Source organism: Pelodiscus sinensis, chromosome 2, assembly GCF_052426305.1.
Source record: "Pelodiscus sinensis isolate ZL-2025 chromosome 2, ASM5242630v1, whole genome shotgun sequence".
Taxonomy (NCBI): Eukaryota; Metazoa; Chordata; order Testudines; family Trionychidae; genus Pelodiscus; species Pelodiscus sinensis.
This window is the reverse complement of record NC_143053.1, coordinates 2,019,120-2,290,530: the sequence shown is the minus strand read 5'-3', so window position 1 is coordinate 2,290,530 and position 271,411 is coordinate 2,019,120. Positions and strand designations below refer to the sequence as shown.

The window sequence follows — 271,411 nt, the reverse complement described above, 5'->3', positions numbered from 1 at the left end:
ACCCACAGGTTCCCTCACATTCATCTCTCTTAGGTATTTATACGGCCCCCCTCGTTAGCACTGCATCTGGTACCTTGCAAACTGTAACGTATCTTTTCTCATACGCGCCCTGTGAGGCAGGGCAGGGCTAAGCTAATACATTTTAACAAACAGGAAACGGAGGCAGAGAAAAGCAAAGTGCCTTGCCCAAGGTCACAGAGGAAGCCTGGAAACTGAATCCGGGTCTCCAGAGCCACAGGCTAGCTGCCCTCACATTTAACACGGCGCTCAGGTCCACGGGGACCAGCAAGTACTGCCCCTCCTGTAATGGTGCCACTGCTGCTCCCTAGTTACCCAGGATTCCTGGTTCTAGCACACTGGCTTGCCTCTTGTAGCCAAGAAGCTGGTGAGGGGACAGCCTGTCTCTTGGTCTTTGGCCAGGAAACCCAGCCCACCGCATCAGGAGAAGCTCCAGCAAGTGCAAGACGAGCCTGACGAGATTTAGATGCGGAGCACAACTAGAATAGCTCTCACTGAGAGATGCAGCCGTACACTGTGGGGGCCTCTGCCATTCCCATTCACTAAGGGGTAGGGATGTTAAATAGCGGTGAATTGAACAGTCGAGCAGCCTCATGAATTCTTATCAGTTACTCGACTATTCTATAGCCCCCGGGGGCGGGGCGGGGCCGGCAGCCAGTGCGCTCCGGCCTCTCTCCCGAGGAGCCCCCCGCCACTCCACGCTGCTGCCGCTGTCCCAGAGGCAGCAGCGCAGGGTGCCAGGTGGGAACTGGTCCATGAGGGGAGCCATTTTGAAAACCAACTCCCCATGCAGACCAGCTGCCTGTTGCCCCACGCTGCTGCTTCTATTAAGTGTATTAGGAGGTAGGTGTCTGAGCTCCCGGACCCGGCGTGAGCCGAAACTGAGCTGGGCTGCCAGCCCACCTACCTCCTAATACACTTTAAATGCAGAGCCGCAGCAGGGGTAGGTCCTGGATCCATCGCAAGCCAGGACAGAGACAGGCTGCTGGCCAGTCTGCTAAAAAATGTCCTGGTAGGGGATGAGGAGGGATGCATGTAGTCTACAGCATTACCCTATAAGCTTTTGCTTATCGGTTAATTGATATAGGGCATCCCCGCTATACGTCCAGAAAAAGTGGCTGTATAGCAAAAGGACGTAAAGCAGGGAATTTTTTTCCTGCGGCTGACTTCCATTTGTGCAAATTGGTCTTATTTTTTTGTGCAACCAAGAGTGGGGAATGGGAGGACTTAAAATGGAACAGTTCCCACAAGTGTCACCGAGGCTAGTGCGGAGCCAACGTATACCGGGGCGACGTACAGCGGGAACGCCCTGTACACTGTTACATCCCTAATAAGGGGAAGGAGAAATGTAGGGGGCCTTCACTGAGGTGGGGGGACTGAAGGCCCAAAGCTGGCCTTGCGGGGGCTTAGCAAATGGAGACTCGGGGGTACAAGAGAGCCCAGGAAGCCGGAGCTGCATGTTTCACTGAGGGTACATGCTGTGGCAGAGCCAGAGTGATCCATGTCTCCCCAGGCACTCGTGCAGGGTCTAGTGGAATTAATCAGTCTTTCCCATCACCCACATTTCCAATCCCAAGAGCTCTGCCGTCTCATCCGCACTGCTGATCAGAGAGAACAGGTTTCAAAGCGCACGGAGCCAAAAGGCTGAAGTGCCTGGGGCCACACTGGTTCCATAGGAACCAACCTTTCCAGGGTCCTTTTCCCTGAAATGGAGAGCCCCATCTCTCAGGACGGCTGCTACAAAGGAGCCCGCCAGAGTCTCCGCTGTTTATTTTCTCTCCTTCTAGCAGCAGCTCAAGCTGAGCAACGCACGGAAAGCCCTGGGAAAAGGAGACTGCAGCATACAGAGACGGATACCTGCATCTGATGAGCGTAGGTGCAGTGGTAAACTCCAACCTCTCTGCCTCTTGGTGACCGAGCCTCAGCCAGGAGGCCTCGCTTACACTGGCACATTTTGGCAACAAAAGAGTGACTTTTGTCAGTAAAAACACCCAGGGTATGTCTACACTACCCTCCTAGTTCGAACTAGGAGGGTAATGTATGCATACCGCACTTGCTAATGAAGCCCGGGATTTGAATTTCCCGGGCTTCATTAGCATAAGTGGGGAGCCGCCATTTTTAAATCCCCGCTGCTTCGAACCCCGTGTAGCGCGGCTACACGGGGCTCGAACTAGGTAGTTCGGACTAGGGTGCCTATTCCGAACTACCGGTACACCTCGTTTCACGAGGAGTAACGGTAGTTCGGAATAGGACCCTAGTCCGAACTACCTGGTTCGAGCCCCGTGTAGCCGCGCTACACGGGGTTCGAAGCAGCGGGGATTTAAAAATGGCGGCTCCCCGCTTATGCTAATGAAGCCCGGGAAATTCAAATCCCGGGCTTCATTAGCAAGTGCGGTATGCATACATTACCCCGCTAGTTCGAACTAGCGGGGTAGTGTAGACATACCCCCAGTTCTGGCAACAAAAACTTCCAGCCCTGCCAGAGACTTTTCTCTTTGCCCCTCCCTTTACTGTCAATGAAGAGCCAGTGTGGACTCTGCTGTTTGTTCTGTCCAGAGAACTGGCTTCTGCCACGATCCCACCATGCCTGCCCGGATGGCTCTGCTCAGCGTTCTGTGATTTCTGCTGCCCTGCAGGCAGGCGCACCCTCCCCTTTCAAAGCTCTGGGAAGTGTCTGCCAGCTGAGGAAGCTGCTCCAGGAAGAACAAGTCACTGGAATGCTCCTGTTCTGCCCTGCTGCTGCAGGCTGCTGCTGCAGGGGGAGGGCTGGAGGAACTGCTGTGCTGCTCTGCCATTCCTCAGCACGGAAAGCTCACAGAGCTACATGGGAGTCCCAAGGAGCACAGGGATCGGCTCTGCCTTCCCATAACACTGCACTGTGGGATACTTCCTCATAATGCTTTGCTCTATCTGATGACAGGGAGCTTGCAATGTGGCCAGGAAATGTCGACAACGGGAGGCAGAAAAAACGGTTTAACCAGTTTTCACTTTTGGCAACTTTTGCGTATCGACAGCACTTTTGTCGCCAGCCCTTCCCAGGGCAGACAGAGCCTGAGACAGCAGTTCTCTGACTGTTCCCGAATTCCTTCTGGGCCCCAATACCAGAGCTACACAAGGCCCAAGCGCTGTTTGGAGTTTCTGGGATTGTTGGGCAGCATTAATCACTAGAAGCTGTGAACCATGTGGAATTATTTCCATTGCCAGCTTCCCCTCAACTGGTCAATCCTCCACAATTCACAGCAGAGAGATGCCAAATCTAAGGATTAAATCAGAGCATTACTGGAATTACTCAGGGTTATATCACCTTAGCTCCAGAAGCTCACCCCACTCAAACTATACCAAGCTACTTCTCAGAGAGTTGCCTGTATCCAAAAACACCTCCCAGAACACCAAAAACCAAACAACAGACACAGGCCTGAGGACAATACCTTCCTTCTCTGAACTCAGCCCTTTGCACAACTGACAACCCTGAAACCAAAAGACAAACAAACCCTGAGCTGCAACTGCAATCTATGCCCTCGGCTAGCAAAAGAGAGTCAAGACTATCTGGCATTCTTAACAAAGGACAATAAACCATCCAAACTCCTACACGCCTCTGGATCTCTCGTTCCTGATACTTTCAACTCACCTAGCAATTTGTTACCCTATCAAGCCACACTCTGAGCCCAGCAGAGGAAACTGTCCTATCTCGAGGACTCTCCTTCTGCCCCATCGCTGCTACAAATATAATTCAGTTCTGTGGAGATCTGGAAGCCTATTTTCGCTGCCTCCACCTAAAGAAATATTTCCAACACACTGACGTACAACACACTGACCTTGCTGCTTCTCCCCGTCAATCCCACAAGAGGAAGGCTTCTATATGGACCTCTACTAATGGTCATAACAAGGGCCTAGACTTCTACATTGACTGCTTCTGAAAACGTGCTTGGGCTGACATTGTCAGCAAACAACATCATATACCCTATGACGTCGATCATGCAGAACGCGATGCTATGCACAGCCTCAACAACAATTCTAAGATCATAATCACAGAGGCTGACAAAGGGGGCGCTGTAGTCATCATGAACAGAACAGAGTATGAACAGGAGGTGACCAGACAACTCACCAGCACCAGATTCTACAAGCCTCTCTCCTGTGATCCTACTAAAGAATACCAAAAAACCCTGAAACAACTGCTCATGAAGCTCCCTGATGCTGCTCAGGACCAAATTTACACAAACACTCCCCCTAATCCCTGACCAGGAGTTCTTTATCTGCTATCCAAGATACACAAACCTGGAAATCCCAGACGACCCGTCATCTCAAGCATTGGCACACTCACAACAGGAGTATTCCGATTCGGAGACAATTTGTATCTTCAAGTCAGCAGCACAGCCATGGGCACCCGTATGGCCCCACAATATGCCAATGTCTTTATGGCTGACTTTGAACATTTCCTCAGCTCTCGCCCCCTAACTCTGCTTACATTACATCGATGACATCATCATATAGACCCACAGGAAAGAGACCCTTGAAGAATTTCACAGGGATTTCAATAACTTCCACTCCGCCAACAACCTCAGCCTGGATCAATCCATACAAGAGATCCGCTTCCTGGATACTCCAGAACAATTACATGACGGACAAATTTCCACCACCCTCTACCAGAAACCCACCGACCGCTACACTTACCTTCATGTCTCTAGCTTCCATCCCAGACACATTTCTCAATCTACTGTATACAGCCAAGCCCTCAGATACAACTGGATTTGCTCCAATCCCACAGACAAACACCTACAGGATCTATATAGAGCATTCTTAAAACTGAAATACCCACCCGGAGAAGTGAAAAACCAGACTGACAGAGCCGGAAGAGTACCCAGATATGAACAACTTCAAGACAGGCCCAAAAGAGAAAACAACAGACTTCTACTTGTCATCACCTCCAGCCCACAACTTAAACCCCTCCAATGCATTATCAACAATCTACAACCTAGCCTGGAAAATGGCCCCTCACTCCCACAGGCCTTAGGGGAAAGGCCAATCCTCGCCTTCAGTCAACCCCCAACCTCAAACAAATTCTGTCCAGCAACCACGCAGCACACCTCCATCATAATCATCTAGGAACCCACCCTTGCAATCCACCCCAGTGCCAGCTCTGTCCACACATCCACACCAGCGATTTCATCATTGGACCCAACAACATCAGTCACTACATAGGGGCTCAATTAACTGCACATTCACTAATGTGATCTATGCCATCAAATGCCAGCAATGCCCCACTGCCATGGATATTGGCCAAACTGGACTGTCTCTACGGGAAAAAATTAATGGACACAAATCAGATCTCCGAAAAGGCAACACACAGAAACCTGTCGGAGAACACTTTAACCTGCCCGGGCACTCATTAATGGATCTCCAAGTCACCGTGTTGTTTCAGGCCAATTCTACAAGCCAAATACACACAGAAGGGTTGGATCTTAACTTCATTTACAAGTTTAATTCTTATGCTAATGGAATGAACAGAGACATGGGCTGGCTCGCACGCTACCTTCCACATCCTAATGACTTAACCAACCAATGGAGGTGCTAATTGTTCTTATCAGCCTCTTGTAACTAGTTGAACAATCTACTCACTGTCTCTTCCCTCCCCCCCACTCCCACACCTTTTCCCTTATTTATTCTTGGATCTGGACGTCTAATACTCCAGTCATCTGAAGCAGTGGGCTGTGCCCACGAAAGCTCATGATCCCATCAACATAGTCTGTTAGTTTTTAAGGTGCTATCAGACTTTTCGTTGTTTTTTAAGTGACATTTTCCTCCACTTCTGAAAAGCAGCCCTGGATAGTTTTAAGTCACCAAGAAAAAAGTTCTCTGATGCCATTATTATTCTTATTTCATCCCCACCAACAGGGAGCCAAAGCTCAGATTTCAAATAATGACTGTTACACATTTTACTATTCCTCCCATTGAAAATTGCCTCTTGCATGAGCTAATGTTAAAATCTTGCTATGGTTCACAAATTGTGGTATAATGTAATTTCACTGAGCGCACACAGGAAGACAAAAATATCAGACATTCAGACATATACAAATATTTCAAAAGGGAGATATTTGTAAGTATTTGGATCTCAAAAAGGCCTTAATTGGTTCAAGATGTTCCGAACACAGACATGGTGGGCAATGAGGCTTCACAATAAGTCTTTGAAAGCTTGAGGAATTCTGTGGTTTTTGTGGGGGAGAATACAAGAGGGATCAAAATCAGCCTTATAAGGGGTCAGTGGTGGTAACCAACATCCTTGTAAGCTGTGCGCTCCTGTAGCCAGTCCAGAGAGATTTAAATGTCGCCCACAGCAAGGTTTTGTTTCTACTGAACATAAGAACGGCCAGCCTGGGTCAGACTAAAGGTTCATCCAGCCCAATATCCTGTCTGCCGACAGTGGCCCATGCCAGATGCCCCAGAGGGAATGAACATAACAGATCAAGTGATCCCTCCCCATTCCCTGTCACCCATTCCCAGCTTCTGACATACAGAGGCTAGAGACACCATTCCTACCCAGCCTGGCTGACAGCCATTGACGGACCTAACCTCCAGGAATTTATCTAGTTCTTTTTTAACCCTGTTAAAGTCCTGATCTTCACAACATCCTCTTGCAAGGAGTTCCACAGGTTGACTGTGCACTGTGTGAAGAAAAATTGGTGGTGCACATTTGCACATTCCTCAGTGAAATTAAAAATGTATTCTGCACATAGATGGAAAATCTTCATGTGGAAGGAAAAAACAGATAGAAATTGGTGGCAACCCAGGGCTCTGATTCTGAACAGTGATGCCCATGGACAGAGCTCTAGTGGACACAAACTCCTACCTGTAAAATGGCAGCCCCTAACAACACAGCACCTCCTACACCATGCTAGGTGGGCACTGAGGGCCAACAGTCATAGGGGAAAATACTGCAACACCTGCACCATGTCCTATAGCCTAGCACCTCCATACTACCACCATGCTGGGCATTGTAGTCAGACTTCCTCCAGATGCTAATCGTCTTGTCAGTTATTACCCCCTGATAGAAGTGATCAGGAAAAGATTAACTAGTGATTTCCAGCGTCAGGAGGGAGTTCTGAGTGGTAGCTGGAGCAAGCGACAGTCGAGATTCTCAAGGGTATTCCTAGCTCTGTCCCCACCTCCAACTGTGACCTCAGGCACTTCAATGCCTCAATTTCATCACCTGGAAAATGGGGATAATAATACAGAGCTGTTGTAACGATTCACAAGTGAATGCTTGCAAAGGGGCTTGGGATCCTTGCATAAAAAATATTACAGAGTATTATTTAAATCGTATTGCTGCAGAACTTAAAACCTCAGGGATCATGCCCGAGTCTTTCTAGCTGTTCTTCTCTTTCTTTTTTGACCTTCCTATTTATATTTTTATACTTCAGTTGCCAGAATTTATGCTCCTTTCTATTTTCCTCAATGGGATTTAACATCCACTTCGGAAAGAATGCCTTTTGTCTCTCATTGTTTCTTTCACGTTGTTGCACAGCCACGGTGGAGCTTTTAAAATAATGCATAAAATATTAAAAATATGACTAAAATGCTGTGTCCTCATGACAAAGTTCAGGTATAATAACCAAACTGATATTTCACAGCTGGAATCTCCCATCCATTTCAAGTCCCGTTACACAGATTCAAGGGACTCCAAGGTCAGGGGGACCAGTGTGACCATCCAGACTGACCTCTTGTTTAACACAAGCCAAAGACCCGCCCCCTCCCCACCAAAATTCCTAGAGCAGCACTGCTAGAAAACATCCAATCTTGATTAAAAAATGGCCAGTGATGAAGACTCCACCACGCTCTTGGCACACTGGTCCAGGGGTTAATTACCCCACTCAACCATACACCTTCTTTCCAGTCTCAACCTGCCCAGATTCACCTGCCAGGCCTGGGATGCTAGTCCTTTCTCTGCCACACTGGAGAGCCCAGTATTCAATATCTGTTTCCCATGGAGGTACTTAGACTGTAATCAGGCCACCCTTTAACCTTCTCTTTGTTCAGCTAGGTAGACCGAGTGCCTGGAGCTTGTCCCTGCAAGGCAAAGTTTCTAATAGTTTTTGTGGTTCTGCTCTGACCCCTCCCCAATTTATCATCCTCCTTCTGGAACGGTGGAGCCAATATTCCTGCAGTGGTCACACCACTGCCAAACACAGAGGTAAAATAACCTCCCTGCTGCAACCCCAAATTCCTGTTTATGCATCATCTAGCATGACTGGCCCCAGGTGTCCTCCTTCAGCGAAAGCTCTGTAACTACTGCCCTGAGTAAGTAGCAGCCACTGCCATTCAGCAGCAAGACGCCCAACTGGCTCCCCAGCGTACTGAGATGAGGCACAATTAATTACAGAAGGGAAACCAAACTGGTGGCACAAGCCTCTGATGCAGACCAGCGAAGACGAGAGACCTTCAGGAGGATCTGCTCACGCATACGTAGCCCTCTTTCTATTTCCCCAGGAAAACTATACCTTCCTCTTAGGCTTCTTATCCGCCACCCGTTCCCCACTGGATCTGGGCTGCAGCTGCATTGAGCTCTGCCTTGTTTCCTGTGAAGAGTCTGGGGACTCCTGTCCATGTTCATCTTGGGAACCGGAGGTTGGTGCATTTTAAATGAGTATCCGGCGTTAGACAGGACTGCATTCTGACCCTGCTCTCTTGCTCGATCAGTCCGACCAGTCCACAGGCACCGAGATTGGTGATCTCTCACTCACAGACCTTGACGTGCTGACAACGTCCTTGGAACAGAGCCCTGCAGGTTTGGTGTGGCACTCCAGCTAAAATAGATCTCCATGTTTCACAAAGACAAAACAGCAAAATCGGTCCCAGGTCCACCTGTGACACCAATCTCTGAACAACAAAACTGGTGAATCCGTTTCCTGCTTTTGCTCTCTGGGTTCTACCTTACCAGCTCACAATTCTCACATGCAGGTTCTCTATCGGACTGGCATCTCGGCGTCTGCCATGGGCCATTTACAGCCGACAAGGAATCAACATAATCTTAGTAGGACAACCACATGCAGGATTTATTCAAGCTGTATCCTGCCCATATTGTTGTACTGCTGCGAAACACAGACACTGCACTGCGCAGGCTGAACAAAGCTGGAGGCTTTCCCCACAAAATGTCAACAGCACATATTGGGCGTAATGTGGAATGAGTGCGTCCGTCATGCAGATGTTTATGGTCGTTGGGGTTACAGACTACTAGGACCAGTGTCCGCAGGTGGCACCTTGGCTTTTCGCACATTTGGCAAGGATGTCACAAGATGTTCCAGCAAACGCCATTCTCCGATGGCTTGTAACAGCCAGGATAAAATTCCACCAACTAAGGGGTGAAGATGGCCCATGAGCTCATCAAGTCTGCTCCAAGGCTGGGCTCTCAGGCTGTCAAGTTTTCACAGCTGAAACGGACCAAATGGCGAACGATTGCTATGGCCGCCTGTCCGGGTAAGCGCTGAAGAAAGCTGAGGAGTGACCAAGCTTAACCAGCTACAGTGACTGAGGCACAGGGAGACCAAAGCAGAGGTCCAAGGCCACAGTAAGCCTGACTGAAGGGCACAGCCCAACGGGGACAGGAAGCAGCATGGTGACAGGAGCATGTTGGTCAGGGTGCACTCGCACTTCACGTGCAAGCAGAAGGGCAAAGCAAAGCTCCCCTCTTGGCACCTCGCCTCACACACTGAGAGAAGCAGCAATGTCAGGGAGAAGGCGGTGGGAGGAGCAAATCTCCATGGGGCCCCAGGACAGGCAGGGCAGGGGGGCTGCAGGGAAGGAGGTACACAAGCACAGGTGGGGGAGCATCCCAGGACTGGCAAAACACATCCATACATATTACAACCTGGAACTGTATCTACTCTCCACCCCAGGTCGGAGAGGTCACGGCCTCAGACTTAATTTCCCTTTGAAAGGACAATATTGGCAGCACATGGCCTAGGGCATTAGCATTGATTTCACATTCTGCAGGAACAGAAAGTTATTACCTTGAACCTTGGTTAATGTATAGCCCAAATGCTGCCCTGAGCTGTCCTGGGAAGGGCAGAGAAAGGCATGTGCTGCATTACAGACGAGTGGCAGGACCAGCTGGGCCGGGCAGAGCTCACTGCAGTAATCAGCTCAAGAGGAAAGGAAAAGTGGTTCCAGGTTGCAGCTATCAGTGGTTTCCATCCGTCAGCACTGAGAGGCCTCCCAGGAGCCAGGAGCTTACAGCATTGCCCTCTCCCTAAAAACAAGAACAACAGACACTTCTATAGCACAGCTCCATCAGCAATCCAAAGGGCGTGGCTGGACCAAAGCTATAGATGCAGCACTGAGCGCAGCTCCCTCTCCGGGGGACACGGCAGCAGTTTAACACCACTGCCTTGCAACCTATGACGGATATTAAAGGAGAACTCCCTCACCAGAGCCCTGCGTGGATACAAAATTTGTACTCGCGTCTGTAGCCACAGAAATGAGCTGCGGGTATCCATATCCCCATCTGCGGACGTGGGTACCCGTAGATATAAAGCAGATATCCACAGATTTGCAGGGCTCTATCCATAACCAGCTGAAATCAGAAGGGGAAGTTTTAAGGAGACAAAATTAACTTACTTACATTGGGTTTTGCAGATGACACTGAGGTGACTAAGCCAGTTTTTGAGAACAGTACCATAAAACCTTTAATCCACATATAGTCACTGTGGCGTAGCGGGGGTGCTGTCTGCTCTGTGACCCGGGGTCCCCCTACACTCAACGCACCGTCACAGTCACGCCCTCGATTTTACATCTTACCCACAAGATAGCCCCCTAAATCTGCACTAGGTGTTGGGGTCAATCCAGATTTGGATTAGAGCAGTGATCCTCAGACCTCGGTGGCTCAGGAGCCAAATTAGCAATCAACAGTATCCAAAAGAAAAACAGTAGTGTGAATTCATCATTTCATTTCCTATACTATGATAAGTTGAAACAATATATGTACTGTTCCACCGCAAAATGACTGACCAAGTATTATCATTTTATCAGCTACAATTGATCAACAGTAAAAGCATCCTGATGGGTTAATAACTTAGATCAATAAATAATTAAATCACAGTGATGTACTGCAAAGAGCCGCAGGACACACATAGAAGAGCTACCTGTGGCTCTCCAGCCTCAGTCTAAGTATCACCAAAATACAGTATCCTCTGCCGAATCATACCCCCCTCCCTGCAGCACCATCATGGGAGATGAACGTTATTCCTGATGGAAGGAAGAGTCTCCTCTCCATTACCAACACCACTTTTAGCATCACCTGGATCAGGGGTGGGCAAACTTTTTGGGCTGAGGGTAAGGAGATTATATGGAGGGCTAGCCAGGAAAGACTGGGGGAGGCTATGCCTCTCCAAAGAGCCAGGCATGGCCTGGTCCTCACCTGCTATCCAACCCCTCTGCTTCCCAGGAGTCCCCCGGCCTATCTACCCCTCCTCCCCTCTCCCTGACCCAGCCCCTAGGATCCCCCATCTCTTATCCAAGCCCTTTCCCCATGGCCACCCCCCAGGACTCCCACCACCTACCAAGGCTGTATGATGGTAGGTGTCATGGGCAGGGCTGGGAAATGTGTCCTCCATGAGAAACCAGGCCAGTCCTTTGAGCTCCTGAAATCCCTTCCAGCAAGGCCGTAAAGGAGATCACCGCCATCACCCAGTATCCTAGGAGCACCCTCTCTCTGGGTGGAGAGGGCGTTCCCTAACTCTGACCGACTGCTGCAAAGGCAGGGAAATGAGATCTCCTCAGCCCTGGGGGCGTGTGGAGCGGGGAATCTGCCCCGCGACTCTCTCAACTCTCCACTCTCATCAGCGGCCTTGCCCGCAAACATCAGAGCGAAATGCCCACCCCACCCCTTCCCAGAGCAGCCCCAGGGGCACAGGGGGAGGGGTGCCCCTCACACCGCCCAGCCCTGAGGGCTTCCCTCCCACGGCCCCTGCCCCACAGCTCCACACCAGCCCATCACCCCCAGAGCATCGGGGCAGGCACATCCCCACACACGGGGAGACACAGGAAGCACCCCACTGCCTCCTCCTGCCATGGCCTGGGCAGAAAATGGGAGACCCGCCCCCCCGGCGGCCCGCACCCAGGGAACACGGGGCATCGCCCCCCAGCCACCATGGGGCCTGGCAACAACCTCCCTGCATGCTGCCCCCCCGCACAGCACCGGGGCCAGACCCGGGAGAACCGCCCCTCCCCCACGGCACGGGCCCCTTGCCCCTCCCCCACGGCACCAGGGCTAGACCCGGGAGAACCGCCCCTCCCCCACGGCACGGGCCCCTTGCCCCTCCCCCACGGCACCAGGGCTAGACCCGGGAGAACCGCCCCTCCCCCACGGCACGGGCCCCTCGCCCCTCCCCCAGGGCACCAGGGCTAGACCCGGGAGAACCGCCCCTCCCCCACGGCACCGGCCCCTCGCCCCTCCCCCACGGCACCAGGGCTAGACCCGGGAGAACCGCCCCTCCCCCACGGCACCGGGGCCAGACCCGGGAGAACCGCCCCTCCCCCACGGCACCGGCCCCTCGCCCCTCCCCCACGGCACCAGGGCTAGACCCGGGAGAACCGCCCCTCCCCCACGGCACGGGCCCCTCGCCCCTCCCCCAGGGCACCAGGGCTAGACCCGGGAGAACCGCCCCTCCCCCACGGCACCGGCCCCTCGCCCCTCCCCCACGGCACCAGGGCTAGACCCGGGAGAACCGCCCCTCCCCCACGGCACCGGGGCCAGACCCGGGAGAACCGCCCCTCCCCCACGGCACCGGCCCCTCGCCCCTCCCCCACGGCACCAGGGCTAGACCCGGGAGAACCGCCCCTCCCCCACGGCACGGGCCCCTCGCCCCTCCCCCACGGCACCAGGGCCAGACCCGGGAGAACCGCCCCTCCCCCGCAGGACTGGGCCCGGCCCCGCGCTCACCTGCCCGGCGGGGCGGCCCGGCCCGGGGTGACAATATGGCGGCCGGGCCCAGGCAGCGGCGCCGCTGGAGCTGAGGGGAGCGGCCGCTGCAGGGCCGGGCCGGGCCGCCAGGGGGCGCCAGAGCCTCGCCCGCGGCCACTTCCGCATCCCGCCGGCCCGCGCCATAGAGTGCGGGAGAGAGAGCGGCTCCGCCGGGGGGCCGCCTGGTACCTCTTGGGACCATAGAGCCCGGCGCCCGCCTTGTGCCCCGCGTGGGGCGCTGCCGGGCCCCCCGCTGTGTGTGCACCCCCCGCTGTGTGCACCCCTGCTGTGTGTGCACCCCCAGCCCTAGCACCCCCGCTGTGTGCACCCCCTGCTGTGTGCACCCCAGCCCTAGCACCCCCGCTCTGTGCACCCCCAGCCCTAGCACCCCTGCTGTGTGTGCACCCCCAGCCCTAGCACCCCCGCTGTGTGCACCCCCTGCTGTGTGCACCCCCAGCCCTAGCACCCCCGCTGTGTGCACCCCCTGCTGTGTGCACCCCAGCCCTAGCACCCCCGCTCTGTGCACCCCCAGCCCTAGCACCCCCGCAGCACCCCCCTAGCACCCCCCGCTGTGTGTGCACCCCCAGCCCCAGCACCTCCCACTGTGTGCACCCCCAGCCCTAGCACCCCCCGCTGTGTGTGCACCCCCAGCCCTAGCACCCCCCAGCCCTAGCACTCCCAGCCCTAGCACCTCCGCTGTGTGTGCACCCCCAGCCCTAGCATCCCCCGCTGCGTGTGCACCCCCTGCCCTAGCACCCCCCAGCTGTGTGCACCTCCAGCCCTAGCACCCCCGCTGTGTGCACCCCCCGCTGTGTGCACCCACAGCCCTAACATCCCCCGCTGCGTGTGCACCCCCAGCCCTAGCACCCCCCAGCCCTAGCACCCCCGCTGTGTGCACCCCCGCTGTGTGCACCCCCAGCCCTAGCATCCCCAGCTGTGTGTGCACCCCCAGCCCTAGCACCCCCGCTGTGTGCACCCCCAGCCCTAGCATCCCCGCTGTATGCACCCCTAGCCCGAGCACCCCGCTGTGTGCACCCCCAGCCCTAGCACCCCCCAGCCCTAGCACTCCCAGCCCTAGCACCTCCGCTGTGTGTGCACCCCCAGCCCTAGCATCCCCCGCTGCGTGTGCACCCCCTGCCCTAGCACCCCCCAGCTGTGTGCACCTCCAGCCCTAGCACCCCCGCTGTGTGCACCCCCCGCTGTGTGCACCCACAGCCCTAACATCCCCCGCTGCGTGTGCACCCCCAGCCCTAGCACCCCCCAGCCCTAGCACCCCCCAGCCCTAGCACCCCCGCTGTGTGCACCCCCAGCCCTAGCATCCCCAGCTGTGTGTGCACCCCCAGCCCTAGCACCCCCGCTGTGTGCACCCCCAGCCCTAGCATCCCCGCTGTATGCACCCCCAGCCCTAGCACCCCCAGGCCTAGCACCCCCGCTGTGTGCACCCCCAGCCCTAGCACCCCCGCTGTGTGCACCCACAGCCCTAGCACCCCCAGCCCTAGCACCCCCGCTGTGTGCACCCCCAGCCCTAGCACCCCCTCTGTGTGCACCCCCAGCCCTAGCACCCCCAGCCCTAGCACCCCCGCTGTGTGCACCCACAGCCCTAACACCCCCAGCCCTAGCATCCCCGCTGTGTGAACCCCCAGCCCTAGCACCCCCAGCCCTAGCATCCCCGCTGTGTGCACCCCCAGCCCTAGCACCCCCCAGCCCTAGCACTCCCAGCCCTAGCACCTCCGCTGTGTGTGCACCCCCAGCCCTAGCATCCCCCGCTGCGTGTGCACCCCCTGCCCTAGCACCCCCCAGCTGTGTGCACCTCCAGCCCTAGCACCCCCGCTGTGTGCACCCCCCGCTGTGTGCACCCACAGCCCTAACATCCCCCGCTGCGTGTGCACCCCCAGCCCTAGCACCCCCCAGCCCTAGCACCCCCCAGCCCTAGCACCCCCGCTGTGTGCACCCCCAGCCCTAGCATCCCCAGCTGTGTGTGCACCCCCAGCCCTAGCACCCCCGCTGTGTGCACCCCCAGCCCTAGCATCCCCGCTGTATGCACCCCTAGCCCGAGCACCCCGCTGTGTGCACCCCCAGCCCTAGCACCCCCAGGCCTAGCACCCCCGCTGTGTGCACCCCCAGCCCTAGCACCCCCGCTGTGTGCACCCACAGCCCTAGCACCCCCAGCCCTAGCACCCCCGCTGTGTGCACCCCCAGCCCTAGCACCCCCGCTGTGTGCACCCCCAGCCCTAGCATCCCAGCCCTAGCACCCCCGCTGTGTGCACCCACAGCCCTAGCACCCCCAGCCCTAGCATCCCCGCTGTGTGAACCCCCAGCCCTAGCACCCCCAGCCCTAGCATCCCCGCTGTGTGCACCCCCAGCCCTAGCACCCCCGCTGTGTGCACCCCCAGCCCTAGCACCCCCAGCCCTAGCACCCCCGCTGTGTGCACCCACAGCCCTAGCACCCCCAGCCCTAGCATCCCCGCTGTGTGCACCCCCAGCCCTAGCACCCCCAGCCCTAGCATCCCCGCTGTGTGCACCCCCTGCTGTGTGTGCACCCCCCGCTGTGTGTGCACCCCCAGCCCTAGCACCCCCGCTGTGTGCACCCCCCGCTGTGTGTGCACCCCCAGCCCTAGCACCCCCCGCTGTGTGCACCCCCAGCCCTAGCACCCCCCGCTGTGTGTGCGCACCCCCAGCCCTAGCACCCCCCTCTGTGTGTGCACCCTCAGCCCTAGCACCCCCCGCTGTGTGCACCCCCTGCTGTGTGTGCACCCCTAGCCCTAGCACCCCCGCTGTGTTTGCACCCCCCAGCCCTAGCACCCCCCACTGTGTGTGCACCCTCAGCCCTAGCACCCCCGCTGTGTGCACCCCCAGCCCTAGCACCCCCCTCTGTGTGTGCACCCTCAGCCCTAGCACCCCCCAGCCCTACCACCCCCGCTGTGTGCACCCCCATCCCTAGCACCCCCCAGCCCTACCACCCCCCGCTGTGTGCACCCCCAGCCCTAGCACCCCCCGCTGTGTGTGCACCCCCCGCTGTGTGCACCCCCAGCCCTAGCACCCCCAGCCCTAGCACCCCCCGTTGTGTGTGTGCACCCCGAACCCTAGCACCCCCCGCTGTGTGTGTGCACCCCCAGCCCTAGCACCCCCGCTGTGTGTGTGCACCCCCAGCCCTAGCACCCCCGCTGTGTGTGTGCACCCCCAGCCCTAGCACCCCCCGCTGTGTGCACCCCCAGCCCTAGCACCCCCGCTGTGTGTGTGCACCCCCAGCCCTAGCACCCCCCGCTGTGTGCACCCCCAGCCCTGCACCCCCCCGCACCCCAGCCCTAGCACCCCCGCTGTGTGTGTGCACCCCCAGCCCTAGCACCCCCGCTGTGTGTGTGCACCCCCAGCCCTAGCACCCCCCGCTGTGTGCACCCCCAGCCCTAGCACCCCCTGCTGTGTGTGCACCCCAGCCCTAGCACCCCCCCCCCCCCCTAGCACCCCCTGCTGTGTGTGCACCCCAGCCCTAGCACCCCCTGCTGTGTGTGCACCCCAGCCCTAGCACCCCCGCTGTGTGTGCACCCCCAGCCCTAGCACCCCTCTGCTGTGTGCACCCCAGCTGTGTGTGCACCCCCAGCCCTAGCATCCCCCGCTGTGTGTGCACCCCCAGCCCTAGTGCCCCCAGCTGTGTGCACCCCAGCTGTGTGTGCACCCCCAGCCCTAGCACCCCCGCTGTGTGTGTGCACCCCCAGCCCTAGCACCCCTCTGCTGTGTGCACCCCAGCTGTGTGTGCACCCCCAGCCCTACCACCCCCCGCTGTGTGTGCACCCCCAGCCCTAGTGCCCCCAGCTGTGTGCACCCCAGCTGTGTGTGCACCCCCAGCCCTAGCACCCCTCAGCTGTGCCTGTGCACCCCCAGCCCTAGTGCCCCCAGCTGTGTGCACCCCCAGCGCTAGCACCCCCCAGCTGTGCGTGTGCACCCCCAGCTCTAGCCGCCACCCCAATTATGTGTGTGCAGCCCCCAGCCCTAGAAGTTGTCATGGCATGTTGGGGGGGTCCCCAACCCTGCACCCCCATCCGTGGCCAGATGTGACTCTCAGCCCGAAAGTAGAACAGAAGGTTTATTGGTCCATAGATGCAGTGTAGCTTAGGAGCGATGTTAACACAGGAGCCAGGGGGACAGCCTTATTCCTCTCCTGGGAAAAGGGCTCCTGGGCCCCTCACCCCCTTTTCCTGCTGTCAGCCTCCTCACTCATCCTAGCCCACAGGACACTGACTCTTCTCAGCAGCCCTACCCCCCAGCCTGGTGCAGTCCCACCTATCCTTTGTCCCTTCCTGGCCCAGAGTTCTCTCCTGTGTCTGGCCCTCAGGTGTCTGGCCCAATACACATCTGGGGTGACTCATGCTCAGCCTCTCCTCCCTCATGGATAGAGTGCTGGGGGGGGGGGGGGACTGAGGTACCCATACACACACAGCCCAGTACAGCAAAGACTGAATGTAACACCCCCACTATGTCACATCTCTTCCCCCTTTGAGACCGAACTGAGCAGGGTCCCTCAGCCTCTGGCCTGGGGAAGTTCAGGTCCCCTGCTACAGAGTAACGCATCGGTCCCTTAATGTGGACCACCTCCATGTCGTAGTCCTGAGGCTTCACCTCAGCAGCCTGGCGTCGGTCCCCTTCATCTGGTGCAGCCAGGTCGGGGGCAGGGGTCGGTTATGCTGTGAAACGCCGGCCAGACAGGTACGAGAGCAGCTTTTGAAGGGCCCACACCATGGCCAGACACTCCTTCTCTATGGCTCCGTAGCTCCGCTCCCGGGGCAGCAGTCCTATTCAGGTACATGATGGGGTGTCACTCCCACTTCTCGTCCACCTGCATCAGCACCGCCAACAGCCCGGTCTCCAAGGCATTGGTAAACATGATAATGGGCGTGTCAAAGTCTGGATTTACCAGCACTGGGGCCTTGACCTGGGCCTCCTTCAGTGCACAGAGAGCCCCGGCACTGCTCCGTCCAGACCACCCTGTCTGGCCTCCCCTTCCTGCACAGCTCCGTGATCACGGTGGTGATGGATCTAACGTTGGGCACAAACCTCCGGTACTACCCCGCCATCCCAATGAAAGCCTGGACCTGCTGCTTGGTCTGGGGCACAGGCCAGTCTCTCGTGGCCTCCACCTTGGCCGGCTCGGGCTTCAAGCAGCCGCTCCCCACCTCATGGGCCAGGTCGGACACCTTGGTCATCTCGACCTTGCACTTCCCAGCCATTATAGTCAGCCCAGCTTCCCACAGCCGGCCCAGCACCTGGCTGACCTGGGATACCTGATCCTCCCAGGTCTGGCTGAAGACACAAATATCGTTAATGTACGACAGAGCAAAGCTCCCCATCCCCCGCAGCAGCTGGTCCCCTGGCACTGGAAGGTGGCCAGCACCCACTTGAGGACTAAGGGCAGGACCAGGAACTCGTAGAGCCCCAGCGGGGTGACAAATGCCAATTTCAGCCTGGCCTCAGGGTCTAGCAGCACCTGCCAGTAGCCCTTGGTGAGGTCCAGGGTGGTGAGGTAGCGAGCTCCCCCCAGCTTGTCCAGGAGCTCATCGGGCCTTGGCATCGGGCAGGCGTCGGACACTGTGATGGCGTTGAGCTTCCGGTAGTCCACGCAGAACCGGATCCACCCGTCCTTCTTGGGAACCAGCACCACGGGAGAGGCCCAGGGGCTGGAGGACGGCTGGATCACCCCTAGCGCCAGCATGTCCTGGCCCTCTCTCCCCAGGTCCTGGGCCGTCTTCCCTGTGACTCTGAACAGGGAGCAGCGCACGGGGTGGAGTGGGGCGGGGTGCTCGTCTGCACCCGGTGGACAGCCAGGTTGGTGAGACTGGGCTTGTTGGAGAACAGCCACTGGTGGGAGAGCTCGGCCTGCTGGGCCGGGGTGAGCTGGTCCGAGAGGGAAATTGACTCCAGCGAAGAGTCTGCTCCAGTCCCAGGGAACAGGCCCAGCAGGGAATCCTCCCCCTGCCCCTCCCAGAACTTGCACACGGCCAGCACCAAGTTCTCCCGGCCCCAGGACGGAATTCATCATATTAACGTGACCCACCCGCTGGCCGCGCGTCCGGCCCGTCAGCTCCACCACGTAGGCACCTCGCTCAGCTGCTTGAAGACCCTGAAGGGGCCGTCCCAGGCGGTTTGCAGCTTGTTCTTCCACGCGGATGAGACCCATCACCTGGTCCCCAGTGGCGCCGGCGCGGGCCCGTACGTTGGGGTCGGACCAGACCTTCTGCTTCCCTTGGGCCCTGCCCAGGGTCGCTCTGGCCGGGCCCGTGAGCTCAGCGAGCCTTTCCCGGGAAGCCAGGACGTCCTCCGCCCCCGACTCGCCTCCCCCTCCCACTCCTCTCTCAGCAAGCCCAGGGGACCCCTCCCCCTTCTCCCGAACATCAGGTCAGGGAGCTCTGAGTCCCTTGCTGACCCCAGACTCCATGGCTTTGAAATGCACAAGAGCCCCTACTGGGGACTCATGTGCATTTCAAAGGCGGCACCTGCATGCAGCCTGGAGTCAGTGGGGCTTCCCGCCGGCCCGGGCTGCACACACGGAGTTCCACGTCCTCTGAAATGTACAAGAGCCCCGTGGCGGCCCAGCAGGGACCCTGGTACATGTCAAAGGAGAAATGAGGAAGTGCCTGTCGCGTAGACAATGGAAATTCCATCGACTGCTTGACTAGTCAATTAACCACGTTCTACCATCCCTCGTCATACCCCAATGGGAATCCCACAGCCGCGCCAACTCCTTCTGCGCTGATAGAGAAAGTGACGACAAGGGAAGTAAATCTGGCCAGGCGGGAGAGGAAACGTGCACATTGCGATGCCTCCTTTGTAACATGGCTGTGACGGGCAGCCAGGCCCCGCACTGAAGCTAAAAGGGCTCACCTGGCCCCGGGGGTGGGGACAGACTGGCAGGGGAGGTTGCTGAGGGGGCAGGAGTGCAGGGAAGAGATCCTGAGCTCGCACAGCCGTCCCCGGAGCCCGATGGCCATCACCGCCAGCGCGCTCGCAAGCCGCCAACTGACTCACAGGCCCGACACCGCCACGGACGGGGAAGAGGGAGGAAGTACCCCAGAGCGTAGGGAGGACCTCTGGGCGTCGGTGTGTTCCGGCAGACTTCCCCGCCGACCGGCCATGTTGGCTGACATTGCCAATAGGGCCCTGGGCTGGGACCCGGTGGAGCGGGGGGGTCCGGGTCCCCCAACCTCCCCAAAAACCCCCGTAAGCCAGCCTGCAAACTGTGAACAAGGCTTGGCCAGAGGGCCGTACTTACCCAGATAAAGGGGCACTGAACTATGTGGCCGTGGCCAGAGGGCCGTACTTACCCGGATAAAGGGGCACTGAACTGTGTGGCCGTGGCCAGAGGGCCGTACTTACCCGGATAAAGGGGCACTGAACTGTGTGGCCGTGGCCAGAGGGCCGTACTTACCCGGATAAAGGGGCACTGAACTGTGTGGCCGTGGCCAGAGGGCCGTACTTACCCGGATAAAGGGGCACTGAACTATGTGGCCGTGGCCAGAGGGCCATATTCCCCCTGGTGGAGGGGTCCTAGACTGGGAGGGCAAGGCTAAAGTACTTATGTATCCCTGGAGCCAAGTTAGATTCGTGCCGGGATGGGGGTCTGCCCCTTCACAATGGCCAGCTGGCATGGACGGCACAAATAGAGGGGGCGCAAACTATGAGCTGGATGTGGCCCACCTGGTAGTGCTCCAGGGGCCTGGGGGAGGAAGGAGCAGAGGGAGTGAGCTGGGATATGCAGGCCAGCTGAAATGTGAGCATGCAGGAGACTGGGGCCAGGCAGAGCTGGGTTGTGAGGAAGGCCTGAGACAAGGGAGCACACAACAGTGCTGCACTGAGATCTCCGTAGCCAAAGGGCTTAGCTGACAGCACTGCACTTGTCCCCCCCCTCCCCGGCGGCAGCACTGCGGGGAGCTTGTCACGTGTCCGTGCCATCTCTTCCAGCGCTGCTGCCTCGGTTTCCCCTCGCAGCACGAGAGCAAGGACAGGGGAGCTGGGTGTCCCTGCACAAAGGGCTCCTCACTGCACTACTGCTTCAGTGTGACAGAGCCAAAGTCTCCGTGCGGCTGTACTGGCCACCCCCACGGATCCAAGCAACAGTGGCAGGTCTAGAACTCAGGACCGTGAGGAAAGCCTGAAAGAAAAGAGATGCCTGAGAGGGGCCATGAGAACAGTTTCCAAAGTTCCTGAAAGGCTGTTATGGGGGGGGGGGATTGTTCCCCTTGGCTTCTGAGGGCAGGACAAGCAGCAATGGGCTTGAATGGCAGCCAGGGAGGTTCAGGTCGGACATTAGAAAAAACGTCCCGCCCGTCGGAGGGTGAAACTGGAATAAGTTGCTGAGGGGGTGTGACGGCGCGTTGGGGGTCCCCCGTCTCCTGCACCCCGAAATGGCACAAACAGACTGCACCAGCCAGGTACCCCCACTACGTCACAGGGGGTTGTGGTGTCTCTCTCATTGGAGATTTTAAGAGCAGGTTGGACAGACCCGTCAGGGATGGTCTAGGGCAGGGTTTCCCAGCCTGTGGGTCGGGACCCGAATATGAGTTGCCAGGTGGCTCCCCAGGTGGCTCTCAAGGAGCCATTCACACATCTTTTGTTAATTGCCCTGGGTCCCCAAGTCTTCGGCTGTGTCTAGACTGGCCAGTTTTTCTGGAAAATCAGCCGCTTTTCTGGAAAAATGTTGCCACCTGTCTACACTGGCCGCTGGAATTTCCGCAAAAGCGCTGACTTCCTGCTGTCTGAAATCAGGGCTTCTTGCGGGAATACGATGCTGCTCCCGTTCGGGCAAAAGTCCTTTTGCGCAAAGGGCCAGTGCAGACAGCTCAGATTTGTTTTCCACAAAAAAGCCCCAATGGCGAAAATGGCGATCTGGGCTTTTTTGCAGAAAAGCGCGTCTAGATTGGCCACGGACGCTTTTCCACAAAAAGTGCTTTTGCGGAGAAGCGTCCTGCCAATCTGGACACTCTGTTCCGAAAATGCTTTTAACGGAAAACTTTTCCGGAAAATCATGCCAATCTAGACGCAGCCTTCCTGATTGTCAAAACGAGTCCCCATCTGGGAAAGGTTGGGACCCGCTGTGATGGTGCTCGGCCGCCGTCAGGGCAGGGGCCTGGTCTTGACGAGCTCGCGCGGTCCCTCCCGGTCCTACAATTCTGTGATTCAAATCTCCCTGCGTGTTTTCATGGCTGTTCTCCCTTCTGGATCCCACCGACCCCTCCCACGCTCTTCCCACAGTGCTAGTCTCTGGGGGGCAGGGCGATGACTGGAGATGGGGGGGAATTGGGGGCAGAGGTTTGGGAATGCAGGTCATAGGGGGTAGATCCGGCCTCCCCGTCTGGCAGGGCCTCGGCCAGCGCGGCTCTTTCAGTGCAGGCTTTCCCCAGCGCCTTGTGCGCCCTGGGGTCAGGGCGTCCCAGCACGGTCCCCCGCGTGCTTGGGGGGCTGCCGGGAGTGTCAGCACCCGCTGCACCAGGCGGGGGCCCGTCAGAAAAGGAAGCAGCGTTGGTGTGGGGTGCCTGGCTCTGGACAAGCCTTGCACCCTGGTGCTTAGACACAGTGGCAGGGTGACCCCGCTCCTGGGTCCCAGGCCCCTGCTCAGGCCTTAAGCCGGCAGCCTCAGACCTGTGCCTTGGGCTTCTGTCCCTCAGCAGGTGGCCCCCGCTCAGCGTCCTCTCCAGCTCCCGGCTGGGGGAAAGGGAGCCTGAGACCCCGCCCCGGAGCTCCTCACCTCCCCCCTTCTGCCCTTAGATCCGGGCTCGCCTCCCCTCCCTGCGGGGAAGCCTCTTTCAAATGCTCCACAGCAGCCTCAAGTGAGCTCGCTGGGCGTGTTGATTTCCTGCAGCCCTGTCTCCCCTGCCCCGATTAGCCTGACCCTGCCACAAGACGCGGGGGTCCCAGGGTGATCCGGGGAAAGCCGGGTCCAATCTGTCATGGAGACATGGGACTTGCCTGCCCCGGGAATGACACCGACGCACACGCCACAGGGAGTTCCAGCCTAGCAGCCCCCCGGTGCCGCAGAGAGACCGGCCGAGCGATGCCGTTAAACTAGCGCACCGCCGAGCCGGTTCCATGGCACCGCCCCCCCCTCCGCTCTGCAGGGGTCCGGCCAGGAGCCTGCCCACACCTGGGCGTGATCACGGCCTAAGAGACCCTTGGCTCCGCGCCCACAGGGCCTGCAGGGCAAATCCTGGGGGGCTCCGCGGGGCCGGGCCCCTGCTACGCGACGCTCACAGTCGTGTCACCTGAGCCAAAGTAGCAAACCGAGCCGCCGCTGCAAAGCTGGGGGCCACGTGGAAAGGGTGGAGGTTTGGGGGTTCAGAGGGGGGGTTGCAGACAGGGGGTCCAGTGCCCGGCAGTTACTGGTGCAATGTGCAAGGGGGGGAGTTTGTTGTTGCAGGGAACAGCCCAGAGTTGGAGCCGTGGTGTGTGGGACCCTGGCGACCCCGACCCTGCTCGGAGGACACGGCCAGCTCTGGCCAGACGACAAGGGGGTGCAGAGAGGGACCCCGACCCTGCTCAGAGGACACGGCCGGCTCTGGCCAGACGACAAGGGGGTGCAGAGAGGGACCCCGGCCCTGCTCGGAGGACACAGCCGGCTCTGGCCAGACGACAAGGGGGTGCAGAGAGGGACCCCGGCCCTGCTCGGGGGACACGGCCGGCTCTGGCCAGACGACAAGGGGGTGCAGAGAGGGACCCCGACCCTGCTCGGAGGACACGGCCGGCTCTGGCCAGACGACAAGGGGGTGCAGAGAGGGACCCGACCCTGCTCGGAGGACACGGCCGGCTCTGGCCAGACGACAAGGGGGTGCAGAGAGGGACCCCGACCCTGCTCGGGGGACATGGCCGGCTCTGGCCAGACGACAAGGGGGTGCAGAGAGGGACCCCGACCCTGCTCGGAGGACACGGCCGGCTCTGGCCAGACAACAAGGGGGTGCAGAGAGGGACCCCGACCCTGCTCGGAGGACACGGCCGGCTCTGGCCAGACGACAAGGGGGTGCAGAGAGGAACCCCGGCCACCGGCCCAGCTGACCCCAGCAAGGGGAGAACATGGACAGAGGAGAAGAGGGGCCCGGGCGACCCTCTTACCTGGGGAGAGACACTGGACGGGGGAGGGGCTGTGGCTGGGGATATTGGAGGCTCTGCTGGGAGCCGGGGGCTGTTTTTGGGGGGCTGAGGGCAGAGCAGGCAGGGCTCAGCCGGCTGCAGGACAGACTGATGTGTGGGCTGAGGGCCCAGCCGACTGGCCTGAGACCCGTTGCTGTGCAAAGCTCAGTAAACCCGCCTGTCTGGTGCCGCCGGCTGGTTGTTGCTCTGGTCTGGAGAACAGGGGGGCGCTGTTCCTTCTGGGAGGGGAGGCCCCGGGGTCCAGAGGGAGTGAGCCGTGACAAAGACACCCCGCTGCCGCTGTAGAAATCCGTGGGACGCCGCCAGCTCGAATGCGGGGTGCGGCGCCAGTCGCCTCGTCTCAGCAAAGGTCTCTTGACATTGGGAAAGGCTCCGAGAGGGACAACAAACCGGACAAGGGTTCGGATCAGCTGCCACATGGGGAGAGATGAATAAACAGGGACTTTTCTGCTTGGGCCACAGACAACGAAGCGGGGATCTGATAGAGGTCTGTAAGATCATGACTGGGGTGGAGAAAGTAGCTGAGGAGGCATTATTATTCCTTCTCCCAACCCAAAAACTAGGGGTCCCCAAATGAAATAAACAGGCAGCAGGTTTAAAACAAAGCAAAGGAAGTTTTTCTTCACTCAGCGCACAGTTAACCTGTGGAACTCCTCGCCAGAGGATGTTGGAAAGACCAGAACTTTAATGGGGTTCAAAAAAGAGCTAGATAGATTCATGGAGGATTGGTCCATCAATTGCTCTTAGCCAGGATGGGTAGGAACGGGTCCCTACCCTCTGTCTGGAGGTGAGTGACAGGGGAAGGATCCCGGGAGGATTCCCTGTTCTGTTCCCTCCCTCTGGGGCACCGGGCACTGGCCGCTGTGGGCAGGCTGGACCCTGGGCTGGACGGACCTTTGGTCTGACCCCGCCCGGCCCTGCTTACGGACAGCTGACCAGGCCAGCCGATGAGCTGAGCCATGCCGTGTACAGCCCCAGAGGGCAGCCCAGCTCCAGGCCTGAGAAAGGAGCCAGATAGGTTTTGGCTGGGGGTAGCTAACCAGCGTTCCCCCACTGCCCCACGGCACCTGCTGGTACAGACCCAGCGTTCCCCCACTGCCCCACGGCGCCTGCTGGTACGGCCCCAGTGTTCCCCCACTGCCCCACAGCGCCCGCTGGTACGGCCCCAGCGTTCCCCCACTGCCCCGGCCCCAGCGTTCCCCCACTGCCCCACAGCGCCCGCTGGTACGGCCCCAGCGTTCCCCTACTGCCCCACGGCACCTGCTGCTACAGTCCCAGCGTTCAACTACTGCCCTACGGCGCCTGCTGGTACAGCCCCAGCGTTCCCCCACTGCCCCACGGTGCCTGCTGGTACGGCCCCAGCGTTCCCCCACTGCCCCACGGCGCCCGCTGCTACAGCCCCAGCATTCCCCCACGGCCCCACGGCGCCTGCTGGTACGGCCCCAGCGTTCCCCCACTGCCCCACGGCGCCCGCTGGTACGGCCCCAGCATTCCCCTACTGCCCCACAGCGCCTGCTGGTACAGCCCCAGCGTTCCCCCACTGCCCCACGGCACCTACTACTACGGCCCCAGCATTCCCCTACTGCCCCACGGCGCCTGCTGGTACAGCCCTAGCGTTCCCTCACTGCCCCACGGTGCCTGCTGGTACGGCCCCAGCGTTCCCCAACTGCCCCACGGCGCCTGCTAATACAGCCCTAGCGTTCCCCCCACTGCCCCACGGCGCCTGCTGGTACAGCCCTAGCGTTCCCTCACTGTCCCACGGCGCCTGCTGGTACAGCCCCAGCATTCCCCCACTGCCCCACGGCACATGCTGGTACAGCCCCAGCGTTCCCCCCACTGCCCCACGGCGCCTGCTGGTACAGCCCCAGTGGTCCCCCACTGCCCCACGGCGCCTGCTGGTACAGCCCCAGCATTCTCCCACTGCCCCACGGCGCCCGCTGCTACGGCCCCAGCATTCCCCCACTGCCCCACGGCACATGCTGGTACAGCCCCAGCATTCCCCCACTGTCCCACGGCGCCTGCTGGTACAGCCCCAGCATTCCCCCACTGCCCCACGGTGCCTGCTGGTACAGCCCCAGCGTTCCCCCACTGCCCCACGGCGCCTGCTGGTACGGCCCCAGCATTCCCCCACTGCCCCACGGCGCCTGCTGGTACAGCCCCAGCGTTCCCTCACTGCCCCAGGCGCCTGCTGGTACGGCCCCAGCATTCCCCCACTGCCCCACGGCACCTGCTGGTACGGCCCCAGCATTCCCCCACTGCCCCACGGCGCCTGCTGGTACGGCCCCAGCATTCCCCCACTGCCCCACGGTGCCTGCTGGCACAGCCCCAGTGTTCCCCCACTGCCCCACGGCGCCTGCTGGTACGGCCCTAGCATTCCCCTACTACCCCACGGTGCCTGCTGGCACAGCCCCAGCGTTCCCCCACTGCCCCACGGCGCCTGCTGGTGCGGCCCCAGCATTCCCCCACTGCCCCACGGCGCCTGCTGGTACGGCCCCAGCATTCCCCCACTGCCCCACAGCGGCTGCTGGTACGGCCCCAGCATTCCCTCACTGCCCCACGGTGCCTGCTGGTACAGCCCCAGCATTCCCCCACTGCCCCACGGCGCCTGCTGGTACAGGACCAGGTTTTTCCTTTTGCCCCTTGTGTGTCCTGGCGCTCACAGGCACTCCATGGGGTGTCTACCTGGCTCAGTTGCCCTGGCGCTCAGAGTCACACTGAAGGGGGACCACTTGGCTCGGGTGCCCTGGCCTCGGAGGCATGCTGAATGGGGGCTGCCTGGCTCAGGCGCCCTGGCCTCGGAGGTACGCCACAGGGGCTTGCCTGGGTTTTACACTCTGGCGCTCAGAGGCTCGCTGAAGAGGGGCTGCCTGGCTCAGTTTCCCTGGCCTCGGAGGCACACCAAGGAGAGGTCACCTGGCTCGGGCGCCCTGGCCTCGGAGGCACACCAAGGAGAGGTCACCTGGCTCGGGCGCCCTGGCCTCGGAGGCACACCAAGGAGAGGTCACCTGGCTCGGGCGCCCTGGGCTCGGAGGCACACCAAGGAGAGGTCACCTGGCTCGGGTGCCCTGGCCTGGGAGGCACACCAAGGAAAGGTCACCTGGCTCAGTTTCCCTGGGCTCGGAGGCACACCAAGGAGAGGTCACCTGGCTCGGGCGCCCTGGGCTCGGAGGCACACCAAGGAGAGGTCACCTGGCTCGGGCGCCCTGGCCTCGGAGGCACACCAAAGAGAGGTCACCTGGCTCGGGCGCCCTGGGCTCGGAGGCACACCAAGGAGAGGTCACCTGGCTCGGGCGCCCTGGGCTCGGAGGCACACCAAGGAGAGGTCACCTGGCTTGGGCGCCCTGGGCTCGGAGGCACACCAAAGAGAGGTCACCTGGCTCGGGCGCCCTGGCCTCGGAGGCACACCAAGGAGAGGTCACCTGGCACGGGCGCCCTGGGCTCGGAGGCACACCAAGGAGAGGTCACCTGGCTCGGGCGCTCTGGCCTGGGAGGCACACCAAGGAGAGGTCACCTGGCTCGGGCACCCTGGCCTGGGAGGCACACCAAGGAGAGGTCACCTGGCTCAGTTTCCCTGGGCTCAGAGGCACACCAAGGAGAGGTCACCTGGCTCAGTTTCCCTGGGCTCGGAGGCACACCAAGGAGAGGTCACCTGGCTCGGGCGCCCTGGCCTCGGAGGCACACCAAGGAGAGGTCACCTGGCTCGGGCGCCCTGGGCTCGGAGGCACACCAAGGAGAGGTCACCTGGCTCGGGCGCCCTGGGCTCGGAGGCACACCAAGGAGAGGTCACCTGGCTCGGGCGCCCTGGCCTCAGAGGCACACCAAGGAGAGGTCGCCTGGCTCGGGCGCCCTGGCCTCGGAGGCACACCAAGGAGAGGTCGCCTGGCTCGGGCGCCCTGGCCTCGGAGGCACACCAAGGAGAGGTCACCTGGCTCGGGCGCCCTGGCCTCGGAGGCACACCAAGGAAAGGTCACCTGGCTCGGGCGCCCTGGGCTCGGAGGCACACCAAGGAGAGGTCACCTGGCTCGGGCGCCCTGGCCTCGGAGGCACACCAAAGAGAGGTCACCTGGCTCGGGCGCCCTGGCCTCAGAGGCACACCAAGGAGAGGTCGCCTGGCTCGGGCGCCCTGGCCTCGGAGGCACACCAAGGAGAGGTCGCCTGGCTCGGGCGCCCTGGCCTCGGAGGCACACCAAGGAGAGGTCACCTGGCTCGGGCACCCTGGCCTGGGAGGCACACCAAGGAGAGGTCACCTGGCTCGGGCGCCCTGGGCTCGGAGGCACGCAAAGGAGAGGTCACCTGGCTCGGGTGCCCTGGCCTCGGAGGCACACCAAGGAGAGGTCACCTGGCTCGGGCGCCCTGGCCTCAGAGGCACACCAAGGAGAGGTCACCTGGCTCGGGCGCCCTGGCCTCAGAGGCACACCAAGGAGAGGTCACCTGGCTCGGGCGCCCTGGCCTCGGAGGCACACCAAGGAGAGGTCACCTGGCTCGGGCGCCCTGGCCTCGGAGGCACACCAAGGAGAGGTCACCTGGCTCGGGCGCCCTGGCCTCGGAGGCACGCGAAGGGGGGTGTGGGACACAGCTGCATTGCTACTCTGCCCCAGGCCGGGAGGCCCCTGTAACCCAACCTGGCTCCACAATCTCCTGAGTCATGCGCGGGCGCCCTTTGATCCAGGTGCCTGCGAAGCGCCCGCAACAATGGCCCATTGAGCGGCTGCAGCAAAGGGCCCCTTGTGCTGCCCGGCGCCAGCGGAGGAATGTTGCCGAGTGCTCGGCCGTCCGGCTCCCGTGGGGAGGTTGCCCAGGTGCCGGCGCGCTGCACCTGCCGGCTCTGCCGCCCCTGGAGCCAGGGGAGGAGTCCGGCCAGCCCTCTGCCTGGCCTGGCACCGGGGCGCGGGGCACTGACAGGGAGCCTGGCTCACAAGGGCAGCTCATGCTGCGTGGCAGCCACGCCTGGGCGGCCCCTCCAGCCCACCCGGGCCCCGGGGGAGGGAGAAACTGGCGTGATGCTCGGGCACCCCCCAGAGCAATACGTGGATCTGCGCTGCCGTGCCCGCCCGTGGGGAGCCAGGAGCTCCCCGGAGCCACGGCGCCAAGCCGGGCTCAGCCAGCGCCCACGTGCGGCGGGCAGCAGCACTGGGGGGGTCTCCCCGGTCTCAGCCTGTGCCCCACCGCGGGTGGTGCAGCGTGGAAGCCCCGTGGCAGGGAGGCATCCCGCAGCCCAGGCCGGCAGACGCTGCTCTCGCCCTCGTGTTCAGCCGGCTCCGGCAGGGCCAGCCAAGGGTCTGGGCGGCCAGGCCTCCCGGGAGGAGGGAAGCACGTGCTGGCCTCTCGTCCTGGCCCCAGGGCCCTGCGCTGGGTCCGTCTTGCCGGCTGGGGGGGCTGCAGTGAAGCGGCAGAGGGAGCCCGATGGCCTCTGGGCCACGGCAGCAGGTGCAGAGCCCCCAGCAGACTCCCCGAGGGTCTCTCTGCCGCTGCCAGCCACGCGCCCTGCCCAGCGTCTCCGGCTGCCGATGGAGGCCTGAGGCTGCCGGCGGACGAGCCGAGGGAACCGGGCAGAGTGGGACCAGCCGTGACAGCAGGCTTGGACGGGGCTTTCTCTGCCCCCCTGCTCATCAGCTGCTTGCACCAAAGCCCAGTCCCTGCATCTCAGCGTCACCCTCCCACGGAACGCCCCGCGCCGCCCATCGCCTGCTGCCTGCGCCCTGCTCCCTCTGCCGCTGCATCCTGGGGACTCTGGCTTTGCACCAGGCCTGGCAGGACGGGGCCTTCCTTGGGTGGCCCATAGGCACAGCTGGCAGGCCCACAAGACGTGTCCTTTTTTCAGAAAGCTGCTGGGGAGGCTGTTCTAGGTGTGAGCTGGGAGGCGCTGGGCAGGAAGGTGAAAGTGGAAGGCAGCTCGGGCGAGAGTGACCCTGGAATCGCAGAGGTCCCGATTCCCAGGAGCGGTCGGAGAAGAGCACAACAAAGAGACTTCGGCAAACTCTCCGTGCTGCTCGTGAGGTCCCCGGAGAAGCCAGCCCAGGCCACAGAGCTGGCAGCGATTCAAAGAGAGATCGTTACGGGCCCGCAAGCGAATGATCTCCCGCCATAGGGCGGAGAGGCAGGCTGGAGGAGCCCGCCTGGGCTGACCCGGGAGATCTTCACTGTTGTAAAAACCAAGAGTCCTACAAAGAGGAAACGCGGTCAAATGGCAAAGGACGAACCTCACCAAATAACACGCGTGTGCAGGGGCGAGATTGGAAAGGCCACGCACAGAACCGCTCAGACGAGCTAGAGGGATAAAGGGCACAAGGAACCCTGCTACGAATTAGAAGGCAGAGAAAGACCGAGGCCAGGGCAGGGCCCTTGCTCAGTGGGGGAGGGACAATTCCAGACAAGGTGGGAATGGCAGAGGTGTTTCATGACTTGTCTCTTTTCAGCAAAGGGGTTGGTGGAGCCTGGGCACCTCCCATGGTGAATGCCGGTGGAAATGGGGAAGGTTTAGAAGCTAAAATAGGAAAAGAACCAGTTAAAAGTTACTTCCACAAGTGAGATGTCTGCAAGTCCCCAGGGGCTGTGTAAATGCACCTAGAATCCTCCAGGAGCTGACAGAGGAGCTATCTGAGCCTCTAGCGATCATCTTTGGAAAGTCAGGGAAGTCGGGAGAGACTCCAGAAGACGGGAAAAGGGCAAATCTAGTGCCCAGCTATTCGAAGGGAAACAAGAACAACCCAGGAAACCACAGCCCAGTCACTTTAACTTCGGTGCCAGGGAAGATAATGGAGCAGGTAATTGCGGAATTCATCTGCAAACATCTGGAAGATAATGAGGTGACAGGGAACAGCCAGCCTGGGTTTGTAAAGAACAGATCATGTCAAACCAAGCTGATCACCTTCTTCGATAGGATAACAAGTCTTGTGGATAGGGGAGAAGTGGTAGATGTGGTATATCCTGACTTCAGTGAAGCTGCTGGTATTATTTCATATGACTTTTTCATAAACCAAGCAGGGAAATACAACCTCGCTGGGGCGACTGTAAGGTGGGTGCAGAACTGGCTGGAGAACCGCTCTCAGGGTATGTCTAGACTACATGCCTCCGTCGACGGAGGCATGTAGATTAGCCAGATCGGCAGAGGGAAATGAAGCCGCAATTAAAATAATCGCGGCTTCATTTAAATTTAAATGGCTGCCCCGCTCTGCCGATCAGCTGTTTGCCGGCAGATCGGGGCAGTCTGGACGCGACGTGCCGACAAAGAAGCCTTTCTTGATCGGCACAGGTAAACCTGGTTTCACGAGGCATACCTGTGCCGATCAAGAAAGGCTTCTTTGTCGGCGTGGCGCATCCAGACTGCCCCGATCTGCCGACAAACAGCTGATCGGCAGAGCGGGGCAGCCATTTAAATTTAAATGAAGCCACGATTATTTTAATTGCGGCTTCATTTCCCTCTGCCGATCTGGCTAATCTACATGGCTCCGTCGACGGAGGCATGTAGTTTAGACGTACCCTCAGAGAGGAGTTAACGGTTCACAGCCATGCTGGAAGGGCAGAACAAGTGAGGTTCTGCAAGGGTCTGTTTTGGGAGCAGTTCTATTCAAGATCTTCACCAACGATTTAGACATTGGTGTAGAGAGGACACTTCCTAAGTTTGCAGATGATCCCGAACTAGGAGGGTCGCAAGTGCTCTGGAGGATGGGTCAGAATTCAAACTGATCTGGACAAAGCGGAGCAATGGTCTGAGTTAAACAGGACGAAGTTCAATAAGGACAAATGCAAAGTGCTCCACGGAGGAAGGACCAATCCGTGTCACACACACAGAACGGGAAGCGACTGTCCAGGAAGGAGTCCTGCAGAAAGGGATCTAGGGTCAGAGTGGACCCCACGCTGACTATGAGTCCCCAGAGTTAGAAAGGCCTCGTGCCGGTCGCTGTCCCACGGCAGGGCGCTGAGACCACTGACAGCGAGAGAGAGGAGCGAGGCAGCGCTACAGCCGAAGCTCAAGCTGCCCGGCTCCTACGCTAAGCGCCTGGCTGCGGTTCCGAGCGTGTTACAATCGCGAGGCTGCCCAGTGTCGCCTGTGACTTGCCTGTTAGCGGTGGAGCTGAGGGGTCTGATATTTCTTTGTCTTCTTCGATGGAGGAATTAGCTCCCGGCTCCCGTCAGCCGACTGCTCCATGACCCGCCTGGTTTTCAAGTGCCCAACGAGCCCGGGGAACATGGGTACAGCCCCCCAGTCACTGGTGCCCAGGCCTGGCAAGGAGGCGGCAGGTGTCTCTGCCGGACACGGGCCTCACGGCGGCAACTCGCCCCTCGGCAGCGGGCCCAGCCCCGGGCTGCAGACGGCGCGGCCGGTGTGACGGGGCGTTTCCGCACGGGGTCGGCCCGGCTGCCAGGCCCTTTCCAAGGGAGGTTTCTGGGGCAGAGCTGGACTGGGCGTCGCTTTGGGCCCAGCCTCGCTGGTGTGGGGCAGGCAGAGGGGCAGGGGGCTGTGGGTGGCGGCTCTGACCCTCGGCTGCCCGGCGTGGGGCTCTGGGGTTGGAGAGGGCAGCCCTGGGGCCAGTCACGGCTCTGGGGGCTGAGCGGAGGCCACGCATGGGTCGCCCCCGGAGAGCTGGGGTGTTCTCAGCGGCTGGGGGCCTGGCCCAGCGCAGGGAGGGGGCAGGGGGTGGAACAGGGCCAGCCCCAGAGAACAAAGGGCTCCCAGAGGGGCAGCAAGCTCCAGGGCCCCCCCGGAGAGCGGCCGACCACAGCGTCCTGGCCCCCGGTCACGCCCCGCTGGGACCCTCCCCCGGAGCTGTGGGAACAACGGGGCCTTTGAGTGGCGCCCGCCATGAAGGGGCCTTTGTCCCTGCCTCCCGCAGCACCTTCCGCTCACAAGGCTGGGGGGGGGGGGGCAGAGCCCAGGGCGCTGCCATCCGGGGCCTCGAGGGCCGTGCCTGGTGCCTGGTGCCTGGAGCCTGGAGCCTGGAGCCGGTGTCCGTCCCAGGCGCTGCCAGGCCGGCTCTGCCCAGGCGGCTGCCTGGTCCCTGGTGCCACGGGACGCCAAGGAAGGCGCCTGGGGCGTGGTGCCCACGCAGGGTCCCTAGAGCTGACATGGGGGCGGAGGCTGCTTGGCAAGAGGATGGGCACCCGGCCCTGGGACCCTGCCCCGCCCCCACCTGCCCCGTTGCCCCAGTGGCCTCACTCTACACTGCTGTGGGGGGAGAGCCAGTGGCACCCCCCCGTCCGGCTCCTGCCAGCTCAGGGCGTGCGGGAGACCCCAGCGGGAAGGGCCCTGAGGCAGGAGCGGGGAGTCCACGCAAGGGCTGGAGGCTGCCCCCCCGGAGTCGGGGGCAGGGCAGAGAGCCAGAACCGAGCCCCGAGGCCGGCTGGTCCAAGGGCCCCCCCCCCCGGCAGCTGCAATGTAACACCGCTCTCTGGGGATTGGCCGGCTGCAGCCACCGGCTCCTCCCCGCGCCAGGCCCTTATAATGCCCCGTCTGTCGCTGGCCAGGCAGGTCGGTGGGTGTCTGCCTGGGCCCTGCCACGCCGCGGTCCCCTCGCCAGCCACAGCCACGGCCACAGCCACGGCCGCGCCGCAGGGAGACATGCAGCCGCTCTGCAGGTGAGCGGCCCCTGGGCTGCGCGAGGCCGTGAAGAGCCGGGGGCAGTGCACGGGGAGGGGCTGCGGGTGCCGGGGGTTGCCTGGGGACAGGCTGCTGGGGACACCCCCACTGTTAACCCCCCCCGGGCCCCGGGGAAGCAGGGTCAGACCCAGCCCCACCCCGCGTGGCCAGGACGCGCTTGGCGTTGCAGGCGTTTCCCATCTCAAGTGCCCCAAAGAATCGCTGCAGGGAGGGGAGAGACGCCCCCTCATTCTGGGGGCAGCTGAGGCCTGGGAGGGTCTCAAGGCGGAACTGCCCCCCCCCCCGGTGAGCAGGGGGCTGGAGGGGGACCCTGGGCCCCTCCCTTGGCACAGCTGGGGCCTGCAGAGGCATCTGGGCACTGGAGGCAGGGCGTGTGGGGTGGGGGTGCCGCCTCCCCTGTCCTGCACCGTGGCCCATCAGCGCTGGCTCCTGGCTCTGGTCCCAGCCTCCCTGGAGCCCTGGCTGGGGCAGCCCCCGGCCCTCAGGTGGTGACCATGGGCCCCGAAGCTCTCGGCGCCAGAGCTCTCCCGTCTCAGCCTGCGGCTGGGGTCCCGCAGCCTGCTCTGCCCCACGGGTGCCTGTGCCCCTGTCCTGCCCCATGCGCAGCCTCCCGGCGAGGGCAGGGCTCTGTCTGGCCTGGGGCGCCCTGGATCCTGAACCCCTAGGCCAGGCGCGATGGATTCTCCCGCACTCACTGCCAGCCCCTGGGGCCCAGCCAGCCTCGGGGTGCTGTGGCATCCGTGCAGCCCCATAGCACCAGCCTCCTGCCCAGGGCAGCACGGGGTGCTCCAGGCTCTCCTCTCACCCACATCGGGGCAGGAGGGCAGTGCGGGGAGCAGGACATGGGCTCCAGCAGCTCCCGATGTGTTTGCATTGGATGGGGGGCAGCAGGGGATGGGGGAGGGTCACTGAGGGCAGCACCCCCCTGCACCTGCCGGAGTCAACAGCCCTGGGCCCTGGGGGGCTTTGCTGGGGTGGTGGCGCTGGGGGGAGGGGCTGAGTGGGCGGGGAGGGGGCCCTGCGATCAGTAAAATGCCGATTCCTTACTGAACTCCAGGCTTTGCGCGGGGGGGGAGGGCGACCCACAGGGGCTGGGGCGGCCGGCGAGGCGGTAGGGTTGGTCGCCCACGCGCGGGGGGGGCGAGGCGGTTGGGTCGGTCGCCCACGCGCGGGGGGGGCGAGGCGGTTGGGTCGGTCGCCCACGCGCGGGGGGGGCGAGGCGGTTGGGTCGGTCGCCCACGCGCGGGGGGGGGCGAGGCGGTTGGGTCGGTCGCCCACGCGCGGGGGGGGGCGAGGCGGTTAGGTCGGTCGCCCACGCGCGGGGGGGGGCGAGGCGGTTGGGTCGGTCGCCCACGCGCGGGGGGGGCGAGGCGGTTAGGTCGGTCGCCCACGCGCGGGGGGGGCGAGGCGGTTGGGTCGGTCGCCCACGCGCGGGGGGGGCGAGGCGGTTAGGTCGGTCGCCCACGCGCGGGGGGGGGGCGAGGCGGTTAGGTCGGTCGCCCACGCGCGGGGGGGGCGAGGCGGTTGGGTCGGTCGCCCACGCGCGGGGGGGGGCGAGGCGGTTAGGTCGGTCGCCCACGCGCGGGGGGGGGGCGAGGCGGTTGGGTCGGTCGCCCACGCGCGGGGGGGGCGAGGCGGTTAGGTCGGTCGCCCACGCGCGGGGGGGGGGCGAGGCGGTTAGGTCGGTCGCCCACGCGCGGGGGGGGGCGGGCGGTTAGGTCGGTCGCCCACGCGCGGGGGGGGGCGAGGCGGTTGGGTCGGTCGCCCACGCGCGGGGGGGGGCGAGGCGGTTAGGTCGGTCGCCCACGCGCGGGGGGGGCGAGGCGGTTAGGTCGGTCGCCCACGCGCGGGGGGGGGCGGCCCACGGGGGCTGGGGTGGCCGGTGAGGCGGTAGGGTCGGTCGCACACGCGCGGGGGGGGCGAGGCGGTGGGGTCGGTCGCACACGCGCGGGGGGGGGCGCGGCCGGCAGGCGGTTGGGTCGGTCGCCCACGCGCGGGGGGGGGCGAGGCAGTTGGGTCGGTCGCCCACGCGCGGGGCTGTCGGTCCCACCGCTCCGTCCGCGGGGGGTTTGTTGCCTACGAAAGCGACGCGCGTGGAGCCAGGGCCCGTGGCGGGAGGGGCGGCTGCACCAGCACTGAGGGGAGAGCCGGGTGCCACCCCCCATCCGATCCCAGTGCTGCTCCAGGTCAACCTGCACCCGCCCCCCGTTCTCGGCCCCCAGCGACTCTGCCCTGGCCCGGGGCCCCCGCCTGGGCATGACAACCCGGCGGCCCTGGAGAGAGACGTGGTGCAGTCTCCTGGCCCAGGCTGGACGCTCCCTGCCCCCGGGTCTCTCCCCTCGGGAGCGGGGGGAGAGGCCAGTAACCCCGTTCTCCCCACTGCAGGGCGCTGGCTGTTGTGGGGGCCGTCGTGTTGCTCCTGGTCATTGTGGCTGCTGACGGTGAGCAGGGCAGAGCTGGGGGCAGGGGCGGGGGTTCTGCAGGGGGGGTGTGTGGCCAGGGGGTGCCTGGGGACAGGGGCCAATGTGCCCCTCCCCCACTTCTCTAGCGCCACAGCCCCATGGAGCAGGAGGGGGCTGGCTAGTGCCGCAGCACCAAGGACCCACCCGCAGGGGGCAGGACGGCGCCCACCCCCTCGGGGACAGGCCTGGCATGACGCACCCGTGAGCGCCCCATAGCACGGCCCTCAGAGCCCTGCACAGCGTCCCCCAGAGCTGGCTGCAGGGAGAGCGCCCCCTACTGAGCCCCCCCCCCACGCAGCAACACAGAGCCCCCAGCGCCCCCTGCTGGCTCCTCTCTTCCCTGCAGCACAGAGCCCCCAGCACCCCCAGCGCCCCCTGCTGGCTCCTCTCTTCCCTGCAGCACAGAGCCCCCAGCGCCTCCTGCTGGCTCCTCTCTTCCCTGCAGCACAGAGCCCCCAGCGCCCCCTGCTGGCTCCTCTCTTCCCTGCAGCACAGAGCCCCCACCGCCAGCTGGGCCAATGCTGAAGGAAGAGCGCCCCCTTCTGCCCTGCAGCACAGCACCCCCTACTGGCAGCACAGCGCCCTCTAGTGGCACCTGGGCCAGCACTGGCTGACAGGAGAGCGCCCCCTACTGAGCCACCCTCTGCCCAGCAGCTGCTGGCGTTTACTCCTAGCCTATCCTATCGAGCTGGGAGGCACCTCCAGAGCCATCGAGTCCAGTCCCCCGGCCTCAGGGCAGGGCCAAGCACCATCCCTGATTTGCCCCAGATCCCTAAGTGGCCCCCCAAGGGCTGAACTCACGACCCAGGGCTCAGCAGGCCAACGCTCAACCCAGTGAGCTACCCCTCCCCCCTCAGCTGGGGGGGGCTGATGGGCTGTGAGGGCCGGGCGGGGGTCAGCTTCCCGCCATACCCCACGGCGGTTCAGTGACGCTCTCTCTGTCTCCCCTGCCCCCGAAGACCCCACTGGCGCCCCGGACACGACACCCCCTGCTGACAGCCTGGCGCCAGGTAGGGAGGGGCAGGGCCGGGGGCAGGCTGCTGGCTCTGGGGCGAGGAGGGGGCCGTGCAGGCTGAGGGCTGCGGAGGGCAGGACAGATGGCAGGGCGCTAGCTGGGCGAGGCTGCACTGGGAGCCCTCCAGGGCCGGGCCCCAGGGGCCAATGGCCCAGAGGGGGTGCGGCACGCCCTGAGAGAGGCACTTGAGCCGGCCAGGGCTGGCACACGACCCTGGGGCCCACCGCTGGCACTGCTCAGCTTGCTCTGCCCTTGTGACTCAGTTTCCCCTTCTACCGCCCTGGAGCTGGTGGGCAGAGCTGGGCAGAGGGGGAATGGCAGCTGGGGGCAGGGAGGGGTGGCTGTGTGGGGTGGGTGCCCAGGCCCCCTCCAGTGAGCTGGGGGGAGGAAGCCAGTGGCTGGGGCGGGGGGGCGGGCGCTGACATGGCTCCTGCTTGACTCTTCTAGAGCCCGTCAGCCACGGGACGGTGGAGGCGTCGGGAGACAGTAAGCAAAGCCCCGGGCAGCTCCCGCCAGGCCCCGCCGCCCTGGGGCTCAGGAGCGGCCCCGCCCTGGCCCCCCGCGGCTCAGCCCAGGTCTGCTGGGAGCCGGGCACTGTTGGCACCAGGCATCGTCCCTGGCTCCCTGCCCCCAGGCCGGACGGGCTCGGGCAGGGCTGGCGCTGGGCTGGGGGGCGAACAGCCGGGGCTGGGGCCATGGGGCCCTGCCAAGGCACCGCTCCCGCCCCAGAGCCCCCCTGACCCTCCCCTCTCCCCACTGCAGGCGAACTCATCACCCCCCCGGAGCAGCTCTCCAGAGGTAGGGCCTGGGGGCCCCGGGGCCGCAGGAGTGGGGGGGCAGAGAGCCGCGCTCTGTTTCCAGCCCTGGGTGGGGCTCGGGAGTCCTGGGCCTGCTCCGAGCCAGGGGGTGGTGGGGGCGGGGGGGTTAGAGTGGGGGAAGGGAGGGGGCCTTTCCTAGCTCTGCCACTGATTCAGGACCCGGCCTTGGGTGCATCATTCGAACCAACGTGCTCCAATGTGGGGACTGAAGCCAAGACCCCATCCTGGGGCATGTGGGTCTCGGGGCAGTGATGGGGGGCGGCTGGACTCAGCCCCTCTTGAAACCAGGGCCCTGTCGGTCTGTCTGTCTGCTCACGGCCGCCCTCAGGAACCGAGGGGAGAGTCCTGCCAGCCTCAGTGTCCCTACAGGGGGACGCCCATCTCCCCGCAGGCCTTGCCCTTGTGACCCACAGCGCCCGGGGCTCCCCCAGCCCTGCCAGTGCCCCGCACTCCCGACCCGCAGCCCCTGCCCCCCAGCCCAGCCCCCCGGTGCCCCTCACTCCCGACCCGCAGCCCCTGCCCCCCAGCCCAGCCTCCCGGTGCCCTCACTCCCGACCCGCAGCCCCTGCCCCCCAGCCCAGCCCCCCGGTGCCTCTCACTCCCGACCCGCAGCCCCTGCCCCCCAGCCCAGCCCCCCGGTGCCCTCACTCCCGACCTGCAGCCCCTGCCCCCAGCCCAGCCCCCCGGTGCCCTCACTCCCGACCCGCAGCCCCTGCCCCCCAGCCCAGCCCCCCGGTGCCCCACACTCCCGACCTGCAGCCCCTGCCCCCCAGCCCAGCCCCCCGGTGCCCCGCACTCCCGACCTGCAGCCCCTGCCCCCAGCCCAGCCCCCCGGTGCCCCTCACTCGCCACTGGCAGCCCCTGCCCCCCAGCCCAGCCCCCCGGTGCCCTGCACTCCCGACCTGCAGCCCCTGCCCCCAGCCCAGCCCCCCGGTGCCCCTCACTCGCCACTGGCAGCCCCTGCCCCCCAGCCCAGCCCCCCGGTGCCCTCACTCCCGACCTGCAGCCTCTGCCCCCCAGCCCAGCCCCCCGGTGCCCTCACTCGCCACTGGCAGCCCCTGCCAACCTAGCCCTGGGCTCCCAGCCCCCAGCCCTGCCGGTGCCCCTCTCTCGACCCGCAGCCCCAAGCTCTGTGCCCCTGGGCGATCTGGGGGGTCTGAGCTGTGTCTGGGGCTCTGCAGAGGCCGGGTCTCCCCTTCTACCCCCCACGGTGCAGTCCCCGGGGGGTGCGAGCCCGGGGGGGGTGGCGTGTGGGCCGCGTGCTGCCCTCCCCTCTCCGTCGCCACAGGGGTGACCCGCGGGGGAGCCGAGCGGTCCCTCACCGACGACACGCACCTGGGCGCCCTGGAGGGCGACTCCGCCAGCCTGGACGCCCTCAACAGCGGCACCTTTAACCTGGACCCCCTGCCCGGGGACGCCCAAAGCGGTAAATGCCCCCCCCCCGTGGCTGCGGAGCCCCCGGGCCTGGGGCATTCTGGGGAAGCGCCAGCGCTGGCCACCACGGGGGGGCGGGGCTGGGCTACTGGGGGAGCCGGCCTAGCGGCCAGCGCTGGGAGGGGAGGGGGGAGCCCACAGGGGCCAGTGGGGCTGGGCTGGGGGGCTGGGCTTTGGGAGGGGCGGGGGCTCCTGCCAGGCCAGCTCCGAGTGCTGCGTTTCTCTCCCCGTTCCAGGTCCGGCGGGGGACGTGGCGGCGCAGTCCAACGAGTCCCAAGAGAGTAAGAGCCCCGCCGGCCCCACGAGCCTCCCACGGCCTGGCCGAGCCGCCACCCGCTGAGCGTGGCCTGTGCCGGACGCTACGGGCGCCCTCGCCCCCGCGCGCCCCGTGGCAAGCGGCTGAGCGTGGCCTGTGCCGGACGCTACGGGCGCCCTCATCCCCGCGCGCCCCGTGGCAAGCGGCTGAGCGTGGCCTGTGCCGGACGCTACGGGCGCCCTCGTCCCCGCGCGCCCCGTGGCAAGCGGCTGAGCGTGGCCTGTGCCGGACGCTACGGGCGCCCTCGCCCCCGCGCGCCCCGTGGCAAGCGGCTGAGCGTGGCCTGTGCCGGACGCTACGGGCGCCCTCGCCCCCGCGCGCCCCGTGGCAAGCGGCTGAGCGTGGCCTGTGCCGGACGCTACGGGCGCCCTCGTCCCCACGCGCCCCGTGGCAAGCGGCTGAGCGTGGCCTGTGCCGGACGCTACGGGCGCCCTCGCCCCCGCGCGCCCCGTGGCAAGCGGCTGAGCGTGGCCTGTGCCGGACGCTACGGGCGCCCTCGTCCCCGCGCGCCCCGTGGCAAGCGGCTGAGCGTGGCCTGTGCCAGACGCTACGGGCGCCCTCGCCCCCGCGCGCCCCGTGGCAAGCGGCTGAGCGTGGCCTGTGCCGGACGCTACGGGCGCCCCCATCCCCGCGTGCCCCGTGGCAAGCGGCTGAGCGTGGCCTGTGCCGGACGCTACGGGCGCCCTCGTCCCCGCGCGCCCCGTGGCAAGCGGCGGAGCGTGGCCTGTGCCGGACGCTACGGGCGCCCTCGCCCCCGCGCGCCCCGTGGCAAGCGGCTGAGCGTGGCCTGTGCCGGACGCTACGGGCGCCCGCGCCCCCGCGCGCCCCGTGGCAAGCGGCTGAGCGTGGCCTGTGCCGGACGCTACGGGCGCCCTCGTCCCCACGCGCCCTGTGGCAAGCGGCTGAGCGTGGCCTGTGCCGGACGCTACGGGCGCCCTCGTCCCCGCGCGCCCCGTGGCAAGCGGCTGAGCGTGGCCTGTGCCGGACGCTACGGGCGCCCTCGCCCCCGCGCGCCCCGTGGCAAGCGGCGGCTGAGCGTGGCCTGTGCCGGACGCTACGGGCGCCCTCGCCCCCGCGCGCCCCGTGGCAAGCGTGGCAAGCGGCTCAGCGTGGCCTGTGCCGGACGCTACGGGCGCCCTCGCCCCCGCGCGCCCCGTGGCAAGCGGCTGAGCGTGGCCTGTGCCGGACGCTACGGGCGCCCTCGCCCCCGCGCGCCCCGTGGCAAGCGGCTCAGCGGCCCGGCTGCCACGGCACCGCCACTGGGGCGCGTCCCCCGGGGCCCGGCTGCTCAAGCCGCAGCCTTGCTCCCGCAGGCAGGAGGGGAGGCAGCCTGGCCCGGGGCTGCGTGGCCGGGGCTGGTGCCATGTGTTGTGGGGGGCGCCGGGCTGGCCCAGGACCTGCGCTGACCCGGGCCTTTCCTGTCGGTTCCAGGTGTGGACCACGACACTGACTCCGAGGAGGCCCTGGCATCTCCAGGTACCAGAAGGGGGGCCCTGGGCGAAGCCCCTGGCTAGGCATGGGGGGGCCAGCCCCTGGGCTTGCTCGTTAGCCCAGCTGGGGCAGCACCTGCAGCTTGTCCTACGGCGGGGCCAGTGCCCCACGTCCTGGGCATCGCCGGCTTCTCTCCCCGTGGGACGGCGCGTCCCCCGGCCCTGCACCCCGGCGCAGCCAGAGGGGACTCCGCCGGGCCGTGGGGCTCACCGCGGGGCGCAGGCGCCATGTGGCCATCGGGGCGGGCAGAGCCCTAGTTCCCTTGGGGATGGGGGAGGGGTCGCAGGCGCCTGAACCCCCTCTACCGTTCTAGGTCTGCTCCCTTCATCTTCCCCCCAGTGAAACCCCCCCCCTCACTCGCCCCCCCGGCAGCCCCCCTCCCTTTCTTCAAACTCCTGCCCCTGGCCGGGGAGAAGTGGGGGGCCATGGCCTCCGGGCCTGCCCCCAGGGACCCCCCGCTGGGCAGTGCTAGACACACCGGCCAGTAGGGGTCACCCCCAGCCCACACAGCAACCAGGGAAGGCCCCACCAGCTGGACCCAGGGCCACGGGAGTGGACAGCCCCCCCCCCCGTCACCCCCCCAGGAGCGCACCTGGCCCAGCCCGGGCACTCGCTGTTCAGCGCTGGGCAGGGGCTCCGGGGCACCCGCGGCCCCCAGCGCCAGGGGCACATGCTGGGGGGCCGCAGCGGAGCTGGGGGGGCCTGGCGCTTCCTGCACCACACGCCAGGGCCGAGCCGGGAGCAGCCGGGCGCGTGGCCTGCAGGCCCCAGCAAGCAGCGGGCACGGCTCCATCGCAGAGCCCCGAGGGTCAGGCTGGGCGGGGCCTGGCTCTGACAGGTGCCCTGGGCTTGTGTCTCCCCAGGGATGTGAGGTGCCGGACCCCACGCTGGAGCTGCCCTGGAGCCTCGATGGACAGCAGCCTCCTGCCAAGCCTCCTCCCCCCCCAAGCCTGGCACTGCCCGGGGGCTGCCCGCCCCGCTGCCCTGGCTGCTGGTCCGGTGCCAGCCTGCAGCCCCGGGGCCCTCAGGCCTGCTCCTTGGCCCCCTCCCGGGCCGGCCTCCCGCCGCCCAGCCAGCAGCGATGAGCAACCCCAGCCGGGGTCCCGACCCAGCCTCCAGCCCGGGAGAAGGGCCCGAGATCCCGCCTGGCTCAGCCCGCGGTGCCGCTCCTGGAGAGAGCCCTGGCCAGCGCTACCTGCCCTGCCAGCACCCAGCCAGCGCCCCCCCAGCAGAGCCAGGGGCCGCATGCCCCGGTTCCAGCACCACGTGTGGGCTCCAGGCAGCGCCAGCCCTGCAATGGACCCTCCAGCTCCACAGCCCCCCCAGCTCTCCGCAGGGGCACCCTGCCCCACGCCCGCCTCTCCAGCTGGCATCCCAGGTGCTCCAGGGTTGCCCCTCTGCAGGTGCCAGGGGGGTGCTCGTGAGCCCCCTGGGTGCAGCTGGGTGCCAGGCGTGATCCGAGGGCTGGGCCCCGGGGAGGTACCATGCAGGGCCCCACAGGGGCTGGGGTGCTAACGGGAGGGAAGGCGCCTCCGTCCAGGGCCCTGTCTGCTCCCTGGGGCTGGGGTTGCCCAGGAGTTTCTGGGCACAGCGGCCTGGGGCAGGAAGTGACCCCCCCCCCCCAGTGCTAGGCCAAGGCAGCCTGGCTGGGGCTTGGTCGAGGGGACACTGTGATGGGGGGGCTGCCCCAGGGGGACAGGAACCTGCCACTAATGTGCCTCAGCCGGGCACTGGCCTGGCCTGCCGGGGGGCACCGGCTGAGGGGCGCGGGACGCAGGCTGGTGCTCCGGCTGCTCTGCCGCTGGCCTGGGAGGGGCCCCAGCCCCGTCCCCTGTATCCCTGCCTATAAAGAGCCTTCAGCAAGCGTGTGTCCGTCCATCCGTGTGTCCGGGGCTGGGCCCCTCCGCTGGCCGGGCAGCGCTGCGCCGTGGGGCTGGGTGGGGGGCAGGAGGAGCACTGGGGGGCCCTGGCCACGGCCGGGCTGGCTCACTGGAGCAGCCTGCTCCGTCCACGCCCCGTGGGGCCCCGGGCCCCGCCGCCGACAGGACACTGGGCCGCCTGGCCCCTGGGGCTCGCCCCATGCGGACGGGGGGGCGAGTCGGCGGGGAGGGGCGAGCTCAGACCTGCGCAGCGCCTTGGCAAACCCAGGCGTGAAAGGCAGCCGGCAGGGGAGGGAGAACCCGCCTCGGCTGGGGCCCGGCTGTGCTCCGGGGCCACGGGGGCCGGCCAGGCGTGCAGGGGGCCACGGGGGCCGGCCAGGCGTGCAGGGGGCCACGGGGGCCGGCCAGGCGGCCGAGTCCCTGTCCAGCCTGGTCTAGGTTCACGGGGGATTGGCCCTTCCCAGCCCAGCTCCGCGGAGAAATTGGAAAGGGTCCAGAGAAGAGCGACAAGAATGATTAAAGGTCTAGAGAACATGACCTATGAAGCCAGGCTTCATGAACTGGGCTTGTTTAGTTTGGAAAAAAGAAGATTAAGGGGGGACATGATAGCGGTTTTCAAATATCTAAAAGGGTGTCACAAGGAGGAAGGCGAAAATTTGTTCCTCTTGGTTACTGAGGACAGGACAAGGAGTAATGGGCTTAAAGTGCAGCAGGGGAGGTTTAGATTGGACATTAGGAAAAAATTCCTAACTGTCAGGGTGGTCAAATATTGGAATAAATTGCCCAGGGAGGTGGTGGAATCTCCCTCTCTGGAGATATTTAAGAACAGGTTAGATAGACATCTGTCAGGGATGGTGTAGACGGAGCTTGGTCCTGCCTTGAGGGTGGGGGGCTGGACTCGATGACCTCTCGAGGTCCCTTCCAGTCCTATTATTCTATGATTCTATGATGCTACGAGCTGCCCCCGGCCGGAGCGGGGCGGGAAGGGAAGGGAGGGGCCGGGTGCGTCGCTATGCCCCACGCTGCGCTGGGGGTGCGTGAAGGGGGAAGGCCGAGGCCTGGGCGCGTGGGTCAGGCAGGCTGGCCCTGGCCTTCAGCCACCCCGGTTCGCTCGCCCAGGTCTTGCACCGCCGGCAGGGGCAGGGCCCCGGGGCTCACCCCACGGCAGAGCGGGCGGCCATGGGCCGGAGCAGCTGTGCGCACCCAGCTTCCCGCCTTAGCCGGGGTGCCGCGGGAGGGCCGTGCCGCCGGCGGAGGGCGCATGGCTGGGCAGCACCGGGCCTGCTCCGCTGGGCACCAGGCGGCGTTCGCCACTCGGTGCAGGGAGCGACCCCAGACACGGTACCAACCCAGCCCTGCCACGGGCTGGGCCGCCGCTTTCTTGGGACGGCCTCGAGCGCCCAGCGTTCAGGGCCCAGAGCTGCTGTTCTCCAGCGCCAGGCTTGGGGAGCAGGCAGCTTCCTGCGCGCTCCCCTCATCTGACCACTGCTGGATAGGACCCTTCCCTCCCCCCAGCCAGGCCCTGCCTCCTTGGCGTGCCGGGGGACAGGCCCCCAGAGCTCCCGTTCCCGCCGGCTCCCTGGCTAGGCGCAGACACGGGGGTTGTGCTGGAGCCGGGCCAGGCGCTGAGCTCAGGAGCCGGGATGAGATCATGGCAGGCTGGGCCCAGCCGGTTGATTATTCTCGGGCACCCGGCGGAACAAGCCGTCCGTCCGTAACTCCACCGGGCTGGGCAGGGACCCAAGGGCACCCGGGTCTGGGGAAGAGAATCCAGGCCCCAGCGCCTCGGTGGGAGCTTTACCCCCAGGCTCCTGGCTGCCGAGCACAAGGGGCCGGGGCCGACGGCTTCCTAGGACGCTGACCGTTCAGAGGCAGCTGCATGGCCAGGACCCGGAGTCCTGCTGCGCAGTCGCCTCCTGCCTGGTGCCCGCGTCTGGCCCGTCTGCTCCCCGGCCTGCTCAGGGGCCGGCGGGGAGGGGCAGGGGCTGCAGGCAGGGTACCCAGAGGGGGCCACGGGCCTCTCCCCCCTTCCGCAGAAGGCACCGGACATTCTCCAGCTCCTTGTACATGGCCCCGGGGAGCAGGAGCTGTGTCTGCTGGAGGGACACGGGCCCCCAAGGGTGCTGGGCAGCTCCCCGGCCGGGCGCTGGGCCCTGGACTCCGCCCCGTCCTTAAGCGTTTGTTTGCAAGCAGCCAAGGGAGCCGCTTCGCAGGGCTCAGAGCGGCTGAAGCGCCAGCACGGGGCAGAGGGAACGGCTGCAAAGCCCCCAGGCCTGCGTGAGCCCCACTGCGGGGGCGCGTCACCCAAAGCCCGGCCAATGCACCGGGCAAGACGCCAGAGAGCGAACGGGAACCCCGTCGGCTTGTCCCCACCGGGCCGAGGGGAGAGGGAACGGGGACCCCGCCGGGCCGAGGGGAGAGGGAAGGGGGACCCCGCCGGGCCGAGGGGAGGCAGTCAGGCAAGGGGAGAGGGAAGGGGGACCCCACTGGGCCGAGGGGAGAGGGAACGGGGACCCCGCCGGGCCGAGGGGAGAGGGAACGGGGACCCCACTAGGCCGAGGGGAGAGGGAAGGGGGACCCCGCCGGGCCGAGGGGAAGCAGTCAGGCGAGGGGAGGGGCAAGGGGGACCCCGCCGGGCCGAGGGGAGGGGCAAGAGGGACCCCACCAGGCCGAGAGGAGGCAGTCAGGCGAGGGGAGGGGGAACGGGGACCCCGCCGGGCCGAGGGGAGGGGCAAGGGGGACCCTGCTGGGCCGAGGGGAGGGGCAAGGGGGACCCCGCCGGGCCGAGGGGAGGGGCAAGGGGGACCCCGCCGGGCCGAGGGGAGGCAGTCCGCACCGATTGGCCAGAAGAAACGTGCTCCATGTGTTCAGTGCTGGCCAATAGGAGCTGAGATGCTGCTGAAGACAGGGGCAGCGACTGTGGGAGCAGGGCCACGTGAAGGAGCCAGCCCAGCCACCGCCAGGGAGCCTGTCTCAAGTTCCTGCAGGGCTGCTGGCTGGGAGCCACTTAGGCAAGTATCGCCCAGCCACAGCCTGCCTCGGGCACCCCCACACGCTCCCCCCCAACTACCTGCCCCAGGACACCACCCACATCCTCTGTATCCCCTCTCCTACCTCCTCCAGGGCACGGCTCCCCCCCCCCCGGATCCTGCACCCCCTCCTGAACCCCTCCCCCGACCAGAATCCTCTCCCGCACCCATAACCCTCCCTGACCCTGCACCCCTTTCCCTCCCTTCTCCCAGGTCACAACTCCCTCCCACACCCTGCCCCCTCCTACACCCATCCCCCAAGCTAGAACCCGCTCCTGCACCCCAGGCCCTGAGTGGATGCCCTCAGCCGTGCCCCGACCCGGCCTGGCCCGGCACCACGCCGCCGGGAAGGAGCCCGCTGGATACTGACACGCCGGGAGCAAGCCACCCTCCATCCTTGCGAGGCGAGACAGGTGGAGCCCTCGGTGCCCGCCCGTCCCCTCTCCGCTCTTCCAACCGTCTTTGTAAGACGGAGACGCTCCGGAGGCAGCGTTCTGGAACGGACACAGGCAAACCCGCCCCCCGCGGCTCTCACATTCCCTCTTCAGGCACCCAGGGCTCACCTCAGCCCACCTGGACACAGCTGCCTGGGGAGCTCACGTGTTTGTGCAGAGTCTGTGTCCCACGACGCAGCCCGCGGCGTGGAGGTCAGGCTGCTGCCTGGGATTCGAGGTGTAAAACGGTGCCATCGACAATATCGGCTTGAACGGGCCCCCGCTCGCGCGGTCTGCCTGCCCCGTCCTCATCCCTATCCGCCGCTCCCAGTCCCTGTCGGTCGCAGATCTACGGGCAGCGAGTCTGGATTTTCTTCCCCATCACAGCTGACACCGGCGCCTGGAACGGACCCCTGTGGAAACGGCTCCATTCCATCGCTCCCCGTTGAGACTTCACGAGGTCGGTCAGCTGGCCAGCTCTTAGCCCACTGGCTGCCTCCTTTTCGGCCTAGATGTTGGGTGTTCTAACGCCGAAGGCCATGCAAAGCTCTTCATCTACAGCCGGGGTTCCCAGCCTGGGGTGTGCGTACCCCCAGGGGGAACGAGACGCTTGTCAAGGGGGTACGGGGAATATTTGGTAAATAACTAGATTATCCGAATTGAAATATTCCCAGAGTAGTACAGCCGCTCCCCGAATTGCGAACGGCCGAAGCGGTCGTAAATGGCGGACCCCGAGTTACGAACGCGACCCGCGCTTACGAACAGCACGGTGGCGTGTAACTCTAAGGGGTCCGACTTACGAACAAACCGAGTCACGACCGATTGCTTGGTCTGTAACCGGTTTGTAAGTCGGGGAGAGGCTGTGGTGTTAGTGAAAAGTTGTGGATTCTACTCTACAATGTATTTCCTTTCCCACTGAATAGGGGTACGGGAAGGGTTGCTAAAAGCCAAGGGGGCACGGGGACCAGAAAAGCTTGGGAACCCCTGATCTCCAGGTACCTTTCTCAACCAACCTGGTGAACTCCCAGCAGTGGCAGGCTGCTTTGGCAACACCCATTTGTCATGTTACTGGATTTTGAGGGGAGCAGCCAGGTCACTGCTGCACCCATAGGTGGGGGTGTTGGCCCCAGAAACGGTATAAAAGGGGCCATGTGGGGTGTTGAATAGGAGCTCACTGTCTGCTGATCCTGTGTACGCTGGTCATGTGTTTGTAGAATGCCTGTGTGTGAAATTATAAACATGTACTTTGTATGGATACTGGATATTTCCCTGCATGTGGTTGAGCGTTGGGCAGAGCCTGGCCTATGGACATGCTAATTAGCGAGGCCCTGTGGGACAATGGCACTCGATGGGCCAAGGACACACCTAAAGCATGAGGGCGGAGGCCTAAGAGCTGCCAGCAGGGACACAGGGATAAGCCGCTGGCCAGGTGACCTGCTGCCGCCAAGAAGAGGCCAGGAAGGAGGGATAAATAGGCCATGTGGTCGACTCCATCTTGGTTCTCAGCTCAGCACGTCATCCCAGAGGCAGCAGTGCAGGGATTGAAGAGCCCGGAAGACCTGTGAACCCATCCTGATCCTAGGATGCGCAACAAGGACTTTTAAGCCAGCAGCTGTAACATCTCTGCTAGAGCCTGCATCGAGAACTGGGAGATTCGGTGCATGTAACGTACTGTACTTTAATAACCTTACTCTCAGGCTTTTCTTTCTTGTGATAATAAACCTTTAGATATAGATTCTAAAGGATTGGCCCAGCGGGATCTGTGGGTAAGGTCCAGAGGGTAAATTGACCAGGGATCTGTGGCTGGTTTCTTGGAACCGGACAGAACTTGTTCGGGGTAGGTGGGATTGGGTGCTAGGACCCCCCCCCCCACCTATGCCTGAGGCCCGGGGCCATCTGGGGCACGGATATTGCTGGGGTGTCGGAGGGGTTTTGCTCGTGAGGCTTCAGGCAGGCAGCTGAAGCGCCCTGTGGGACTGGTTTGTGGCCTGTGTGGAGAGGTCACCAGTCTGGGGGCTGTAAGGAGCCCAGATTCGAGCAATTCGCCCTGAGCGGACGCCCTCAGCGGTGCCCAGACCCGGCCCGGCCCGTCTCACCATTTTCCATACAACCCTGTTGACTGGCATTAACCATCTGCCTCCCCTTTGATTCTTCAGAGAGTAAATCCGCTCCCAGCTTTCCACTGCTTTGCCCAAGATTGCTGTCGGGCTAACTGGCCTCTAATTACACAAGGCTTCCTGCTTGTCCTTGTTGAACAGGAGCGCTCCTCCCGTTGTCTGGAATTCTCCTGCCACCCCGCAATGAACCTCAGCCAGCCAGAGAGCCCCTCGGCCAGCTCCTTTAGGACTCTTAGGTGCAAGTGATCCTGCTGTTTGAACAAAGTTCACTGTTGCTTATCAGCCTCCCACATGACTAATGGCCTGGAAACCCTTCTTGGTCCTCACCTGACCTGTGACCGCGCCCCCGGCCCTGCACCCCGGCCGCAGCCGTGACTCTCCGCCGGCCAGTAGAGTAGAAGGGTTCATCACTTCCCAGAGACCCAGCGCGGGGCGGAGCGATGCTGACACAGGAGCAGGGCAGAGCCTTAGTCCTCGGGGGCACGGAGGAGAGCGGGCGCGCAGACACACCGAGTAGCAGAGTCCAAGCCCGGGCGACGCTCATCCCCTGGGAGCCCCTCAGCACAGACACAGCTCAGCAGCGGGTGCCGTGCGCCAGGAGAACCGCGCAAGGCTTGGCGCAGGGGGCTGCTGCCGGACTCCTCTTGGCAACTCCCTTTGGCGACGCAGCTCTTCCTGACCCGGCACCCGCTTCGGTGGTAAATGCGAAGTCGTGAGTCGGGGAGCGGCAGTTCTACTCCGGGAATATTTCAATTCAGATAATCTAGTTATTTACCAAATATTCCCCGTACCCCCCTGACAAGCTTCTCCTACCCCCTGGAGGTACGCACACCCCAGGCTGGGAACCCCGGCCAGGCACACGCACGGTGGTGCCCCCCTCGGAGACGGACACCAGCAGCCTGACTTCATGCTGAGCGGAGGGGCACCCCCTGGTGGGAACAAGCGACATGGAGCCTGTGGGGGGGAGAAGGAAGAGGCGATGCTGACGGACAGGCAAGGCCCGGTTCACACAAGTCTGTGAGCGGGACGATCCCCCCACCGAAGGGAAAGGGCCCGCAGCCACGCCCTGCTGGACATGGTGCGGGTGGGGCGTGTGTGCCGTGCGCGGGCAGTACAGCTCTGAGCTGGGGGCAGGTCCCCCCCTCACTAGGCCAACCGGACGGGAGCTTTCACATGGACAACTGTCATCTTATTGGATGTCAAGGGGAGCAGGCAGATCAGGGCTGGGCCCCCGGGGGTGTTTGCCCCAAAGTCCGTACAAAGGGGCCGTGCGGGGTCAAATGGAGCTTCCGTCCTGCGGATTGTGTCTGCCCGTGTGCCGGTGTGGGGCCTGGGGGGTACGGACACGGGCTCTGGGCTGCTGCGGTGGGTGTCCCTGCTGTAGGGAGGGGCTGTCCAGTCAGTGACTGTGCGAACTAGCACGGCCCCAGGGACACTGGCTCTCGGAGAGGCCCCTGCGCGCCTGAGGGAGGCGTCTGGGAACCTGCAGACCTGTCAGTATCTCAGGGCTGCTGACGTGGGACACGGGCTGTGTCTAGACTACACCCCTCTGTTGACAGGTGTAATCCACACTTGGCCACGTGACCTTCTCCAGCTTGGGAGACACCAGGGATGGATATAAAGCGCCAGGAGGCGTCTCCATCTCGGCTGTAATCTCGCTCCTGATCCCAGGTGCAGCCTTGCGGGGCAGCGAGCGGGAAGGAGGCCGACCCGCCCTGGCACAGGATGGGCACCAGAGACTGCTAAGCCGGCAGCTTGTAGCATCTCTGCTGAGAGCCTGCGTCCAGAGCTGGGTGCCTGGTGCGTGCGACGGATTCGCCTTCACAGCCTCAGTCCCGCCTTCCCTCTCTCTCGTTAATAACCCCTCAGGGGGTGGATGCTAAAGGACGGGCCCAGCGTGAAGATCCAGAGTGGGAACTGGCCGGGGATCGGGGGCTGGTTCCTTGGGACCCGGAGAACCCGTCCGGGTAGGTGGGACTCGGTTCTAGACCCCTCCCATGTTAGGCCTGGGGCTGACTGTGGCACAAGGAGAGCTGGGGTGCCAGAGGGGTTTGTTCATGAGGCTTCCTGCTGGGACTGGCAGCTGGAGCGCTCGGTGTGGCCACTGTGTGGCCTGTTGGGAAGGTCTCGTCTGGGGCTGTGAGCAGCCCTGGGTCTGAGCAATTCGCCCTGAGTGGACGCCCTCGGCGGTGCCCAGAGCCGGCCCGGCCCGTCACAACGACAAGCCAGCTCGCCACAAGCGGGGCAGAGGGAATAGGCAGGGGCAGTGTCGACTGCAGGGAATAAGGCTGTGGGCCCCTGGCTGGTCCATGCCAGCTGCCTCGGGCTCATGGGCCCAGGCCGAGGGCTTTGTAACTGTGGTGTGGCCTGGCTCTGGAACCGTCCCACCAGCCTGAGCCCAAACAGGCATGCGGCAGCTCCGTGGCCCCGTAGGCCAGGCCAGTGGGGGCTAATGGCCGTGCAGACGGCCCCCAAGAGAAGCGGACGCCCTCCTCGGACACAGGACCGGCCGACACCGCTCTGCTTTCACTGGGAGCTCTCGCGGGAAGCGGATCCGGCCCAAGGCCCTCCGCCCCGTTCCCCGGCACGGCTCCGCAGAGCACGTGGCCACAAGCGTCCCTCTTGGGCCTGTCACTGCTGCCCGAGCAGAGCGCTGCAGGGCCGTGCCTGCCTCCCCGGGCTGCCTGGCGCACGCACGCCTAACCCCAGTGCCTTCCGCGATTCCACAGCCGTGTCCCAGAGCACTCAGCTGCGCGAAGCAGTGCATTGTGGGCCGGGCCCAAGGCCGGGCTAGTGCAGAACAGGCCCTGGGGAGGCAAGGGTCCTGCTCGGTACCAGCTCTGGACCTGACAAACCGCAGCTCCAGGAGCACCCCGGCCCGAGAACCCCAGCGGCACGTGGGCGCCGGGCCTGGGCCTGCTGCAGACTCAAGGGGTTTCACGCAACACTCGCTCCTGTGGCACATGCAGCCTCTGGCCTGACGTCAGCCAGGAGACCCGTGTCCGAGCCGCCCGGATCCAAGCAGTCACCGAGTTCTCTCAAGATCCCAGCCCCAGGCGCGCCGGACCACGGCACTGGCTGCGCACGCCGGGGGGGGGGGGAGGTTCTGTCCACACTCAGCTTAGCAGGAACACTTAGAATCACAGAACACTAGGACTGGCAGGGACCTCGCGAGGGCATCGAGTCCAGTCCCCTGCCCGCACGGCAGGACCCAGCACTGTCTGGACCATCCCTGGAGGACATTTATCTAACCCGCTCTTAGATATCTCCAGAGACGGGGATTCCACAACCTCCCTGGGCAACTTTTTCCTAATGTCCAACCTGAACCTCCCTGGCTGCAGTTTAAGCCCATTTCTGCTTGTTCTATCCTCAGAGGCCAAGAGGAACAAGTTTTCTCCCTCCTCCTTGTAACACCCTTTTAGATACCTGAAAGCCGCTCTCATGTCCCCTCAGTCTTCTCCTTTCCAAACTGAACAAGCCCAGTTCTTTCAGCCTCCCCTCCTCGCTCCTGTTCTCTAGAGCTTGCATCATTCTTGTAGCTCTTCTCTGGACTTCTTGGCTGTTCCTGGAAAGCACTCCCCCGAGGCTGCAGTGTCCCGCCCTGCTCCAGCACAGAGGCGGCTGAGCCACGCTCATCTCCCCGGGCTCAGAAACAGAAACTGCCTGGGAAACGCAGCCCCTGGCCCTGGGGGGCGGGAGGGGGAAGGCTCTGGCTGGGAAGCCACAACACAGAATTGAGAGACAAGGACCCCGGATCGCTGGTCACCAAGCCCCAGAGCCACCCCAGCCCTGCGGAGACGTGCGAGAGGAACCCGACGCTGGCATGCGCCGCGCGGTCGCTGAAGCAGGCGCGTCGGCTCGTGCGCAGCGCCGGAGCCAGGCGGCAGGAGTCGGTGTCCAGGCTGGGCGCTGCCCGCCCCAGGGAGGCCGAGGACACTTTGAAGCACAGAAGAGCCGGCAGTTTGGGGTAGATATATTTGTATGTATATATAGAGAGCTATGTATAGACCTAGAGCTAGATAGAAGTGGGTGCTTCTCTCATGTAAAAATCCAAAATACAGTTTTTACTATTAACAATCTGAAGTGTAAATGTACAAAGTTTCACTGCTAAGCAAAACCAACCAAACCAACCCAAAAACAAGACAGAGAAGGAAACGCGCGGAGCCAGAGACGAGGAGAGGGGAGGCTGGCGGGGGAGCCGGGGGCGCTACCACCACAGGGCAGAGCCCCGGCCCCCAGCGCCAGGTGGGGAGACTTGTCTCGCTCTTTAAAACCGCCAAGTCCGTCTCCCGGGGGGCGCCCTGCCACAGACGCACCCCCGCCTTCTCCGTGCCACGGGGGCCACGTGTTCCCGGGCGTCCTGGCCGCCACGCCCGCCTCCCAGCAGGGACAGAGCACCCGCTGGGGCCTGGCCCCCCAGCCTCAGGTGCTGAAAGAAACAACCTGGCGAGTGACTCGCTCGTCTGGGAGCACCAGCTGTCCCGTCCGCACGGCCCGGCCCAGGCCCGGCCAGCCTCTGCACAGCGGGGCCCCGGGCTAGAATCTACAGCAGATTTCAAACACCTCGTTAAGCACACACACACGAAATCCTCCCGGTGCCGGGGAAGCAGGCGCGAACCGAAGGGTGGCTGGAGCTCTCAATGTCTGTGCAAAGCAAGGAGGCTGCTGGCTGAGTTCCCCTTTGCAGGTGGCCGCGCGCTCAGCCTTAGGACACGCTCGGGTCCTTGGGTTTGGCCGGCTCAGCCCCCGAGAGCAGCGAGATGGTGGGGTCGTCCGCGTACTCGTCGCCGTCGGGGAAGTAGGGCCCTTCCCCCAGCTCGAAGAAGATGGGCAGGTCCCCGCCCCCCATGTCCACAGTGCTCGAGTCCACCAGGAAGAGGGGCTGGGCCGTGTAGTGCACCAGCTGCTTGCCTGCAAGGAGAGGACGGGGGTCAGCGGGGTGGGAACAGCCCCGGCATGGCTCCCGGAGCACGGGCCGGCTGGCCAGCACTGCCCCTGGGTTCGCCCTCAGCTGCGCCAGGCGGGGGCCAGGAGAGCAGAGGCCTGGCCGCTGGGAAGGGCCGGCTCAGACAAGCCACAGGGAGGGGAGATGGGAACCGGCGGTGAAACCCCACCACACCGGGCACAGGCCGGGCGACGCGCGTGTCCCCGCTGCAGGCTGCGTGCCGGGGGCCAGGTGTCCGGTATTCACCCGGATACTCCGGGATTTGCGGGCTCCGTCTGGTAAAAAACCAGGAAATACCGGACAGGTGCAAGCTGCAATGTCCGCTATTTCCTGGGACGGAAGCCCGGCGGGGACTATTCCCCTGCCGCGTCTGGGGGAGCGAGGAGTGCGGCAGACGAAGGGGGGCAGGTGGGGGCACTTGCTGGGCGCCGCGCTAGGGGGCGCCGGGCTGGGGTGGGAGCGGAGCGCGCACGGCTCTGGCCCATGTGACCAGCAGGGACCGGGAGCTGCCCACGAGATGCCTCCCTCTCACAACGGAGCCGAGGCAGCCGGGCCGGGCGGCAGGAGCAGCCACTTTACAAGTCACATTGTTCCTCCGTGTCTGGCTCTGTGGTGGGGAGGGGGAGATTTGATTGGAGCAGGGGCTCCCCATGCTGGGGATGCCTGGCTCAGGGGGAGGGGTGGGTGCACTGGGATGGGGGGGCGCTAGGGGGCCTGGCTCAGAGGAGGGGTGAGTGCACTGGGATGGGGAGGGGTCCTGGCTCAGGGGGAGGGGTGGGTGCACTGGGATGGGGGGGCGCTAGGGGGCCTGGCTCAGAGGAGGGGTGGGTGCATTGGGATGGGGAGGGGGCCTGGCTCAGAGGAGGGGTGGGTGCACTGGGATGGGGAGGGGGCCTGCCTCAGGGGGAGGGGTGGGTGCACTGGGATGGGGAGGGGGCCTGGCTCAGAGGAGGGGTGGGTGCACTGGGATGGGGGGGCGCTAGGGGGCCTGGCTCAGAGGAGGGGTGGGTGCCCTGGGATGGGGGGGCGCTAGGGGGCCTGGCTCAGAGGAGGGGTGGGTGCACTGGGATGGGGGGGCGCTAGGGGGCCTGGCTCAGAGGAGGGGTGGGTGCACTGGGATGGGGGGGCGCTAGGGGGCCTGGCTCAGAGGAGGGGTGGGTGCACTGGGATGGGGGGGCGCTAGGGGGCCTGGCTCTGAGGCAGGGGTGAGTGCATTGGGATGGGAGGGCGCTAGGGGGCCTGGCTCAGAGGAGGGGTGGGTGCATTGGGATGGGGAGGGGGCCTGGCTCAGAGGAGGGGTGGGTGCACTGGGATGGGGAGGGGGCCTGGCTCAGAGCAGGGGTGGGTGCACTGGGATGGGGAGGGGGCCTGGCTCAGAGGAGGGGTGGGTGCACTGGGATGGGGAGGGGGCCTGGCTCAGAGGAGGGGTGGGTGCATTGGGATGGGGGGGCGCTAGGGGGCCTGGCTCAGAGCAGGGGTGGGTGCACTGGGATGGGGAGGGGGGCCTGGCTCAGAGGAGGGGTGGGTGCACTGGGATGGGGAGGGGGCCTGGCTCAGAGGAGGGGTGGGTGCACTGGGATGGGGAGGGGGCCTGGCTCAGAGGAGGGGTGGGTGCACTGGGATGGGGAGGGGGGCCTGGCTCAGAGCAGGGGTGGGTGCACTGGGATGGGGAGGGGGGCCAGGCTCAGGGGAGGGGTGGGTGCACTGGGATGGGGAGGGGGCCTGGCTCAGAGGAGGGGTGAGTGCACTGGGATGGGGAGGGGGCCTGGCTCAGAGGAGGGGTGGGTGCACTGGGATGGGGAGGGGGCCTGGCTCAGAGGAGGGGTGGGTGCACTGGGATGGGGAGGGGGCCTGGCTCAGAGGAGGGGTGGGTGCACTGGGATGGGGAGGGGGCCTGGCTCAGAGGAGGGGTGGGTGCATTGGGATGGGAGGGCGCTAGGGGGCCTGGCTCAGAGGAGGGGTGGGTGCACTGGGATGGGGAGGGGGCCTGGCTCAGAGGAGGGGTGGGTGCACTGGGATGGGGAGGGGGCCTGGCTCAGAGGAGGGGTGGGTGCACTGGGATGGGGAGGGGGCCTGGCTCAGAGGAGGGGTGGGTGCATTGGGATGGGGGGGCGCTAGGGGGCCTGGCTCAGAGGAGGGGTGGGTGCATTGGGATGGGGAGGGGGCCTGGCTCAGAGGAGGGGTGGATGCACTGGGATGGGGAGGGGGGCCTGGCTCAGAGGAGGGGTGGGTGCACTGGGATGGGGAGGGGGGCCTGGCTCAGAGCAGGGGTGGGTGCACTGGGATGGGGAGGGGGGCCAGGCTCAGGGGAGGGGTGGGTGCACTGGGATGGGGAGGGGGCCTGGCTCAGAGGAGGGGTGGGTGCATTGGGATGGGGAGGGGGCCTGGCTCAGAGGAGGGGTGGGTGCACTGGGATGGGGAGGGGGCCTGGCTCAGAGGAGGGGTGGGTGCATTGGGATGGGGAGGGGGCCTGGCTCAGAGGAGGGGTGGGTGCATTGGGATGGGGAGGGGGCCTGGCTCAGAGGAGGGGTGGGTGCACTGGGATGGGGGGGCGCTAGGGGGCCTGGCTCAGAGGAGGGGTGGGTGCACTGGGATGGGGAGGGGGGCCTGGCTCAGAGGAGGGGTGGGTGCACTGGGATGGGGAGAGGGGCCTGGCTCAGAGGAGGGGTGGGTGCACTGGGATGGGGAGGGGGCCTGGGTCAGAGGAGGGGTGGGTGCACTGGGATGGGGAGGGGGGCCTGGCTCAGAGGAGGGGTGGGTGCATTGGGATGGGGAGGGGGCCTGGCTCAGAGGAGGGGTGGGTGCACTGGGATGGGGGGGCGCTAGGGGGCCTGGCTCAGAGGAGGGGTGGGTGCACTGGGATGGGGGGGCGCTAGGGGGCCTGGCTCAGAGCAGGGGTGGGTGCACTGGGATGGGGAGGGGGGCCTGGCTCAGAGGAGGGGTGAGTGCACTGGGATGGGGAGGGGGCCTGGCTCAGAGGAGGGGTGGGTGCACTGGGATGGGGGGCGCTAGGGGGCCTGGCTCAGAGGAGGGGTGGGTGCACTGGGATGGGGAGGGGGCCTGGCTCAGAGGAGGGGTGGGTGCATTGGGATGGGGAGGGGGGCCTGGCTCAGAGGAGGGGTGGGTGCACTGGGATGGGGAGGGGGGCCTGGCTCAGAGGGAGGGGTGGGTGCACTGGGATGGGGAGGGGGGCCTGGCTCAGAGGAGGGGTGGGTGCACTGGGATGGGGAGGGGGCCTGGCTCAGAGGAGGGGTGGGTGCATTGGGATGGGGAGGGGGCCTGGCTCAGAGGAGGGGTGGGTGCACTGGGATGGGGGGGCGCTAGGGGGCCTGGCTCAGAGGAGGGGTGGGTGCACTGGGATGGGGGGGCGCTAGGGGGCCTGGCTCAGAGGAGGGGTGGGTGCACTGGGTTGGGGGGGCGCTAGGGGGCCTGGCTCAGAGGAGGGGTGGGTGCACTGGGATGGGGAGGGGGGCCTGGCTCAGAGGAGGGGTGGGTGCATTGGGATGGGGAGGGGGGCCTGGCTCAGGGGGAGGGGTGGGTGCACTGGGATGGGGAGGGGGCCTGGCTCAGAGGAGGGGTGGGTGCACTGGGATGGGGAGGGGGCCTGGCTCAGGGGAGGGGTGGGTGCACTGGGATGGGGAGGGGGGCCTGGCTCAGAGGAGGGGTGGGTGCATTGGGATGGGGAGGGGGCCTGGCTCAGAGCAGGGGTGGGTGCACTGGGATGGGGAGGGGGCCTGGCTCAGAGGAGGGGTGGGTGCACTGGGATGGGGAGGGGGGCCTGGCTCAGAGGAGGGGTGGGTGCACTGGGATGGGGAGGGGGGCCTGGCTCAGAGCAGGGGTGGGTGCACTGGGATGGGGAGGGGGCCTGGCTCAGAGGAGGGGTGGGTGCACTGGGATGGGGAGGGGGCCTGGCTCAGAGGAGGGGTGGGTGCACTGGGTTGGGGGGGCGCTAGGGGGCCTGGCTCAGGGGAGGGGTGGGTGCATTGGGATGGGGAGGGGGGCCTGGCTCAGAGGAGGGGTGGGTGCATTGGGATGGGGAGGGGGCCTGGCTCAGAGGAGGGGTGGGTGCACTGGGATGGGGAGGGGGCCTGGCTCAGAGGAGGGGTGGGTGCACTGGGATGGGGGGGCGCTAGGGGGCCTGGCTCAGGGGAGGGGTGGGTGCATTGGGATGGGGAGGGGGCCTGGCTCAGAGGAGGGGTGGGTGCACTGGGATGGGGAGGGGGCCTGGCTCAGAGGAGGGGTGGGTGCACTGGGATGGGGGGGCGCTAGGGGGCCTGGCTCAGGGGAGGGGTGGGTGCATTGGGATGGGGAGGGGGCCTGGCTCAGAGGAGGGGTGGGTGCACTGGGATGGGGAGGGGGCCTGGCTCAGAGGAGGGGTGGGTGCACTGGGATGGGGAGGGGGGCCTGGCTCAGAGGAGGGGTGGGTGCACTGGGATGGGGAGGGGACCTGGCTCAGGGGAGGGGTGGGTGCACTGGGATGGGGAGGGGGCCTGGCTCAGAGGAGGGGTGGGTGCACTGGGATGGGGAGGGGGCCTGGCTCAGAGGAGGGGTGGGTGCACTGGGATGGGGAGGGGGCCTGGCTCAGAGGAGGGGTGGGTGCACTGGGATGGGGGGGCGCTAGGGGGCCTGGCTCAGAGGAGAGGTGGGTGCATTGGGATGGGGAGGGGGCCTGGCTCAGAGGAGGGGTGGGTGCACTGGGATGGGGAGGGGGGCCTGGCTCAGAGCAGGGGTGGGTGCATTGGGATGGGGAGGGGGGCCTGGCTCAGAGCAGGGGTGGGTGCACTGGGATGGGGAGGGGGGCCTGGCTCAGAGGAGGGGTGGATGCACTGGGATGGGGAGGGGGGCCTGGCTCAGAGGAGGGGTGGGTGCATTGGGATGGGGAGGGGGGCCTGGCTCAGGGGAGGGGTGGGTGCACTGGGATGGGGAGGGGGCCTGGCTCAGAGGAGGGGTGGGTGCACTGGGATGGGGGGGCGCTAGGGGGCCTGGCTCAGAGGAGAGGTGGGTGCATTGGGATGGGGAGGGGGCCTGGCTCAGAGGAGGGGTGGGTGCACTGGGATGGGGAGGGGGCCTGGCTCAGAGGAGGGGTGAGTGCATTGGGATGGGGAGGGGGCCTGGCTCAGAGGAGGGGTGGGTGCACTGGGATGGGGGGGCGCTAGGGGGCCTGGCTCAGAGGAGGGGTGGGTGCACTGGGATGGGGGGGCGCTAGGGGGCCTGGCTCAGAGGAGGGGTGGGTGCATTGGGATGGGGAGGGGGCCTGGCTCAGAGGAGGGGTGGGTGCACTGGGATGGGGAGGGGGCCTGGCTCAGAGGAGGGGTGGGTGCATTGGGATGGGGGGGCGCTAGGGGGCCTGGCTCAGAGGAGGGGTGAGTGCATTGGGATGGGGAGGGGGGCCTGGCTCAGAGGAGGGGTGGGTGCACTGGGATGGGGAGGGGGGCCTGGCTCAGAGGAGGGGTGGGTGCACTGGGATGGGGAGGGGGGCCTGGCTCAGAGGAGGGGTGGGTGCACTGGGATGGGGAGGGGGCCTGGCTCTGAGGAGGGGTGGGTGCACTGGGATGGGGAGGGGGGCCTGGCTCAGAGGAGGGGTGGGTGCACTGGGATGGGGAGGGGGCCTGGCTCAGAGGAGGGGTGGGTGCACTGGGATGGGGAGGGGGGCCTGGCTCAGAGGAGGGGTGGGTGCACTGGGATGGGGAGGGGGCCTGGCTCAGAGGAGGGGTGGGTGCACTGGGATGGGGAGGGGGGCCTGGCTCAGAGGAGGGGTGGGTGCACTGGGATGGGGAGGGGGCCTGGCTCAGGGGAGGGGTGGGTGCACTGGGATGGGGAGGGGGGCCTGGCTCAGAGGAGGGGTGAGTGCACTGGGATGGGGAGGGGGCCTGGCTCAGAGGAGGGGTGGGTGCACTGGGATGGGGAGGGGGCCTGGCTCAGAGGAGGGGTGGGTGCACTGGGATGGGGAGGGGGCCTGGCTCAGAGGAGGGGTGGGTGCACTGGGATGGGGAGGGGGCCTGGCTCAGAGGAGGGGTGGGTGCACTGGGATGGGGAGGGGGCCTGGCTCAGAGGAGGGGTGGGTGCACTGGGATGGGGAGGGGGCCTGGCTCAGAGGAGGGGTGGGTGCACTGGGATGGGGAGGGGGCCTGGCTCAGAGGAGGGGTGGGTGCACTGGGATGGGGAGGGGGCCTGGCTCAGGGGAGGGGTGGGTGCACTGGGATGGGGAGGGTGCCTGGCTCAGAGGAGGGGTGGGTGCACTGGGATGGGGAGGGGGCCTGGCTCAGAGGAGGGGTGGGTGCACTGGGATGGGGAGGGGGCCTGGCTCAGAGGAGGGGTGGGTGCACTGGGATGGGGAGGGGGCCTGGCTCAGAGCAGGGGTGGGTGCACTGGGATGGGGAGGGGGCCTGGCTCAGAGGAGGGGTGAGTGCACTGGGATGGGGAGGGGGGCCTGGCTCAGAGGAGGGGTGGGTGCATTGGGATGGGGGGGCGCTAGGGGGCCTGGCTCAGAGCAGGGGTGGGTGCATTGGGATGGGGGGGCGCTAGGGGGCCTGTCTCAGAGCAGGGGTGGGTGCACTGGGATGGGGAGGGGGCCTGGCTCAGAGGAGGGGTGGGTGCACTGGGATGGGGAGGGGGCCTGGCTCAGAGCAGGGGTGGGTGCACTGGGATGGGGAGGGGGCCTGGCTCAGAGGAGGGGTGGGTGCACTGGGATGGGGAGGGGGCCTGGCTCAGAGGAGGGGTGGGTGCATTGGGATGGGGGGGCGCTAGGGGGCCTGGCTCAGAGCAGGGGTGGGTGCACTGGGATGGGGAGGGGGCCTGGCTCAGAGCAGGGGTGGGTGCACTGGGATGGGGAGGGGGCCTGGCTCAGAGGAGGGGTGGGTGCATTGGGATGGGGAGGGGGCCTGGCTCAGAGGAGGGGTGGGTGCACTGGGATGGGGAGGGGGCCTGGCTCAGAGGAGGGGTGGGTGCACTGGGATGGGGGGGCGCTAGGGGGCCTGGCTCAGAGCAGGGGTGGGTGCATTGGGATGGGGAGGGGGCCTGGCTCAGAGGAGGGGTGGGTGCACTGGGATGGGGAGGGGGCCTGGCTCAGAGGAGGGGTGGGTGCACTGGGATGGGGAGGGGGGCCTGGCTCAGAGGAGGGGTGGGTGCATTGGGATGGGGAGGGGGCCTGGCTCAGAGGAGGGGTGGGTGCACTGGGATGGGGGGGCGCTAGGGGGCCTGGCTCAGAGGAGGGGTGGGTGCACTGGGATGGGGAGGGGGCCTGGCTCAGGGGAGGGGTGGGTGCATTGGGATGGGGAGGGGGGCCTGGCTCAGAGGAGGGGTGGGTGCACTGGGATGGGGAGGGGGCCTGGCTCAGAGGAGGGGTGGGTGCATTGGGATGGGGAGGGGGCCTGGCTCAGAGCAGGGGTGGGTGCACTGGGATGGGGAGGGGGCCTGGCTCAGAGGAGGGGTGGGTGCACTGGGATGGGGAGGGGGCCTGGCTCAGAGCAGGGGTGGGTGCACTGGGATGGGGAGGGGCCTGGCTCAGAGGAGGGGTGGGTGCACTGGGATGGGGAGGGGGCCTGGCTCAGAGGAGGGGTGGGTGCACTGGGATGGGGAGGGGGCCTGGCTCAGAGGAGGGGTGGGTGCACTGGGATGGGGGGGCGCTAGGGGGCCTGGCTCAGAGCAGGGGTGGGTGCATTGGGATGGGGAGGGGGCCTGGCTCAGAGCAGGGGTGGGTGCACTGGGATGGGGAGGGGGCCTGGCTCAGAGGAGGGGTGGGTGCACTGGGATGGGGAGGGGCCTGGCTCAGAGGAGGGGTGGGTGCACTGGGATGGGGGGGCGCTAGGGGGCCTGGCTCAGAGCAGGGGTGGGTGCACCGGGGGTTAGTGTGTGATCCCAAACTGGAGGGCGCGGTGCAACTTTTGCTTAACAACTTTGGTCTCTTTTTTTTTTCCTCAACAGAATTTTTTCCCTTTTTCGGGGGGCGGGGGGTGAGGGATGTTGGGTATTTTTTGTTAAAGCCTCTGGCAGCCCTACCAGCGGCGCTGCGAGCCATTGCCTGGGGGTAAGGGAGCTGCAGGGCCCCGCTGGGAATCCCCTATCAGTGTGTCTCAGAGGGAGGAGCTGTCTGCCCCCTGCTCCTGGGGCGCTAACGGGAGGCCCGGGCCAGGGACGGTCTTACCCAAGTCGGCTGTGCTGGCTTCCGTCTCCGCAGGTTTCTGCTGCTCCTGGGATGAGAGCAGATCCTGGATCTGTGGGGAGACACGGGGGGGCTGCTGAGCGCGGGGAGGGACCTCTCCTCCCGCTGCCTCGGCTCAGTGCCCTGGGAGCGCCAGCAGGCGGGAGGGGGCGGCAGCGTCCCTGAGACTAGAATGCACTGGGGCCCGGGGCCGGGGGAGGGCGCGAGCTGCCTCGCAGAACTGCCCGGACCAGCTCTGCAGAGCTCATTCCCCAGGGACCTGGAGCCTCCGTGGGCGGCCGTCAGCACCGCACTCGGAGTCCGAGGGGCCCGGGGTGCCAGGCGGCAGCAGGCCTCGGGCCGTGGGGAAAAGCTCAGTGCAGAGAGCTCCACCAGGGCGACCAGCCTGGCGGGAAAGGAGCCCGGTGCCAGGACACCGGGAGAAAGCAGCTCGCACCCGACCATCCCAAACAGCCACGCAGCTGGCCCGGGCGGGGCCGTTCTGGGGCTGGGCGTGGTCTCAGGGCGGTGCTGCCCTCGCACACACGGCGTGCCGGGGAGACGGGGGCGTTTGCCCAGCAAGGAGGCCTTCGGAGGGCTACGAGGCAGCGGAGGCTTTCTGGGGGCCTCTCGGGGAGCGGGGCTGCAGGAGAGACGCGCCGCAGCACGAACAACGGAGCAGACCTGCTCCCTGCAGGGATCGGTCAGCCCACGGCTCAGTGCTAACTGGTGATCTCTGCCTGCTGGGAGACCCCGAGGGCCAGGGGGTGTCCCCACCACTCACACTCGCCAGGCTGCTGTCCAGGTCGGGGAGGTTCATGTCCGTAACCGTCATGGAAGGGCTGAAGAGCTGCCGAAGGAGAGAGGGGTCAGTGGGGGGGAAGGGGCCCCGGACCGGCTCACCAGGGCGGGCCAGGGCGGGTTGGGGCGACTCACGTCCAGCAGCGCGCTGGTGTCCACACTAAAGCCGTGCGTGCTCAGCATGGCCTGCAGGTTGTCCAGACTGGAGTCGATGGTGTCCAGGTGGTCGTTTAGCTCGTTCCTGCGTCAGAGAGAAGCACACGGCCAGGCCCGGGTTAGGCGGCTCTGGGCTCCCGCCGGGGCCTCTCGCACCCCAGGGACACCCCCCATGGCCACTGAGCAGGAAAGCAGAGGGGACGACTGCACATCAGCTGCTCCAGCCCCAGGCCCGACGCTTGGGGGGCTGCGCCTGGGAGGGGCCTGGGGCCAGCCGCTCGGAGCGGGCAGAGACACAACACGCAGGGTTAACGCTCCCAGAATGCACCAGGGCTCCCAACACCGTTAGGACAGGGCCTCGCTGCCCTCCGCCCCTCCACAGACGCCCAGGAACCTCCCCAGCTAGTCAGAGCCCTGCCAGCCGACACGGGCAAGGAGCCGGAGGGGAAGGGTCCCGGAAGCCCTGGCTGCTGATAAAGCCCCGTGGGCAGAACGGCAACCGGAAAAGTCTCATTCCTCCCTACCGAAAGCTACGGCCCCTCCCCGCCCCTGCACCTACGCTGCTCCCACTCGCCCAGGAAAGCAGCCCCCCCGCCCCCGACGTCCCGGCCAAGGACACGGGTCTACAAGGTCACGGCCCAGGGCCAGTCAGGGCAGGAGGGCTGAGTGGTGCTGGAGTCCCGGCCAGGAGGAAGGCAGGATCTGAACGGGCGCAGGCCTGGGTTTGAGTCGGGGAAGCCCTGCGGAGGGGATGCCGGAGAGGCGCGTGCTGGGCTCTGAGGATGGGCCGGTCGCGTCTCTTTCGCAGTGCTGCCAAGGGGCTGATGCCTGTTCCAGTCGCCTGCTCCCCCCGGCCCGTCAGTCGGAAGCGGCCCTGAGGCACCGCCCCGGCGTCCCCGGGAGCGCTCGGTGCAGGCAGGCAACGCCGACGCGAGGCAGAGCGCCGGCAGGCCCAAGGACTCCGCTGGAAGCGCCACAGCCGGCCGGGACAGGCTGGCGTGGGGCACTGCAGGGGCGCCCGGGTCACAGGGCCCGACACCTCCGGAATGAAAGCCCTGGCCATGCCTTGCCGCTCACACCCGCTGCAGGCAACGGCATGTCCCCGCCGGAACCGCCCTCAGGGCCTCTGCTACCTCTCGGCGCCAGCCTGGCCGGCGACGCGCAGGCTGAGGGGAGGCCCGGCTGCTGCCTTTGCTCGGACCACGAGGCGGCTGGGGCGCGGCGCGGTCTCTCTGGGCAGGCCCCTCTCCAGGCTGAGGAGTTCCCCTCCCGGCAGGCCGGCCGGCAACTGCGTTCTGCCTCCTGCACGGCGGAGGCCCGAGGGCAGCGGGCAGGGCTGCACTTCCAGCAAACATCCGTGGACTTGTAAGCTGAGCGAGCCTAGGCCTTGTCTGTCCACCACCACTGCACTTCTCTGGGGGGCTGCTGCCTGCGGGGCGCGGGTCTGCCGCCGGCCACGTTAGCGCCCCTGCGCACGCTGAGTCGCCCACAGCAGCAGCGAGAGGGAGCGGCAACGCGCCAGCACCTGGCACCTCGGGCCCGGGAAGCACAGCAAGCCCACGCCGCTTTAGCCACGAGCATTCCCCTCCTTCCAGGACTCTGCTCGGACACTGCACCGCTCGGCACAGGCCGGCAGCTCCCCTGCGGGGCTCTGAGGAGCCAGGAGAAAAGTCTCTGGGTGACTCCTGCTCACTACAGCGCCCCCCTCGGACGCCCTGCCTGCTGGCAGCTCCAGGCCAGGCCAGTGAGGAGGCTGCACCTGCTCTCCGGCCTGCCTCGCAACGCGCCGTGGGGCCTGGCCACGGCCACAGTGGGCAGTTGCATTGCCGGGTCGCAACGCCGTGGGCTCGTGACGGTGTGCCAGCCTGCAGCAACCAGAGCCAGTCTCTGGGCAGGCTGACGGGCAGGGCTCTGCTGTCCCAGGCTGCTGGCCTGGCAGGGGCGGCAGCACCAGACCCACAGCTGCTCTAAGCATTTGCTCCCGGCTACGACAGCTCCTGGGCCTGCTTCTTTCCAGCCTGCCTCGTCTCAGTCCAGGGAACCCGGCTCTGCCCCGCTCTGACTCTGGCACCGGGCCTCCGGCTGCTGCTCTGGCCCTGGCTCCCAGCAACTGCTCCAGCCCCAAGGAACGGCCACCCCCACCCCAGCCCTCACGGGCACGGCCAGCTGAGGCAAAGCTCCCCCAGGTCCCCGCCCAGAGAGCTAAGGGGTTTGGTCTCAGCACTCAGCCGGCCAGCAAGGCTGTTCTCGGTGTGATCCGGGGCCGGAGGCGCAGGGAAAGCCGACCTCAGAGCGGGGGCAGCTGTGTCTAGCAGCGTTCCCTGCTTTCCTGCCCAGGACGGCCGGCCAGTGCCATGCTAACCCTTGCTGTGATCTGCAGTGCAGAGAGGAAGAGGAGCTGGGGAAAAGACGGGTGACTTCTGACATCTGCGGAGCGCGAGTCACACTGCAAAATACAAAGAGAAGAGGAATGTAGCGTCACAAGGCCCACGCCAGGCACCACGCAAAGGCAGGGAGCGTTAACCCGCCCTGCTCCTGCGCCGCCGAAGAGACATGCACGGCGCCGCGCAGCCCAGGCAGAGACCGAACCGCAATTAGCCCCCCAAAGAACGCCAGCCACCCCCCGTCCCACCACAGCCACGCTCGGCCAGCCGGCCACTCTGGGGGGGTCTGCAGGACCTGCGGGCAGCGCCTGGGCTGTACAGGGACTCTCAGGTGTGCATCTGTCCCTGTCCCTGTCCCCTTCACACGGAGCCACAGCTGCTGAGGACACAGGGCCTAGGGCTCCATCTGGATCTGCCTGGGCCCAGGCGGGCTGGAGCCCCCAGGGATACACCCCACTCCGAGATGCCCGGCAGCCGCCTTCTTTCAACGGGCTCCGGCTCCGGAGCCATTGCCGGGGGGCCCTCAGCTGGGTGAAGTCTGAGCCGTGCTGAGCGTCCCCCCGGCTTTCCCGCTACACGCGTGGCTCACCCCTCGGCCTGCCGCAGGGCAAGTGCGCTCTCTCGGGCTGTCTGCAGGCCTGGCCTGCTGGGACCTCCCCGTGGGGCTGCCCCTCTGCTGACGACTGCGGGCAAACGGCTCTTGCTGGAGGCTCCTGGCCCTACTCAGCTCGGGAGGCTGAGACCCCGGCTGGACAGGACGGCCCTTTGCTGGGACACCGGCGTTGCCTGGGAAGGGTGCGAGCCAGGCCACCCCGGGCAGCAGGCCTGCACCTCCCTAGCGCAGTCCGGGGGCTCCAGGGGAGACCGGGTCACTTGGCCCAGCACCCGCAGGGACTGGAAGCGGGCTCTGGCCTGCTCCTGGGGACACGGCCCGTTCCCAAACTCCCCACAGCAGCTCCCCCTCACTGACTCGCAACCTGGCTCGGGCAGCGGCGCTGACTCCTTCCCGCTGGGCATCCAGGCCTGTGGCGGGCCCCGCCGACGCTCGGCTCCCCGCCTGGGGGTTAGCACGGGGACCAGGCAAATGAGGCTCGGGTCCTGGGAGGGGAGGAGGCGCGAGGCCCTCAGTGCACACGGGGCGGGGAGGCGCGGGCAAGGCAAACACCACCCCATGCAGGGGGCTGAAAGCAAACAGGCCTCTGCTCTGATGGTCTGCACGCGGCCTGGCGGCGCCCTGGGCCACGCAGCTCCCTGCCTCGGCGTCCCGCTCAGCGGGCGCTGGCCTAGAGCCGTTACCTGCGCGGCTCAGCGGCCCCCGAGGCCGGGCTCAGAGACCACTGCGCTCCGCCCTTCCGCCGCCCCTTTTCCTGCCTGGCTGCTCCTGCAAAGGGCCGTGCTGCAGCTCTCGCTGAGCCACCCGGCTGGGCTTCACGACAAGGGGAGGGGTCCCCTGCATTGCTGGCCCACGTGGGCCCGCGAGCCCCGGGCAGGTTCTTGCTGAGATGTCGCGAGCGCCGGGCCTGCTGCCAGGCCAAGGCTCCAGGCAACACAAGGGGTTGGAACAAGGGTCACAAGGCCCCCGGAACTCAGCCCCGGGGGCAGCCTGCAGCGCCGTCTGGAGGTCCTGCAGTCCAGAAATATGATTTAATGGGATAACAGAGACGTGGAGGGATGACTCGCAGGACTGGAGCGCTGTCATGGAAGGGTACAGACTGTTCAGGAAGAACAGGCAGGGGAGAAAAGGAGGAGGAGTTGCACTGTATGTAAGAGAGCACTACGATTGCCCTGAACTCCAGTATAAAGACAGAGAAAAACCTGTTGAGAGTCTATGGGTTAAGTTTAAAGGCGCAAACAACAGCAGTGATGTTGTGGTTGGTGTTTGCTACAGGCCACCGAATCAGGTGGATGAGGTAGATGAGGCTTTCTTCGGACAACTGAGCGAAGCTTCCAGATCGCAGGCCCTGGTTCTCATGGGGGACTTTAATCACCCTGACATCTGCTGGGAAACCAATACGGCAGTACACAGGCAATCCAGGAAGTTATTGGAGAATGTTGGGGATAACTTCTTGGTACAAGTGCTGAAGGATCCGACCAGGGGCCGTGCCCAGCTTGACCTTCTGCTCACAAACAGGGAGGAGCTAATAGGGGAAGTGGAGGTGGGTGACAACCTGGGAAGCAGTGATCATGAGATGGTAGATGTCAGGGTCCTGACCAAAGGAAGGAAAGAGAGTAGTAAAATACACACCTTGGACTTCAGAAAAGCAGATTTTGACTCCCTCAGAGATCTGATGGAAAGAATCCCCTGGGATGTTAACATGAAGGGGAAAGGAGTCCAGGACAGCTGGCAGTATTTTAAAGAAGCCTTATTGAAGGCACAGAAAGAAACCATCCCGACGCGTAGCAAGAGAGGCAAACCTGGTAGGAGACCGGATTGGCTTACAGCGGAAATCCTTGGTGTACTTAAGCACAAAAAGGAAGCTTGAAAGAGTGGAAACTTGGACAAATGACCAGGGAGGGGTTTAAATGTCTAGCTCGAGAATGCCGGGGGGTTATCAGGAAGGCGAAAGCGCAAATGGAATTGCGACTGGCTAAGGATGTGAAGGAGAACAAGAAGGGTTTCTACAGGCATGTCAACAAGAAGAAGGTGATCAGAGAGGGGGTGCGGCCCCTAATGGATGAAGGAGGTAACCTAGTGACAGATGATGTGGGGAAAGCTGAAGTACTCAATGCTTTCTTTGCCTCTGTATTCACGGACAAGATCAGCTCCCAGACTAATGCACTAGGCAGCGCAGTATGGGAAGGAGGTGGGCAGCCCTTGGTGGGTAAAGAACAGGTTAGGAACTATTTAGAAAAGCTAAACGTACATAAATCCATGGGTCCGGACTTAGTGCATCCGAGGGTACTGAGGGAGTTGGCAAATGTCATTGAGGAGCCTTTGGCCATTATCTTTGAAAAGTCGTGGAGATCGGGAGAAACCCCGGATGACTGGAAAAAGGCAAATGTAGTGCCCATCTTCAAAAAAGGGAAGAAGGACGATCCAGGGAACTATAGGCCGGTCAGTCTTACCTCGGTTCCTGGAAAAATCATGGAAGGGATCCTTAAGGGAATTTGTTTTGAGGCAGTTGGAAGAGAGGAAAGTGATCAGGAATAGTCAGCATGGATTCACAAAGGGCAAGTCGTGCCTGACCAATCTGATTAGCTTCTATGATGAGGTAACTGGCTCTGTGGACATGGGGAAGTCAGTGGATGTGATAGACCTTGACTTTAGCAAGGCTTTTGATACGGTCTCCCACAATATTCTTGCCAGCAAGTTAAGGGAATGTGGATTGGATAAATGGACGGTAAGATGGATAGAAAGCTGGCTAGAAGGCCGGGCCCAGCGGGTAGTGATCAATGGCTCAATGTCAGGATGGCGGTCGGTTTCTAGCGGAGTGCCCCAAGGTTCGGTTCTAGGACCGGTTTTGTTCAATATCTTTATTAATGACCTGGATGAGGGGATGGATTGTACCCTCAGCAAGTTTGCGGATGACACTAAGCTGGGGGCAGAGGTAGATACGCTTAAGGGCAGAGATAGGGTCCAGAATGACTTAGACAAATTGGAGGATTGGGCCACAAGAAATCTGATGAAGTTCCACAAGGACAAGTGTAGAGTCCTGCCCTTGGGAGGGAAGAATCCCAAGTATTGGTACAGGCTGGGGACCGACTGGCTAAGCAGCAGTTCTGCAGAAAAGGACCTGGGGGTTCCAGTGGATGAGAAGCTGGAGAGGAGTCAACAGGGGCCCTTGTAGCCAAGAAGGCTAATGGCATATTAGGTGCATTAGGAGGAGCATTGCCAGCAGATCCAGAGAAGTCATTATTCCCCTTTATTCAGCTCTGGTGAGGCTACATCTGGAGTACTGTGTCCAGTTCTGGGTCCCCCACTACAAAAAGGATGTGGACGCATTGGAGAGGGTCCAGCGGAGGCAACCAAAATGATTCGGGGTCTGGAGCACATGACCTACGAGGAGAGGCTGAGGGACTTGGGTCTGTTTAGTCTGCAGAAGCGAAGAGCGAGGGGGGATTTGAGAGCAGCCTTCAACTTCCTGAAGGGAGGTTCCAAAGAGGATGGAGAGAGGCTGTTCTCAGTAGTGACAGGTGGCAGAACAAGGAGCAATGGGCTCAAGTTGTGGTGGGGGAGGTCCAGGTTGGATATTAGGAAAAACTATTTCCCTAGGAGTGTGGTGAAGCACTGGGCTGGGTTCCCTAGGGAAGTAGTGGAGTCTCCATCCCTAGAGGTGTTTAAGTCCTGGCTTGACAAAGCCCTGGCCGGGTTGATTTAGTTGGGGTTGGTCCTGCTTTGGGCAGGGGGCTGGACTTGATGACTCCTGAGGTCTCTTCCAGCTCTCTGGGTCTACGATTGAGGCCCTGGGGCTCCACTCTCATAGGACAGAGCCCTGGGTGCTGCGGACCCTCCCATTGCGGAGCAAGGCTGCAGTCACCCGGGCAAGCCAGCAGCGCCTGCCCTAGCCGGAGGAGGAAGCGCCGCAGACGGTGCTGCACCCCCCAGCAGTGCCAGGCACTCCCTACCGAGGGCTGAGTGCTCAGGGTCAGGGGCGCGGGTGCGCAGCGGCTGAGTGATCCCCGCGCACCGAGAGGGCTCACCTGCACCGGTGCTGAGTTTAGGGGCTTTAATCACAGAGAAACTAACCGTTCACACACCCGCAAAGCTGGTTCGCACCTGGGTTTGGATTCCTGTCCCCCTCCCCCCCGGACTGATACAGGACTTCCCGACCCAGTTCAGTCTGAGGAGACGGACCTACGCAGAACTACAAACTGTCCCTCTGGCGGCGCTAAGGACCCGCCCCCAGGGACCACGCCAGACTGCGCACGCCGAAGAGCCCGGAAGCACGTGGGCGCGTCCAAACGGCTGGTAACCGAGAGGGGGCAGCAAGAAAGCATTTAACTCCCCAGAGCGGGTCACGGGTTGGCGTCTCTCGCACACGGGGCACCGGAAATCCCCGCCGCAGCCTTGGCGCTGCGGTACCATCCCTGGGCAGGGCGCAGTTCTCAGTAACGAAAGCCGAGCGCTGGGCTGGTTGGGCCTTGAGCAGCCTGACCCCTGCCAGGGTCAACCCGGCAGAGCGACAGCCAGAGGGCCGGGCGCAGGGACCAGCCTGAGGCCGGCGTGCAGCACTGTCAGAGGGCGAGCACAGAGACCGTGTTGCTCACGTCCAGCCTGGACAACTAGAGAGCTGTGCGCCAGCACACCAGGAATCGCTGGCGCTCCCAGGGCCCAGCGCACACTGACGGGGCTGAACGCCGCAGGCTAACGCCGGGGCCTCTGGATAACACACCCCTCTGCTCTTGCTTAGCCGGCCACGCGCCCGGGAGCAGGACGCCGGGGCACGTTCCAAGAGCGGCTGGACAAGTCCCAGGAGCAGGTTCCCGACCGGGCGGGGAAGCCAGTCCAGCTGCGGCGCTGGAGACTCCGTTACAGACTGGCAAAGGGTTCTCCGAGCCTCCCCCACGGGGCTCTGAACGGCCCTGAAGGCGCGAAAGTGGAGGAGAGCCCGGCGCTCAGCCGGCGACCGGGGGACTGGCCTGGCGAGCTCCCTGCCACCCCAATTGGCTCTTTCCCAACTATGGGAGGGGCCGTGCCGGCAGCTCAGACGGAGACGGACGGGCCCCTGTGTCACCCCTCGCTCTCCCGTACAACGCTGCCCAGAGCCGCTAGACAGCCGGCCCACCCAGAGACGGGGCTAACGGGTCCCGTGGCCCATCACGCTCGCTGGAGAGCGCAGCCCTCGTTTCCAGGCGGAGTCTGTCCAGCCTCAGGCCCCAGCTATGGGCCTGCACCGGATCTCCTCTGCCGAGGGAAGAGCCCGTTACTAATGGCGGCTCCCTTTGCAGATCCCTGCGGCCGGGGCCCCAGCGCCTCGGCTGTCACTGTTCAGACAAATACAGAGGCGGCTGGAGTGTGGTGCCGCAGGGCGCAGGCAGAGGCCGTGTGCGGCTGGTCTGCTCTCCCCTCGGCACAGGCCGCAGGGGGTCGGGCAGTGGGGATCTGGCATGGGGGCACTGAGCAAGGACTCTGCTGCTTTGGGGCCAACCCCCATCTCCGACCTAGGGCTAAGCTCCTGAGCTCTGCCTGGCGCGTGGGCCGGGGCCCCAGACCCAGCACACGAGAGCCTCGTGCAGCCAATCTGCCAGCGGGGAGGGGCGCGAGGAGACGGAGGGCGGGAGCAGCGTCTGCCATGCAGGGCGCTAGCAGCCAGGGCCTGGCGGAGCAGCGCCGCAGCAGGAGGGCCCGCAGTGCAGGGACAACGCTGCTCCCGGCCGCTCTCCTCCCAGGGGAAGGACGGCCCGGAGGGATTTCACTTCCCAGCAGGCTCTGCTCCCTCCCGGGCTGGTGGCTAACCCCGCAGGCCCCGGGGAAGCAGGAGCTGCCGGCCTGCGTCTGTGTGGGGAGGTCCTGCGGGCGTCCCGGGGGCTGCGAGCACCCTGGCGGCGGGCGGGGACGCAGTGGGTTATAGCTCCATGCCTCAAGCCCCTTTCTCGGCAAGTCCTGGTGCTCTGGCTGCAAGGGCCGCGTGCCCTGCACGAGGGGCCACGTCGGGGCCAGAGAAGCAAAATAAGGCCCATGCTAGTGACTGGCACCCAGGGCGCAGGGCACACAGACACCGCACTGCAGGGTCCCTGGAGCCCCTCGCCAGCGCTAGCCCCTCGCTGGCCGGGCTGGGCCCGGTGCGGTGAGTCAGGCACACAGACACCGCACTGCAGGGTCCCTGGAGCCCCTCGCCAGCACTAGCCTAACGCTGGCCGCGCCTGGGCCTGGGCCCGGTGCGGTGAGTCGGGCACACAGACACCGCACTGCAGGGTCCCTGGAGCCCCTCGCCAGCACTAGCCCCTCGCTGGCTGGGCTGGGCCTGGGCCCGGTGCGGTGAGTCGGGCACACAGACACCGCACTGCAGGGTCCCTGGAGCCCCTCGCCAGCACTAGCCCCTCGCTGGCCGGGCTGGGCCTGGGCCGCCGGCGGGAGCTGCACTTACTTGTCGAGGCAGGCGACGCTGAGGCACTTTCCCGGGGGCGGAGGCTGCGCGGTGCCGTCGCCGGCAGCGGGGGCGCTGGGCTGGCTCTCCTGGAGGATGGAGTCAATGAAGGTGGAGGGCGACAGAGGGGTCTCGGCAGCGGGCGGGTTCCCAGGGCTGGCCTCCTCTATCTGGGGGCTGGGCGTGGGGCTGGGGGGCTCTTCTTTGATGCGGACCACGGGGCTGCTCCTTGCAGAACCAGAAGGAGAATGGCCATTACCCAGGGGGCAACGGGCCTCATCTCGCAGACACACAGAGCGCGGGTCCCGGACACGGCGGTAAACTGAGGCAGGCTGTTCCCCTGGTTGTGAGCCCCTGGGGGTCAGTGCTACAGGATGCCAGGCGCTCCCCTTCCAGCCCCCAGCAGCAAGGGGCTCAGCGCGTGGCCAGGGTGCGCAGCAGGGTGGCCGGGGGATCTTTGCAGAAGAAACTCGGTGCCCTGGAGCCCCGAGTGCACATGGTGCGACAGCAGCGGAGGTGCCCGACCCGAGCAGCGTTCCCCTGGCCCGCCGGCTGCCGCTCGGCTCTGGACCGCAGTGGAGTGGGCAGACAAGGCCTGCACCCGCCGGCTGTGCCTTGGACTTTGGGTCCCCCGCGAGTGGGTCGGGCAGCCCCGCGGGGGGAAAAGAGCACGTGGCCTCGGGAAGGGCGCGTTCCTGGCGGAGTCACCCTGGGGGAGCCGCTGAAGCCAGGGGCCGTTCCTCGCCTGGCAGCTCCCGGGGCAGGGAACAGCCGCTCCCAGGGCCCAGGGCTGAGCAACCGGGCTGGCTCTCCTGTGGGCTGTTCGGGGCTGGGTCAGGCTGCGGCCCTCCTGCTGTGCCAGGGCAGGTACCCTCGCTTCAGGCGGGCAGCCTCCGCGCCCTGCTGCACGGGGCTGGGCCCAGCCAGCGTCTCGCAGCGCAGGACGGGCAGCAGCTGCTTTTCCCCAGCCCTGTGGCCAGGGGAGCTTGGCCCGTCCCCCCCGGCTGGGCGCGCCCAGTGGCCGGCAGCTGCCAGGAGGCAGAGCCCGGCTGCCGTCTGCACTGGCACAGCCCCTGGCACAGCTGCATGGAGCTCAGCCCCCGAGCACCCCCCCGGCCGGGGACAGGGCCCTGCCGGCAGCAATGTGAGCGGGGCCCGTGCTGGGTCCACGCGGTACCTTTCGTCGAGGCTGCCGCTGGGGGAAGCCGAGGGGCTGGACTGCGCGAGCTCCGTCACGTCGGAGATGATGGGGCCGGAGTTGGCCGAGGAGTCTGGGGAGTACAGGTTGGAGCCGCTGTAGGCCGGGGAGGAGGCCTGCAGTAACAATACCAGTGTTAGTGATGCGCTCGGCCCGCCGTGAGGACGGAGAAGGGCTCCGCGCTCACGAAACGCCCCGCGGCCTCAGCCCGGGCACTGCCCCCACCCTCCAGCGGGCCCGAGCCGGGGCTCGTCCAAGCATGCGCACTGCTGGCTCCTCCCTGGGATGCTGCGCACACGGGGGACACACCGCGCGGGGGGAGGGGGCGCGCTGCGCACACGGGACACTCACCGCGCCGGGAGGAGGGGGAGCATGACGCACATATGGGGGACACACCGCGCCGAGGTGTGGGGGGCGCTGTGCACACGGGACGCTCACCGTGCAGGGGTGGGTGCGGGGAGCACCGCGCACACGGGACGCTCACCGCGTGGGGGGGGGCACCGCGCACACGGGACGCTCACTGCGCCGGGAGGAGGGGGGGCATGACACACATATGGGGACACACCGCGCCGGGGTGTGGGGGGCGCTGTGCACACGGGACGCTCACCGCACAGGGGTGGGTGCGGGGAGCACCGCGCACACGGGACGCTCACCGCGCAGGGGTGGGGGCGGGGAGCACCGCGCACACGGGATGCTCACCGCGCAGGGGTGGGGGCGGGGAGCACCGCGCACACGGGATGCTCACCGCACAGGGGTGGGGGTGGGGAGCACCGCGCACACGGGATGCTCACCGCACAGGGGTGGGGGTGGGGAGCACCGCGCACACGGGATGCTCACCGCACAGGGGTGGGGGCGGGGAGCACCGCGCACACGGGATGCTCACCGCACAGGGGTGGGGGCGGGGAGCACCGCGCACACGGGACGCTCACCGTGCAGGGGTGGGGGTGGGGAGCACCGCGCACACGGGACGGTCACCGCGCCGGGGGGGGCACCGCGCACACGGGACGCTCACCGCGCCGGGGGGGCACCGCGCACACGGGACGCTCACCGCGCCGGGGGGGCACCGCGCACACGGGACGCTCACCGCGCCGGGGGGCACCGCGCACACGGGACGCTCACCGCGCCGGGGGGGCACCGCGCACACGGGACGCTCACCGCGCCGGGGGGCACCGCGCACACGGGACGCTCACCGCGCCGGGGGGGCACCGCGCACACGGGACGCTCACCGCGCCGGGGGGGCACCGCGCACACGGGACGCTCACCGCGCCGGGGGGGCACCGCGCACACGGGACGCTCACCGCGCTGGGGGGGGCACCGCGCACACGGGACGCTCACCGCGCCGGGGGGGCACCGCGCACACGGGACGCTCACCGCGCCGGGGGGCACCATGCACACGGGACGCTCACCGCGCCGGGGGGGCACCGCGCACACGGGACGCTCACCGCGCCGGGGGGGCACCGCGCACACGGGACGCTCACCGCGCCGGGGGGGGGGGCACTGCGCACACGGGACGCTCACCGCGCCGGGGGGCACTGCGCACACGGGACGCTCACCGCGCCGGGGGGGCACTGCGCACACGGGACGCTCACCGCGCCGGGGGGGGGGGGCACTGCGCACACGGGACGCTCACCGCGCCGGGGGGGCACCGCGCACACGGGACGCTCACCGCGCCGGGGGGGGGGCACCGCGCACACGGGACGCTCACCGCGCCGGGGGGGCACTGCGCACACGGGACGCTCACCGCGCCGGGGGGCACCGCGCACACGGGACGCTCACCGCGTAGGGGGACGTGCCGTGGACATGCTCCAAGGAGTACTGACGACTGTACTTCGGCATGGAATGTGCTGAACTGCTGTCGTTCAACATCAGGGGGCTGAGGAGAAACGCGCCCAGAGCGGAGTTACAGGCCTGCATCTCCCGGAGAACACGGGGTGGGGGATCGGCCCGGGGCCCGGGGCCCGGTCAGCCCAGCGGGGAAGCCAGGGCACGCAGCAATGCCAGTGGTTTGCCGGCCTGTCGCCGGGTTTTCAGCCCCCGCCGAAGGCCGGTAATTAGCGACTAACTGCTCAAGCGAACAGTCGGTGCAGCAACCCCTGGGTCAGTCGCTGGGGCGATTCCGCCTCTGAAGTGAGCCACGGCCCTGGGGCGACTGCTCCATTCCAAGGGGAAGCGCCGCGTGGCCCCCGGGGCCAGACTCCAGCCGATCCCGGGCTCCACGCGGCACGGCCGCTTTGAAACCCCTTCCCCCGGCGCCTCTGTCTGATAGAAAGCATTTGCTTACCCGAGAGTGGACTAGCCCTTCCCCTCCCTACCCGAGCCCTCCGCCCTCCGGGTCCTTGCCGTAGCCACACCCCACATGCTAGGGCACGGTGCGGCCTGCCTGCGCAGGACTTCACTGCCCCACCACCCCTTGTGCTCTGCACTGGGAGCCGCGGTGCGGCCAGGGGACAGGGCCTGCCTGCAGCTTCCGATCCAGCCGGCTCAATCCCGCGCAGGGCGTGCAATGCGCCGCAAGTGAACCGCACGGCCTGGGGCCTCCGCGCTCTCCCTCCCCCCAGGCCTGCACCCCTGGGCGCACACAGTGGCGCCTCACCAGCAGCGCTTGTCCCCCCTCTGCCCCCCAGCCAGTGCCCACCCCACCCTGGCCACTCCAGTGCGCGCTGGGGCATGCCCAGAGCCTGAGCGGCGTGGGCAGGGACCGTCTCCCGGCCTGCCTAGCGCCCTCCACACATCGGGCACTGCAGTGGGGGAAGGCTCGTCAGAGCAGAGCCGAGGCAGCCCCCGGTCACAGTGGCTGTGCCGTGAACCCGGCTGCCGGCGCGGTTGGCTCCTGGGGCGAGTGGTTCCAAGCTGGGAAGCGTGGCCGGATGTTGACTCGACGGCAGCGGCTCCGGCCCTGGGAGACATGCGAGAGGAGGGACCCCGTGGGGAAGGAAGCCCTTCCCTGGCCCAGCTCGCCGGCCTTTCCCCCCAGGGAAGCCGGGCTTCCAGCTCTGGGCAGACTTACATCTTTCGCTTCACCCCGAGGATGCGGTTTGACTGCACCAGGGAGATCAGGAACTGGATAAGCTGTGGGGAGAAGAGCCCCCGTCAGCACGGCGCACAGGCCTGCAAGCCCCACGGGCATCGGCAGCGCAGGCCCCTGGCTGGGGCAAAGCAGCACCCGACGAGGACGGGGGGTGGGGCTGCAGAGACCTGCGATGCTCCCGGAAGGGCTGCAGGGAGACTCGCACCCGCAGCCAATTCAGTCCCACAGGGTGCCAGGCCTGGACCGGGCCGCTGGGCTGCTGGCAGAAGCCGGCAGTGCCCCGGAGTCGACTAGGTTGCTGGACCGGCCCCTGAGGCTCAGTGTTGGGGGGCCCCGTGCTGGCGCCCCAGCCCCCCCCACAGGGCTGCAGCCTGCCCCCCTCTGGCCCTCCCCCAGCAGCCTCTCCGCGGGCGCAGCTCGGGACCCACCTTATTGACGACTTTCTGCTGCTGGGCGTGCTTCTGCCGCAGGCTGGCCACTTCCCGCCACAGCGCCTCGTTCTCACTGCAAGGAAGGGCAGGTCAGAGCGGGCCAGGGCCCTCGGGCTGGGCAAGCGGTGGGGCTGCAGGCAGCTCCGAGAGCAGCCCCCGGACAGGCCTCAGGGCCCACTGACCGTGCTCTGCCAGCGCTGTGCCGTGCAGTGCGCCCGTTTCCACGCGGCTCGCCCCTCTGCGCCACCAGCCCGTCTCCAGAGGGGAGCAGTGGGAACAGGAGGGCGGGCAGGACTAGGGAGGCGGAGAGACGGGCCCTCGCTGGGGAGCAGGACGGGGAAGGCCCCTCTGCGCCACCGGCCCGTCTCCAGAGGGGAGCAGTGGGAACAGGAGGGCGGGCAGGACTAGGGAGGCGGAGAGACGGGCCCTCGCTGGGGAGCAGGACGGGGAAGGCCCCTCTGCGCCACCGTCCCGTCTCCAGAGGGGAGCAGTGGGAACAGGAGGGCGGGCAGGACTAGGGAGGCGGAGAGACGGGCCCTCGCTGGGGAGCAGGACGGGGAAGGCCCCTCTGCGCCACCGGCCCGTCTCCAGAGGGGAGCAGTGGGAACAGGAGGGCGGGCAGGACTAGGGAGGCGGAGAGACGGGCCCTCGCTGGGGAGCAGGACGGGGAAGGCCCCTCTGCGTCACCGGCCCGTCTCCAGAGGGGAGCAGTGGGAACAGGAGGGCGGGCAGGACTAGGGAGGCAGAGAGACGGGCCCTCGCTGGGGAGCAGGACGGGGAAGGCCCCTCTGCGCCACCGGCCCGTCTCCAGAGGGGAGCAGTGGGAACAGGAGGGCGGGCAGGACTAGGGAGGCGGAGAGACGGGCCCTCGCTGGGGAGCAGGACGGGGAAGGCCCCTCTGCGCCACCGGCCCGTCTCCAGAGGGGAGCAGTGGGAACAGGAGGGCGGGCAGGACTAGGGAGGCGGAGAGACGGGCCCTCGCTGGGGAGCAGGACGGGGAAGGCCCCTCTGCGCCACCGGCCCGTCTCCAGAGGGGAGCAGTGGGAACAGGAGGGCGGGCAGGACTAGGGAGGCGGAGAGACGGGCCCTCGCTGGGGAGCAGGACGGGGAAGGCCCCTCTGCGCCACCGGCCCGTCTCCAGAGGGGAGCAGTGGGAACAGGAGGGCGGACAGGACTAGGGAGGCGGAGAGACGGGCCCTCGCTGGGGAGCAGGACGGGGAAGGCCCCTCTGCGCCACCGTCCCGTCTCCAGAGGGGAGCAGTGGGAACAGGAGGGCGGGCAGGACTAGGGAGGCGGAGAGACGGGCCCTCGCTGGGGAGCAGGACGGGGAAGGCCCCTCTGCGCCACCGGCCCGTCTCCAGAGGGGAGCAGTGGGAACGGGAGGGCGGGCAGGACTAGGGAGGCGGAGAGACGGGCCCTCGCTGGGGAGCAGGACGGGGAAGGCCCCTCTGCGCCACCGGCCCGTCTCCAGAGGGGAGCAGTGGGAACAGGAGGGTGGGCAGGACTAGGGAGGCGGAGAGACGGGCCCTCGCTGGGGAGCAGGACGGGGAAGGCTCCTCTGCGCACCGGCCCGTCTCCAGAGGGGAGCAGTGGGAACAGGAGGGCGGGCAGGACTAGGGAGGCGGAGAGACGGGCCCTCGCTGGGGAGCAGGACGGGGAAGGCTCCTCTGCGCACCGGCCCGTCTCCAGAGGGGAGCAGTGGGAACAGGAGGGCGGGCAGGACTAGGGAGGCGGAGAGACGGGCCCTCGCTGGGGAGCAGGACGGGGAAGGCCCCTCTGCGTCACCGGCCCGTCTCCAGAGGGGAGCAGTGGGAACAGGAGGGCGGGCAGGACTAGGGAGGCGGAGAGACGGGCCCTCGCTGGGGAGCAGGACGGGGAAGGCCCCTCTGCGCCACCGGCCCGTCTCCAGAGGGGAGCAGTGGGAACAGGAGGGCGGGCAGGACTAGGGAGGCAGAGAGACGGGCCCTCGCTGGGGAGCAGGACGGGGAAGGCCCCTCTGCGCCACCGGCCCGTCTCCAGAGGGGAGCAGTGGGAACAGGAGGGCGGGCAGGACTAGGGAGGCGGAGAGACGGGCCCTCGCTGGGGAGCAGGACGGGGAAGGCCCCTCTGCGCCACCGGCCCGTCTCCAGAGGGGAGCAGTGGGAACAGGAGGGCGGGCAGGACTAGGGAGGCGGAGAGACGGGCCCTCGCTGGGGAGCAGGACGGGGAAGGCCCCTCTGCGTCACCGGCCCGTCTCCAGAGGGGAGCAGTGGGAACAGGAGGGCGGGCAGGACTAGGGAGGCAGAGAGACGGGCCCTCGCTGGGGAGCAGGACGGGGAAGGCCCCTCTGCGTCACCGGCCCGTCTCCAGAGGGGAGCAGTGGGAACAGGAGGGCGGGCAGGACTAGGGAGGCGGAGAGACGGGCCCTCGCTGGGGAGCAGGATGGGGAAGGCCCCTGTGCGCACCGGCCCGTCTCCAGAGGGGAGCAGTGGGAACAGGAGGGCGGGCAGGACTAGGGAGGCGGAGAGACGGGCCCTCGCTGGGGAGCAGGACGGGGAAGGCCCCTGTGCGCACTGGCCCCAGGACGCCGCGAGGCGGAAGGGAGACAGCGCTGCTCAGAGGGGCGCACCCCGACTGTGCCAGAGGCCAGGGTGACACCAGATGCGGCCCTCGGCTTGCCTGGATCTGGCCCCCAAAGCTCAGGGCCCCCCAGCATTGGGGAACGTGCGCTAGAGCACACAAACCTACCAGGTGGGGCCGCCCTGGGCTCCGGTGGGGCGAGGGGCTGGTCAGCAGCCACACCCATGGGGGGGTTGACTTTTCACCTGTGTGTGGCCCCCGACTGATTTCCCCGTGGGGCAGCAGCCCCCGACTGAAAAAGCTTCCCTGGCCCTGGCTTGGCGCGTGACAGTGCAGAGGGCAGGGGGTCGCCCAAGTGCAGAGGAGACTTCAACCTGCTCCGGCTTCGGGGTGGGGGCTGATGGCGCGGCCCCAACATGGCGCTTCCAGCCAGCGGGCAGGGCAGCCGAGCCCCACGTGCCACCAGGAGCCGGAGCGGCCTGTTCCGGGTGCGCGGCAGCGGGGGGACTGCCCGGCAGCGGGGACTGTGAGGTGGCGGCGGGGAAATTGCCCGGCAGTGGGGGCACTATGCAGCGGCGGCAGCGGGGCGATTGCCCGGTGGCGGGGACTGTGAGGTGGCGGCGGGGGGGACTGTCCAGTGGCGGTGGGATTGCCCGGCGGCGGGGGGGGGGGGGGGGGGGGGAACTGTCCAGTGGCGGTGGGATTGCCCGGCGGCGGCGGGGGGGGGGGGACGGGACTGTGCAGTGGCGGTGGGATTGCTCGGCGGCGGGGGGGGGGGGGGACTGTCCAGTGGCGGTGGGATTGCTCGGCGGCGGGGGGGGGGGGGGAACTGTCCAGTGGCGGTGGGATTGCTCGGCGGCGGGGGGGGGGGGGGGACTGTCCAGTGGCGGTGGGATTGCTCGGCGGCGGGGGGGGGGGGGGGGGGGGACGGACTGTGCGGTGGCGGTGGGATTGCCCGGGGGGGGGGGGGGGGGGGACTGTGCAGTGGCGGTGGGATTGCTCGGCGGCGGGGGGGGGGGGGGGGACTGTCCAGTGGCGGTGGGATTGCTCGGCGGCGGGGGGGGGGGGGGACTGTCCAGTGGTGGTGGGATTGCTCGGCGGCGGCGGGGGGGGGGGGGGGGGGGGGGGGACTGTGCGGTGGCGGTGGGATTGCCCGGCGGCGGCGGGGGGGGGGGGGGGGACTGTCCAGTGGCGGTGGGATTGCCCGGCGGCGGGGGGGGGGGGGGGGAACTGTCCAGTGGCGGTGGGATTGCTCGGCGGCGGGGGGGGGGGGGGGGACTGTGCGGTGGCGGTGGGATTGCCCGCCGGCGGCGGGGGGGGGGGGGGGGACTGTCCAGTGGCGGTGGGATTGCTCGGCGGCGGCGGGGGGGGGGACTGTGCGGTGGCATTGCCCGGCGGCGGGGGGGGGGGGGGGGGGAACTGTCCAGTGGCGGTGGGATTGCCCGGCGGCGGCGGGGGGGGGGGACTGTCCAGTGGCGGTGGGATTGCCCGGCGGCGGCGGGGGGGGGGGGGGACTGTCCAGTGGCGGTGGGATTGCTCGGCGGCGGGGGGGGGGGGGGGGGACTGTGCGGTGGCGGTGGGATTGCCCGGCGGCGGGGGGGACGACTGTCCAGTGGCGGTGGGATTGCCCGGCGGCGGGGCGGGGGGACTGTCCAGTGGCGGTGGGATTGCTCGGCGGCGGCGGGGGGGGGGGGGGGGGGACTGTGCGGTGGCGGTGGGATTGCCCGGCGGCGGGGGGGACGACTGTCCAGTGGCGGTGGGATTGCTCGGCAGCGGCGGCGGGGGGGGGGGGGGGGGACGGGACTGTCCAGTGGCGGTGGGATTGCTCGGCGGCGGCGGGGGGGGGGACGGGACTGTCCAGTGGCGGTGGGATTGCTCGGCGGCGGCGGGGGGGGGGGGGACTGTCCAGTGGCGGTGGGATTGCTCGGCGGCGGCGGGGGGGGGGGGGACTGTCCAGTGGCGGTGGGATTGCTCGGCGGCGGCGGGGGGGGGGGGGACTGTCCAGTGGCGGTGGGATTGCTCGGCGGCGGCGGGGGGGGGGGGGGACTGTCCAGTGGCGGTGGGATTGCTCGGCGGCGGCGGGGGGGGGGGGGGACTGTCCAGTGGCGGTGGGATTGCCCGGCGGCGGCGGGGGGGACTGTGCGGTGGCGGTGGGATTACCCGGCAGCGGGGGGGACTGTGCGGCGGCGGGGGGGGGGGACTGTGCGGTGGCGGTGGGATTGCCCGGCAGCGGGGGGACTGTGCAGCGGCGGGGGGGGGGGGGGGGACTGTGCGGTGGCGGTGGGATTGCCCGGCGGCGGGGGGGGGGGACTGTGTGGCAGCGGTGGGATTGCCCGGCGGCGGGGGGGGGGGGGGACTGTGCGGTGGCGGTGGGATTGCCCGGCAGCGGCGGGGGGCGATTGCCCGGCGGCGGCGGGGGGGGACTGTGCGGCAGCGGTGGGATTGCCCGGCGGCGGGGGGGGGGGGGGACTGTGCGGCAGCGGTGGGATTGCCCGGCGGCGGCGGGGGGGGACTGCCCGGCGGCGGTCCCTTGCCGGTCTGCCAGTCCCATTCAGTGCAGCAGCCCCCCCAGCCAGGCCCCCAGGGCCTTCCATGGCAGCAACAGACCCTGGACTCCAGCCTGAGCCCCACCACTCCCTGCAGCTTTTAGCCTCAGAGCCAAGTCGCCAACCTGGGCACTCAGGCCTGGGGGCCGCAGAGCGCCAAACACGCCGCACGTCTGGGGGGGGCCTATGGGGGGCTCAGTGAGACCCCACCCTGAGCAAGAAGCAGCTGCTGGCTTCGCTGCGCTCTTGCACCGGCATCATTCCTGTTCAGGGAAGAGCCCGCAGCCCTGCTTCAAGCGCTTGGACCAAGGGCCTCGCTCCAGGACAGGCCCTGCCCATGTGCCTGAGACCACCCTGGTGCACACTAATGGTAGCTGGGGGGCAGAGCGCCAAGCAGCGAGGGACAGGCACACAGAGAGGGACAGGCGCACAGCAGGGGGCAGAGCGCCAAGCAGCAAGGGACAGGCACACAGAGAGGGACAGGCGCACAGCGGGGGAAGAGCGCCAAGCAGCAAGGGACAGGCACACAGAGAGGGACAGGCGCACAGCGGGGGAAGAGCGCCAAGCAGCGAGGGACAGGTGCACAGCGAGGGACAGGCGCACAGCGGGGGAAGAGCGCCAAGCAGCGAGGGACAGGCGCACAGCGAGGGAAGAGCGCCAAGCAGCGAGGGACAGGCGCACAGCGAGGGAAGAGCGCCAAGCAGCGAGGGACAGGCGCACAGCGAGGGACAGGCGCACAGCGAGGGACAGGCGCACAGCAAGGGAAGAGCGCCAAGCAGCGAGGGACAGGCGCACAGCGAGGGAAGAGCGCCAAGCAGCGAGGGACAGGCGCACAGCGAGGGACAGGCGCACAGCAAGGGAAGAGCGCCAAGCAGCGAGGGACAGGCGCACAGCGAGGGAAGAGCGCCAAGCAGCGAGGGACAGGCGCACAGCGAGGGACAGGCGCACAGCAAGGGAAGAGCGCCAAGCAGCGAGGGACAGGCGCACAGCGGGGGAAGAGCGCCAAGCAGCGAGGGACAGGCGCACAGCGGGGGAAGAGCGCCAAGCAGCGAGGGACAGGCGCACAGCGAGGGAAGAGCGCCAAGCAGCGAGGGAAGAGCGCCAAGCAGCGAGGGACAGGCGCACAGCGAGGGACAGGCGCACAGCAAGGGAAGAGCGCCAAGCAGCGAGGGACAGGCGCACAGCGCCGGAGAAAACGCTTTCACCCGGCAGTTAAATGCTGGGGAGGAGTTTACAGGGGCCAGCCCCAAGCCTGTCATGCCAGGGGCTGCGAGAAGCGCTCAGACGTGTTCTATTTACACGGCCGTGCACAGGACGACACACATGGGACCCCTCCCTCTCCGGCTTGCGCCTCCGCTCCTGAGAGTCCTGCACCTTTGGGAGGGAGGCAGGTCCCGCTGGGGGCTGGGGCTGTGGGAAGAAGTTTGCCAGGCCTCTGCAGTGGGGTGGGAAGAGCGAGCTGCCACCCGGCTGCTGGCGGAAGAGTGCTGCTCAATGAGCTCACCAGCTCGGGCTCTGGGCGGCGAACAGGGAGGCTAGGACCACCGGCAGGGTGGCCGCCTTGTGAGAGCCCTCGGTCGGCACCGGCTCTGGGAGCGCTTCCATTCTGGAGGTGGCTCTGATGAGCCATGTCCCCTCTGCCAGGTAACGGCATCTCCCGTCCCTCCCCGGCGCAAGAGGGGAGCAGTGGAGGCGGGTGACCTCAACTCGGGTTCCTAGGGTCCCTAGTGTGGGGGAAGGGGAGGGGATGGCGTATCCATTCCAGCTCAGTGCCGACCCCTACTGTCGGCACGTCTCCATCCCCGGTGCTGTGCAATGGGCCGAGGCGTCTCGGGAGGGAGGAGAGTGGCACCCTGACCAACTGTGGCATAGTGGGGGCTGTGTGCTCTGTATCCCCGTGTCCCCCTGCGCTGGGATGTCGCTGGGCTTGGGCTGTGACTGACCCCTACTGGCCTCTGCCTGTGAGCACGGCCCAGCAGACCGGACCGGTCAGACGAGTTGGGGCAGCCTGGGAACTAGGGCAGTGAGCGGGGGAAGGGTCAGTATAGGGCTGGAACCATGAGGGAGACAGACAGAGATTGCTGGGGCAGGGGCTGAGGCGACGGACCCCTAACCCAAGGAGTTTGAACCACCCTGGCTCCGAGTCCTGAAATCATCCCACGTCTGTGCCGTGCTGTATCCTGGAAGCTCAATAAACTGCTCTCTACTCCGCTGGCTGGCGGAGGCTGCTCTGGCTGCTACGGGATCGGGGAACCCGACTGTGCCGTCACACCGACCCTTCAAGGCGGAGGCTGAGACAGTCAGTGGTGGCCCCTCTGCTGTGGCTTCGGGAAGGTTCGTTTCTCCTGCGGCTGTGGTGTGTGCCAGGATGAATGTGGTGCCAGGGGCTGGTCTTTGGGGGAGTCCGGGGGCTGATCCACGAAGAACCTCGCTTCACTTAGCTGAGAGTCAGAGCTGGCTAACAGCGCCTGGTAATTTGCTACCCAGAACTGACGACTGGCTGAGAAATAAACTTTCCTGCCCAAGAGCTCCAGCTGCTGCCTGTCTCAGGCCTGTGGGGCGGCTGGAAAGGGTTACTGCCGGCCCCTACAGTCAGTCACAGCGATGGGGAAAACAAGAATCCCACGCTAGGGATGTGAAAAAATTAACCGGGGGGCGAAGGGGGGGGCTGGAGCAGCTCTCCGCCTGCCAGAGATGCCTGGAGAGATGCCTGGAGCAGCCCGGGGGCGTGAGGGGAACCAGGAAGGATGCTCCACCCTTGACAGGTTGCGGGGAAGGCTGGGATGGAGCGGCCCCCTTAACCGGTTAACCAACTCAACGGGATTTGACATGCCTAGTCCGTGCCCTCTGTGACTCACTTGCACCTTGGCGTGGGGCTGCAGAGCCAGCTGGGTAACTCCGGCAGGATCAGGAGCGGCTCTGAGCGGGGAGGGTCTCTCCGGCAGCGTGTAGGGGGCCCACCAGTCACACTTGGTGCAGCTGTAGGGGCAGGACTTCTGCCACCCTCCGAGCTAAGGCCTGGAATGACTGAGCAGCACCCCCTCGGGCGAGGGCAATTCTGCCTTCTCTGCCTCAGTTTCCATCTCTCCCCCTCCCCCCCGAGCTGAAGAGGTGCCAACATCTTTGAGGCCACAGCTTCAGGAGCCTGCTGGTAAGCCACCCCAGGGGGTAGGGAGCTGGCTCTGTGGCAGGCGGTACAGCTGGGATCCCTGGAGAAACTGGGACCCAGAGGGAGCGGAGGAGGAGTGGTGGGAACCCAGGGCTCTTGCTCGCTATTTCATGAATGGGACCCTTCCACATCACGTCCACTCTGGTCAACTGCACAGGCGCGGGATTTTAAACCGAGTAAATTTCACGAGCCCAGCGATTCCATCCCACAATGCCATGGTGTGCTCTGGGCGGGGCCTGCGCTAGGGAGTCCTGGGGTGGTCAGGAGGCCGGGGTGTGTGTGGGGGGGGGCTGATACAGGTGGAACCAGAGAGGCAGACACAGTCAGATGGTCCCTCAGGGCCAGTGACCTCACTGACACAGCCGGCCGGCTCCTCCGTGCCTCCCCCCAGGCAGCGCATGCAGGGTCACTGGCCCTCTGGCCGTGAAGCACTTTGTTCCCGGAGACCCCCGTCTCTTTTTGGCACAGCCAATAAAAACAAAGGACTAAAGAGAAAAGGCTCAAATAAAGCTCATTTGCAAAACCATGGGGAGCTAATGATGCATGAGCAGCCGTCTCTGGCCAGGGCAGCTGGGAAGGAACACCTCGCCTCCCCGCGAGCAGGAGGGGCTGCTGTTGAAATGCTTTGATCGGAGGGGGGGGGGGGGAGAAGAGAGAGAGACACACACACCCACCCACCCCCCCCGTCTGCCCTGACCGACTGCTGTCCTTCATGCCCCCTCTGTGTCTGCAGACAGGAGCCACAGCCTCAGGGAACAGGCACCCCCTTTGTAGTCTGAGACGCCAGCTAGAACTACCTAGGTCTGCTTCCCACAGAGCACAGCATGCCCAGGGACACGCCAGCCCTTCCCAGCTTGGACAGACAGTGCTGTGTGCACGGGCTGGTGCCCCACACAGGGCTCACATACAAGGATCTGAGACATATGCAGATTTCTTCTCCAAGGGGGCTGGTGAAACAGCTCCCCCCCGCCGGATTCTCCCCATATATTCATGCTCGGGATTACCCCCACTTCACCGCGATCTGGAGACCTTGGGCCAGAGCCAGACGGGCAGTTTTCTCATCAGGAAAACTGGGCCTCTTTCTAGAGAAGCCCAGCTCCTCCAAGGATCCGTCTACAGGGCAGACCGAGCGGTGTGGGCAGGTGCGAGCAGCGGCCTAAAACAGCTGTGCTGATAGTGCAGCGCCAGAGGCAGCTCGGGGCAGCCACCCCGCTAGACCACAGCCAACTCCGTGGGCGGCCCATGCTGCAGCATGCACCCGGCCAGGCTCACTCCTCTGTGCGTGTGCGGGGGGGTGAAGGGGCAGAGCTCCAAGGCTCTCGCTGGGTCTGGCCCGAGGCTCCCCAGCCTGGCTCTAACTCCCAACTGAACCCACACTTTTGTTGTTCGCTGATGCTTAAACAAGCCCCCTCCCCTGAGCTGTCAGTCGGGAATCCCGCCGTGGGAGGGAACCCAAGGGCTGGGCCGGGTTTGTGTTCTGGCCCAAGCGGAGGTCTGAAGGCGGCCCAATGGCCGGGAATGGTAGCAGCTACCCCACCAAGATGCAGTGGCGGGCGGAGGGCAGTTGCCGCGGCGGGGGACACAAAACAAATGCAACAGATCCCCCGGGTGCCCGCACCAGCCCTGCCGCAGAATCGTTCCCCAGTGGACCCTGGGGAAAGGCTCCCATTTTACGGGGCGCTGAGCCAGCAGCACCGGGCCACGTCACCCCGGGAGCCAAGCACTGCCGTGCACAGAGCACAGCGGGCCGGAGCCACCCGAACACACTGAGCTGCGCGAGTCCGGCCCGCCCGTGCACGTTTCCATCTTAGGGGAAAAACCCAGACTGCCTGGTGCCTCGCAGGAACGGAGCCGTCTGAATTTGGAGCACTGCCTTGGGGGGGCAACGGGCGGGAGGAACTGTCCCCAGGGTTGGGGAGGGGTGGCAAAGAGGCAGCACAAAGCGGGCGTCTGGCCGGGCTCCCCACCCCCGCGGTGCGAGCTGCGCTGTTTCCCTGCGCCAGGGGACCAGTTTCCCTCGTGCTCACGGCACAGCAAGCGGGTGCTCACTTGGCCCCGGGCTGGCTTTGGGGAGAAGGGAAATAGGTGGCAGGAGTTCGAACACCTTTATTCTCACGAGGACCCTTGTTTCAGGGCTGGCCGGGCTCAGCAGGGCTCCAGCCCCACCCCGGCCTGCGGCTGGACACCCTGGCCACACAGGCATTCCGGCTCCAAGGCTGTCCCAGCTCCGGCTGGCCTGGACACAGGGCAGTTCAACCGGGGGGGGGGGGGGCTGCTCGTACAACAGAGGCCACCCCCTTTCACCCTCTTCCCCCGGCTGAGCCCAGCACCCTGCGTTCTGCAGCGGCGCTGCCACGGACCCAACGAGGCAACTGGGCAGCTGTTCGAGTCTCCAGCTCAAGCCAACACGCCAAGTTGCCGTGCTCTGCTGAGCAGCAGGGGGCGCACACGGCCTTCCCGGCCAGCCAGCCAGGGGCCCGGCTGCTCTGAACCAGGGCAGGCCCCTGGGGAAGACTCCCACGGCTCCGAGCCTTCAGCCTCTGACGCTGGCACGGAGGCTCACGGACAGCAGCAGCCTGGCCCCGGACGGAAGGGCAGGGCTGTACCGTCCCCGCCGGTGGACGCAGGGCAGGAGAGCTACGGCGGGACGCTGTACTAGTGCCCCGGAGCAGCCTCGGCAGCATCCATTCCACGAGCGGCAGGCACCATGGGGGGGGGGGGGAAATGGAGGCTGAGGGGGAGGAAGCAGGGCTGGGGGGGTGCCCGGCCCCACTCCCGGCTGCGCCTGACCCGAGCAGAAGGCCGCTGCAGGGCACCGGGAGGCCCTCTCTGCAAGAGGAGATTGTGACTGGGAATGCCAGCCAGGCCCGGAGGAAAGCCGGCAAGGCAGGAACAAGGGGGGGGCCCCGAAGCGGGATGAACTTCAGCACAAGCGGGCAGCTGGGAGGTAGCGCACCCCCCGCAGGGCCTGCCCGGGGCAGGGCGAGCGTCTGACCCACCCGAGCAAGGAGCGCCAGGGCACAGGAGGGAGTTGTACAAAGGGAGGGAGACCTGGCCAGTGCACAAGGCCGCCAGTTGGGTTCAGTTATTGTAACAGTGCTGCCAGATCCCAGCTGGAGGCGCCTTTCAGACTCAGGTCACTCCCCAGGCCCACCCGGCCGCTGGGAACGGCCAGTGGAACTCACTTCAGCTGCGCCCAAGCAGCCACTAAGCTCCCCAAAAGCAGCAGCACAGAGAACACCCCACTCCCCCAGCAGTGCTACCCTCCACCAGAGCCATTGACATCCCACCGCTGTGGGACTCCGCGCCGGCCTCGCTCCTCCAGACGGGGACACGCCGAGGCCACGGCGAGAGAACTAACGCTGGCCAGCTGGATCCAGGCAGCGCTTGCACCGGGAGGCCATAAAGCACCACATTACACTTGCTGAGTTTAGAGATCGCGAAAGCCGGACCACAGCTCCAGCGTCAGCGAGCAGGCGGAGCTCGGCCAAGACCACGGCCGTAGTGAAGAGGGCACATACGCACACGGGGCCCGACGGCATCGCTAGGCGGGGGCCCCGCGCGCGCGCACACGGGGCCCGACGGCATCGCTAGGCGGGGGCCCCGCGCGCGCACACGGGGCCCGACGGCATCGCTAGGCGGGGGCCCCGCGCGCGCACACGGGGCCCGAAGGCATCGCTAGGCGGGGGCCCCGCGCGCGCACACGGGGCCCGAAGGCATCGCTAGGCGGGGGCCCCGCGCGCGCACACGGGGCCCGAAGGTATCGCTAGGCGGGAGCCCCGCGCGCGCACACGGGGCCCGAAGGCATCGCTAGGCGGGGGCCCCGCGCGCGCACACGGGGCCCGAAGGCATCGCTAGGCGGGGGCCCCGCGCGCGCACACGGGGCCCGAAGGCATCGCTAGGCGGGGGCCCCGTGCGCGCACACGGGGCCCGAAGGCATCGCTAGGCGGGGGCCCCGCGCGCACACGGGGCCCGAAGGCATCGCTAGGCGGGGGCCCCGCGCGCGCACACGGGGCCCGAAGGCATCGCTAGGCGGGGGCCCCGCGCGCGCACACGGGGCCCGAAGGTATCGCTAGGCGGGGGCCCCGCGCGCGCACACGGGGCCCGAAGGTATCGCTAGGCGGGGGCCCCGCGCGCGCACACGGGGCCCGAAGGCATCGCTAGGCGGGGGCCCCACGCGCGCACACGGGGCCCGAAGGTATCGCTAGGCGGGGGCCCCGCGCGCGCACACGGGGCCCGAAGGCATCGCTAGGCGGGGGCCCCGCGCACGCACACGGGGCCCGAAGGTATCGCTAGGCGGGGGCCCCGCGCGCACACGGGGCCCGAAGGCATCGCTAGGCGGGGGCCCCGCGCGCGCACACGGGGCCCGAAGGCATCGCTAGGCGGGGGCCCCGCGCGCGCACACGGGGCCCGAAGGTATCGCTAGGCGGGGGCCCCGCGCGCGCACACGGGGCCCGAAGGTATCGCTAGGCGGGGGCCCCGCGCGCGCACACGGGGCCCGAAGGCATCGCTAGGCGGGGGCCCCGCGCGCGCGCACACGGGGCCCGAAGGCATCGCTAGGCGGGGGCCCCGCGCGCACACGGGGCCCGAAGGTATCGCTAGGCGGGGGCCCCGCGCGCGCACACGGGGCCCGAAGGTATCGCTAGGCGGGGGCCCCGCGCGCGCACACGGGGCCCGAAGGTATCGCTAGGCGGGGGCCCCGCGCGCACACAGGGCCCGAAGGTATCGCTAGGCGGGGGCCCCGCGCGCGCACACGGGGCCCGAAGGTATCGCTAGGCGGGGGCCCCGCGCGCGCACACGGGGCCCGAAGGTATCGCTAGGCGGGGGCCCCGCGCGCGCACACGGGGCCCGAAGGTATCGCTAGGCGGGGGCCCCGCGCGCGCACACGGGGCCCGAAGGTATCGCTAGGCGGGGGCCCCGCGCGCGCACACGGGGCCCGAAGGCATCGCTAGGCGGGGGCCCCGCGCGCGCACACGGGGCCCGAAGGTATCGCTAGGCGGGGGCCCCGCGCGCGCACACGGGGCCCGAAGGCATCGCTAGGCGGGGGCCACAGGGACCACCACAGCCACCGGGGGAAAAGCAAACACGGCAGGCGAGCAGCGTCCCTGTGTGCAGCGCTCTCCCCTCCCAGGGATGTGCAGCTCACTCGGGAAGCTGGATGCTAGCGGGGCCGGGCCCCAGGGACCCCTCCTCACATTCACACGCCCTCGCCGTCCCCCTTCAGGCACGGCAGCAGAAAGCGCCCTGTGCTAGGCAGGTCTAACACAGACCCTGGCGCAGCCCAGCGTGGAGGAGGGGGAGTGGGCGACATGCCCCCACCCTCTCCACACCAGGCCAAGGGGCTCTGGCGAGAACGGAAGGCGCGTCCTTCGCAGGTGGCCTGGGCGCAGCGGCTGTGGCGAGGCGGGGGCCAGCAACGAGTCTGTTCTGCTCAGACGAGCACAGCACCCGCGGGACTGGAGAGGGAATCCCTGCTAACGGAGCGCAGCGGGCAGGCGAGAGGCCACGTGGGCCACACAAGCGTGCGCCCGCTCCCGCTCCCGCCGTCCCTTGCTGCACGGGGCCCTGCGCTGCCCAAGACCAGAGCCCCCCGTGCTTCCGGGCTTACTGCGCCTCGCCCAGACACCAGCCCTGACAGCGACGTCTCACTTCCAGAGCACAGCCAGACACGCGCTGCTTCACGCCACAGCTGCTCCACGGAAGGAATCCGGAGAGCGAAGGTCAGCCGTAAGCAGACAGGCCTCCCCCGGCAGCTGCACGAGACAGGCCGAGAGGAACAGCCCTTGATCCGCAGCTGGCCCACAGCCAGGTATCGGCAAGGGGCAAGAGTGCGAGGGGCAGGCGAGCGGTACGAGGGGGACGCGGGAGGCCAGCGCGCCTCGAGCCAAGCAGGCAGGCTGCCAGCTCAGGACAGACAAAGCAGGCTGCTTCCGTCCCCACGGGCCTCGCCGCCGCTACACGCGCTTGGGCCACCCTGGCTGCGGCCAGCCGGCGCTGGGACGGGCGTGCAGAGCCCAGGCCTCGCTCCGCGGCGGCCCGCAGGCAGTGCAGAAGCAGCTGCTGCGGGGTCAGGCTCTGGCACAGAACCGGCTTCCAGGCGCAGCCGGCCCCGCTGTCCCCGGGCCACAGGCGAGAAGGGATCCAGGCTGCTTCCTGCAGCTACTTGCGTCTGCTCCCGGGCCAGGAGCTACCGAAGCGGATGCTGGCCCCCGAGCCCCCGAGCCCCACCCAGGAGCTGGGCTCCACCGCGACCCCAGGCCCCTTCTGCTGAGCCGGCTGGGCCCCCGGCAGCGGGATGGACGCACCAGGGAGCCAGCAATGAAGCCCCCGTGGCCAGCTGTGCCTGGCAGGGGGAGGAAGCAGCTCTACTCCCCCAGCCAGGGAACACGCACCTGCAGGCTCCGCTGCCCAGAGATCTCCCCCCACGGGAATGGGGGAGGGGTGCACCCAGCTGAAAGCACCGCGCCCCCCGGGAGATGCGTGAGGAGCACCCCATCCCCTGCCCCCAGCCCGCTCCTGCGGCTTGTCTCCCCCCCTCCGGCCAGGGCCCCCGCCTACAGAAGGCAGCACGGCCCAGGAAGTCCTGGCCTGGCCCGGGGTCTGCACTCCTCACACTCTACCAAAGCCCCCGCGCAGCAGATTAGCTACAGCACGGCCCCGCCCTGCCCCCGCCGCCAGCTGCCACGCGGCTCCTTGCCCGTCGGCCCCTCCCTGCCGCAAGTTCTCCTCGGGGAGTCGCTGCTCACTCCCACCCCTCTTCCTCGCAGGCCTCGCGTGCCCCCGGCCCCCCTCTCCCCACCAGCTGGTTGGAACTCCTGGACACGGTTACACTTTCCCACAAACCGAGGGGCTTCCGTTTAGGAAGCAGGCCCAACCTCATGGAAAGCACCGTGGGGGCTCCTAGCCATGGCTCCTGCTCTCCAGTAAGCCCCCCCCGACTGCCTCTATGAGACAGGCAGCAAGAGCTGGTGCTCCGGGGAGCCGGCTTAAAAACTGGGAACAGCCTGCCTCGGGGGATAGGGGAGGCTGCTGCGAAACAGCCCCTGTCCGCAGGGGTCCCACCAGACCGCTGCCCCCCGCCGGCAGCTGCCAGGCAGTCTGTGTCGACGGCCGCCAGGGCCGTGTGCCATGAACAGGCGCTGCTGGACGCCGTGCGAGCCAGGACCGAGCAGACCCGGCTCGTGCTCGTCCGGGAGGCTGCACCTCTGCATTTCAGGAGGCTCTCACTATATTTAAAATGCAGAGCTGCAGCGCGGGTGGCTCCTGGAGCTGGCACATGCTGGGACTGCTCAGTCCTGGCTCGAGCCGGCTCCTGCAGCTCCCCCCCACCCCGCCGCGGCTCTGCGGAGCGGTCCCACTGTACCCACCATACGATTAGCTGGGTAACCGCAACTGAACACCCTTAGCTCCTGCCCAGATCTTCTGCCCCACCCTCAGGCACGGGCACAGCAGCACAAGCTCATAAAGCACAGCGTAAAACGGAGAACATCTCGCCAGCAGGTTCACACAAGATCCTCTTACAGCCTTTGCTCTGTAGACGGAGCTTCACTTTTTCCACTCCTGTGAAGCGGATACTCCGAGCCAAACGGCTGCTCTCAACTACTCAGAGGAAAGAGGGTCGAGAGAAAGCAAGGTTGCAAAGTTCTAAATTTAAAACGAGGGTAAAGGGTGGAACTAGGAAAATTGTTCAGCTACTCAAGCCCCAGAAGATTTCAAGTAGCTTAGTGCCAGAAAGTGGAAGGCTTCCATTAACTCCGTTCTCTTAGCAGGCTGCCGCTGTTTGGCTATCACCTAGTTGGCTGTATTATATCCTAGCTCAGCTGTTCTCCCACCTAACACTGACGGATTCAATCTTTTCAACAAATGTGCTAATGCAAACTCTATCCCCGCGGCTCCCTGTCAAACGAGAATATAGATTATGTTGCTTTTGGAACCCTGAAACGATAGAGAAAGTTACTCGGGTCACAATTATTTGGTATGATTTACTGGGGGGGCTGCATATGGTAAATGAATTCTGGTGAAGAGGAATCGTGCAGTGTTGGTGTCTGGGTAGATTTATTTTTGTCAAGAGAAATTTCAGCTTTTAAGTTCTGTTAGCAACTGGGGCCTTGTAAAAGTGGCGGGCCCTGTAAACAGAGTCTGGTCAGCAGGAAGTGCTCTCAGCGTCCCGTGGCAAAGCCAAAGCAAAGGCAGTCCCTGAAGGAAGCAGGGGAAGCCGATAAAAACAGGTGTAGACACCATGGCTAGCCCACTGCTTTCAACAGTCTGTTTAAAATTAAACTCTTGGATACACTTCAGCTCCCACTGGACAAGAAGCAGAGCCGATGAATCATGAGGAAGTGACAAGCCTCTGCCTCACCGGCCTCCTTTGGGGTTTGCACAAGGGCAGTAGCACTTAGTAAAGCAAAGCTGGAGAGAGCACGCGGGGTAGGCTAGGAGAGGGAGACGGGGCCTTCCCCTTCCTCCCAGCACAGAAACCTGTCAGCACCAACAGTCACGGAGGATTTCTCGGTTCCTAACTCAAGTCCGCTGGGTTTGCTTCTCCACGGTGCACTTACTAAAGCAACGATCAAACTTCACCAGGGCTGAAGCCAACATTCCCCCTCGTTTTTTTCATCTGTGGGTGGAATAAATTTTTCTGTGCACCGAGGCAAGTATGAATGTGCACCACCAGTAGAAAAACAGCCCTAGGTGTGGGCATGCTGATAATCAGCAGGGCAGCTGCACAAGTGCACAGCTTGCAGGGAACACTGGGTAAAGCGTCAACGTGAAACCATTTCAGGATCTTGTTTTGCAACCGGCTGCTGACCAGAAGCCGATTATGAGTCGCCCTAGCCCACAGAGCGAGCATGCGTACCAGCGAAAAGGGGTGTCTGCACAGGCCTCTGGAGCCAGGGTAAGTCACAAACGCACCAGGGCCTTCGACAGGCCAGCTGGTAACTGACACACACGTAAACTACAGAACTGCAGCTGGTCTGGGGCCAAAGAGGAACGTTATCTTCAGGTATGGAGCAACACCGGCTCCGGGCTGCCCGTGGCACCGTGAAAGAGCCAGGCAGCAGCCTTCTAGTGTCAACTGTCTGTCTACAACCAAAACAGTTACAGCTGAATGAGCCCAGCAGAAAGATTTTGGCTTCAAGAACCTTCTAAAACTCGAATTAAGGATCCAGCAGAAACAAGAACAGAGGAAGCAGTGGGGAAGGCAACTCAGTAATCAGCTGGCCACGCAGAACAGAACAGAGGTGGCAATTACGCCAGGGCTGCGGCTCTAGATAACGGCGGAGGGTGAGCGGCTCTGACAAGAACACTGAGTTAACCAGTTGATTTTTGCTTGGAAGCTCGTTGTGGGAAGCCAGGGGCTGCTTTGGTGGGTCTGCGTGATTGCCAAGATGACAGTATTAGTGCGGTGTCACATGCAGGATGCCCTGGCCTCGGCAGGGCGGCTTCACGCCGTTATTTCCATGCAACGTTTCTTTGGCTGTCGCGGGTTTAGCGCTCAGTAAGGAACCAGCTGCGTTAGAACACAAAAGCAACGACAGTGCTAGGCTGCACTTTGGTTGGTTGGGGTGGCCTCAATGGACGAGCAATTCCCAGGCCAAGTGCTGGTGGGGACGCTGGTGGCAGACAATGCCACCGCCACTTGTTGGGGTTGTTTATTTTGCCCCCTGGGAGAGTGCTCTCCCGCGCCGCTGCTCTGACGGCAGGAGACACCTTACAGGAGCACGACTGTAGCAGCACCCCGGCGCCACCGTAAGGTGTGCCGCACAGCGTGCGAGACACGAAATCCCCATCTTCACTCCAGAAACCGTGGAGGGCCCCAACCACTCCACCAAATTATCGATGGAGACGCTCTAGTACCCATGGCCACTCCCACACCCAGAACCTTCCAGGCATCCCTTGTTCCTGCCTTCCTACACCAGTTGTGCACCTTTGAGTATCCCTAGGGGTTGAGAGGTGCTGCCCTAGGCCACTGCAGGGTCCACCACCTGCCTTTGGAGAGTCCCTTACCCTGCCTTCCTAATGCAGGAGCCTGGTTCATCCCTGGGGCACCTTGTGCTGGTTGTCTGGCTGCTCCCAGGACTTGAACCCACCACCCTGTGCTCTCCCTTGCACCCACCATGTGCTCTCCCACTCCAGAGCTGAGCCCATGTCACCTCCCTACCTTTGCTGGGGTCTGTATCCGGTGTTGGCTGCTCCCAGGGTGGAGACTCCAACCCACAACCCTTCCTAACGCGCACCTCCAGTTTCCACAGGACCGTTTTCAATCAGGCAGGCACCCGAGAAGTCAGCAAGGAGTCCCTTGGAGCGGAGGGTGTCAAATGTGTGCGAGTGGAAAAACGCTGCCCCGCAGCCTGGCCATTTTCAAGTGCTCACAGCTGAGCACCGACTCGCTGCAGCCGCGAGACCGCCCCACGGGAGGAAAATGCTGCTCTTTTGCCACTAGACTGCCGTGTGCCGCGCGCGGTTTTGGGGGCTCTGCCGCAGCTGCACGGCGCTCCCGGCTCCGAACGAGGCATGCGGCTATAACTGAGGTTCTACTGTACGCTACAGCTTCCTGCTACCGGAGCCACGCTCTCGCTACCGTCCCTCTGAACGGGCGCCGCAGTGAGCACAGCCAGCGCCACGGTGCCAGAGGGAAGCTGTCCCCTGGTTCCTTCGGAAAGTGGGGTGGGGTGGGTGGGTAGGTGCGTGCGCGCTCACTGTTCCCTGCAACGAGGCCTGCTCTTGCACATCTCTTCCTAGGAAGCGAAGCATCCCGAGGTGATGCAGCCTTTGACGCAACGGCACCAGCAAGACAGGAATCTGGGCACTAAAACCCTGCTGACTGGATGCTGCTGGCCACAGGGCCCCGGGAAGGGGAGGGAAGGCAGGCAGGAACCCTGAGGACACCAGATCAGTCCGCGTGCTTGTCTAACAGCGAGGGCGCACAAGCTGAGCTCCGAGCTGGAGCGGGCGCGAGCCCGTCTTGTCCTAGGCTGCAAACTTGCTGAGCCTCTGCAGAGCACTGTCCGTTCTGGCTGAGCAGGAAGGATAAACATTTTCATACCCAGAGTGTAGCATGACTACCACTTTCTGCCATGGGTGCAGCTGCTAAAGACTAGCAGCGTGAGCAGTGTTATGCAGGTGAACTTGTGTTTAATTGCATTCCCCAGCCCTGCATGAGCTAAGCAAGTCCATACGGGAAGACTTGAGTCTGCTCACAGCGGTGCAATAAATAGACCGTTACAATAAGCATTAGATTGGATTTACCCGAGATGCTGTCGGAGTCAAGCCCAATAAACACCCCACAGCCTTCTCTCTGCCGGCTCAACACACATGCACTCAATACGCTACCGAGCCCTTCCTCTCAACTGGAGACCAGCTGTGACCCTAAACTCTCGACTGGCGACAAAAGGCTCGGATGTAAGTCGCATCTGGGGGTTTTGAAAACACTCAACCTGCAGCTTTACACACCTAGCAAACGAGACTCTCCGAACACGGCCTCAAGCTTGCGGCCCAAGAGAGGAGGCTCACCACGCTTTGGGGAAAGGCACTTGACAGCAAATACAAAAGCATTCGGTTTTACTAACACATCTCTAGCAAAGGCCAACTCTGCCCTGCCAGCGTGCACCGGGCAGGCCGAACGCTTCAGTAACGGAGACCCAAGTGTTTGCTGAGGAGTACGAGTCATCACCTCTCCAGCTTCCTGCCGCGTGCATGGACAGAGCGTAGCTGGGAAACACTGGACAGGAACACGCTGGCTACTCAGTACAGCTACAGTTCTATGCAATTATTCCACTTTTGTGCTAGTGACTCCGAACCGGTTACAGAACAGCTGACTAGCGCACGGCTGAGCAGCTGATCCGGCCAGACCAGAGGCCGTGGGGCAGTGAAATGAGTCAGCAGCATGCTCATCTCCTGGAGGCGGAGGGCATTTTCACCTGCTAAGCTGTTAACATCTTGCCTTCACAGAGGAACCCAGAGGACTGCCCTGCCTAAAATCCAGGCAGGGGCAGGGCAGGTAAGCTGTAAGGGAGGGGGAAATGTTGCTAGGAAGTCACAGGGAGCATCAGGAACTCGAGTTTCACACCCAAGTTGTTTAATCGAGTGAGACACTAACATCAGAAAGGACCACAGGCTATTGAAATCAATGGTCTGTTGGAGACAAGTCAAACTCGATGGACTTCCCTCAATTAACTCCTGCCCCAACCCCAGCCGCTGGGCTTGAACTCAAGTGTCTCTTACGGAAACACCCACACTTGATTTTAAAGTTTCCGATGACTGAGAATCCCCTACTGGCCTTGGTGGGTTTTGCTAATGGGTAATTACCCTCGTTGCTAGATTTGCACCTTATTTCTACTCTGTCTAGCCTGAGCTTGTAGCAATGGGAGCTGGTCAGAGGTTTCATCTGAAGCGGGCCCACAAAAACCCATGGATACCAGCTACGTTTTTTGCTAGTCTCTAAGGTGCTGCCGGACTATTTGTTATTTTTAAAGTTTCAGTTACAGGTCGTGTAACACTAATTTTGCAGTTATAATCTGCTGGATCTGTAAATCCTATTTCTGTCCATGTTCCATACTTGTCTGTGAGGCTAGAAATATGAAGTTTTAAATGTGCCCATGAGCCATTCTGGTGCCCAGGAAGCCTAATGGCTCAGTGATCCACTCAAGGACTTGTAAACAGCCGTGTGTCCTGTGAGCAGGGCTGGCCCGAGCCAGCAATACGTTTCTCAGTGGCTCAGAACTACCGGTGCGTTTTCTCTCATTGTAATGTAGTAACTCACTCTGACCTGTTCTCTTGCAACCACTTAAATCCTACGGCCTGTACTTAATACAAACACTTTTGTTGACCCTCTGGCCCAATGTAAATAATTGTGGGGTTTTTGGGGGGGGCGGGGAGGAGCAACCACTGTGCATCTGTCATTGATCAAGGGAGCTCACCCGATGAGCTTTCACTGTGCAGAACGTTTACAGACAGAACAAGGGATTTGCAGGGATTGGTCTCTGGGGTGCGGAGTCCTCCCAGAGCTGGAGCGGTCCAGGTCTGCGCGGCTCTGCAGGAGGGCAGTTACCCCACCTCTGTGCCTTGCCGGGGGCAGAGCAGAGGATCTGGCCCAGCAGGACAGAGCGGTGGGGCGCATCAGTGGCAGGATCAGCACACTGGGACACAATCCCAGGAGTCTTCTGGGCTCACTCCCCATCACGTTTATTTCCAGCAACAGAGACGTGGAAGAAGAATGTGGTGCTGGGAATTTCAGAGGGCAAATGTGAACTCTTCCCAGGGGAGCTTTGGGGAAGCTCTCATTACATTTCTCCCCACGAAACTGACCAGTCCTCTCTCCGGTCACAACCACCTCTCCCCTCCTCTGACCTTTGGCTCCTGGCTACACCTCACTCACAACGGGGCTCAGCAAGCGAGACTGTACTGGGCCCTTCCCAATGCAAAGCGGGGGCACCCTTAGTGCTCTCTCGCCATTCTGAAGAGGGACCATGTATTCCCCCCGTTGCCTCCTACCCTTTACCTGGAGTGCCCTGGCAATGCTTTCAGAATCACTCAGCTCCTCACGCCGGCGAGGAGCCTCGGGTTCCCATAGTCACTCTGCCCATTTCGAAACGGGCTCCCCGCCCTGGGCAGAAGCGGTTCCTAGCACAGAACTCACCAGGCCACACTTGCGCTCTGGCTCGTGGGTGCTACCCAGCACCCTTATTTTTTTCCTGGGGGCCTGAGCCCTGGAGCCAGCTTGGAGTTGATGCTTGCTCCTGGCTCAATCATCCTCTTCCCTTTTGCTGGGGAGCCATGCTGCTCTGCACCCTAGTGCGGAGAATGGGAAGCCGGCAGCATCTCCAGAACTCTGCTCATGCACGCCCCCTCGTGGCGCACAAGGGCACTCCGGGCACAGGGCACGTTCACTCTGTCCCTGCACGACAGCGTCACAGGAGCCTTCCTCTTTCGACACTCGGGGACGGCCCCAGGCTACATGCTGCATTTGACCCAAGAGGTAGCCACAGGGGTGAGCACTGCATGCTGGGATTCCTCTGGCCTGCCGCTAGCTAGGAGAGAGCTCTGCAGCGAACTACTGTTTTGCAAATAAGCTCTGCCCAACTGCTAGTCACTGGTAGCACCCCCGCCCACCTCAGGCTCCGTTATGCCAGCCGGGCTCCCGGCTGGGAGATGACCGGGCACTCTCCAAGAGACGCCATGGGAGCTGCTGCTTTTCTAACCAGGCAAGATGCCAGTTTCTGTTGCTAAGCCAAGGTGGAGGAGAGCATCTCATGGTCCCAGGTTGCCACGGAGAGAGACAAGCTTCGGAGCACCCTCTGGACAAGCATACGCACCAGCAAGAAGTCGGTGTCTGCGCATGCACGCACGCAACAGGGGGGACACAAATGCAGCTTGGAAGCAACAAAGGACTGGCAGAGCGGGCAAGGGATCCCGGCTGGCTGCTGCGAGCTCTGCATGCCCTCCGCGAGGAGGCCACCTGTGCGGCAGGGATGCTGGGGACGTACTTCACTGCGCCTGGGTGTGGAGCTGCCAGGAGACAGCAACCTTCCACTGGGTTAGGCAGCTGACTAGTTTTCCAGGAAACGCGGGATAAAACTTAACTGGCGCCTCAGGGCCGCGGCTTCAGCCTCCACCAGACTCAGCACAGGTGCCATTGCTGACAGTCAGCAGCTGCAACTTGCATGTCTGAGGAGACCGGTAAAGACTCCTCTGCGAGGAGCAACACTCCCCAGCAGGCTACAAACTTGCTGCAAAGTTCTGTGCCTGGGCAGCGCGTGGCCATCTGCATCACAGACCTCGCAGCGGGATTTGCATCCAGAGTCACGTTGGACCAATCGCTTGCTCTGGCCTTCTAGCAACAGAGACTCAGCAGCCCCCCAGCATGGAGCAGAGCAGAGGGCAGGCGGAGTATGTTGCATCACCCCTCTGCTTACTGGAGAGGCCAGGGAGAGCTACTTTTCCTCCTCACCTGGCAATGAAGAAAGCTGCATTTCATACAGCGGGGGCCTCCTCCCCAGGCACACGGAACCCAGAGAAAGCAGGGTCTCCCCTCCTGCACAGGTGAGCACACTACGGCAGCGAGCTGCAGGAGCACGGTGCAGCAATGAAATCCAAGGGGTTCTCGGAAGGCAGTGGGGAAGAGGGGTCCTGCCTGCTCTGTTCAGCAAGCGAGCTCAAGGCTGGAGCTGCACTGGACAGCATCCTCCCCGTTCGTAAGCCACAGCAGAGCAGCCCGTAGGATCGCGAGTGGCGGGGGCCTTCTGGGACATTTGCTCTCACTGGTCTTGACCAAATCTCCGGGGTGGGGGTGGGGGCGGGGGAAGGGATCACAAAATTCTGACAAACGATTTACCTCACCCGGCTGGGACGGGCAAGCGTTCCTAAGGGATCTCAACGCCCGTTCCCCGTTAAACGAATGGGCGTTGGGTCTTTCAGTCCTTCCCGTGGCTCGGCTGACGTTTCTTCACTGGCAGTGCAGGACTGCAAAAGCAATCCTGCCATGGGGCAGGAAAGCCAGCTGCTGCTGCATGGACTGCAGACCCAATGGGAACAGGGTACCCACTCAACCTCACAGGCAGAAGGGCAGGCCTAGTCTCTGCACAGGGGTGATCAACCGTGCTCTGGTACAGCCCCCAGAAGAGCAGCAGCGGGGGCAGGATCACACGCTCTGTGCCCAACCGAAGGAGACAAACCGCGTGCGACAGTGACGGGCTGGCCGCAGACAGCGCTGTCAGAGCAGCGGGGCAGCACCCATCCGGTGACATGAGCACCACACGGGCAGGGACGGTGTAAGAACACCGAGACCGGAACAGCCTGACGGAAGAGCTGCGCGCAGAGAGTGAGGAGGGACGGCAGCTCTCTGTTCCCAGCAGCCCCTGCGGCCGGCGGCCGGGGCGGAGCTGGACTCAAGGGAAGGCAGCACAGCCGAACTCGGCCTAAGCTTGCCGGGCTGGGCATTGTCACCCCACGGTCTGCGAGGAGCGTCAGCGACGCCCCAGCTGCTCCTCCCACTGGGTGATGCTGCTGAGGCCCTGGGACTCTGGCAGACGTCAGAGCGAAGAGCACCGCTTTATCCCGCCCCTGCTGCCCTACTCACTGCTTCATGGCGACCAGCTTGGAATCCATGCTCTCCTGCTTCCCCTTCATCAGCTGCACGTCAGTCAGCAGCTTGGTTACGTTGTCTTGACGGACCTTGATGTCCTCGTTCTTTATACTGGACACCTGGAGACCGGAAGGAAGCGGCCAGTGAGGTTCCACCCTACAGAACAGCTCTGAGCGCCCAGAGGCCAGTGCCGATGGGCTCTCCCCCTTGCCCAATTCCCACCGGGCTGAGCACCAATCTCCCACCCCATCCACCAGACCCTCCCCTCCCTGAAGGAGCAGGATCCTCTAGGCCAGACACGCCAAATCAAAGGATGCCCTGGAATCCCGCCGGCATTTCCGATCCAATGTAAAGTAGGGGTGCTACAAGGTTCAGTGGTTCCAGGCCGGGCGGCAGCCAGCTCCCCGGGGCCAGTGCATGCCCGCCACACCACTTGCGGGGAGCCGGAGGCTGCCCTGCGCTGCTGCCTCCAATAGAGTGCTCCCCAGGAGCTGTGCGTAGGCATTTGGGTCACTGCCAAGCAAGAGCAGTCTGGTTACCCGTGGAAACGGCTACAGCCGGCCGTCCCTAGCGCCCAGTCTTGCTTTGTACTATGGCGTATGTACCTTGGGACGTGCCCGTTCCCTGCCACAGTTGAGCCTGGGGCGCTAAGCAGCGAGCCCACAGGAGCGAGGGCAGCTCTGGAGACTCCGTGCGCTTAGGGCAGCCGCTACTGCCGCCCAGCACAGAAACCTCAGCTCACATCTCCACGCCGATGGGCCAGCCAGCTCCAGCGCCAAGCTGGGTTAGAGGCAGCGTCGGAGCGAGCCCTCGCACTGAGGAGACGCGGCGCCGAGAGGCCGGGAAGGCCCAGGGCGCACACGGCGCGGAGCTCTCCGCTCCAATTCTGCCAGTCGGACCAGTCTCGCAGAACCACGGCCGCAGGGCTCGTCCAGAGCAAGCCCAGGGCACAGCCATGGGGGGGGGGAGCAGCAGGCCGGCTCACTCCCACAGTGAGTGTTTCAACAGCTGCCAGGAAGCTCTGACAACCAGCTGGCGGGGCGTGCCCAGGACAAGCTTTAGCACGGGAGAGCTCAAGGACAGGATTAACGCACTTCGCCTGCCCCTTTACTGGCCAGCAGCCCTTTGGGCCCTGCACCTCCCAAGAGGCCACGTGGTGCCGACCAACGGGAGGCCACCACTCAGTGCCGGGGCTGCCCGGGTGGGTTTGGGAAACACACAACTCAAACCTGGCTGGAGGGTCTGAGTGAAGGGAGCAGCCCCCAAGTATCACATGCGTCTATAAAAGCCGCCACCAAGACTCCCAGCAAGAGACACTGGCTAGAGCCTCAGAGTTACGCGCTGACTGGTCAGCCACACGTCTCGTCTGGACCCAGAAGTACACCGGCGGGCAGCAGCAGAGCCCAGCAAAGCAGCTACAGTGCCACGCCGTGTTACGCAGAACCAGAGTTCACCTGCAAAGTTCCGTGAGAACCACCGTGAGGCTCTGGTCAGTGTCACAGAGCCGCTCCCACGGCGGCCGCAACTCGGGTTCGGCTGCAGGTACCAACACGACGGGCAGGACCCTAAGGCTTCCGAAGGGTTCCTCAAACGCCACCAAGCAGGGATGTGAATGAGTAGCCGACGGGTAGCGCTATCGACCCCTGGATCACCCCCTTGCCCTCCGCGCTCAAAGGGACAGAGACACCGGCTCAGTGTCTGGTCCCTCGCAGGGTCTTGGCACAAGCCCCCCCGACTCTGCCATTCCGCGTTCTGAAAGGGTCAGAGCAGCGGCAACGCGCCCTGGGGATCGCTCAGCACAAGCCCCCCACATTCCCCGTTGCGCTCTGCACTCCCAGTGAGACACCCGTGGGACCGGCTGCCGCTTTCAGAACGCCGAGGGCCAGCGGGGGGAGGGCCGTTCTGAGACCCGGCGGGGGCCAGAGACTGGGCTCCTCTGTCCCTTTAAGAGAGCAGAGCGGCTGCGGGGGAACTGTGCTGAGACCCGGAGTGAGCCTTAAAACCCAACGACTAGTCGATGGAAATGCCCTCAACTACTCGGCTAGCAAATTCATCGCTCCTCAACCTCGCTGCACCAATTCCATTTGCACACCTGGCAGCGCCAGGGCAAGCGCAGCCCACAGGCCCCGGCTGGGCCGCGGCTGCCTTCACCTCGAATGCTGACATGACGCGGACGAGCATCCCAGCAAGCACTGCTCTGCGCAGCCCTGCACGTGGAGACCTCGCCCCAGCGGGGCCAGGCAGCTACTCGAAATGAAGGCAGCCGCGAGGTGCACGTGAGTCTGTGTTACCCCCGCGCAAGGGGCAGTGCAGTGATCAGTGCTTGGGACGCTCCGTGGGGGTAGGTTTCCAGGTGCCAGGAACACCTGTGCTTCTCACTGCTCCTGTTCCTACAAACCTGCATCTCAAGGACAGAAACATGAAGATTCATCTTCACCAGACCTTTAACCATTTTTTCCTCATTCGGCTGAGAAACCCACCAAGTGACTAACTACACTGCTCCTCCCTGTTTTGGAGCCAAGGTCCGGTTGCTCTCTGGGAGAGGGTTTGCCATGAGCTCCGCCAGGCCGAACCAGCGCAGAGCGGAGAAATGGAGATAAAGCTCGAGGTGAAATTGTCCCAGTTTGCTAAGTCAAAGTGAATTTGGCTTCCACATTGCAGGCCAACTTGCCAGTTGGTCCCAGGGTGTCCCAAGCGGCATTACCCCCAAGCCAGATGCTAAGAGACAGCAACGAGAGAGCCCGGCACACTAAATACCTGCCCACCGGCTAGCCAGGCAGCGTGGCGCCGAACGGAACGTGACGCAAAGGCACTCGGCAGAGAACAAAAGCGACCGTGCCAAAGTCCCCTTCGCACCCCGAGCAGGCTGCTGCCCTTCCCACTGCGACAGCCACCCCAGTGTCACGGGCGGGCCCGAAGAGCTGCACCGGCACTTACGCTGGTTACTTTCCTCTTGATATTCTCCAGGAGCTGCTCCTGGCCTCGGATGAAGTACGGATGTTGAAATTCAGTGTCGTCCTTCTCGGGCTTCACCAAGCCTCCTTGCTCGATATGGACCACCTTCCGAAAGCCATCTGCAAGTCAGAGGGGACAGTGAGAGGGAGCACACGGCTGCAAGCACAGACCTCAACTGGCTTGCCATGGGCGGCGGCACGCAGCACCCTGCCAGCACCACAGCCTGGGGCCAAGGGGGCACAGGGGCTCCAGAGGCAGTGCCCGGTGTACCGTGGCAAGGGCCGACAGGCTGAGGCTGGCAGAGCCCGGGTGCCGAGCTCTGCCTAGAAGAGAACGCTGACGACTCAGTTGAGGGGGCCTTCGGCGGACTGCCCAGAGCCTGCTGGACTGGAGCACACCAGGACGGAACGCCAGGCGGCAGCAGCAGACCAGATGTAAAATTGCAGTTAAAAAGTGAACCGGGTCAGGGTGATGTTTCCTGCCACATCGCGCCGCGGGCGGGCTGCTCTAGCCAGGCCGGGCGCGGGGTAGCCGGTTACTCCAGTAAGCATGCTGGTAAGGCAACTTACCAGTAACCGCTTCCTCAGTTAACTCTTTACAGCCCTACTGTAACAGCACAGCATCAGTGAGGGCGACCCTGACTTCCCAGCAGAGAGCTCCCAGATCACATGGGCTTTTGAACTCAACGGAGAGACAGCTTTTGCTCCAACCCTCCTCCCCACCGCAACGACCATCCCCAAGCACACCAGCTCGGCCCTGCGGTCTGACACCGAGCCCTCAACTAGGCCTTCCTGGCATTGCGTGGCTGGCTACAGCGGCCAGGCTGGAATGGCAGCTTTTGAGTGGCGCTAGAGGAGCCACTGGTAAAAACCCGATGTTGCAGCTCTACGGCCCGGAGGGGAAGGGGGACGTGCTGGAAAGAGCTCTCCGTACAGCTTCAGCACCAAGGAGGCACTCAGCACTTCAAACACACTTCAAACGGGGAAGAACCACTCCAGAGCATACAAGGCCTCTGCAAAATACTTGGGGGCAGGTCACGAGGATCGATCTCGAGCAGGGCTCTGAAGTGGGACTGAAGTTAGATCACAGCTGGGGTGGAAGAGAGCTCCCTGCACTGCCACAGCACATCCACAATGTAGAGAAATCGTACTTTACTGCAGGCCAGCGGCTGTGTCCCTGGTATTCAAGCAAGCCTTAGAAACCAAAGCCCTCGGCCGTGAACCATGGAGATGACATGCCCCAGAGTTATTCAAAGGACTAGTGTTGAAATGTAATGAAACTGTCATCCTTTCCCACCGGGCGCCGTTGGAAGGCCCACATCTGGAGCATTACAGCTAATCCCTGATAGACTCTCCAGGTGAGGGGTATGAAAGGCATCCTTTATGCTGCTGCCTATCGCAAGAATGTGAAGCCAAAAGGCAAATCTAGACACGTGTGTGCAGAGCGGAAGCGGAGCAGACGGCCCTGAAGCAATGTCTCTAGGATAATCCCGGCATATTTCTGCCTTGCTAGGCTGGCAGAAAGAGTCCAAGTCACCTCGAGAGCTCTCAGTGCTACAGTCTTCTCCCCCACTCGTGCACGCTCTCAGAGTACAGGTAGCCCCAAGAAGCAGCGTGGGCCCCACAAGCGAGCACAGTGTACCCAGGGAGCATGACACGAGCACTACACCGAACAGCCGGATGGCAGGGAACGGGGTAGATGGGTTCCTCTCCTCCATCCCAGAGCAGCAGCTTCTGCTCGGGAGAATTTCATTCAAACTCCACGGGCCCAGGCGGCTTCCCCACGGGTCTCTTACGACGGGCACTTCATGGCTTAAGGGAGAGGACTCACAATGACGGGATTTACTGTGAGATAGCGAGTCCAACTAGCCCGCTCCAATGGGCTACGCAGGTTAGCCACCCAACCGGGATAACTCCACGTTTACCAAGTGGCGCCGTGGGCCAACAGAACCTTCTTTTTCTACTGAAACATTGCCAGGGAGGGGCAAGCACTGAACCCCTCAAGGAAGATATTAGTGCAATTGCTACATTTTTCTGCACCATGCAAACCAAACAAGCAGATTCCAATGGACTCACTGCACACCCTCTCCTAAGCGATACTTCCAATCCACAGACTCGACCAACTCAACTTCCTTCCAGCACTGCACAAGCTGCTCTAGGGACACTCAAATCACGTCTCAGTCCGGGTTTTCCAAACTGCTTCTGACTAAACGAAATCTGAAAACCAAACAGCCACCTACCACAATCCACAAGGCCCTTCCACGAGTCAGTTCCTGGAGTAAGAAGCTATTGTTTGCTCCTGTTGGCAGCTCTGTGGAGAGATTCCAGCGAGGGACTTCCCAGGAACAGCCCAATGTAGATAAAGGCTTCTCCCCCCGGGTTTAGTCCCCACCTGACTTTCCATGATCGGGCTCGTAGGGGATACACCCCACAGCGGAGATGAACGTGTCTGCATTATGCTACTCTTGGAGTGGGGATGGAAGAGACTAGTCGACTGTCCAACAAGCAGGTGCTGATCAGGTAGTCGGCTAGCGATGCAACTAGTCGCGTCCCCCCACCTTGCTGTGTATCAGAGAGGCAGCAAGGGGGGTGGAGCAGGAGCTGGTGCTGAGGGGAGCTGCCTTAAAAGCCGGTTCCCCCAGCACCATCTCCACGGGGGGCAGGGGAGGAAGAGGCGCAGCAGGAAACTGCACGAGGGGGACTGAAGCCGTCTCCACTCACGCTGCTTCTGCTTTTGAAGCGTAGAAGAGCCCCATTTCAAAAGGGGGCCCTGCAGCGGGACTGCCACTTTTGAGCCTGCCGGGCTCTTGCTACCGTTCAAAGACGGAGGCGCCCTTATCGGCTGATGGAAATCCCGTCGGCTAGTCAGCGAATCTCAATGCAGCATCCCTCTTTTGGAGCAGTAAGTCGAGCGCGGCCCCAGTGGGTTGGACAGCTACTTGTACTGCCATTTCATAGTCGGGGGCAAAGGGGGGGGGGGGGAACGTGTTAGTCTGTAACTAAACCAACAACAGCCATCTTGTAGCACCTTGGAGGGAACAGAAATATACACCGTGTCATGAGCTGTCGTGGGCACAGCCCCTTGCTTCAGATGAACCCACCCCTGCAAAAACCCTGGGGCCAACTCCGTCCACACACCTACACAGGCAACACCATCACAGGACCTAACCACATCAGCAGCTCACACAACTGCACATCCAGTAATGTGATCTACACCGTCAGGTGCCAGCCGTGCCCCTCGGCCCCGGACACTGGCAAACCGGACAGTCTCTGCACCGAAGGACCAATGGACGCAAGTCAGGTATTCAAGTGGCAACACAGAGACCTGCCAGGGACTGTCTCATCCGGGCACTCCCTCACGCATCTAAAAGGTGGCTAGTCTCTTAGGGTACGTCTACACTTGCACCCTAGTTTGAACTAGGGATGCAAATGCAGGCATTCGAAATAGTCAATGAAGCGGGGATTTATATATCCCGCGCTTCATTAGCATGATCTCCCTGGCACGCTAGTTTGAATCACAGGAAGTGCGTGCCGGGACGCGTTCGTTCGAACCAAACCCCTTGGTTTGAACCAAGGTTACTTCTCAAAAAAAGAGGAGGAACATTAGTTTGAACCAATGGCTTTGGTTCGAACACACACATCCCAGCGCGCACTTTCACTTTTGGAACAACTGTTGATCGGAGTAACGCGCTGGTGAGATCATGCTAAGTAAGCGGGATATTTAAATCCCCACATCACTGACTATTTCGAATGCCTGCATTTGCATCCCTAGTTCGAACTAGGGTGCAAGTGTAAACATCCCCTTACAAAACAACTCCAGGACTCGGCGGGACTGGCCTTCATCGGCAAATCTGAGATTCTCTTGCAGGGCGTGAACAAAGACATGAACTGGATGGGCCCTTCTATTCACCAGCCAACTGCCATCAACGGCCAAGTGTCAGGCACTTACTGCCCTGCTATTAGCCTCATTTAGCACAGACACTGACTGGGTTTGCCCTTTCTGTCTCCTCCCCCTTTCCCCTCTTTCTCTGCTTTACAATTCAACCTCTGTGCCGCTTGCTCCACAGTCCTCTGAAGCAGGGGGCTGGGCCCATGACAGCTCATGACACTTTACAGATTTTGGTCAGTCTAAGGTGCTCCAGGACCACTGGGTTTGTTACGGTGTTTCACAGTAAGAACAGTCGCCTAAGGCAGTGTCTCTCGCAGGGATCCGCAAGAGCTTACCGGATAGCAGACACACTGGTCAACCAGTCGCTCCCCCCCTTGCTGCCCCCATCACAAAGAGGCAGCAAGGTGGGGGAGCTGGCTTAAAAGCTGGTTCCCCCCAGCTCCAGCTCCGTGGGCGGTTCTGAAATGTACGAGAGCCCCAGGCCCCCGCCGACCCCGGGCTCCTCGCAGCGTTCAGGGGCTCTTGTACGTGTCAAAGGCGGAATACTGCTAGTCCCTATCGACGGAAATGCCATCGACTATTCGATTAGATAACGAATCGCTATTTAACATCCCTAGTCTGGAGAGGCTCATTGCACGTCTCCATAGAAACAAGGGGAAGACTAGACACTTCTAAGGCCAACAGGTAGTGGCTGCCATGGCACCGGAGCTAACTGGCATGGCTCTGGGCAGCAGGGAATGGATTTCAGGCCTCCAGCATTTTTGCCTTGGAGCCTGGGAACCTGTAAAAAAAAAAAAATCACTTTGGTTCAAGAGCATCTGTTGGTGCTGGGGAGCTGGGCTCCTGTTCTCCTCTGCCCCGGGCTGCTCTGCCGAGGGGGTAACACCCTTTGGGTCAAGAGCACTGGAACTCTGGCGAGAGCTGCGGTAGCACAGGGTGGGCACCAGGCCCGCGAGGGTCTCGCTCTTCCCTGGGCCAGCTGCCCGACTCCAAGGCCTTCTCACACGGGAGCTCTGAGCCGCTTTTCAGGCGCCGCTCGGCAAGCCCGCGAGACGCTCCGGAGGGATGCATGCAGCTCCCCGAGCACTGCCGTCGCCAGCACACGGCACAGCAAAGCGGGGACTTACTGCTTAACTGGAACCGGCGCAGCCTCGAGAACCCAGCGCTGGCCGTTCCAGCACGCCCAGAGCCCCACCAGGCTGTGGAGAATCCTTCGGCTCACGCTCGCTCTGACCTTGGTTAGACACCAGGGTAGAGCCCCGGGTCCTTCCAGCAGCCAACACTGAACCTCCCCCCACACCCTGCCCGGTGGGGTGCCCAGCTTCCCTGTGAGAGGTGGGGAATCCGCATCCCTCTGGGATGTTGTTAAATGTCAATTTGCCTTCGCCTTCTTAAATGCTCATCCGACAGGGGGTCCAAAGCCCAGGCACGGCCGTGACACCCACTTCTGTCTGCTTGCTTGCCGAGAGCAGACAGCCCTTCCCCACCCACGGGCCAACAACGTAGCAGACGGGGAAACTGAGGCACAAATAGGACTCAGTTACTTCACCACATGCCCACTCTGGCCCACCCGCTGGCAGTGCTGGACCCTGTCCCGGCCGACTCCAGCCACTGTGTAGGAGAAGGGAACGGAGGGCGCACGTCTGAAGTGCCGAACTAGAGGAGCCTTCCCCAACGTCCTTGCTTCTGGTGCTGGGACTGCGACGGCTCCCCCGGGTTCCCACAGCACCCGCCGAGGAGGCAGCACTTGCCTGAACACACAGGTGCTCCCGTTGGAAGGGAACAAGCTCCCCAAGGAGTGCTTACCTCCCGTTAGCATCCCCCTGTTCTCGGGCCACTGCTCTTTCCAGCAGGCACCCGCTGCCTCCTGCTGCCAGTCCGAGGCTCGGTCATCACAAGCAGGGGTACAGAGCGGGACAGAGCCATGGCAAAGCGCAAGTACCAGATTCAGACACACCCCAAAACTAGCTCAAGTTACTTCAAACAGGTCAGGTTGGTCAGTGTCTACCAGTGACCCACACAGCAGCTGACTCCTAAGGAAACGGACGAGAAATCCCAGAGCTGGTCAGACAAGCTGAGCTCAGTCCGATTGAAAGGAAGCGAGGTGAGGTTCTGGGAAAACTCCAGACGGGCTCCCTCTCGGCTTCAGAGTGGGCACCCCCAGGCAGGGAGGGGCGCCTGCGCTGCACCTGTATCAGTGGGAACGAGGGCCAGAGGCAAACTGAGCCGGAAGCCCCATCTCCTTTGGCTGCTCTGCTCCGTTGCCCTGCTCGATGAAGTGAGCAGAGGGTCGGTCACATGGAGTCAGCAGCCCTGAGTAAAGGCCTGTAACATGGAAACAGCAACAGGCCTGCAACCTAGTGAGCAAGACTTTGGTTCAGTGACCCGGCAGCCAGGAAAGAGGCTCTATTGATAAGTGTATGACAGTTAGGTCGCGCATGGACAGCCATAAGGAGGCACCAGGATCAGGACAGGCTGAGAGCCAGAGGGGAGTTGCAGAACATCTCAATAAAACATCTTGGTACCAAGCGACTCCTCAAGAACTCATGTACATCCCCACCTCGGGTCAGGGCGGGGTCGAAGCGGACAGCACACCACCCCTCCCCTCGCAGAAGGGAGGGAACTAGGTAACAGGGTGACAACCTGGTACATCAGAAGTGATGTCATTTGTTCGGACGTGTCTACGAAAGGGCACTGCAAAGGGTGAGTGTCGACCAACCTTGGGGGTGTGCACTTGTGCTGGTACATCACTACGGCTTACAGAATGCGCAGTGCCCTCGCGTTGAGTCCGTCTGCTAACAACTGTTAATATAAGACACTTGGCAATAAACCTGTTCAGGTGATTTCGATCCTTATCTGATTTGCGGTCTCCCAGGAGTCGGTTGTGTTAACTCGTGCACAGGGTTAATGCTTTAGACGGAGAGAGCGCACACACACACACACACACACACCCCCCCCAAAAGTCCATCCCCACTGACGGAGTAAAGGGCCTGTCAGGAACCCATTGGGACATCCTGAAACCCTGAGGCTACGTCTATACGACGAGTTTTCTCGGCACAATATGCTAATGAGGGACTCATTTGCGTGAGTCGCGATCTCATTTACACATTTTCTGCCAATCCGTTTTGGCAAAAACAAGCAGAGTGGATGTTTTCTTTTTGCGCAAAAACCCCTTTTCCCACACAATTGGTAAACCTCCTTTTTTGGGGCATACGGATCTTGCGGGAAAAGGGGTTTTTGCGCAATAAGAAAACGTTCACACTGCTTATTTGGCGCAAAAACGGAGGAGCAGAAAATATGCAAATGAGATTGACTCATGCAAACGAGTCCCTCATTAGCATATTTCTGTTGCATAGACGTAGCCCCCCTGACGACACTAGAGAGGCCCTCGCTCCACAGAAAGTTAGCCCCTCTGACTGCCCTCTCGCCCTCCGCCCCCCTGACAATAAGACGCCTCAAAGCTCCGGTGCCTGCAGGCCAGGCCAAGCCCCGGCGCGCTGCGCTGCCCTTCCAGGGAAAGCAGGCGGCAGGTGGAGGGCTCTCGCGCTGCCCTGGGTACTTACACATGTTGAGCTGTCGCACGAAGCTGGCCATGTTGTTGTGCTTGAAGTACTTTGGAAGCACCTCCTTGGCAAACTGGCCTTGGTCAAACACATGGAAGCTGTTTCCACTCTGCCAAAACACAAAAGGAAAGGCACGTGTGAGCTGCACGGCGTGGCGGCCCAGCTCCCCCTCGGCGCCAGAGCTCCAGGCTGGCCCCAGGGTGGGGCTCTCCTGGGTGACACGGCGGCTCGGCTGTCGAGAGGAGCGGCTAGCGCAGCAGCGCTTCACGCCGCTTGGGGGGAGGCAGTGGCGGCAAGAAGAGCTGCCGAGCAAGGGAGAGGACAAGTCCTCTAGGCCAGTGTTTCTCAACCTTTTCTATAAAGTACCCCTTTAAAAAAGGAGATTGCGTAAGAACCTCCAGTACCTACCCTTTTCAGACACACAACATGGTTTCCTACCATTGCAACACATTTGTTTAAACAACTTAATTGTAGCCAGGTGGGCGATGAAATTTTTGGGTGTAAAAAGTACAAAAATAATGAAGCGCTGTCAACACAAAAATTCAGTTTTCTCCAAATTTCGGTTGTGTTGCTGTACCGCCTCCCTCCTCCCCCGACTTCTCACGTACCCCTCAGCGGACTCGGACCACTGGCTGAGAAACACTGATCTAGGGCCAGCGATCCTCGTCTGCACCTTGGCATTCTCAGGGGCTGCCATCCCAGACTGTCTGCTCCGCCTCCTACACAGGAGGTCCTCGGGGCGACCACAGCTGTGTGTGTAACGTTTTAGCTAGCCACTCATTCAGTAGCTGGGCGTAAGGAGACAACCAGCATCTCACAACCAGCGCAGTCTAGAGACTAGTCTGATGGCAACACTGGATTCCACTGGGGATTACGAATGGAGGGAAATTCAGCCGGCTACAAAAATTAAACCAGTTCTTTCATTTTCTGCAACTTGTCCCAATCCACCCACTGCTCCCTCAGTTACAGCCACAGTAAACAAACATCTGGGGGGCGCGCAGAGCCATGCAGGAGTAAGCCAAGCGCCCGCTTCGGACTGCAGCAGCTGCAAACACAGTGTATCCCAAGGCTGTCGGGCTCACACAGCGCTCGGCCAAGGCTCACGCCGGGTTGCCTGGAAATGAAGGACTCGCAGGGTATTTTGCAAAAGCAAGGAGCAGAAGAGCGACGAGTACTGCCCGAGGGCCCAGCAAGGGGAAGGGGGCACAGGCACCCTTCTACATATTTAAAAGGAGGTATTAGCAAGACAATCGCAATGCGGCTGCTCCCTTCCTGAAGCGGTCAGCCATTTTTGGTGGGCCGTTTCGGAAAGTAACTTCATCACCAATAAAAGCGCAGCCTGCCTCAACCAGCAGAGCCCCAGGAACGTGACACTCCCACCATTCGGTGTGATGGACGTGGGACAACTTTATTGAGTACACTTCTGTGACGTTGTTGGCACACCATGCCGGGACGAGTGTCAACACAACACACACTAGCTACAGAACAGGAAGAGCTACTTCACTCTGGCAGAACGAGAGGGGACCACCAAAGAATTTTGTCAGGAAGGAAAATCCCCCTGTCCCCCCCTCCCCCCTGAGTATGAAATCCAGCAATAATGCCAGGTGGAAACCAAGCTGCTGACAAATCATTACATGGTAAAAAAGGATTAGCCTTTCTGGTTCACTCTCTGCAGCCTCATCCAAAGAGAGAGAAGGAGAGTGGGTGATTTGCCAAGCACCGATCCGTTTAGTGCAATAGCTAAATTAAAGGCTATTTTAAAGTAGACACTCCTGACTTCAAAACTAAATTAGGTTCTGTGTTGTTATGCTGGTCAGGCCACTGTTCCTTGGCAGGCCACTCCAAAGCACAGGTTGCATGCCTCACCCAACAGCAAAGCCACCCACCGGCCTGTTCCAAGGACGAACAGCTGTTTGTTGCATAGCACAATTACAACTTAAAGGGTCAGTGCTGCTTAGCACAGCATCAAGTCAAGCCTCAGACCAACAGCTCATGCAAGAAAAGGCATCAGCTGTTTAAAGCCCTAGCATGAACCTTCCGCACAGACCAGCAGCCAGCAGGCTGCGAGCAGCGATTGTGGCTGTCCAAGCCAAGACAGCGGGAGGGCCCTGCTTTCCAGACGGCAGGCCTCATTCTGATCCTCTTGGCTTGGGCCTGTGCAACCCTGAAGGCTGCACTGGAGAGTTTGCAAGGAAGGCTTTGGGAAAACAGACTCCCAGGTAAGTTCTTCCCTGGGTCCTTTCTGTGAGGATCGATTGCCTTGCTCTTTGGAAGAGCACTCAGTCACCTCTGGGTTTGTCCTTGAGTATCTGAAAGGCAGCGGGCCAGCCCGGGGGGGCGCTTAACCTCCCGAGGGCAGCGGGCCAGCCCGGGGGGGCGCTTAACCTCCCGAGGGCAGCAGGCTCGCCCGGGGTGGGGGGTTCACTTCCCCAGGGCAGCGTGCTAGCCCGGGGTGTGGGGGGGTGTTATTTCCTTGAGGAGAAGCTGAGCCAGGGGGTCTGTAGCGCAATCCCGTTTATTCACAAAGAGGTGCACGAAGTCCTGTTTCCTTGGACGCTGCCCGACTCCACAGAAGAGCTCCTCTGCTTAGTGCCAGGCAGTCCCTTGGCCGGTGCATTATGCCAGCTCTTCCGGGTCTCAGGGCCACAGTGCAAGGGACCTCTGCCTGCTCCACTACTCCTGTGCGAGACTCTAGCGCTCTGCGGCGCCACTCGCTATCCCAGCTCCATTCAAAACACCTCGTCTCCTGTGTTTGCATTCACCCCCCCGCTCGGGCAGCTCCGCTTCTAAGCAGCCTGGCACGCGCCCGCGTTTTAGGCAGCGGTTCCTACTGTTCCATTCTTTATTCCACAGGCGATTCATTGCTTCTCAGGTTTCTCCTGAATGAAGGGCAGCTGTTCTACCCACCAGCTTCGACAAAGTTCCCCCCAAGCCTGGCATAATGCCCTTCCGAAGGCCCAAACCCTCCGAGCGCACACACTTGACCCTTTATCACACTGGCCACGCTCTCAGCAGGAGGACTCAGACGACGAAGCCGTGCGCCTTGCCCCAAGGAAGCTTCCAATGCAGGTGCTACCTCACCCAGAGCGAAGGGGACAGACAGGCAGGAACGACGGGTGAGAAACGCAAAGGGAAAGCGGGACAATATTTCCACTACTCCCAAGAAAACCTCGAACACAAACACAAGCACACACCACGAAACAGACAAGCGACTGTCAGGCTGGCTTAGAGGGGCCGCAGGCGGGGAGTTTTCAGGGGACATCTGGGTGGAAGTCGGTGGCTCTGTGGAAGAATAAGGAGAGTACCCGGAAAGTGCAAAAGGGGCCGGCACAGACCGCACTAGAGCACGTCTAGCAACACTCACCTGGGAGGGACTGGCCGGCGGCCGGCACAGCTCACTTCAGAGGCAGGCGCTCCGGTAGGGTGGGAAGCAAAGGCCCACGCAAGGGTGAGGATTACGCCATTTACTCCTGGGGGAATTCTGCACCACGCCACAAGGGCAGAATTAGTGTCCCCCCCCCCCATATTTTACTCTTTCCCACCGGGGCAGCGGTGCAGTGGGGCCGTCTGGAGCAGCTGGGGAAGACAATTCACCGTCTCGGGGCCAGGGCTGGGCTCCCTCTGCCCGCCTCCCTTGTTATCGCAGCGTACCTGGGGAGCCGCCAGGCTGGGGACATGGTTGCCAGGCAGCCAGGCTACAGCTGCTGTTCACCTCCTGCATCTGGACCCTCGCCCCACTGAGCCCCAATCAGCTGCCCCAGGCCACTTCCTACCAAATCCCACTCCTCCAGCTCCTGGAAACCACCCCTGGCACTAAGCCACCGGCACCCAGAGCTCCTCTGCTTGGCCCCTCACCCCACACACAGCCCCCTGCTCACTCGGCCCTTCCAGAGTCCCCTTCTCCCGGCGCAAGACTGTCCCACACGGAGCCCTCCCCCCACCCCTTGGCCCTCCACACACCTTAAGGCCCTCTACATGTGGATCCGGGGGGGGGAGGGCGCGACTGACCTAGATCTGGCCCCGAAGCTCAAGGCTTTGCCCCCCAGCATCCAGGAGCTGGCACAGGCGCTCCAGCCCTACTGCCCCTCTGGCCCCCCCGGGCCTTACAGGCTGGAGTCAGGCAAGCTGGGGCCAGATTGGACCTGTGGGCTGTGCCTGGCGGGGGGAGGAAGTGACTCCTTGTGCTGCTGCTCTCCCCCCCCAGCTGGGGATGCCTAAAGGCTTTTCTCCTGCTGCGCCAATTGGTCAGAATTGCGGGCAATTGGAGCAGCAGGAGGTAGCGCCTGGGAGTGGTGGGGGACATGGAGCTGTGCGCGCCCCTGGGGAGCTGCAGCAGCTAAGCCCCCTCTATTGCCTAGGCCTCCTACCCCCAGCCCGCTCTGCACCCCCTGCTGCCCAGCCTCCCCACCCTCTTTGCTCCTGCACCCTACCCTCCTACTCAGACCGCCCCCACAATCTTCAGCCCTCTCCTGCACCCTCCCAGAACCCACCCCCCAAGCCTGCTTCCAAGAAGCCCCCTCCCACACACTGACCCCCATATTTTTGGCCCCACCCCCAGAGCCTAAGAGGGGGTCCACAAAAATCTACTGGCCCTGGTGTGCAAGGAGTAAACCAGCCGGAGCAACCCCGCCTGCAGGGCATTCGCTATGGACAGAGGATTCTGCTCTGCAGAATCTAGGTCATCTATTATTGTACCAGGGTAGGTCAGAAAGGCGATGCTCATTTTCCTGCTTCACGAGACACCTTTTCCAGTTTGGAAAAACTGAAACAAAGAGTCCTGCAGCACCTGAGAGTAACAAAACACACAGATGGGCTCAAGAGCTTTCCTGGGCACCACCCACTTCTTCAGATGAAGCGGCTGAGCCACGAAAGCTCAAGATCCCACCGACATGTTTTGTTCTTCTCCAAGGAGCTGCAGGACTATTTGTTGTTGAAGTTTTTCCTGTTACAGACTAACTTGGCTCCCCCCCGAAGCGTTTCAAACTCTGGACTCTCAGAATGAAAGATCGTTAGTCATTAGGGATGCAAAAGGGTCCGTTAACTGGTTACCCGGTAAGCATCACTCTAAATGGAGCTGAACCATTCGTGTTCATTTTAACGTCCCTAGAACCCAGACGCCGACCCTAGCTCATACTCCCTGGAGGTTCCAGATCATTCAAGCCAGAGAGTGTCTGAGTATCTAGAACCGCTGTTGTTGAAGCCAAGTGACCCAAATTTACAACAGACACCCGCTCTGCTGCAATACAGGTCTCACCCTCCCTCAGATGCACTGCCTCTGAAAATGCAGCTTTCTCTGTGGTCATTTGCCAAAGCAAGCAGATGAGCTCTGCCGTGCACACAGGCAGCTGGCCTGCAAAGTGCATTTCTACATATTTCTTTAAAAAAAATAAAATCAGACCACTCTGAAGACCAGACAGCCAACGTGTAAATCTCCCCTAACACCGGACAGTCACTAAGCCTTAGTTATCTAATTGGCCTGAAGATACAGAGATGAACACAGAAGTCCCTGGAGCCAGAGAGGAAAGAACGTATTGAAATGGACAATTTAAAGTTCACACAAGATTTTGTCCTCCCCACATGCTAGCAAATTCCACACCGAGAACCACTGTACAGCGGAGGAGGAGGAATAAAGATGGCGACGTACTCAGAAGGTAGCTGGACAAGATTGGCAACTACAATAGCAGAGCGGTAAAAATAGCCAGGCGGCAGGAGGCTCTGGAATGAGCTTTATTCCAGATCAGATTGCTGCGCTCTTTGGCCAAGTGACCCAGCTTTCAAACGACCTCCCGTGTCCTCCACCGGTGAGACCCACACGGCGTCCGTGCTCTCGGCTGGACAGCGCCCTCGTTTCCAAATGCTATTCGGGGCGTCGACAGCGTGAAATCCACCCCAGCCGTTTTACAGCGCTGCCCGGCGCTGCTGTGCCAGGCGGATGGGTAGTGAAGTCCTTAGGGCCTGTCTGCCCCACTGACTGGGCTGGCCACAGGGATAAAGTCCAGAGGAGGCCTCTCCCGTCCTGGGGTAAAATCTCTGCGGGGGGCAGGAATGCACTTGATTGGCTGTCAAACTGAAATAAATATCGGGGGTGGCAGGAGTCGATTAGGGAACAGGGTTGGCAGTGTTCCAAGTGTCATTCTTACAGCGGAAACGGTTTGAGAGGGGAACGCTGAGCAGCGAGTCAGACCCTGCGGCCGCCTGCTACCTCGCTGCGCCCCCTTGGCAAAGGGCGCTTTTACCCCCAGCGCCCGGCACTGCCCAAGGGAAGTGACTGTTCGGAGGCGGATGTTTGCTTTTGAACGGAGCTGCGGTTTGACCCGTCACTTAGCGCTACTCTGCAAAGCAAGATCTGAAGCCGGAATCGGACCCTACCCAGGAGCCATGCAAAGCACTCGAGACTAGAGACGTCAACATGCATGTATTTATGCAAACGTGTAAGGCTGAATTTCAGCGATTCTACGGTTCCACGTGGGGGGCGGCTCTCCGGGAGCCTGGGGAGAGCAGACTGCATGTAACTTTGAAGGTTAACCAATGAGCACAGGCCCCTGGGTTAACCATGTACACTATCGCCCCCCTGCTTGAGAACACAAACCCAATGTCTTCGCAGCCACTCAGCGCACAGGCTCCAAATAGCGCAGTCTTCAAATTCAGCACCCAGAAAACCGAAGCACAGTCATCCTAGCTGGAGGGAACAGGAGGCTAGATCGCTGTGGCCAAGAGCCTCAGCCTTTCCCACACAAGCAGTTCGGAAATAGAAGACCAACTCCAGAGCATCTCTACGGTGGGTGTGTACAGGAATTCAATTGTTATCTCTGTGTTAAGGTCTTGGTCCTGAAATGAAAGCAACGATCTATCAGGGTTCAACCCAACGTGAGCGGGTTTGGATCATGATGAGCCCGTAGTAATGAAACGGTTAGAAAGTACCTTCTCAGCCCAAGCCTACTGGGGCCAGCATTTCAAATCCAGAACACAAGACTCTCGTCCAGCGCGTGCTTAGTTCAGCACCGGACAGAAAAACTGTCGTCGGTGCCAGTAGGAGCTAGGCAAGTCAGATCCCATTAGCCGCGATTAAACAGGGGCGGGCAGGGGTGCTCCGCCCCCACCGGTTAACCCTCACCGGAAAGGCTCATCCGTTCAGAGCGAGGCTTACCGGTTAACTTTTCACATCCCTACTAGAGAGGTCCCCAACTGTTTAAAACGAATCCTGTAAACTGTGCAATCGCCTATCGGTTACACGGAGAGCCATTGCTTTAGCCTGGGGATGTGACCCAGCCCACTGCAGGCTCTGCATTTGAACGGGGGTCACAAGTAGGGGCGGATGAGAGTGCCGCGGGGCCCCGGGCAGTGACATTTCGCGGGGCCCCCCCTTTGACACGGCACATGTGCCGTGGCGCCACAGCGCATGCGCGGGGCCTCGGGAAGCCGCCCCGCTCGCCCTGCCCTAAATCTGCCGCTGGTCACCAGGCAGGGTCAGTCCCAGCGAGGGATGGTAGAAAGGGGGTCGTGGGGTAACTGTTGAAAAGGTCACTGGTTGCACGCCCCCACAGCCAGCTCCCCGTGATCCAGAGGCAGCGGCGTGGGGCACTAGCGCCAGGCTGCCACCCCACACTGCAGGCTCGGATCCAGATCCAGCAGCACGAGGTGGCAGCTGGTTCCCCGGGTGCGGGACGGGAGCCTGTCCGTAACCACTCACAGTAGGCGGTAAGCGGAGGCTCCTCGTTAACCATGTAACCAGTTACCCGGTTACATCCCTAGTCCTGCATGCGGTGCCGGCTCCAAGTTCAGATGCAGAGCCGCAGCCGGGCAAGCTGCCGGGACCAGGCACATGCCAGGACTGAGCCGGCCTGCCAGCTCCCCAGGCAGGCCGCCCGCATTTAACAGGTAACATTCATCAATAAGCATCAGCTGATCGGTTGGCCGGGTAACCTCTAACGTCCCGACGAGGAGCCAGCCCGGCTCCACAAACGTGACATTCAGATGGTCAGCGCCCACGGCCGAGCAGACAAGTTTTCACTGGCAGGCGGAAAAGGGGAAAGTTCTCTAGTTCTTGCTTGCAAGCACAGCAAAGAACTTAACCCACACAGCCACCAAGCCCAGTATGGCGGGGAACGGATAAACATTTTGGAGACCGATATAGAACCAAGGACGACCCCACTCTGCCACTTGCCACTGGACGACCCCACAGTGCCAGATCCACTGGCTGAGACGGTCAATGCAGGGGGATTCAGACTGAAAGAGACTGACAGATTGGGAATAGGTCTGAACATCCTTCTGCTTAGGGGTTCTCACAAGCGGTTCTGAAGCCCTTGCAGGGTCCAGAACCATGTGGCGGCTGCCTGAGTAATTAGCAGCTGAAGGGAGGACTTGTTTGAAGGGCAGAATCAGGGAGGTAAACAGATCATTAGGCTGAATACAGAGCATCTGCTAAATAAGAGACGCACAGGTCAGTGGACTAAGGCGGCACCATGGGGGCCAGCTGAGAGAAAAGGGAGAGCCCCAGGGAACCATCCTAGCCCGCAAGGGGAGGGAAAGACTAGGTCGCGAGTGGACAATGCACTGACAGAGCATGAGGCATAACGAGCGGTTCCTTCTAAGCAACCCATCCAAAACCACACGCTGCAATGTAATGTACACGCTCGCACACACACACACACACACACACACACACACACACACGGGAAGAGGTTTTCTGGGCAGCTTCAGACATGTCCTACACCCACCTGCTATGCTTCAGTGCAATCTACTCAGTGTGGCTTTGCTACAAGCCTGCGATCAGCAACCTAGGGCTCTCCGGCCAAATACGGCCCTTGCCACTCCCAAAACACACACAACTTTTTAAAGTCAAATGAAAAACTCAATTTTAAAACGTGCAATTACTCAGGTCAATACAGTCTCTGTCTATTTCACTCCTAGGCAGAAGGGAAAGCGAGGTTGTGCCCCGCCCCGCGCCAGGGGCCGCACCCCGCCCCACGCCGGCTGGGGACTCTACTCGTTTCAAGGGCCAGCCGAGGGCGCACTGTAGGGGATGCGTGCGCGCTCCAAGCTGGGATACTGAAAGCTGCTGGCAGCAGCACATGCCTCCACCTGGCCGCAGTGGCCCACAGTCTGTCCCCAGTCACTGTTCCTGGGCAGACCCTGCAGCCCAGCCGTGGCGGTCCCACAACTGCTAGAATGGACTGGCTGCGGCAGCCTTTCCAAGAAGGCCCAATTAGGGCCCAGCCCCCATTTGGCTACAGCATGCTGTCACCAGCCCCGAAGCTAGGGCAGGCCCCATGGCCTGGCCCCCATCCGGCTGCAGGAAGGGCTGCTGGTGGCCCCCCTCCTGCTGTGCCATGGGTAGGAGGGGAGGCCACAATCCAACTGTGGCACTCCTTGTCCAGCCCCTTGTCCAACCACTGATAACCAGGTGCAGTAGCTCAGCCTCAGCCAAGTAAGGTAACCTGGCTCCAGTGCCTCCCCCTCTACTGCCTGGCTCCAGTGCTGCCCTGCCCCTGCACTCCCCAACCCTCTGCCCCCATCACCTTAACCCTGACTCCTGCACCCCCCCAAACTGCACCCCCAGCAGCAGCCCCATTAAATAATGTCTGAGCACAATGTTTTGTTAATGCTATTAATCATCATGTCAATTAGCAATAATATTAAGTTGTATATTTTCAGTCATACAAATGGGCATTCTTACACTGACTCGCTGTTGGCCACTTGTTCTGAATTCTGATGTAGTTTGGCTCTTTGGTTTGAAAAGGTTGCTGACCCTGGCTAGAGGCCAAATAAAAGAACCTGCGTGATGAAATCTGGAGTCAAACGGAGCTTACTGGATCCCAGGGAAGCAGAGGACGTGATCTCCCAGAACCCAAGAAGGCGTTTCTGGATAAACTGAGTGAAAAAGGTTTCAGAGGGAATCCCAACAAGTTAAAGAAACCGATCACGTCATTTGACCCATATAACAAGCCGCTGCCACCCACACACTGAACCAACCATCCGCTCAAGACAGATCTGCCACCTGTAGCCTTTGTCAAAGAGACTTTTCTCCAAATCTGTATATGCCAGTTGTACCATTTCCAAGCCAGGCAGAAATTGCTGAACAAAACTGCTCCTGTTTTAATGCAGCAATGTTATCACTCTCAGCAATACACTCACGGGAATCAGTCATATGGCAGTAAGTGTCCAAATAACCAACATCCCACTACCGCCTCTTACTGGATAAATGCAAGATCGGTGATCAACAAGCACTTCGCCACGTCGCAAAAATGGGTATTTTAGTATTGCTTCTAAGACTATAAGTGTGATGTATAATGACTTATTTGTAAGTTCTGTAACTTTTCTCTCTCCGTCTCTCATGATTAGATGTTTATTGTAAGGCCTTGCTTCCTGTTAGTATTACACCAATGAAACTGTACCCCTGGTCTGCATCACAAATTAGGTGGTGTCTTCTACTAACTATGAATCTTGTCTGACGCTCTGCACAATTGTGTGGTGTGAGTGGAGGGTTGTGCAAGTGTGACAGCCAGCACAGGCAAAGTCCCTCACCAAAGGCTTTCAAGTATAGTAAGTTGTCATGGGATAAGCAGGAAGGTCCTTTCATGTATTGGTAACTGGTTAAAAGCCAGGAAACAAAGGGTAGGAATAAATGGCAAGTTTTCCAAATGGAGAGAGGTAACTAGTGGTGTCCCTCAAGGGTCTGTACTGGGACCAATCCTATTCAACTTATTTATAAATGATCTAGAGAAAGGGGTAAACAGGGAGGTGGCAACATTTGCAGATGATACCGAACGGCTCAAGATAGTAAAGACCAAAGCAGACAGTGAAGAGCTTCGAAAAAAATCTCACCAAACCAAGTGATTTGGCAACAAAATGGCAAATGAAATGTAATGTTGAAAAATGTAAAGCAATGCACATTGGAAAACATAATCCCAACTACACGTACAATATGATGGGGACTAATTTAGCTACAACTACTCAAGAGATTTTGGAGTCATTGTGGGAATTTCTCTGAAAACATCCACTCAGTGTGCAGCGGCAGTCAAAAAAGCAAACAATGTTAGGAATAATTTAAAAAGGAACAGAGAAGAAGACAGAGAATATCTTATTGCCTCTCTATAAAACCAGGGTACATTCTCATTTTGAACACTGTGTACAGATGTGGTCGGCCCGTCTCAAAAAGGCATTGGAAAAGTTTCAGAAAAGGGCAACAAAGATGATGAGGGGTTCGGAATGGATCACATATGAAGAGAGATTAAAAAGACTGGGACTTTTCATCTTAGAAAAGAGGAAACTAGGGGAGGGGGATATGGTAGAGGTCTATAAAATCACGAGTGGTGTGGAGAAAGTGAATAAGGAAAAGTTATTTACTTGTTCCCACAATATAAGAACTAGGGGTCACCAAATGGAATTAATAGGCAGCAGGTTTAAAACAAACAAAAGGAAGTTTTTCTTCACTCAGAGCACAGTCAGCTTGTGGAACTCCTCGCCAGAGGATGCGGCGAAGGCTAGAACTTTAACAGGGTTCAAAAAAGAGCAAGATAGATTCATGGAGGTTGGGTCCATCAATGGCTATTAGCCAGGATGGGTAGGAATGGTGTCCCCAGCCTCTGTTCATCTGGAAATGGATGACAGGAGAGGGATCACATGATGATTCCCTGTTATGTTCCCTCCCTCTGGACATCTGGCATTGGCACTTGTCCGTAGACAGGACACTGGGCTAGATGGACCTTTGGTCTGACCCAGTCTGGCTGTTCTGTGAAGTTGGGATGCGTATCTCAGCTACAACACTACATTAGCTACAAGATACCAGAGTATGCAGCAGACAAACAGAAATTGGTAGAGAGCAGCCACACCTGCACAAGCTGTCTATTCCTCACACAAAGTCAATCTTCTGATGACATTTTTCTCCCCACACTTGTCAACATTAACAATAGAAATTTAGGATTTCCCTTAAGACCTTAGATACAATACTGTAGTTTACAGACTGAGTTTCTGAAAAGAACATGAAACATTTAACTTACAGAAAATGCAAACTTTTGTGCTTGTTCATTCTGTTAAATTAAATACCAAGGAACGAGGAGGCATCCTTTCTTTGAACTCCAAGAAACATGTTGGCTGCCACAGAATTTCCTTTGAAAGGCTCTACTTCACTACTTCCGGACACTGTCACTTTTCATATAAAAGCCACAACTCTCATTCGCATGGAAGCCCTTGTTCATGAAGAGAACACAAAATATGGGATTTATCTCACCTGCTTCATAGGTTACAAAGCAAAGAGACCACTCTGATCTCCTATATAACACAACAGAGAAGTTCCCAAAGTAATGCCCAAAGCAGAAATTTAGGAAAAACAGCCAATCTTGATGTAAAAATTAGCCAGGATGGAGACTCCACCAAGACCCTTGGTAATGTGTTTCAATGGTTCATTAAACTCAGACCATGCCTACACGATTACTTTTGTTGGTATACCTTATGTTGCCTCGGGTGTAAAAAACCAGACTCGTGAACTACATAAGTTACACAGACAGGAACACCACGCCCAACACAGCTACCACACCTCATAGAAGTGTTTTTTTATGTTAATAGGAAAGCTCTCTTCTGCCACCATAGTGCAGCCACATAATGGATATTACAGAGACACAGGAGAGATATTACGGACACACACCTGCCCCATTTTAAGTTGGCTATTGCAGACATGGCCTCCCTGTTAATCATTTCCCATGTAGGTTTTTACAGATGGTGATCAAGTCACTCTTTCAACTTCTTTGTTAAGCAAAAAGACCGAGCTTCTTGAGTCTGTTACTATAGGGAATGTTTTCTAATCCATTGATCGCTCTCACAGCTCCTCTCTGATCGCTCTCCAATTTATCAACATCCTTCTTGAATTGAGGACACCTCAACTGGACACAGTAGTACAGCTGCAGTCGCACCAATGCTATATCCAGAAGAAAAACAACCTCTTTACTCCTACTACTGTTTAGGAGATACAGCTGTACAAAGGTTTGTCTACCCATGCAAGAGATACCAATTTAACTACCCACTGCTACAGCGTGCACCTAGTTGTGCTGGCGCTTATAGTAACTCCCATGAAGAAGGGGAATAACACACACCAGTATAAGGCATGACACCAGCACTTGGAGTTGTATGGAAATAGCCATGATTACAAAGCTCCTCCGTGGAACCATACTTGCTGGTTTAAAAAGGGTTTCGACAGGATCAAGCTCCAGCGATTACTCGCCGCCTGTGGGGCTCCCAGACCCGCCTGCAAGGGGCCGGTCTAAGCCAGGGGCCCGCACCGGCAGGAGCGGCTGCAACCCCATTTCCAAGCGGGCTCGCCCGGCGCTCGGCCTGACAGCGGGGTCCCCCTCCCGGGGCTGCCCTGCGGCGAGGAGTTCCGCGGGTGCGCCGCACTCACCGGGCTCCAGCAGATGAGCGGGTCGGTGTCGGGGTCCTCCACCAGGGTCCACAGCTTGGTGAGGAAGGCGGGCACGTTGCTGCCGCCCGCCCCCGCCGCCGCGCCCGGGCCCTCCATGCTCGCTAGCGCCGCCGCCCCCCGCCCTGGGGCCCGGCCGCGGCCTGCGCACGGCGCCCCGCGGAGCCCAGCATGGCCGCCGCCATCTTGGGACGCCTCCCGACCAAGCCCCCTTCCGAGCCAGCGGCGCGCATGCGCCGGCTTCCCTCGCCTCCCCCCCGCCCGCGACAGGCCCAGCGCGCCGCGCATGCGCGGTTCATGCTCTCGCGCGCGTCCGGCCGCCGGCCATGGAACTCTGCGCCTGCGCTCGCTGCCCGGCTGGACTGCCGCGCATGCGCCCGGCGCGCAGCACCTTGGGCGTTCCGAACGAGGTAGCAAGCGCGTGCGCCAATGGCTCCAATAACCTTTGACCCCTGACCCCAGTCCGGCTGGGCCCGGAACGTCTTTCTCAGCCGCGCGCCGCGGTGCGGCCTGGCCCGGGAGAGCGCTGCCTGGGGGGCGGGGCGCCGTGACCTCTGACCTCTCGCACGTGGTGTGAGGAGCAGCAGCGGCGCGGCGCGCGGGACTCGTGGAGCCGCCATGGAGCGGGCGGGGGGGGCGCGCTGCGGCCTGGTGGGTGACGTGGGGCCCCGCGGGGGGGCTCTGGGCCCCAGGGCTGGGGGGGCCGAGGGGGGGCTCTGGGCCCCAGGGCTGGGGGGGCCGTGAGGGGGGGGCTCTGGGCCCCAGGGCTGGGGGGGGGGGGCCGTGAGGGGGGGGCTCTGGGCCCCAGGGCTGGGGGGGGCCGTGAGGGGGGGGCTCTGGGCCCCAGGGCTGGGGGGGGCCGTGAGGGGGGGGCTCTGGGCCCCAGGGCTGGGGGGGGCCGTGAGGGGGGGCTCTGGGCCCCAGGGCTGGGGGGGGCCGTGAGGGGGGGGCTCTGGGCCCCAGGGCTGGGGGGGCCGTGAGGGGGGGGCTCTGGGCCCCAGGGCTGGGGGGGCCGTGAGGGGGGGGCTCTGGGCCCCAGGGCTGGGGGGGCCGTGAGGGGGGGGCTCTGGGCCCCAGGGCTGGGGGGGGCCGTGAGGGGGGGGGCTCTGGGCCCCAGGGCTGGGGGGGGGTGAGGGGGGGGGCTCTGGGCCCCAGGGCTGGGGAGGCCGCGAGGGGGGGCTCTGGGCCCCAGGGCTGGGGGGGGCGGCGAGGGGGGGCTCTGGGCCCCAGGGCTGGGGGGGGCGGCGAGGGGGGGCTCTGGGCCCCAGGGCTGGGGGGGGCGGCGAGGGGGGGGGGCAGGGCTGGGGGGGGCGGCGAGGTCAGGCTGTGAGCGGGGCGCTAGGCACAGTAGGCTGGAGTCAGCAGGGGCCCGATGCCTTCTGCTCCCAAGCACGCCCAGCATGTGCTTGGTCACACACCCACCCGCCAGCCCCTCCAGTCCTTGTCCCACAGAGCTCCATGCTTGGCCAGTAGATCAACAAACAAACAAACAAGCACGTGGGGGGACCTCCTTTGAGCAAAGGGGGGAAGTCAGGGCTCTTCCTGCCTGAGCCTCTCAGCCACTTTCCTTGCAAGAGGTGAGGGTGCTCCCATAGTGGGAGGGTGGGTGGGGAGAGATTCCCAGACTCCTAGCTGGACCCATGGATACCAAGGCTGACTTACCTTTTGGGTTGAGACTTCTATGGTCTAGCCATGTGTGTTGTGTGCCAACTTCCTTTTTTTTGATGGAAAGGAGTGGAGGGAGTATTTTCTGGTGTATGTACACACAGAACAAGCAGAGTCAGTCTTGCTTGTAGCTTTCCTGAGAGCTAGTGATAGAAATGTAGCCGTGTTAGTCTGGGGTAGTTGAAGCAAAATGCAGGCAATGTAGCACTTTAAAGACTAACAAGATGGTTTATTAGATGATGAGCTTTCGTGGGCCAGACCCACTTCCTCAGATCAAATAGTGGAAGAAAGTAGTCACAACCATATATACCAAAGGATACAATTAAAAAAAATGTTCCTGAGAGCTGTTTCTCTTCGCTAGTGCTAAGAGAGTTGTGGTGTGGTGGCGCTGTGAGCGCATGCGGAGTGTTTGGGATGCACTGCTGATAGTGTCTGTTGCTTTTCCCCATTCATTCGTAGAATCAGCAGCACACCTGTCTGGAAACAGATTTTTACCCTGTTCTAAGACCGACTTGCTCACAATTCCCATATTACACAATCCAGCCCTGCCTGAACTCCCTTTCCTGCCTGCCCTAACACACGGCTCTTTACCGCTGACCCCATGTGGCATGGGGCCAGATATGAAAGAAGTTAGGTTAGAACATAAGAACGGCCGTACTGGGTCAGACCAAAGGTCCATCTAGCCCAGTAGCCTGTCTACCGACAGTGGCCCACACCAGGTGCCCCAGAGAGGGTGGACCGAAGACAATGATCAAGCGATTTGTCTCCTGCCATCCCTCTCCAGCCTCTGACAAACAGAGGCCAAGGACACCATTTTATCCCCTGGCTAATAGCCTTTTATGGACCTAACCTCCATGAAATTGTCTAGCTTCTCTTTAAACTCTCTGTAAACAGGTTGTACCCCCTGAATGTTCCAAGCATACCTTCACCTTTCTGCAGCAGTGCAAGAGGGCCCTAGCTGCACAAGGGGGTGATGGGCTTATAGGCCATGAAAGGCTTTATCTGAGGTGGGATGTGCCGGTGAAAGCATGCCTTAGGACAGAGGTGGGAACCTTTTCTGAGTCGGGGGCAGCACGCCAGTATAAAGCAAAAAACAAAAAAGCCCTCACTGACATGGCCCCTGACTGAGGAGAAAGACTCTCCCCACATTCCCCTCACACACTAGAGCCTCGGGGAGCCCAGTAGATTTTGTGTGCTCCAGCCCTGTGCGGGGGGCGGAGGCTGGTGTTCCAGCACAGGTTCCCCAAAGCTGAAGGGAGCCCTGAGCATTGGGGGCTGGATCCAAGCAAGCCTCAAGTTCCTCACCCCTGCCTTAGAATCCTAGAACTGGAAGGGACCTCAAGAAGTCCTCAAGTCCAGTCCCCTGACCTCACGGCAGGACCAAGCACCGTCTAGATCATCCCTGACAGGTGTTTGTCCAGTGATGGAGATTGCACAACCTCCCTAGGCAATTTATTCCAGGATTTAACCACCCGGACAGGTAGGAAGTTTTTCCTAATGTCCTCCTTGTAACACCCTTTTAGATACTTGGAGGAGACACTTCTGATGGGGAGGGAGGTCCACAGGAGATCCAGCTGTAGGGTTCATGCCACACGTAAGCCACTCCTGGGCCACAAATAAGCACTGAAAGATTCCGCATAGAGGGGAGTAATGGAAAGGTTAGATTCCAGGAGCCAGAGCTGGGATTGGAGGGCCGTTCAGTGGCAAAGCTGTGCTGTTATTAGGAGGAAGAAAATGAATACGTTGGGAGGAAGAGAGAGTCTCATGCACACACTAGGGAGATGTGGCCTTGGTTAAACTACTCTAGGCTGGGTGCACACATGGTTGAAGGATTGCGCTCAAAGTGTAGTTGTCACTGGTTGGACATCAAAGTGAGGGAATGGATTTGGGGGATCCTGCAGGGCTCAGTCCTGGGTGTGCTTTAGGATACTCTGTAGGCACTTTGGAGAACAGGATGAGAATTCAGAGTAACCTTGACAAATTGGAGAATTGATCTTACAGCCACAGGATGAGAATTCAACAAAGGCAAGTGCCCAGTACTACACTTAGGAAGGAAAAATCAAATGCACAGCTGCAAAATGGAGTACCTGGCTAGGCAGTAGTACTGCTGGAAAGGATCTGAGGCTTATGGAAGGTCGTGTACTGAGTAGGAGTCGTCATTAGGGATGTTAAAAAGCGGTTAACTAGGTAACCGTTTAACCGCTGAAAAATCTTAGTGGTTATGCACTGCAGGCTGCTGTGGGGCCACTGGCTGCTGGCCCCCCTCCTAGCTCCTACCCCTCTCCCAGGGAACTGGCTGCTGCCTGATGCCATGGGCTCTGATACAGAGCCAGCAGCACAGGGTGGCAGCCAGCTCCCTAGCAGTGGGGACAGGAGCTGGTCTGTTGCCATTATGGTAACCAGGAAGCTCATGCTTCCTGGTTAGCTGTGTAAACGGCTATACTGTTCCATCCCTAGTGTTCTTGTGGAGCATGTGTGAAAGGCTGAGCTTGCTCTGGGGTGTATTAACAGAGCCTCTGCATGTGAGACTCCGAAGGGAACAGTCCCATGCTGGAGCGCTGGGTCCAGCTTTGGGCACACGCTTTAGGAAAGATGCGGAAAACCGGGAGGGAGTCTTTACTAGACTTTACTAGATTGCTGCAGTGTCCATCCACCCCTAGTGGAGACAAGCCCTTAGGTCAGTACGATGGGTTTGCGCATCATGTACGTGAACAAGATGTGCACGAAGACGGGGGCACTCGTTCAGCAGGTGGCAACGGTCAGAATGATACGCCCTGTGATGCAGTTTGCCCCGAGCACCTTTTCCTCAGCGTATTCAAAAGCAAGTTCTCAAGCTGGAGCTGTGACCAGGCTGGCCGGGGGAGACCGGCCGCGAGGGGTTCTGTGCTGTGATGCCTGTGCTCTCCTTTCAGTCCTCCGCTCTCCGCGCTGAAGCCATGGAGGAGCATGACCAGGGAAGCGATGGCCTGACAGACAGCGAAGAGAGCGTCTACTCGGGGCTGGAGGATTCGGGGAGCGACAGCAGCTCAGAGGAGGAGGCGGCGGAGGACCAGGACAGTGGAGCAGAGGGGGAATTGAAAGGCGGTTCGCGCTCCACGGTAGCACAAGTAAGTGTGAAATGTCAGGCCATGGCTGTAGGATGCTGGTGCCCTGGGGCCGTGCCTCTATGAGTCTCTTAGAACCTGACTTCACCGGAAAGACAGTTCTGTGCCCAGGGCACTGGGGCTCTCCCCAGCCCCTGGTGTCCATGCCTAACCATTTGCCAGGCTGGTGACTTCTCCATGAGAAAGCTGCATGCCTTCAGTGGCGCTGTTTGTGGGCCGTGGCGGTAGGAGATGACGCGCGTGTGAATAGTGGTGATGGGACTGAGCTCCTGCAGATGAATTTCCTCTTACCCCAGGGTGTGTCTAGACTACAGGGTTTTTTCGAAAAAACTTCCCCTGCATCTAGACTGCTGCTGCATTCTTTCGAAAGTAAATCGAAAGAACATGGCAGTTTTTTCGACCGCGGAAAACCTCATTTTACGAGGAATAAAGTGCTCTTTCGAAAAGGTGCTATGGAATGCACACGGCTTTTTTCGAAAGAGAGCGTCCACCCGTGCCTGGGTGCTCTTTCGAAAAAAGCGGCTGCTTTTTCGAAAAGTGGTTGCAGTCTAGACACTCTCTTTTGAAAGAGGCTTGTCATCTAGATGTACCCTCAGTTCTGCGTGGTGACAGGGGAGGATGCCCAGTCTGAGATGTGGGTTCGCTTGCCTCGCTGAAGCAGCGTGACTGACGTGAGCGTGGGGGCGCGGCGGTGATGAAAGAGGAGGCTCTCGAGGTGCGTTTGCTGCCAGGAGCCAGCCTAGGACACTAGGGTGTTACTCGTGTTAATAGTGAAAGGGTGTTGGGGTCTCTTGCCTGCTCGCGACGAGGCTTCGCTCTCCTGTGAACCTTTCAGCTGAATACGCACACTGAGCCGTGTGCCGCTTCTGGGTGCAGCTGGCACAGTCCCTGTGCCCTAGATTGAGAAACTGAGGCCCGGATCATGTCTAGGAATAAGTCAGTGAGTTTTGTAACGGACGTGTTTTTAAATGGCATGTAGTCAGTAACATAGGCATTAATGTGTTAACCCTGGCGGTGCCAGCAAGCTCTGGAGGAGCAGTGCCGGAAGCCACGCTGCGTCGGGTGGCACAGAGGCCTGGTCTCCGGTAGAGGCAGCACAGGTGCTGCAGAGGGTGGTGTAGGCACCCGTGAGGTGGGGGTGGGGTGTTCTGCCCCCACGGGGGAGTCCCTTTTTAGCCCCCTGGAGTGAGAATACTTTAAGCTTGGGCGACTCAACATGGTTTGCTCAATTGCGGCCCGCGGTGCGATTTGGATTTACGCGGGTCTCCACACACGGCCCGCGGGTGCGATCCTCTGAACATGGAACACGCTCCAATAGAATGGTCTTCCCTTGAGATGCGTTTTCGTAGTTAAATTCCTGGACTGTCGTTGCTCATTCAAAGTGCTGCCATATGGGTGGGAATCAGGTAAATGTTGCAATTACTATCAGCAGGACTGACTGAAATGGGGCCTGCGTGTTGTGCAGTCCTGCCTTACTCTGTGTGCTCATGCCCCTCAGTGTGAAAGACGCTGTTTGCATAGATTTGCATAGAAATGTGCATGTCTGTGCAACCACACTGAGGTTGCGGCCCTCGGCATGCGCTGTGAGTATCCCCGTGGCCCCCAGGGCTTCCAAGTGGAGTAGCCCTGCTTTTAACTCTTGAGCGTGAGGTTTAAAGGCTTGTTTCCCTGGCCCAGGCGTGGCCAGAGGGGGAAGCGATTTCACAGCCCCCGCGGGCCAGTGGCAGAGGCAGGAATAGACTCGCGGTTCTCGGGCTCTTGCCTCGGGCTCTTGGCTGTGTCCCCCCTTTCTCCTCGCCCCTGCCCTGTCCTGCGCCTCACTTTGTCCTCTGCGTGGTCACCCCCGATGCGCTGCACAGGTGCCGTGCAGAGCCTTCGCTGGATTTGCTTTTGTGGAGGAGGGGCTCCGCGCAAGGAAAAGCGATCAGGCCTGTCCGACTGGGCCAGGAATCCCGTTACCTTTTTGATTTCACTTGTAAAACAAACGTCCGTACCACAGCTGCAGTAATTTTCCAGCGTGTGTGTGAAACGAGAGCTCCAGCCTCTCCTCTCCTCCTGGGTTCTCCGTCGCTCTCTGGGAGAGGGGTGCTCTGGAACGGGGTTGCGTTCTGTCCGCCTGTCAGGCCCGCGTCGGCCTGTGTTCCTGGCCCCTCTGCCTTATTGCTGTGGGACTTGGTGCTTCAGAAACTGCGCGGCTTTGGCCCGGCGTGCAGGCAAACGGCGGGCGATGGAAGCGGATGAAAGACGCGCTGAGTTATGAGCCAACATGGCGGAGCGGCTGCCGTGCTGGTGTCTGACCCGCATGGCTGGGAATGGAGCCTCTTCCAGACGTGGCCAGCCTGGGCCTTTCGCTCACCGCAGAGGGCTTTGCTCTAGGGCAGGGGTGTCCAAACTTTTTTCAAAGAGGGCCAGATTTGATGAAGTGAACATGCGTGAGGGCCGGCCATTTTGCCTGACATTCTTTGAACCATTAAAATTAAATGCAAATTAACTATTTTATGCAAAGTTGATTGCAAACGGCATACTTTTCATTTCGTCACATGAATGACAAATCTAAACAGGTGTTAAATCACTCTGCCTTTCATATCTGAAGGCCAGATGAAAAAAAAATCCAGGAAGCTGAAATATATGTCAGGAACATTGTAAAGTACATGACATATTATTGGTAATAAAGGTTGTCTGTCAACTTTTAAGTTCAAAAAATATGAACAGGAACATAACACCAAGTATACATGTTGTGTCCAAATATATTTATAACTGATTTAGACCAACTGACATTAACTGAGATTTTACAATGTATTCATCTCAATACATATGGATTCGTTGGGGGCCATAAAAGATAGATATTGCCAAATTACCTGTGGGGCCGTATTAAACCGGAACACGGGCCGCAATTGGCCTGCGGGCCGGACTTTGGACATGCCTGCTCTAGGGGCTAGTGCTGGGAAGGAGGCAGCTGCAGGGGTCCCTCTGGCTTGTGGAAATTTTGTCTGGCTCCCGGGGACCAGTAAGGGGAGCTTCTTTGAATGCCCTGGGCACAGAGACCAATGGGGTGACCTGTCGGCCTGGGAAAGGGGGGCAGGTGTTCTTTGGGGGTCTGCCCGGCGCTTTGCACTGCTTCCCGGGGAGTGAGGTTCTTTGGGGGTCTGCCCGGCGCTCTGTGCCCTGTTGCCCTGGGGGGGAGTCTTTGGGGGTCTGCCCAGCACTCTGCACTGCTGCCCCAGGAAGGGGGGGGGTTCTTTGGGGGTCTTCCCAGCGCTCTGCACTGCTGCCCCAGGAAGGGGGGTGTTCTTTGGGGGTTTGCCCGGCGCTCTGCACTGCTGCCCGGGGGGTGAGGTTCTTTGGGAATGTGACAGCACGTCGGGGAGCCCCCGACCGTACACCCCTCATCCACATCCAGACATGACTCTGTCAGTCAGTAGAGTAGAAGCTTTTATTGCTTCTCAGAGATATAGCGTGGCATAGAATCCGTGTTCACCTAGACACTGAGAGCAGACGGCCATTCCTCTTGGGGGGAAGGGCTCACGGACCCTGCACCCCCCTTTCCTTGATCTCAGACACGATCCCTCAACCTAGCCCAGCAGAGACTAACCCAACTCCCTGGCCCTGCCCCCAGCCTGGGGTCAGTCCCCCTCCCTTCTTTGTGTCTCTCTGGAGCAGGGTTGTTCTCCCCTTAGGCCAGGACTTAGGTGTCTGGGGCCAATACACATGTGGAGTGAGTCGTTGGGAACCACACAGCACCACAGCCAGGTGGGAACACCGGCTTACAAAGCAGACAGCCCCCCACTATGTCACGGGGTCTGCCTGGCGCTCTGTGCCCTGCTGCCCTGGGCGGGGGGAGGTTCTTTGGGGGTCTGCCCGGCGCTCTGTGCCCTGCTGCCCTGGGCGGGGGAGGGGGAGGTTCTTTGGGGGTCTGCCCGGCGCTCTGTGCCCTGCTGCCCTGGGCGGGGGAGGGGGAGGTTCTTTGGGGGTCTGCCCGGCGCTCTGTGCCCTGCTGCCCTGGGCGGGGGAGGGGGAGGTTCTTTGGGGGTCTACCCGGCGCTCTGAGCCCTGCTGCCCGGGGAGGGGGAGGTTCTTTGGGGGTCTGCCCGGCGCTCTGTGCCCTGCTGCCCTGGGCGGGGGAGGTTCTTTGGGGGTCTGCCTGGCGCTCTGAGCCCTGCTGCCCTGGGCGGGGGGAGGTTCTTTGGGGGTCTGCCCGGCGCTCTGTGCCCTGCTGCCCTGGGCGGGGGAGGAGGAGGTTCTTTGGGGGTCTGCCCGGCGCTCTGAGCCCTGCTGCCCTGGGCGGGGGAGGGGGAGGTTCTTTGGGGGTCTACCCGGCGCTCTGTGCCCTGCTGCCCTGGGCGGGGGGAGCGGGAGGTTCTTTGGGGGTCTGCCCGGCGCTCTGAGCCCTGCTGCCCTGGGCGGGGGAGGGGGAGGTTCTTTGGGGGTCTACCCGGCGCTCTGTGCCCTGCTGCCCTGGGCGGGGGGAGGTTCTTTGGGGGTCTGCCCGGCGCTCTGAGCCCTGCTGCCCTGGGCGGGGGGAGGTTCTTTGGGGGTCTGCCCGGCGCTCTGTGCCCTGCTGCCCTGGGCGGGGGAGGGGGAGGTTCTTTGGGGGTCTGCCCGGCGCTCTGTGCCCTGCTGCCCTGGGCGGGGGGAGGTTCTTTGGGGGTCTGCCTGGCGCTCTGAGCCCTGCTGCCCTGGGCGGGGGGAGGTTCTTTGGGGGTCTGCCCGGCGCTCTGTGCCCTGCTGCCCTGGGCGGGGGAGGGGGAGGTTCTTTGGGGGTCTGCCCGGCGCTCTGAGCCCTGCTGCCCTGGGCGGGGGAGGGGGAGGTTCTTTGGGGGTCTACCCGGCGCTCTGTGCCCTGCTGCCCTGGGCGGGGGGAGGTTCTTTGGGGGTCTGCCCGGCGCTCTGTGCCCTGCTGCCCTGGGCGGGGGGAGGTTCTTTGGGGGTCTGCCCGGCGCTCTGAGCCCTGCTGCCCTGGGCGGGGGGAGGTTCTTTGGGGGTCTGCCCGGCGCTCTGTGCCCTGCTGCCCTGGGCGGGGGAGGGGGAGGTTCTTTGGGGGTCTGCCCGGCGCTCTGTGCCCTGCTGCCCTGGGCGGGGGGAGGGGGAGGTTCTTTGGGGGTCTGCCCGGCGCTCTGTGCCCTGCTGCCCTGGGCGGGGGAGGGGGAGGTTCTTTGGGGGTCTGCCTGGCGCTCTGTGCCCTGCTGCCCTGAGCGGGGGAGGGGGAGGTCCTTTGGGGGTCTGCCCGGCGCTCTGTGCCCTGCTGCCCTGGGCGGGGGAGGGGGAGGTTCTTTGGGGGTCTGCCCGGCGCTCTGTGCCCTGCTGCCCTGGGCGGGGGGAGGGGGAGGTTCTTTGGGGGTCTGCCCGGCGCTCTGTGCCCTGCTGCCCTGGGCGGGGGGAGGGGGAGGTTCTTTGGGGGTCTGCCCGGCGCTCTCTGTGCGGCTTTAACGCTGCTGCTGGGAGGCGAAGGGCTGGTGGCAGCGGGGGCGCTGGTTGCAGCCAGAAGGAGCCGTTTTCGGAGGAAGGGGGGATCCTTTGCCCCCCCCGGGCTGTGGGTTGGCGTAGGCAGGTCAGCAGAGCGGCTCCTTGGGCTCCCTTCTGGCCGTCGCCATGGATGAGTTTTCCAGTCTGGGCGAGGGGTTTCTCTGGGCTGAGTGACAGCTGAGCCCAGGCCCGGTCCTGGCGAGCCCTGGCTCTCGGAAGCCCAGGGGCTTGCCCAGTCCCTGGCAGCTGCCGCCCTGGCTTGGCACTGCATGGGAGCAGGTGGGGGTCTGCCGCTCTGAGCTCGCAGAGCTGTGGCAAGAAACTGCCAGCCTCGCCTGTCCCTGCGGGTGTCTGCTCGGCTGCTACCCCGTCGGCCCTCTCGCCTCGGGGGTCCCAGCCCCGGGCTCCAGCCCCACCCGCAGCGTCTCACTGCATTGAAACAACCCTGCTGTATCCGCGGCGCCGGCCGGCTGGGAGTTTCGCTGCGGTGTAGCCGCCCCCGCGGTGAGTGGCACGGTGCTGCTGTCCAGTTTGGCCAGGCCAGCTTCCGAGTGGAGTCAGCGGGGGCCGGGCCTGGACCCGCAGGGGCTGCTGTGGGGGACAGGCCAACCGAGCTCAAAGCGCCAGGAACTTGCATGTCCTAATTGGGGCCCTGCACTGCCTGGCGGTTAGCGTCACAGGGATCTGCAGGGCTGCCTCCCCCGCTTCGTGTTGTGACGCGAGTCTCTTTGCCAAGTCCAGGCTGCCGATGTTAGAGACGAGTCGCTCCCCCGCAGCAGGTAGAATGCTCCCTCTTCCCCCCTTTGCTGCCCCCGCCCGGAGCCCTGGGTCAGTGGGGGACTGCCTAGCTGACCCTGCCCTCCATGCAGCATTTCCGCGGAACACAGAGTCAGCTGGGGAGTCCTGGACTGACCCCGGCTCCCTGCGGCATTTCACAGTGCCAGCGCCGCATGGAGCCGGGGCCAGCGCAGGACTCTGAGTCCCCCGCTGACCCCAGGCTCCGGGAGGGCGCTGCCGCTTTGAAATGCACAAGGGCCCCCAAGGGCTTTTCAAAGGGAAAGCGCCTGAGTCAGCGGGACTTCCCAGGCTGAGGCGCAGTGCCCCGGGCCCAGCGCGGCTCTTGTCCGTTCCCGAGGGAGAATGTGGAAGTGCCTGTCGACTGGAAATTCCAGCGACTGCTCGACTAGTCAATTAAGCGCGATTTAATTAGTCCAGGCATCCATGGGCATTCGCAGAGCCCCTGCCTCTCCCCTCTCTCCAGCTCAGCCCTAGCGGGATTGTGACGCAAACCCGGCAGCCCAGACAGGAATCTCCTGGTGCGCCTTTGCCATAAACACCCGCGAGCAGGGGCCCTGCTGCTCCCAGCCACGTCCACATGCTCCGGGACCTCGCTCCCCGCCAGGCTCCCATGCACACCGCAGGCCGGCGCTCTCCCCTGCTCCAGGCTGCTCCTATCCCCCAAATGCAGCCCCCCAGTGCCTGGCGTCTGCACGCTTCCCCCACCGGCTTCACTGGATTCGCGGGTCGGGGGGGTGCTTGGTCCCTCCCTGGTATCTTCCCCCCAGCGCAGGCGAGAGGGCTGGCTGCAGGGGAGTTCTCCGTCCTGGGGGGCAGGGGTGAGGGGAGAACAGCCCAGCCTGGGGATCCAGGAGCCGAGCAAAGTGGCGGAGCTTTGCTCAGGCTCTTCCAGGTGGGTCTCCATGGCAGGTAACCCCTATGGCTGGCCTGCGGCAGGGCTGGCCGTGAGCCTGGGCTCCGGCCGGAGCCTGACCATCTGTGTTGTGGTTAACAGCCCGGGAGCCAGAGCCTGGGAGCCAGGGCCAGCGGCGGGTGTTTGCCCTGTGGGGGGCCGTGCTCTGCTGGGCCGGCGAGCTGAGGCTGTGAATAGCTCCCCCGCTCACCCCGCTCAGTTCGACGTGGGGCTTTGCCCGGCCCTGTGGGCTGGAGGCGCGGTGGGCGACGTGGTTGGCGCCGGCTGTGCTGTGCCAGGAGAGCTGGCTGGGGCGGGGCGGCGGCCTGGGAGCAGTGCCGGTGTGCACGGGTTTCGGGGCCGTCGTTCCGTTTGTCGGGCTGGGCGGCGCTGTGCTGCGGGTCCCCGGCCTCTTTGGAGCTGCTCTCCTCATTGTTCCCCTGTCCCCCTCTCTGCTGGGGGCGTGCTGGGCCTGGTCTCCCTCGTTCCCCCTTCCCCGCTCTTGGCCCAGGCCCGTGGCTGCAGGAGCCGAGCGGGGCAGCACTGGAGCGGTTGGGGCTGCGGGTCAGGGAGTCTGCTTGGCCAGGATGGGACGCTTCCTCCTCCCACCGAGCGCCCTGCCTGCCGCCAGGGCAGCTTCCAGTCCCGTCTGGGCGGCGAAGTTGAGCTTTGCTGCAGACGCGGTGCAGGGAGGTTCGGTCTGTTGGCTCCTGGTGGGGCAACCTCTCTTCAGCCCGGTTGCTGGCTCCCTGCAGCTCTGCGCTCACAGCCTCGCTTGGCCGGTTCTCGGTCCGCTTGCAGCAACGCGTGCTGCCCCCTCGTGGATCGCCGCGGTCCAGCCGCTCCGCGTTGGCTGGGTCCCAGAGCAAAGCCCCGGAGCTATCCGCCCCGTGTCGGCGCAGGCAGGAGGGAAAGGGCTCCTCATCTCCCCTGCCCCAGGTGAGCGGAGCCCCCACCCCCGAGCTGGCCCACGCAGCAAAGCAAAGCAAAGCGCCTGCCAAAGGCACCGGCGGGGTTTCCTCGCGGCCCCTGACACAGGCCTGACCCGGGAGCGCACTCGGCGTGCACTGAGCCATCTGGGGACCTGCTGCAGCATGACCTGGCTGGGCTCTTGCACACGTGCTGAACACCTGCTCCCCACCACGGGCCCTGCGCCGCCTGGCGGGGACGTGCAGCTTCCGGGTACCCCTGCCCGCTGCGACGGGCCCGTGGTCAGCGGCAGGCGGGTCTGTCAGGCTCTGCTCTGGGCCTGTGCCACACGAGGGGGGCTCGGCACAGCTGGCCGTGCCTGGAGATCTCATTAATTGCTGCGCACTCGAGTCCTGCCTGCATCCCAGATGTGCTCGTGGGCGATGTGGGTTGGATTTTATGCCAGGTGCTTGTGAAGCAGCCCCAGGTTGGGGTTTGGAGCTCCACTCCCCAGGAGCGCACAGGTCGGGGGACCTCGGCTGCCCACGCTGGGGGTGTGGGTGGGTCGCACAAGCTGGGGCGGGCGCCGAGGCCGGGGGTGCTGGGTGCCACTTGCCGGCGTGGCTTTGCCGTCAGAGGCAGCCTGCTGCGCCAGTGACCTAGTCTGGCAGCACGAGCGCTTTCTCCAAAGCTCACTGTGGTGGCGGGAGGAGAGGGGAAGTGAGCGGGGGGGGGGGGGATGGAAACTCCGGTCCAAAGCCCTTGTAGCGCCAAAAGCCTGGAAAAAAACTTATCTCCAATCTCCTTTTAAAAAAATGTAATAAAGCCTTTTGTTTGTGCAGTAATCTCATCCCCTCGCTGGCCCGGTATTTTCCAGGCGCTCTCCCACCCGGCTCCCTGCAGCTCGGCGGGGGCTGCGTTGGTGTTGCGCACAGCCGAAGGTGATCGCACGCTGTGTGGATTTTACTGCTCCCCCGAGGGGTTTTTTCTGGAGCTGGTTTTCTGATTATTTCCTCGAATCCTCTGGTAAACCCGATCCAGCCTGGGTCCCCGGAGTGGGGGGCGGGGGAGAGAATCTCTTTTCCAGGGCCGGGGTCTGCAGGTCAGCGAGTGGGCGCAGTCTGAGACGCGGTGCTGTCTGGTTACCCGTGTCGGCGGGAATGCGCTGGACTGCCACCAGCGGCACTTCCCTCTGAGGCGGAGACGTCCCGCCCGCCGCACGCCACGCTCTGACCCGCGGGACGCCTTGCCAGGCCGGACGCTGCCTTCCCTGCCGTTTGGGCAGATGGGGTCTGATCCCGTCACTTCTGATTAGCGGTCAGTGGGGCCCGGGGTTGGCTGCGCTGTGGGTGCCCCCGGAGCTCTGGAGATGCAGGCAAGCGTCCCTCTGGACGGAGGCAGCCTGAGAGCCGCGAGCGCAGCCTTGTGCCTGTCAGAACCCTCTTGGGTGCAGAGAAAAACTTGTGATCACCACATGGCAGCCCCCTCAGGTGTCCTCACCGATACCAAACCCCGCAGGACGGTTTGGGGGCTAGCTGAGCCAGAGGGCATCGAGCTGAGCAATCTGTTAGTTTTACACAAATAAAGGCAGTTTCTCTGTACTCATCACGCCGCCAACCTGCGGAACTCCTTGCCAGAGGATGTTGTGAAGGCCAAGACTATAACAGAGTTCAAAAACGGTCAATGCATGGAGGTTAGGTCCATCAGTGGCTACTAGCCAGGCTGGACAGGGATGGTGTCCCTGGGCGCTGCTTGCTGGAAGCTGGGAATGGGCGGGATCACTCAATGATTCCCTGTTCTGTTAAGTCCTTCTGGGCACCTGACCTTGGCCAGGAAGACAGGACACTGGGCTGCATGGACCTGAGGTCTGACCCATCCTGGCTCTGCTTCTGCTGCTCCGTCCACATCTCGGGGATATTGTCCATCGGCTTTAGGCACCCCAGTTCCAACCTGGCTGCCAGCATGTGCAGCAGCCTTCGCCTGAGACGCTGGCCCAAGGCTCTCGAGCTGTGCCCCAGCAGCCGCTTCCCCCCATGCCCGAGGCGCGTTCCCCTGCCCCAGAGAGCGGGGGCTGGCGTGCCATGGTGCGTTCGCGACCCATCCGTGCCGGCTCTTCCGTAGCCCCCCTCCCCAGGGGTTTGCCGATATTTGCACCGGCTACCGAAGCCGAGCAGAGTGCTCGGAGCCCCCAGGCGGGTTTATCCCCTTTCCGTAGAGGGGCACTAAACGTGCCTTTTCCGTTCCTCTGGGATCTCTCCCGGCCTCCAGGGATAGTCGCTGTGGCTCAGGTATCGCCTCCGCCAGCTGCTCTGGGAGGCGCTTCCTCGGTTGGCCGGGCAGTCGGAAACCCGCCCCAACTGAGGTTGTGGAATCGCCGTCCCTGAGATGTTAGAGAGCGGCCGTCTGGAGAACGCCTGGCAGGAGGGGCGAGGTTGGGGGTTCGCCGCCTTTTTCTGTCTGTGAAACGCCCCAGCCCGCCTGCCGCGGTCGCTGGTTTCTGCAGGGAACAGCCAGGGCTGGCGTTGCTCAGGCTGCGGTGGCAGGGTCTCCGGGCCCTAGGGTTCAGCCCCATGGTGGGGGCTTAGGCTCTCTGCCCCGAGCCCTAGCAAGTCTAATGCGGGCCCTGCTTGGTGCCCCCCGGGCTTGCCGGCGGCTCCCCGGGGGCCCAGACCCACTGGGCTACATGCTGCTGTGCGTGCGGCGGCCTGGCCTGGCTGGGCTGGGCTCAAGACCCCTTCCGGCCTGGCAGTCGTGCTCTCGGCTGGGTGGCTAAGGAAGGGCTGTGGGTGGGAGATGGCTGCAGGAACCCTGGGGCGTCTGGCTAGCGGCGGAGGGCGGGGAGCGCTGGATGCACAGCTGGGCCCGGCCTTCTCTGGACCTGGAGGGCGTGTCCCGCAGGGGCTGACAAGGCTCGTGCGCCCAACTGGCCTGGCGCTTATCGCCGAGCTGCCCACCCCCGAGGTGCCTGCAGACCTTTTTCCCCCAGGGCAAAGCACCGCGCCCCGCCACTGGGGCCTGCCAGCCCGTGTCCTGCCCATCTCCAGCCCTTGGTGGCTACTGGCCGTGCCCGGGCGGGGAGCGGTCCCTGGCGTGTCTGACCTCGGCAGGAGCGAGCTTCGCAGCGCGCAGGCAGGCTGCAGGGGCGGGGAAAGTCCGCCTGGCAAGAGGGTGTTCTGCCCCGCTAGAAGACTGGCCCCGGGCGGCTGGGGCTAGTCACTCTCCCTCCTTGCAGCCGGGGGGGCGAGTGGAGGGGTGGGCTGGTCCGTTTTAGAGCTACATGGATTCCCGCCTTGCCCGCGGTGGCGACCGGCTCTCCCCAGGATCCCTAGCAGAAGGGCTGGTGTCCGCCAGAGCCCCCGTGTGGGAAACCGGGGAAGGCAGCGGGTCCTGGCCCCTCGGGGGCGGGGGCGTTCCTGAGGCCAGCACAGCGCTGTCCGTGCCGGGGGCCATGCTGATCTCTGGCTTCTCGTCTTGCAGGCCAGGAAGGAGCAAGTCCCTGGGACGAGCCGGAGCGTGGAGTCGGGGTCCAGCCTGCCCCTGCAGGATGAGTACGAGGAGGACAGCTCCGACGAGGAGGTAGGAGCCAGGTGGACGCGCCGAGTCGGCTGGTGCCTGCGCTGGCGGCGAGGGGCGAGGCTGGAGGGTGCCTCTGAGAGTCTGTCTGCCAAGCGCCGTCCTCTGCGGGGACTGGCCAGCGCAGGGAGCGTGGCGGGGGCCGGAGGCCGGGGCGTAGCTCCAGCCAGCGGGAAGGCGTGGGGGGGGGGGAGCGGTGAGACTTGTTTGTGCATGTTCGTGTGTTCACGTGCCTTGAAGCCCCCCTCTTGGCAAGCTTGGGGGTGGGATTTCCAGGGAAATACTCGGCCCCGCCCCCGACGCAGTGGAGAACGGGGGCTGGTGTGCCCTACGTTGCCTGTGGGGAGGTCGGAGGGGAGGGCGTTGAGGCTAAGGGCTTGGTCCAGCCAGGCGGCACGATGGCTCAGGAGACACGGGGAGGCTTCTCGGCTGGCCTGTGGGGAAGGGACAGGCTCCCCGCTCCTGGCTGCTCTAAACACCACTGTGTGTGAACGGTTCCCCAAACGCCCCCCGGCACGGCAGGAGCAAGCCTTGTGCGCCCCTGCCAGGCTGCTGAGGGCAGAGGCCTGGCTACCGAATGCCGAGGGCACGAACCCGCCGCGTGCGCTGGGTGCAGAGAAAGGACGGTGCCGCAGAGGTGGCCGGGGGTTGGAACGGGTCCCAGGTGAGGAGGCTGAAGACGGGGACGTCTCAGGAAAGAGGAGACTCGGGGGTAGGGGAGGTCTGTGAAGTCCCGACTGGTGTGGGGACAGCGAATAAGGAAAAGTGATTGGCTTGTTCCCACAGTGCGAGAACGAGGGGTTGCCAAGGGCGTATCTAGGCTACGCTAGACTTTCGAAAGAGGATATGCAAATTGCGCGGGAATTCGCGTATCTTCTTTCGAGCTCACTTTCGAAAGTGAAAGTAATTAAGACGCGGTTTTGTCGGCGAACCCTCCCGTTGGTCGACAAGCCGCTTTTCCTTAAAAGAATGAGGTTTACACGGCTTGTCGACCAACGGGAAGGTTCGCCGACAAAACCGCGTCTTCATTACTTTCACTTTCGAAAGTGAGCTCGAAAGAAGATACGCGAATTCCCGCGCAATTTGCATATCCTCTTTCGAAAGTGTAGTGTAGTCTAGATACACCCCAAATGAGATTAATAGGTAGCAGGTTTAAAACAAACAAAAGGACGTTTTTCTTCACTCAGTGCACAGTCAACCTGTGGAACTCCTCGCCAGAGGATGCGGTGAAGGCTAGAACTTTAACAGGATTCAAAAAAGAGCTAGATAGTTTCGTGGAGGTTAGGTCCATTAATGGCTATTAGCCAAGATGGGTAGGATGAGGAGCAGGGCCGTGGGAGGGATTGCTTGAGGTGGGGCCGGCGGGGGTAGGGAGCGGTGCCGTGGGGAGGGAATCCCTCGGCGACTGAGAATCCAGTGCAGGCTGTCCTTCCGGAGCCCAGTCCGTGGGGACAATGTCTGAGTTACCAGCGCTCTCGCTGGCTTGCCAGCTCCTCCCTCCTCGTGCTGGTCTGGGTAGATGTCCCGCCACCGCCTGATGGCGTCGGATGCCCTGAGTCACCGCGTTGCGTACTGTAGCGCTGGCCAATTCCCCAGCTGCTCCGCGCTTGCTGGTTGCTGGGCTCCCATGTCCCCAGGGCTCAGCCTGTCAGTGTTTGACCCTCGTAGCCCCGGGCTCTCTGGTGTCGGCTCGAGGGGAGTGGTTCTCTGGCTGTCGAGCGGACGGCAGCGTCCTGTTCTCGTTCCACAGGGTGCGTGGCTGGGGCTGCCGGGTACCGTCGCTCCGGTCTCCATGGCGCTCCCGGACTGTACCGCCGCACCGGCTCCTGGGAGCATCTGACCTGGGTTCTAGTCCCCGGATCCTTTCGGGCTGTAGCAAGGATGCCTGCGTGGCGCCGGCCTGGCATGGCTGCTGGCACTGGATTGTGCCCTTGGAGCACTGCTCTCTGTCCCCCAGGGTGTCCAGGCTTTGCCGAGAGAGGAACAAGTTGCAGCCATCTTCCTCTGTTGTGGGCGGGGCAAGAGCCGGTGCCCCCTTCTATGGGGTCAGAGCCCGGCCTCCTGTCGCTGACGGGCGGCTGGCGCCAGGTTGGGCGTGGGTAGCGAGAGAGGCTGAGGCTGAGCTAGCGATGTGGACGTGCTAAGGTGGGGCAGCCTCCCTCAGTGAGAGCCACACCCATGTTCCCATCCCCCGCCGGGCACCGGTGCAGTGCCTGGGGAAACTGAGGCACACGGGGTTCCACCCGAACAGCCCAGTAGGACTCCCACACAGCATAGCAAAGCAAACAGGGCGAACGTCTCCGGCGGGCAGGCTGGAAAGTGGGGCACCGGTGGGCGGGCGGAGCGGCCAGGCCTCCGGGCGTGGGCTGTGACGCAGGCGGCCGTTTGGCGGCCCGCCGCCTGGCTGTGTGGCGTTTGCGCTGGCTCTCCTGCCGGTGCCTGGGCTTCGGAGCTCAGACCTGCCGTGCCCCCGTGCTTAGCGCAGACTCAATTTCCTCCCCGAGCTGCTGCTCACTTGGCAGGCCTCCACGCCCGGCCTGGCCCGGCGCCCAGCTGTGTGCTCTGAGAAGAGACACAACAAAATGAATTGGTTTCCTGGCCGGGCGCTCGGACGCGGGAGCGCAGCGTCGCCGCGGGGCCCGCTTCTGGCTGTCAGGGCTGGAGCCCGCGCCGTGAGGAATCGGCAAGTGCAGGATGTGTGAGCGTCTCCCTGGGCGGCAGCTCCCCTCGCTCCCAGCCCCCCGCCACTTCAGCACTTGTCATCCCGCCCAAGTGTCTCTTCCCTCCGCCGGGCCGAGATGAATGGCTGCAGGGCGGCCAGGCCTCGCTGGGAGGAAGCAGTGTGGGGCTTTGCTCGGGCTCTGCTTCCTCCCGCAATGACTATTCCACATGGCAGTGGGTAATGAATGAAGGCGCGTTGAGTGCTCCTCAGCGAGCCGCCGGCCGTTCCAGGCCCGCTCCCCCCGCCGGGGCGCAGCTGACCCGGGCTGGGGGGGCTGAGGGAGCTCTTCTTTCAGTAGCTGATTAGCCAAGCGAGGGGAAAAAGCCCTTCAGAATGTGCTGCTGGCAGACAGCTTCTTAAACTCATCACTCCGGGGGGGGCGCTTCCGGAGCGGCCAGCGCCAGCAGCTGCCTGGGGCTTCCCACTTCCAAACCCTATTAAACACTTAGCACGTCGCCCTGGAGCGCTGCCGGCACTTAGCCCCGTGCGACGGCCGCAGGGCGGGAGGGAGGCTGCCAAGAGGCCGTGATGAGCAGAACGCAGCGCCGGAAGGCCAGGGCCACTTAACCCCGGGCGAGTTGCTGAGTGGGCTGCCCCGCTGCCTCCCCCCCCGCGCGGCGGCTTGGCAGGGGCATTGGGTCCGTGTCGCCTCCAGCCGGACGGGTTGGGTGTCTGGTCTCCGGGGGGGAGTCCGGGCGCTCCTGAGAAGGTGGGGCAGCTCTGCGAGGGCTGGGCTGACGGGGTCGGGGTGTTGCCGTTGGCTGCCCCGGTGCAATAGGCAAGCCGGCCTCCTGCTTACCCTGTGTCTGACCGTCGGCGCCAGGTTCGCACCCTCTGCTCCTGAGGCCGTGCAGAGCTGCAGCGGTGGGCTGAGATCTCAGGCCAGGGCCCATGGGCAGCCGGCTGCCTGCTCTCTGCCCAGTCCTGCTTTGCGCTTGTGCCAGTCTGGGCCAGAGGGGCCATGCCCCGCCCCCCACCGCTCTGGGGTCAGTGATCCTCGGTGCAGTGGAGGGAAACCCATCACGACTCTGCTACCGTCTCCTCCAGAACGTGCCCGTCCCTTTTGGGCTCTTCGTGCCTGGGGGGCCAGGGCTAGAGGAGAGGTCGGGGGCTTGGGACAGAGCCTGCAGAGCCGGGCAGCCAGCTCATCCGTACCGCGCGTTGCCAGGAGCAGCCGACGGCTCTGGGCGTGCGTGGGGAGAATGCCGCGGTCCCGTGCTTGGCGCCCAGGAGAGCGGGCGGTGGAGCCAGGGGTGTAGGACGTGGGAGGGGCAGTAATCTGCAAGTCAGCGGGGTGTCCGTGGGCGACCTGGCGGCTCCCCGCGCTAGACAGCAGCAGCAGAACCTCGAGGGGGCGCCCGGAGAGGGCCGGGCGGAGCAGGCCGAGGTCTGACGCAGCCTGGTGTATCCAGAGGGGGTGGCTGGGCGCAGACGGCTTGGGACACGGCTGGGGAGGGCCCGTGGGTGTCACGTGGTGGGCGTGGCTGCCGCCTGGGGAGCCGTGCTGCAATGTTACGGATGCCGAATGCTTTGCCAGAGGCCGAGGTTCGGGGCGCGCTCGTGGCTGGCGGGCGTCCCCGGTGCGGTCGGCAGCTCGGTGCGTAGGGGCTTTGCCTGGGGGCTCCTTTGTGCTGTGGGCTTTGGGGTGAGTTCTGCTGCCCTCCGAGACGGGGTCCCGGGCTAGCTGGCGCTGGGTCGCCCACCGCTGGAGGCCGCCTCCTGGCCAGGGCTGGTTTAGTGGCTGGTTCCCACGGGAGGTGCCCTCCCAGCAGCCCGTTGCGGGGATCTCTCCTGCAGCTTGGCCCTCGCCGCATCACCCTGAGTCCCTCCCTTCCGGGTCCCAGGGGGCCCGGCTCAGCCCTAGTGATGTGGAGCAGGACTTCTCTGTCCCTGGGCTCTGGGATCCTGCAGCCTTTGCCTCCAGGGGACTCCCCCAGCCCCCCGCGAGTGACTGCAGGCGCCCACCTGCTGCCCTCCTACTAACCTCCTGGCTTTCCAGGCCCAGCCAGCCCCTCTCCAGCCTGGCTTGCTCTGCCCCGGGCTGCCAGCCTCCCCTGCCCCACCTGACCCCCCCCCCCCGGGCTGTGAGGGACACACGTCCCATGCAGTAGGACAGTTGTCGCCTGTTGGTCTCTGGCTGTGCGGCCCAAGTCCAGGGCGGGGAGGAGCCTGGGGCCCTGGAGATCCGAGGTCTTGCTGTAGATTGCCTGGGAAGGGGGCGCCCGAGGCTGCAGGGGGAGAAGCGCCTGGGGCTGTGCAGAGGGCAGCTGGGCGGCCCGGCTTTCCAGCCACGAGGGGGCTGAGTCGGGCACCGAGGCCGGTCGGGAGGGGGCAGAGCGCCTCGGGCCAGCTAAGCAGCTGCAAGCGGCCTCCAGCTGTTGAGCCGGAGTGGAAAGTTTCTCTGCACCGCGCCAGCGTGACGGGGGTGTTGGAGCCGCGGGGATTTGGTAGCGCGGAGGCAGACGCTGCCGCCCCGCAAGAGCTCCCCCTGGCCCCATGGCACCCGGGCTGGCATCGGGGGCGAGGGCGGGGACGCCTGGGCGTGCAGCCAGCACGGTGCGCGGGGCCAGCCCGGGCTGCCGTGGGTGTGGGGCTGACACGGGCCGGGTGCGGATCCGCCCGTAGGAAAGAGGGACTCGGCGACTCCGGCTGCCTAGACTTGCTCCTGGGAGTGTGCGCGAGCTGCTGAGCGGGGACAGGAGCGCCGCTCTGCTCTGGAAGGAATGACCTCAGTGAAACGCATTGAAACAATCAGGCCTCTGACCCAAAAAGAGCGAAACCCACAACTTGCAGCCAGGGAGCGGAAACTTTTTTCCATTGAGTTTCCCCCTCTGTGTGCTAACGCCGCGTGCTCGGCTCCGGCTCCGGCTCCGCTTACCGCTCCTCCCTGGGGAAGCAAAGCCCCCTCCTCCCCCCAAACTCGCAGCTGCAGCAGGCTGGCCTGGCGGCTGCGGAGCCAAGAGGGCTCAGGGTCCCTGGTGAAGAGCTGACCCCGCCATCTCCTCCGCGGCTGCCCAGGGGAAAGGAGCTGGTGCGGCAGGGCCCGGCACAGGCCGCTGACATGCTCCGGGCTAGAGCCGGCCCCTCCAGGGAGGCTTCCAGCCATGCCCGCTTTGCAGAGCACCCAGGCCCCAGAGGGCTCTTCGGGCAGCCAAGGAAGCGTGACCATGGCCCGTCTGGAGGCCTGGCCCGGAGCAGGGCAAGGGTCAGGCCCAGCCCCTACGGCGGATGGCGCTGCCCTGCAGTGGCCAGAGGACCCTTCACCCTCTTCCCAGGGAGCCAGGGCGGCAGGGAAGCGGCACATGCCCTGTGTGGAGTCCCCGAGCGGCTTGCCTAGCGTAAGGCTGGGAGCGCTGGCCGGGGGGTCGGGTCCGGCCCAGGAGCTCCCCTTCAAGGAGAGATGGGTGGCAGCGGAGCCTGGCGTTGACACGGCCCCTCTCCCAGCCTCAGCGGGGCCAGGCGCTGCGCTCTCCTCTCCACCGGGGGCCGGGGGAGTCCGAGTCCCCGCGCCAGCAGCGCGCCTCGTTAGCCTGGCTTCCCTTCCCAGGAGGGGGGGCAGGAGGCTGCTCTGGTCCCGTGCGGGACCTGCAGTGACCCGGAAAGCCAGGGCAGAGCTAATGAGGCAGCCCCGCAGTGTCTGGGTCGGTCTCAGGCTGGTGCACGGAGGAGCCTGTGCCTTGCCACGTGCCCTGCGGCTTGGCTTGGCTTGGCAGGGCCAGACTGCCTGGGGACTTCTTGGGTCTGCTCTGCGAGGCCCAGCCCCCAGGCCTGCCGGTCATGAGCACCCGTGGCTCGCGGCGCAGTGGCCTCGCAGGCTGGCCTTGGGGTTGGCTTGCTTGGCACTAGCAGCTGTTTCCAGCCAGGGGGGCTGTGACCGGCGGGGGAGGCAGGGCAGCTGGGGGGGCCGAGACGGGGCGGCAGGGAGCGTGATGGACGCAGGCGGCCGGGTGGGCTGTGACGGGGCGCAGGGGAGGCAGGGCAGCCGGGGGGGCTGTGACGGGCAGGGGAGGCAGGGCAGCTGAGAGTGGGGCGTGAGGGGCAGGGGAATCAGGGCAGGTGGGGGGGCATGACGGGTGGGGGAGGCAGGGCAGCCGGGGGGGCTGTGACGGGCAGGGGAGGCAGGGCAGCTGGGGGGGCTGTGACGGGCAGGGGAGGCAGGGCAGCTGAGAGTGGGGCGTGAGGGGCAGGGGAATCAGGGCAGGTGGGGGGGCATGAGGGGTGGAGGAGGCAGGGCGGCTGCGGGGGGCCGTGACGGGCGGGGGGCAGGGCGGCTGGGGGGGGCCGTGACGGGCGGGGGAGGCAGGGCGGCTGCGGGGGGCCGTGACGGGCGGGGGAGGCAGGGCGGCTGGGGGGGGCCGTGACGGGCGGGGGAGGCAGGGCGGCTGCGGGGGGCCGTGACGGGCGGGGGAGGCAGGGCGGCCGCCTGGGAAAGGGGGTGTGGGCCGCGCTGCTCGGGGCTGAAGGGGAGCAAGGCTCGGGCGCTGCGGGTGCGGAGGTCCTGGACAGCTGGCGGCTCTGGAGTGAGAGTTTGTGAAAGACTCGCCGGCCCCGCCGAGATACGGCACTCTGGGTGGTTCTCCCAGCCGCCATCTCCAGGGCAGCGCGGAGTCCGGGTCAAGGGACGCGTGTACTGACTGTGACGGCGCGTTGGGGGTCCCCCGCCTCCTGCACCCCGAAAGGGCACGAACAGACTCCCCCAGCCAGTAGAACAGGGGAGTTTATTGCTTCTCCAGGGTACAGCCCAGCACTGATGTCATCAGGTTACAGGGCAGGCCTAGGATGCCTCAGCCGCCTTGAGATGGGGGGGCTCTTGGCTTCTAAACCCCCCAGCCTGTTGCTGCCGCTGCTTCCTCCATCCTCCCAGATAGAAACTAACCCACCCTCCTCCAGCCCTGCCCCCCGCCAGGGCAGCATCCCCCTCCCTTTGTTCCTGTCCATGGGGGTCAGTGGTCAGACCGGTTGAGAGACCCTTGCCTAGTGACTCATGGCCTGTCTTGCTCCGTGGTGCTACAGACAGTGGCCAGTGAGTTAGCAAGTCCCCCCCACTACGTCACACTGACAGCCCAGCTCTTGCTAGCTGGGGCCAAGCTCTCTGCCCGGGTGCCCAGCCGGGTCACAGGTCTGAGCGGCGTGGTCAGATTTACCCACCAGAACGGGGGTTCCGGCTGGTTGTGATCTGCCTGTGTCACGACTGTGAAGCAAAATTGTATCTGTAGCTACCCCAGGCATGACACCCGAGGGGCAGAATCTCGCATCCATCCTGCGCCTGTGGAAATCTTTTCTTGGCATTGGCATTGGTAATTGCAGGGCCTGGGTGCAGAGGGGGGGCGGGTGGTGCGGGCTGGGTGCGGAGCCAGTGCAGGCTGGGTGCAGAGGCATGGGGGGGGGGGGCAGTGCGGGCGGTGCTGCCGGCTCTCCAGGAAGTGGATTCGCTCTGGCGGGGCAGGAGTGGGAAGGGGGCGGGTGCAGAGGCATGGGGGGGGGGGGCAGTGCGGGCGGTGCTGCCGGCTCTCCAGGAAGTGGATTCGCTCTGGCGGGGCAGGAGTGGGAAGGGGGCGGGTGCAGAGGCATGGGTGTGGGGGGGGGAGCCGGTGCGGGCGGTGCTGCCGGCTCTCCAGGAAGTGGATTCGCTCTGGCGGGGCAGGAGTGGGAAGGGGGCGGGTGCAGAGGCGCGGGTGCAGGGGGGGGGGAGCCGGTACGGGCGGTGCTGCCGGCTCTCCAGGAAGTGGATTCGCTCTGGCGGGGCAGGAGTGGGAAGGGGGCGGGTGCAGAGGCATGGGTGTGGGGGGGGGGGGCCGGTGCGGGCGGTGCTGCCGGCTCTCCAGGAAGTGGATTCACTCTGGTGGGGCAGGAGTGGTTTCCCGGCGCTGCAGCTTTTTCGGTGCAGACGAGCCCTCGTTCCCACCACAGGTTACCGTGAAAGGGACGCTCCTATCTGCCGTTCCCATGCGGCATGGGGCTGCCACCTGCTCCCCTCCCCTGCTCCCTTATCGCTTTGCTCGCCCTTTGGGGGGGGCGCAGCCGGGCCCCCCTCTCAGCTGGAGCCCAGAAAGGCTCTGCCCTGGCGCCCAGGGCTGCTTTGGCCTGGCCGCAGCGTCTCAGAGGGCAGCCAGGCTCTGCAGCTGTCCCGTGGCTAGGAAGCCGGCCGAAGGGTAACTGGTCCCATTGGCTTGGCGGCGGGAGGCGCCGCGTTGGGGCTGGCCTGTGTTGGCCTGGCTGGCGCGGGAGCGCAGTGCCCCAGGGCACACGCTGGGGAGCTCACGGGCCCAGGAGAGCTGGCAGCGGGCGGCTGCGAGAGGCTGGGGGGGAGCAGCCGCCTGGCGAGGCCGGCCATGGTGGGACCCTCAAGTCAGGCTCAGCCTCTGGGGCTGCCCCAGCTGGACCATTTCCCGCGGCAGGGGCTGGGGGAGGGAAGTTCTCGTTCATCACTAGTGCAGCTGACGGGGGGCCTGGCGTGCCAGCCAGAGGGCCAGGGTGAAGGTGCTGCAGTAAACGCTCCCGGCGCGCCACGCCCGTGCGGCCCGGCGGCTGTGGCTGGCAGAGGCCACGCTCAGGAATGCCTTGGCACGGCGCTGCTGGAGCCCTACGTCATTCTGTCCTGCGCCCTGCTGCATGCTGCTGCTCCGCTGGTTTTCATTTCATCCCAGCATGAAGTGTTTTATTTTTCTGGGAAGCAGGGATGAGGTTACGGAGCCGGGCTGGAAGGAAGGGGGGGGAGATTTATTTCCCCCGCAAGGAAAGCTGCTCCTTGGCCGTGCTAGGTTTGCGGTGGGAATTTGGCAGCCCTGGGCTGGGCTGCAGGAAAGGCGCCGGGTTCGCCCGAGCGCGTAGGCACCTGGCCCCCCGAGGAGCGGCCCCTGCGGGCCAGCCCCTTGTGGAAGGGCAGAGCGGGGGGGGTTAGCCGGAGAGGCCAGCCCCAGGCCCGTGACCGAGGGGAGAGCCCTGCACGGATGCAAAATGGGTCTCCATGAAAATGAGCCGTGGATGCCGGCTTCCGTGGCCGCGGGCTGGCAGGGCGGCACTGCTGGATCCCTCCCCGTGGGTCTGGGGCTACGTTTCTGCAAGGCAGGCTCAGGGAAGGGCTCGATTCGCAGGAGGCCGGGGGCGGACTGGTCTGTGCAGCGCGGCGGAAGGCAGGGGTGGGCATTGCCCTGGGAGTCTGTCTGCGCGGCACCCAGCCCCCCCCAGCGGTCACTGCTTCCCCAGGAGTGCAGCGCAGCATGCGACTTCTTGCGAGGCTGCAGATCCAAGCCCCACGGCGGGTCTCTGGCCGGTCCCTGCATGGCCGGGGAGCGGAGGGGGGTCCCTGCTGCTGAATTGGCTTCTCCTGCTGGCTGTGTGCCCGCCAGAGCCCTGCAGTAGCCGCAGTAGCTGCGCGGCCGGTGTGCCTGCGCTCGCCCCCAGGGCTCGGCTGTAACTCGAGAGCCTCGACCGAGGCCGCGCTCTGCTCTGCTCTGCTCTGCTCTGCTCTCCAGCCAGGCTTCTCCTGGCTACTGAACTGACAGCTGCCTGAGGGCCGGCCTGGTGGGGCGCTCTGCGGGTTTCCTGAACTCCGGGGCAAGGCCTCTGCGTGGGGAGGCGGCTCTCCGGATTGCAGCCGCATCTTGAAAAGCGCTCACGTCCGGCTCCCCACGCCCCCGCTGCTGCTTCGCTGCTCACCTGGGCTGGACGGCCCGTCTCGCCCGCTTCCTGCGCTCCCTGCCTGGGGTGTCTACCCGGAGCCCCCCCCCGCGCTGCCCCGCACAGCCGGCGTTGCCACCCAGCTGTGGTCGCCCCAGTCCTCCCCAGCCAGCAGAGCTGTGCCGCCTTCGCCTTGCGTGGTCGCTGGCCGGCCGGGCCGCGCGCCGTCCTGGGGGAGGCCAGCGGGTCCGAGGAGAGGCCGGGCGCACAGTGTGCGAGCAGCGCGGGTACGGGCCGGGGCTGGCCACGTTGCAGGGGCAGCTGTCCGCTCGACTTAGCCCCAGCCCCTCCCCGCCGCTGGAGCCCCCTGAGCAGCCTTCGCCTCGCCGGCTGCGGGGCCGGGGGGGGGGGTAACCCTCCGCACGGGGCTCTCCCAGCTGCGCAGCTTCCACTCAGGGCTGGGCACGTGCTGAGCGGCTGGAGCGGGAGCCCCCCCCCCCCCGCCAGAAAGCAGCCAGTGTCCGGCCGCCGGCCTGGTGGGGATACTCCGGGGAGCCTGTGCTCAGGGCACTGGTGTGGATCCCCACGGCCGTCGCTGGCCTTCGCCCCCCGCGGGTGTGTGCCTGGCGAGCGCCCACGGGGGGAGATGGCCGGGGGGAGCAGTGTCGCGGGGTGGCTGTGCGGGCTCTAGGGAGGGGGCAGGGGTGGCTGTGCCCCTTCGGGGGTGGTGCCCACGGTGCCGAGGCTGGCAAAGCCGCACCAGCCACAGCTGAGAGTGGAGCCTGCCAGCAGGGTCGGTGGGAGCAGAAGCCTGGCGGGAGGAATCTCAGCTCGGGAGAGGGGGACCTTTCCCCTGGGGGCGGTAAGTCAGTGCGGGAGGGGGCCCCCTTGGCTTGTGGGGCGCAACCACGTTCTCTGGGGGCGCCGTGCCCTGACCTGCACGCGGCAGCGCCAGGATGGGGCACCCAGGCGCCCGTGGGCCGGAGCCGGCTGCCGTGCAGAGCGGGCCAAGCCGCCCTCTTGCTTTACATTAGAACAAGGAGGCGCTGCTCGGCGTGGGGCTGGGCCGAGGGGCCCCCCGTCGGGGCGCTGCCCGGGGGTGGGAGCTCGGCCTGGGGCCCTGGCCAGGCTCTCTCAGCCCCTTGGGAGGGGTCTGGCCCCAAGGCCCAGGGCCCTCCAGGTGCAGGGTGAAAGGCACCGACAGGAAGGCCGCTGACAGCTGGCTGGGCTAAAGAAAACAGCCCTCCATAAATCAGGCCTGGCAGCCCCACCTCGCAGAGCCTTCCCCTCGTTAGCTGCCCTGGGCTTCCTGCGGGGGTCCCGGGAGGTGCCTGGTCCCTGTGGCCCAGCCCTCGCTGTGGGCTCTGCCTCGCGCCGAGCCGAGCCGAGCCGGGCTGGGCCATGAGAGATGTTGGCTGGGGCCGAGGGGCGGCGTGGGGCAGAGAGCCAGGGGCCAGCCGCTTGTGTGGCAGCACTGCCCCCCCGTGCCACTGCAGGGACCCGCGTCTTCCCCCCCCCCCCCCGTGCCGCTGCAAGGACCCGAGTTTGCCCCCCCCCCCCCCGCCAGTACCACCTCCCTCCACCCCCCGCCACTGCAAGGACCCGCATTTGCCCCCTGTGACGGCGCGTTGGGGTTTTCCCGGCTCCTGCACCCCCGTATGGCACGAACAGACTGCACCAGCCAGTAGAACAGGGGAGTTTATTGCCTCTCCAGGATACAGCCCAGATGGAATCTGGTTCCAGGGCAGGCCTAGGATGCCTCAGCCCCCCTGGAGATGGGGGAGCCTGGGCCCCTAAATCCCAGCCCCCTGCTTAGGCTGCTTCCTCCAGGAAACCAGCCAGAAACCTCCCTAACTCCCTCACTTCCAGCCCTGCCCCCAGCCAGGGCTCCACCCCCCTTCTTCCCATTGTCCTGCTCCCTGGGAGATCACTGGTCAGACAGGTCCGGAGCCCCCTTGCATAGTGACTCATCCCCTGCCCTGCTGGGCCGTGCTGCAGCCAGCAGCCAGTGGAGTCACCCACAGCCCACCACCCAGCACAGCAACCAGCAAGGTACCCCCAGTACGTCACACCCCCCCCCCCGCCACTGCAGGGACCCGCACTTGCCCCCCCTCCAGTGCCACCTTCACCCCCCCATGCCACTGCAGGGACCCACATTTGCCCCCCAGCGCTGCCCCCCCCCACCATGCCGCTACAGGGTCCTGTTTTTGCCCCCTGATCCCTCCCATGGTACTGCAGGGACCTGCCGTTGCCCCCTGGCGCCGCCCTCTCCCCCAATGCCGCTGCAGGGAGCTGCGGTTGCCCCAGCGCGCTCCAGGGTCGTGCGCTGGGCTCCTTCCTTGCACTGCAGTCGCCCGGCTCCAGCGCCACCGGCCTGCGCCCAGCGGGGAAGTGGGAACTAGATCGGTCGCAGACACCTGTTAGCCCCCATGGCAGGGCCACAGCTGCCGGTAGCGGGAGGGGTCGCTCGGTAATTGCCCTGTTCCCTGGGGCACCTGGCTCCTCCATGGCGCCCGCTGGTCTGGGGCCCCGTGGCCCTGTGGTGTGGCCGTGCTGCTGGGCCGGGGAGAGTGCCAGGCGGAAGCTGCCGTGGGCAATGCCTGGCCCAGCACAGCCCGGCTGCGGGCAGCTGTCGGACCGGGCCCCTGGAGCTGCCCTCACTGCCTATGCCGCCTTGCCTGGGCCGAGGGCGGGCGTGGCCTGCAGCTGGGCACAGCTCTTGCTTGGAGCCGTCAGCCCAGGCTGGGCTCTCCTGGGGCTTGGGAAAGGGACTCCCGTGGCCAGCTGTGGGCAGGGCAGCTTGCTCCTGTTCCCACCCTGGGGGAGAGGGCTGCTTGTAACCAGACTGGCAGCGGGAAGCGCTGGGCAAGGCCGAAGCTAACCCTGCCCTGCTGGGCCAAGCTCCCCCGCCCCCGGGCACGCCCCAGCCAGCGCGGCCGCGGCAGGGATGCGACCGCCCGTTCACCCGTCACCACGTAACCCATGAGAGGGGGGTGGGGCCGGGGCTCTGCCGGCTCCCAGCCTGGCGCAGGGGCCTGGTGGGGCAGGGGCTGCCCTCTGCCCGCGACTGGCCGCCCCCGGTAACCGGTTACGCGGTCACCGCTCTAGCCAGAGGCAGGGATTGGTCATCTGTACGGAGCCCAGTTAGTGACACGCGCGTGCACCCCACACACACGCCCGCTGCACCCCACACACACACGCGCGTGCACCCCACACACACACGCGCGTGCACCCCACACACACGCCCGCTGCACCCCACACACACACGCGCGTGCACCCCACACACGCCCGCTGCACCCCACACACACACGCGCGTGCACCCCACACACACACGCCCGCTGCCTTGGGCAGGGAATAGGGGCAGTTTTGTGCCCTGCTGCTGCGCTGTGCCCACCAGTGACATCGGGGCGGCTCTCCCCATGCCCTCCTGGGGGGCCAGCAGTCGCCCCGAGTCTAGCCCCGGGCATGTTGCTCCTCCCCACCCCGCTGCCTTTCTGCTCCGCCTTCTGCAGCCCTGCCTCACGATGCCCCCTTGCGAGGCCAGTGGGGAAGAGACCTTTTTACCGAGAGGGACACTGAGGCACAGGTCAAGGGACCTGCCCTCGGTCATCCAGAGTCGGTGGACAGCTGGGAAGGGAAGCCAGGAGCTCTGTCCCAAGCACTAGATTCGGATGCCTCCCCTGGTTCCCGGTCCCCAGCCCTCGCCCCACTTGGAGCGGCCGGGCGCGGTGAGTCAGATAAAGCCCCTGGCGGAGGGCCGGCGGCGCGGTAGTTAGAGACAGAGGCGCAGGATTACCGTGCGGGGGGGCTGGCGTGAACAGGCCCTGCATTGTAATCTGATCGGGGCCAGGGAGAAGGAGCGCCCGAGAGCGAGAGAGGCTGACCCCACGGCCCCAGGAGAGACGCTGGGAGCAGGAATGAGGAGAGAGTGAAGAATTCCAGAGGTGGACTGGCTTCCTCTTTCACCAGACAGACACAAGGGAGCCGGGCAGCCCGCCAGCCCGTACCTGCACTTCCAATCGGAGCCACTGACAGCTGGAGCTGCTTTGCAAGGGGGCGGGGAGGGGAGGCGCAGCACAAGCCAGAAGCGGTCGCTGCTGACGAGGGGGAGGCCTGCTTTCTGAACAATAGGATTAAAGCCGGCTCATGCCTGTGGGGCGGAAGGGGGCACCTCCCGGGCCCCCCTTGCTCCCGCAAAGGCTGGGGCTGACGCGCTCCTTTCTCCCAGGCCGTCCCTGCCAGGGGCTGTGCCCACGCTGGGCGCTCGGCCCCAGAGCAAGGGCTGCGGGCGGGTCCCACCTGGCAGGCCTGGAGTGGGGCGAGGGCAGGGAGGGAAACGCCTCGCAGCCGCTAAATCAGGGGAAGAAAGGGCTGCGAGCGCTGGCCCGGCAGGGTCACACGTGTTTCCTGGCAGGTGCGAGACGGGCCGGGTGATGGAGCATGTGGCGAGCGCCGCAGCTGGGCCCGGACGCGTGGGGACAGGTACATGGGGGAGGGCCCAGCCAGCGCAGGCACCCTCCCCCGGCCAAGTAGAGAGGGGCCCTGTCGGCAGGTGGCATCGCACGGCTGTCGGGTCGGCCGCGTGTCGATGCCCCGTGCAATTGCACGGGTGCTGCTGGAAGCGCCCTGGCACGTGCCCACTCGTCCCCATGTGGGCTGTGCAGCATGTGGAGGCGGGTGGGGGGCTCGTGTGCCGGGCGCGCTGGTTCGTGAGTTCACGGCCGGCCCCAGGGCTTCCCTCTGGCCGCCTGCGTGTCTCCTTTGCACCTTCCTTCCCCCCCCCCCAGTGCCCGCATCCTGGCGGGTGAGGGGTCCTGTGATTCTCCCCGCGGCTGCTCGCCCGGCCTGTGGCTTTCCCCAGCTGCCGCGCGGGGTCTCCCAACGCTGCGGCCGCACGGAGCCGGCCCTTTGCAAGGCACCCGCGGCCGCTCCAGCGAGCCAGGCCAGCAGGCGGGGGCTGCCACACCAGACTCTCGAGGAACCGTGTCCTGGCGGAGGGAATCTGCGCCGACCGGCCCCCTACGATTGCCAGAGGTATCTGCCGTGGCTCGTGGTGCTGCCCCTGGCCTCGGTGACACGGCACAGTCAGGCCATGGCGGCGCCTGCGCCAGCCGTGCGGGCACGGGAGAGCTCGGAAAGCCTCGGCGAGTAGAGGGGGGCCTGCAGGGTGTACGTGGGCCATCTGCGTCTGTGGGCGTGGGCTTCGAAGGGGCCCCACGGCATGTCTGGCTCCACTGCCTCTCGGGAGGATGGTTCCCTGGTGTGTTCGCTCCCTCTGGGCACCTGGCACTGGCCGCTGTGGGCAGCCAGGACGCGGGTCTGACCCCGCCTGGCCGCTCGGGTGCTCTTGTGGGACCAGAGATGTGTATGGAGCACGTGGTACCGGACTCGGCGGAAAGCCGTACGCCACGGCCGGCTCTGACGGCCTTCGCTGGGGGCTGCCCTGCCCTGCCCCCCAGGGGCTCACCTTGTGTCAGAGCCTGGGCAGGTGGGGGAATGGCGGCGAGGCAGCCCGTTCCGCGGGCCGGGCACAGCCCCCTCTCCCAGCCATCTGCGGGTTCCTGCAGGATTAAGAGGAGGAAGTGTGGAATTGGGTTACGCTGGGGTTGAACCTGCCATGCTGCTGTGTGTGATTTTGTTCTGTTCCGATCGGATTGGATGCAGCCCCCTTTTCAGCCCTTAATGGCTTGGCTTTGAGAATTTCCTTCAAAATTACACCGCCGGCTTCCTGTTCCAGCGCTCCCCGGAGCCCTGCAGCCTTGTGCGAGGGTTGGGGGACGGATCCCTGGAGCGGTGCCGGAGCCGTGGGCTGGCGCTGCGCCGGCTGTGTGTTCGGGCTTTCTTGTTTTCCTTCTGAAGGTTTCACTGGCCCCGCGGGAGCATGGGCCGAGCGCTCGTAAACACGGCTCCTGCTCAGCACGTGCATTCGCCCGGGAGAAAACCTCGCCGCCGGGGGAGTCTGCTGCGGCTTCCCCCTTCCTGGCCGGAGCCTGGGGGAGGAAGCCAGCAAAGGCCGGGTGGGGGCTCTGTGCAGGAGGAGGGCCCTAGCCGCCGGGCCTGGCGGCCGAGAGGAGGAGCAGGCAGGGGCAAGCCAGGCCACTGGCACAAGGCAGCGCGAAGGGCGCTCGTCTGCCTGCTGAGGGGTCGTCCGAGAGGGGCAGCAGTGTCCCTGGACCCTTAATTCCCGGCTCGCCGTGCGGCTCCCGGGTAGGTGCGTGGCACCGCCCTTCGCTCCTGGCCTGCCGGCAGCGCGGTTCTGCCAGGCCTGCCCGCGCCACGCAGTCAATGCTGGGGGCCCGCCACCCACCCTGGCTGGGAGGGGCCCTTGGCCAGCGCTCCCGGAGCCCAGCCTGGGGCAGCGCCCTGTGGCGGTGGGAGATCTGCAGGGCAGGAAGGGCGCTGTGGCCCCCCAGGGCAGCCAGGCCCAGCCTTACAGGGGCTTTTCCCGTTCGTCTGGGGGCTGTTGGACGCTTCGGCAGCTCCCGGCAGTTGCCACCTGCGCTGGTTGGGTGTCCTGCGCAAGGAGCCCAGCGGGCGGGAGGGGGTGCCTGGAAGTGGTTCATGGACGCCATAAGCAGCCTCCAGGCCCGCAGCTTTCATGTGGGGGGCTGGGGGGCTGGGCGGGGAAGCCGGGCCCCAGCGCCTCGTGCTTAGCACCTCCTAGTCGCGTCGGCCCGGCGCGAGTGCGCTGAGAGCTGCGCTGGGGGAGTGGCCTGGCTGACCGGTGGGAAGGGGCCGGGAAGCCGTGCTGCTGGCGGCAGGCCCGGGCGCTCTGCTCGGTTTGAAGATGGCTGCGCCGTGGGCGTCGTCCCCGATTGGCACCAGGCCGGGCTGCGCCTGCGCTCGGTGCTGCTGAGGGGCGCCCGCGACCTAGAGACCCGTGCCAGGCCCACCTAGCCGCCCAGAACGCTCTGGAGATGAGCTCGCAGCATTGGACCCTCCAGAACAGGTGGTGTGGGGCCAGATGCAGCCTGCCCTGCAGAGCCGCCCAGGCACGTGGTGCCCCGGAGCACCCGCAGGGCGTAGGCAGAGCGCGGGTGCCGCAGGCCTCCGGTCGGAGAAGCCAGGCCTGTGCGGGGCGGGAGAGGGAGGCAGGTTTGTGGTTGGCACCGCCCTGCCTCTTCCAGCCTCTTTGCCGGGTGCGGGGAGGCGCCCGCCGACGGGAATTCCTGCCCTCGGCCACAGGAGCCGAGCGGCGGGGGAAGGGCTGTAAAAGCCGGGGGCAGGTGTGGATCGGGGTGTAGAATCCCATGGAGGTGCAGGGCGAGGCTGGCGGGCACCATGGGGGGCACGAGCCAGGGTCCCAAGCTGCCGCCCTCCAGAAAACTCCTGGTTGGGCACAGCTGGAGCGCCCTCGCTGTTCTCGGCCACGGGGTCCCGCTGGCGCCTGGCGCAGGGCCACGGCTGCTGGAAGGTGCGCGTGGCAAAGCCGGGGGTTGCTGGCGTGCCCGAGGCAGGGGGACACCCGTGTGCAGCCAGGCCTGTGGTCATGGCAGCTGGGCTGCTGGGCCGAGGCCCTTGAACCTGAGCCCCACTGCGAGAGAGCGTGTGTCGGTCGGTCGGGCACCCTGCAGGCCTGGGGAGGGCTCCTGGGGCGCCCTGCGGAGAGCCTGCTCTGCGCACGTCCTGGTGAGTTTGCCAACAGTTGTGCCTGGCCCGCGAGCGGCAGGGCCTGGGTCTATCTCGGCCGGCCGGGGGGGGCTGTAAGGTGACCTCCCACCCACGCTCCCCTCGCCAGCCCGGGGCTCCCTCCACGCGCGCCATGCTGTCTGCGGGGGGCCTGCAGTGGGGCACCGTCCGTCCCGGCGAGGCTCTAGCTGGCACGGAGGCAGCACAGCAGGGCAGTCGAGCCCGGTCGGCTCCTGACTCCTGCTAGAGGCCTCGGCCCCAGTCGTCTGCGCGGGTCCTGGCTTGGCCTCCAGCCGAGGCCGCTGTGTGCCCCTGGGACCGAGCGCCCTCATGGCCTGCGGCGGGGAGTCGGGCAGCCCAGATCTGTGGGACCGGGCGCCCAGGGCTGGGGCTGCTGCCGCCAGTGGTGGACGGGAGCTGGTGTAGCTGGAGCAGCCTGGGCCGGGGGCCTGTAGCCAGCCTTCCCTGCCAGGCCAGAACGCAGCACAGGCCTGTGCCGCGAGCGGTAGCGCTGGGCCAGGGGAGCCCGTGGGACGCTGCCTGGCGCCTCTGACCCCCTTGCTGCCAGCAGCCCCATCAGGCCAGGCGCCTGGCTTCAGCAGCTGTTTGCCCCTGGGGATGTGAGCGGCCTGGAGCGGGTGGAAGCCAGGGCCTGGCCTGGCCGGGGCCTGGGACCATTCTGCCCTGCTGTGGGGGTGGGAGTGCGCGGGCCGTGCCACGTCCCTGCCCTGGGGTCGGCAGCCGCGCTACCCGGCCGGGCAGAGGGGCCACCAGGTCGCTGACCCCTCAGCAGTGCGAGCGCGGGGCGGGACTGGCCGGGGAGAGGGGCCACCAGGTCGCTGACCCCTCAGCAGTGCGAGCGCGGGGTGGGACTGGCCGGGGAGAGGGGCCACCAGGTCGCTGACCCCTCAGCAGTGCGAGCGCGGGGTGGGACTGGCCGGGGAGAGGGGCCACCAGGTCGCTGACCCCTCAGCAGTGCGAGCGCGGGGCGGGACTGGCCGGGGAGAGGGGCCACCAGGTCGCTGACCCCTCAGCAGTGCGAGCGCGGGGCGGGACTGGCCGGGGAGAGGGGCCACCAGGTCGCTGACCCCTCAGCAGTGCGAGCGCGGGGCGGGACTGGCCGGGCAGAGGGGCCACCAGGTCGCTGACCCCTCAGCAGTGCGAGCGCGGGGCGGGACTGGCCGGGGAGAGGGGCCACCAGGTCGCTGACCCCTCAGCAGTGCGAGCGCGGGGCGGGACTGGCCGGGCAGAGGGGCCACCAGGTCGCTGACCCCTCAGCAGTGCGAGCGCGGGGTGGGACTGGCCGGGGAGAGGGGCTGCGCCAGCCCGTGAGAAACGGGGCCCCGGGGGCTGCTTGTCCCCCATCTCTCTGGCCCGTGCACGGAATGGGGTCTCGCAGCCCGGGCCAGAGTCTCGTTGGACGCCCCTTCTCCCCCTTGTACCCTGGCCGACTGCCCCCTGGCGAGCCCGGCTCCTGGCCACCTCCCCACCGCCGCCTGCTTGCCTGGCCTCCAGCGGCTCCCAGCAGAGGCTCCGTCCATGCCCGCCTGGAGCCTTTGCGGGTTGGCAGCGGGGGCTGCAGCGAGTGCCCCCGCCCGCAGCTCTGGGACACGGAGGCGCCGGGCAGAGCCCACCCTGGGCTCAGCAGGGATCCGCGCGCGTGAGCCTATGGAGGCAAGCGGAGCCCAGCCCAGCCCTGTGCCCTGCCGAGGCCCGTGTGTAATGTATTTCCCCAGGAAATGCTCAGCTGCAGCATCTGGTTTTCACTGAGTCCCTGCTCGGTCCCCTGGGTCTCCAGCTGCATTTAACGGTGCCATGTGGGGCCCTGGCAGCTTCCAGCCCTGTGCTCTGCCCACCGGCCCCTGTGCCAGTGCGCCGTGGCCGCTGGGGGCACACCGGGCAGGGGGCCTGGAGATGGCTCGTGTGGCCGGGCCGGGGCCAGGAAGGACGGGCTCTTGCACCTCGCGTCTCCGCCAGACTCTGTTTAATCACACGCATTGCTCCGGCTCTACACTCCCGTATCAATGACATGAAACACCAGCATGTATTGATCCAAGCCGCCCGGCGCGGGGCAGGGCAGAGGGCGGGGGCGCTGCTCAGCCCCGCCTGGCGAAGGCCATTGTCCTCTCTCCCTCCCCGGGGGCAGGCCTGTGTCTTTGCCCGTGCGCGGGGCAGGCGCTGCCTTTGCTCTCGCCGCCGTGCGTGGTCCTTGGAAGTCCTGCCGTGCGTGGCGCTCCCGTGGCCCTGTCTGCCTGGCCGGGAGGGGGGTGTCCGGCACTGGCACCCAGCTGTGCCGCTCTCCCTGGCAGCGGGGGGAGGCAGGAATGTCTGTGTCTGTCTGGTTGTGGCTTTTCCATCCCGCCGCCTCGGCCCTCCCGGGTCCGCACCCGTCTAGCTCCGGATCGCCGTCTTCCTGTCTCGGTCTTTGCTCTGCAAGGGGGGAGGCGACGTTAGACAAACACACCTGGTCGCGGAGCCCGGCCGGCCCCCCTCCAGCAGGCATCTGCGCCTCCTCCCCAGAGCAGCCGTGGGCCGGCCCACGTCGGAGTCCCTGCTTGCCAGGCTGGGCCGTGAGGCAGCTCCTGGCACTGGCCCGTGCGCCTGCTGTCTCCAGCAAGGCCTCCGACGGGCCAGCCCCCCCTTGCCCGCTTTCGCGTCTCTGCCCGCAAAGCCCAGAATGGCTGTGCAGCCTGGCGCGCGTCACAGCCCTGCCTGTGGGCACCCTGCCCCCCAGCCCGAGAGCCAGCCCCAGTGTGCGGCCCACAGAGCCCCTCTCCGGACCCTCCTGCCCTTCCCAGACCTGACGTCTGCTAGGGCCCGTGTCACCCCGCAGGGCCGGCCCACAGCTCTGGCCCTCGGCGTGTCACACGCGGCCACCCAACCTGCCCGGCCCAGCAAACAGCCGCGGGGCAGGCGGGTCCGGGGCCGGCGCGTGTTTGCAGGGAGCCGTGCCGGGCGGGGCGCCGGGGGCAGGGCTGCACGGTCCCTGCTTGCGGCCGGGCGAGCCGCTCCGCAGAGCCTGCCTGGCCACAGCCTGAGCAGCCTCTCTTCCCACTCTTCCCTTGCTGCGGGGCGGGGGGAGGGGAGTTGGGCTCCAAAATGATCAAATTAAATTTCCCAGATGTTCAGGCCCCAGGAGTTCTGGTGCTGTCTGGAGAGGAAATGGGGATTCGGAAAATCCCGCCTCATATTTTTTCCCCTATCACCTTGCCTTTCCGCTGCCATTAAGTGCAGCCGGAACAGTAAATTACAGCCTGAGGAGCCGTCCCATCTCGCAGAGCCTGGGGGGAGAGGAGGAAAGAGTCTCCAGCTGCCGTGGCCCAGAAAGGGGCACCGGCTCTGCTCCAGGCACGGGGGCCTGGGCCGTGGCCTCGGGGCCTTCCTCTCCCGCCTGCGGAAGGCCCTGCAGTCCTCGGCAGCCTGGCCTGCGGGCCCTTGGCTCTGCTGCTCCTGCCACGCAGAGCCATGACAAGCCCAGCGCTGCCAGACCGCTGCTGGCCCCGGCTCTCCAGGCGCCGCGGGCCTGCCGGCTGTTTGCCTTGCGCCCCGCACCCCCCGGGGGGTGGCCCCAGCTCTCCAGGCGCCGCGGGCCTGCCGGCTGTTTGCCTTGCGCCCCGCACCCCCCGGGGGGTGGCCCCGGCTCTCCAGGCGCCGTGGGCCAGCCGGCTGTTTGCCTTGCGCCCCGCACCCCCCGGGGGGTGGCCCCGGCTCTCCAGGCGCCGCGGGCCTGCCGGCTGTTTGCCTTGCGCCCCACACCCCCCGGGGGGTGGCCCCGGCTCTCCAGGCGCCGCGGGCCAGCCGGCTGTTTGCCTTGCGCCCCGCACCCCCCGGGGGGTGGCCCCGGCTCTCCAGGCGCCGCGGGCCAGCCGGCTGTTTGCCTTGCGCCCCGCACCCCCCGGGGGGTGGCCCCAGCTCTCCAGGCGCTGCGGGCCAGCTGGTGGCTGGCAGGTGCCAGGGCCTGGCCTGTGCTGCACTGCCTGGCAGGCAGCGTCTGCCCGGGGACCAGCGCTGGCTTAGCAGTGCCTGGGGTCTCCTCTCATGCCCTGTCCCCGGCAGCAAAGGCGAGAGAGAATGGGCTCGATCCGCTTCTCAGCACTGCGCCCGGGACTTCCCCGAGCCCTCCCCAAACCCGCGCCAAGAGAAGGGCAGGGCAGAGCGAGCTGCCCCGAGCTGGGGGCCGGGGGAAGCTTTTTCTGAGCAGGCCCAGCTGGCCGAGGCAGCGGCTCTGGGGCACTGCCCAGTGATTTGCAGGGGAGTGGGGCATTGCCAAGGGGCTGGCAGGCTCCCTGGGCCCAGCACAGGGCACGGGTTCAAGGGTGGCTCCAGGCAGGAGGGGCCGCCGTGTCCGGGTCTCCGGGCCGCAGCACCAGCAGGGAGGCGGACGCCGAGTGACATCTGTTCCGGGCACCCCAGGGTTGGGTGGCCGTGGCCTGGGCTGGTTTCTCCGGGGGCGGGGCCCACCCCAGGGTGGCTGTGTGGCATAGAAGAGCCCTGCTCCCCCTCCCTGGGCGCAGGGAGAGCTGCTCCTGGCTCCTGTGAGCTCGCCAGGGTGCTGGGGAGCGGTGGCTTGTCAAGCGCCCGCTGGCCGGGCTCTGCTCCTGGCTCCGGCGCTGCGGGTCTGTGTGCAGGCCCTGCCCCTCCCCTCTGCAGAGCGGGCGCTCGGCTCCCCTGTCAGAGCCAGCCTGGTGCCGGCCTGCCCGCTCGTGCCCGGGGGCAGGCAGGGCTGGGGTCGGAGGGCGGGCGCGGGGACTGCGCTGCAGGGTCGCTCCCTGCCCCGAGGCTCCAGGTGGCTGTGCTGCCGGGTTCAGGGGCCGGGATCTCTCGAGCACCTGCCGGGGGGGCCTGTCTTCCAGCTGGGGCCTCCCCAGCTCTGACTCCCCCTGAAATGGGAGAGCAGCTGGGTTTGCAGGTCACCTCCCGCTCCCAGCCTTCCCTGCTGCTCAGGCGCCTTCAGAGGCTGCTCAGGTCCCAGGCTGCTCCCGGGAGTGACGCCTGGTGCGCCCAGAGATCGGGCCTAGGTGAGCCAGTCGGCCACGCCGCTGGGCCCGGGGGACAGTCACTGTCTCAGCTGGGTGAGGACGCGCCAGCCGGCTCTGCTCCCGCCTGCCCCGACTCTGCGGGACTGCGGTCAGCCGGGGCAGGCGTCGGGGCAGGCGGCTGGCTCCGTCGCGGTGCGGCCTGGGGCCTGTCCTGGCGCCGTGGTTCCCTGCGGCCGGGCGTGTTTCAAAAGCGGCCTGCGAGGCGAGGCAGCCGGCAGCCGAGGCGCGGGGGTGGGGCCGTGACTCGTTTTAACGGAGGGTCTTCACGGCGGTGGCGGCTCCCGCCCTGCAAGTCACCAGGCGTGACCCCGTGGCCTCCATGACGAGGACAGGGTGGCTTGTGCCAGGCGCCCGCCCCGGCGTGTTCCCGGCCGTGCGGCCCCTCCAGCGGGGTGAGTGATCCTGCCTCTGCACTCGCCTCCCCTGGCCCAGCCGAGCCTGCTGGCTTCCTGCGGCCCCAGGCCTCCCTCCTGTGTCTCGGCAGCACCGGGCGGGTAGCGGCACCTGCGTGCACGGGCAGGTGGGTGATTCCTCGCTGGGCTGGACACCGCCAGCGGCACGTCCGGGTCGCTGGGCTCGGCCTGCCCCGGCCTGACCCCTAGCAGCAGTGCGCGTGCCGGGCAGGGCCGCAAGGGGCTGTTTTCTCCAGCACGGGGCACAGCCAAGCCAGGTCCCGGCCGCTGTGTCTGCAGCTGAGACCTTCAGACTCGTTCCCTCACTGTGCCCAGAGCCGAGGCGAGGGCAGCGGGTTAGCCAGCCTGCTGCGTGGCCCGTGGCAAACACGGCAAGGCCATTCCCCGGGAGAGCCAGGCCAGTGGTCACAGCTCAGAGCCGCTCTGGCCAGCCCAAGGTCAGAGCAGGCTGCTGGGCCAGGTGAGCACCACTACGGAGTGGGGCTTGGGGGGGAGGCTGGCACTGCGAGAAGCCAGGCGGATGGCAGCAGGGCTGGCAATAGGACGGTGGGTCTGTCACGGCTCGGCTGTGAAATGGGGCCCCACTGCCCCGCCGCGGGGGCTGGCTCAGCAGCCGAAGGGCTCTGAGATCTGCGGGTGCAGGGGCCAGTCCGTAGCTCACCAGGCTGCCGCGAGTCCCGCACCGGGGCCCTGAGCCACTGCGGCTGGGCGGAGGGCTGAATGGCAGTGCCCTGGGGCGGGGGGTTTGTGGGCTCTCTCCAGGGCCCCCAAGTTGCTCATGAATCTTCCTTCCCTCCTGCCACCGCTTTGCCGGCCCTGAGCCTGCGTTGGGCTCCTGCCCTGGCCACGCTGTTCCGGTGAGAGGCGCAAAGCCCCTCTGGCGAGTCTGCCGCGGAGGGGGCCTGCGAGGGGCTAGGATCTGCCTGGCCCTCGGCCATGCCGGGCCATCCACTGCCCCCCTCGGCACTCACTGAGCTGCTGGCTCCAACCACGTCCCTGGGGTGGCACGGGCCAGAGGAGCCCCAGGGGCTGGACCTGCCGCACTCCAGGCTGCCCCTCGGCCCTCACTCGCTCCTGGCAGACAAGCCCTGAACGCACCGTGCTAAAGACGAGGGGTGAGAACTTTTCCCCCGCCAAACAGGCTGAGACCCCCTCCCTGCCCAGCCTGCCTGGTAGCCATAGACGGACCTGTCCTCCATGAATCTATTGAGCTCTTTTCTGAAGCCTGTTAGTCTTGGACTTCACCACGTCCTCTGGCGAGGAGTTCCACAGGTTGACTGTGTGCTGGGTGAAGAAAACCGGCCTTGGGTTTGTTTGAAACCTGCTGCCTATTGATTTCTTTGGTGATCCCTCGTTCTTGTGTTGTGGGAACGAGTCAGTAACGTTTCTTTGTCCGTGCATGTCAGATTGTCTAGCTCTCTATTGCAGCCCCCTTAGTCTCCTCTTCTCGGAGCTGAGAAGCCCCCGTTCTATTAATCTCTCTGCAGATGGGACCCGTTCCAAACCCCTCAGCGTTTGTTGCCCTTTCCCAATGCCCAGAGATCTCCTGGGGGGAGGCGCCCACGTCTGCAGGCAGGGTGCGGGCGCACCGTGGATTTATACAGCGGCAGAGAGAGGTTCCCTGCCTTCCTCTCGGTCCCGCTGCTAACGGTTCCCACAGTCTGAGGGGCGCTGTGTCCCGAGAGCTCTCCCCACGGACCCGGAGATCTCTCTTGCGTGGCCGTGGGGGCCTGGGCAGCTGTCAGGCATGTGCAGGGCTGTTAGCCTGGGCCGAGCTGCTGTCCCCTCCCCGTCTGTCCAGCGCCTCTGCGGCTCGCGCTGAGCTCTGCAGGGGCTGAGGTGCCGAGAGCCAGCGGTGGGTCGACCCCCCCGGATCTCAGCCCTCCCAGTACGTGAGCTCTAGCCCAGAGCAGGTGGGGGCTGGATTCGGAAGCAGCCAGCGGGGCGGGGGGCAGAGCACGCAGGTGTGCGGGGGAGGCTGCGGCTGCCTTCTGTCTGCCCAAGGGGCTGGCTGGCACCAGATCCCCCCAGCTCGAGTCAGCGTGGTGCCCTGCCTGGCAGGGATTTCCCCTGGGCCCCACCTGGGCCCAGGCCACTCGCTTCCTCCCAGAGCTCGTCCTGGCGCAGGGGCAGGGGCTGCCTGTTACCCCTCCGCCCCGTGCAGAGGGGCCGAGCCGCCACTTACCAGCTTCCTCTGGTTGCTGAGGCAGAAAGTGCAGATCTGCTTGGGCTGGGAGTTCTCGCTCTCGCGCCGCGGGGGGCTGCCGCCGCCGTGGCGGTAGAAGGCCGGGCCGGTGTGGCAGGGCTGCCCGTCCCCGCAGGCCTCCCCGACCAGCAGCACGTTGCCCAGGTGGGAGATGTAGCTGGAGGCCAGGCGCAGCGTCTCGATCTTGGAGAGCTTGCGGTCGGCCGGCTCGGTGGGGATGAGCGTCCGCAGGGCGGTGAAGGCGGTGTTGACGCTGTTGGTGCGGTCGCGCTCCCGTGCGTTGGCCGTGTGGCGCTGCCGCGGCTCCCGGTGCAGCCGGCTGGCCTTCTTGCCGCTGCGGCGTTTGCCGCCCCGCAGGCCGTAGCCGCCAGCGTCCAGGTGGTAGGGCTTCTCCTCGGAGCCGGAGCCGGAGCTCTCGCTGCCGTTCTCCTCGTCCTCGGACAGCATGCTGATCTCGGGGTAGAGGTAGCGGCCGGGGGCCGAGCGCAGCATGGCGAAGGACATCGCGGCGCCGGGGCGGCTCAGCTGCACGCGCTCATGCTGCCCCCCGGGGGGAACGCGCCGGAGCCAGCCCCGGTGGCGCAGAAGGGGTTAAGTCCCCTCCCGGAACAGCTGCTGTTTCCTTTCGGCACATGTGCTGCTGAAGGCGCGAGTGGGGCAGGCGCTGGGAGTTTTATAGCACCGGGCTGTGCTCAGCCAGGCCCCGCCTCCTGCTCCGCCGCAGACTCAGCCGGCCCGCGCGCAGGCTGGGGGGAGAGCCCCGGGGCCGGGGTGCAGCCTGGAGCCCTGTGCTGTGTCCCCGGGCCGGCTGCCTGAGCACGGCCTCCCCGCTGCTGGGGACAGCCCCCTCCCCCGTGTGGAGGGGCCATGGGCCGGGGAAGGGAGCCCCGCCGAGCGCTCGCCTGCCCTTCGCCCTGCGCTGGCCGCTCACGGGGCAGAGACGGAGCATCACCCCTGGGGGAGCCAGCCGCTCGCAAGGGCTACGGCTCCTGCCCGGTGCGCACCACCCCTGCGCTCCTCCCTGGCGCCGCCCCCGGCCTGTGTCTCGGTCTGCCCCCCGCCGGGCCCCTGGCGCCCCCCTGTCACCGGGCCCCTGTTGCCCCCCTGGCGCCGCCCCCCGCCGGGCCCGTCGCCCCCCTGTCGCCACCCCCCGCCGGGCCCTGTCGGCCCAGGAAAGCAGGCCGGGAGCAGCCTTGCAGTGCAGTGGGCAGGCCGACGTGTGCCAGGGCCTGGGGTCCCCGGCAGCACCCAGTGGCTGGAGCAGGCCCAGGGATTGTGGGACCCTGCCCGGGGCTGGCCGCCGGCAGACATCGCCCCCTGCTGGGATGGACGCAGTGTGACCTGCCTTCGCGGCCCATGCACTGCTGCCCCTTGCTGAGCGTATCGGCCCCACGGCATGCGGGGACCTGCCCCTTCGTACCCCGGGCGCCTGGCTCCGTGGGGCTGCGGGTGCGAGGGGCCGGCTGCCGTGAGCGGAGCCCCGGGCCCCTCCTGCCGGGGGAGCAGCGGTGTCTCCGTTGCAGGCAGCTAGAGCCGGCTCCGGGGCCGGGGCGCCCCCCCAGCGCTGCAGCAGCACACCTCACGCCTCACGTGGTCCGGGAACCCAGCCCTGGCCTGGCTCCACCCCCTCCTCTTCCCCACTGGGAACCCCGCGCCTGCCCTGAGGGGACAGCCCCCTCCCCGTCCTGGGGCCCTTGCGGGTGCTGCCCTGGGTCCTGGAGGCCGAGCAGCTGTGACTGGGGAGCCCCCTGGGCATGTTCGAGCCTCCAGCCTGTGTCTGCTGAAGGCCAGGTCGGCCCCACTCTCCTGGGTAGAGGAGAGCCAAGAACGCGCCAGCGCGGCCTCCCCCCGGGCAGCGCGAGCCCTTCCCTTCCCTTCCCTTCCCTGCGCCTCCCGGCGGGAGCAGTTCTCACCTGCCGTGCCGCCTGCCCCTCGCCCACATCGCGCCAGCGCCCCCCGGGAGCCGCCAGGGCCCGTCCTCAGCTCGGAGAGCTCGTTCCCGCGCGGATGGCGGAGCTTGGCGCACTCGGGGGACTCGTGGGCGCAGCCTGGGGCAGGCGGGCGTGACGAGGCTGGGTCTGCTGGCCAGCGCTGAGGCCGGGACGCCGGAGAAAGCCTCCCGTCTCCAGGAACCGCGTCTCTCGCGAGTGCAGATGCCAGGCCTGCCTTCCCAGCGCCCCGCAGCTGGCTGCCTTCCCATCCCCTCCGGGGCTTTTCCACGCTGCTCGGAGCCCGGCCCAGCCGGGGTAACAGAGCACGGGCGGCGCTGGGGTTCCCTGGGGCTTAGTGGCTGGTCCCCCCGGCCCGGGGCTAGTCCCTTTGCCACTCCACACCACGTGGAGCCTGGGGCAGCGGCCGGGCTGCGCTGGCTGCTGGAGGCTGAAACCCCCCCGCTGGGCGCTCTCCCCGGCCCCAAGGCTTGTCTGCCGGCCAGCCCAGCCCTGCTGTGTGCGAGGCAGGGCCTTTCGGGACCCCCACGGCCCCAGCAGCCGGCCTGGGAGGAGTCCCGGCCCAGGCCAGGGCCAGCTCGCCCTGCCGAGAGCCTTCCCACGCCAGGCAGGCTGAGGGGCTGCAGCAGGGGCCTGAGGGATGGGATTGGCCTGGCCAGCGCCCCCTCCTGGGGACAGCTGCCAGTCCCACCCGCCCCTCTTCTTCAGGGGCTCGCTCAGCCCCCTGCCTGCCCCGACCCCGTGTGCCGGCTGGCACGGCCCCGCGCGCTTGCCCCGGCCCCACTGCTCCACGTGGACCGGATATTTTCAAGAAAACGCTGGGGAAAGAATCTTTCCTACGCGCCTTCCCAGCTGCCAGGAATGTCCGTCTAGGAATGCCGGGGCCCGTCCAAGAACAACTTCCAGACGCGAGGCTGAGTGACGGCAGCCGCGCTCCGGGAGCCGCGCTCGCTGGAGGGGATGTGTTAACTACCCCGGAGGTGGCCGGGGCCTCGGCGCGAGCGCGGCTACTGCAGGGCTGCCCAGCGGCGAGGAGGGAGGAGCCCCGGCCCAGCCGCTCTGCGCCTGCGAAGGGGGCTCCGGAAGGCGAGCGGCACGCCAGGGCGGCTCCAGGGCTGTCAGTGCAGAACTCGGGGCCCTTCGGGTCTCGCACCCACCTCCACTTGCAGCCCTCCGGGGCCCTGAGCCCGGCCTCCTCGCGCTTTGGGCTGTGAGCTAGGACAGGCTGGGGCCGCGAGGGGGCCTTCGGAGCTGGAGGGGACCCTTCCAACTGCCTCCTGCCTCCCTCCAGCGCTCCCGGCTGGCCCGGGGTCGGGCTTAGGTCTCAGGGTGCGGGGAGCCTGCTACGCCCTGGGCCAGGCCAGGTCAGAACTCGCTTCTCCCAGTGGGGGTGTGAGCAGGATCTCGTCCCCTCAGCGGGCAGCTCCGAGTCTCCCTGCCTGCTCCTGGCTCTCCGCTGCACCGCTCCCCGGGGTCGTCAGTGCAACGCTGCTGCCGCCACCTCTTGGTCCTCCTGCCTGCTCTGCGGCAGCCCCGCGGGCCGGCCCGGCGAGCTCTCTGCCTCGGTCTCGCCCTGACTTCAGCGCTCCCCCCCCCCCCCCCGGGATCGCGGCCCCTCGAGGGGGCTACGGGCCAGGCCTGCGCAGCTAGCTGCCTGGGAGCGCTGGCCGGGGGGGCGAAAGGACCGTGCTGCCCGGCCCTGTCTCAGGCACAGGCGTGCGACCCGCCGGCCTGCCAGAGCCAGCAGCCCCTGGCTCCCAGCCTGGCGGCAGGTGCCGTTTCCTGCTTCGGGCGGCGGAGTCGGGGTGCCAGGGGCTGCTGGCGGTGGGTTCAGGGCCTTCGCTCTAGGGAGCCAGGGTGGGCACAAAGGCCACGGGTCTGCCAGCAGCCTGGCCTGCCCACGGAAGGGGCAGGGCCGGCCGGGAGACGGGGAGCCCGCTGCGGGGGGGGCCCAGGCGGCTGGCGAGGTGGCCGGAGAGCTGGGGGGGTTCCCCTCCCGGCGCCGTGCCATTCTCCCGTGCAGCGGCGGCTCCCGCGTCCGGCCGGAGTGGGAAATTCCCGGCCGGGCCCCTGGGAGCGGAGCGCGTCCGGCGCCGACGTGTGCGCACCGCCTGATGGATGTGTCCCCGGGGCGGCCGCTCCGCCTCTTTCCTGGGGCGGCCGTCTGCGGCAGGTGTTTATGGGGACCAGATGGCGCAGCAGGCGAGCGCGACCCCCGGCCGCAGTGTGCGGGGCGCAGGTCACGTTCTCTCCGTCTCCCGGGGGCTCTGCACTTGTGCCGGGTCTGCTCCTTTGCCCCACAGGGCCCAGCCCACGGGCCCGGCTCTGGGCAGGCGGGGCGCTGAGTCTGGCCTATGGGATACGGGGGGGCTCCCCACACTCCCCAGGCACTGCCCCCAGCAGGGCTCCTGCTGCCCCTCCAGGCCTGGTTGGCTGCTCAGGGCACGGGCCAGCGCGGGCAGGGGGGCAGGAGGCGGCGGAGTGAGGGGGGTCAGGACTCCAGGAACTGACCCCAGCGGCTGGCATGCTTGGGGGGCAGCAAAGGCAGCCCCTGCGCCCGTCTCTGGGGCGGGCCCGCGCCACGACCTCCCGTGAGCGGCATCGGCGCTGCCTTGCTCCGGGCTGGGGAGGGCAGGTGCCTCCTCCTGGCTCTGGCCATGGGGCCCAGCTGGCCGGAAATGCCAGCAGCTGGCCCAGGTTGGGGCGTGGGGGGCTGAGCTGGGGAGCAGCTGCACCGCAGCCGTGTGTGCACATAACCCATTGGCACTGGGCTGGCTCTGGGGCTGGCGGCTGCAGGAACGTGCATGGCTGCCCAGTGAGCTCCCTGAGCGCCCGCAGCCCGGCCGTGCATCCAGCCCCAGCGCTGTTAGTCAGCGATGCGCCGGGTGCGGCCGATTCCCCGGCAGGCAGCCGATCGCTCCGCTGTCCGGGGGGCAGCCCGACGCCCCGGCCCAGCATCTGCAAGCGGCCTTGGGGTGTCGGTTCCCTCCCAGTATCTCGGGGCTCCGTGTGTGCGGCCTTGGGGGCGGGCTGCAGTGCCCCACACTTGGCGTTGGGTGTCAGCGGGAGGTTCGCTGCAGGGGAGGCTGGTGTGATCATGGGAAATCCAGCTCCTGTTTGCTCACAGCCTTAGTGACAGTGTCCCCAGCCCTTGGGACACCGGGGAGTGGCCGGGGGCAGAGCTCGGCTCAGGCGGGCCCTGGGGCGATGTGGGGCGGGCTGGGGGCGCCCCTGCTCACCTCCCTCCCCCGGCAGGACGTGCGGAACACGGTGGGCAACATCCCCATGGAGTGGTACCAGGACTACCCGCACGCCGGCTACGACCTGGACGGCAGGAGGATCTACAAGCCCATCCACACCAAGGACGAGCTGGACAAGTTCCTGGAGCAGATGGAGAACCCCGATTACTGGTGAGGGGCTGGGGCGCCAGGCCGGACGGGGGGTCCCTGCGTGCGCGGGCTCCGCCCCAGGGACGCTCAGCGCACGGCTCCGTTCCAGCCCAGCTCCCCCCTGGTTCTGCGTGCGAGTCGGCCCGGAGCACGGCCTCCAGTGGCCCCGCCCCGCGCCGCCGGGAGCCCCGAGCGTACGCTCTCCTGCCAGTGCTGGGGACGGCGCGCCCGGCCGTGGCTCTGCCCCACAGGCAGCCCGTCCCTCGGCAGACCGGCTAGGGCCGGGGCTTCGGTCTCTCCATGGGGCTGGCGGCGAGGGGGCCTGACGGGTCTCGCCCGCAGGCGGACGGTGCAGGACAAGCTGACCGGAGCGGACGTGAGGCTCACAGACGAGCAGGTGGAGCTGGTGCATCGGCTGCAGAAAGGGCAGTTCGGGGACGTGAACCTCAACCCCTATCAGGTAGGGGACACACACCTCCACGCGGTACACACGGCTCCACACGGTACACACGCGGTACACACGGCTCCACACGGTACACACGCAGTACACACAAGTCCACACGGTACACACGCAGTACACACAGCTCCACACGGTACACACGCAGTACACACGGCTCCACACGGTACACGCACACCTCCACACGGTACACACGCAGTACACACAGCTCCACACGGTATACGTACACCTCCACACGGTACACACGGCTCCACACAGTACACACGCAGTACACACAAGTCCACACGGTACACACGCAGTACACACAGCTCCACACGGTACACACGCAGTACACACGGCTCCACACGGTACACGCACACCTCCACACGGTACACACGCAGTACACACAGCTCCACACGGTATACGTACACCTCCACACGGTACACACGCAGTACACACAGCTCCACACGGTATACGTACACCTCCACACGGTACACACGGCTCCACACGGTACACACGCAGTACACACAGCTCCACACGGTATACGTACACCTCCACACGGTACACACGCAGTACACACAGCTCCACACGGTACACGCACGGCTCCACACGGTACACACACGCCTCCACACGGTACACACGCAGTACACACGCCTCCACACGGTACACGCACACCTCCACACGCAGTACACACACCTCCACACAGTGCACGTACACCTCTACATGGTACACACGCAGTACACACAGCTCCACACGGTACACGCACACCTCCACACGGCTCCACACGGTACACGCACACCTCCACACGGTACACACGCAGTACACACGCCTCCACACAGCTCCACACGGTACACGCACACCTCCACACGCAGTACACAAACCTCCACACAGTGCACGTACACCTCCACATGGTACACACGCAGTACACACAGCTCCACACGGCACACACCTCCACACGGTACACACCTCTACACAGCTCCACATGGTACACGCACAATACGCACACCTCCACATGGTACACGCACAGTACGCACACCTCCACACGGTACACACACACCTCCACACGGTACACACGCCTCCTCACGCACCTCCACACGGTACATGCACCTCCACATGGTACACACACAGTACATACACCTCCACTCACCTTCACATGGTACACTCACACCTCCACACGGTACACACACGGTACACGCACACTTCCACGCGGTACACACACAGTACGCACACCTCCACGCAGTACACACACAGTACACACACCTTCACACGGTACACACACCTCCACACAGTACATGTACACCTCCACACGTTACACACACAGTACACACACCCCCTCACACACCTCCACACGGTATATGCAACTCCGCACGGTGTACACACAGTACACACACCTCCACACGGGGTACACACCTCCACATGCACTTCCACACAGTACATACACACAGTACATGCACCTCCACACGGTACACACATTTCTGCGCACGCACATGGTTCACATACCTCCACACACAACTCCACATGGTGTACACACTTGCACACGGTACACACCGATCCCGGCTTTGAGCCAAGGCAGCCAGTGACCCCTCTCTCCCCTCAGCCCGCTGTGGATTTCTTCAGCAGCCAGGTGATGGTCCATCCGGTGACGAACCGCCCGGCCGACAAGCGCAGCTTCATCCCCTCGCTGGTGGAGAAGGAGAAGGTGAGAACCGGGCAGTGTCTGCCCCCCCCCCGCCAGGCCCCTCCGCCCCGGCCTGCCCTTCCCCCTCCCCCCGCCAGGCCCCTCCGCCCCGGCCTGCCCCTCCCCCTTCCCCCGCCAGGCCCCTCCGCCCCGGCCTGCCCCTCCCCTCCCCCCCCCAGCCAGGCCCCTCCACCCCCCGGCCTGCCCCTCCCCCCTCCCCCCAGCCAGGCCCCTCCGCCCCCCCCGGCCTGCCCCTCCCCCTTCCCCCGCCAGGCCCCTCCGCCCCGGCCTGCCCCTCCCCCTTCCCCCGCCAGGCCCCTCCGCCCCAGTCTGCCCTCCCCCCAGACCCCTCCGCCCTGGCACTGACCCATCTGTGCTGCTGCAGGTCTCCAAGCTGGTCCATGCCATCAAGATGGGCTGGATCAAACCTCGCAAGCCCAGGGAGGCCTCACCCACCTACTACGACCTCTGGGCCCAGGAGGACCCCAACTCCATCCTCGGGCGCCACAAGATGCACGTGCCGGCCCCCAAGCTGCGGCTGCCGGGCCACGAGGAGTCCTACAACCCCCCGCCCGAGTACCTGCCCAGCGAGGAGGAGGTGAGGGCGAGGGGGCCGGCGGGGTGGGGTGCTGCGGGCAGAAGTTCAGCACAGATCCGGGCCAGGTGTCCCCGTTAGGAGCGGCGCTGGGGCAGCTGTGAACAGGACTAGTGCCCGCCTGGAGACCGGGCGCCGGGCTGGGGAGAGGCCAGAGCACGGGGGCCCGACCTGTGAGGAGGGGCCAGGCCCCGGGCACGTGTAGCTGGGAGGTTGGAGAGCCCCCCCCCCCCCGTGGCCGCGCCACACAGGGCAGAGCTGCAGCAAGGGGGGTCGGCGAGGGTCCCCGTTACGGCTGCTCTGGGGTTACTGATCCCTGCTCGGCGTGGGTCTGGGCCATCCCGTGCCCCCAAGCCAGGGCCTGGGGCGGGCAGGGTGCGCACTGCAAGCTCAGCCGCCCGTCCTGGCATGGGGCGATGCCCCCGCCCTGCTGCAGCTCCCGGCTTGGCTGGGCAGGGCCCGGGGCCCCTGGCACGAGGGCAGCGCCCAGCAGGGTCGTGCTGGGCCCTGAGAGCCCAGCCCTGGACTAGCTGCCTTGGTCCCACCCTAGGGCCCCACGTGGAGCTGGGGGGGAGCCTGCAGGGCAACGGGGGCGCAGGTCCCCGGAGAGCCAGCGGGGAGTCCTGGGCAGCTGCTGCCCTTCGCCCTTTGCCCTTTGCCCTGCAGAAGCTGGCCTGGGAGCAGCAGGAGGCGGCTGAGCGGAAGCTGAACTTCCTGCCCCAGCAGTACCGGTGCCTGCGGGCGGTGCCAGCCTACGCCCGCTTCATCCACGAGCGCTTCGAGCGCTGCCTCGACCTCTACCTGTGCCCGCGCCAGAGGAAGATGAGGGTGAGCCACCATGGGGCAGGGACGGGGGCAGCGCCTCCGGGGGGGCTGGCTTGGAGCAGAGGGGCCGGCTGAAGCTCACAGCCACCGAGCTGTGCAGCCCGGGTCCTGCACGGTGCCCCTTTCCGGAGAGCCGTCGTCAGGCCGTGGGGGGGCCACGCTGATGCGGGAGAAGCCCAGCTGGCAACCCGCTGCCCTGCACCCCACCTGGGGCAGCCCGAGCCCTCCGGTGCCCCACCGGCTTGGTTCTTTTGCAGGTGAACGTGGACCCGGAAGACCTGATCCCCAAGCTGCCGAGGCCGCGGGACCTGCAGCCGTTCCCCACCACACAGGCCCTGGTAGGGAGGCGCCCGGAGGCCGGGGCGGGGCAGGAAAGCTCAGGAGGGCACGGCGAGTTGTTTACCCCACCTCGTAGCACGGGAGCCTGGGTAACGCAGGGAAACATTGGCAGCATAACCTGTGGAACTCCCTGCTGGAAGGTGTGGTGAAGGCCAAACGTATAAGCGGGTCTCCAGACGTACGGTGCCCGGAGGCAGGTCTCGTGGCTCTTAGCCGGGAAGGTCGGGACACGGCCCCGGGCTGCTGCCAGTCATGATAATCGCCCGTTCTGTTCTTTCCCTGCGCGTCAGTGGGGCCTGGGGCAGACGACAGGCCACGCCGGGCCGGGCCCCAGACGCCGTCGGAGCAGGCAGCTCGGGCGGGGGGGTGGCTGCATGGAGCTACTGGGCCTGGGCGCCCTGGTGCCTCCGTGGCTGCCTGAGCCTGTCAGCCGGGCGGGGGGCACCTGGCGTGGCCTGAGGAGCCCACCATGCCATTGCAGGGCTGGTTGCCCCAGGGGGAGTCGCCCCTCGGCGCGCTGCTCCTCACCCAGCACCTGTCTCCCCAGGTCTACCGCGGGCACAGCGGCCTGGTGCGCTGCCTCAGCGTCTCCCCCAGCGGGCAGTGGCTGGTGTCAGGTAAGCGCCCGCGCTGGTGGGGCTGAGGAGAGGGGAGCTCCCCAGAGCCGCTCCCCAGGGTCCCGCTGTGCCCGGGGCCAGCGACAAGCCTGGCACTGGGGCTAGCAGCTCCCCGGGCCGGCCCGCCTGGCTGAGCTCAGGCCTTACCGATCACCCAGCGAGCCAGGGCGGGGCCTGTGTGCGTGGGCCAGAGACCCACCCGCCGGCTGTCCCGCCCCGCAGGCTCTGACGACGGCACGGTGCGCTTCTGGGAGGTGAGCAGCGCCCGCTGCATGAAAACCCTCCCGGCGCAGGGCGTGGTGCGGAGCGTCGCCTGGAACCCCAACCCCGCTGTCTGCCTCGTGGCCGTGGCCGTGTGAGTGACCCCCGTGGCCCCCGGTACCCCCCACGTCCTCCTCCCCGTGGCCCCCCCGGCACAGATCGTCCCCCTCCCCGTGTGCCCTGTCACCCTCCCGTGGCCCCCTGGCACCGCCCCACGTCCCCCTCCCCGTGGCCCCCCGGCACAGATCGTCCCCCTCCCCGTGTGCCCTGTCACCCTCCCGTGGCCCCCTGGCACTTCCCCACGTCCCCCTCCCCGTGGCCCCCCAGCACAGATCGTCCCCCTCCCCGTGTGCCCTGTCACCCTCCCGTGGCCCCCTGGCACCTCCCCACGTCCCCCTCCCCGTGGCCCCCCGGCACAGATCGTCCCCCTCCCCGTGTGCCCTGTCACCCTCCCGTGGCCCCCTGGCACCTCCCCACGTCCCCCTCCCCGTGGCCCCCCCGGCACAGATCGTCCCCCTCCCCGTGTGCCCCGTCACCCTCCCGTGGCCCCCTGGCACCTCCCCACGTCCCCCTCCCCGTGGCCCCCCGGCACAGATCGTCCCCCTCCCCGTGTGCCCTGTCACCCTCCCGTGGCCCCCTGGCACCTCCCCACGTCCCCCTCCCCGTGGCCCCCCCGGCACAGATCGTCCCCCTCCCCGTGTGCCCCGTCACCCTCCCGTGGCCCCCTGGCACCTCCCCACGTCCCCCTCCCCGTGGCCCCCCGGCACAGATCGTCCCCCTCCCCGTGTGCCCCGTCACCCTCCCGTGGCCCCCCGGCACCCCCCCACGTCCCCCTCCCCATGGCCCCCCGGCACAGATCGTCCCCCTCCCCGTGTGCCCTGTCACCCTCCCGTGGCCCCCCGGCACCCCCCCACGTCCCCCTCCCCGTGGCCCCCCCGGCACAGATCGTCCCCCTCCCCGTGTGCCCTGTCACCCTCCCGTGGCCCCCCGGCACCCCCCCACGTCCCCCTCCCCGTGGCCCCCCCGGCACAGATCGTCCCCCTCCCCGTGTGCCCTGTCACCCTCCCGTGGCCCCCCGGCACCCCCCCACGTCCCCCTCCCCGTGGCCCCCCCGGCACAGATCGTCCCCCTCCCCGTGTGCCCTGTCACCCTCCCATGGCCCCCTGGCACCTCCCCACGTCCCCCTCCCCGTGGCCCCCCGGCACAGATCGTCCCCCTCCCCGTGTGCCCTGTCACCCTCCCGTGGCCCCCTGGCACCTCCCCACGTCCTCCTCCCCGTGGCCCCCCCGGCACAGATCGTCCCCCTCCCCGTGTGCCCTGTCACCCTCCCGTGGCCCCCTGGCACCGCCCCACGTCCCCCTCCCCGTGGCCCCCCGGCACAGATCGTCCCCCTCCCCGTGTGCCCTGTCACCCTCCCGTGGCCCCCTGGCACCTCCCCACGTCCCCCTCCCCGTGGCCCCCCGGCACAGATCGTCCCCCTCCCCGTGTGCCCTGTCACCCTCCCGTGGCCCCCTGGCACCCCCCCACGTCCCCCTCCCCGTGGCCCCCCCGGCACAGATCGTCCCCCTCCCCGTGTGCCCTGTCACCCTCCCGTGGCCCCCTGGCACCTCCCCACGTCCCCCTCCCCGTGGCCCCCCCGGCACAGATCGTCCCCCTCCCCGTGTGCCCTGTCACCCTCCCGTGGCCCCCTGGCACCGCCCCACGTCCCCCTCCCCGTGGCCCCCCCGGCACAGATCGTCCCCCTCCCCGTGTGCCCTGTCACCCTCCCGTGGCCCCCTGGCACCCCCCACGTCCCCCTCCCCGTGGCCCCCCCGGCACAGATCGTCCCCCTCCCCGTGTGCCCCGTCACCCTCCCGTGGCCCCCTGGCACCCCCCACGTCCCCCTCCCCGTGGCCCCCCCGGCACAGATTGTCCCCCTCCCCGTGTGCCCCGTCACCCCCGTGGCCCCGACACAGATCACCCTTGTCCCCCCCACCTCCCCATCACCCCCCTCCGATGTCTGTCACAGGTCACCCTCGTCCCCCCTCCCCGCATGCGCCCCCGTCCACAAACCTTCCCCCCCCCCCCCCCCCGTGACTGGGCTGGGGCTGGGGCTGGGGGGAGCAGGCTGGGCGAGGAGGCAGGGCAGGTCCTGACCGGCAGCCCCCCCCGCAGGGAGCAGTCCATCCTGCTGGTGAACCCCGGCCTCGGGGACAAGCTGCTGTGGGGGGCCACGGACCAAGTGATCGAGGCCTACGAGCCGCCGGAGGAGGAGCGGCTGCAGCCTGTCACGTGGGCCGTGGCAGCCGGCACGGAGCACAGCAGGGGCGTCCGGCTGATCATCCAGCACGGGAAGGTATGGGGGGCTGGGACCTGGCCGGGGGGGGCGGGAGGCAGGCACGGGGGGGGCAGGAGCCAGGCACGGGGGGGCCGGGGCCTGGCCGGGAGGGGGGGGCGGGAGCCAGGCACGGGGGGTGGGGCCGGGGCCTGGCCGGGAGGGGGGGGGCGGGAGACAGGCACGGGGGGGGCAGGAGCCAGGCACGGGGGGTGGGGCCGGGGCCTGGCCGGGAGGGGGGGCGGGAGGCAGGCACGGGGGGTGGGGCCGGGGCCTGGCCGGGAGGGGGGGCGGGAGGCAGGCACGGGGGGTGGGGCCGGGGCCTGGCCGGGAGGGGGGGCGGGAGGCAGGCACGGGGGGGGGGCAGGAGCCAGGCACGGGGGGTGGGGCCGGGGCCTGGCCGGGAGGGGGGGCGGGAGGCAGGCACGGGGGGGGGGGCCGGGGCCTGGCCGGGAGGGGGGGCGGGAGGCAGGCACGGGGGGGGGGGCAGGAGCCAGGCACAGGGGGTGGGGCCGGGGCCCGGCCGAGAGGGGGGGCGGGAGCCAGGCACGGGGGGGCGCTCTGCCCAGAGCCCAGCTCAGAGCCGTGGGGCAGGCGGCAGCTGACGTCCGGCCGCGCCGCCCGCAGCCCGTGCAGCAGGTGACCTGGCACCCCCGCGGCGACTACCTGGCCGGCGTCCTGGCCGACAACAGCCACCAGCAGGTGCTGCTCCACCAGGCCAGCCGGCGCTGGAGCCAGAGCCCCTTCCGGCGCAGCAAGGGGCAGGTGCAGCGCGTCCTCTTCCACCCGCTGCGCCCCTTCTTCTTCGTGGCCACCCAGCGCTGCGTCCGCGTCTACAACCTGCTCCGGCAGGAGCTCGCCAAGAAACTGCTGCCCAACTGCAAGTGGGTGTCCAGCATGGCCGTGCACCCCGCAGGTACCCGCCGGGGGCATCACTGCGGGGAGGACTGGGGTCTGATGTGGGGTGGGGGATTGGCAGTGCCCTGCGGGGGGGGGGGCTGTGGTGTGGGGGGATTGGCAGTGCCCTGCGGGGGGGGGGGCTGTGGTGTGGGGGATTGGCAGTGCCCTGCGGGGGGGGGCTGTGGTGGGGGGGATTGGCAGTGCCCTGCGGGGGGATTCTGATGCGGGGGGGGGGCTGTGGCCCCTCCATGGCAGAGCCCAGCTGACGTCCCGTCCTTCTGGCAGGGGACAACCTGATCTGCGGCAGCTACGACAGCAAGCTGGCCTGGTTTGACCTGGACCTGTCCACCAAGCCCTACCGGGTGCTGAGGTGTGTGCGCCAGTGGCTGCCCCCCCCCTCACGTGGTCTCTCTGGGCCCAGGCCCCTCCCCCCAGCTCCCTGCCACTTCCCCCTAGGGCGCCCCAGGCTGTTCTCCAGCACCCTCTTGCCCTTCAGTGCCCTGGCTGCTCTCGCTCTGCGGCCTGGGGCCTCTGCGGTGGGGGAAGCCTCAGTGCGGGGCTCCCAGCTGCCCTGGGCGCTGACGGCCGCTGCCCTGGGCTCTTGCAGGCACCACAAGAAGGCACTGAGGAGTGTGGCCTTCCACCAGCACTACCCACTTTTTGCCTCCGGCTCGGACGACGGCAGCGTCATTGTATGCCACGGCATGGTCTACAAGTACGTGGGGCTGGCGTGGCTGGGCGTGCTGGGGGCGTGGTGCACGTAGAAGCCGCGGGTGGCATGGCTGAGCGTGCTGGGGGCGTGGTATATGTAGAAGCCATGGGTGGCATGGGCTGGCGTGGCCGGGCATGCTCGGGGCGTGGTGCACGTAGAAGCCGTGGGTGGCATGGGCTGGCGTGGCCGGGCGTGCTCGGGGCGTGGTGCACGTAGAAGCCGCGGGTGGCATGGCTGAGCGTGCTGGGGGCGTGGTGCACATAGAAGCCGCGGGTGGCATGGGCTGGCGTGGCCGGGCGTGCTCGGGGCGTGGTGCACGTAGAAGCCGCGGGTGGCATGGGCTGGCGTGGCCGGGCGTGCTCGGGGCCTGGTGCACGTAGAAGCCGCGGGTGGCATGGGCTGGCGTGGCCGGGTGTGCTCGGGGCGTGGTGCACGTAGAAGCCGCGGGTGGCATGGGCTGGCGTGGCCGGGTGTGCTCGGGGCCTGGTGCACGTAGAAGCCGCGGGTGGCATGGGCTGGCGTGGCCGGGTGTGCTCGGGGCGTGGTGCACGTAGAAGCCGCGGGTGGCATGGGCTGGCGTGGCCGGGCGTGCTCGGGGCGTGGTGCACGTAGAAGCCGCGGGTGGCATGGGCTGGCGTGGCCGGGTGTGCTCGGGGCGTGGTGCACGTAGAAGCCGCGGGTGGCATGGGCTGGCGTGGCCGGGTGTGCTCGGGGCGTGGTGCACGTAGAAGCCGCGGGTGGCATGGGCTGGCATGGCTGGGTGTGCTCGGGGCGTGGTGCACGTAGAAGCCGCGGGTGGCATGGGCTGGCGTGGCTGGGTGTGCTCGGGGCGTGGTGCACATAGGCCGCGGCCTGCACATGTGGGAGAAGCCGCGGGTGGCGTGGCCGGGCGTGCTGGCGGTGCTACGGCACAGGCCATGGGGGATGGGACCAGAAGGCAAAGGGCGTTGACGTGCTCCCTGTGGGCAGCAGCAGCAGAAGGCCCCAGCCAAGGCCCCCGCCCCCCTCACGTGGTTTCCTCTGTCGTAGTGACCTGCTGCAGAACCCCCTGATCGTGCCCGTGAAGGTGCTGAAGGGCCACGCGCCGGCCCAGGACCTGGGCGTGCTGGACGTCCTCTTCCACCCCACGCAGCCCTGGCTCTTCTCCTCGGGGGCCGACGCCACCATCCGCCTCTTCACGTAGCCCGGCCTGCGCTGTGCCCCGGCCTGAGCCTGCTTTGCAGACTGTCCCCGGGGTGGGCCTGGCCTGACCTAGGAGCTGTCCACAGGGGCCTGGGCCTGCCCCCACTAGGCCTGGGCCTTGGTTGCACACTGTCCCCGTGGGCCCGGGGCTGGAGCAGGCTCCCCGGGGGGCGGTGGAGCTGCTCATTAAACACCTCTGGATCCAGCCGGGCTGCAGCGCTGTCCTGTGGGGGGGGCGCTCCCCCTCCGGCTGCTCTGCAGATCCCTGGCCAAGCACAGCGGGCCCTTCTGCCCCCACGCGCCGTCCCTGCGTGGCCTGGCCGCCTTCCACCCCCGCTGGGGCCCTGCCCCTCTGCCCCGACCCCAGAGCCAGCTGCTGTTCCTCAAGCTGGGAGGGCCCAGGTTCAAATGTGCCTGCTGGTGGTGAATTGGGCCTGTGCGAAAGGCCCAACCTGCCCCCTGTACCTCAGGGGGGCGGGCCCAGGGGCAGCTGGGTGCCTGGGGCCCTTTGTGGCTGTAAGGTGGGAGCCAGGTCCGTGTTGCCCGGCAGGCCCAGTCCCTGGGCAATCCCGTGCCCCCAAGCCAGGGCCTGGGGCGGGCAGGGTGGGTGCTGTAAGCTCAGCTGCCCAGCCTGGCACTAGGCAATGCCCCCACCCGGCTGCAGCTCCCGGCTTGGCTGGGCAGGGCCCTGAGACCCCCGCCCTGGACACGCTGCCTTGGTCCCACAGGTTTATGGTGCCCCACATGGAGCGGGGGGCAGCTGCAGGGCTAGCGCTGTGGGAACGGGGGCAGTTGCTGCTGCTGCACATCCTGCTTCGCTGCGTTCCAGCTCGCACCCCCGGGCGCCAGGCCCCCAGCCGTGCAGGAGCCCGCCCTGTGGCCCCCACGTAGCACAGCTACCCTGGGCCCTGCCCCTCCTGCCCGCTGCTTTGTCCCCCCCTTGCAGCCAGCCAGGGTCCTGCTCGCTGTGGGGCCCAGTACTCCGTGTGGGGGGCTGGCTCCCCCACATGTGGATTGGCCCAGACCCCGAGGCTACAGCTACTGGGGCAAGATTTTGCGCAAATACGTTTGGGTTAAGGGCTTCGCGCACGAGCACGTCTGCACCGGCGTGGGCCTTCGCGCACGAGCGTGTCTGCACCGGCGTGGGCCTTCGCGCACGAGCGTGTCTGCACCGGCGTGGGCCTTCGCGCACGAGCGTGTCTGCACCGGCGTGGGCCTTCGCGCACGAGCAGCCCTGGATGCAAGGACGCGCCGGGATCCCAAACTGTGACACGGGGACCAGGAAATCCAGTCGTGAGCGTTCAGTGGCCTGGTAACATGCATTTGCATATTTATTAATCAAATTATGAATATGCAAATACATTGGTTTGGGGCCTCCCAAAGCCCCCAGGGCCAGCTTTAGCTATGGCCCCCCCCCCCCCACAACATTCTCACCAGCAAGTGAAGGGAACGGGGGTTGGGATACGGGCCTGTGAGCGGAGCCACCCTGCACCGCCCCAGCGCGCAGTGACCCGGGCAGACAGCCCACCCCGCGGTGGGATCGTGTAGCCAGGGCCTCAGTGCGGATGGTGCAGGCCCCGGGTTCTCTCCACGCTGACACTGGAGCCTTTAACCCTCGGGGCAGCGCGGGGGCTATTGACGAGGCTCTGCTCTTGCGTGTTTGTTCAGGGGCTGCGTGCGCCCGACCGTGTCCCGCTCCGCTGGCCGGTTCTCCCCCTCCCACCAGCCACGTCGCTCCCCCTCGCCCCTGCCAGCCCTGCTTCCGCTGGTCGGTTCTCCCCAGCCCCACGCTTCCCATATCCAACCCCCCCTCTCCCTGCAGCCAGCAATAAGAGCTCACCCAGTACCCCTGAACCCTACGGCTGCATCCACCCAGCCCGGCTGAGGGCCTGGGGACCCCAGCGCTGAACGGACAGTTCCTGCGCAAGGAGCCCTGATTTCAAACAGCCGCGTTCCTGCGCAAGGAGCCCTGATTTCAAACAGCCGCGTTCCTGCGCAAGGAGCCCTGATTTCAAACAGCCGCGTTCCTGCGCAAGGAGCCCTGATTTCGAACAGCCGCGTTCCTACGCAAGGAGCCCTGATTTCAAACAGCCGCGTTCCTGCGCAAGGAGCCCTGATTTCAAACAGCCGCGTTCCTGCGCAAGGAGCCCTGATTTCAAACAGCCGCGTTCCTGCGCAAGGACTCCCGCCAGTGGAGACAGGCGGCAAGTTTTTGCGCAAAATCTTGCCAATCTACGTAGCCACAGCCCGAGGCTCAGTCTGGGCAGGTAACAAGGCTCTTCCCGGGGGGGAGACAGGGAGGTGGAGCTGGGCAAACATGAAGAGACGGGGCCTGGGGACCCACCCCGGGGGGGGGGGGGGGGAGGCTGCCCACCCCTCACTCCCACGTCCACACAGAACCCGGGCCAAGCTGGATCCTGGAGAAGCAATACACTCTCTCTCCCCCTCCCCCCCAGTTCTACTGGCTGGCAGAAGCACAGCTGGTCAGGGGTCCCCGACGCATCCTCACACTTGGCTCCCTCCCACAGGCCAGCCCCACTGCTCCCAGAGGCACCATGCCAGGACCTAGCCCCACCCCTCCAGCCAAAGCCAGATGCAAGTAGCCCCCTCGCCCCTGCCCCCACATTTTAACAAGGAGGGAAAGGGGCCAGGAGCCTACGCAGCCATGCCAAGCCTGGCTACCGAGCCTGCGGCCTCCAGTCACAGCCCAGCCTGTTCACTCTGGAGCCTACTGCCAACTTGAGACCAGCTACATCTACTCGGGCAGCTTCTCGCCCAAGAACTGTTTTGCAGAATAGTTCTTGTGCAAAACGTCATCCACAAGAGCAGCCACACGGCCACGTGCTTGTGCAAGGGCAGCCATGGCAGTGGGGATGCTCGTGCGCAAGAAAGCTCCGATGGCCATTTTAACCACAGGGACACCTCGCGCAAGAAATGCAAGTTGCCTGACCAGGCTGCCCTGCGCACGAGGGCTTGTTCCTCGGGAGAGGCAGGACTCTTCCGGCAGGAGGCCTGTTTCCAGCGCTCGGCTGTAACTTGCCTTGTGCGAGACGCGCCTGCAGTGGAGACACCCGGCCAGTTTTTTGTGCAGCAACGGCTGCTCGTGAGCAAGCAGCTGCCAGTGTAGACGTAACCCTCGAGGTGGGCTGGAGGGGCCTTGCTGTAGGCTCAGGGTGCCAGCCCCGCTGCCCCTGCCCAGGCCAGTCCCATGGGGAAGGGTAACACCACAAGCACTGCTCCCCCACTGCCCACGCCTGCTGGCAGAGGAAAGTACGAGACAGGCCCCAGGGTGTAGCTACAGCACAAGACAGCAGCAGCCCCCCAGCACTCCCCTACCTCGCCCGCTCCTGCCCCCCTGCTGGTCTGGCCTCAGGGTCCAGTGGCCATGAGTTCCACACGGCCTGCCCAAGGGCCCAGGAGCCCCTCACCAGAGCCAGCCCCGGGGGTGGGGGGTCGCACTGAGCCAAGGGAGCGCAGGGTCTCTGAGAAGCAAACGTTTATTTAAAAATAAGTCCGTCTGGGGTATGTACAGGGGCCGGGGCAAGGGACGGCTCCAGCCAGCCCAGGGCACAGCTGCCCTCAGCCACTGGCCAGGCCCTGCTGTACCAGGGCCACGGGGCAGGCTCACGGGCGCCCTGGTGCAACAGGGGAGGGAGGGGCCATGCAGTGATGGCCGGAGCTCCTGCCAGCCCCCAGCTGTTCTGGGGGCCCAGGCCTAGGACATGCAGTGCAGGAGCCCAGCAAGACCGGGGTGCCACCTCAGCTCCATTCTCAGTGCCCAGCCCGTGCGCAGGGAGTGAAGGGGGGTGCGGGGCCCAGCCCAGCCCCACGGCACGGCCGGGGGAGGAAAAGCAGCAGCAGGCGGCGGGGCAGAGCCCAGGGTGCAGGAAGACGTGGCTGCTCCAGGGCGAGGGCCGGACATCCAGCCCCTCGTGTTCACGGGGCCCGGGCGCCCCTGGGCCCGGCTGCTGCTCACACAACCCGGGCCAGGCGGCCCAGTGTCTCAGCCACCTTGGTGCGGACGACGGGCGCCGGGTCCTTCAGCAGCACCTGCAGAGCTGGAACGAGAGCACGGGGGGGCAGCTGGGGGCCTGTCTCCCTCCGCCCCGCAGGGCCCCCAAACCCTCAGCCCCCGCCCCCCTTCGGCACAAGGCCCACAGCAAGACGAGCCTGGACCCTCGCCCAGGCCAGGGAGCCCGGCAGGGGGAGGGGCAGCTGCTGACTTGGTGCCCCAGCACGAAGGGGGTGGGAAGGCCTGGAGGAGACGAGCGTGGCCGCTGCCCGGCACGGCGCAGACTCCTGGGCACGACTCATTCCAGGCGCAGGGACCCGGCCGACCCAGCTCAGGGCAGGGGCCCGACTCTCTCGGCCGGGAGCCGTCCTGGGGGCAGAGGCGCCGTGACCCCGCCAGCGTTCACAGCGCCTAGCCCAGGCCCGGCAGCACGAGCCCTTCTCCAGTAGCCTGGTCCCAAGCCAGCGCCCCGCCTGCCCCGGGGAGGGGGCTGGAAATCAGACCCCAGGCAGCTAATCCACTCAATCCGGGAAGCTGAGCTCCCTCCCGCGATTACTCAGACACTCGGATTCGCTTTCAGCCCCCACCAGACCGGCCTCTTCTGGAGGCTCCGGGAGCCAACGGAAAGAGCCTTTTGCCTTTTTTAGTGTTGGAAGCTCTCCTGGAACGGGCCGCGAGTTTCCGTGCATTACTCTATGCTATGAGGTCACTCGCGACAGGGAAAAATCCCTGAAATCCAGGAAAATTACTTAACTCCGCTCGGAGGGCCACCAGCTTCACGCCGACGTTTCAGGGGGCCTGGGTGAGCTCGAGCTGGGCCGTCTGAGCAAACCCGCAGCTCCTGCTGCTGCCCTGGGGGCCCCGTCCCTGGGGGCCAGCCGCAGCGCTGGGCAGTGAGCCGGGCTGGCGGAGCCCTGGGGACACGTGCACGGCTGCTCCAAGCCCCTTCCCCAGCTCAGCAGAGGAGCCAGCGGCTGGGGACACTGCTCTGGAGCCAGGGGAGCACCAAGCAAGCCCAGCACGCCCCGGCCACGGCAGGGAGCCAGGCCCGGGAAGAGGTGGACTGGCAGGGGGCAGTCACAGTCCCGCTGGGCTGGCCTGTCCACCCCCCATGCCCGGGCCAAGCCTGAGTGAGACAGCCACGTGGGGGGGGGGGGGGCCACGCTCTCCAACCGCTGCTCCCCCCAGCCCCGCCCACCCGCCCGCGACGCCCTGACTCACCAGAAACGAGCTGCTCCAGGTCCACGTGTGCGCAGGACTCTTCGTCCGCGTGCAGCACCAGGAAGCCTGGAGCCAGGAGAGGGGCAGTTACGGGCCGGCTGGGGCAGAATCCAAGCGCCCTAGAGCAGGCAGGCCCAGGGGAGCAGGCCAGAGCCGCCTGCACCTCACCCCCAGGTTCCCTCAAGCGCCCGAGGCCCCATGGGCCCCCGTGGCTGGCAATGGCCAGTCCCCAGCTGACCCCTGTGCCCAGCGCCCCCTCCCCCCGGAGCCCCTTGTGCCGGGTTCTCTCCAGGCAGCTCCCGACAGACGGACCCAGCCTGCCCCTCACCGGCCTCGCTCAGCTGCAAACCCCCCTCCGCAGGATCCCTGCCCTGTGACCTTGGGGCTCTTCGCCAAGCCCTCCCTGGCTTCCACCCCCCTCCCACCAGGGCCCTGGACGTGAGCTCTGCTCTCCCACACGCCCTCTCCAGGCACCGCAGGGCCCCCCGCCGAGGCAGAGACCGTGCACCCCACAGCAGCAGCCAGCCCCGACTCAGCCCCCTCGGGCGGCAGAGACCCCAGGAGTCCGGAGCAGGGCCGAGCCCGCACGCCTCGGTTCGCCTGCAGGGTAACTAAGGGCCCAGGGCCCAGCCTGGCCGCTTTTAATCCACGTCACTCGAGCCAGGGGCCTCTTCTCTTCATCGTCTTTCTTCAAACTGTCGTGGGGCCAAGCGCTCCCCCCGCCGCTGGCCTGGCCGGCTCGGCGCCCACAAGCCCAGGCCGAGTGGCAGGAGTTCCATTTCCACCCTGGAGTTGGGCATCGGGACTCGACCGTCACCCTGCCCAGGGCTGACCCCAAAGCCACGGGCTCCTCCGTCACCCTGTTCACCCGGCTTCAGCACCGGCCCGCCAGCCTTCCTCTAGGGCGGCGGCTGCTCGGGGTCCCGCAGGACGGTTCGTTACCGTCGCCCATGGCCAGGGCTGCCGGACTCGCTGGTTCCGCCTGGCGGGTTTTTCCTGCCATGTCACTAAAGCGGCGCACGTGGAGCCAGGGCCCGTGGCGGGAGGGGCGGGCTGGCTGCACCCAGCACTGAGGGGGAGAGCCGGGCTCCCTGCCTCTGATCCCAGTGCTGCTCTGGGTCAACCTGTACCCGGCCCACGTTCTAGGCCCCCAGCGCTCTGCCCTGGCCCGGGACACCCGCCTGGGCATGACATCCCGGCGGCCCATGGAGATGGAGGAGGCCGCTCGCTCGCCTGGGGTGCCCATCGCTGATCAAGTCTTTCCTGCTGTTCCAAGACTTGCTGAAAATCAACAGCAGCCATCCTGCCCGCAAGCCCCCAAAGCAGCTGCTGCTCTCAGCTGGCTCGCGTTAGCAGCTGCTGCTCTTCAGGTGCAGTGGGGAGAGGGTGAGTCCGGACACGGCGTCTCAGCTGGTTTATTCCCAAACACGGGCCAAATCCGTATCAAACCACCCACGCGTGGCTGCTTGGCAGCATCCTTCCGTCCCAGGCTCACTGAACTCCGGCCACAGCTTTCTGGCTTGTCCTTCTGCTGCCCTTGTCCATTCTCAGCAGCTCCCAACATGAACGACCGTCCCTTTCCCATCTCCAATGTGTTTGTACAGAGAAATAAAGCAGCGAACGGTGTCGGTCTCGCAGCCCGCGCAGCCTTCCTCCTCCGTGGGCAGCTGAGGGGACGCGCTGGCAACCCCGGTCACCACGCCGTTCTCCGACGCCATTCGGCCTTGCAGCTGCTCCGGCTGATCGTTGTTCCCGTCTGTGCGGAGCTGGCCCTTGGGCAAGCGCGCTACAAAGGGGTCGCTGCGTTCGGCGCACGGCCACGGAGCGAGGACCCGGCTCCAGAAGGGAGTCTGCACGCGGGCAGCCGAGGCCTCAGGCAAGCCCACCCACCGACTCGCAGCTCCCCGGCCAGGCAGCCTCACCTAGAAACATGGCCGCTGCGGCTCGGACGTCCACCCAGCTGCTCTTGAAGTAGAAGAGGTTGGTTGAGATCAGCCGATTCAGCATCTCGGGGTAGCTCTGCGTCTGAAGGAAACCCCCGAGAATGAGCGGGGCTCCTGGAGGCCCCGGTGCTCCCACATGCGCTGGGCCAGGCCGTCCTGCCCACCCCACAGGGCCACGCCCAGCACCGGCGAGCCCCGGTGGGCACTGGCACGGGCCGGCCCTGAGGAACGGGGGGGGCCTGCCCGCCGGCCCTGCAGGAGAGCTCCTGGGGGAGGCAGAGTGAGGGAACGGGCGCCCCATGCCGCCTCACCGGGACCCTCTCCGGCCAGCCGTGCTCAGCGCAGCGAGGGGCCCTGCTGGGACAGGCTGGACACGCTCGGGGAGCCAGCGACTCCGGGGAACAGCAGCCCTCAGCCCCCTGCGTGGAAACCAGGCACCGGCAGCAGGGGCTGCCCAGGGGAGATGAGCCCAGAGCACCCCACACTGCAGGGACAGTCCCTGCTGGAGGAGGAAACCCCCCTCCCAGCCCCACTCGGGGGCTCCGCAAGGTCCGTACGAGGTGCCGGCCCCATCGCCCTGCAGGCCACGGGCTGGGAGGCTGGCGTGCGGACGCGGCGCTGTGAGCGGGCGGGGGGCCGGGCCCAGGGTCCTTTCCCCAGGGCCTGCGGGACGGGGGCCCCGGGGTCACGGCGCTCGAGGCTAGAGACAGACAGTCCCCAGCCCTCGCCCGGCGCTTCGGTTGGCTGCTTTCGGGCGCCAGAGCAGGGCCGACCCGGGGACAGACTCCCAGGACCGAGCCGCCGCCGGCCGCCCCCCGCCGCCCGGCTGCCTTGTGCCGGGCTGCCCCCCGCCGCCCGGCCGCCCCCCGCCGCCTGGCTGCCCCCCGCCGCCTGGCTGCCCGCGTGGCTCGCTCACCAGGTGCTTGCAGACGTCGTTCATGAACTCGCCGTAGTGCAGCCCCCGCTCCTCGTGCAGGTGCCGCAGGAACATGTCGCACAGGCCCTGACAGCCCATGCCGGGGCCACACGTGCGTAGGGCGAATTTACAGGCCTGCGGGACACAGAGGAGACAGCGACTCGGGCTAGTTGCTGGCAAGGGGCCCGCCAGGCTGCCCAGGGCCTGGCTCCCCGCCGGAGGGCAGCGTCACCGCCCCCCGCCCCCCCACGGCCCCCCCACGGCGACTCACCCGGGCGACCTCGGGCGCCGGGTCCTGCAGGTGCAGCAGCAGCGTCACCAGCCCATTCAAGATCTGCTCGAAAAAGACGTCGTCTTCGCCGGTGCCGCCGCAGAACCGGCTGAGGTTCCCGAAGAGGAGGATGGAGGCCTTGCGCAGCGCGGGGCTCTCCTGCGGGCGGCACAGGGCCACGTGGGCACCGGCTCAGCCAGCGGCACGGCCCCGTGTCTGCCAGGCGGCCCGGGGAGTGGCTTTCCCCCTGCCCACAGGCTGCCCCCCCCCCCCCGTCTCCAGGCTCCCCCGACCGCAGACTGCCCCACCCCGGCTGTCGCCCCACCCCCTTCTCCAGGCTCCCCCAGTCCTGAGCAGACAGGCTGGATTGTGGTGAAGAGCAGAGGGGAGGTTTCAGCTTCCCCTGCCTCAGTTTCTTCAGCTGTGCAATGGGCTGAGAGCCCTGCTGGGGGAGAAAACGAGTGGCCCCGGATGGGCACTTGGACAGGGCTGGGCACCGTGGGGTTCTCCCCTGCCATGTCGCTCCTGCTCTGCCGCTCTGGGTCTTTGCTTCCAGCCCCTTTGGCCCCCGGTACCACTCAGTACCCGCGTCTTCAGCCAGGCCCTAGCAGAGCAGCCCCGGGTGCTGGCAGCTCCCGCCTGCGGGCCCCGGGCAGAGATGGACGAGTGCCCAAGGCGCCTGCCGGGGGGAGGAGGGGGCGCAGAGCACATGGGGAAAGCGCGGTGGGGCCCGGCGCCAGGCAGGCCTGTGGAGCGAGTCCAAGGGGCCGGGCCAGCCACAAGCCAAGCAGGGTAGGAGGTTGAGGCGAGCGAGCGGCAGCCCCCCGCCCGCGCCACCCCGGCATCCCTCCCAGCCCAGGCCTGCCTCCGACTGCCGGGGCTCCTGGACCAGGCCCTGCGCTGCTCCATCCGGCGGGGACGCTTGGCCTGGCCCTGCCCGGCCGCGCTCAGGCTCCTACTCAGCTCCCCAGAGCTCCCTGCAGCCCACGAGCCTCCCCCCGCCCGCCCGTCCCCGCATGGGGCTGGAGCCCGGGGCTCTGCCCTGCCGTGCTGGAGGAGAGTGGCCCCAGCAGGCTCCTCCCCCCCCGCCCCCCGCCCCCAGGCCCCCCCCCCCCCGGCCCCAGCAGGCTCCTCCCCCCCAGCCCTGGGCCTTACGCTGTCGAAGAAGGGCCGGGAGCGGATGGCGATGTGCAGGAGCATAGAGCGGGCGTCCCGCTCCTCCACGTGCCCCAGGAGCTTGGACAGGCCGGCCATGGCCTCCAGCGCCACCAGGTTGTCGGGGTCGTCCTTGTCGTCCAGGCCATTGACCATGGAAGCCAGGAGCTGGGCCCCGTGTTTCCGCACCTGCCGAAGGAAGCAGCGAGCTGGCCTCACGCCCGGCTGCGGGGCCCCCGGGGGTCCCCAGGGCCCTCCGGGCGCAGGGAGGGCTGGGCCCAGCTTCTCCAGCACCTCCTTAGAGCCAAACAGGGCCCAGGGCTGGGCCGGGCTACGGGGCCCCCGCTTTGGCACAGGGCCGTGCAGCTTGGCCGGGGCCCCCAGGACGGGTCCATGACCATCGGCCCGGCCCGGCCCAGGGAGCAGGGCACTCCAAGCCGTTTCCCCAGGCGCGGGGGAGGCTTGTTCTGCTGCCAAAGGGGTCCCGTCTTGAGCACGCTCCAGCCCCGGGCTGCAGGACTGGGACAGCGGAGCAGCGGGGGGGGGGGGGGGGGCGACTCAGCAACACCAGGGGGATGTTTGGAAGCTGCGTCTATTCGCCTCCCGTCCCAGTAGCGATCGTCTGCCGGGAGGGGAGCTGGGCTTGGCAGGGCCCGCACAGGAACCCCCCGGCCGAGTCTCGGTGCTGCGGGGATCAGACGGCAGGCAGCCGAGCGCAGGGGACAGAGGAAAGGGGCAGGGGGCCACACAGCCAGGTGCTCCAAGGCTGGCCCTGCGGCAGGGGGAGCACCGCCAGGCGCCCCCCAAGGGGGCCGAGCCCCAAGGGCAGACGGTGCCGGGGCAGGCGGACGCCCGAGAGCCCCGCCCGGGCTGGCAATGCAGGGCCGGTGCCGGGCCTTCGGTAGCCAACGGGGCAGGAATTCCCCGGACCCAGCGGGGACCCGCGTCTGGCCTCTCCTTTGTGCACAGCGGCTGGGCTGGCGCCCGGCGGGGGCGGGATCAGGCGGGACGTCCCGGGGGCTGCAGCGCGTGCGCCACAATCTGGGCTTATGGTTTGAGTTAAACCTTCAAGCAACGAGTCAGATGAATCCAGCAGCGCCGGCGGCGTAGAGACAACGGGGGGGGGGGGGGGTGTTACTGCCCCGCTCAGCTCCCTGGGGGCAGCAGGTGGGCGCAGAGCCGGCACCATCCGAAATGCTGCACAGGGGAGCCTGGCCATGCGGGCGGGACAGGCAGGCCCCAGCCAAGCCGAGCTGAGCAGCCTGGCGGGGTGCCGGGCGGGGGGGGGGGGGGGGGGGCTGGCGGGGGTGCCGGGCGGGGGGGGCGGGCGGGGGCGGGGCGGGTGGGGGGGCGGGGGTGCCGGGCGGGGGGGGGCAGGCGGGGGTGCCGGGCGGGGGGGCTCTCACCTTCTCCGGCGAGCCCGCGGAGACGTTGCCCAGCCCGCGCAGAGCCAGCATGCGCACCGCGGTGCAGGGGTCCTTCTGCCGGCCCGTCATGTTGTCCATCATGGACTCCAGCAGGATCAGGTCGCCGGCCGCGCTGCTGCTCAGGAGCTGGAGGGGCCGAGCGCCTGGGTGTGAGGTGAGGCCCCGGCCACAGCTGAGCTCGCACGGCAGGGAGGCCAGAAACGGGCCCCACGACCCCATTCGAGCCCCTGGGGAGCCCTGGCCTGGGGCTTCGGATGGGAGCCCCACACAGGGCCACGGAGACCCCAGGCAGCAGCCCCAGCCCCCGGGAAAGCGTCCAGTGCACCCTGCCCCACGACGGCCTGGCCAGGCCACGGCTCCAGGGTCCATCCCCACTGGGGCAACTGAGCCACCCAGCCCCAGGGGTGGGGAGGTGCCTGCCGACAGGCCCGGCAGGGTCAAGCGGGCTCCCTGGGCAGCATGGGGGGGGCCTGCTCCCAGCACTGGGGAAGGCAGGGGACAGAGGACCTGGGCCCGCCGGGGGAAGCGTGTGTGGGGGGGACAGAGGACCGGGGCCCGCCGGGGGAAGTGTGTGGGGGGGGACAGAGGACCGGGGCCAGCCGGGGGGAAGTGTGGGGGGGGGGGGCGGGACAGAGGACCCAGGCCCACCGGGGGAAGTGTGTGGGGGGGGCGGGACAGAGGACCGGGGCCCGCCGGGGGGGTGTGTGTGGGGGAGGGGGGGCACAGAGGACCCAGGCCCGCTGGGCTCCCGCGAGCAGGTCTGCGCCGTGCCCTTTGGCGGGGGGCGGGGGAGCCGGTGGGCAGTGCTGCCTCTGGCCTGGCCGCTCACCTCGGCGAGGAAGGCCGTGGCGGAGGCCCGCTGGCTGTCATACACGCTGCCGAGCATGGGGAAAAGGTTCTTCACGATCCAGGGCAGCTTCGGGCCGGCGTGCCTGGCCATGGCACTGGAACAGAAGGCGGGTTACGCGGCTCCGGCGCCGGACGCGCCGCCACAAGGGTGGGCTCCAGGCCAGGAGATGCTGGAGCTCTCGAGCCTGGTGCGCAGGGGCCAGGAGCCAGGGGAGCCGCCAGCCGCCAGGCCCCTGGGCAGCTCCAGAGCCTGGTGCAGAAGGGAGGGGTGGGGCAGGCAGGCCTGCGGCGCTGGAAGTGGCTTGGGCCGGCCTCAGCAGGAGTCCAGAACAGCCCGGGCAAGGGGAGCCGTGACCCCACGGCCCTCCGATGGGGCTGCAGCCACCCAGCGCCAGCCCGGGCTGGGCAGTTTCCCTGGCTCCTTCCCCGCCCACGGCCAGCCCCGGGCCCCGCGCTGAGCTCCGGCGCCACCCCCAGGCCAGGCCTCCCGCACCACAGCCCTGCCCTCCGCGGCTCTGAGCGCCAATAGCCCTGACGGCTGGGCCCGGGCCGCTCCTGCGTGGCCGTCCCTGGCTTTCTGCTCTGCCCCGGCCCCTCCCCCAGCCCCCGGGAGTCACCCTACCTGGCGAGCAGCGCGACGCCGTCGTGGTGCCCTTCGCAGCTTTTCAGCAGCTCCCAGCCTCCGGCGCTGTCCACGCACCTCGCCGCCTCCTCCCCGCCCCCGCGGCTCAGCATGGCCCGCAGCGTCTCCACGGCACAGCTGGCAGAGAGAGCGGCGGTCGGAGACGGCCGGGGCGGGGGCGCGTTGGCTGGAGCCAGTCCGGCGCCCCCCCCGTGCGGTTCCAGCGACCCGAGAGGGACGGGGGAGGCCCGGCGCTCCAGAGGGGGCGCACGAGCAGCGCTTGGGTCGGGAGCGTTTCGCTGCCAGCAGGGCCAGGCCGGGAGCCGCGCGCTGCCCAGTGCCCGCCGTGGCGGGATCTCAGCCCTGGACAAGGCAGAGGCCCGTGGGCCCCAGCGCCCAAGGAACCCAAAATCCCAGGGAACGCAAAGCGGCGAGGCAGCCGCCCCGCCGGGCTCGGAGGAGGGAAACACGGCGCCCGCAGAGCTCCTGGGCACTGGACCGGCCCGGCGCTGCCCTCGCCTCGGGCTGCAAGCGTGTAACTGCCCCCCCCCCCCAGCCACAGCGCGGGGCCTCCGGGGCCATCCTGAACTCTGACAGGAGGGAGGGAATTCGGCAGAGCTAGGACACCGTCTGCCCCACGGAAAGTCCGGGGCTCAGTGCAGCCCGGTGGCTCCCAGCAGGGACCAGCCTTGGGCCACGCGACTGCACGCGGGACCCGCCAGGGAGCAGCACAAGGCCAGCAGCCTGGCAACTGCCGGGGAGAGCCCGGCCAAAGGATCCTCCAACTCCCGTCGCACCCTGCTGCCGTGCCGGGGGCCAGCCCTGCCGTGGTGGGGCCAGCGGAGGCGCTGGGACCCCTCCTGCCACGGCCCCCACTGGCCCTAGAGCGGGGAGGGGCCGGCAGGACCCAGCACTGTGCAGATCGGCCCTGGCAGGTGTGTCCAGCCTGCTCTTCCATCGCTCCGGAGAGTCCACCACCCCCCGGCAACGTATCCCAGGGTTTCACCACCCGACAGGCAGGAAGTTTCTCCTAACGTCCAACCTCAACCTCCCTGGCTGCAGTTTAAGCCCCTTGCTGCTTGTCCTGTGCTCAGAGGCCGAGGGGAACAAGTTTTCTCCCTCCCCTTTTAGATACTGAAAACCGCTCTCATGTCCCCTGTCTCCTTTCCAAACTGAACCAGCCCAGTTCCTTCAGCCTCCCTCCTCGCTCCTGTTCTCTGGCCTTTCCTCATTCTCGTTGCTCTTCCCTGGACCCTCCCCAGTTTCTCCCCATCTTTCTGGAAATGCGGGGCCCAGAACCGGACACCAGACTCCCACTGGGGCCCAGCCAGCGCAGAGCCGAGCGGGAGAACGACCCCTCGCGTCTTGCTCACACTCCTGTTAATCCAGCCCAGAATCACGTTCGCCCCCCCCCCCCCCCAGTCTCACTGTTGGCTCCTATCTAGCTTGCGGCTCACTGACCCCCAGATCCCTTTCCGTGATTCCTTCCTAGTGCTCACAGCAGCCTTGGGACACGAGAGCCCGTGAATCGCACGAGGACCCAGGCTGTCTCTGAGCTTGCAGCCAGGCGCAGACACCGCACCACATGGCGGCAGCTGCCTTGCAGCTGAAGCCCCCAGGAAATGGGCTGCAGAACGCGAGCGGCCCGGTGCACACGAGGAGTCCCCACGTCTTCTCGGCCAGGGACGGCGCGTCGGGGACGTGATCCGCCAGCCAGGAGAACGGGGGGGTTTATTGCTTCTCCGAGGCACAGCCCGGCCCGGGTTCCACGGGCATCGGAGTGAGGGGCCGGCGGCCTCACAGCCCTTGGGGGGGTCCACAGGCCCCTGAACCCCCAGCACTCGGCTCAGTCTCCTCTCTTCCTGATTGCCCCGCCCAGCCTGCCCCTTCTCCCAACCACCGGACCCCCCAGGCAGCCCCCCCCGTCCTTTGTTTCAACCCGCCCCCGGCTGGGCCATTGTCTATGGTTGGGCCGTGCTACAGACACCGGCCAGGGGTCACCCCCAGCCCACCCGGCGACCAGGGAACGCCCAGCAGAGCGGGCCCCAGGCCACACAAGTGAACAGCCCCCCCGCTACCATGGCCTGCGCGGTGAGGGGAGGGACGTGCAGGCCGGCGACCTCGCAGCCTAGTTCCCGCGATGCCAGCGCCGGGCCCGCCCGTTTCTACCCCCCAGCGTGCACCTCGGCACCTGCCAGCGGGCGCAACGCGGGCGCCGGGCCCTGGGGCAGCGTGTCCGGCCGGAGACGTCCCATCGGGGGGTTAGGCCAAAGTCCTAGGTACATGCGGGGCCGGTGCACTCAGGGCCGGCTCCCACGCGCTGCCCATCGGGGTCCCCAGTGCTCACTGCTCTTCGCGGGCACTGCCACCCCGAGAGCACCTCTCCCACCCCCGGCCGGAGGGGAACCGGGACCGGCTGCTGGCCAGCTCTGAGCCACAGGAGCCGCCCGACCGCTGAGCTGCTGCAACCCGAGCAGCAGTCGGGGCCGAGCCGAGCCCGGGGACTTGTGTCAAGCAGCCGTTTTCCTGGCGCGCGGGCAATTGGCTGGGATCTTGCGCGCTCCGTTTTGTGCTGATCTAGCAGTGGAAGAGGCGCGTGGCGCTGGATGGGGCCAGTCCACAGGGGTCCCACGAGGGGCGTGCGCCTCCGTGTCAGCGCCATGCTGAGCTCCCGGCCCACGCTAGGAAACGTACGTGCAAATGGACAGCCGGTGCGTTAACCCTGATCCCCCCTCAGCCAGCCACCAGCTCGCCCAAGCTGCAAGCCCGGTAACAAGGAGCCGGCTGCGGGCCAGGCAGCCGTACGAGCCCAGCCCGGGCTGGCCTTCCCGCGCCCTCGGAGCCCCACACGGGGCTGGAGGCCCAGGGCTGCACCGTGGCCAGTCTTGCAGCGCAGCCCCGAGCGCGCCGAGCAGGGTGCAAGGAGAGCCTGGCACACCCAACGTGGCTTTCCCGAGTCGGGCCCGCAGCCAGCGGCTGCCTCCCGGTGCAGGGTGCTCGCTGGAGGCCAAGGGCCCTGGAGCCTTCCCAATGGACAAGGCGAAGGAGACCCAGTCGCGCCGGGGACTGGCCCGGGCGATACCGACCCAGCACTGACCCCGTTTCCCCCCGGAGGCAAGGGGCGGGCGCAGAGGAGTCTCAGCAGAACGCCCCTCCTGGGGCCGCAGGAGCCGGCGCAGGGGGCCAGGCAGCAGCTGCGAAGGGGGAGAGCCGACCTAGGCCAGGCAGGGGGAGAGCCGACCTAGGCCAGGCGCTGGAGGTAGCTGGGGAGACCTGGCCCATCCCCGGCCCTGCTGCCAGACGGGCTCTGGAGGCACCTGCAGCCTTGGCACAGCAGGCCTGGGCACCACCCCGCGGGCACCCCCTGCCCCACAGAAGCTGACGCCCAAATCCGTCTGTCGGTCTCTGCGGTGCCCACTGGCCTCCCCGCTCTCCAGGGCCCCGGGACGGACGCGCGTCTCTTCGGAGCCCGACCCCCTTAGGCTGCGTGCAAAGGACTCGGGGGGACGTCACCGTGCTCCAGCCACACGGCCGCTACTGGTCCCCGGCGCCAGAGCCCTGCCGCTGGGCCAGCCCGTCAACGGGGGGGTGGGGGCCGTAGCGCACAAGCGCTGCCGGACGTGGGGCAGCCCCTCGGGGAAGGCAGGACGCCTCCCCACCCCCCGAGCTCACTGAACCGCAGAGACCCAGAGCTGCAGTGCAACAGTGACCTGTACGGCCTCCGGCGCCCACCCGCCAGAGCACTGTGCTCCAGGGCCCCCCAGCGCCCGGACGGACGAGCGCGTGCAGGATCCAGGCCCCCCGGCGCCCGGGCGTGTGCTCCAGGGGCCCCCAGCGCCCGGACGGACGAGCGCGTGCAGGATCCAGGCCCCCCGGCGCCCGGGCGTGTGCTCCAGGGGCCCCCAGTGCCCGGGCGGACGAGCGCGTGCAGGATCCAGGCCCCCCGGCGCCCGGGCGTGTGCTCAGGGACGCAGGGGAGGGGCCGTTCCTGCTCAATAGACCTGGACCTGCCTGTGGCCCTCGGCACGAGCGCCTGGAGGGTCTGGCGAAGTGCTCTGCCCCACAGGCCCGAGGGGCCGGCCCTGGCCTGCCACAGAGCGGGGCTGGGGGCCAGTTTAACACCGGAGCCCTGTGGCCGGGGCCCCCACTGCCCACGGGCCGGCCTTGGGGGCAGAGCTGCAGTTTCTGGCGGCTCCCCCTCCCTCCCTGGGAGGCCCCCGCGCGCGCCAAGTCCCGCTCAGTGCTCCTCCTGCTGCGGTGGGCCGGGGGCTGCGGGGGAGGAGGGAGAGCGCGGAGAGAACAGGCCGTCCTGGCGCGCCCGGCCAAAGCCGCAAAGCCCGAGGCTCGGCCGCTCCAGGACCCGGGGTCACGGATCGGGTGGCCTCCTGCCCTGGAGCGGAGCCCCCCCTCGGGCGCCGCCAGGAGGAGGGACAGGCTTGCCTTCAGCCCGGAGCCCGCGCTGGGGAGCTGCGGAACATGTGCTCCGAATCAAAGGCTCATCAGCCGGGCGCCAGCGCAACGGCCTGTTTCCATTCCTTACGGCTCGGGGCTGGAGCCGCTACCAGAGGGACTGGGGGCAGCGCTCCAAGCGGAGCAGGGCCCCCGCACGACAGGCTGCAGCCAGCGCAGTGGCACCCACAGGTGCCCACCCGGGCGCCAGGCAGCCCCCCACCCCCCGGGCAAACCTGAGCCCCTTGCCGGGGCTGCTCCGGCGCCCAGCTCACCCCCATCCAGCAGCATCGCCCTCGGGCCAAGGAGGGTTCTGCACCTTCGGCTGCAGCCGCCACCCTGGCCCAGGACCCACCCCCCACGGCGGCAATGGGGGCAGCCGCAGGGGGCGAGTTTAGAGCCTCGTTTCCCTGCCGCACGGCCTGGTTCCCAGAATGCTGACGGTGCAGCGGCAGGGCCCTGCGTCGGACGCTGCCACTGGGCGCACGGCTCTTCGCACGGCCCACATGGGGCAGCCAGGGGGGGCACAGCCGGCCAACGGGGGGGCCCACGTCAGACCGACAGCCGGGGGGGGCACAGCCGGCCAACGGGGGGGCCCGCGTCAGACCGACAGCCGGGGGGGGCGCACAGCCGGCCAACGGGGGGGCCCGCGTCAGACCGACAGCCGGGGGGGGGGGCGCAGAGCCGGCCAACGGGGGGGCCCGCGTCAGACCAACAGCCGGGGGGGCACAGCCGGCCAACGGGGGGGCCCGCGTCAGACCAACAGCCGGGGGGGCCCACGTCAGACCGACAGCCGGGGGGGGCGCACAGCCGGCCAACGGGGGGGCCCGCGTCAGACCGACAGCCGGGGGGGGCGCACAGCCGGCCAACGGGGGGGCCCGCGTCAGACCGACAGCCGGGGGGGCCCACGTCAGACCAACAGCTGGGGGGGGCGCACAGCCGGCCAACGGGGGGGCCCGCGTCAGACCGACAGCCGGGGGGGGCACAGCCGGCCAACGGGGGGGCCCGCGTCAGACCGACAGCCGGGGGGGGCGCACAGCCGGCCAACGGGGGGGCCCGCGTCAGACCGACAGCCGGGGGGGGCACAGCCGGCCAACGGGGGGGCCCGCGTCAGACCGACAGCCGGGGGGGGCGCACAGCCGGCCAACAGGGGGGCCCGCGTCAGACCGACAGCTGGGGGGGGGGCGCACAGCCGGCCAACGGGGGGGCCCGCGTCAGACCGACAGCCGGGGGGAGGGCGCACAGCCGGCCAACGGGGGGGCCCGCGTCAGACCGACAGCCGGGGGGGGCACAGCCGGCCAACGGGGGGGCCCGCGTCAGACCGACAGCCGGGGGGCACAGCCGGCCAACGGGGGGGCCCGCGTCAGACCGACAGCCGGGGGGGGCACAGCCGGCCAACGGGGGGGCCCGCGTCAGACCGACAGCCGGGGGGGGGGCGCACAGCTGGCCAACGGGGGGCCCGCGTCAGACCGACAGCCGGGGGGGCACACAGCCGGCCAACAGGGGGGCCCGCGTCAGACCGACAGCCAGGGGGGGCACAGCCGGCCAACGGGGGGGCCCGCGTCAGACCGACAGCCGGGGGGGGCACAGCCGGCCAACGGGGGGGGCCCGCGTCAGACCGACAGCCAGGGGGGCACAGCCGGCCAACGGGGGGGCCCGCGTCAGACCGACAGCCGGGGGGGGCACAGCCGGCCAACGGGGGGGCCCGCGTCAGACCGACAGCCAGGGGGGCACAGCCGGCCAACGGGGGGGGCCCGCGTCAGACCGACAGCCGGGGGGGCACAGCCGGCCAACGGGGGGGCCCGCGTCAGACCGACAGCCGGGGGGGGCACAGCCGGGGGGGGCCCGCGTCAGACCGACAGCCGGGGGGGGGCGCACAGCCGGCCAACGGGGGGGCCCGCGTCAGACCGACAGCCGGGGGGGGCGCACAGCCGGCCAACGGGGGGGCCCGCGTCAGACCGACAGCCGGGGGGGGGGCGCACAGCCGGCCAACGGGGGGGCCCGCGTCAGACCGACAGCCGGGGGGGGGCGCACAGCCGGCCAACGGGGGGGCCCGCGTCAGACCGACAGCCGGGGGGGGGCGCACAGCCGGCCAACGGGGGGGCCCGCGTCAGACCGACAGCCGGGGGGGGGGCGCACAGCCGGCCAACGGGGGGGCCCGCGTCAGACCGACAGCCGGGGGGGCACAGCCGGCCAACGGGGGGGCCCGCGTCAGACCGACAGCCGGGGGGCGCACAGCTGGCCAACGGGGGGGGCCCGCGTCAGACCGACAGCCGGGGGGGGGCGCACAGCCGGGGGGGCCCGCGTCAGACCGACACCCGGGGGGGGGCACAGCCGGCCAACGGGGGGCCCGCGTCAGACCGACAGCCGGGGGGGGCACAGCCGGCCAACGGGGGGGCCCGCGTCAGACCGACAGCCGGGGGGGGCACAGCCGGCCAACGGGGGGGCCCGCGTCAGACCGACAGCCGGGGGGGGCGCACAGCCGGCCAACGGGGGGGCCCGCGTCAGACCGACAGCCGGGGGGGGCGCACAGCCGGCCAACGGGGGGGGCCGCGTCAGACCGACAGGCAGGCAAGTCACAGCAGCGGCCCCGGGCCGTGCCGGCTGCTCTGGGATGCGGGAAGGAGAGGCCGGCCATCAACAGCCTCTCGCCCTCCACCCGATGCCACGGCCCCAGCCCGCCCCCCGAGGAGGTTACAGAAGCTCCCGGCAGGCCCTGCCCGGTGTGTACGGCTCCGCCACGGCTGCAGGGAGGGGACTCGGCGCCGGGCCCTGCAGGCGTGAGCGGGACGCGGACCCTCTTCAACCAGCCCAATGGGCAGCTGCCCTGCCCCGGCTTTGCCGTCAGGCTCCCGAGAGCCTCCCGCGCAGCATTCGGCCACTGGGACACGGAGGCCAGGCCCAGCCACGCCCAGGAGCCCTGCCCACCGGACGCCAAGGGCTGGTCTACGCAGCTCTGAGCAATGCCGACCTGGTTCGCGGGTGTGACGTAGTGGGGGTACTTGCTGGGCTGTGGTGACCCCTGCTGTCTGGAGCAAGACCCAGCAGGGAAAACCTCGCTAGGCAGAGGTAATGCCAAACTTGTTGAACCAGTGGCCAGACACCCCCATGGAGAGGAACAAAGGAAGGTGGATGCTGCCCTGGCTGGGGGGCAGGGCTGGAAGTGGGTTAGTTGGTTGGTGGCTGTCTGTGAGGATGGATGAGACAGCCTAGGGAGAGGAGCTGGAGTTTTAGGGGCCCAGTCTCCCCCATCTCAAGGGGGCCTGAGGCATCCTAGCCCAGTTCCTGTAACCAGATTACATCTGTGCTGCGCTGTGCTGGAGGAGCAATAAACCACCCTCAATTCCACTGGCTGGTACAGTCTGTTTGTGCCATTTCGGGGTGCAGGAGACGGGGAACCCCCCAACGTGCCGTCACAGCGGGCCCGGCCGAGCCCACAGGACAGGGATGCGCCAGGCCTTGTCCTGCGTGGGCAGTGCTGGTGAGTGACGGAGCGCTTGCCACAGCCGACCCAGCGACAGCCACGCCGAGCGGCTCGGTCCCAGACCGCAGCCTCACAGGAGCCAGCAGAGCGCCCGAGCACCAAGCCCCCTGGGCTGAACGGACAAGACAGCCAAGTGTTCCTGGGCAGCGTGGACCCGTGAGCTGGCGGAGCAGGAATCTGAGCCAAGCTGGAAGGGAACCGGCCCACCAGCCACAGGCAGGCTGAGCAGGAAGGGGGCGAGCGAGGCCTGACTCACACAGGAGCCATCGTGCACCCACACGGGGCCAAGCCGGAGCAGATGGCTCACAAGCAGCAGCAATTCAACCTGGGCCTCATCTCCGCCACAGGACTCCGAGGCCACGGCTCAACGCTGGGACAAGAACGGACCCAGCCAGGCTCTCGGCCAGCGGGGGAGTCACGCACGGGCCCGTACTCAGCCACTCCGAAGCCCGGGGCTCAGGCTGCCGTGGCCACAGGCTCTCTCCTCGCCCACCGGGCCCTCCACCCCCTCCCCCTCTGACCAGGCCCCCGGCCCTGCCCCCACTGGCCAGTGATAAAGGTCCTTGGCCAGCTCGAGGGTGGCGCAAGATTTCAGCAGGGAGCCAGCTCAGCCCGGAGCCAGCTGAGCCCGGAGCCGAGGGGCTCTGACGCCCTCTAGTGGCGCCAAGGGCTTTGTGCAGCGCAGCCCAGGAGCGGGACCCTCAGCCGGGGCCGGGACCCGCAGGAGCTGCTGCACAGCGAGCACCGAACGTCTGTCAATGCCGGGCCCCTCTGTCCCACCGCCAGCTCCGACCTCGGCTGGGGCAGAGCGCCCTGAGCTGGGCCGGAGGAAGCGGACCCACCGTGGAGGCAGCGGGAAGGGGCACTCGCCCCCCACCAGCAGGGCACCCACGGCCCAGCCTAGCCCAGGCGCGAGAGCCATCGCGTAGCGTCACGAATGCGCCGAGCGCCGCGGCTTGGCAGCCTCTCCGTGGCGCTCACCACGCGCCCACAAGCCCCTCACACAGACAAGCGGCCCACAGCTGCCCAGCAGCCTCCCGCCGGGCCCAGCACAACTGCAGCCTGGGGACCAGAGCCGCCTTTCCAGCTGGGTCGTCAGCAGCTCCCTGCCCCGCGCCAGAGCCAGGGCAGAGCCGACACCCGAAGGGGCAGGCTGAGGCCAGAGTCGGGAGCCGCCTGCCAGCTCCCCTGGCGCTGGGGGGGAGGCAGGTCGGCCAGTCAGAAGGGCCCCACGGCCGCAGTGTGGCTCCAGGCCGGCAGATGCTCGCCCAGCAGCCGCGAGACGGCGACTAAAGCGCCGGGGCCGGAGGAGCCAGGGCCCTTGAGCCCGCAGCGACGCCCGAACGGAGCGGGGACCGACCCCTGGCAGGGGGCGTAGGCCGGAGCCACCTCGGCGCATGTCGGAAACCGAGCTGAGCACGGCCGGGGGCGGAGGCTGCTCCCTGACCAGGGACCCGATAGAACACAACAGCGCCACAGGGCTCGGTACCTGCAGGGGTCCAGGGCTCCGGGCGCCTGGCTCCGGCCGGCGCTCCTCCTCTCCTTGGCCTGCAGCTCCTTGGGGAGCTGGACCCCCACGGTGCAGCTGACGCGCATGAGGAGAGCCACGAAGAGGTGCGGGTAGAGCCCCAGCACGGCTGGCCCCGACTCGGGAACAGACAGGAGCTCGTGCAGGGCGCACGTGGCCTGGAGAGAGGGGGGGATTAGGGGGGCTCCCCTCCCGGCTAGGACCCGCAGGTGTCTCCTGAGGCAAGGAGCCGGCTCGGAGCTAGCGACAGCCCCTGCCCGGCTTTGGCAGCCAGACAACCCCCCAAACCGCTGCTCAAAACCGGCCTGTTGTCCAGGAGGGAACCGCCCAGCCGGCCCCGGGGCGGGGACCCAAGAGCTTGGCTGGTGCCTGCCCTGGCGCACAGCGCGGGGCCCTGCTCTGGCCGAGGCACAGCCCATGCCAGGCCCAGGGAAGGGCGGGGCAATCCGCTCGTCCCGGCCCGGTGGCTCAGCCCAGCTGGAGGGCAGCACGACGCTCACCGCGAGAGGCTGGGGGGTCGCGACGCGCTCGCAGCTGCTGCTCAGCAGGAAGGATCTGGCCTCCTTGTACGGGACGTCCCGGTTCGCCTTGTCCAGGAGCAGCTCCAGGATCTGCGAGGTGAGGGCCGGCTCCATGGCCAGGGCCTTCCACATGGCGCAGGTGTGGCTGGGTGGGAGCAGCAGGAGGTTAGTGCAGGGCGGTTCGCGGGGGACACAGCTGGGTCAGTGCAGAGATCCGGGGGGGGCTCCGCCCGCACCAGCGAGGGGCCGTGGGCTCGCCCCATGGGGGTGTGAGACCCCACGGCCGGGGCGCTCCAGGGGCATGGCCTGCAGCACCGCCCAGGCCAGGGGCCTCCAGGCTGCCACACCCCGGGCAGGGGGCAGGGCCCCCGGGTGCCAGGGCGCGAGCCGGTACCTGTCGAAGGGCAGGGGGCTGCTCAGCAGGCTGGACACAACCGCGGCCGTGTGCTGGGAGGCCAGGATGTACACGCTCTGCTGCATCGCCTTGTGCACGTGCTCCGCGGCCAGCGCCTGCAGCCTGCTGCGAATCTCGCCCAGGAGCACGGGCACCTGCGGGCGAGAGGGAGCCGGGATGAGGCTCAGCCCGGGCAGCAGGGGGGCCCCGCGCCAGCCCCGGCCCGGCCAGCGAGCACCGTCCGGGGACCTCTCCCGGGGCGGGGACCAGAGCCAGCTGGCAGCCCCAGAAGGACAGGAAAGCCCGGCCCCCGGACCAGGCGCCTGCCAGCTCCCTCCGCTGCCACCTGCCCAGCCGGCCACAGGCCAGTCGCACCTGGCGGCGCCGGCCGGCACCGAGCCCCGGGCGGGCTGCTGGAGCTGGAGCCAAGGCCCCGCGAAGGGGGCGCACGGCCCAGCAGGAGCCAGCTCCCTTCTCCCGCACGGCAGGGGAACCGGGCCCGTTACCTTCTCCAGCAGCACGGCCCCCCGCTCCTTCAGCAGGGCGTTGGCCATGACGGCCGCTGCCCGGGAGCAGTTCTGGTCGGGGTCCGCCAGCCCCTCCAACATCATGAGCAGCAGGCTCAGCAGCTGCTCCGGCGGGAGGCGCTTCCCTATCACCTGCCGGAGGGAGAGGCTGCGCTGAGAACCGCTCCTCCAGCGCCCGGCCCCCCCAACCACAGCCTGTCTGGGCCCCCCTGCCCGGCCCCCCAAACACAGCCCACCCGGGCGCCCCCAAACAGCCCGTCTGGGCCCCCCTGCCCAGCTCCCCCAAACACAGCCCACCCGGGCCCCCCCAAACAGCCCGTCTGGGCCCCCCTGCCCAGCTCCCCCAAACACAGCCCACCCGGGCCCCCCCAAACAGCCCGTCTGGGCCCCCCCGCCCGGCTCCCCCCAAACACAGCCCACCCGGGCCCCCCTGCCCAGCTCCCCCAAACACAGCCCACCCGGGCCCCCCCAAACACACCCGGGCCCCCCCCCACCCGGGCCCCCCTGCCCAGCTCCCCCAAACACAGCCCACCCGGGCCCCCCCAAACAGCCCACCCGGGCCCCCCCGCCCGGCTCCCCCCAAACACAGCCCACCCGGGCCCCCCCAAACAGCCCGTCTGGGCCCCCCTGCCCAGCTCCCCCCAAACACAGCCCACAGGGCCACCTCAACACCCACCCAGCCTCCTGCCGCCTGGCCCCGCCCTCAAACGCAGCCCACTTGGGCCATGTCAGCCCCCGTCCCCCCCCCGCCCCACTGTTAGTGGGAAGGGCCTGATCCTGCTCTCGCCGGCCCCACTGCACAGACGGGGGAGGGACCAGTGGGGAGAGCAGCGCCCCCGGGCTAGCCCAGCAGTGACAGCGGCGAACGGACCCTGCCGAGGTGCCCGGGGGCCGGAGAGGGTTCGGTTCCCTCCACCAGCAGCTCGGCCACGAGGGCCGGGTGCTCCCCCGCAGGCTGGGCCATTCCTGGGGCCCCGCGGCAGGGCGTCCCCGCGCCGAGCGGCAGGGCACCGCTCCCGGGACACCCCTCGTTAGGGGGACGCGTGCCGGGGCGGAGCCCGTTCCCGGGGGGCAGGGCTGGCTGTGCTGGACACCAGCGAAAGCCCCCCCCTCGCCCCCGGCCCCACCTCACCATGGCGATGTCGTAGCAGGTGTTGAAGAGGACGGTGAAGTCGGGGTCCTCCAGGCCTTTCTTCAGGGCCTTCAGCCTCTCCACCACCTCGTCCCGGTGATCGTGGGCGAACCCTGCACGAGCCAGGCCGCTCAGCTCCGACTCCCTCCCCGCCCTCCGCAGGGCCGCCGGAGCCGGGCCACGCGGGCGAAGCGACTCGCGCCCACGCCCCGGCCAGCCCCCAGGGCGACTCCCCCCCCGCCCTCCGCAGGGCCGCCAGAGCCAGGCCACGCGGGCAAAGGGACTCGCGCCCACGCCCCGGCCAGCCCCCAGGGCGACTCCCTCCCCCCCCGCCCTCCGCAGGGCCGCCGGAGCCGGGCCACGCGGGCGAAGCGACTCGCGCCCACGCCCCGGCCAGCCCCCAGGGCGACTCCCTCCCCCCCCCCGCCCTCCGCAGGGCCGCCAGAGCCGGGCCACGCGGGCGAAGCGACTCGCGCCCACGCCCCGGCCAGCCCCCAGGGCGACTCCCGGCCCCAGCCCCTCGGGGCGCGTGGGCAATTCCCCCGCCAGGCCCCACCCCCTCACCTGTGCGGCCAGGCGGGGGTTACGGGAGCCAGGCTGCAGCAAGAGAGTCACCCTCCCCCCACGCCCTGCGGGGCAGGAACAGCTGGGCGGAGTGTTCCACGGCACCCGGGGGGGGGGGGGGGGGGCGGGGCAGGAACAGCTGGGCGGAGTGCTCCAAGGCGCCCGGGGGGGGGGGGGGGGCGGGGCGGGGCAGGAACAGCTGGGCGGAGTGCTCCACAGCACCCGGGGAGGGGGGGGGGCGGGGCAGGAACAGCTGGGCGGAGTGCTCCACGGCGCCCGGGGGGGGGGGGGGCGGGGCAGGAACAGCTGGGCGGAGTGCTCCACGGCGCCCGGGGGGGGGGGGGGGGGGGCAGGAACAGCTGGGCGGAGTGCTCCATGGCGCCCGGGGGGGGGGGGCAGGGCGGGGCAGGAACAGCTGGGCGGAGTGCTCCATGGCGCCGGGGGGGGGGGGGCAGGGCGGGGCAGGAACAGCTGGGCAGAGTGCTCCACGGCGCCCGGGGGGGGGGGGGGCGGGGCAGGAACAGCTGGGCGGAGTGCTCCACGGCACCCGGGGAGGGGGGGGGGCGGGGCAGGAACAGCTGGGCGGAGTGCTCCAAGGCGCCGGGGGGGGGGGGGGGGGGGGGGGGCGGGGGGGGGGGCAGGAACAGCTGGGCGGAGTGCTCCAAGGCGCCGGGGGGGGGGGGGGGCGGGGCGGGGCAGGAACAGCTGGGCGGAGTGCTCCACGGCGCCCGGGGGGGGCGGGGGGCGGGGCGGGGCAGGAACAGCTGGGCGGAGTGCTCCACGGCGCCCGGGGGGCGGGGCGGGGCAGGAACAGCTGGGCGGAGTGCTCCACGGCGCCCGGGGGGGCGGGGCGGGAACAGCTGGGCGGAGTGCTCCACGGCGCCCAGGGGGGCAGGGCGGGGCAGGAACAGCTGGGCGGAGTGCTCCATGGCGCCGGGGGGGGGGGGGGGGGGGGGGCGGGGCAGGAACAGCTGGGCGGAGTGCTCCAAGGCGCCGGGGGGGGGGGGGGCGGGGCGGGGCAGGAACAGCTGGGCGGAGTGCTCCACGGCGCCCGGGGGGCGGGGCGGGGCAGGAACAGCTGGGCGGAGTGCTCCATGGCGCCCGGGGGGGGGGGGGGGGGGCAGGGCGGGGCAGGAACAGCTGGGCGGAGTGCTCCATGGCGCGGGGGGGGGGGGGGGGCGGGGCAGGAACAGCTGGGCGGAGTGCTCGACGGCACCCGGGGGGGGGGGGGGGCGGGGCAGGAACAGCTGGGCGGAGTGCTCCACGGCACCCGGGGAGGGGGGGGGGGGGGCAGGAACAGCTGGGCGGAGTGCTCCAAGGCGCCGGGGGGGGGGGGGGGGGCGCGGGGCGGGGCAGGAACAGCTGGGCGGAGTGCTCCACGGCGCCCGGGGGGGCGGGGCGGGGCAGGAACAGCTGGGCGGAGTGCTCCAAGGTGCCGGGGGGGGGGGGGGGGGGGGGCGGGGCAGGAACAGCTGGGCGGAGTGCTCCACGGCGCCCGGGGGGGTGCAGGACCCTGCTCGCTGCTGCAGAGAAGCCACACGCAGCCGCCGGGAGAGGGCAGCAGAGCAAAGCTGCCTGCTGGGTCGCTCCCGCTCCTGCTGCCCGGGGAGGGGGAGGCAGGACGACCCCGGCTGCCCCCCACATTGGTCCAGCCACAGGACCCCCCTGAAGCAGGGCCTGGGCCACGCCATCCTTGTGGAAAGGGGGTGATCCCTCTCCAGACACGGAGGCGAGGGATCCCATTCCTGCCCAGCCTCCACGGATCTGTCTAGCTCTTTTGGGACCCCTGAATCTCAGAGCTAACGTATTGGATGTACAAAGTGAACCCTTCTGAACACACTTACTGACTCTCAGCATGGGGCGACTCCTTAAACAGCGAGGGAGGCGGGGGGCCGCAGGGGGAGTTTGGGTGAAGGGGGCAGTTGTGACCCAGGGCAGGGGGCTGGGATGTGACCTGGAGCAGGGGCCTGGTGCAGGAGTTTGGGGTGTGATCTGGGGCAGCGGATTGGGGTGCAGGAGGGGGCAGGAGGATTGCAGGGAGGGAGGGGCTGGGGTGCCAGAGGCAGGCTCTGGCCGGGAGACTGACCTTGGTGACTCCCGGCCAGCAGCCCAGCAGGGTCTCAGCCAGCCTGCCATGTGCGTGTAAGGGGAGGGGGGCGGGGGGCTTCACACGCTGCCTGTTATTAACCAGCAGCTCCCATTGGCCAGTCTCTGGCCAGACCGCTAACGGCTCGTGCTGGGGGTGGCCGCAGCGACTGGAGCCTCCCCCCTCCCGTCCGGCTCAGCGCATGGGGAGAGAAGCCCCCGGCCGCGTTTCTGAGCGGCCTGCGAATGGGGCGAGGCGAGCAGGGGAGCCCGGGGACCACGGTGGGCCAGACCCGGCCTGCCCCGAATCGTCCAATGGCTGGGATAGCCCCGGCCTCCTTGTCCTCGGCTGTGTCCACAGCCCCGCTCACACCCTCCCGGGCCGAGAATTTCCTCCGCCACAGCCCGGGGCCCAGCAGCGCGAGGCGGGTGTCTGTGCCGGCGCCGAGTGGAGCAGAGGCAAACGCTGGTTCCAACCCGCCAACCCCCCCCCACAGGCACAAACAGATTTTCTTGCGGAAAACGTGTTTTGCAAAAACTAAACCAACTTTCTGTTGGGGGAAAAGAAATCATGGAAAGGAGCAGGCTCTCGCCAATGTCACGTTCTCCCTGGGCCAGGGCTCCCGGAGGGCCGGCCGCAGGAGACGGAGGCACGGAGCCCGACGGTGCCTGTGGGGTACCCGGAGCCACGGGCTCAGGCCGAGACCCCAACCCGGGAAGCGACAATTTCCCTTCGGGGGGGGGGGGAGCGGAAAACCTCCCGGCGGTTCTCCCAGAACGGAACCTCACAGGGAAACTGCCCCATTTGTGGCGCGTGACCCCGACCTGCACCCTGGGGTGATGGCCGACACGCCGCCTTCTGCATCGCGGGGCCGGGCCCTCGCTGGCAGGGGGCTCCCGCTGCCCAGGCTGGGCCCGGCGGCTCCATTTACCTTCGTAGCGCAGCTGGACGTAGAGGAGGAGGTAGGCGCAGTCCACGGCGCGCTGGCGGATGCTGGCGAGGGAGTCCGAGCAGCGGGGGGAGAACAGCGCCATCAGCACCCCCAGGTTGTGGAAGGGCACCATGGTCTGAGCAGGAGGGAGGGGATGGTGGTTAATGGCGCGCCCTGGACGCGCAGCGCTGGCAGGGTGAGCGGGACAAGTGGGGAGGTACCAGGGGGCGGCTCCAGGGGGCGCCAGTGGGGGGTACTGGGAGGAGGGCACCGGGGAAGGGGCTGCAGGGGGCGGGGACGGGGGGTCCCGGGAGGAGGGCACCGGGGAAGGGGCTGCAGGGGGCGGGGACGGGGGTCCCGGGAGGAGGGCGCCAGCAGGGGGGCTGCAGGGGGCAGGGAGGGGGGTCCCGGGAGGAGGGCACCGGCAGGGGGGCTGCAGGGGGGGTCCCGGGAGGGGGGCACCGGCAGGGGGGCTGCAGGGGGGGTCCCGGGAGGGGGGCGCCGGCAGGGGGCTGCAGGGGGAGTCCCGGGAGGGGGGCGCCGGCAGGGGGGCTGCAGGGGGAGTCCCGGGAGGGGGGCGCCGGCAGGGGGGCTGCAGGGGGGGTCCCGGGAGGGGGGCGCCGGCAGGGGGGCTGCAGGGGGGGTCCCGGGAGGGGGGGTCCCGGGAGGGGGGCGCCGGCAGGGGGGCTGCAGGGGGCAGGGAAGGGGGGGGTCCCGGGAGGGGGGCGCCGGCAGGGGGGCTGCAGGGGGCAGGGAAGGGGGGGTCCCGGGAGGGGGGCGCCGGCAGGGGGGCAGCAGGGGGCAGGGAGGGGGGTCCCGGGAGGGGGGCGCAGCAGGGGGGCTGCAGGGGGCAGGGAGGGGGGTCCCGGGAGGGGGGCACAAGCAGGGGGGCTGCAGGGGGCAGGGAAGGGGGGTCCCGGGAGGGGGGCGCCGGCAGGGGGGCTGCAGGGGGCAGGGAGGGGGGGTCCCGGGAGGGGGGCGCCGGCAGGGGGGCTGCAGGGGGCAGGGAGGGGGGGTCCCGGGAGGGGGGCACAAGCAGGGGGGCTGCAGAGGGCAGGGAAGGGGGGTCCCGGGAGGGGGGCGCCGGCAGGGGGGCTGCAGGGGGCAGGGAGGGGGGGTCCCGGGAGGGGGACGCCGGCAGGGGGGCTGCAGGGGGCAGGGAGGGGGGGTCCCGGGAGGGGGGCGCCGGCAGGGGGGGCTGCAGGGGGCAGGGAGGGGGGGTCCCGGGAGGGGGGCGCCGGCAGGGGGGCTGCAGGGGGCAGGGAGGGGGCACCGGCAGGGGGGCTGCAGGGGGCAGGGAGGGGGGGTCCCGGGAGGGGGACGCCGGCAGGGGGGCTGCAGGGGGCAGGGAGGGGGGGTCCCGGGAGGGGGGCACCGGCAGGGGGGCTGCAGGGGGCAGGGAGGGAGGGTCCCGGGAGGGGGCGCCGGCAGGGGGGCTGCAGGGGGCAGGGAGGGGGGGTCCCGGGAGGGGGGCGCCGGCAGGGGGGCTGCAGGGGGCAGGGAGGGGGCACCGGCAGGGGGGCTGCAGGGGGCAGGGAGGGGGGTCCCGGGAGGGGGACGCCGGCAGGGGGGCTGCAGGGGGCAGGGAGGGGGGTCCCGGGAGGGGGGCGCCGGCAGGGGGGCTGCAGGGGGCAGGGAGGGGGGGTCCCGGGAGGGGGGCACAAGCAGGGGGGCTGCAGAGGGCAGGGAAGGGGGGTCCCGGGAGGGGGGCGCCGGCAGGGGGGCTGCAGGGGGCAGGGAGGGGGGGTCCCGGGAGGGGGGCGCCGGCAGGGGGGCTGCAGGGGGGCAGGGAGGGGGCACCGGCAGGGGGGCTGCAGGGGGCAGGGAGGGGGGGTCCCGGGAGGGGGACGCCGGCAGGGGGGCTGCAGGGGGCAGGGAGGGGGGGGTCCCGGGAGGGGGGCACCGGCAGGGGGCTGCAGGGGGCAGGGAGGGAGGGTCCCGGGAGGGGGGCGCCGGCAGGGGGGGCTGCAGGGGGCAGGGAGGGGGGGTCCCGGGAGGGGGGCGCCGGCAGGGGGGCTGCAGGGGGCAGGGAGGGGGCACCGGCAGGGGGGGCTGCAGGGGGCAGGGAGGGGGGGTCCCGGGAGGGGGACGCCGGCAGGGGGGCTGCAGGGGGCAGGGAGGGGGGTCCCGGGAGGGGGGCGCCGGCAGGGGGGCTGCAGGGGGCAGGGAGGGGGGTCCCGGGAGGGGGGCGCCGGCAGGGGGGCTGCAGGGGGCAGGGAGGGGGGGTCCCGGGAGGGGGGCGCCGGCAGGGAGGCTGCAGGGGGCAGGGAGGGGGGGTCCCGGGAGGGGGGCGCCGGCAGGGAGGCTGCAGGGGGCAGGGAGGGGGGTCCCGGGAGGGGGGCGCCGGCAGGGAGGCTGCAGGGGGCAGGGAGGGGGGGTCCCGGGAGGGGGGCGCCGGCAGGGGGGCTGCAGGGGGCAGGGAGGGGGGGCGCCGGCAGGGGGGCTGCAGGGGGCAGGGAGGGGGGTCCCGGGAGGGGGGCGCCGGGAGGGGGGCTGCAGGGGGCAGGGAGGGGGGTCCCGGGAGGGGGGCGCCGGGAGGGGGGCTGGGGAACATGCAGAATGATCTGGGCAAACTGGAGAGGTTGGAAATTCAAGGACACGTGGGAATCCTGCCCGGCCCCCAGGCCCCTCCGCCCCAGCGCTGGGTGCTCGAGTCAGGCCTAGGGCCTGGCCGGCCGGGGAGGGGGACCCGCTGCACCTGCCGCGGCCGGGGGTCCGGGGGTCAGAGGGCAGCCGCCTGGGCACTCACGCTGACGTGCAGCTTGTCCAGGTAGCTCTCCAGCAGCGCGGCGCTGAGCTCCACCGCCCGCTCCCGCTCGTGCTCCTTGGCCGACCGCACCCAGGGGCCGAGGTGCTGCAGGGCCAGGCAGGGAGAGGGGCTCAGGCAGGCGGCCGAGGGCTGCCCCCCCGAGCGCCGCCTGCCCGGGCACAGGATGGCGTCATGCCTGGAAGGGCCCAGGCCAGGTGTCCCGACGCGGGGGCCTGCCCCCTGCCCACGCCCGAGCCAGGCCCGGCTGGTCTGCTGGCCACGGGCTGCTGCGTGGGCCCAGGGGCCCCAAGATGGGCACCTCGCCCTAGACCCCCAGCACCAGACTGGGGCGGGGAGAAATGGCCAGAAACCCACCGCGGCTTCCCCCATGTGCAGCCCGGAGCCTCCCTCCTCCTCCCTGCCCCGCGCCCCGGCCCCCCACCTCAAACATGCTCTGCAGCCCGCGGGGCGTCAGGTCCCTCTGCAGCAGGGCTGTCAGCAGGCCCTGCAGGGCCCCGGCGGCGTCGCGGTACAGGGCCTGCAAGGAGGAAGGGCACAGTGGTCTCGGCCCGGCCCACCGAGTCAGCCAGAGGGACCCAGGCTGGCCACAGGGACCGGCCGGCAGCTGCTTAGACACGGCTGAGCGGGGGAAGGGGAGTCCTTCTCCTCCGGGCGCTGCACCCTGGGGGTGCCCCAAAGTCTGTACAAAGGGGCCGTGCGGGGTCAAATGGAGCTTCCGTCCTGCGGATTGTGTCTGCCCGTGTGCCGGTGTGGGGCCTGGGGGGTACGGACACGGGCTCTGGGCTGGTGCGCTGGGTGTCCCTGCTGTAGGGAGGGGCTGTCCAGTCAGTGACTGTGCGAACTAGCCCGGCCCCAGGGACACTGGCTCTCGGTGAGGCCGATTCACACCTGAGGGAGGCGTCTGGGAACAGGCGAACCAGCCAGGGCGTAATGGCGGCTGACATGTGAAACAGACCAGTCACTTGGCCTTGTGACCCGCTCCAGTCTGGGAGACCCCAGAGACACAGACGTGCCAGGAGGCGTCTCCGTCTCGGCTGTAATCTCGCTCCTGATCCCAGGTGCAGCCTTGCGGGGCAGCGAGCGGGAAGGAGGCCGACCCGCCCTGGCACAGGATGGGCACCAGACACTGCTAAGCCGGCAGCTTGTAGCATCTCTGCTGAGAGCCTGCGTCCAGAGCTGGGTGCCTGGTGCGTGCGACGGATTCGCCTTCACAGCCTCAGTCCCGCCTTCCCTCTCTCTCGTTAATAACCCCTCAGGGGGTGGATGCTAAAGGACGGGCCCAGCGTGATCTCGTGGGGAAGATCCAGCGTGGGAACTGGCCGGGGATCTGGGGCTGGTTCCTTGGGACCCGGAGAACCCGTCCGGGTAGGTGGGACTGGGTTCTAGAACCCCCCCGTCAGGCCCGGGGCTGGGTGGGGCACGGATATAGCTGGGGTGTCCGAGGGGGTTTGCTCGTGAGGTTCCTGCTGGGACTGGCAGCTGGAGCGCTCGGTGGGGCTGGTCTGTGGCCTGTTGGGAAGGTCTCGTCGGGGGCTGCGAGGAGCCTGGTTTGAGCGATTCGCCCTGAGCGGTGCCCAGGCCCGGCCCCTCCCAGGCTCCCCTCCCACCTCCTTGTGCCGGGTGTCCGGCCCGGGGCCGTCTCGCTCCTTCAGGACATGCAGCGGCGGAAGGGCCAGGACGCTGCTCAGGCAGGTTTCCAGGAGCTCCCCCTGGGCAGGCTCCCCCAGCGGCGGCTCCAGGACGCTGGCCAAGGAGTCAAGGGGCAATAAGGCCGAGCGCTGGGAGCGACGGGCATGCGAGCCGGCCCACACGGGGCCCTCCTGCTGCGTGGCGGCCCGGCCCAGCCCAGCCCCTCCCCAGAGCGGTGCCAGGACAGCGCTGCTCGCGCCCAGCGCCCGGCTGAGCCGCTAGCAGCGCCAGGCCCCCGGCGGGCACAGAGCAGCGGGGACCCCGCGGAGGGCGAGGGCGCGGCCTGGGCGCTGGCCAGGCTCCGCTCACTCCACCGCGCCGTCGGGGACAGGCGCTCAGCAGGCGCTTTCCACCCCCGGGGAGCCCAGAAGGATACACCAGGGAGGTGCAGGAGACCATGGCCCTCTGGCGAACGGGGGTCCTCAGCGCGTCCAGGGGCTCCGCTTTGATGAACTCCTGTATGTGAGAGGGGGGAGGAGAAATCCAGCAGCTCAGCCCAGGAGCGTGGACCCAGAACGCCGGCCACGCGGGGTCTTGGCACCACTCCGCCTCCGTGGCACGGCCACGCCAACTCCGGCCTGCCCCGCCAACACCCACTGAGCCGGGCTCGCTCCCGCCGCCTCCGTGGCACGGCCACGCCAACTCCGGCCTGCCCCGCCAACACCCACTGAGCCGGGCTCGCTCCCGCCGCCTCCGTGGCATGGCCACGCCAACTCCGGCCTGCCCCGCCAACACCCACTGAGCCGGGCTCGCTCCCGCCGCCTCCGTGGCACGGCCACGCCAACTCCGGCCTGCCCCGCCAACACCCACTGAGACGGGCTCGCTCCCGCCGCCTCCGTGGCACGGCCACGCCAACCCTGGTCTGCCCCGCCAACACCCACTGAGCCAGGCTCGCTCCCGCCGCCTCCGTGGCACGGCCACGCCAACCCTGGTCTGCCCCGCCAACACCCACTCAACCAGGCTCGCTTCCGCCGCCTCCATGGCACGGCCATGCCAACTCCGGCCTGTCCCGCCAACACCCACTGAGCCAGGCTCGCTCCCGCCGCCTCCATGGCACAGCCACGCCAACTCCGGCCTGCCCCGCCAACACCCACTGAGACGGGCTCGCTCCTGCCGCCTCCGTGGCACGGCCACGCCAACTCCGGTCTGCCCCACCAACACCCACTGAGCCGGGCTCACTCCCGCCGCCTCCGTGGCACGGCCACACCAACCCTGGTCTGCCCCACCCAGCCAATACTCGGCCCAGCTGCCTCCCGCAGACCCGGCACACTCCTGCTGCCGCCCAGCTGCTGACTGGATGCCACTAGTGAACCCCGCAGCTGCCCCCAGCCTCTCCTGGGAAAGGGGAGAGCCCCCGCCCCCAGTGCCAGGCCCAGGCCACACTGTAGCCGTTCCCCTCGCCCCAGCCAGCTCCCCCACCCACCAGTGCCGGCTGAGCTGTAGCCGTCCCTCCTCGCCCCCAGCGCCAAGCCCAGGCCAAGCTGTAGCCGCCCCCCCCCCCCCCCCGCCCCGGGCCAGCACCCCCCAGATCCAGGCCCTGGGCGAGCTGTAGCCGCCCCCCCCCCCGCCCCGGGCCAGCACCCCCCAGATCCAGGCCCTGGGCGAGCTGTAGCCACCCCCCCCCCCGCGCCAGCACCCCCCAGATCCAGGCCCTGGGCGAGCTGTAGCCGCCCCCCTGCTTACCACCATCTGCGCAAGGAGCTCGGCTTTGCGGGAGAAGACGAAGGGCCCCGCCTGCGCGCTGCCGCCGACGGCCTGGCTGATCATGCACACGCTGCGGATCAGGCACAGCTTCAGCGTCAGGTCCTGAGAGCGGAGATGGGAGCAGCCGTGAGGCAGAGCCAGAGCCAGGGCCAGGCCGGGGCAGACCCGACTCCCCGGGGAGCCCCACTAGGCCGGGAACGAGCTGCGGGACTCGGCTTCTGCTCCACGGGGCCTCTGAGCAGCACGCAGGGACAGGAGGGGCCGAGGAAAGGCTCTTCTGCCAGCCCGGCCGTGGGCGTGCCCAGGGGTCCAGAGGCCTTTCCAGCCAGCGGGCACCCTGCAGAGCTGGCTGCAGCCTCGTGGGTCCCGCCAGGAGCTGTGCTGTGGACACAGCGTCAGAGCCTCACGGGGCCGGCCGGCAGCAGGGCTCCCCGGCAGACCAGACACACCCCGCCCCCGCCGTGGTAGAGTGTGGCCCCGGCACGGGCTGAGACACCCTGCCTCCACCGGTGCCGGAGCGCGACCCTGGCGGGCCGAGAGAGACCCTGCCTCCACCGGTGCCGGAGCGTGACCTCGGCACGTGCCAAGAGAGCTCCCCCCCGGTGCCAGAGAACCCCCCCAGGGCCGGAGCACGACCCCAACACGTGCCAAGAGAGCTCCCCCCCGGTGCCGGAGCGCGACCCTGGCGGGTCGAGAGAGACCCTGCCTCCACCGGTGCCGGAGCGCGACCCTGGCGGGCCGAGAGAGACCCTGCCTCCACCGGTGCCGGAGCGCGACCCTGGCGGGCCGAGAGAGACCCTGCCTCCACCGGTGCCGGAGCGCGACCCTGGCGGGCCGAGAGAGACCCTGCCTCCACCGGTGCCGGAGCGCGACCCTGGCGGGCCGAGAGAGACCCTGCCTCCACCGGTGCCGGAGCGCGACCCTGGCGGGCCGAGAGAGACCCTGCCTCCACCGGTGCCGGAGCGCGACCCCGGCACGTGCCAAGAGAGCTCCCCCCCGGTGCCGGAGCGTGACCCTGGCGGGCCGAGAGAGACCCTGCCTCCACCGGTGCCGGAGCGCGACCCTGGCGGGCCGAGAGAGACCCTGCCTCCACCAGTGCCGGAGCGCGACCCTGGCGGGCCGAGAGAGCCCCCCCAGTGCCGGAGAACCCCCAGGGCTGGAGCACGACCCCAGCGGCCGAGAGAACCCCCCCAGTGCCGGAGAGAGCCTGGGGTAGGTGAGCGGAGACCCTGCCCCGCGAGGTGGCTGCGAAGCCAGCAGCACGGCCCGCCCCGCGCCCGGTGCCCCCGAGGGGAGGAGCAGAGCAGGAAGCCGGAAGCTTGGCCCGGGAGCGGTTAGTGCCAGAAGGGAAAGGGTTAATGGGCCTGGAGATGCTGCAGCTGGGACCTGCCACGCCCCTCGCGCTGGACAGACGCCAGTCCTGCGCCTCCGGCTCTCAGCGTCTGGGGAGCTGGGCACCGGCCGGGGGGGAACCGGGGGGGGCAGGGTTAGTGAGTTTTAGCCGAGCTCCGGGGACCTGGGCACAGGGGAGGGGAGGGGAGGGGAGGGGCAGGGCAGGGTTAGTGAGTTTTAGCCGAGCTCCGGGGACCTGGGCACAGGGGAGGGGAGGGGCAGGGCAGGGTTAGTGAGTTTTAGCCGAGCTCCGGGGACCTGGGCACAGGGGAGGGGAGGGGCAGGGCAGGGTTAGTGAGTTTTAGCCGAGCTCCGGGGACCTGGGCACAGGGGAGGGGAGGGGAGGGGAGGGGCAGGGCAGGGTTAGTGAGTTTTAGCCGAGCTCCGGGGACCTGGGCACAGGGGAGGGGAGGGGCAGGGCAGGGTTAGTGAGTTTTAGCCGAGCTCCGGGGACCTGGGCACAGGGGAGGGGAGGGGCAGGGCAGGGTTAGTGAGTTTTAGCCGAGCTCCGGGGACCTGGGCACAGGGGAGGGGAGGGGCAGGGCAGGGTTAGTGAGTTTTAGCCGAGCTCCAGGGATCTGGGCACCAGCGGGGGCGGGCGCAGGGTCACTGGCCGGCCCTGGGGGCCCATCACACCACACTCCTCCACCTCGTGAGTTCCCCCATTCCCAGGGCCCGGGAGGCAGCCCCACAAGCCCAGCACAGGGCTCTGGGTCGGGGCCCCGGCTCTGCAGCACACGCACAGCTGCCCCATTAGAGGAGCGAGGTTCTGGAACGGCCTCCAAGGGAAGTCGTGGGGGCAAAAGATCTATCTGGTTTCAAGATTAAACTAGCTGGGTTTATGAAGGGGATGGTTTGATGAGATAACATGATCTCGGTAACTAATTGACCATTCACTATCAGTGGGAATAGGTCAATGGAGGGATGATAGGAGTTACTAGAGAACTTTCTGGGGGTCTGGCTGGTGAGTCTTGCCCACATGCTCAGGGTTTAGCTGATCGCCATATTTGGGGTGGGGAAGGAATTTTCCTCCAGGTAGATTGGCAGAGGCCCTGGAGGTTTTTCGCCTTCCTCTGTAGCATGGGGCACAGATCACAGCTGGAGGATTCTCTGCATCTTGGGGCCTTCACAGTATCTGAAGGCTTCAATATCTGAGATCTAGGTGAGAGGACTATTCTAGGGGGGTGGGTGAGATTCTGTGGCCTGCACTGTGCAGGGGGTCAGACTAGATGATCAGAATGGTCCCTTCTGACCTTAGAGTCTATGAGCTATGGGGGCCTCTCCGGGGTCTGGCCAGGCCAAGGAGGCTGTCGAGGCACCAAGGCAGCCTGGAGCCTTCCCGGGCCTGCCCAGAGGCTGAGCGCCAGAGCCCTGCCGGGGCCCAGAGCAAGGAGGCAGCCCAGCTCGGCTGCTGGCTCCAGGCCCTGTGCCCAGCAGCACGGTGCAGCGAGAAGGCCGGCAGTGGCCGCGCCTGGCTGCTCCCGGGGCAGACAGACAGACAGAGGCAGGCAGAGCAGAGGAGGGCGGATCGGGCGCCTCACACTGTACCTTGGTTTCTACCTTTATTCCCAGAACCTGAACAAGCAAAAGAAACACACGTTAGCAACCGAGTGGGTGCTGCAGCCGCCGGCCTGCTCCCAGGGCACAGCAGGGCCCGCCGGGGGCTCTCGCTCGCTCCTGTGCCCAGGCCCCGCCGGCCTGCTCCCAGGGCACAGCAGGGCCCGCCGGGGGCTCTCGCTCGCTCCTGTGCCCAGGCCCCGCCGGCCTGCTCCCAGGGCACAGCAGGGCCCGCCGGGGGCTCTCGCTCGCTCCTGTGCCCAGGCCCCGCCGGCCTGCTCCCAGGGCACAGCAGGGCCCGCCGGGGGCTCTCGCTCGCTCCTGTGCCCAGGCCCCCCCGGCCGCCCCGGAGCCCACCTTGGTGTCGAAGCAGCGGGAGATGTTGCTGAGGATGTCCGTGTCGAGCCGGGCCAGCAGCAGCTCCCGGGGCGCGTGCTGGGCTATGGAGCCGTAGCACAGGATCAGCGCGCTCTTGAGCTTCTCCGCTTCGCTCTCGCTGCGGTCCTGGGACAGAGGCAGGCCAGCCGGTGGGGGACAGGGGCAGGCCTCCCTCCCACCCACACGGGCTCGCCCTCCTGTCCCTCCCAGGCGCTCCTGCCCAGGCTGCTGTTTGCACCCCCGGTCACCGCTGGGGAAGGGGGTGCGGCATGCGCCAGGCAACACCGAGACAAGCTGCCCAGCGTCGCCCCTTGGGCCCGGCGTGACCGTGGGGCGTTCGCGGCCGCAGCTGCGGGTGAGGCACGTGGCCCCTGCTCACCCACAGCACAGCGGGGGGAGTCCGGGTCGATCCTGCCCCCCCTCCAGCTTCCACAGGCAGCGCTCCCAGGCCCCATGGGCTGACCCCCTGGCCCGGCGCAGGCAACAGCCGCTCCCTGGGCCGCTGACCAGCCCCTCCGCCCCGTGGCCGATGCGGAAACAGGCTGCGTGGCGGCGGCAGAGCTGGGACGCTGCCCACGGGGACGCCCCACGCGGCAGCAGGCGGCCGGGCCCCTCACCTTGAAGAGGCTGAACAGCCCCACGGACTTCCGGAAGACGTCGGACTTGACGAAGTCCTGCAGCGCGGCCAGGGCCTCAGCCAGGTGGCTCGCGGAGCAGATCCCCAGGGCGGAGGCGAGACCCTGGGACAGACAGGGAGGGACCCGCTCATCCCCCGGGCTCGCACGCCAGGCCCAGCGCCATCGGCAGCTGTTCACACTGGCTGGGACGCCCGTCGCCAAGGGCTCCCCGGGGCACAGGGGCAGGACGGGCCCCGCTGGCAGCGCAGGGGCTCCGGGTGCCCACGGTGCTGGCAGTGAGTGCACAGCCAAGAGGCCGGCAGGGGCTGGTTTCCCCCACCCACAACCCAGCCCCGCTAGCAGCCAGGCAGGCGCATGCGAGGGGGACGGCCCCATGGAGCGCCCCTCCTGGGGGCCCCACCCTTCGCACGGCGCCCAGTGCCCTGCGCTGGCCCGGAGCAGGCAGGGACGCACCCAGCGGGCACACGGGACACCGGGCCCTGGTGCAGGCCGGGGCAAATGGCAGGGCCAGCTTCCCCGAGGCCGGAACCCGCCAGGGAGGCAGAAGGGCGGGAGCTGGAATGAGCTGGGGCCACAAGGGGCGGGCGGAGGGCTGAGACATACAGAGGGAGGTGGGGGGTGAGCTGGGTACGGAAGGAGTGGGGGGGGCTGTGACAGAGGGAGGAGGGCACTGGGGGGGGGGGGGGAGGCCCCTCTCACTGAGCCACCTACTGTGTCCTCACCTCCCTTTCCGCTTCCTCCTGGTACCTGGCTGTCTCCAGCAGCACCTGGAGCTGCTTTTGCACCAGGGCCGTGCTGGAGCAGACGCCCAGGGCGGTCCCGAGGCCCCGGTACAGGAAGTTCTGCAAGAGAAGGGGAGCGTCGGGCTCTGGGACCCAGCCAAGCCTCAGGGGCAGACACCACACGGGGCCACCCTCTTGGCTCCCCGACCACCAAGCAGGGCAGGGCAGGGCAGGGCCCTGCAGCTGGTTCTGGAGGGGAGCAAGGACCCAGAGCACCTGGCCACCCCACCCCCCCCCGTCACACCCCCTCAGCTGGTTCTGGAGGGGAGCAAGGACCCAGAGCACCTGGCCACCCCCCCCCCGTCACACCCCCTCAGCTGGTTCTGGAGGGGAGCAGGGACACAGAGCACATGGCCACCCCCCCCCCCCGTCACACCCCCTCAGCTGGTTCTGGAGGGGAGCAGGGACACAGAGCACATGGCCACACACCCCCCCCCCCGTCACACCCCCTCAGCTGGTTCTGGAGGGGAGCAGGGACGCAGAGCACATGGCCACACCCCCCCCCCGTCACACCCCCTCAGCTGGTTTTGGAGGGGAGCAGGGACACAGAGCACCTGGCCACACACACACACACCCCCCCCCCCGTCACACCCCTTCAGCTGGTTCTGGAGGGGAGCAAGGACGCAGCGCACCCGGCCCTGCCCGGGGCCCGGGGACAGACCTTCTCGGCGGCCAGGCCATCGTAGCTGCCCAGCTGCTTGCCCATCTCCCCGCTAAGCTGGCAGACCCAGGCATCGTCGGCTGTCGCCGTCAGCGTCTCTCGCAGGAGCTGCAGGCAAGGGAGGGTCAAACACAGCGGCCCATGAGCACCCAGCCTCTCCGCCCGGCTCCCGCGGGGGCTGCGGGCAAGGGAGGGTCGCACACAGCGGCCCATGGGCACCCAGCCTCTCCGCCTGGCTCCCGCGGGGGCTGCGGGCAAGGGAGGGTCACACACAGCGGCCCATGGGCACCCAGCCTCTCCGCCCGGCTCCCGCGGGGGCTGCGGGCAAGGGAGGGTCGCACACAGCGGCCCATGGGCACCCAGCCTCTCCGCCCGGCTCCCGCGGGGGCTGCGGGCAAGGGAGGGTCGCACACAGCGGCCCATGGGCACCCAGCCTCTCCGCCTGGCTCCCGCAGGAGCTGCGGGCAAGGGAGGGTCGCACACAGCGGCCCATGGGCACCCAGCCTCTCCGCCCGGCTCCCGCGGGGGCTGCGGGCAAGGGAGGGTCGCACACAGCGGCCCATGGGCACCCAGCCTCTCCGCCTGGCTCCCGCAGGAGCTGCAGGCAAGGGAGGGTCGCACACAGTGACCCATGGGCACCCAGCCTCTCCGCCCGGCTCCCGCGGGGGCTGCGGGCAAGGGAGGGTCGCACACAGCGGCCCATGGGCACCCAGCCTCTCCGCCCGGCTCCCGCGGGGGCTGCGGGCAAGGGAGGGTCGCACACAGCGGCCCATGGGCACCCAGCCTCTCCGCCCGGCTCCCGCAGGAGCTGCAGGCAAGGGAGGGTCGCACACAGCGGCCCATGGGCACCCACCCAGCCTCTCTGCCCGGCTCCCGCGGGGGCTGCGGGCAAGGGAGGGTCAAACACAGCGGCCCATGGGCACCCACCCAGCCTCTCCGCCCGGCTCCCGCAGGAGCTGCAGGCAAGGGAGGGTCGCACACAGCGGCCCATGGGCACCCAGCCTCTCCGCCCGGCTCCCGCGGGGGCTGCGGGCAAGGGAGGGTCGCACACAGCGGCCCATGGGCACCCAGCCTCTCCGCCCGGCTCCCGCGGGGGCTGCGGGCAAGGGAGGGTCACACACAGCGGCCCATGGGCACCCAGCCTCTCCGCCCGGCTCCCGCGGGGGCTGCAGGCAAGGGAGGGTCGCACACAGCGGCCCATGGGCACCCAGCCTCTCCGCCCGGCTCCCGTGGGGGCTGCGGGCAAGGGAGGGTCGCACACAGCGGCCCATGGGCACCCAGCCTCTCCGCCTGGCTCCCGTGGGGGCTGCGGGCAAGGGAGGGTCGCACACAGCGGCCCATGGGCACCCAGCCTCTCCGCCCGGCTCCCGCGGGGGCTGTGGGCAAGGGAGGGTCGCACACAGCGGCCCATGGGCACCCACCCAGCCTCTCCGCCTGGCTCCCGCGGGAGCTGCAGGCAAGGGAGGGTCGCACACAGCGGCCCATGGGCACCCAGCCTCTCCGCCCGGCTCCCGCGGGGGCTGTGGGCAAGGGAGGGTCGCACACAGCGGCCCATGGGCACCCAGCCTCTCCGCCCGGCTCCCGCGGGGGCTGTGGGCAAGGGAGGGTCGCACACAGCGGCCCATGGGCACCCACCCAGCCTCTCCGCCTGGCTCCCGCGGGGGCTGCGGGCAAGGGAGGGTCACACACAGCGGCCCATGGGCACCCAGCCTCTCCGCCCGGCTCCCGCGGGGGCTGTGAGCAAGGGAGGGTCGCACACAGCGGCCCATGGGCACCCACCCAGCCTCTCCGCCTGGCTCCCGCGGGAGCTGCAGGCAAGGGAGGGTCGCACACAGCGGCCCATGGGCACCCAGCCTCTCCGCCTGGCTCCCGCAGGAGCTGCAGGCAAGGGAGGGTCGCACACAGCGGCCCATGGGCACCCAGCCTCTCCGCCCGGCTCCCGCGGGGGCTGTGGGGCAGACAGAGGGGCCCAAGCCCAGCCCTGCCCTCGCCCGTCCGCCTGCTTCCCACCCGCCCCCGGAGCAAGCGCGGCGGGGTCATTCCAGGACACATGCCCCAGATGCCAGGCCAGGCTCCTGCCTTGCTCCCTGGCATGTGCTGCTCTGGGATTCGCACCCCCGGCAGCGACACCAGGGACCGGGCAGCTGCCTCGGCGCGGGAGGAGCTGTGATGTGGTGGGCAGGCCACATCCACTGGGGGCTGTGCGTGGGCTGGGGTGACCCCTACCGGCCGGTACCTGTAGCTCTGCCCGGCAGGGGGGCTGCCTGAGGTCACAGGCAAAAGGACCCGGCCTGTCCCACCAGTTGAGGGAAGGGACAGGACAAAGGGGCAGTTGCTGGCTGGGAAACATGAAGGAAACAGCCTGGGGGCTGAGAGTCTAGGGGGGCGATGGATCCCCTCCCCCAAGGGGGCTGAGAGTCTGGGGGGGGCGATGGATCCCCTCCCCCAAGGGGGCTGAGAGTCTGGGGGGGCGATGGATCCCCTCCCCCAAGGGGGCTGAGAGTCTGGGGGGGGGGCGATGGATCCCCTCCCCCAAGGGGGCTGAGAGTCTGGGGGGGGGCGATGGATCCCCTCCCCCAAGGGGGCTGAGAGTCTGGGGGGGGGGCGATGGATCCCCTCCCCCAAGGGGGCTGAGAGTCTGGGGGGGGGGCGATGGATCCCCTCCCCCAAGGGGGCTGAGAGTCTGGGGGGGCGATGGATCCCCTCCCCCAAGGGGGCTGAGAGTCTGGGGGGGGGGCGATGGATCCCCTCCCCCAAGGGGGCTGAGAGTCTGGGGGGGGGGGGCGATGGATCCCCTCCCCCAAGGGGGCTGAGAGTCTGGGGGGGGGGGGCGATGGATCCCCTCCCCCAAGGGGGCTGAGAGTCGGGGGGGGCGATGGATCCCCTCCCCCAAGGGGGCTGAGAGTCGGGGGGGGCGATGGATCCCCTCCCCCATGGGGGCTGAGAGTCTGGGGGGGCGATGGATCCCCTCCCCCAAGGGGGCTGAGAGTCGGGGGGGGCGATGGATCCCCTCCCCCAAGGGGCTGAGGCATCCTGGCCCGGACTCCTGTAGCCACGTCCCGTGTGTGCTGGGCTGGATCCCGGAGCAGCAATAACCCCCGTTCTACCGGCGGGCGGAGTCTGTTTGGCTGCTGCGGGGCTGCAGGACCGGGGGAACCCGCCACAGGAGAGCCTCCCTCCGCCCCGCCCGCCCGCCCGCCGAGGGGCACGGCCCCAGCCCCTCGCCCGTGCGCCCTGGCCTGCGAGCAACCTACCAGGAGCAGCTTGGCTTCCCACTCGCCTAGGGCCAGGGTCTGCTCCGTGTTGGCTGCAAGACAAAGCCGGCCCGTGAGCAGGCTGCCCCCGGCCCCCTCCCAGCACTCGGCACGAGGGGGGGCCCGCGGCGGGGCTGGCCGGACGGGCCAGAGCGGAGTCCAGGCTCCGTGCCAGCACCCCCCCCCCGGGCCGCAGCACCCAAGTTACTGCACTGACGTGTCCCAGCCGCCGCTCACCAGGGCGTGACCCCAGCGGATCCCTGCGCCGGGCTGCACGGACCCTGGCTCTGGCCCCAGGCAACCCTCGGCGAGTGGAAGGGTTCATCCCCAGAGGAGGTCGCACCTTCCCCAGCCACTCAGGAGCATGGCCCCCCCATGCTGCACGAGGGGCGCCCCTCCCCCTCCTCCCCAAGCGCGGGGCAGCGAGCCGGCACGCCCCGAGGCGGGATGGGCCCCGAGGCGGGATGGGCCCCGAGGCGGGATGGGCCGAGTGGCTCCAGCCGCCAGCGGGGGGGGGGGGTCTGACTGCGACTCCGGGGCCTCACCTTCCAAGTGCTCCACGAGCAGGGGGATCTCCGTGCTCCACAGCGGGCCCAGCGCGGGGTGGATGTCCAGGCGCAGGACGTTCAGCAGGCGCAGGGCCGCGGCCCCCCGGCCGTCCCCCGAGTAGGGCTGAGACGCCGCAGTCTGGCGGGACAGGGGCAGGCAGGGGGACTCAGCCGGGCCCGGATGCGCTGCCAGGCACAGAGCCATGGGCCCAGAGAGGAGGCTGCCAGTGACGGGGGGTGGGGAGGCACCCACGCACAGAAGCGCTTGGCCTCCCCACTCGGGGGAACTCCCAAGGGCGCCCCAGTCCCCCCGCACGGGCGCCAGGCTCCCAGAAGCCGGAGTCCCTTCCAGGGGGCGGGCAGACTGCAGACACCTCCCGCCGAGGAGGCACGAGGCAGAGAGCGAGCCAGCCCTGCTCAGGGCGCCGGCGTCGCGATGCAACGGCAAGAGCCAGGCCTGGGGCAGGGTTAGCAGGGCTTGTCCAGCACCAGCCGGCCCCCGGAGCCAGACAGCTCGGGCCCAGCCTGCTGCCCCGCCCCGGGGCAAACCCCACCTGCCAGCAGCCGGGCCCAGCCTGCTGTCCCGCCCCCGGGGCAAACCCCACCTGCCAGCAGCCGGGCCCAGCCTGCTGCCCCGCCCCCGGGGGCAAACCCCACCTGCCAGCAGCCGGGCCCAGCCTGCTGCCCCGCCCCCGGGGGCAAACCCCACCTGCCAGCAGCCGGGCCCAGCCTGCTGCCCCGCCCCCGGGGGCAAACCCCACCTGCCAGCAGCCAGGCCCAGCCTGCTGTCCCGCCCCCGGGGCAAACCCCACCTGCCAGCAGCCGGGCCCAGCCTGCTGCCCCGCCCCCGGGGCAAACCCCACCTGCCAGCAGCCAGGCCCAGCCTGCTGCCCCGCCCCCGGGGGCAAACCCCACCTGCCAGCAGCCGGGCCCAGCCTGCTGCCCCGCCCCCGGGGGCAAACCCCACCTGCCAGCAGCCGGGCCCAGCCTGCTGCCCCGCCCCCGGGGGCAAACCCCACCTGCCAGCAGCCGGGCCCAGCCTGCTGCCCCGCCCCCGGGGGCAAACCCCACCTGCCAGCAGCCGGGCCCAGCCTGCTGCCCCGCCCCCGGGGGAAACCCCACCTGCCAGCAACCGGGCCCAGCCTGCTGTCCCGCCCCCGGGGCAAACCCCACCTGCCAGCAGCCGGGCCCAGCCTGCTGTCCCGCCCCCGGGGCAAACCCCACCTGCCAGCAGCCGGGCCCAGCCTGCTGCCCCGCCCCCGGGGGCAAACCCCACCTGCCAGCAGCCGGGCCCAGCCTGCTGCCCCGCCCCCGGGGGCAAACCCCACCTGCCAGCAGCCGGGCCCAGCCTGCTGCCCCGCCCCCAGGGGCAAACCCCACCTGCCAGCAGCCAGGCCCAGCCTGCTGTCCCGCCCCCAGGGGCAAACCCCACCTGCCAGCAGCCGGGCCCAGCCTGCTGTCCCGCCCCCAGGGGCAAACCCCACCTGCCAGCAACCGGGCCCAGCCTGCTGTTCCACCCCCGGGGCAAACCCCACCTGCCAGCAGCCGGGCCCAGCCTGCTGCCCCGCCCCCGGGGGCAAACCCCACCTGCCAGCAGCCGGGCCCAGCCTGCTGCCCCGCCCCCGGGGCAAACCCCACCTGCCAGCAGCCGGGCCCAGCCTGCTGTCCCGCTGCAATGTGGTGTCGGGACCTTGCTGGTCGCTTGGGCTGTGGGTGACCCCTACTGGCCTCTGGCTGTGAGCACGGCCAGTGGGGGGGGGGCCCTTCAGGGCCCCAGGACTGTGACCGAACCGGTTTTACCGGTTAAAGGAAGGGACGGAAAAGGAAGTGAGCATGCGGGGGAGGGGCAGTCGTGGGCTGGAACCATGAAGGGGACAGACTAAGGGGGGGCTGGAATCGAGGGGCCCAGGGACCCACCCCGAGGGGGCTGAGGCTCCTGGCCCTGACTCCTGTAGCCACGTCCCGTCTGTGCTGGGCTGTACCCGGAGGAGCGATGACCCCCCCGTTCTACTGCCTGGGGGAGCCTGTTCTTGCTGCTACGGGGGTGCAGGATTTGGGGGAACCGACACGTCGTCACACCCACCCCCGGGCAGCCTGCTGTCCCGCCCCCAGGGGCAAGCCCCGCCCACCTACCAGCAGCCGGGCCAGCAGCGCACACGGCGACGGCAGGTTTGCTACAAACACAAACACGCGTCAGACGGAAACTTGCTGCCCAGAGCCTGAGCACAAGCTCCGGGACTAGGGGGGCGCCAGGCTGCCTCTGGCCCAGGCTCAGGCTGCAGCTACCAACCGTGGGTGTCGTAGGGGAGGAGGGAGGCCGTCTGCCCCTCCTCTTGCTTCTGGGTAGCCAGGTGCGTCAGGCTCCTGCAGATGGGGGCCAGGGCGCCGGAGAACTGGACGGGGGTCACAAACTCCAGGAGGTACGGCCAGAGCACCTGCCGAGAACAGGCCAGGCGTGTCTGGCACCCGCAGGGTGACGCTCCCTGCCCAGGGCCGGCTCCGCAGCCCCGGGAGAGGGGCCGGCTGGACCCGCCTCCTGCCCGGGCTCAGGCGCCCCAGTGCTGTGGGAAAAGCAGCAGACTGCCTGTCCAGCAGGCCAGCCGAGAGCCCATCTGTTCTCCTCGCCGGCACCCCTCCCCCAGCCCCGGCATGGCCAGCACCCCACCCGCATCCCCGGCACGGCACAGCCAGCACGCCCCAGGCCCCTGGCGAGAGCTGTGCAGTGCTGGGACTGAGGCAGGGCCGAGTGCCTGCGCCCCCAGCACTGCCCGGCTCCTGCCCCAGCTCCGGCGGGAAGCCACAGCACGAGGCCAGGCAGACCCACCTCGCTCATCCTGTCCACCGTGGTGCTGATGAGGAAGAGCGTGCTGACGCTGATGTCCCGGACATTGTCGTTAGTTAAGTCGTCAGCCTCCAGCGGCTGCTTCCGGGGCTGCTGGAAGGGACCAGAGGGGAGATCGAGGGGGGAACGGCTGGGAGCAGCCCGGGGAGAGCCAACAGCCAGCAGCCTCCCCGGCCTGCCCTCACCTGCCCCATGTGCCAAGCCCTCAACCCGGCTGGCAGCTCTGCCCTTGCATTACCCCCACCCCCGGAAGGCCCCTCAGGCCCCCACCCCGGCTCTCACCCCCCCCCGAAGCCCTTGCACACCAGGCTGGAGGGAGGGACCTCACGGGCAGGATAGATGGGGCATGCAGCGCGCTGCCCGGCCTGGGCGACGGGCCCCTGACAGCGCCAAAGCGGGCGGAGAGGAGAGACCCTGCATCCGCCGGCGCTGCCATGTGGCAAGAGGGACCCTGATCCGCTCAGCCCCGCGTGCCGGGCTGGCCACACGTGGCCCCCGAGCTGCACCTGGGCCCGGCCGAGGGGTGGCGGAAGGGGCCGTGGGGCAGCGTTACCGGGTCCGGAGGAAGGGCGCACTGGCGGACGAGGTACTCGAGCAGCGTGTCCCCGCCGGCCTGCTCCAGGTAGCCGTGATGAGCCATCGCGCTGATCACCTGCACCACGGCCCGCTTCACCTGCGCCACACAGAGCAGAGGGGAGCAGGGAGCCGCGAAGCCGGGCCAGGCTGCTCGTCCAGGACCCTCCCCTCCCTGGGGCGCTGCGCCGGGCCCGCCTGCCACCGCACAGGGCTTCCCGCACGCCACGGGGGCTTCACGGATTTAGGAGCCTTCCGCGGCTGCTCCATCCACGGCTCGAGGGGCCCCATGGCCAGGCCGGGTGCAGGGCCCGCCAGAGGGGCTGGCCGCAATCAGCCCTGTGCCAGAGGAGCCCATGGGAGGCCAGTGTGGGAGCCAAGCAAGCTCCCAGGGGGACAGACACCGTGCGCCCCAGGGCCATGCTCAGGGCACGTGGACAGAGCCGGTGGCCAGGAGAGCCGGGCCGGTGCCGCGGGGGCACAGAGCAGCAAGGGACAGAGCCGGTGGCCAGGGAGCTGGGCCGGTGCCGCGGGGGCACAGAGCAGCCGGGGGCAGAGCCGGTGGCCAGGGGAGCCGGGCCGGTGCCGCGGGGGCACAGAGCAGCCGGGGGCAGAGCCGGTGCCCGGGGAGCCGGGCCGGTGCCGCGGGGGCACAGAGCGGCCGGGGGCAGAGCCGGTGCCCGGGGAGCCGGGCCGGTGCCGCGGGGGCACAGAGCGGCCGGGGGCAGAGCCGGTGCCCGGGGAGCCAGGCCGGTGCCGCGGGGGCACAGAGCGGCCGGGGGCAGAGCCGGTGCCCGGGGAGCCAGGCCGGTGCCGCGGGGGCACAGAGCGGCCGGGGGCAGAGCCGGTGCCCGGGGAGCCAGGCCGGTGCCGCGGGGGCACAGAGCAGCAGGGGACAGAGCCGGTGCCCGGGGAGCCAGGCCGGTGCCGCGGGGGCACAGAGCAGCAGGGGACAGAGCCGGTGGCCAGGGGAGCCAGGCCGGTGCCGCGGGGGCACAGAGCGGCCGGGGACAGAGCCGGTGCCCGGGGAGCCGGGCCGGTGCCGCGGGGGCACAGAGCGGCCGGGGGCAGAGCCGGTGCCCGGGGAGCCGGGCCGGTGCCGCGGGGGCACAGAGCGGCCGGGGGCAGAGCCGGTGCCCGGGGAGCCGGGCCGGTGCCGCGGGGGCACAGAGCGGCCGGGGGCAGAGCCGGTGCCCGGGGAGCCAGGCCGGTGCCGCGGGGGCACAGAGCGGCCGGGGGCAGAGCCGGTGCCCGGGGAGCCAGGCCGGTGCCGCGGGGGCACAGAGCGGCCGGGGGCAGAGCCGGTGCCCGGGGAGCCAGGCCGGTGCCGCGGGGGCACAGAGCAGCAGGGGACAGAGCCGGTGCCCGGGGAGCCAGGCCGGTGCCGCGGGGGCACAGAGCAGCAGGGGACAGAGCCGGTGCCCGGGGAGCCGGGCCGGTGCCGCGGGGGCACAGAGCGGCCGGGGACAGAGCCGGTGCCCGGGGAGCCAGGCCGGTGCCGTGGGGGCACAGAGCGGCCGGGGACAGAGCCGGTGGCCAGGGGAGCCAGGCCGGTGCCGCGGGGGCACAGAGCGGCTGGGGACAGAGCCGGTGGCCAGGGGAGCCGGGCCGGTGCCGCGGGGGCACAGAGCAGCCGGGGACAGAGCCGGTGGCCAGGGGAGCCGGGCCGGTGCCGCGGGGGCACAGAGCGGCCGGGGGCAGAGCCGGTGCCCAGGGAGCCGGGACGGTGCCGCGGGGGCACAGAGCGGCCGGGGACAGAGCCGGTGGCCAGGGGAGCCGGGACGGTGCCGCGGGGGCACAGAGCGGCCGGGGGCAGAGCCGGTGGCCAGGGGAGCCGGGCCGGTGCCGCGGGGGCACAGAGCAGCCGGGGGCAGAGCCGGTGGCCAGGGGAGCCGGGCCGGTGCCGCGGGGGCACAGAGCAGCCGGGGGCAGAGCCGGTGCCCGGGGAGCCAGGCCGGTGCCGCGGGGGCACAGAGCGGCTGGGGGCAGAGCCGGTGCCTGGGGAGCCAGGCCGGTGCCGCGGGGGCACAGAGCGGCCGGGGGCAGAGCCGGTGGCCAGGGGAGCCAGGCCGGTGCCACGGGGGCACAGAGCAGCCGGGGGCAGAGCCGGTGCCCAGGGAGCCGGGACGGTGCCGCGGGGGCACAGAGCGGCCGGGGGCAGAGCCGGTGGCCAGGGGAGCCGGGCCGGTTCCGCGGGGGCACAGAGCAGCCGGGGGCAGAGCCGGGCGCCCAGGGCCCAGCAAGGCCAGGCTCAGGGCAGAGGGGTGGCCTGGTACCTTGGCACTGCTGTCCTGCAGAGGGAGTTTCAGGGAGGCGAGAATCAAGGGCTTTTTAGTCTCCATCTGAGAGGCTGGAAGAGAGCAGAGCAGGGCTCAGTGCTGGGCCGGCCCCACGCAGTGTCAGCAGGACCCTCCGCCCTGGCACCCTGGCTCCTTCCCCTCCCCCACCGACAGGGCAGGGCTGGAGGCAAGCCCTGGCCCGGAGCTCCCGGCCGTGGCTTTGGAGGGGAGCGCTCAGGCCGGCCCAGGGTACAGCCGGGACAGCCCCAGGGCCGGGAGCCAAGAGGTTCATTCACGGGCACACGGCGGCTGCCTGCCGAGGGACGACCCTGGGCCGGGGCCGTGCAGAGAAGCGGCTGGGGTTGCGCACCAGGGAGCCCCGCGGATCCCCGGCCCCTGCCCCCCGAAGCGCCGTTTCCCAGGGCTGCCTGCCCGTGTGCAGGAGGGAACCCGACTGGCCCCATGCCACGGCCCGGGGGCTGGAGCAGCTCCCAGCAGCGTGCCCGGGGCTGCCGGCAGGGAAGGGCGCTTGTCGGGGTGCTCGGGGCAGGCCACTGACCCATGCCAGGCAGCTCTGGAGGAGCTCAGGGCAGCCATGGGAATCGCGGGTCAGTGCCCCAGCCCCGGCTCTAGCCAGCTGAGCCCACAGCACGGGCAGAGCAGTGACTCCTGTGGAGGGCCGGGCCGGGGGGGGGGGCCGTCCGACTGCTGGGGGGGGGGGGCTGGGCCGGGGGGGCCGTCCGACTGCCGGGGGGGGGCCGGGCTACTTACGGGCGCAGTTGATGATCTGCCTCATGATGACCAGCGTCCCCACCCGGAGCCTGTCGCCGTGGTGCTCCAGCTTGGGAAGCAGGAAGCCCAGCAAGCGGTCGGGAAAGGTGCAGGCTGCGGGAGAGCAAGGCCACGGCTCTGGGGACTGAGCTGAGGAGCAGTCAGCAGCTCCCTTCAACCCACCCACCCACCTGCAGGCCAGAGCCCCAGGAGGCCACGCTGGCTCCGGGCATGAGCCGGGGCCCTCCAGGGCACTGCGCGTGGGACCTGCCTCTGCAGCTCGTGTTTCCAGACCCTCCTACCTCTGCTGTGACCCCCCCGGGCTCCGCCCCGCCTGGGCCGGAGGAGGCCGTGCATGCTGGCCAGGCCTGGGCACCCGTATGTCAAGGAGCCGGTTCTGGGCTCCGCTCCAGGCCCCCTGGCACCACCAGGCCTGGCAGTGGAGAAAGGAGCCGGAACCAGGCGCCTCCCCACAGAGCTGCCCTGGGCTCAGTGTGCCGGGCGTCAGCGCCCACAGGGACCCTGCCGAGCCTCGGGGGGACGTCCCCCCCGGCTCTGCACAGGCCAGGCACGTCCCAGAAGGGGCCCGGGGGACTCGCCCCCCCCCCGGCTCTGCACAGGCCAGGCACGTCCCAGAAGGGGCCCGGGGGACTCGCCCCCCCCCCGGCTCTGCACAGGCCAGGCACGTCCCAGAAGGGGTCCGGGGGACTCGCCCCCCCCCCGGCTCTGCACAGGCCAGGCACGTCCCAGAAGGGGCCCGGGGGACTCGCCCCCCCCCCCGGCTCTGCACAGGCCAGGCACGTCCCAGAAGGGGCCCGGGGGACTCGCCCCCCCCCCCGGCTCTGCACAGGCCAGGCACGTCCCAGAAGGGGCCCGGGGGACTCGCCCCCCCCCGGCTCTGCACAGGCCAGGCACGTCCCAGAAGGGGTCCGGGGGACTCGCCCCCCCCCCCCCGGCTCTGCACAGGCCAGGCACGTCCCAGAAGGGGCCCGGGGGACTCGCCCCCCCCCCCCGGCTCTGCACAGGCCAGGCACGTCCCAGAAGGGGCCCGGGGGACTCGCCCCCCCCCCCGGCTCTGCACAGGCCAGGCACGTCCCAGAAGGGGCCCGGGGGACTCGCCCCCCCCCCCCGGCTCTGCACAGGCCAGGCACGTCCCAGAAGGGGCCCGGGGGACTCGCCCCCCCCCCCCGGCTCTGCACAGGCCAGGCACGTCCCAGAAGGGGCCCGGGGGACTCGCCCCCCCCCCCCCGGCTCTGCACAGGCCAGGCACGTCCCAGAAGGGGCCCGGGGGACTCGCCCCCCCCCCCCGGCTCTGCACAGGCCAGGCACGTCCCAGAAGGGGCCCGGGGGACTCGCCCCCCCCCCGGCTCTGCACAGGCCAGGCACGTCCCAGAAGGGGTCCGGGGGACTCGCCCCCCCCCCGGCTCTGCACAGGCCAGGCACATCCCAGAAGGGGCCCGGGGGACTCGCCCCCCCCCCGGCTCTGCACAGGCCAGGCACGTCCCAGAAGGGGCCCGGGGGACTCGCCCCCCCCCCCCCCCCGGCTCTGCACAGGCCAGGCATGTCCCAGAAGGGGTCCGGGGGACTCGCCCCCCCCCCGGCTCTGCACAGGCCAGGCACGTCCCAGAAGGGGTCCGGGGGACTCGCCCCCCCCCGGCTCTGCACAGGCCAGGCACGTCCCAGAAGGGGTCCGGGGGACTCGCCCCCCCCCCGGCTCTGCACAGGCCAGGCACGTCCCAGAAGGGGTCTGGGGGACTCGCCCCCCCCCCCCCCCGGCTCTGCACAGGCCAGGCACGTCCCAGAAGGGGCCCGGGGGACTCGCCCCCCCCCGGCTCTGCACAGGCCAGGCACGTCCCAGAAGGGGTCCGGGGGACTCGCCCCCCCCCCCGGCTCTGCACAGGCCAGGCATGTCCCAGAAGGGGTCCGGGGGACTCGGCCCCCCCCAGCCCTTACCCAGGAGGGTGAAGCAGCGAAGCACCTCGTTGTGGTTCTTCAGGCTCAGCGGGTTGGACGGCTCCACCGGGGCACAGACCTGTTTGGGGAGACGGCGAGTCACGTCCGGACCCCCAGCCTCCTCGGGCTCCGCTCCTCTCCCCAGGGCCCTGCCCGCTGGCGAACCCTCCGGGAGCAGGGGGCCTCTACCCTGCACCACTCAGCGCTCCCTGGCACGCTCACGGCCCACGCGTGGACGGGGGGGGCCCCCCACGAGAGAAGCTGCCTGGGGCCAGCGCTTTCTCCTCAAGCTATAAACTCCTGGGGCCATGAGCAAACTCAGCGCTCAGAGCAGCCCCCCCGGCCTCCCCACACCCAACCTCCCGCCCCCCCACCCCAACCTCCCGCCCCCATGCCAGCCTCCTGGCCCCGAGCCAGCCTGCCCCCGCCCAGCGCTCCGCTCAAGCTGCCCGCGACCTCCCCCTGCAGCTACGTAGAAGGGTTATCGGTTCCCAGACACAGCGCGGCGCAGGGTCACTTAACACCGGGGCCAGGGCAGCGCCCGAGTCCTCTGGGGGGAAGGGGCTTCACCCCCCTTGGTCTAACACCAGCCTTCCTCCCCTAGCCCAGCGGACACGGACCCAGCTCCCAGCCCTGCCCCAGCCAGGCGGCCGTTCCCCCTTCCCTCCCCCCGGGAAGAGCAGGGCCTGGGGGTCTGGGCCAGTGCACACGTGGGGTGAATCAAGCAGCACAGCCAGGAGAGCGCTGGGTGACAGACAGCCCCCCAGGGCCGCACAGCTCCTAACAAGGAACCCCCCCACGCCCTGCGAGTCCCCCGCTCTGGCCCCGAGCGCCCGGAGCCCTGCCCTGCGGGTGTCGGTGGGACCTCAGCGCCGGGCGTGCTACCGAGACACCAGGGGACGGAGCCTAACAGGCCGCCTCCCCCAGCCCTTCCCGTGTTTGCTGGAGGACCCTGCCTTCCCGGGGGCAGGAGAGCAGACAAGCCGTTGTGCCACCACCGGCCCGGCTTCCCCTCTGCGTCCCTCACCCCCCAGGGCCGGGGCTCCCTCCTCTGCAGCCGCCCCTCCCATGGACAGCCCAGCCCCTCGGGGAGCCAGGCCCACCCGCCTCCCGCGCTGGAGCCGGGGCCACCAGCCAGGGACGCGTTCGGGGCAGGCGGCTCTGCCCACCCGGCTGCCAGCTGGATGCAGGAGGCTGCAGCCCCAGGCGCCGGAGCTCATGAGACGTTTCCTGAGGCACCTGGTCTCCCCAGCCCAGCCCCACGGCCCCGGCTGCTCCTCACCTGGGGATGCAGGGTGCTCAGCAGGGCGTCCAGCTGCGTGTCCAGCGTGCGGCTGCCAACGTTGACAGAAGCCTCCAGAATCTGGGCCAAGCTCTGCTCGGAAAGACGGTGCAACGCAGCCCTCAGGGCGGGGGGAGGGGGGCAGCAGCCCTCAGGGCAGTCGGACCCACTGGGCCTCCAACCGCAGACAGGAGGCCGTTGCCGCGGGACAGCACCAAGAAGGTGCCCAGGAATGGCCCAGCCTCCCTCCCTGTGGAAGCAGGCGCTTTGCTGGCCAGGCCTCTCGCGCGTATCCCCATCCAGGCAAAGGTCAACTTCCCCTTGATGAAAGCCTCACGCTATGTAACTTAAAGAGCAGCGACGCCCAGGAACCAAAACCAGACCTAAGCAGTTCATGTAAAGTTGGTGCTGACTGTGCCATGCCCGATAAGGCAGAAAAGGAAAAACATCTGACCCCCGTACTCCCGTCCCTTACCAGACAGGGGCTGCTAGCCTAGCACAAAAGCTCTCTCTATAAAGCAGCTTCCCCTCCTGTATCAAACTGAGGAATCCCGAATAAACACTGGATGGCAGAATAGAGCCAGGTCCGAGGACTGATCACCCGAGGGCCACCTCCCGCTCACCGAACCCAACGAGTTCCTGGAGAGCGTAACGTATCCCAAAGAGAACGAAAACCAAATATGTTGTTGTAGTTTGTGTCTGTCCAATGTCAGTATTGTTATCGGAAATTGTTTAGAGGGATCGCTAGGTAGCAGTGTTAGAGTTTTAGATAAATGATTAGTCTTATAAGTAAGGTTGATGTAAATGTAACTGTTAATAATCCCTGGTCGGTCCCTTGTTAACAACTATTGGGATTTAGAGAAACCTCAAGGAATTTCCTTCACTGTATTGCATTTTGCTTATGGGTCATTCGAATCATTATTTGGTGCCTACGTAGGTAAGAAATGGATAAAATCATAATTGACACGTGGAAGCCCTTTAATAAAAGTTTCAAAGATATTTCGTACTAGTTTGCCTGTTTCTGCGCCTCCCTGGGACTAGCCACATTTCCAAACCTTTTACTTTAAGCCACACTCCCATGCAGCATGGCCCCCCCCCCAGGCCACCGAGCTGCCGGCCCCAGAGGGCACAGGGCGTGCGGCGAGGTCGCTGTGCCAGCCCCACGGCGGTCGCTGCACTCTGGCTCAGCCCCCCAGGCACCCGGGGGGACCGGCCGGCCGGGCTCTGTGGAAGAGGTGCCAGAGGGGGCCAGCCCACCGCGGTGGGAGTGATCCAAGCCAGCAGGGCCAGTGCCCAGCGCCAGGGGCGGGGTGCTCAGCAGGGGGCGCACAGGCAGCCTGCTCCCCTGCCCCACCCCGCGAGGAGCCCTCCGCCCCGGCCAGCATGCGCAGCCGGTTACCTTGGAGACGGGAAAGGCCTCCGCCTGCTTCTTGTAGAGCGCGAGAATCCCCGGGATCAGGCGCGGGAGCTGCTCCTCCAGCTTCTCGCTGGGCATCAGGTGGCTCATGGGCCCCAGAGCCTCCACCACGGCCAGTCTCAGCTGCGGGGACAGAGAGCCTGCAGCCCGGGGCCTGGCGTGCGCTCCCCTGGTGCTGGCAGGAGGGTCCCAGGGCAGCGTACATCGAGCCGCCTGGCACAGGCCCCAGCCCCGGGGGGTGGCAGAGCCAGGCCAGCATTGGCCAGCCTTGAATCTAGCCGGGCGGAGCATCCCCGTCTCGTCCCCGGTGGCTTGGGCAGGGTCCCTGTCCCGCGGCCCAGCTGGTGCCCCCGCCCACGGCCTGTCTGCGCAACTCGGCGAGCGAGGGGACAGCGGCAGCCCGTGGCAGGGAGCCGGGCAGGCGCCTCGGCCAGAGCTGCGTCCTACGGCGGAGCAGGTGGGCTGCAGACCCTGCGAGCAGCCAGAGGCCCAGGCTGATGGAGAGGCAGGGATGCCCAGGGCCTCAGCCCGCCCCATGCCACGCGACGGGGCAGGGCCGCACCTTGGCCTCCCGGCTCGTCAGCCAGCTGCTGAAGAGCACGTCGTAGGCGCTGAAGATCTCGCTGGAGAAGGTGTCCCTCCGCACAGTGGGGTCGGGCGCCTTGTCCAGGTTGGCCAGGTACTCCAGGATGCTGTCGCTGAAGTGCTGCAGGGCTGCAGGCGGGGGCAGGCTGTGAGCCCTCCGAGCAGGCGCCAGGCCCGGGCGCTGGCACCCACAGCAGGCGCCTGTGCGGTCAGGCCCCTGGAGCGCGCTGCTCCAAGTGGGACCCAGCAGCCCGGCCCTGCTTTCCACGGGGCCCGTTTGGAAAGAGAAGAGAAGCTGCCCCCTGGCCCCAAGCCGCCCCTTGAGCAACAGGAGCCGTGGGGCCGGGCACAGGGGTCACCCCCCCCCCAGCCGCCCCACCCCCGCTCCCCGTGGTTTCGCTTTAGCTCCATTCGCAGGATCACAGAGACTGGCCCCAGCCCTCCCCCCGCTCCCCGGCCCAGCCCCAGCAACGCCCTCCCCCCTCCACAAAGCTCCCCGGCCCAGCCCCAGCAACGCCCTCCCCCCTCCACAAAGCTCCCCGGCCCAGCCCCAGCAACGCCCTCCCCCCTCCACAAAGCTCCCCGGCCCAGCCCCAGCCCCAGCAACACCCTCCCCCCTCCACAAAGCTCCCCGGCCCAGCCCCAGCCCCAGCAACACCCTCCCCCCTCCACAAAGCTCCCCGGCCCAGCCCCAGCAACGCCCTCCCCCCTCGAAACATGACAGGGCTCCGAACCCACCCTCCTGGCCTCTGGAACAGCTCGGGCAGAGCCCGGCCCCGAGGCCCCAGGCCGGCACAGCCGCTTACCGTGGCAGAACGCAGACTTCATGTAGTCCTGCCTGGCCAGCCCCAGCATCGGCAGCAGGGTCCCCAGGATGGAGTTCAGGAACGGCACCATCCCGAACACTGCAGGGAGAGGCGGGTTACAGCCGGGCGAGCGGCACAGGAGCCGACCGAGGGAAGGGGCGTCCAGCGGGCGAGTCCCCCCCGCAGCCTGGGTCCTCTCGCCCAGGGCGCTCGCTCTGAGCCGCAGCAAGGCCCCCAGGGGACGCGGGGACCTGCGGATTCAGCAGCCCCCAAAGTCAGAGACGGGGCTTCGGCAGCTAGCAGCCCCCCACCGGCCTGGTCCCCAGCAGCAGCCTGGAGCTGCCAAGCCGTCGCCTTCGCCGCCCATCCCGGAGACGGCCGGGGAGCCCTCGGCACAGCCCCGACAGGGCAGCTCAGAGGGCAATCAGGGACACGCGACGGCGACTCAGCTCCCAGGTCAGCCGCGCTCAGCCTTTCCCCACAGCTGCCCTCTGCCAGGAGCCTGCCTTGCCGGCGTAGCCCCCAAGGCCACCCCCTCCCGTCCCAGCACCCAGGTACCGAGCTGCGGCTCCCTCCCAGCCGCCCCTCGGAACAGACGCGAGCCCGCGGCAGCCGTGGGGAGCTGGGCTGCGCAGCGGCGAACGGGCTCAGGGGCGCGACCGCGCAGGCCGGCTCGCTGCGGAACAGGGTGAGAATTAGGGAGGGGCTGGACGCGGAAGAGCCCTGCAGCAGACGGGCCAGCACAGCAGCTCAGAAGGGGCCCTCCAGCGCGGGAGCTAGGGGCAGCAGGCTGGGAAGGATGCGAGGAGAGGGCAGCGACTGAGGCAGGCCCTCCCCGGCCTCACCCCTCGGAGCGCCCGCCAACGGCTGCAAGAGCCGGTGCAGCATCTGCCTCCCGCGCCGCTCAGCCGGGCCCCTCCCGGCCCAGCCCTGGCCGTGGGGCTCTTCCCTTCCCGGGGCCGGGCCCGACCCACAGAGCCCAGCCCTGGCTGTGGGGCTTTTCCCTCCCGGGGCCGGGCCCGACCCACAGAGCCCAGCCCTGGCTGTGGGGCTTTTCCCTTCCGGGGGCCGGGCCCGACCCACAGAGCCCAGCCCTGGCTGTGGGGCTCTTCCCTTCCGGGGGCCGGGCCCAACCCACAGAGCCCAGCCCTGGCTGTGGGACTCTTCCCTTCCCGGGGCCGGGCCCGACCCACAGAGCCCAGCCCTGGCTGTGGGGCTTTTCCCTTCCCGGGGCCGGGCCCGACCCACAGAGCCCAGCTAGGGACATGCAGGGTTACCGGGTTACCCAGGAAGCAGGCGCCTCAGCGGGTGACCCCTGGCTGGCGGAGCCTGGCCGGAGCAGCCCCACCCGCAGCGCAGGATCCCGGCCAGCCAGCTCAACCCGGCGTCTGAGCGGGCGCCTTGGCAGCGGGGCCGTGCAGGCCGACCCCAGCCGGACGGAGGGAGCCGTGGCAGGGGCACGGGGCGGGCTGCGTACAAGTCCGTGCCGCCCCAGCGGGGCTGAAGGGCTGATCCTGCACCGCCCCCGGCCTGTAGAGCCCAGGCTGGGCACAGTCCCGGGGGGGTTGGTAACCTAGGAAGTGCCCAGGCCCTGGAGGTGGCTGCTGTGTCCCAGGGCTCTTCCCGCTGCCCGGGGCTCAGGGGGGCCTTGGAGGGAGAGGTCAGAGCTCCCAGGCGGGTGCCGGCAGGGCAGTGAGCCTACCGTTGGACACAGACAGGTCTGCAAAGGTCTGCAGGACGAAGTAATGGGGCAGGACGCCCGGCTGGAACTTGGTCAGCACCTCCTCCATCACCTGGTTGATGAAACGCTTGCCCGCTGCCACCAGGACGCTGCTCGCTGCCTGCTGCCAGTCGGACACGATTTCCTGGGGAACGAGGCTGCATCATAGACTCAGACTCATAGACTTTAAGGTCAGAAGGGACCATTCTGATCATCTAGTCTGACCCCCTGCACAGTGCAGGCCACAGAATCTCACCCACCCCTCCTAGAATAATCCTCTCACCTAGATCTCAGATATTGAAGCCTTCAGATACTGTGAAGGCCCCAAGATGCAGAGAATCCTCCAGCTGTGATCTGTGCCCCATGCTACAGAGGAAGGCGAAAAACCTCCAGGGCCTCTGCCAATCTACCTGGAGGAAAATTCCTTCCCCACCCCAAATATGGCGACCAGCTAAACCCTGAGCATGTGGGCAAGACTCACCAGCCAGACCCCCAGAAAGAGACATCAGATCGCAGGGCTTTCCGGAAGGGGCCGGGCCCCGCGCAGGCACGTGGCACGGGGGGGGGGCCGGGCCCCGCGCAGGCACGCGGCACGGGGGGGGGCGGGCCCCGCGCAGGCACGCGGCACGGGGGGGGCGTGTGACGGCGCATCGGGGTCCCCCGTCTCCTGCACCCCCGGAGTGGCACGGACAGACTCCCCCAGCCAGTAGAACAGGGGAGTTTATTGCTTCTCCAGGGTACAGCCCAGCACAGATGGAATCTGGTTCCAGGGCAGGCCTAGGATGCCTCAGCCCCCTTGAGATGGGGGAGCCTGGGCCCCTAAATCCCAGCCCCTTGCTCAGGCTGCTTCCTCCATGATCCCAGCCAGAGACAAACTCCCTCCCAGCCCTGCCCCCAGCCAGGTGCTGGTCTCCGCCCCCCTCCCTTTGTCTCTCCCTGGGGGGCTGAGCCAGGTGTCTGGGTTAATGCACGTTTGGGACAGTCAGTGAGAATCTCCCCTCCCAGCGCAGGGGACCCAGGTCACAGAGCAGACAGCCCCCCACTGCACCACAGGGGGGCCAGGCCCCGCACAGGCACGCGGCAAGGGGGGGGCACCAGGCCCCGCGGCGGGGGGGGGGGGCTGCAGGAGCCACCCTGCGGAGACGCGACAGCGCGAGCCCCAGCCTCCACCGGTACCTTGGACTTGGTCATCTCGCTGGACGCCAGGAAGATGACGATCTTGGCCGTGCTCTTGTCCAGCTGCGCGATGTGGGTCCTCACCACGGTCTCCATGGCCCGCAGGAGGATTATGCGGTGGGGATGGGCCAGCTGCGGGAGACAGAGCCACGGGAGTCCCCAGCACCCGAGGGAGGCGCCCCCCTTTCCCAGGCCCGGCTCCCCCTGCCCGGCCTGCGCGGTGCTGTCGGCCGGCGGCCCCCTGCGGACGGGATGCAGCCGCTGGAGGGGGCTTGCCAAGGGGGGGGACGCGTGGGCCTCGGCAGAGAGCCCTGGGGTGCCCCGGCGCCCACTGGCCGTGCCATGCTTGTGCATCTCACAGACGGCCCCTTCCCTCCGACCCGCGCGACTGAGCGCCAGCCCAGCTGTCCCTGCACGTGCCCCAGCGCCCTGCCCGTACCTTGTCGTGGTGCCGCAGATACTCGTCACAGGCGTGCAGGGTCTCCTCCGGCGCGCTGGCCCCCAGGCAGCACAGAGCGCTGTAGACCTGCTCTTGCACCTGCGCATCCTTGTCCGTCATGGCGTCCAGCAGCACCGCGGCCAGCCCTGGGGACGCAGGGAGCGAGTCACCCGCCGCCCGGAGCCAGCTCTCCCACTCGGCTTCCTGGCGCTGACGGCGCGTTCCTGCCTGCCAAGCTCCCTCGGGTGGGGGGCCACTCCCCCCCATCCCCTGAACACCCCACCCCACCCCTCACCGGAGCGTCTCTGTCCCTGCTCAGCCCCTCCCCCGGCACCGAGGCTCCTCCGCCCAGGGAGGGGCATGCCCCCAGCTCTGGAGACGGGGCTCAGCCTCCTGCCCTCCGGCAGCTTCCAACCCCGCTGTCGCCTCCGCGGCCCCGAGCACAAGCCGGCCCAGCCGCTCCCCACCGGCACCGAGAAGCCGTGGTGCCAAGCCCTGCGGCCCAGCAACCGTACGCACCCCGCCGTGCCCCCCCCGCCCACAGACCATACGCACCCCGCCGTGCCCCCCCCGCCCATACGCACCCCGCCGTGCCCCCCCCGCCCACACGCCATATGCACCCCCCCGCCAGTGCCCCCCCGCCCATACGCACCCCGCCGTGCCCCCCCCGCCCACACGCCATACGCACCCCGCCGTGCCCCCCCCGCCCATACGCACCCCGCCCGCCCACAGGCCATACGCACCCCGCCATGCCCCCCCCCCGCCCACACGCCATACGCACCCCGCCGTGCCCCCCCCGCCCATACGCACCCCGCCCGCCCACAGACCATACGCACCCCGCCGTGCCCCCCCCGCCCACACGCCATACGCACCCCGCCCGCCCACAGACCATACGCACCCCGCCGTGCCCCCCCCGCCCACAGACCATACGCACCCCGCCCGCCCACAGACCATACGCACCCCGCCGTGCCCCCCCCGCCCACACGCCATACGCACCCCGCCCGCCCACAGGCCATACGCACCCCGCCGTGCCCCCCCCGCCCACACGCCATACGCACCCCGCCCGCCCACAGACCATACGCACCCCGCCGTGCCCCCCCCGCCCACACGCCATACGCACCCCGCCCGCCCACAGACCATACGCACCCCGCCGTGCCCCCCCGCCCACACGCCATACGCACCCCGCCCGCCCACAGACCATACGCACCCCGCCGTGCCCCCCCGCCCACACGCCATACGCACCCCGCCCGCCCACAGACCATACGCACGCCGTGCCCCCCCCGCCCACACGCCATACGCACCCCGCCCGGCCTCCTGTGTCCCCCCCCCGGCCCACAGACCATACGCACCCCGCCCGGACATCCCCCCCCCCCCGCCCACAGACCATACACACCCCGCCCGGCCTCCTGTGCCCCCCCCCCACCCACAGACCATACGCACCCCGCCCGGACATCCCCCCCCCCACCCACAGACCATACACACCCCGCCCGGCCTCCTGTGCCCCCCCCCACCCACAGACCATACGCACCCCGTCCGGACGGACATGCCCACCCATCCCCCCCCCCCCCCCCCCCCCACCTCGCCCACCAGACCCATACGACTCCCCCCCCCCCCCCACCCCCACGCCCACAGACCATACGCACCCTGCCTGGCCGGACGTGCCCCCCCCCCACGCCCACAGACCATACGCACCCGGCCCCGCGAGAGCAGCCTGCCGTCCCCCACTTCGCGCATCTCTCGTGCGGCTTCCAGTCCCCACGTCTGCGGCCCAAGGAGGGCAGCTCGGCGGGGTCCGGCCTCCACAGCCACACTACGCCAGCTAGCTCCCGGGATGACGGAGCGCCTTGCTCGGGTCCGGTGTCTCCCGCTTCCCTCCCCATGACCGGACCCCTTCGGCGGGCGGGCGGGAGAGCTGGTGCAGCTGTGACGTAGTGGGGGTACTTGCTGGGCTGTGGTGACCCCTGCTGTCTGGAGCAAGACCCAGCAGGGAAAACCTCGCTAGGCAGAGGTAAGGCCAAACTTGTTGAACCAGTGGCCAGACACCCCCCATGGGGAGGAACAAAGGAAGGTGGATGCTGCCCTGGCTGGGGGGGCAGGGCTGCAAGGGAATTTAGTTAGTTGGGTGTGGCTGTCTGTGAGGATGGATGAGACAGCCTAGGGAGAGGAGCTGGAGTTTTAGGGGCCCAGTCTCCCCCATCTCAAGGGGGCCTGAGGCATCCTAGCCCAGTTCCTGTAACCAGATTACATCTGTGCTGCGCTGTGCTGGAGGAGCAATAAACCACCCTCAATTCCACTGGCTGGTACAGTCTGTTTGTGCCATTTCGGGGTGCAGGAGACGGGGAACCCCCCAACGCGCCGTCACAGCAGCCGACAGCCCCTCCTGGCGTAACGCTGCTCCATCTGCGCTTACAGCCGCGAGCAGAGCGCAGCCCGGGCCGGCCCTGGGGTCGGGAAAGCATATCCACGGGGCACCGCACCAGGTGCCAGCCTCTGCGGCGACTTCCCTCCTGGCCGGCAGCTTTGTCCCCAAGCCCTTGCCCTCCCCCTTGGGTGGCAAAGGGGAGATCGCCAGAGGCTGGGAAGGGAGGGGGCGCGGAGCCTGGGGGTGGGCAGTCCCAGTCTCTTTAGCCTCTCCTCATATGGGACCCTCTCCAAACCCCTAATCATTTTAGTTGCCCTTTTCTGAACCCTTTCCAAGGCCAAAATATCTTTTTTGAGGTGAGGAGACCACATCTGTACACAGTATTCAAGATGTGGGCGTACCATAGTTTTATAAAGGGGCAGTAAGATGTTCTGGGTCTTATTTTCTATCCCTTTCCTAATAATTCCTAGCATCCTATTTGCCTTTTTGACCGCCGCTGCACACTGCGTGGAAGTTTTCAGAGAACTGGCCACGATAACTCCAAGATCTTTCCTGATTTGTCATAGCCAAATTAGCCCCCATCATACTGTACGTATAGTTGGGGTTATTTTTCCCGATGTGCATTACTTTACACTTATCCACATTACATTTCATTTGCCATTTTGCTGCCCAATCACTCAGTTTGGTGAGATCTTCTTGGAGTCCCTCACAGTCTGCTTCTGTCTTCACTATCCTAAACAGCTTTGTATCATCTGCAAACTTTACCACCTCACTGCTTACCCCTTTCTCCAGATCATTTATGAATAAGTTGACAAGGATTGGTCCCAGGACTGACCCTTGGGGGACCCCACTAGTTACCCCTCTCCAATCTGAACATTTACCATTTATTCCTACCCTTTGTTTCCTGTCTTTTAAGCAGTTCTCAATCCAAGAAAGGACCTTCCCTCTTATCCCATGGCCATGGAATTTACACAAGAGCCTTTGGTGAGGGACCTTGTCAAAGGCTTTCTGAAAATCTAAGTATAGATTTTCTAATGGGACAGCAGCTGTTCTGAGCCACCTCCCTCCCCCGAGCTGGACCTTCCTCCTTCTGACCCCATGCCCTGCCCTGCCCGCAGCCTGTCTCCCAGTCTCCTCCCTCTGCCGCCCCCTGCTCCGAGACCCGGCTCCCCTGCGGGCTGTCCCTTTCCTCTCCCAGCAGGGACCAGCCGAGGATACGCAGGGCTCAGGCCGGGCCCGCGGCCAGAAGCGCAGCCAGCGAAACGCGGCTCAGAGCAGCCTCCCCGGGTGCTGACACGCTACGCCGGGCCGCCCAGGTCGGCGCCCGGCAGACCCTGCACCCGCCCTCGGCCCAGAGCCAGCCCCTACGGCCCTCTGCAAAGCAGGGCTGGCAGGTCGCGAGTCCCTGCCTGCCCTGTACAGGGGCCCACCCAGCCCTCGCCCGGGGAGGGGCCGGCCCAGCCCTCGGAGCCCCAGGCTGCCCAGAGTGCGAGGAGCTCTCAGGAAACAGAACCGGCACGTCGCCTGCGCTTGCAGGAGGGAGCCCAGGACGGACGCCTGGGATGATCTGGTGCCCCAAGGGGCCATCGTGCTCCACCCAGGAACGGCAGCAGCGAGCCCATGGCACCCGGGGTGGCTGCTGCTCTCAGACAGGCTCTAACTCACCTCGCACAGAGAGCGGCAGGAGCCGAGAAGCCACTTGCTCTGGGGGAGTGATCCTGGCTGCTCGAGAACAGCTCTCGAGTCCCCCACACCGGGCTCTGCCCCCTCCTGCCGCTTAGAGCAGAGCTGCCCGGCGAGATCCAGGCCTGACCCAAGTCAGCCCCCGCCAGGCTCCGTGCCCCACAAACAGGCACAGCCGGTGCCCGGCAGGAGACCTCAGGCGAGAGAGAGAGATGGGGGCGGGCAGGAGGGGCCAGGACAGACGCGCTCTCTAAGGAGTCAGAGGCAGGCACCAGCTGGAGCGCGCTGGCAGGGCGCAGAGGGGGCAGCGGTGGTTTTGTGCCAGGGAGTTTCGCTCACGCTGTCTCTACCCCGGGCTGCGGGGAGAAGCTCCTAAGCAGGCAGCCCAGCCTCCCTGGGTCCTGGCCAGTCTCGTGCCCGTGGGCACTAGGACATGCCCGCTGGGGCGCGGGAGGGACTTGGCCAGGGCTTTGCCGCTGGCACCAGGCGACCGGTCTCCTCTAACCCCTCGCAGCCGAGCAGCTGGAGGCCCGGGTGGCTGGTGGCCTGGAACAGCCACAGGGGCACATGCCAGCTGCCCGCTTCTCTGGTTTCAGATGCAGCGAGCAATCGGACGGCGCTATTCACCGCGGCTCTACCACGCTCCGGCCATCGCGCCACCCTCACTCCCAAGCACCACGCGGCTGAGCGGCCTTTGCTGCTCCCCACGGCCAACACCGGCTTTCCCGGCCCCCGCGGGGACCTGCCAGCTAACGGGGCGCGGCACCCAGGCTGTGCGGCACCCTGCCTGGAACTGCCCCACGCGCCGGCCAGAGGGTGCACATCGGAGACCGGGAACCACGCCAGCGGCCAGACATCAGGCGGCTAGCCGGTTAAAGGCTCTGGGGGCGGTGCCCAGAGTTAACTGGTAGGGCGAACCGCGAAGCTAACAGCCCTGCTAACCTCTGACTGCCTCGCGGCATTTCTACCAGCCCCCAGCCCGGCCGCTCAGCCCGACCCCCGCAGGACAAACCAAGCGCGCAGCGGCATCCGGCACTTACGTCTCACCCGCGACTCTGCCATGCTCCCCACGCAGAGCTTCCCAGCCCACGGCCACGAGGCTGCAGCTTCTTGCTCCTTCTCCAAGTGGGAAGTGCCCAGGGACCCAATTCTGCCGGCCCACAGGGGCTCCTCCAGGGAGCTCGCACGCTCTGCAGGACCAGTCTGTCTGGCTAGAGACCGGGGAGCCTGGAGAGCGTCACCATGAAGCAGGAGAGGCTGAGTCCAGCCACAGGGAAGCAAGATATCGGCCACTTGAGCTTCTCGGGGGCAGCCAGCTGTCACCCAATGCCCGACCTCTTCAGGCCTCAGCGCCCCTGGCCGTGTCCCGCTGCTGGGTCACCAAGGCGCTCGCCAGCACCAGCACAGCTCTGCAGGCCCAGAGCGGGCCAGGCCCGAGGGAGCACCCCACGGCCTGCTCTCGACAGCGTCGGCCTTCTGCTAGGCCTGCAAAGAGACATAAGAACATGAGAGCGGCCAGACGGGATCAGAACCAGCCCAGGGTCCTGTCTGCTGACAGCGGCCAATGCCAGGTGCCCCAGAGGGAGGGATCACAACAGGGAATCCTCACGGGATCCCTCCCCCGTCAGCCACCTCCAGACAAACAGAGGCCAGGGACCCATTCCTGTCCAATAGCTATTGGAGCTCCATGAATCTATCTAGCTCTTTTTTGAACCCTGTTAAAGTCGTGGTCTTCACAACATCCTCAGGCGAGGAGTTCCACAGGTTGACTGTGCATTGTGTGAAGAAAAACTTCCTTGTGTTTGTTTGAAACCTGCTGCCTGTTCGTTTCATTTGGTGACCCCTAGCTCTTATGGGAACAAGCAAATCACTTTTCCTGAGTCACTTTCTCCACACCACTCGTGATTTCACAGACCTCTATCGTATCCCCCCTTAGTCTCCTCTTTTCCAAGCTGAAACGTCCCCGGCTACTTAATCTCTCCTCACATGTCACCGCAGGTCTGACCACAGCACTCCCTGGCCGGCCAACAGCAGCCCGTGCTGCCTCGCCCCATCCCAGCACTCGCAGGCCAGGACCCCAGGGCCCGGCGCGGCTTTGGCCAGCAACAACAGGCCTGTGCCCTGTGGGGGAGGCGCTGCCAAGAGCGGCCTTGCTCGAGGGAGGTCTGCTGCAGCTCTCCCCGGCGGCAGCACAGACTTGCTCTGCCCGGGTGCTGAAGCAGCACCCGTGGGTTACAGGGAGCCCGCGGGGGTGAGCACACAGGAGCCGGTGCGGATCCACACAGAGGTGCCACAGCGCAGCAACAGCATCCAAAAATACACATTGCAGCTCTCACCTCCTCTCCTCCACGGCCGCGCTGCCCCCCCCCGGCAAACGTGTGGCGTTGCCGAAACATCATAGAATCATAGGACTGGAAGGGACCTCGAGAGGTCGAGTCCAGCCCCCCGCCCTCAAGGCAGGACCAACCAAGTACTATCCCTGACAAATTTTTGCCCCAAATCCCTAAATGGCCTCTGCAAGAATTGAACTCACAGCCCTGGGTTTCGCAGGCCAATGCTCAAACCACTGAGCTATCCCTCCCCCCCACCACCCCACTGAGGCTTGTTCTTTCTCCACCGCCTTCCTGCCAGGGCTCCCTCAGCCAGCTGCACCCGCTGAAGAGCTCACCCCCCTTCCACCAGGGCCTTATCAGCCCAGATAACCTGCTCAGAAGGAAACTCCACTTCCCCTGCTGCGGAGGAAGTGACAGGCCAGCATTCGGTAGCCTCCCGCCTTGGGCAACTCGTTTCTAAGCCCCGCAAACGCCTTCCGCCCTGGGCTACCCGCCCATATCACACCGGGCCTTTGCCTCTTGCTCTCAAGGGCTAAATGCCCCGCTAGCCACCCAGGCCGCCTCGGCAAGACATGCTTGTGACATAGTGGGGGTACCTTGCTGGTTGCTAGGCTGGGGCTGTGGGTGAACCCCCCGGCTGCTGCCTGTACCACGGCCCAGCCGAGCAGCTGATGGGACAGGGAGGTGGCCTGTTCTACCAGTTACCCCCAAGGAGAGGAACAAAGGAAGGTGGGATGCCGCCCCTGGCTGGGGGGCAGGGCTGGAAGGGACGGTCTTTAGTTTTCTGTCTGGGAAGCAGGGGAGAAGGAGCGAGGGAGGGGGCAGGGATTATAGGGCCCAGCCACCCCCCATCTCAAGGGGGCACTGAGGCCTCTTAGCCCCAGTTCCTGTAACCAGATTCCATCTGTGCTGTGCTGTATCCTGGAGGAGCAATAAACTCCCTCTGTGCTACTGGCTGGTGGAGTCTGTTCATACCGCTACAGGGGTGCAGGAGACGGGAAAACCCCAACGCGCTGTCACAGTGGTCGAGCGCTCCCAGGCAGCCAGTGCACAGCAGGGTGCCAGGCGCTCTCAGGTCCCTAAGCCCCAGTTCACCAGGGCAACCCCTGGCACAGCAGGGCACATGGCTAGGCAGGATCCAGGGGCTGGGGCCATTTCACGGCACCCCTCCAGAGGCTGGATCCTGGCCACTGCGACGGCCGCCCTGGGTGGGAAGGAGCCTCGCTGCCTTTCGGGCACTTTCGCGGCCACAGGACGTTAAACAGCACAAGCGCCGGGAGTTCGGCTCTTGCGCCTGCCGTCTCAGTGCTGTGTGGCAGGGCTCTGGCCGCAGCGCCGCTCCCCTCGCCCTCTGGCCGCCCGGCTCGGCAGGGAGGACGGCAGGGCATGGCGTGGCATTGCCACCCTCTTTCGACGCTGCATTCGCTGGGCACCGGCCAACAGGCAGCCTGAACCCCGCCGGAGCGCCTTGTGACCTCCCCTTGGGGTGAGAGCCCCCGGCCTGCCCTGGGAAGCCTGCGAGTCCCGGGGAACAGCCCACTGGCGCTCAGGTTTCACAGGCAGGGCCCTGGCCACAGCACCATGCGGGAGAGTCCCTGCTGCAGGATGAACCAGGAGGCTCCCGACGCTGCACAAACCTGGCCCTCACGCAAGAGCCTAAAGAAAAGCGGAGCCCGCGGGGCCGGGGCAGCCCAGCATGAAGCCCTAGCGCTCCAGCCGCAGCGACGTGGGGCACCAGGCCGGGGCTGGCCGCCTGCCAGCCAGCCGTTTGCAGTCACACGGCTCAGGCAGCTCGGGTGCCGGGATTTCAGCTCGGAATCCCGAGGAAACTGCCGACTCATGGGGCACAGGGGAGAGGAAGGAAGCAGCCCAGGGCTCCTAGTGCCTGGACTCGGACAGGCTGTGTCAGCTCCAAAGGGGCACGCAAGGCAGTTAGCCACAGGGCAAGTGACCACGGCTAACCTGGCCAGCAGACCTCACAGACACCCGCCCACTGCCACAGGACTGGCCAGACGCAGACACGCCCGGGCCAGCAGGAGCTCGCAGAGACACCGTCTACCACAGCCCCCTGCAGCGGGGCAGCGGCCGCCCGCACCTTGCTCCCCGAGGGGTCGTGGCAGGACACACGTACCAACCACGAATCGACATGGGCTCAGCGCCCCCAAGTAACCCGGGCGCAGCCTGGCCAGGGCGGAGCGCAGCCGGGTGGCCTTGCCTGACGCCGCAGCCCCGCGAGGGGCTCACCGCGCTGGGAACAATCAGCCCCCCAAGGGCCCAGCCCCAAACCCGTCCCCAGCCCAGCGCCCAGCCCCCCAACCCGCCCCCCCCAGCCCAGCGCCCAGCCCCCCAACCCGCCCCCGCCCCCAGCCCAGCGCCCAGCCCCCCAACCCGCCCCCAGCCCAGCCCCCCAACCCGCCCCCGCCCCCAGCCCAGCGCCCAGCCCCCCAACCCGCCCCCCACCCCCCCCCAGCCCAGCGCCCAGCCCCCCAACCCGCCCCCCACCCCCAGCCCAGCGCCCAGCCCCCCAACCCGCCCCCCCCCCAGCCCAGCGCCCAGCCCCCCAACCCGCCCCCCCCAGCCCCAGCCCAGCGCCCAGCCCCCCAACCCGCCCCCCCCCCCAGCCCAGCGCCCAGCCCCCCAACCCGCCCCCAGCCCAGCCCAGCCCAGCCCCCCCCCCAACCCGCCCCCGCCCCCAGCCCAGCGCCCAGCCCCCCAACCCGCCCCCAGCCCAGCCCCCCCCCACCCGCCCCCGCCCCCAGCCCAGCGCCCAGCCCCCCAACCCGCCCCCCACCCCCAGCCCAGCGCCCAGCCCCCCAACCTGCCCCCACCCCCAGCCCAGCGCCCAGCCCCCCAACCCGCCCCCAGCCCAGCGCCCAGCCCCCCAACCCGCCCCCGCCCCCAGCCCAGCGCCCAGCCCCCCAACCCGCCCCCGCCCCCAGCCCAGCGCCCAGCCCCCCAACCCGCCCCCGCCCCCAGCCCAGCGCCCAGCCCCCCAACCCGCCCCCGCCCCCAGCCCAGCGCCCAGCCCCCCAACCCGCCCCCGCCCCCAGCCCAGCGCCCAGCCCCCCAACCCGCCCCCGCCCCCAGCCCAGCGCCCAGCCCCCCACCCCGCCCTGCCCCCCCCCGCCCCCAGCCCAGCGCCCAGCCCCCCAACCCGCCCCCAGCCCAGCGCCCAGCCCCCCAACCCGCCCCAGCGTCCCGCCCCCCAGTGACGGGCCGGGGCTCCCAACCCCCCGTACCTGCTCCGCTTGCTCGCGCTGCTGCCGCCGCGGCCGCTTCCGGGAGAGCCTGGCCCCGCCCCCACCTGTGCGAGGGGAGGAGACTCCGCGCCCCGCCCCCGCCCGCTGCGCCCCGCCCCCGCACGTGACCGTCCGGCTCGGCGCGACGGTTGGGCGGAGGCACCAGGACGCGGCGATACGCGTGCGCGCGAGCTCAGCGAAACCCCGCCCCCACAACTAGCCACACCCGTGGGCGGAGACCCCACCCATTCGGGGCGTGGCGCCGACAGGCCCCGCCCCTGCGGCCTCTACAGTAGCTGGGTTCTCTTGCACCGCACTGCTGAGCCCCTCCCTGCGGGGCACCCCCACGTGGGGTTCCCTACCCCCCCCTCACCCCTCCCTGCGGGGCACCCCCACAGCCCCACGTGGGGTTCTCTACCCCCCTCACCCCTCCCTGCGGGGCAGCCCCACAGCCCCACGTGGGGTTCCCTACCCCCCCACCCCTCCCTGCGGGGCACCCCCACAGCCCCACGTGGGGTTCCCTACCCCCCCACCCCTCCCTGCGGCGCAGCCCCACAGCCCCACGTGGGGTTCCCTACCCCCCTCACCCCTCCCTGCGGGGCACCCCCACAGCCCCACGTGGGGTTCCCTACCCCCCCACCCCTCCCTGCGGGGCACCCCCACAGCCCCACGTGGGGTTCTCTACCCCCCCACCCCTCCCTGCGGCGCAGCCCCACAGCCCCACGTGGGGTTCTCTACCCCCCTCACCCCTCCCTGCGGGGCACCCCCACAGCCCCACGTGGGGTTCCCTACCCCCCCACCCCTCCCTGCGGGGCAGCCCCACAGCCCCACGTGGGGTTCTCTACCCCCCTCACCCCTCCCTGCGGGGCAGCCCCACAGCCCCACGTGGGGTTCCCTACCCCCCCACCCCTCCCTGCGGGGCAGCCCCACAGCTCCACGTGGGGTTCCCTACCCCCCCACCCCTCCCTGCGGGGCACCCCCACAGCCCCACGCGGGGTTCTCTACCCCCCTCACCCCTCCCTGCGGGGCACCCCCACAGCCCCACGTGGGGTTCCCTACCCCCCTCACCCCTCCCTGCAGGACACCTGCATAGCTCCATGTGGGGTTCTCTCCCCTCCCCCACGCAGGAGATCCCCACTCCCTGCTGAGCCGCCTGTGGGAGACCCCTCCCCCCCACACACATGGCTGAGTTCTCGCCCCAACCCACCCCTTGCAGGACACGTGTGCACTCCGGGGGGGCTCTCTCTTCACCCCCCAGTGCAGGCCCCCGCTATGCTCTAGAGGAGATGCCCACCCACTCGGAGAAGTGCCCCCCAAGCCCACCCCGCTGGGGGTCAGGGGCACGCCCCACGCCAGCAGGGCAGCGCTGTGGTCGGCAGGTCAGTCGCCCCGCCATACGTGCGTGGAGGGTGGGCGTGTCTGACAGACCCCAGGCCTCTGCCCCGGCGTCACCTCCCAGCCATGCTCAGAGGGGAGTGTGGGGCAGGCAAGGCCACCCCCACGTCTGCGTCCCATGTACCCCACACCCAGCGCTGCCACCCTCCTACCCTCGCCGGGGGCCCTTTCCCACAGGGCGTGTCCACAGACCCAGAGCTGCTGCCGCCCGCGGCCAGGCGGGCACACACGTGCCTCACAGCTGAGCCCTTGCCCCTGCCCCACGGACACCAGCACATCCCCAGCCGCAAGTCCAGCCCCATTGCTAAAGCCAGGCAGGCCCGGGCCGGCTGTCACAGCGCCGCACACCATGGCCGCAGCCAGCTTGCGGGGCAGTGGGGCCAAGGGGGGAAGGAAGTAGCCGTGCTCTCAGGGGGTGCGTCGGCAGGGGAAACTGAGGCACAAGGGCTGCCCGGTTTTCCTTGGGGGATTTTCCCTGGTTGCTTTGGGGAAGGTGGGATGCAGATAACGCCGCGCACGGCTGGGCGGCATCGAGCCCCTACTGAGGGGGCCACGCAGGCATGGGACAGGCAGGCTCCAGCCGAGACCTGGAGAAGAGCTACCTGCCAACCTTGTGCTTGGGCAGGACGCCGATGGGCCACACCAGGGCCCCTAGTCCCCAGGTTGGGGCTTGCACCCTCCAGTCACCCTGTATCTTCCTGGGGGCAACCCCCCAGGCTCCGGCAGCAACGGGGCTGTGCTTCCAGGGGTCGGGCAGGCTCCACGGCTCGGCCTGCAGGAACTCGCCTGGCAGGAGGGAGGGAGACCAATGGGAAAGGGGGCTTGATTTCCATTCCTGATCCGCGGGAGCGTGGACAGGAGAGCTGGGCCCCCAAAGGGTTAAGCCCAGGTAGCTAGTGGAGTGTGGGCAGGGAGCCAGAAGAACCAATAGGCTGCAGCGCTGAACCGCCAACTGCAACGGTAACCCGCTCGGCGGGAGAGTCGCCAGGAGTTGGGACGCGGGCCGATCCAAAGCCAGGCGGGCCTGCCAGGCCGCCCAGGGATTCGAGGCAGGGGAGGGGGCCGAGCCAGGGAGGGCTCGTGAGCAAATAAAGGGGAAAACGTGGATCCATCGGGGCGGGTTTCTTTTGGGTTGTTTGGTTTAAACGTCTCTGTGGGGCTGTCTGCCTTCCCGCCCCCGGCTCGGTTCCAGTCACTGCCCCAAGGCCTCTGGGCTTTGGGGGTGGGTTTGTGCTTTCCTAGCTGCTCTGTAACATCTCCCAAGCCAGGGTGCTTTCCCGGAGCGGCGTCCGCTCGCTCGGAACATCCCTGGCAGGCGCTTTGAGGGAGGGAGGGAGGAGTGTGGTGCGTGCGTCCAGTCCCCCCCGCCCGAGGCTGGGCAGTCGGCTACCAGAGACGGCAGCTTCTTTCTCTCTCTCTCCTTTTCAAGCTGTTCGGGGCAAAAGAGCTTGGGCTGCCCCGGGGGAGGAATTCAAGTGCCCCCTGGTTTTTGAGGGTAAATCACTTGATGGCAGCTTTGGTTTTCTCTCAGAGCCAGGGCACGTGTGACAGTGGGGGCCCCGCGGCAAAGGGATGTAGGGTCTTTGCGGCCCCACCTTCTGTACTCAGAGTGCCAGCGTGGGGATCAGCCCGGTGGGAGTCTGCAGGGAAAGTCTCTCCTCTGTGACGGGCACGGTTGGCTCTTTCTACTCATCTTCCCGCACCGCCGGGCCTTTGGCCAGCCACTACACAGACACTCCCCCTTCCCACCCTGGGGTTCTGTGATTCAGTATCCCTCCCTGCTTAGCTCCCAGAGGGGAGAGCCGGTACCGGTCCTTGGGCCCATTCCACAGAACAGCAAACTGAGGCCCAGGGCGAGGCACTGATCTGCCCGAGCCTAGAGCCAGAGGTAAAGCTCAGGCATTCCTAGGTCCCAGTGCTCGGCTCTGCCCACTAGGCCAGGCCCCCAACTTCTGACAGCTGCACTATGTACCACAGGACCAGCCCAACCCCAGGTGGGGAGGACCACAGCAGCCTGAGAGGGGCCAAGGGGGGACACTGGAAGTCCCCTTTTCACAGGGCAGGGCGGGTGCTGGGGTCAGCATGGGGTTTGCTTGCGGGCTCTGCACCGATTGGGCGGGTAGGAAGGGCGCTGGGCCCGCGAGAGCCACAAGGCCTGCAGGGAAGGGCCCGGGATGGAGGTGGGGTCGCTAGTTACGGCCGGGGTGGGGGGCGACCCTGGGGGGAGGGCACAGGGCCGGGAGTCGGAGCCCTGAGTTCCCAGCTCTGCCGTGATTCCCCGTGTGGCTGGAGCCCATCTCTGCCCCTCTGCAGCGCCGGGCAGCCTGGGGGCAGAGTGGGTGGAAAGTTACAGGGAGCCCCTCGCTGGGACGGGGGCAGCAGGGGAGAACACCAAAGGTGCAGTGTGGAACCGTACCCAGGCGAGGGAGGCTGGCTTCTTCAGGGCAGAGCCCAGACGCCCCGCCGCAGCCGGAACGGTCCCTTTCATGAGCCCTATTCCGGCCGCCCTGGCTTGTTTGGCCAAACTGGGCACCTGCCCGCTTGGCTCTCACTAGCCGGCCATCAGTCGGCAGGACAAACGGGACCCATGCCTGGCCTTACAAGGGTGGGCCAGGGCACTGGGGACATGGGGCAGTGCCAGCCCTGTCGGGGAGGGAAGGCTCCAGAGAGCCGCTTGGGCTGGGGTGTGACAGTCTGGGCACAGCTGAGGGCGTCCACTCAGGGCGAATCGCTCAAACCAGGCTCCTCGCAGCCCCCGACGAGACCTTCCCAACAGGCCACACTCCAGCCCCACCGAGCGCTCCAGCTGCCAGTCCCAGCAGGAACCTCACGAGCAAACCCCCTCGGACACCCCAGCTCTCCCTGTGCCCCCCCAGCCCCGGGCCTGACGGGGGGGGGGTTCTAGAACCCAGTCCCACCTACCCGGACGGGTTCTCCGGGTCCCAAGGAACCAGCCCCAGATCCCCGGTCAGTTCCCACTCTGGATCTTCCCCACGAGATCACGCTGGGCCCGTCCTTTAGCATCCACCCCCTGAAGGGTTATTAACGAGAGAGAGGGAAGGCGGGACTGAGGCTTTGAAGGCGAATCCGTCGCACGCACCAGGCACCCAGCTCTGGATGCAGGCTCTCAGCAGAGATGCTACAAACTGCCGGCTTAGCAGTCTCTGGTGCCCATCCTGTGCCAGGGCGGGTCGGCCTCCTTCCCGCTCGCTGCCCCGCAAGGCTGCACCTGGGATCAGGAGCGAGATTACAGCCGAGACGGAGACGCCTCCTGGCGCTTTATATCCATCCCTGGTGTCTCCCAAGCTGGAGAAGGTCACGTGGCCAAGTGTGGATTACACCTGTCAACAGAGGGGTGTAGTCTAGACACAGCCCATGTCCCACGTCAGCAGCCCTGAGATACTGACCGGTCTGCAGGTTCCCAGACGCCTCCCTCAGGCGCGCAGGGGCCTCTCCGAGAGCCAGTGTCCCTGGGGCCGTGCTAGTTCGCACAGTCACTGACTGGACAGCCCCTCCCTACAGCAGGCCGTGCAGGCCAGGGACACCCACCGCAGCAGCCCAGAGCCCGTGTCCGTAGCCCCCCAGACCCCACACCGGCACACGGGCAGACACAATCAGCAGGACGGAAGCTCCCTTTGACCCCGCACGGCCCCTTTGTACGGACTTTGGGGCACCCCCAGGGTGCAGCCCTGATCTGGCTGCTCCCCTTGACATCCAGTAACATGACACCGCCCCGGCTGTCTGCAAACCCGCCCATTCCCCGTCCTGGGACGCAGGCAAGTCAGCACCGGCCCCCTGGGGCCTCGGGACAGGGACGTGCCCAAGCCACAGAGCAAGCCTTGAAGGAGGCAGAAATAGAATCCCAGAATCCCAGGGCGGGCAGAGCCCTCCGGAGTCACCCAGCCCAGCCCCCTGCCCAAGCAGGACCAGCCCGACTCCATCAGCCCCGCCAGGGCTTGGTCAGGCCGGGACTCACACACCCCTAGGCATGGAGACCCCTCCCCCCCCCGGGAACCCAGCCCAGCGCTTCCCACCCGCCTAGGGAAAGAGTTTTTCCTGTTCTCCAATCTAGACCCCCCCACTGCCACTTGGGCCATTGCTCCTGGCTCAGACTCTATTGATCGTCCTTTGGCCAGTAAAGGGGGATCCTGGGTCCTCCCGTGCTCTGTCCCCACCCTGCCGGACACAGAGCGCCAGGCCTGGCCCCGCTCTCCAGGCCCAGCTCCCTTCCCCTCCGTGCGGGTCCCTGGGAGGGGCAGCGCCGGGCCCCGCAGGGCGAGGTTCTAAACCGGCTTGTTACACTCGGTTCCAGAATGTCCCTCTAGAACGCTCGGCCCTCTCCCGGCTCTGAGGAAACGTCTCTGCCCAGCTGCAGCCAGGAGCCCGCGGCCGTGTCCTGCACCCCGAGCCCGGTGCCGCGAGCGCCGGAGGATGGGCTAGGAGGACCCGGGCTGCGTGTTTCCCCTGGGTCCGTGGTGCTGATGGGGAGCTAACGTTCATCGGCGCTCTGGTGCGCGCCCCGCCCCCGCCCCGCAGGGCCGCCAGCCGGGGGAGCCGAGGATGCCCCTGGGGCGCCCCGAGAGCTGCTCCCGGCGGGAGGCCGAGCGGAAGGCGTTCCTGGAGCAGGCGCGGGAGAGCAAGGCGAGCGGCTACCTCCTCTCCTCCAGGAAGCTTGGCTCCGGGGCCTTCTCCAAGGTCTACCTGGGCTACGCCACCCAGGAGAAACTGAGGCACAACTACAAGCTGGCCTCGGACCTGCGCAGCAAGCGGCACTGCATGGTGAGGGCAGGGCCGGGCACAGGCCCCGCAGGGCCGCTCGGCCGGGGACCATGGGGAGAGGCGCTCGCTCCCCGAGAGCGCAGGCCCGGGGCTCCCGCCCTGCTCTCAGCTCAGCGCCGCAGCCAGCTCGCCCCCCGCCCCCATGGGGCACTGAGCCCTGGCCCCAGCCAGGCCCTGCAGGGCGAGGAGCACGGTGCTCCCGGGGGCCGTTGGCGGAGCCGTGTGCGGGCCAGCCCCGGACAAGCCAGGCCGGCTGGCCCATGGCAGCATGTGCCTAGGGAGCTCCAGCACTTCCTCAAGTCCAAGGGACTCGGGCGCCTGCCCAGCAGCTGGGCGACTAAGTCCCCTGGCTGCCCCGCCGACCCGGCTCAGCGCGGACCCGTCCCGCCCCTGCCTAGGCCTTGCTGGGCGCGGGGGCTGGGTCCACCCGCCTGTCAGCGCCGGGGCTGCGTCTGTGCCACTCTGCAGCCGAGGGATCTCTGGCCTGCTGATGAGGGGCCTCCATCTCCCCAGCCACGTGCTGCTTGGGACCCAGCGGGTCAGACTCTGCCTTGGGGAGCCTTTGTAACTCGCCCCGTTTCTGGTTTCGTTCTTAGCCGTGCCCCCTGCCTTTGTGGCCCACTGGCTCTCGCCTGGCTCTCCTCCCGGGGAAGCCGGCCGGTGCCAGGCGGGCCCAGGGGCCTGGCGTCACACGAGGTGGGGGAAGGCTCAGGCCCAGCAGCCCCACCCCCTCACTGGGGTCCCCGCCAGCTCCCTGGGCAGCCGTACACCTGGGCCCCCCGTCGGGCCTCCCTCCGGTCGGCTCTGCTGGGCCCCGCGGTGCGCCCGCCCGGCCGCGGCCAGGCCCTCTGCAAACCCGCCGGAGCTGGCCCGCCGCCCTCTCCTCTCGCAGGTGGCCATAAAGATCATCTCCACGGCCAGAGCCCCCCTGGAGTATTCCAGAAAATTCCTCCCGAGGGAAATCTACTCCCTGAACGCGACCTACAAGCACATCAACGTGGTGAGTCCGGCCCCGCACCAGCCAGGGCCACGCGCCAGGCACCCAGCCCCAAGCGGGCCAGAGCGAGCGCACAGCTCCCGGGGGATCCCAGGTGGAGCCAGCCTGGGAACTCCGCCTCGGGCCAGCAGGATGGACATGGTTCCCCAGGGCTAGCCCAGGGCGGGCTGCCAGCGCTGTACTGCCTGCGCCTCGCGGGGACGGAGCCGGAACCTCCACTGGCCGCAGGCGCTGTCCCCTATGGGCACTGCGGGAAGTGGTGTCCTGTTCCGTGCTGCTTCCCGCAGCGCCTGCGGCCAGTGGAGGCTCCGGCTCCGTCCCCGCGAGGCGCAGGCAGTACGGCGCTGGCACTAACCACGCCTGGCTTATTGCCCTCTCCAGCTGCTGCATCTCCCCTTCTCCCAGCTCTCTGGTTCAGAAAAGGGCAACAGAAATGCTGAGGCGTTCGGAACAGGTTAAAGCGACGGGGACTTTTCAGCTTAGAAAGGAGAGTGGGGGGGGATAGGATAGACCTCTATGCTATCATGACTGGGACTGGTGTGGGGAAAGTGAATAAGGAAAAGTTATTTTACAATATAAGAACTAGGGGTCACCCAATGAAATTAATAGGCAGCAGGTTTAAAACAAAAGGACGTTTTTCTTCACTCGGCGCAGTTAACCTGTGGAACTCCTCGCCTGAGGATATGGTGAAGGCTAGAACTTTAACAGGGTTCAGAAAAGAGCTGGATAGTTTCATGGAGGTTAGGTCCATCAATGGCTGTGAGCCAGGCTGGGCAGGGATGGGGTCCCTGGCCTCTTTCTCTGGAGGTGGGCGACAGGGGAGGGATCACACGAGGATTCCCTGTTCTGCTCCCTCCCTCTGGGGCACCGGGCACTGGCCGCTGTGGGCAGACAGGACCCTGGGCTGGACGGGCCTTTGGTCTGACCCCGTGTGACAGCACCCCCATCCGCAGCCAGACATGACTCCGCCGGCCAGTAGAACAGGGGGGTTTATTGCGTCTCCGAGATCCAGCCCAGTGTAGGCCGGATGTAGGCCCAGGACAGGCCGACAGCCCTAGTTCCCTTGGGGGGAGGGGTCCACAGGCTCCTGAACCCCCTGTACTGGTTTGTCTGCTTCCTCCACGCTCCCCCACACTCCGGCTAGCCAGGTGTCCGTCTCCCCCTCCCACCCTTTGTCTCTCCCCCGGGAGGAGCCTTGTTCCCAGGCCAGGCTGGGCTAGGGGTCTGGGCCAATGCACACGTGGGGGAGTCCGTGGGAATCGCACAGCCCAGAGGGACCCCAGATCACAGAGCAGGCAGCCCCCCCCCCGCCTCACACCCCACCGAGCCGCTCTTACGTTCTCAGCCCTGGGGCTCCCGTAAGACACACGCCCAGGCAACGTTTCCTCCCGGGGCCTCCCCCCTCGCAGGGGCGAAGGGCCTCGTTCCCAGGCCTGGGCCGCCACGCCCCGCGCCTGCCTCTGTGCTGGAGACCCGGTGCCGTCCCTGGCCCAGCCTGCTGGCCTCGCCTGGCCTCCCGGGGAGCTGGCTGCCCGGCGCCGCTGCCCCACGCACACGGCGCTGCCCGTCCCCCGCAGACCCAGCTCTACGAGACCTACCGGAACAGCAGGCGCACCTACCTGGTGCTGGAGCTGGCCTCTCGCGGCGACCTGCTGGAGCACATCAACGCCACCTCGGACCGGCGGGAGCGCCCCGGGCTGGAGGAGGAGGAGGCGCGGCGGCTCTTCCGCCAGATCGTCAGCGCCGTGGCGCACTGCCACAACGTGGGCATCGTGCACAGGTGGGAGGGGCTGCTGCACCTGCACGGGCCCACGGCCGGCCCAGGCGACACCGGGAGTTCACCCCTGGGCAGCCACCCGGCCTGGAGAATCCAGGAGTCTGGGCTCCCCGAGCCCTACCCCCCCGTTGGGGTGCCCACGGCTTGGTCTGTGCCTGGCCCTGCTCAGCGTTACCGCCACGGGGTGCAGTGGCCGCCGCCGCCCCCCTGCCACGCACAGCCTGGAAACCCGAGAGGAGACGCTGCCGGGCAGCCCCCTTGCAGGGGAGAGTCAGTCCCACGCCGGGGGGTGGGGGCAGGCCTGGTGGCCACAGAGCCTACCTGGGACCACGCCAGCCCCTGTAACTTCCTGCAGCTGCTGGGAGTTCTCGGCAGGGCTGGTCAGACCCCCAGGGGGCCCTGGAATGGAGCCCCCCCCGTGGCTGCGCAGCGTGGCTGAGCACCCGCCCTGCTCTTTGCACGGGGCCGCAAAGCACCAGCCAGCTGGGGCCGGGCAGCCCAGGGTGTCCCTGGCTCAGGCGCCAGGTCGGGGCCCGCGCTGCCCAGTCACAAGGCTGCTCCTGTTTGGGTCCCCGCAGAGACCTGAAATGTGAGAATATCCTGCTGGACGAGCAAGGCTTCATCAAGCTGACAGGTGAGCGCTGCCGGGTCGGCACGACGCGATTCCCCCCAGCCGGCTGGGCCCGGAGCCGGCGCGGGGCAGCAGGGAGCAGCCCTGGCCTTTGGGGGACTGTCTACTGACGTGACTTGCCTGGACCCCGCACGGAGCCCAGCTCCAACAGGGAAACCAGCTTCCAGCCAGCCACTCCCGGGAGGCGAGAGGCTCCGGCGCCCAGAGCAGTCCCTGGGGTCCCCCTCCTCATCAGGAGGCTCCAGCGCCCAGAGCAGTCCCTGGGTTCCCCCCCCATCAGGAGGCGAGAGGCTCCGGCGCCCAGAGCAGTCCCTGGGGTCCCCCCCCTCATCAGGAGGCTCCGGCGCCCAGAGCAGTCCCTGGGTTCCCCCCCCCCATCAGGAGGCAAGAGGCTCCGGCGCCCAGAGCAGTCCCTGGGTTCCCCCCCCCCATCAGGAGGCGAGAGGCTCCGGTGCCCAGAGCAGTCCCTGGGTTCCCCCCCCCCCATCAGGAGGCGAGAGGCTCCGGTGCCCAGAGCAGTCCCTGGGCTCCCCCCCCATCAGGAGGCGAGAGGCTCCGGCGCCCAGAGCAGTCCCTGGGGTCCCCCCCATCAGGAGGCGAGAGGCTCCGGCGCCCAGAGCAGTCCCTGGGGTCCCCCCCATCAGGAGGCGAGAGGCTCCGGCGCCCAGAGCAGTCCCTGGGGTCCCCCCCCCATCAGGAGGCGAGAGGCTCCAGCGCCCAGAGCAGTCCCTGGGGTCCCCCCCCATCAGGAGGCGAGAGGCTCCAGCGCCCAGAGCAGTCCCTGGGGTCCCCCCCCATCAGGAGGCGAGAGGCTCCAGCGCCCAGAGCAGTCCCTGGGTTCCACCCCCATCAGGAGGCGAGAGGCTCCAGCGCCCAGAGCAGTCCCTGGGTTCCACCCCCTATCAGGAGGCGAGAGGCTCCGGCACCCAGAGCAGTCCCTGGGGTCCCCCCCCCCATCAGGAGGCGAGAGGCTCCAGCGCCCAGAGCAGTCCCTGGGTTCCACCCCCCATCAGGAGGCGAGAGGCTCCAGCGCCCAGAGCAGTCCCTGGGGTCCCCCCCCATCAGGAGGCGAGAGGCTCCGGCGCCCAGAGCAGTCCCTGGGTTCCCCCCCCCCATCAGGAGGCGAGAGGCTCCGGCGCCCAGAGCAGTCCCTGGGGTCCCCCCCCATCAGGAGGCGAGAGGCTCCAGCGCCCAGAGCAGTCCCTGGGGTCCCCCCCATCAGGAGGCGAGAGGCTCCAGCGCCCAGAGCAGTCCCTGGGGTCCCCCCCCATCAGGAGGCGAGAGGCTCCGGCGCCCAGAGCAGTCCCTGGGGTCCCCCCCCCCATCAGGAGGCGAGAGGCTCCAGCGCCCAGAGCAGTCCCTGGGTTCCACCCCCCATCAGGAGGCGAGAGGCTCCAGCGCCCAGAGCAGTCCCTGGGGTCCCCCCCCATCAGGAGGCGAGAGGCTCCGGTGCCCAGAGCAGTCCCTGGGTTCCCCCCCCCCCCATCAGGAGGCGAGAGGCTCCGGCGCCCAGAGCAGTCCCTGGGGTCCCCCCCCATCAGGAGGCGAGAGGCTCCAGCGCCCAGAGCAGTCCCTGGGGTCCCCCCCATCAGGAGGCGAGAGGCTCCGGCGCCCAGAGCAGTCCCTGGGGTCCCCCCCCCCATCAGGAGGCGAGAGGCTCCAGCGCCCAGAGCAGTCCCTGGGTTCCACCCCCCATCAGGAGGCGAGAGGCTCCGGCGCCCAGAGCAGTCCCTGGGGTCCCCCCCCCCATCAGGAGGCGAGAGGCTCCGGCGCCCAGAGCAGTCCCTGGGTTCCCCCCCCCACCATCAGGAGGCGAGAGGCTCCGGCGCCCAGAGCAGTCCCTGGGTTCCCCCCCCCATCAGGAGGCGAGAGGCTCCGGCGCCCAGAGCAGTCCCTGGTGTCTCCTGTCCGTCTGGGTGCAGCTTTCCCAGTGCCTCGGAAGCCCAGGGAGATTAGGTGCCTGACTCCCCTAAGGAGGGGGGTGAGGGCCAGCGGGGGCCTGGCCTCTTGTCCTTCAGCTGGATTCAGATCAGCCATCAGGTCGCTGCTGAAACAGAGTTCGGGGGCCCGACCCCCGAGGGCGGACTTGGGGTGGGGGTGGGGCTGCTGCCCTAGTCAGTGGGGCGGGCGGAAAGCCACGGCCCTCACTCAGCGCCCGGACAAGGCCGTGACTGGCGGGGGCCGCACTGCAGATTTTGGGTTTGCCAATCGCTACTCCCTGAAGAATTCCCTGATGAGCACGTTCTGCGGCTCCGTGGCCTACACGGCCCCCGAGATCCTCATGAGCAAGAAGTACAACGGAGAGCTGGCCGACCTGTGGAGCCTGTGAGTGGGGCACCCGCGTGGGCAGGGGCAGGGCCGCGGGCACAGGCGGGGGCCGCGGGGCCTCGGGCACAGGCGGGGGCCGCGGGCACAGGCGGGGGCGGGGAGGCGGGGGGCGGGGGGGCACCGGGGGCGGGGGGGCACAGGCGGGGGCCGCGGGGTGCAGGATCGCCCAGGAGCAGGGAGGAGTCAGACACTTCCTGGGCCCCGCGTCGTGTGCGGGAGGGAGGGGGAGCAGTCTGCATCGTAGGCCCCTTAGCACTGTGGGGGCTGCCCGTGGGGGTGAGACACGCAGGACTCCCCCTCCCTCCCCCCAACAACTCCCTGGGGTTGACTGGGGAGCCCCGCAGGGCGAGGGGGGCTGCTGCTGGGAACGCGCCAGAGCCAGGGCTGTGCCAGCTGCTGTCCTCTGCCCCCTCGCTGGCCCAGCCCCGCTGCCCTTCTGCCCGCAGCGGCGTGATCCTGTTCGCCATGGTGACCGGGAAGCTGCCCTTCAAGGAGCGCCAGCCGCACAAGATGATCCACATGATAAAGCAGGGACTCTCCTTCCGGCAGCCCGTCTCCCCAGGTAGCCCCGGCGGAGCAGCTGGGCGGGGGGCAGGATGGGCTGCAGGGGGGGCAGGGCAGGGGCTGCATAGCCCTTGGCCCTGAGTGCGAGGGGCTGCCCCCCGGCCCAGAGCAGGGGGGGAAGCCAGGGGCTGGGGGCGCTGCCCCACCCTGGGAGCTGCTCTGCCCATCCGTGGGGCAGGCCCAGCCCCTCCGGCTCAGCCCTCAGCCCCCTCTCTGTTGCCAGAGTGCCAGGACCTGATCCAGGGCCTGCTGCAGCTGAAGCCGGCGGCCCGGCTGGGCCTGCAGCAGGTGGCCACGCACTGCTGGATGCTGCCCGCCACCGCGGCCCTCTTCCACCAGGCGCTGAGCGCCACGGGCCGAGCCCTGGAGCAGCCGCCCGCCCAGGGTAGGTGGGGCCCGTGCCCCCCCGCCCCGCCCTTCCTTCAGGACCAGCCTCGCCAGCGCCAAGCGACAGAGCCCCACACCGAACTGAGCGCTGCTGCCTGGCGCTGTCTCCACCCCAAAGAGCCGCCCCCAGGCAGCAGCTCACCCCGGCCAGCCCCTGGGCGCCCCACAGGTCCCAGCCCCACGGCCAGGCAAGCGTGGCACTGGCCACCGCCCCACAGCTGGGCGCCCCACGGCCGGGCAAGCGTGGCACTGGCCACCGCCCCACAGGTCCCAGCCCCACAGCCAGGCAAGTGTGGCACTGGCCACTGCCCCACAGCTGGGCACCCCACGGCCGGGCAAGCGTGGCACTGGCCACCGCCCCACAGGTCCCAGCCCCACGGCCAGGCAAGCGTGGCACTGGCCACCGCCCCACAGCTGGGCACCCCACGGCCAGGCAAGCGTGGCACTGGCCACCGCCCCACAGCTGGGCACCCCACGGCCGGGCAAGCGTGGCACTGGCCACTGCCCCACGGCCGGGCAGCCCCACTAACTCCGCTGCCTCCCTTGCAGGTGAAAGCAGCAGTTCCGTCTCGCTGCTGCCAGACCTGGACAGCTCGGCCAAGCCCCCCGAGGGGGCCGCCAAGGGGGGCAAAGCGCCGGCCGGCCCTCGCGCCTCCTCTGCACGGGACGCCTTCCCCAGCCGGGCCGAGACGGAGGCCAAGGCTCCTGAGCTGCTCACGGCCGGCTGCCTCCTCCAGCTGCCCTCGCCGGGCCAGGCCGAGCGCTCCGCCCGCTTCTCCCTGTACCGGCCCTGCTTGCTCTCCGGCCTCCGGCCCTTCCAGCACCTCCCCAACTTCCGCAAGCCGGGCTCGGCCCCCTCGGCCAGCGCCTACGTGGCCAGCAGGCGGCTGGGCGAGAAGAGCCCCGCGGGGACAGCACCGCTGGGCAGCGCCCGCCCCACACCCGTCATCTCCCTGCACTCCCTGTCCGCCATCCGGAAGCCCCCGCCGGACCCTGTCACGAACTAGAGGGGCCTTGCCCAGGGCCAGAGACGCCCCCGCTCGACCCGACAGAGACAAAGCCCATGACTGGACGCAGCAAGCGCAATTAAATATTATTCCTGTCAGGGCTCTCGGCCGCGCCCCGGGCCCCAGGCTCCTCCCGGCGCCCTGCCCCTGCCCAGAACACACAGCGGCCCCCTCCCCACCGGCCCGGCCCATCCAGCTGGAGCTGCAGGCTGGTGCGCCCAGCACGGCCTCGCAGGGAGCCAGGGGAGGGGTCCGGCCACACACAGGGACCGGCTGGGGTGGAACCTGGGGAACGAGGAGAGAGGAACCCAGGGCCCGGCCTCCGCGACGGGCACCCTGCAACCGTGCTGCAGGGCAGGTGGTGCCGAGAACATGACCCTGGAAGGAGCCAGGGGTTAGGGAGGGAGGCACCGGCCCTGGCGGCACCTAGGCCTGGCCAGACGCACGCCCAAGTCCAGCAGCGCCTCGCACGCCAGGGCAGACAGCTGAGCTGGGCCCGCCCGTCCCCTGCTGCCCCTTGCCCTCGGGCCAGTCCCAGGGCAGCCCTGCCGGCCGTGCCCAGCGCTGGGACAGGAGACGCACACGGAGGCAGCTGCGGCGTCCAGCCTGATGTATTTAGCAGCTCAGAACACGGCCCAACCCAAAGTCACTGCCAACTTCTGCGCCCCCCCAGCACTGCCACCCCGCCTGGCGTTAACCAGCCTTCGTCTGCGCCTGGCTAGACACACCCCGGCCGGGCTGGAGCCAGCATCCCAGAGGTATCAGGCCAGGCTCACCAGTGGGGGACCAGCTCAGGCCATGGGGCAGCCAGCCGCCTCCAGTCACTCCCTCCTGCTGCACCCCAGCCCCTGCCGAGTGGCCCCTCCTTGGCCCCCACAGCCCGCCGGAGACCCCCGCGATCAGCTCGCCCGGGCAGGCAGCGCTGACTGCCGTGGCTGGAGCAGAGAAGAAACTCCCAGGGCAGGCTTCATGTCCCAGCCCCTCTCGCTGCTGCAGGGCCGCGGCTCCAAGGCCTCCCCTCTGGACGCAGGGCAAGGGCTGCTGCATTCAGACCCATTCGGCCCGGTGCCAGGTCCAAGCAGGTCACCTCGAGCGCCCCTGGGTTCCCCTCTGCGCCCCAGGCCCCTCGCTCGGTGTCTCCGGCTGCCCTCGCTCCTCCTCCTCCTGCTGGTCCAGGCGCTGCAGCTGCTCCTCCACCTCGGGCGGGATCTGCACCTCCAGCAGGTTCTCCATCCCGGCCTCGGGTTCGTCCCCAATCAGCACCTGCTCGGGGCCCGGCAGCAGGGCGTCAGCAGCCCGGCCCAGCCAGCAGCCCCTGCTCCCCACCCATGTGGGCCAGCCGGAGCCCGCTGTGCAATACCCGACCGCACCACCAGGCGGCAGCGCCGCGCCCCGTGTTCACCTTCACCGGGCAGAGACCAGGAGTTTAATGGGGTGGCCGGCAGGGGGACCCCAACCAAGGCCCCAAATTCGGGGGGGGCCGCCCTGGCCCGTGCCCCTTCCCTCCAGCTGTTGAGCCACGTGGCCACGATGGACCCTGCCCCACCTGGATCAGCTTCTCGCAGGCAGCCAGGACGTCGGGCTCCGTCTCCCACCGGTGCAGCTCCCGCAGGACCAGGTAGGTGCCCTTCTGCTTCACCAGCTGCCGGCCGGCCTTGGTGGCTGTGAGCTGTGCGGGAGAGGGGCCAGGCCACGCGTCAGACCCCCCCGGCCAGCATGCTCCACGGGGCCGGGCCACGCGTCAGACCCCCCCGGCCAGCATGCTCCACGGGGCCGGGCCACGCGTCAGACCCCCCCGGCCAGCATGCTCCACGGGGCCAGGCCACGCGTCAGACCCCCCCGGCCAGCATGCTCCACGGGGCCGGGCTCTGTCCGAGGGCAGCCCCAGCCGGCCCAGAGGCAGGCCGGGCCCACGCTGTGGCGAGCGGCCGCTCCTGCCCAGTAAGAGAGGCTGAAGCCCTGCAGCATGGGGCAGGCTGGGGCCCTCCCACACCAGGGAGGCAAACACCAATGGGGGGCAGCAGCCGGGGAAGGGGAGGGGCACCTGCAGAGCAGCCCTCTCTGCCCCAGCCGCCCTGCCCCCGGCCCCGGGGGGACCCACCAGCAGGATGGCCTCCAGCAGCATCTTCCGGATGTCGGGGTCCTTCTCCCGCTGCTTGTCCGGCGGCAGGTACTGCAGGTCCACGGGCAGCCCTGGGGCAGGCAGGCTCGGGCGTTAGCTGAGGGCTCGGAAGACAGGCTCCTGCGGGAAAACTGCCGCCTCGCCCCACCCCCCCAACAAGGGGAACGGCTCCCCAGCCCTGCCCCCCCCCCCCGTAGGGGGATTGCCCGCTCAGCCCCCCCCAACAAGGGGAACGGCTCCCCAGCCCTGCCCCCATCCCTCCATAGGGGAATTGCCCGCTCAGCCCCCCCCCCAACAAGGGGAACGGCTCCCCAGCCCTGCCCCCACCCCCCCCCCCCCGTAGGGGAACTGCCCGCTCAGCCCCCCCAACAGGGGGAACGGCTCCCCAGCCCTGCCCCCACTCAGCCCCCCCAACAGGGGGAACGGCTCCCCAGCCCTGCCCCCGTAGGGGAATTGGCCGCCCGGCCCTGCCCCCAGAGCCCCCTTCCCCCTCCTCACTTTCCATTTCCTCCTCCGGGAAGTCCTCGGGGCCGGCCAAGGGCAGCAGGAGGAAGGGCAGCAGGTCCACCTCGGCGCCCAGCAGCCACGCGTGGTGCTCTGGGAACAGACCCCCGTGGGAGGGGCGGGGCTTAGGACCCACTGGCAGGACGCGCCCCTCCAGCGAGCCCACCCGCCTGCCCCCACGCACACCCGGCCTGGGGCAGCTCTGTGCAGGGAGCCAAGGCCAGGCCTGGGCACAGAGGCCGGGGGTCCCACGACACGGGGCAGCGCCAGGGCCCAGGCACCAGCTGGCTCCAAGCTACGCCCAGGGCTCGGCTGAGGCGGCGGCGGCGGCAGGGTCCCGGGGCGAGGGCCCCCCCAAGGCACTTACGGGACTCGAAGCAGCAGTTCCTCAGCGTCCCGATGACCCCCCCGCGGCGGATGGCGGAGCCCTCGTACTGCGTGTAGGGCAGCAGCCTCTGCACCGCGCACCTGGGGGAGGTCAGAGACGGGCATGCAGGTGCCAGCCAGGGCTGCTCCGCAGGGCAAGGCTGGAGGCCCCGGGGTGCAGGCCCGGCAGTGCGCCCCCCACCCGCTGCCCTGGCTCCAGTCCCCACCTGGACGGGTCCAGCAGGAACGCCCGGGCCTCGGGCAGCTGCGTCAGGTTGGACAGCAGGGGCCCCAGGTAGTGCAGGGCCGCCTGCGTGTTGTAGCCTTCGGTGCAAAGCGCCCCCACCACCTGGGCCAGCCCCACCCCGGCCTCCTGCATGGCCCGGAGCACCTGCCGGCAGCTGCCCTGCTCCCGGGACAGGTTGGCGAGCAGGGTGCAGAGCTGGTCGGCGAAGGCGTAGCCGGGCGCCAGCAGGCGGGGCAGCAGCAGGGGCAGCCCCCCGGCCAGGGCTCCGTGGGCCTGGGCGGCCGCAGACAGGTTGATGAGCGCGTGGTAGCAGTCGCTCGCCACGGCCGAGGAGCGGTCGCCCGTCAGCAGCAGCAGCGCCTGCAGGAGATCCGGCCGGCCGGCCAGCAGCGCCCGCCCCTCCGGGCTGCCCGTCAGCCCCAGCACGTAGCCCGTGGCCTGGCCCTTCACGTCGGGCCGCGTGTCCAGGCGGAGGAAGCCCAGCAGCTCCCTGGCCAGCTCCTCGTCCATGCTGCGCTGCGGAGCGGGCCGGGCCCGGGCGCTGGGTGTCCCCGGGGCAGAGTTAAGGGGAGCGGCAGCCGGAGCCGCAGGGGCCGGGCCCCGGGCGCGGAGCGAGGGGGCTCTGGGGAGGGGCCCCGCAGGCCGGGGGGGCCAGATACACAGCTGGGGGGTCACCTCCCTGAGCCCGCCCGCAGCTGGGCACCCTGCCCCGGGCAGGGGAGGCGGGTGCAGCCCCCCGGGGTGGGGACCCGGAGCCGCCCGTAGGGCCGGGAATCAGCCCCCCCTTGCCTGTCCCGCCGCCACGTGGGGCTCCCTCCGGCGCACGGGGCCGTTCTGCTTCCAGCCAGAGTGACGCGCCCGCTGGCCAATCGGCGGCTGCGGTTCTCGGTGGGGGCGGGCTGCAGGCGAGTGTCCGGATGCTGCGGCCCAATGGGCGGCGCCTGGGACAGACGGGCGGCGAAGGGGATTGTGGGTGTTGTAGTCACAGACGGAGGGCGGCAGGGGTGCGCCCGCTGCGTTCTGCGCATGCTCGGACTGAAGACCCGCCGCGCGCTCAGTTTCGATTTCCTACAAGTGCGGAAGTGGCCGGCGCCCGCGGGGTCCTAGCGCCTCCCCCTCCTCCTCCGCCCGCGGGGTCCTAGCGCCTCCTCCTCCTCCTCTGCCCGCGGGGTCCTAGCGCCTCCTCCTCCTCCACCGCCCGCGGGGTCCTAGCGCCTCCCTCTCCTCCTCCTCCGCCCGCGGGGTCCTAGCGCCTCCCCCTCCTCCTCTGCCTGCTGGGTCCTAGCGCCTCCCCCTCCTCCTCCTCTGCCCGCGGGGTCCTAGCGCCTCCCCCTCCTCCACCGCCCCCGGGGTCCTAGCGCCTCCTCCTCCTCCTCTGCCCGCGGGGTCCTAGCGCCTCCCCCTCCTCCTCCACCCGCGGGGTCCTAGCGCCTCCCCCTCCTCCTCCGCCCGCGGGGTCCTAGCGCCTCCCCCTCCTCCTCCTCTGCCCGCGGGGTCCTAGCGCCTCCCCCCCCTCCTCCGCCCGCGGGGTCCTAGCGCCTCCCCCTCCTCCACCGCCCGCGGGGTCCTAGCGCCTCCCCCTCCTCCTCTGCCCGCGGGGTCCTAGCGCCTCCCCCTCCTCCACCGCCCGCGGGGTCCTAGCGCCTCCCTCTCCTCCTCCGCCCGCGGGGTCCTAGCGCCTCCCCCTCCTCCACCGCCCGCGGGGTCCTAGCGCCTCCCCCTCCTCCTCCACCCGCGGGGTCCTAGCGCCTCCCCCTCCTCCTCCTCCGCCCGCGGGGTCCTAGCGCCTCCCCCTCCTCCTCCACCGCCCGCGGGGTCCTAGCGCCGCCTCCTCCTCCTCCGCCCGCGGGGTCCTAGCGCCTCCCCCTCCTCCTCCGCCCGCGGGGTCCTAGCGCCTCCCCCTCCTCCACCGCCCCCGGGGTCCTAGCGCCTCCCCCTCCTCCTCCGCCCGCGGGGTCCTAGCGCCTCCCCCTCCTCCTCCGCCCGCGGGGTCCTAGCGCCTCCTCCTCCTCCTCCGCCCGCGGGGTCCTAGCGCCTCCCCCTCCTCCTCTGCCCGCTGGGTCCTAGCGCCTCCCTCTCCTCCTCCGCCCGCGGGGTCCTAGCGCCTCCCCCTCCTCCTCTGCCTGTGGGGTCCTAGCGCCTCCCCCTCCTCCTCCGCCCGCTGGGTCCTAGCGCCTCCTTCTCCTCCTCCGCCCGCAGGGTCCTAGCGCCTCCCTCTCCTCCTCTGCCTGCGGGGTCCTAGCGCCTCCCTCTCCTCCTCCGCCCGCGGGGTCCTAGCGCCTCCCCCTCCTCCTCCGCCCGCGGGGTCCTAGCGTCTCCCCCTCCTCCTCCACCCGCGGGGTCCTAGCGCCTCCCCCTCCTCCTCCGCCCGCGGGGTCCTAGCGCCTCCCCCTCCTCCTCCGCCCGCGGGGTCCTAGCGCCTCCCTCTCCTCCTCCTCTGCCTGCTGGGTCCTAGCGCCTCCCCCTCCTCCTCCGCCCGCGGGGTCCTAGCGCCTCCTCCTCCTCCTCCGCCCGCGGGGTCCTAGCGCCTCCTCCTCCTCCTCCGCCCGCGGGGTCCTAGCGCCTCCCCCTCCTCCTCCGCCCGCGGGGTCCTAGTGCCTCCTCCTCCTCCTCCGCCCGCGGGGTCCTAGCGCCTCCTCCTCCTCCTCCGCCCGCGGGGTCCTAGCGCCTCCCCCTCCTCCTCCGCCCGCCGGGTCCTAGCGCCTCCCCCTCCTCCTCCGCCCGCGGGGTCCTAGCACCTCCCTCTCCTCCTCCTCTGCCCGCGGGGTCCTAGCGCCTCCCCCTCCTCCTCCTCTGCCCGCGGGGTCCTAGCGCCTCCCCCTCCTCCTCTGCCTGCGGGGTCCTAGCGCCTCCCCCTCCTCCTCTGCCCGCGGGGTCCTAGCGCCTCCCCCTCCTCCTCCGCCCGCGGGGTCCTAGCGCCTCCCCCTCCCCCTCCGCCCGCGGGGTCCTAGCGCCTCCCCCTCCTCCTCCTCCCGCGGGGTCCTAGCGCCTCCCTCTCCTCCTCCTCCCGCGGGGTCCTAGCGCCTCCCCCTCCTCCTCCTCCCGCGGGGTCCTAGCGCCTCCTCCTCCTCCTCCGCCCCCGGGGTCCTAGCGCCTCCCCCTCCTCCTCCGCCCCCGGGGTCCTAGCGCCTCCTCCTCCTCCTCTGCCCCCGGGGTCCTAGCGCCTCCCCCTCCTCCTCCTCCCGCGGGGTCCTAGCGCCTCCTCCTCCTCCTCCGCCCGCGGGGTCCTAGC

General features: G+C 67.1%; 8 protein-coding genes across 20 annotated transcripts in view; 3 read left to right on the top strand and 5 right to left on the bottom strand.

Annotated features, from left to right (window-relative positions):
- LOC102460464 (casein kinase II subunit alpha-like) overlaps positions 1–13,087 on the bottom strand; it is a 55,055-nt gene extending 41,968 nt beyond the window's left edge. Inside the window, exons 1-3 of one of the 2 annotated variants that reach the window (XM_089776098.1) lie at positions 12,950–13,050; positions 11,568–11,756; positions 10,020–10,258 (exon numbers count right to left, since the gene is read on the bottom strand). The gene's annotated coding sequence lies outside the window, so the exon portion shown is untranslated. Of the gene's footprint in view, positions 1–10,019; positions 10,259–11,567; positions 11,757–12,949 lie in introns of both variants that reach the window. The other variant, XM_075916828.2, reaches the window with a different exon arrangement.
- Positions 13,088–33,550: 20,463 nt separating this feature from the next.
- LOC149525218 (uncharacterized) lies at positions 33,551–43,097 on the top strand. 2 transcript variants are annotated; one of them, XM_089776096.1, is made up of 9 exons: positions 33,551–33,676; positions 36,084–36,139; positions 37,120–37,170; positions 37,623–37,661; positions 37,938–37,973; positions 39,282–39,419; positions 39,664–39,708; positions 41,175–41,219; positions 42,098–43,097. In XM_089776096.1, exons 1-9 carry the CDS (start codon positions 33,660–33,662, stop codon positions 42,103–42,105), a joined length of 435 nt encoding a protein of 144 aa, XP_089632222.1. In that variant the 5' UTR covers positions 33,551–33,659; the 3' UTR covers positions 42,106–43,097. The 2 variants fall into 2 exon arrangements, with proteins under 2 accessions (XP_089632222.1, XP_089632223.1); XM_089776097.1 differs by lacking the exon at positions 37,623–37,661.
- A 9,554-nt stretch (positions 43,098–52,651) lies between these two features.
- HSF1 (heat shock transcription factor 1) lies at positions 52,652–125,201 on the bottom strand. Of its 2 annotated transcripts, XM_075916836.2 has the most exons (14): positions 124,963–125,201; positions 111,570–111,678; positions 104,101–104,237; positions 101,158–101,282; positions 76,803–76,878; positions 76,354–76,415; positions 75,123–75,219; positions 73,326–73,462; positions 72,149–72,376; positions 65,099–65,182; positions 62,716–62,821; positions 62,564–62,629; positions 61,783–61,852; positions 52,652–53,605 (listed from the first exon to the last, which is right to left on the bottom strand). In XM_075916836.2, the coding sequence occupies exons 1-14, from the start codon at positions 125,077–125,079 to the stop codon at positions 53,400–53,402; spliced, it is 1,620 nt and encodes a 539-aa protein (XP_075772951.1). In that variant the 5' UTR covers positions 125,080–125,201; the 3' UTR covers positions 52,652–53,399. The 2 variants fall into 2 exon arrangements, with proteins under 2 accessions (XP_075772951.1, XP_075772952.1); XM_075916837.2 differs by lacking the exon at positions 65,099–65,182.
- A 106-nt stretch (positions 125,202–125,307) lies between these two features.
- BOP1 (BOP1 ribosomal biogenesis factor) lies at positions 125,308–182,415 on the top strand. Of its 3 annotated transcripts, none has more exons than XM_075916833.2 (16): positions 125,308–125,390; positions 129,558–129,752; positions 141,289–141,387; positions 172,218–172,372; positions 172,694–172,811; positions 174,385–174,486; positions 174,851–175,063; positions 175,727–175,888; positions 176,143–176,223; positions 176,772–176,841; positions 177,064–177,196; positions 179,257–179,437; positions 180,044–180,332; positions 180,602–180,686; positions 180,924–181,031; positions 182,058–182,415. In XM_075916833.2, the coding sequence occupies exons 1-16, from the start codon at positions 125,352–125,354 to the stop codon at positions 182,209–182,211; spliced, it is 2,184 nt and encodes a 727-aa protein (XP_075772948.2). In that variant the 5' UTR covers positions 125,308–125,351; the 3' UTR covers positions 182,212–182,415. The 3 variants fall into 3 exon arrangements, with proteins under 3 accessions (XP_075772948.2, XP_075772949.2, XP_075772950.2); XM_075916834.2 differs by lacking the exon at positions 125,308–125,390 and adding an exon at positions 125,415–125,631; XM_075916835.2 differs by lacking the exon at positions 125,308–125,390 and adding an exon at positions 126,332–126,557.
- SCX (scleraxis bHLH transcription factor) lies at positions 161,325–167,677 on the bottom strand. Its single transcript, XM_075916838.2, has 2 exons — positions 166,993–167,677; positions 161,325–161,785 (listed from the first exon to the last, which is right to left on the bottom strand). The coding sequence occupies exons 1-2, from the start codon at positions 167,515–167,517 to the stop codon at positions 161,747–161,749; spliced, it is 564 nt and encodes a 187-aa protein (XP_075772953.1). The 5' UTR covers positions 167,518–167,677; the 3' UTR covers positions 161,325–161,746.
- Positions 182,416–185,691: 3,276 nt separating the features above from the next.
- Positions 185,692–251,216, bottom strand: MROH1 (maestro heat like repeat family member 1). 6 transcript variants are annotated; one of them, XM_089776085.1, is made up of 43 exons: positions 251,076–251,216; positions 246,544–246,988; positions 241,459–241,604; positions 241,020–241,151; positions 239,826–239,988; positions 238,124–238,222; positions 237,295–237,446; positions 236,715–236,855; positions 235,316–235,408; positions 234,034–234,112; positions 232,081–232,194; positions 231,307–231,380; positions 229,011–229,130; positions 228,440–228,550; positions 227,906–228,050; positions 227,749–227,789; positions 225,613–225,754; positions 225,068–225,120; positions 221,814–221,921; positions 221,093–221,212; positions 220,350–220,472; positions 219,712–219,858; positions 219,346–219,372; positions 216,385–216,507; positions 215,078–215,157; positions 214,620–214,755; positions 213,434–213,529; positions 212,992–213,096; positions 210,243–210,378; positions 206,662–206,774; positions 205,509–205,661; positions 205,003–205,157; positions 204,588–204,753; positions 204,049–204,245; positions 194,627–194,764; positions 193,985–194,099; positions 193,135–193,281; positions 191,729–191,917; positions 190,574–190,732; positions 190,303–190,437; positions 189,366–189,468; positions 187,444–187,509; positions 185,692–186,268 (listed from the first exon to the last, which is right to left on the bottom strand). In XM_089776085.1, the coding sequence occupies exons 2-43, from the start codon at positions 246,563–246,565 to the stop codon at positions 186,183–186,185; spliced, it is 4,950 nt and encodes a 1,649-aa protein (XP_089632211.1). In that variant the 5' UTR covers positions 246,566–246,988; positions 251,076–251,216; the 3' UTR covers positions 185,692–186,182. The 6 variants fall into 6 exon arrangements, with proteins under 6 accessions (XP_089632211.1, XP_089632213.1, XP_089632212.1 ...); XM_089776087.1 differs by having other exon boundaries at positions 228,440–228,547; XM_089776086.1 differs by lacking the exon at positions 251,076–251,216 and adding an exon at positions 249,932–250,102.
- A 5,778-nt stretch (positions 251,217–256,994) lies between these two features.
- Positions 256,995–265,038, top strand: LOC149525217 (testis-specific serine/threonine-protein kinase 5-like). The gene is made up of 8 exons (XM_089776091.1): positions 256,995–257,249; positions 258,142–258,249; positions 259,824–260,026; positions 260,602–260,657; positions 262,847–262,979; positions 263,429–263,544; positions 263,770–263,931; positions 264,483–265,038. Exons 1-8 carry the CDS (start codon positions 257,031–257,033, stop codon positions 264,938–264,940), a joined length of 1,455 nt encoding a protein of 484 aa, XP_089632217.1. The 5' UTR covers positions 256,995–257,030; the 3' UTR covers positions 264,941–265,038.
- Positions 265,039–265,535: 497 nt separating this feature from the next.
- Positions 265,536–269,222, bottom strand: HGH1 (HGH1 cochaperone). 3 transcript variants are annotated; one of them, XM_089776095.1, is made up of 6 exons: positions 268,969–269,222; positions 267,934–268,034; positions 267,561–267,659; positions 267,042–267,182; positions 266,487–266,609; positions 265,536–266,203 (listed from the first exon to the last, which is right to left on the bottom strand). In XM_089776095.1, exons 1-6 carry the CDS (start codon positions 269,205–269,207, stop codon positions 265,908–265,910), a joined length of 999 nt encoding a protein of 332 aa, XP_089632221.1. In that variant the 5' UTR covers positions 269,208–269,222; the 3' UTR covers positions 265,536–265,907. The 3 variants fall into 3 exon arrangements, with proteins under 3 accessions (XP_089632221.1, XP_089632218.1, XP_089632220.1); XM_089776092.1 differs by having other exon boundaries at positions 268,160–269,039; XM_089776094.1 differs by having other exon boundaries at positions 267,042–267,133; positions 268,160–269,038.
- Positions 269,223–271,411: the final 2,189 nt, after the last annotated feature.

Excerpts from the sequence above, each read along its gene's own strand:
- LOC149525218 (XM_089776096.1), top strand. Across the intron at positions 36,140-37,119 it reads GGTCATTGTGGCTGCTGACG|ACCCCACTGGCGCCCCGGAC; the intron begins GTGAGCAGGGCA and ends CTGCCCCCGAAG. Across the intron at positions 37,171-37,622 it reads TGCTGACAGCCTGGCGCCAG|AGCCCGTCAGCCACGGGACG; the intron begins GTAGGGAGGGGC and ends TGACTCTTCTAG.
- HSF1 (XM_075916836.2), bottom strand. The coding sequence starts at position 125,079 with ATGGAGGGCCCGGGCGCGGCGGCGGGGGCGGGCGGCAGCAACGTGCCC. Across the intron at positions 62,822-65,098 it reads CACTGCAGATCACAGCAAGG|GAACGAGCTAAACGACCACC; the intron begins GTTAGCATGGCA and ends TCTCTGACGCAG. Across the intron at positions 61,853-62,563 it reads TGGACAGCAGCCTGGCGAGT|ATCCAGGATCTGCTCTCATC; the intron begins GTGAGTGGTGGG and ends GTCTCCCCACAG.
- BOP1 (XM_075916833.2), top strand. The coding sequence starts at position 125,352 with ATGCGCCCGGCGCGCAGCACCTTGGGCGTTCCGAACGAG. Across the intron at positions 175,889-176,142 it reads CGCGCCAGAGGAAGATGAGG|GTGAACGTGGACCCGGAAGA; the intron begins GTGAGCCACCAT and ends GTTCTTTTGCAG. Across the intron at positions 181,032-182,057 it reads TGCCACGGCATGGTCTACAA|TGACCTGCTGCAGAACCCCC; the intron begins GTACGTGGGGCT and ends CCTCTGTCGTAG.
- SCX (XM_075916838.2), bottom strand. The coding sequence starts at position 167,517 with ATGTCCTTCGCCATGCTGCGCTCGGCCCCCGGCCGCTACCTCTACCCC. Across the intron at positions 161,786-166,992 it reads TCAGCAACCAGAGGAAGCTG|AGCAAAGACCGAGACAGGAA; the intron begins GTAAGTGGCGGC and ends CCCCCCTTGCAG.
- MROH1 (XM_089776085.1), bottom strand. The coding sequence starts at position 246,565 with ATGGCAGAGTCGCGGGTGAGAC. Across the intron at positions 215,158-216,384 it reads AGCTCCTTGCGCAGATGGTG|GAGTTCATCAAAGCGGAGCC; the intron begins GTAAGCAGGGGG and ends TCTCACATACAG. Across the intron at positions 213,530-214,619 it reads CGGACACCCGGCACAAGGAG|GCCCTGTACCGCGACGCCGC; the intron begins GTGGGAGGGGAG and ends TCCTCCTTGCAG.
- LOC149525217 (XM_089776091.1), top strand. The coding sequence starts at position 257,031 with ATGCCCCTGGGGCGCCCCGAGAGCTGCTCCCGGCGGGAGGCCGAGCGG. Across the intron at positions 258,250-259,823 it reads CCTACAAGCACATCAACGTG|ACCCAGCTCTACGAGACCTA; the intron begins GTGAGTCCGGCC and ends CGTCCCCCGCAG. Across the intron at positions 260,658-262,846 it reads AGGCTTCATCAAGCTGACAG|ATTTTGGGTTTGCCAATCGC; the intron begins GTGAGCGCTGCC and ends GCCGCACTGCAG.
- HGH1 (XM_089776092.1), bottom strand. The coding sequence starts at position 268,689 with ATGGACGAGGAGCTGGCCAGGGAGCTGCTGGGCTTCCTCCGCCTGGAC. Across the intron at positions 268,035-268,159 it reads TTCCTGCTGGACCCGTCCAG|GTGCGCGGTGCAGAGGCTGC; the intron begins GTGGGGACTGGA and ends GACCTCCCCCAG. Across the intron at positions 267,183-267,560 it reads CCCGGAGGAGGAAATGGAAA|GAGCCTGTCTTCCGAGCCCT; the intron begins GTGAGGAGGGGG and ends GTTTTCCCGCAG.